This window comes from Leuresthes tenuis, unplaced genomic scaffold, assembly GCF_036924035.1.
Source record: "Leuresthes tenuis unplaced genomic scaffold, fLeuTen1.0.hap1 SCAF_12, whole genome shotgun sequence".
NCBI classification, from domain to species: Eukaryota; Metazoa; Chordata; class Actinopteri; order Atheriniformes; family Atherinopsidae; genus Leuresthes; species Leuresthes tenuis.
Window position 1 is genome coordinate 19450691 of NW_027325366.1, and position 263457 is coordinate 19714147.

The 263457-nt window shown below is 41.6% G+C and overlaps 14 protein-coding genes across 19 annotated transcripts; 7 read left to right on the top strand and 7 right to left on the bottom strand.

Annotated features, from left to right (window-relative positions):
• The first annotated feature begins 8165 nt into the window (after window positions 1–8165).
• LOC140319888 (lymphocyte function-associated antigen 3-like) lies at window positions 8166–12753 on the top strand. Its single transcript, XM_072397662.1, has 5 exons — window positions 8166–8220; window positions 10620–10910; window positions 11725–11997; window positions 12274–12363; window positions 12646–12753. Exons 1-5 carry the CDS (start codon window positions 8172–8174, stop codon window positions 12729–12731), a joined length of 789 nt encoding a protein of 262 aa, XP_072253763.1. The 5' UTR covers window positions 8166–8171; the 3' UTR covers window positions 12732–12753.
• A 1266-nt stretch (window positions 12754–14019) lies between these two features.
• Window positions 14020–22181, top strand: LOC140319865 (uncharacterized). Its single transcript, XM_072397646.1, has 13 exons — window positions 14020–14026; window positions 14458–14595; window positions 15081–15257; window positions 15635–15808; window positions 16194–16370; window positions 16748–16924; window positions 17312–17485; window positions 17871–18044; window positions 18422–18598; window positions 18986–19162; window positions 19540–19716; window positions 20104–20280; window positions 21984–22181. Exons 1-13 carry the CDS (start codon window positions 14020–14022, stop codon window positions 22004–22006), a joined length of 1929 nt encoding a protein of 642 aa, XP_072253747.1. The 3' UTR covers window positions 22007–22181.
• A 35894-nt stretch (window positions 22182–58075) lies between these two features.
• LOC140319348 (anosmin-1) lies at window positions 58076–101567 on the bottom strand. Its single transcript, XM_072396948.1, has 14 exons — window positions 101290–101567; window positions 94451–94498; window positions 79823–79885; window positions 79285–79507; window positions 73566–73750; window positions 73145–73274; window positions 70962–71167; window positions 68803–68947; window positions 67402–67548; window positions 63723–63811; window positions 62463–62634; window positions 62032–62252; window positions 61274–61415; window positions 58076–59292 (listed from the first exon to the last, which is right to left on the bottom strand). The coding sequence occupies exons 1-14, from the start codon at window positions 101479–101481 to the stop codon at window positions 59234–59236; spliced, it is 2022 nt and encodes a 673-aa protein (XP_072253049.1). The 5' UTR covers window positions 101482–101567; the 3' UTR covers window positions 58076–59233.
• Window positions 101568–112434: 10867 nt separating this feature from the next.
• On the top strand, window positions 112435–133266 carry tbl1x (transducin beta like 1 X-linked). The gene is made up of 15 exons (XM_072396952.1): window positions 112435–112870; window positions 125832–125937; window positions 126470–126615; window positions 126834–127053; window positions 127760–127892; window positions 127987–128128; window positions 128243–128306; window positions 128431–128528; window positions 128889–128949; window positions 129068–129189; window positions 129281–129355; window positions 129434–129561; window positions 130697–130862; window positions 130946–131047; window positions 131163–133266. The coding sequence occupies exons 2-15, from the start codon at window positions 125880–125882 to the stop codon at window positions 131187–131189; spliced, it is 1542 nt and encodes a 513-aa protein (XP_072253053.1). The 5' UTR covers window positions 112435–112870; window positions 125832–125879; the 3' UTR covers window positions 131190–133266.
• On the bottom strand, window positions 133058–139989 carry gpr143 (G protein-coupled receptor 143). The gene is made up of 9 exons (XM_072396955.1): window positions 139488–139989; window positions 138505–138614; window positions 138065–138159; window positions 137594–137686; window positions 137227–137336; window positions 137025–137133; window positions 136393–136510; window positions 135943–136198; window positions 133058–133859 (listed from the first exon to the last, which is right to left on the bottom strand). Exons 1-9 carry the CDS (start codon window positions 139741–139743, stop codon window positions 133756–133758), a joined length of 1251 nt encoding a protein of 416 aa, XP_072253056.1. The 5' UTR covers window positions 139744–139989; the 3' UTR covers window positions 133058–133755.
• Window positions 139990–142591: 2602 nt separating this feature from the next.
• LOC140319356 (ankyrin repeat and SOCS box protein 9-like) lies at window positions 142592–146935 on the top strand. The gene is made up of 7 exons (XM_072396956.1): window positions 142592–142761; window positions 142880–142959; window positions 143064–143171; window positions 143513–143663; window positions 143906–144040; window positions 145006–145197; window positions 145303–146935. The coding sequence occupies exons 1-7, from the start codon at window positions 142680–142682 to the stop codon at window positions 145470–145472; spliced, it is 918 nt and encodes a 305-aa protein (XP_072253057.1). The 5' UTR covers window positions 142592–142679; the 3' UTR covers window positions 145473–146935.
• A 1710-nt stretch (window positions 146936–148645) lies between these two features.
• On the bottom strand, window positions 148646–162101 carry mospd2 (motile sperm domain containing 2). The gene is made up of 15 exons (XM_072396951.1): window positions 162012–162101; window positions 161877–161934; window positions 161277–161432; window positions 160487–160573; window positions 160219–160373; window positions 159074–159134; window positions 158911–158949; window positions 158659–158783; window positions 158268–158441; window positions 154308–154426; window positions 151019–151112; window positions 150592–150688; window positions 149923–150043; window positions 149717–149819; window positions 148646–149187 (listed from the first exon to the last, which is right to left on the bottom strand). The coding sequence occupies exons 1-15, from the start codon at window positions 162042–162044 to the stop codon at window positions 149035–149037; spliced, it is 1575 nt and encodes a 524-aa protein (XP_072253052.1). The 5' UTR covers window positions 162045–162101; the 3' UTR covers window positions 148646–149034.
• A 299-nt stretch (window positions 162102–162400) lies between these two features.
• Window positions 162401–172486, top strand: fancb (FA complementation group B). The gene is made up of 8 exons (XM_072396950.1): window positions 162401–163495; window positions 163600–163752; window positions 163895–163984; window positions 164342–164470; window positions 165646–165818; window positions 166491–166906; window positions 167003–167243; window positions 167926–172486. Exons 1-8 carry the CDS (start codon window positions 162572–162574, stop codon window positions 168338–168340), a joined length of 2541 nt encoding a protein of 846 aa, XP_072253051.1. The 5' UTR covers window positions 162401–162571; the 3' UTR covers window positions 168341–172486.
• Window positions 172277–186123, bottom strand: glra2 (glycine receptor, alpha 2). 2 transcript variants are annotated; one of them, XM_072396954.1, is made up of 9 exons: window positions 185657–186123; window positions 184886–185004; window positions 182758–182825; window positions 181176–181399; window positions 179928–180010; window positions 179702–179839; window positions 179386–179600; window positions 176566–176715; window positions 172277–174785 (listed from the first exon to the last, which is right to left on the bottom strand). In XM_072396954.1, exons 1-9 carry the CDS (start codon window positions 185740–185742, stop codon window positions 174504–174506), a joined length of 1365 nt encoding a protein of 454 aa, XP_072253055.1. In that variant the 5' UTR covers window positions 185743–186123; the 3' UTR covers window positions 172277–174503. The 2 variants fall into 2 exon arrangements, with proteins under 2 accessions (XP_072253055.1, XP_072253054.1); XM_072396953.1 differs by having other exon boundaries at window positions 182758–182969.
• Window positions 186124–203026: 16903 nt separating this feature from the next.
• gpm6bb (glycoprotein M6Bb) lies at window positions 203027–229875 on the top strand. 3 transcript variants are annotated; one of them, XM_072396958.1, is made up of 7 exons: window positions 203027–203193; window positions 222802–222988; window positions 223701–223857; window positions 224042–224210; window positions 225041–225114; window positions 225240–225305; window positions 227665–229875. In XM_072396958.1, the coding sequence occupies exons 1-7, from the start codon at window positions 203190–203192 to the stop codon at window positions 227812–227814; spliced, it is 807 nt and encodes a 268-aa protein (XP_072253059.1). In that variant the 5' UTR covers window positions 203027–203189; the 3' UTR covers window positions 227815–229875. The 3 variants fall into 3 exon arrangements, with proteins under 3 accessions (XP_072253059.1, XP_072253058.1, XP_072253060.1); XM_072396957.1 differs by lacking the exon at window positions 203027–203193 and adding an exon at window positions 217141–217269; XM_072396959.1 differs by lacking the exons at window positions 203027–203193; window positions 227665–229875 and adding exons at window positions 217157–217269; window positions 225729–227233.
• Window positions 229787–238351, bottom strand: ofd1 (OFD1 centriole and centriolar satellite protein). Its single transcript, XM_072396949.1, has 22 exons — window positions 237991–238351; window positions 237668–237871; window positions 237502–237570; window positions 237368–237392; window positions 237179–237286; window positions 236940–237076; window positions 236682–236855; window positions 236150–236256; window positions 235947–236066; window positions 235335–235408; window positions 235156–235247; window positions 234828–235017; window positions 234043–234173; window positions 233794–233905; window positions 232604–233326; window positions 232224–232377; window positions 232032–232117; window positions 231276–231404; window positions 230921–231084; window positions 230656–230835; window positions 230488–230558; window positions 229787–230125 (listed from the first exon to the last, which is right to left on the bottom strand). Exons 1-22 carry the CDS (start codon window positions 238084–238086, stop codon window positions 230080–230082), a joined length of 3192 nt encoding a protein of 1063 aa, XP_072253050.1. The 5' UTR covers window positions 238087–238351; the 3' UTR covers window positions 229787–230079.
• Window positions 238352–238495: 144 nt separating this feature from the next.
• Window positions 238496–240332, top strand: trappc2 (trafficking protein particle complex subunit 2). Of its 2 annotated transcripts, none has more exons than XM_072397665.1 (5): window positions 238496–238583; window positions 238825–238957; window positions 239207–239349; window positions 239975–240062; window positions 240156–240332. In XM_072397665.1, the coding sequence occupies exons 2-5, from the start codon at window positions 238865–238867 to the stop codon at window positions 240252–240254; spliced, it is 423 nt and encodes a 140-aa protein (XP_072253766.1). In that variant the 5' UTR covers window positions 238496–238583; window positions 238825–238864; the 3' UTR covers window positions 240255–240332. The 2 variants fall into 2 exon arrangements, with proteins under 2 accessions (XP_072253766.1, XP_072253765.1); XM_072397664.1 differs by having other exon boundaries at window positions 238515–238583; window positions 238821–238957.
• A 550-nt stretch (window positions 240333–240882) lies between these two features.
• rab9a (RAB9A, member RAS oncogene family) lies at window positions 240883–243135 on the bottom strand. Its single transcript, XM_072396961.1, has 3 exons — window positions 242841–243135; window positions 242365–242484; window positions 240883–242264 (listed from the first exon to the last, which is right to left on the bottom strand). Exon 3 carries the CDS (start codon window positions 242223–242225, stop codon window positions 241617–241619), a length of 609 nt encoding a protein of 202 aa, XP_072253062.1. The 5' UTR covers window positions 242226–242264; window positions 242365–242484; window positions 242841–243135; the 3' UTR covers window positions 240883–241616.
• Window positions 243136–244617: 1482 nt separating this feature from the next.
• Window positions 244618–252998, bottom strand: egfl6 (EGF-like-domain, multiple 6). 2 transcript variants are annotated; one of them, XM_072396969.1, is made up of 13 exons: window positions 252627–252998; window positions 251333–251439; window positions 250938–251030; window positions 250634–250753; window positions 250399–250518; window positions 248999–249133; window positions 248782–248904; window positions 248272–248334; window positions 247537–247791; window positions 245992–246066; window positions 245814–245909; window positions 245472–245734; window positions 244618–245246 (listed from the first exon to the last, which is right to left on the bottom strand). In XM_072396969.1, the coding sequence occupies exons 1-13, from the start codon at window positions 252698–252700 to the stop codon at window positions 245139–245141; spliced, it is 1632 nt and encodes a 543-aa protein (XP_072253070.1). In that variant the 5' UTR covers window positions 252701–252998; the 3' UTR covers window positions 244618–245138. The 2 variants fall into 2 exon arrangements, with proteins under 2 accessions (XP_072253070.1, XP_072253071.1); XM_072396970.1 differs by lacking the exon at window positions 248272–248334.
• Window positions 252999–263457: the final 10459 nt, after the last annotated feature.

The window sequence follows — 263457 nt, forward strand, 5'->3', positions numbered from 1 at the left end:
GGAAGAACGAAGGGAAGAGGAGAGCAAAGAAAAGAGAAAGAGGACTAAAGGAAAAAAGTGTGTTTTTAGGTCACAGCAGCGGCTAAAATAAGGTTAAATAAAAGAATAAAAAAACAAACGAAAATGTATTAGTAAAAATACTGAAATATCTCCATGCTTTATATTTCTTTTTACATGTGCTTTCAAATTGAAAGTAATATTTGGCAGTCGTTTAATTACCTCTTACCTTTATTTCATCTTATTATTTTTCACAGGACAAGACGAGACGCTGCAAAAAGGTTACATTAACAGCGCTATTATTTGAAATCATTGATATTCTCTGTAAGATGTGTAAGACTGAACCTTGGGGACCCCTACCGATGACAATATCATTAGGGATTCTGCATAAATGAAAGAGGTGGTACACCAGCAGATCAGCAGTCTCAGAGGTGGTGGGAAGTTTGGGTAGAGCAACAAAGTCAGCTGCTTTTGAGTAACGGTCAATGGTTAAGATCACAGAATTGCCTTGAGAAACCATAGTTTTGCTCGTGGGGGGGTTAGACAACGAAAGTCAAAATCAGATGGACTTTGGAGTCTTTGATCTGATTGTTCTGCTTTATGTCAGTTTCGGATTTATAACGTTTTGTCTTCATGGAGGAGTGATTTGATGTATTGTGCATTTAATTCGGTAGTTTTTTCAAAACTACCATTACTTCTTGTGGCTTTTTTAAATAAGCTGTTTACTTATAGTTGTTATCTGCTGCTTTCCCCCTCGTGTTCCTTTATCTTTGTAGGGTGTGCCTTTGTGTCTCCAAGGATCAGCCTTTAGTAAGAGCTGGGTGGAGCTTTGGCAGTCAAAAGAAGCTCATTCATAATTATTCAAGGCAATTTAAGTGAGACATGGTACGGTTGCCTTTATTTAAGAGGAACTTGTTTTATAAACTCACTGTTGTACATTTTTTGTAGGAGGGAGATGGCAGTAGATAAGAGCCATATATATATATATATATATATGTGTGTGTGTGTGTGTGTTTACTACTCTTTATGGAACTCAAGCTGCCCTTTTCCAGGTTATTTTGTCATTCCATCCTTATCTGAGCTTTGCTTCAAAAATAGATTACAATCAAATAGATCTTCATCACCCTTTCTTTGTTACACTTTTTAATCATTTGGGAACTGAGAATACACATTGGTAGGGTTTTACAAGAGGAATCTGTGTCTATTCCGGTTGAACACTGAGTTTCAGCTGCTCAACAATCTGTGTTTTTGTCTGATTCTCCTTTTCATAAAGCTGCAAACATTTTTAAAAGGAGACAGATCTCAGAAACCTGCAAGTCTGTCTGTGGATGGATGCACAGACGGATACAAGTAAAAATGTATAAAGTATAAAGGCAGAATGAGGTCTGACATTGTACTCCTGAAAACAGCAACAGACCCCCTGGCAGAAAACATCGCCTTGATGGTAGCATGTGTCAGCAGAACTCTCACACATGCAATGCAGGTCATTCATGCCATGGAAAAAAGCAACCTCATTCCATCACAGATGCTGGCTTTTGCACCTTTTTGCACCTCTCTTGGTGGCCCTGTTCTGTGCAGCTTTTAGCTTTAACTTTCCCATCAAGAAAACTTCTGATTCTCTAAACCAAGAGTGCTCAGACCAGCTGACTGCAAATGAAAGCCCTCAAATGAATTTAACTTAATCTTCATGTCCACTTTAGGGCCGGACATGTGAAGCTTTTTGTAGACATAGAAGATATATTTGTTGAAGAAAATTTGTTCAGACAATGTATATGTTTTATAATTCATTAGTAAAGGTCGGTGACCTGGATCCACCCCAGAGGTCAGTGGTTCTGTTTCTGGCTGTTCTCCACTGAGTTTCATGAAATTCATTCTGGTAGCTTTAGTTAAAAATTGCTGACAGAGAAAGCTAACAGTACGTTGCATATGTCTTCAGATACCTCCACCTCAAGCCTTGCCTTGGCAGTGAACCTGTGCTTTGCAGTTTTCAATTTAAGGCCCAGGATTAGTTCTAATGATCTCACATTTCTATTTAAATCATATGACTGAACATCTCATATGTGTAAAAATTATGATTTTCAGGAATTTATTTGCTTTGATGTGTCACATCTTTTCTCCTATATTTTAAGGTCACTTTGTCCTTTTATTAAGTGGAATTCTGCATTTTTTCAGCTCTTATCTAAAACACTGTCATTGTTTTGCACAAAGGGGTATAATAAGACTTGTAAACTTATCTTCTGACCGATGAAGCCTCTCTGTTGAACGGTTAGTTGGTGGCCAGATCAGTGTTGAAAGATGAAACTTAGATGAGATTTTCTGTACCTAGTTCATAGTATATAATGCACCATACAGTAAGCTCATCATCAGCAGTTTCTCGATTGATCATTTGTAACATTATGGCACTTTCTGGGTCATGGGAAAAAAAAAACTAAATAAAACTTAATTTCAACCAGTGTTTGCTATGCAACAGTGAAAATATGATTGTATGAAATAGTTTAGAATTATTTATCTGCATTTATACAAGCACAGGTTGCAATCTGTATAAAGGGATAAATTTGACTATCTATATCATAAAGTTTCCTTTTTTCTCAGCAGATTGGTCTAAAATGAGCTTTTTTTAATTGTCTGTTTCAGAGTCTGATCAAGCAGAGATTGCTTCTGGAATCAACGCCTCACGCCCTGCTTCCCAGCCATGCTTGCATTTGACCAAAAACTCACCAAATGTGGCAGCAAACAACGAAACTATTAAACACAAAGATGTTGCCAGCTCAGGTCAGGTTGGTGGAGAGCATACTGAGAAGAGCCACGGTCAATCTGACTCATCAAGCTCTGTGAAAAAGATTGAAGCAGACAACAAGGTAAAGGAGTCGCCCTCTACTACTCCTGAAGTGGGAAATAAAGATGTTGCCAGCTCAGGTCAGGTTGGTGGGGAGCATACTGAGAAGAGCCACAGTCAACCTGACTCATCAAGCTCTGTGGAAAAGAATGAAGCAGGCAACAAGGTAAAGGAGTCACCTTCTACTACTCCTAAAGAGAAAGATGCAGATGTTGCCAGCTCAGTTCAGGTTGGTGGGGGGCATACTGAGGAGAGCCACAGTCGACCTGACTCATCAAACTCTGTGGAAAAGAATGAAGCAGGCAACAAGGTAAAGGAGTCACCTTCTACTACTCCTAAAGAGAAAGATGCAGTTGTTGCCAGCTCAGTTCAGGTTGGTGGGGGGCATACTGAGGAGAGCCACAGTCGACCTGACTCATCAAACTCTGTGGAAAAGAATGAAGCAGGCAACGAGGTAAAGCAGTCGCCATCTACTACTCCTGAAGTGGGAAATAAAGATGTTGCCAGCTCAGGTCAGGTTGGTGGAGAGCATACTGAGGAGAGCCACAGTCGACCTGACTCATCAAACTCTGTGGAAAAGAATGAAGCAGGCAACGAGGTAAAGCAGTCGCCATCTACTACTCCTGAAGTGGGAAATAAAGATGTTGCCAGCTCAGGTCAGGTTGGTGGGGAGCATACTGAGAAGAGCCACAGTCAACCTGACTCATCAAGCTCTGTGGAAAAGAATGAAGCAGGCAACAAGGTAAAGGAGTCACCTTCTACTACTCCTAAAGAGAAAGATGCAGTTGTTGCCAGCTCAGTTCAGGCTGGTGGGGGGCATACTGAGGAGAGCCACAGTCGACCTGACTCATCAAGCTCTGTGAAAAAGAATGAAGCAGGCAACGAGGTAAAGGAGTCGCCATCTACTACTCCTGAAGTGGGAAATAAAGATGTTGCCAGCTCAGGTCAGGTTGGTGGAGAGCATACTGAGGAGAGCCACAGTCAACCTGACTCATCAAGCTCTGTGGAAAAGAATGAAGCAGGCAACAAGGTAAAGGAGTCACCTTCTACTACTCCTAAAGAGAAAGATGCAGTTGTTGCCAGCTCAGTTCAGGTTGGTGGGGGGCATACTGAGGAGAGCCACAGTCGACCTGACTCATCAAGCTCTGTGGAAAAGAATGAAGCAGGCAACGAGGTAAAGGAGTCACCTTCTACTACTCCTGAAGTGGGAAATAAAGATGTTGCCAGCTCAGGTCAGGTTGGTGGGGAGCATACTGAGAAGAGCCACAGTCGACCTGACTCATCAAACTCTGTGGAAAAGAATGAAGCAGGCAACAAGGTAAAGGAGTCACCTTCTACTACTCCTAAAGAGAAAGATGCAGTTGTTGCCAGCTCAGTTCAGGTTGGTGGGGGGCATACTGAGGAGAGCCACAGTCGACCTGACTCATCAAGCTCTGTGAAAAAGAATGAAGCAGGCAATGAGGTAAAGGAGTCGCCCTCTACTACTCCTGAAGTGGGAAATAAAGATGTTGCCAGCTCAGATCAGGTCGCTGAAGTATAAAAACCAGACAATAGTAATGCTTGCACCTTTCAAGGGTCCCCTGAGTCTGCTCATGCAGCTCATGATCAGGAACAAAAGGACATCAGCCACTCAGACAGCAGCACAGGAGAGGCAGACAGAAGTAAAGCTGCTGAAGATGAAAATGAGGACCAGTGTTGCCCAGGAGACAATAAGATAAAAACTGAGAGCGTTAGTGAGGATAAAGAGAGACAAAATAATAAATAGGCTATTGAATAGGCTTTCATACAACAGAAAACTGAAATTCAGGAAGGAAGGAAGCGGATGATAAAGGGGATTAGTTCAAAGGAAAGTTTCAAAAGCAGAGTAAAGGTTTGGGAAGACGTTCAGTAAAAGACAGTCCAAAGACAAATATTTACTCCTCGACAGCACAGGAAACTGATGGGTGATATATGTGTGGCTTTTTTTCCTTTTATAAAGAAGCTTGATATGAAGAGTCTCCTTAAAGCTGGAAATACGTATGTTAACGAAGAGCAGCTGATAACACTGCAGAGTGATCCATCTCTGCCACAGTTTCAGTGAGATGGTATGTGCTATTTGTAGGAGCTAAAAGAAAGCAGTTAAACTCAGGAAGTCCAAAAAGTTTTTTATTCACGTTGATTCGTGTTCTCTCAATTCTCCTATTTTTAACTTTTACTTTGAAGTTTAGCGCAATTTACTTCACAGCTGCCTTGTGTATGTAGACTTAATTTTATTTTTTAAATTTTTTTTTACAAATGTACAAACAATATCAACCGAATGTTTTATATGAAAATCTAAAAATCTTTTTCAAAAGTTCAATTTTATACATTTCAGTTTAAGACTGTACATGAAACATGAGACTGTAGTTTACCAGGAAAAAGCCAGGAACAGTTATTCCTCATACTGGAAAAAAAGAAGTCCTTGTCATGAGCATTACTTAACTGTTAATAGAGAAAGTGAGGCTACATTGACACACCATATTGAATTTATAATCAGTCTTATAAATGTATTTTTTCATCATATTCCAAGATTTAAAGAAAGTCTTTTTTAACAATATAGCAGCTCATAACATCCACTGACTGTAACTATAAAATTAATGCAAACCTGAATATGTTTTAAAGTTCTACAGCTGGTTCACTTTGTCATATGGACCAAAAAGTGAGGTCACATTTTGCATGACATCAGATGCAGCACAACACTGACTTATTAAATCAAATATCTTACACACAGTCACTATAAAATCATCCATGGGTTTCCTTTTTAAACTTGTGCAAAGTGCATTAGGTCGGTCCAAAAAGTGCAGACTGCGGTATACAAGAGTCTCTTGTTCTCAGTAATGTAGTCCACTTTATTAACTGTCAGTGCAATTTCATCTCTCACTGTACGGTCCATTTTTATCTCCACCGACCTCCTTCTTCACCAGATTTGACCATACTGACCAACCTTCTAGCCACACTGAACTAAAGCTGAACACACGCTAATTCATCAACAGGTTGGAAAAAAAAAGAAAAAAGGAGAGCATTCCTTATAAGATGGTGCTCCTGTTCCAACACGCAAATGGGCGTCACACACCTTCACACTCAAGGTTCAACTTTTCTTTTGATGAACATGAACTAAACGAGAAGATTATCAGTCAGAGCATAAAGCAGTTTCCATGACTTTATGAAAAAATTACTTTTGATCATATTTATGGAATGTAAAGTAATGCAATCAGGTCATTGTTGTCAAGATTTTAGAAATTTAGGATTTTAAGCGTTTTGTCGACAAATCTTTTTTGCTCATTACTCGTGTAATTTTTCATGGACTTTTCTTTCAGTTTGTTTTTGTTTTTTGCACATTGTTTGGATGGTAATCATTTCTCATGGCTCAGTCATACATGAGTGATTATTAACAAGCGATATTGTGCAAATGTGAGGCTGCTGGTGCATCCCTTCACAAGTTGGAGAAAGTCTGCATGGCCTGGCAAAAGTTAGAAGCTCGGTCACATTGTTGTGCCTGCACTGGCATACATCATGGCTCTGATATCCTGCTGAAACATCAATAGTGAAGTCAATAAGTAAATTTTTTATTTTTTTTTATTTTAGTTCAACAGCATGTGTACACATTTGAGCATTAAACAGCTGTAATTTAAAGAAGTCATCCAGGTGTCAGGTGATTTTTATTTTCTTTTTATTTTCTTTTTAACAAGTAATTTTATTATTTCAAATAAGTAAACACAATACAAACAGCATAGTTTGACATTGTCTTGTCGACTTTATTAATGACCATCTCCATAACAGATAAATAAGTCCTGGGTAAACATTCAGTCTTCCATTTCCAGCGGCTACTTCCTGTCCTGCCAGGATCGTAGCGCCAGCTGCGAGCAGACAAAAGTCAACACTGACACCTACTGGCGAAAAAGGATATTGTCAGTGATGTTGCCCAGATTGTGTGTGGTCCGCCAAAATGCCCCAAGTGCCACAAAAACATAACAAGATAACTTTTTTTTTTTTTTGCAAAATTCTTGATTAATTCCCAGACTACCAGGTGATAAAGAATTATTTTTCGAAGAGATCACGAAGGCTCCTCACATGAACTTCATTGTTCATGTGAGCAATGATGGAGCGACCTCATTTGTTAGAGCATAAAGTGGTTCATCAGTGTACCTGGTACCAGGTCACCTTAGGCCAAAGGTCAATGACCAACTTTACAGTCATCATCAGCTGTTAATTTATCAAAACCTGGTATTGATTTTGATCCATTGTCAGAGAAGACCGCTGGACAGACCTGGTAAACCCAAACGGGTAGTGAGGGTGAACTGGGAACGTCACAATTATAAACACAACCCATCATACGCTAAGCTTAGCCATAATGTTGCTAAAATAATGAGCATTTGATTGGAACCGATGCAGATTTTAAAACAAGGACCGATCTCTGTGTACACACTGCCATCAAGTGGTGAAAGTAAGTGTTGTGAAAACATTCACTCCATGACATGAACTCTTACTTAAAACTCATTTTAATGCAGGTACTATCCCCTCTTTTTAAAGAGTAAAATTCCAAAAGTAGAGATGTTAAAGAAAAGCTACTGTAACCTTCATATCTTCTTCAGTTCTTTCTTATCAGTAAATCGACACAATCGCTCACCGGTGTGACAAGTTCGTCTCACCTGTGAAAAATGGAGTCCAACAGCCAGGTGTGCGTCCGGTGAACTTTCAAACGAAGCCACATCAAACTCGACTCAGACCGAGTCCATAAAACCGTGATAGAAAAAAAATGAATGAAAGTAAATAAACATTTCTATTTTCATGGAACATTGCAAATTTGTTTGTTATGTCTGGTATCCACTGGTCATTACAAGTTTAAAAAAGGAACAAGATAATGAGAGGACCACATTGTAGAAATCACAAAATCAGCAGATGTCTTTGTCCGCACGGTTAAATCATACATTATTGGAATAAATTCTATCCATTATATCCATTCAACATGAACATGGTGATGTGTTTTCCTTTTTTAAAATGTCTCCATGTCACAGTCGCAACTTTGCTCACACAGGTGAGGTTTCTGATTTTACTTTGAAAATTCAACAGATCGGAAGTCTCAGGTGTTGACACCTGCGAGTGTCAGTCAATGCAACTTTCCACTTAAATTATTGTGAATGTCTTGCTGCTCCTCGTTTTCCAGTTTAGTTACCATATTCTCAGTAGTTTAGTGTCAGTTCAGTCCGGATTTGCTGGAGGGAACTTTACTCGACAGGCTTTACAGCGGCTGATAGACTGCAGTGGGAGGATGTTTGAGACAAATACCTGAAACTAAAAAGTGAAAGTAATTTTTTTCAAAATGGATTCTCGGTATTTCCTCGTCTATAGTATCTTAACCTCCTTTATAGGTGAGTTTTTTCCTTCCATTTTAAGTTTAGAATTTCTTTGTGGGCACCCAGTACAGAGAGAGGACTATCAAACGTCCTTGTAGGGCTGACACGTTCAAGTTCCATTTCCATGTCTGTGGTATGATGGACCTGATGTTTTTATAAACCCTGGAGTTGTTCGACAACTACACTTGCTCAAATGAAGTCGAAGATTAAATACCCCCTATAATTACTTTCAAATCTAGATGGTTGTTTATTACTATCTATCACTTGATTACTCTGGATTCACCTGTGATCTGTCCTCTTATTTGTTGAATTTTCACCTGTATATCTGAGTCTTCGTTAATGGGCGGAGGCTGCTGTGTTGTCTTCGTGTTTGTTTGGTCCCGTATTGCGGTGGTCTTGCATAGAAATAAACTGGATCTTGTTTGGCCTCCTTGATCTATTTCCCTACAGTACACTGAGGTTTACGGATGTCTCCTCCAACACATGCTGTGATCAGACTTTTGCGGATCACTTTTTAACATTTGTGTGCGAGTCACAACTGTAATCCACAGGAGCTCTAAAAACAGTTGAAAGCAGTTTGTTTACCAACAGCTGTTATGTTCTGATACATTTGATTTCCATTTTTTAAAATCATATTAATTCATTACTTGTATGATTAAGATTATTGCACAGCTACAGCTGCAATCAGTGCTCATATAGGGCCGATCATTCATTGTAATTAGAGAAAAAACAAAAACGATTTGAATCGTAAAGTTTTGTGTCAGCATTGTGGCGTTAAAATTATGAAGCACCGCTGCACATAAGCAGTGTCCGAAAAACATCAGCAGCTGCACCATCCCTCAGTGACGACGCTGAAGTTGGCATCCAATTCACAGCTTCCGATTCGCGAATTAAAGGAATTTCACTGCATTTATTTGCATTTTGATCGTCCTAAACTAGGTTCTGTATGGAAACTAAAATAGTTACACTCCTCAAATCTGGATGGAATTATTCTAAAGAGGCTGTAGATTAATAAAAACCTTGTTTGGGATTTGTGAAACCTTTTTCTGATTTGTGAAAATGCAGAACAGGGACATATTACTACTTTTTTTGTATTCTGATCACCTTAAACCAGGTCCTGTATGGAAACTAAAATAGTTACACTCCTCAAATCTGGATGGAATTATTCTAAAGAGGCTGTAGATTAATTAAAACCTTGTTTGAGATTTGTGAAACCTTTTTCTGATTTGAGAAAATGCAGAACAGGGACATTTTACTGCTTTTTTTGTATTCCGATCACCCTAAACGAGGTCCTGTGTGGAAACTGAAATAGTTACTCGGCTCAAATCTGGATCTAAGCTAACTTTGTCAGATTTCTTACTGTTTGAAGTCTGCTCAAGTAGCACCAAGGTGGAAATATTCTAACACTGTCATTGTTCCAATTCACACTGTCTTACTGGAATCAAGAAAAAAAACATTTAGCATTTAGTGTTTATATGTATACATAAATATGTTATTATTATTATTATTTTACAAATTTTTAGAAGTTATGTTAAAGTAACAAGGGAGGGTTTGACATAAAGTAATTGACGCACGATTTCATCCTTTTGCAGCTTTATTATTCCACTTAATAGGGTAAAAAAGAAAAAAAAGGGATTTTCAGACAGATACAAAATTCTTGAAATGGCTAAACTAAAACAGCATTAACAGAATGACCACCCTGGGCACTCAAACAAGGTCCTTAAAAAGACATTGAGGGGAGAGGTGTAACTGAACTGCAATAAACCAGAGTACAGTTAAATTTAAAGCCACCAGGAATCTGTAATCCTCCTCCTCCATCATAGTCCAGAACTGCTGTCTACCTGAAGTGCCCAGAGGTGCACTGTGTCAAGGGTCATCACAACAAAATATGCCCACGAACAACAAAATTCGATGGTCAAAGTGTCAGTTAGGGCCCAGAAATACCTGAAGAAAGATTTTCAAAAGTTTTATGGACAGATGATCGACTCTTCATGGACCACGTGGACATTATCCGGATCGCTTGTGGACACAAAATCAGCGCTTCAAAGTTAAAGCAAGATGGAGGAGCAGTACTGGTGTGAACTAGTTGGATCCTTTCAGTTTGAACATGGACCGAAAACAAAACCCCCCAAAAATGCTTTAATTTCCTCAAAGAGAGTCTTCAGGCAGTGGTCCAGGAAGAGGTCTGCAGCATCTATCAGACCGTGATTTTTCTGCAGGACGATGCTCCATCACAGTCATCCAGCTAATCTGCAGCTTTGTTACAGCCTCATTAGTGACTTCATAATGATCTCCTCCCCTGCAAGGAGATTATGTTAATAAACTGCTGTACTGTACACTTATGCATGACTTAAAACTGACTGAAATCTTTCAAATGTTTTTTACACGTTTTTTTTTTTTCTTTTTGTATGTAGTTGCCGGACAGACTCCAGAATATGCGCTCCTGGGGCAGAGCATCATGTTCAACACAGACATCACAACACTCCCAGAACAAATCCTGTGGAAACACGATGGAAACAAAGTGGTGGAGTTTGATGGCAAACAGGAACGACTGTATGGCTCATATGTCAACAGGACCATTCTTGACTGGGTTTCTGCAGATCTGGAAATTGATCAGCTCAGATATGAAGACAGTGGAACTTATGAGCTGGAAGTATTCACAAAAACAAAGTTGGATCGTTCAATTTATAAATTAGAGGTCATTGGTAAGTTGTTTTTCTTTTCTTCATTTTACTTTAATGACCCACAGATTAGAGTTGGTTCAAAGACATTTCAGATCTCAAAAATAAACCGATAAAGATTCCATGTTCAGATGAAATAAAAACTGCACTTTTTCATGATGTCAGCCAAAGCAAACTCCAGACAGCAGAAGGAACATTTAACTTGCAGCGTAGTCGGGGCTTTGGACGACTCGTAAAGCTGGAGGGAAAATAAGTTCAGCAGAGTGTAGAAAATCTACATTCTTGGGGTAGATTTTCTTTTTCCAACAGGGGATTCTGAGTTGTAGATGCTGCAGACAACGAGAGGAAATGACAGCGATTAGAAGTGTGTGACTCAGAAGAGCCGTTCCACACAGCCAGTGCGTTGATGTTGTAAAGACACCTTTTACACTGCTCATGGATCACTCTCATAAAACAATAAAACCTAAAGGTGTGGGGCCATACGTATTACTACACTGCTAACTCTTTATGTTTCACTAGTTTCCATCCAGCCATTTTCTATACCGGTTTAATCCGTCGGTCGGTTCACAATTTTTTATTATTTTTTTTTATTTCAAAATAAAACAGGAAATGACAAGACATGAAACAGAATGTAAACCGTGACAATATTTCTGTTGCTTGCTGAGCTCCTCTATAATTTTATTGTGTTTTCTTTGAAGTATCTTTTTAATTTAACATGTTTTCCTCATCCAGCCCTGTTGTGCATGTATAAATGCATTCCTTGTTTTTGTATAAATCCATGTCAAATCGGAGAAAATGAGTATTGTGTTTACATGTTGGCTTTTATGTGTTCATGTAGACAAAGTACCCGAGCCTACCATAACCTGTGAGATGAACAAGGGCAGCAGCTCCGATGAATCTGGAAACCAGGCCACACTGACGTGCTCAGCAGAACTCAGACACTCTCCGTCCTTGACAAAGTTTGAATGGAGCTCAAATGGAACTGTGCAGATTGGCCGAAATTTGACAATATCTCTTGGGGATGAACATGACAATGAAGTGTACAACTGCACTGTGAGCAACCCACTCACGAAAGAATCTGCTGTGTTCACTGCTAAGGAATGCTACCCTGGTAAGACTCTATGTTTATCATTGTTGTCATAGAAATGAACATTTGTACTGTACAAAACTTTAACTGATATATGATAGGTGGACAGAGTGTCTCTGCTGCATAATCAGTGATAATATTCAAACAAATATGTCTGTCTTTAAAAGTAATGTTATACTAATATTGTCGCTTTGAATTGCTTATTTCCTATTTAAAAAAGGCTGAAAAATCCATGGAAATGGAGACATGAGGGATGTGTATGATGTATGATGTGTGTTTGTTTTTTGTGTTTCTCTCCAGACGAAGACAGTTCAACTGCACTGATTGCACTGATTTTAATTCCAATACTCCTGGGTTTGGCCATATTGTTCTTCATACTGCGGCGTAAAGGTACAGTTACAGGAAACTACACCTTTCCTTCAGAATTGAAAATGATTTGTCGGAACTGAGCGTACAGACAGGATATGTATTCACTGATGTCCCTGTAAGTGACAGTTAAGTTGATGGAATTATGAGATCTCTGTGGGGCAGAGTTCTTACTTTATTATCAAAATCTATGTCTAAATATGCATATAAATTTACATTTATTATTGAACATGCTACTGCTAACATTAGGCCTAATAACCACAGTGAAATTTATATGAAACTAAATGCTTTTTTTCTTTATTCCAGGACTTTTTCCAAAGAAAACGGAGGAAGATTTGGAAAAACAGGCAGCTTTTGACAAGATGAAAGGTTTGATATTGAATTTACTCTGAAGTGTGGATGCAAGAAGCAGATTTTATTTTCTACATCATGATTATCTGAGCTCGAGATTACAATAAAATAATGATGGTGGAAGTATTGGATATCCCCAGTTCTCGAGATCAATTGAAGCTTTAAAATTGAAACTTTTAAGCTTTAAAATCATTGTAACAGTTTTAAACTATATTTTTTTAAATATACAGGATATATTTTAATCTTCTTAAATATTATTCAGTTATTACATAATATTTCTGTGACTTTTGAACAGATGTTTGTCAGCTTCATGTTCATCATACACATTTTCTTAATGGGTCGTTTTTCAAATCTTATATTACATGTATTCACTTTTTTCAGGAAATCCTGGATTTAATGGGAACGAAGGCAGGCCTCTGCTGGACAGAGCCCCCACGATGCCGTCTCATCAGCCACTTCACTTTGTCCAAATGAATAATGACTCTCTGGCGTTAGAACAGGACACTGAAGAAGGTAGAGGCTGTTCAGTGATGTTACTACTTATTGTGTCTCCTGTCCAGCATCACAGCATCAGAATAATGGTCTAAATGACGTGTTGTACCAAACACATTTACCCTGCCAAGTGAAGCTTTGTGGATATAAAGCTCCTATTGATGCTTAAGTTCTATGTATTTACTTATTTTTCTTATGTCAAAATGATATATTAATGTCAAACCTGAGAGGATGAACAAAGGGAAGAGGAGAGCAAAGAAAAGAGAAAGAAGGGTAAGAGACAAAAGGGAAAAAGTGTGTTTTTAGCTCACAGCAGCAGACTAAATAAGGTTAACTAAAAGAATAAAAAGAGAAACAAGTTTTTAGTTAAACACTGAAATAGCTCTATGCTTTTAATTATCTTTTTACATCGTATCCATTAGTTATACTGTATCTGTTTTCATTTCTGTGTTCATGTATGAAGTCGAAGTGATGTATTTCTGTAAGTTTAGGAGGCTGCACGTGTTTCTAATTGAAAGTAATCTTTGGCAGTCTTTTAATTACCTCTTACCTTTATTTCATCTTATTATTTTTCACTGGACAAAACGAGACACCGCAAAAAGGTTACATGAACAGCACTATTATTTGAAATCATTGATATTCTCTGTAATATGCGCTGCAGATTAATTTATCTGGTTTTGACTTCCACTGAACAGGTTTAGTTAAGAATCTTGTCGGAAAGTTTGAGGAAACTCTCCAACACAAACCAGCAAGTAATCTTTGTTTCTTTCAGCAGATCATTTGTCACAGTGAGTGATTGATGAAATCTGAAATACTTCAGATAAGTTTTTTACAGAAATGGATTGTCAGCTTTACTAATGGCAACAACAAGCTCTCTACTTCTATTCTTCCATAAATTAATAATATATATATTTTAAATGATTATTTATCTCATCTGTAATTAATCGAAAATGATCATGATTAAAACACGCTGACATCTTCATTTTTGCAGAATTCTTCAGTTAACAGTCTGATAATAAACAGAAATGCAGCAAATCCCAATGAACCTGTAAATCACGGGTGATTTACAATGAACCTGGAAGCAAAGAGGCTGAAAATATTAATCAGTTGATGAAATAAAAGGAAAACATGTGTGATTACGTTCATGAAACAAGTTTCAGTATTGTTCTTAAAATCGCACAATATTCAAGTGTAGATTGTTTAATTAGCTTCTTTCCAGATAATGTTGGTGCGGCTTCATCTCTTGCAGCATTTCTCTTTTTTTCTGTGTTTCAGGTTCACAGAAGAACAAACACAATGACAGCAGGATATCGTCTCCTAAAGGACCACCTTCTTCTGCTGATCATTCTGAGAGCAGCAAAGGAGAACGTGAAGATGAAAAGGAATCAATCCCAAAGGAGTTACACGACCAAAGTGAGTAAACTTGGACTAAATGCAAAAATGTGTTGCTGCTGCACAGCCAAGTGCCAAAAATAAACTGTGAGAGCCAGATTTAACAATGTTTTACTGCAATCAAATGTTTTCTATTTAAAATACATCATTTGAAGCACAACAAGGTCAATTCACATAACAGTGGACGTGGAATTAGGATTTTCTTTTTCTCTTTCTTTTTTGTTGAGCTTCATGAATATTTTTAAACAGAATTCAACTTCATGGTATAAGTCAGATGAAAGTGTCAAAGCCATTAAGAGGGAAGAACAGGTAGTAAGTGCAAATTTTCAAGGTTAAGAAATGATAGACGATGGTGACAAAGACAGGCATGTGCCTGACAGAGCTCCCATGATGCCTTCTCATCAGCCATTTGGTCCAAAGTAATAATGACTTTGTGGTGTTAGAACAGGACACTAAAGAAGGAAGAAGCTGTTCAGTGACGTACTCTCTGATCTGATATGTTTTAGGTAAAGTGGAGGCAGGAGTTTCTGCTCCTCCTCCACCTCCAAAACGACCTTCTGTTCAGACTCATCCTGGAAAAGAGAAAATTCTCACTGAAGAAGACAAGCCCCATGAAGCTGAGGAGGAGAAAGACATCAAGAGTGATCCTTCTGATTCTAAGAAGGCTGAAGCCTCATTATCAGGTGTGTTGGACAACCATAGTGAGTACACATGGGCTGAAAGCTGAACAATGTCAATTCACACAAAAGTGGACGTGGAATTAGGTTTTTTCTTTTTTGTTGAGCTTCATGAATATTTGAAACAGAATTCAACTTCATGGTATAAGTCAGATGGAGGTGTCAAATCCATTAAGAGGGAAGAACAGGTAGTAAATGCAAAATTTAGGGTAAGAAATGATAGACGATGGTGACAAAGACAGGCATGTGCCTGACAGAGCTCCCATGATGCCCTCTCATCAGCCATTTGGTCCAAAGTAATAATGACTTTGTGGTGTTAGAACAGGACACTAAAGAAGGAAGAAGCTGTTCAGTGACATACTCTCTGATCTGATATGTTTTAGGTAAAGTGGAGGCAGGAGTTTCTGCTCCTCCTCCAGCTCCAAAGCCAGCTGCTGTTCAGAGTCAACCTGGAAAAGACAAAAAAAACACTGAAGACAAGCCCCTTGAAGCTGAGGAGGAGAAAGACATCAAGAGTGATCCTTCTGATTCTAAGAAGGCTGAAGCCTCATTATCAGGTGTGTTGGACAACCATAGTGAGTACACATGGGCTGAAAGCTGAAACATGTCAATTCACACAACAGTGGACGTGGAATTAGGTTTTTTCTTTTTTGTTGAGCTTCATGAATATTTGAAACAGAATTCAACTTCATGGTATAAGTCAGATGGAGGTGTCAAAGCCATTAAGAGGGAAGAACAGGTGTTAAGTGCGAAAATGCAATTTTTAGGGAAAGAAATTGTATTCGATGGCGACAAAGACAGGCATGTGCCTGACAGAGCTCCCATGATGCCTTCTCATCAGCCATTTGGTCCAAAGTAATAATGACTTTGTGGTGTTAGAACAGGACACTAAAGAAGGAAGAAGCTGTTCAGTGACATACTCTCTGATCTGATATGTTTTAGGTAAAGTGGAGGCAGGAGTTTCTGCTCCTCCTCCACCTCCAAAACGACCTTCTGTTCAGAGTCGACCTGGAAAAGAGAAAATTCTCACTGATGAAGACAAGCCCCATGAAGCTGAGGAGGAGAAAGACATCAAGAGTGATCCTTCTGATTCTAAGAAGGCTGAAGCCTCATTATCAGGTGTGTTGAATAACCATAGTGAGTACACATGGGCTGAAAGCTGAACAATGTCAATTCACACAACAGTGGACGTGGAATTAGGTTTTTTCTTTTTTGTTGTGCTTCATGAATATTTGAAACAGAATTCAACTTCATGGTATAAGTCAGATGGAGGTGTCAAAGCTATTAAGAGGGAAGAACAGGTAGTAAATGCAATATTTAGGGAAAGAAATGATAATCGATGGTGACAAAGGCAGGCATGTGCCTGTTAGAGCTCCCATGATGCCCTCTCATCAGCCATTTGGTCCAAAGTAATAATGACTTTGTGGTGTTAGAACAGGACTCTAAAGAAGGAAGAAGCTGTTCAGTGACATACTCTCTGATCTGATATGTTTTAGGTAAAGTGGAGGCAGGAGTTTCTGCTCCTCCTCCACCTCCAAAACGACCTTCTGTTCAGACTCGACCTGGAAAAGAGAAAAGTCTCACTGAAGAAGACAAGCCCCATGAAGCTGAGGAGGAGAAAGACATCAAGAGTGATCCTTCTGATTCTAAGAAGGCTGAAGCCTCATTATCAGGTGTGTTGGACAACCATAGTGAGTACACATGAGCTGAAAGCTGAACAATGTCAATTCACACAACAGTAGACGTGGAATTAGGCATTTTTTCTTTTTTGTTGTGCTTCATGAATATTTGAAACAGAATTCAACTTCATGGTATAAGTCAGATGGAGGTGCCACAGCTATTAAGAGGGAAGAACAGATAGTAAATGCAAAATTTGAATTTTTAGGGTAAGAAATGATAGACTATGGTGACAAAGACAGGCATGTGCCTGACAGAGCTCCCATGATGCCCTCTCATCAGCCATTTGGTCCAAAGTAATAATGACTTTGTGGTGTTAGAACAGGACACTAAAGAAGGAAGAAGCTGTTCAGTGACATACTCTCTGATCTGATATGTTTTAGGTAAAGTGGAGGCAGGAGTTTCTGCTCCTCCTCCAGCTCCAAAGCCAGCTGCTGTTCAGAGTCAACCTGGAAAAGACAAAAAAAACACTGAAGACAAGCCCCTTGAAGCTGAGGAGGAGAAAGACATCAAGAGTGATCCTTCTGATTCTAAGAAGGCTGAAGCCTCATTATCAGGTGTGTTGGACAACCATAGTGAGTACACATGGGCTGAAAGCTGAAACATGTCAATTCACACAACAGTGGACGTGGAATTAGGTTTTTTCTTTTTTGTTGAGCTTCATGAATATTTGAAACAGAATTCAACTTCATGGTATAAGTCAGATGGAGGTGTCAAAGCTATTAAGAGGGAAGAACAGATAGTAAATGCAAAATTTGAATTTTTAGGGTAAGAAATGATAGACTATGGTGACAAAGACAGGCATGTGCCTGACAGAGCTCCCATGATGCCCTCTCATCAGCCATTTGGTCCAAAGTAATAATGACTTTGTGGTGTTAGAACAGGACACTAAAGAAGGAAGAAGCTGTTCAGTGACATACTCTCTGATCTGATATGTTTTAGGTAAAGTGGAGGCAGGAGTTTCTGCTCCTCCTCCAGCTCCAAAGCCAGCTGCTGTTCAGAGTCAACCTGGAAAAGACAAAAAAAACACTGAAGACAAGCCCCTTGAAGCTGAGGAGGAGAAAGACATCAAGAGTGATCCTTCTGATTCTAAGAAGGCTGAAGCCTCATTATCAGGTGTGTTGAACAACCATAGTGAGTACACATGAGCTGAAAGCTGAAACATGTCAATTCACACAACAGTGGACGTGGAATTAGGTTTTTTCTTTTTTGTTGAGCTTCATGAATATTTGAAACAGAATTCAACTTCATGGTATAAGTCAGATGGAGGTGTCAAAGCTATTAAGAGGGAAGAACAGGTAGTAAATGCAAAATTTAGGGTAAGAAATGATAGACTATGGTGACAAAGACAGGCATGTGCCTGACAGAGCTCCCATGATGCCCTCTCATCAGCCATTTGGTCCAAAGTAATAATGACTTTGTGGTGTTAGAACAGGACTCTAAAGAAGGAAGAGGCTGTTCAGTGACGTACTCTCTGATCTGATATGTTTTAGGTAAAGTGGAGGCAGGAGTTTCTGCTCCTCCTCCAGCTCCAAAACGACCTTCTGTTCAGACTCGACCTGGAAAAGACAAAAGTCTCACCGATGAAGACAAGCCCCATGAAGCTGAGGAGGAGAAAGACATCAAGAGTGATCCTTCTGATTCTAAGAAGGCTGAAGCCTCATTATCAGGTGTGTTGGACAACCATAGTGAGTACACATGGGCTGAAAGCTGAACAATGTCAATTCACACAACAGTGGACGTGGAATTAGGTTTTTTCTTTTTTTTTTTGTGCTTCATGAATATTTGAAACCGAATTTAACTTCATGGTATAAGTCAGATGGAGGTGTTAAAGCTATTAAGAGGAAAGAACAGATAGTAAGTGCAAATTTTGAATTTTTAGGGTAAGAAATGATAGACTATGGTGACAAAGACAGGCATGTGCCTGACAGAGCTCCCATGATGCCCTCTCAACAGCCATTTGGTCCAAAGTAACAATGACTTTGTGGTGTTAGAACAGGACACTAAAGAAGGAAGAAGCTGTTCAGTGATGTACTCTCTGTTCTGATATGTTTTAGGTAAAGTGGAGGCAGGAGTTTCTGCTCCTCCTCCAGCTCCAAAACAACCTTCTGTTCAGACTCGACCTGGAAAAGAGAAAATTCTCACTGATGAAGACAAGCCCCATGAAGCTGAGGAGGAGAAAGACATCAAGAGTGATCCTTCTGATTCTAAGAAGGCTGAAGCCTCATTATCAGGTGTGTTGGACAACCATAGTGAGTACACATGGGCTGAAAGCTGAACAATGTCAATTCACACAACAGTGGACGTGGAATTAGGTTTTTTCTTTTTTGTTGTGCTTCATGAATATTTGAAACAGAATTCAACTTCATGGTATAAGTCAGATGGAGGTGTCAAAGCTATTAAGAGGGAAGAACAGGTAGTAAATGCAATATTTAGGGAAAGAAATGATAATCGATGGTGACAAAGGCAGGCATGTGCCTGTTAGAGCTCCCATGATGCCCTCTCATCAGCCATTTGGTCCAAAGTAATAATGACTTTGTGGTGTTAGAACAGGACTCTAAAGAAGGAAGAAGCTGTTCAGTGACATACTCTCTGATCTGATATGTTTTAGGTAAAGTGGAGGCAGGAGTTTCTGCTCCTCCTCCACCTCCAAAACGACCTTCTGTTCAGACTCGACCTGGAAAAGAGAAAAGTCTCACTGAAGAAGACAAGCCCCTTGAAGCTGAGGAGGAGAAAGACATCAAGAGTGATCCTTCTGATTCTAAGAAGGCTGAAGCCTCATTATCAGGTGTGTTGGACAACCATAGTGAGTACACATGGGCTGAAAGCTGAACAATGTCAATTCACACAACAGTGGACGTGGAATTAGGCATTTTTTCTTTTTTGTTGTGCTTCATGAATATTTGAAACAGAATTCAACTTCATGGTATAAGTCAGATGGAGGTGCCACAGCTATTAAGAGGGAAGAACAGATAGTAAATGCAAAATTTGAATTTTTAGGGTAAGAAATGATAGACTATGGTGACAAAGACAGGCATGTGCCTGACAGAGCTCCCATGATGCCTTCTCATCAGCCATTTGGTCCAAAGTAATAATGACTTTGTGGTGTTAGAACAGGACACTAAAGAAGGAAGAAGCTGTTCAGTGACATACTCTCTGATCTGATATGTTTTAGGTAAAGTGGAGGCAGGAGTTTCTGCTCCTCCTCCACCTCCAAAACGACCTTCTGTTCAGACTCGACCTGGAAAAAAGAAAATTCTCACTGATGAAGACAAGCCCCATGAAGCTGAGGAGGAGAAAGACATCAAGAGTGATCCTTCTGATTCTAAGAAGGCTGAAGCCTCATTATCAGGTGTGTTGGACAACCATAGTGAGTACACATGAGCTGAAAGCTGAACAATGTCAATTCACACAACAGTGGACGTGGAATTAGGCTTCTTTTTTTTTTTTGTGCTGCATGAATATTTTAAACAGAATTTGATTTCATGGTATAAGTGAGATGGAGGTGTCAAAGCTATTAAGAGGGAAGAACAGGTAGTTAATGCAAAATTGCAAATTTTCAAGGTTAAGAAATGATAGACGATAGTAACAAAGATGGTGCCTGACAGAGCTCCCATGATGCCTTCTCATCAGCCATTTGGTCCAAAGTAATAATGACTTTGTGGTGGTGTGACTCTAAAGAAGGAAGAGGCTGTTCAGTGACATACTCTCTGATCTGATATGTTTTAGGTAAACTGGAAGCAGAAGTTTCTGGTCATTGTCCTATACCTCCAAAACGACCTACTGTTCATAGTCGTCCTGGAAAAGACAAGAAAGTCACTGTTGAAGACAAACCCCATGAAGCTGAGGAGGAAAAAGACATCAAGAGGGATCATTCTGATTCTCAGAAGGCAGATGCCTCATTATCAGGTGTGTTGGACAACCATAGTGAGTACACATGGGCTGAAAAGCAATTATTCACTGTTGCTGAACTACACAGTGTTAGTTAGATTTTAAATTATTTTACAACTATTTAATACTTCATTTTTCAAATGTACAATTTGACACGGAAAAAAAGGGAAATCCACACTTCTGAGGAAGTGAAATCAGATAGGATTCACCCCAAAAGTCAATGGTTCTGTCTCTGGCTGTGCTCCACTGAGTTTCATGAAATTCATCCTGGTAGTTTTTTTGAAAAATTGCTGGCAGAGAAAACAAATGGCATGTTGCATATCTCTTCAGATACCTCCACCTCAAGCCTTGCCTTGATAGTGTACCTTTGCTTTGCTATTTTCATTTTAAAGCACCGAATTATTTCTAATAGTCTCACATTTTTCCTATTTGTTCAATGATATAACCTCACATGTGTAGAAATAAACAAGGCTGCCAATCTTGAGAATTTATGCTCAGGTATTTAATTGTTTTCACGTGTACAATCTCTTCTTCTACATGTTGGTGTTCTTTTCAGGGCACTTTGTTTTTTTGCTTAGAGTCTTTCAGCATTTTATAGCCTTGAACTTTTTTATTGTTTTGCACAAAGGGAACACGCAACAAAGGGAAATAATGAGTTGTGTTCTGAACCATGAAGCTGCTCTGCTGAAAGGTTTGTGGGTGGCCAGATCATAGTGTTGATGAAACTCAGATTGTCTGTACCAAGCTGTTGTATATGATACACCGTACAACAGGCTCATTATCAGCAGTTTCACAATTATTCGTTCATTGGAAACATTGCAGTTTTACATCTCTGTCACAGTTTCAGTGAGATGGTATGTGCTATTTATAGGAGCTAAAAAGGGAAAAAGACTTAATCTCAACCAGTGGTTGCTGTCTAAGAATGACCATATTATTCAATGATTTTGAAGAGTTTATCTGCATTTACACAAGCACAGGTTGCAATCTGTATGAGGGGATAAATGGGATTGTCTCTATTCATTGTAGTCCATTACTTTTTATTAAAAGGTTTTGCTCGTTTCTAAACCTCCATGCAGGGACACTTTTTGAAAGAACGAACCATTCAGGCCTTTTCTAAATTCTCAGCAGATTGGTCTAAAATTATCTCTTTTTTTTCTGTTTCAGAGTCTGATCAAGAGGGAGATTAGGATGAGGATGCAGAGCTTTCATCTGGAGTCAGTGCCTCTACCCCAGCTTCCCAACCACGCTCGCCTTTGACCAAAAACACCCCAAATATAGCACCAAACAATGAGGCTGTTGAACACAAAGATGTTGCCAGCTCAGATCAGGTCACTGGAGAGCAGACTGAATACTAAGGTCAATCTGACTCATCATGCTCTGTGGGAAAAAAAATCAAGTCTACAAAGTAAAAAGAGTCGCCCTCTACTACTCCTGAACCGTAAGGTGCAGAAGAAACAGCACATAAGATTCATAAGATAAAAATTCAATGCTGCCACTAACAGAAATGCAACCGGAAGAGGAAACCCAGCAAGACATGAACAAACAGGTTTCTGAATATAACAACAAGAAAATACAGATCCTCCTTCCAAAACCCCTCTGCAGCCTCAGAGCCCAACACTATCAAAACCAGACAATGGTAATGCCAGTATCCTTCAAGGGTCCCCTGAGTCTGCTCATGCAGCTCCAGATCAGGAAGAAAAGAACAACAGCCGGCAGACAGCAGGAGAGGCAAACAGAAGTAAAGCTGCTGAAGATAAAAATGAGAACCAGTGTTGCCCAGGAGACAATAAGATAAAACTGAGAGTGTTAGTGAGCATAAAGAGAGTCAAAAGAACAAATAAGCTGTTGAATAGGCTTTCATACAACAGAAAATCCAAATTCAGTTCAGGAAAAAAGCAGATGATAGAGGGGATTAGTTCAAAAGACAGTAAAAGTGTGGGAGTACGTTCAGTAAAAGACAGTCCAAAGACAAATATTTACTCCTCAACAGCACAGAAAACTGATGGGTGATACATGCGTGGCTTTTTTTCCTTTTATAAAGAAGCTTGATATGAAGAGTCTCCTTAAAGCTTTAAATAAGTATGTTAACAAAGAGCAGCTGATAACACTGCAGAGTGATCCATCTCTGTCACAGTTTCAGTGAGATGGTATGTGCTATTTGTAGGAGCTAAAAGAAAGCAGTTAAACTCAGGAAGTCAAACAAGTTGAGTTTTTAAAAAATTTTTATTCATGTTCATACGCGTTTTCTCAATTTTCTACTTTACTATAAAAAAAACTGTTAGTTTGAATTATATTGTTTTAACATGTTTGACTCAACAGCTGCCTTATGTACAAGAAAATGCATGTTAACATGATATCCCAAGATTTGACAGTATTGTTAACAGTATAGCAGCTCATAATATCCACTGACTGTAACTATAAAATGAATGCACACCTGAATATGTTTTAAAGTTCTACAGCTGGTTCACTTTGTCATATGGACCAAAAAGTGAGGTCACATTTCTCATGACATCAGATGCAGCACAAGACTGACTTATTAAATCACATATCTTACACACAGTCACTACAAAACCGTCCATGGGTTTCCTTTTTTAAACTTGTGCAAAGTGCATTAGGTCGGTCCAAAAAGTGTAGACTGTGGTATTTATCTTTGTAGGTATCTGTAGTTGTCAGTAATTTAGTCCACTTCATTAACTGCAATTTCATTCCTTGCTGTACGGTCCATTTTTAACTCCACCTATGTCCTTCTTCACCAGATTTGACCATACTGACCAACCTTCTAGCGAAACTTAGTTACAGCTGAACACACACTAATATATCAGCAGGTTTAAAAAAAAAAAGAAAAAAAAAAAAGCAGAGCATTCCTTATAAGATGGTGCTCCTGTTCCAACACATAAACGGGCGTCGCATACCTTCACGTTCTCTATAAGGTGCTTTTAAAACTTTATGAGCTGCTTAACATGACTATGTTACATTTATGTTATGCCGACTTCAAATCTTTATGTGGCTTTTGGTTTCTCTTGTAAAATAAAATATTTACTTCATGAAATTACATTACGATAAATTATTTTGGGTTCAGTTAAATGAAAAAAAAAAAGATTATGCTCTGCTTCTGTTGCCATAACAGATAACTGTAAAAGTTAACTTTGTTAAAGTGATGAAATATGAGCAGAAGAAGCATCAGATGAATTGTTACAATGTTTTGGTAGTAAACCCCACAAACATGTTACAATAAATGGCGTTTTTGTGCTTTATCACGAAGATGTTAGGTTTTTTTTCATTTTCACTTTGCAATGAAAATTTATAGCGAAAGCATGTCGAGGTCAGGGCTCTCTTGAAACTGTAGAACATTTTCTTTTATGGTGGGGACATTTTTAAATTGCAACCTTATTTTGGAAGAAAAAAAAAATGCAATCATGAATGTGCAAGTTAAACTATAAAGCAGTTCCCGGGACTTTATGAAAGATGTATTATTGATGTTTATGTAATGTAGAGTAATATATTGAGGCAGTCGTTGTCATGACTTCAGACATTTTGGATTTAAAGTGTTCCATTGACAAATGTCTGTGCTCATTACAAGTATGTTTGTATGAACTTTTCCTGAGGCTTGTTCCAGCTTTTTTACATATCACATATGAGTAATATACGTGTAATTATTGATGAGCACTACTGTACGTGCACATTGTGATTCGCTTGTTTTTCATCTTGCTTTCTTTTGATGGCTTTATGAAGCTCTTTGCACTTACCAAGAAAGACCAAGCGAGTGTTCATTCGGTTTGGTTTCTTTTGTTTTTGTATTTCATTATTTTATGCCTTTGAATAGTTTAAAGAGATATTGCTCCAGTGCAACCAGAATGCTTTTTGGAATTGGCTGAATTACTTACTTTTGATTTGTTTGAAGACAGAATAACAGAAAGCTCATTCGTAACTCATACTGAAATATAAGAAATATTGAGAAGTAAGACGATGTTAGACAACTTTAAAGCAATAACCTGTACACCACACATCACCTTCTTCTTCTTCTTCTTCTTCTTCTTCTTCTTCTTCTTTCAGCCTCTCCCTTTATCAGGGGTCGCCACAGCGAGTCGATCTCGCATCATCGATCTGTTACGTGTATTACGCTGGATGCCCTTCCTGACGCAACCCTCACCATTTATTCGTGTTTGTGAGCTCCACTAGAAACAGACTGGCTAATCTGTACACCACACATACTCTGGTAAAATAGGACTGACGCTGGATCAGATTATTTTAAAGGAAGTGTAAGAATATTTCTATGTCAGTAGGGGGCAGTGTTTATTAACCTTTACATCATGTTAATGGTTTATCTTTAAGCTTGGATGTGAAAGATATGTCCTCTTTTGAGACTTTAACACTGGGCTGTTAAGGTTATTTCTTTACAATATGGAAATGTGGCTTTACAAGAAATTTCTACAGAATATTTATCACAGTCTATAACACTCAGATGTGTGATATTGCCTTGAGATCTGGGCCTAGTGTTGATGAAGTGTTGTATAACTGTTATGGAGAAATGTGTGGGTCTGATTAATGTTCCAGCAAATCATTCAGAGATGTTCAGAGAGGTTTTTGACATGCTTCTATGGAAAGTATCTGCTTAAATCAGTTAGATCAGTTTGCAGTTCCATCACATGTTGTAATCGAATGCCTATTCTAGGCCTGTTTACCTGAGGATGTGTTCAGAGAGGGAAAGAAAATGGCACCACGTGAAAAAATAACAGTCAGGACAACTAAATTGTTCTTTGATATAAATGCATGAAAAGCAGGTTCACCCTCTGCTGGATGACAAGCTGGTGTAGATTTGGAAGGGCACTGGTTGGGCCATGTGAGAGAGTCATGCATGATTAGTTTAACCTCTGAGTCACTGAGAAGTCTGTGATCTGCTACCACCTGCCCTGTGGGTTCAGGGCACAAGCAGAGAATGAACACTATCATATTTCTGTGGCCACAACAAATACCAAGGCTTTATTAGAGTATTGAATTATTTGTGGGGATGGGGGCTTTGCCTCCTCAGATCAGGGTCTCAGTGTACTTGTACAGAGCCCATATTTTTCTACCGGCCAGATTGTACCCTTTAACATATACATCATCATTACCTCACATGATCTTCCATCAGATATAGGCAGAAATATACTTTCTCCTCAGTGTTTATTTCCCTTTTGCCTTGTTGCAGTAGAAAAGAGAACGGGGGAGAAGAATGGGCTACCCTCCAGAACTGCCTTTTATACCCGGCTGATTAGCATGCTGGGTTGTTTAAATTGCCTCCTAGAGGGCTGACGTGAAATCGAACAATATCCTCTGGCTTTAGAGACTACAGCCCCATGGCTTCTCATTTATTTTTATGCAGAGTGAGGACAGAGCCTTGGCACAGCTCCGCTGAGGAAGCCAAGTCCAGGGAGGCCAGGTCTGGGTAGGTCAGGACAAATCAATTAATATCAGCTCAATAAAAGTCCTTGGCTCTTTATTTAGTGTGACAGTGCAACTTGGGCGCCACCATAATTATGTGGCTAAGTCTTTACGGGTGGTTCAGACATTTTAATGCAATAATATACTTTTCTTTCCCATCTCTATAAAATACATGAGTTAAGGCTTAATTTGTCTGTGGACTCTCCTTCCTGGGATTAATGGACAAGCATTGTTTGTCGTAGTTATCATTACAGTTTATTAAAGATTTCCCTCCTGGCTGATGATGTTTATGACTGTGTTTGGGCCCAGCACAGCCTCCATGCATTTATTTTTCTGCTAACATCTGATCATCATGTAAAATTCAAGAACGCCCAAGGCAGAGAGATTATTACACCCACGGCAGTAACCAACATAGTAGAAACACTTCCTAATATGCTGTTTATATAGTTAAAGTGCTACAAATGGGACAGATAAAATCACTGTGAGGGAGACTGAAAGTTGTTTGCATCCTCTCTGAACCAAAAGTGATCTCAGTTGTCAGGCGTAATTGTAGATAAATATGTGTCAGGATTTTAATAAATAAAACGTTCTCCCTGTGGAGGAAAAACTGATCAAGTCAGAAAGATTTACTCAGCTGTAATATAACGCCACTAACAACAAATTAAATTTTTGGATGTTATTTACTGTTTGGTAGTGTCTGAGCAACACGGGGTTTATCAAACACACCACTGCTGCCAGGATCATATTTGGCAACCACAATGAAAACGCAGGTTATTAAATCTCCAGGCTGGGTGACGGTGTGCACAGTGGCAGCCATGTTTGCGTGAGTCTGCTGGTGCATCCCTTCACATTGGGAAAGCTTGAAGCTAATTGGAGAAACTCTCTCCCTGTGGCCTGGCAAGAGTTTGAAGCTCGGTCACATTGTTGTGCCTGCACTGCCGTACGTCATGGCGCTTATATCCTGCTGAAACATCAATAGTGAAGTCAATAAGTAAATATTTTCTTCTGAATGGTCAGGAAGACTCTTTGGAATATTTACATGTTTTTTTTTCAATGGTTCTTTCGGTTTCTCTTGAGCATTTGCTTTGGAGTCAGTTTTCCTCTTTGTGGTGTGGACCCAGGACATGGCCTGACTTTTGGATTTTAGCTAAACAGCATATGCACACAGTTGAGCATTAAACATATGTGATTTAAAGCATATATAGTCTCTTTTGTCAAGAAAACAGTAGCTTAAGTAAAAGATAATATTAATTTCTATTTAATTTTTTTGCTGATTGGTTGATTAGTGCTCAGGTGTTCATTTTCCCAGAGAATCCTGATGTCTTTATAGTGAAGGCTGATGCTAGACTGGCTCCCTTGGAGGGATGCAGTCTCGTACATAGATATTGGGGAAGGTTGTGTCAGACAGCAGAGCTTGTCACTGTCATGTTAAGCGCCAATATGAAAGCACAGTAGGGTAACATAATCATGATGTCTGTCCTGCCTGCAGAAGGGACTTTATCATATGTGACTGGAGATGTTCAAATGAAGTGATCGATTGTGCCACATCTCATCAAGGTTTAATTAGCCTATTAATATGTGATCAGACAACCAGGTGATGCAGAATTCTTCTTTTTGGAGGAGCTCGCTAAGGTTGGAACACTAAATAAGTGTGAACTGATTGAACAAACCTGTGACACTTTAGTTTGTCGATCTGCCCACAGTCATTGAAATTTATTCCAAATTTCAAACAAAATTTTGAGAAAATATGAACCCATGACCAAAATGTAGTAGTTTCACAATCCACAGTTGTAAATGGTGAGATAGAAACAGATCCCTCTGCCGTTGTTTTTCTCTCAAGCAGCGTTCCAAAGACATGGGAGGAAAGCTGCAACCACTTGGACTATCTAAGATGTAACCTAAATGTGTACGTTAATTCTCACCCCAAACAATTCTCTAGAATAGAAAGGAATCACAAGAGAGAGGAAAGTAGAAAAGTACAAAGACGGTTGAAACATTGTGCAAGATAAATCCCAAATCAGCAATCTCTTGCGCAGAAACATCTAGTGTCACGAAGGGCCATAGTGTAGAGCCTCAAACCATCTTCAACATTTATAGTAAAGTAACACAAACCAAACCCACCTGCCCCTTTGTTTGTCTCCACCAGCAGGTCGACAGTCCTGAATGAGAAAAACTTTCTCAACTATTTTCTACAACTACTTGTGAATTGTTATAGTTCAAACCCAATCACACTCTGATCTTTCCCTTAAATGCAACATTTGGATTGCGAACGTGGCAAAAACAACGTGTGCTTTTCTTTTCAAGTGTGAGCATGTTAACATTTCAAATTTGAAAAAAAAAAAAAAAACTCCTGCAGAGTGTGGACATCTCTTCAGTCATAAAAAAAACAGATGGTCAAACATTTGCACGCCGATTTACACTGTATTCACATGTAGCAAACACTGCTCATCGTCATCTGCTTTCACACTCTTTTGTTTCGCACAACCAGCACCATATGATTCCATTTGTCAAAGATAAGCTCCACCCCAGTTGTTGAACACGCTTGACATTTCATAGAAAACACTTTTTTTGAACTACTCTGTAACCATATAGGAATGAAAAAGTATGAGCAGTTGGAAATGTATTCTTTCAGCACCATGGACAGACAGTTTGTGAGAACCAGTGGAGGGAATCGGGTTGTTTTTGTTTTCAGTTGTCATGCGTTTCTGTAAAAACTATTCTCAGCAGTCGAGGTTCACGGCTTCGATCTTTTGTCAGCTCTATATTCAAACAAGCTGCCTGTCAATGTGCCGCACTGACGTATCTGTGCTTGTGCGCTTGCGAAACCTGACACAATTCTCCCGGGGCAAAATGGAAAACACTAGCAGCATGCCGCCTCCTTTGTATTGTCTGATGGGAAGATTAAAGCCAAACAAAATTCACTGTCTTCATCCGTGAGTGGGTCGATGGTGAGACCACCGGAGGGGAACAGCTCGCTCAGCTATGTCATCAGATCACATTATCATTGATCTCCAGCTCTGGTCCTCTGTCTGTCTCTGCCTTCTTGATTTGGCCCTGGTCTGTCAGTAACATTTCCCCTTGCTTGCTGTTGCCTCTCATCTCATCTGAGTGTGATAAGAAACTGTGATGACTTCACCAGAATAACAACCAGCGTGAGCAGAGATGTGCCTCCATCTTTGTTCGTATAATGCCTAAATTAAATAAGTTTGTTTAACTCTAAACCTTTGGTAATTGTGGGCACAAATTCTGTGTAGAGGCTACAACTTGAGGCAATTATTGCCAGTTTTGTGGTGTGTTTGTTTCTTCGTACCATGACTTTTTCATGCCAGAAAAGATGGCAGCTGGCTCCTTGCCCCAGTCACAGAGCCCCTTGAGGTGTATTTATGACAGGAAGGAGCATTTGTTAGAGCAATTATTGATTAAACTCTGGGATGAATTCAAAAAGCCTTTGAACATAATTGCTGCTTTCAGTAAAATACTCTGCAACAGATGCTAAAAGTTGAGGACACTTTTAAGAACAATGCCATAAAAAGTTTTGCTATCAGTTAAATTAAAACAAAGTGCATTTAACAAAATGTACTATTTAGTCTAAGGAAGCACCATTTTTCCATGATGCACTTTATGGAGGTACCTGGCAGGTATGTGTGCTGAACTAATTCCAGTTCTTGTGTCGATCAGATCCTCACTTTCTCCTCTCTGTATAGACTTAATAAATTACGCTGAGATCATAGCTTTGTGGAGTCCATACCAATGGATGCATGACTCATTGTTCCTCTTGTCAATGATGACAGATGTTTACGACTCTGGCAGTATGTTGGGATCATTGTCATGCTTCAGAATGAATTTAGAACTGTTTAGTTGCCAGTCTTTGCACAGTGCCATACACAAATCCTTTACTTACAGTCAAAGCAGAAAAAAACAAAAGGATTGGCAAAGAGTCACTGATATTTTTAAAATTTTCCTAGCTTGATTTTTGGACTCCTCCATAACTGAATGGAGTCAAAGCACAGAAACTGATCGTTGAAATCATAGCTTTATAGATGCTAAGTGCAGCCGTCAACAACATGCTGGCAAGTCAAAATAAGAACATACTGAGTCATTATGAAATTCTCTGAAAAATATTACAAATAGTAAACGATGTGCTTCTTTCGGTAGGAAAGAATCTTGGAGAAAGTTGTTGTGGCTGCATAAGATTTTTTGCAAAGATGAAATGTTACCAAAACAACATGTTCAACACTGTCTGTCTCTGTTGTGGTCGTTGTGGAGTCTGAATATCTCCAAATGAGCCCCATATGTCTGGCAACATCAGTGACCCCTCTTATTTAGATGTGCCAGGCTGTATGTGCTCATGCTCGATCAACATGCTGTGATGTTTTACTTTACATGAATATTATAGCAGTAAAAAATTCCATCGGAACCCAACAATAGGAGAAAGATGTATGCTACTCAGGCATGTATTCTTTTGGAGAAAAAGAAGCTTGCCACTCATTCTGTCTTTACTACCACCAGAGGACTTTTTCATGTACGTCATGATGTATGGGAAAAATATTCCTGCAGTTCAAGCTTACTATGGTTTACAGAGTGTCACTGTACGAGAAAGCAAGCGTTTCAGCCAAATGTTCTAATTGTTTATATATGTCTGTTCAGCTCGATGGCAGCATGTCACTTCTGTTTCACTGATCTGTCTGTGAGTGAGTGATTCGTGTGGACAGCGCAGCAGATTGTGCCGGTGATTACTCAAAATAGCCCTTGCATGTGGTATCATACAAGTTCATACGTGCATACATGCTTAAAGGAACTGCATATATGTCAGTGCATATATGTGAATGTTTGTGCCTGTGTCTCTGCACATTAAACACGTCTGCTTGTGTGTGCACATTCTTAACTTCATGTGAATATGGGCTGGGATCTGGCGAGCTTCTCTCCACCCGTGGTGGGCCTCTTTCAGCCAGATGGATGGTCTCAGCCAGTGTCAGCAAGGTGACAGCTGGCTGGCCTGGCCTTTCCTGGCCGTGGGTCTGGATCCTGTCCTCTGACAGCTCCTGACAGCTTCTGATGGGTCTCCCACTTGCGCCCCTCCTCATCCCCCCTCACCTATGGGCTTGCATCATGGAAACTCCTGGTTTACAAGAGAAATCAATGATGTCTCACAGCATGCTTTAATGAAATGTAAATGATACGAGCCACACCCTGGGGAGATGACGCCTGAACCCATAAGTGCTCTGAAGGAAGTAGCCACCTGACACATGATTGAATAATTAGGCCTTTTCAGTGATTGTAAAATGTGTTTTACAGAGGAAAAGAGTAATAGATGCAGTAAGACAACATGTCATGCTTCAGACGGAAAAGCAGTGAGAACTTATGTACCTTGTCAAAACCCTCATTAGGTAAGCTACACACACTGACACAAAATCTCTCATGAAAGTCATAAATTAAACTAAACTGGCGCTACTCCTTTCACATCTCATAACACCCAGCTCCTTGCTCTTTTGTTCTTTCCCTCTCAGTCTTAAGTGGCCCCAACTTCACAGTCAACTTGTTAGAGAAGCCGACGGTCTGAGCTGCAACGACCTGGGGACCGCACACTGGGACACGGTAATGTATGAGAGTCATTATTTTCAGCTTCCATGCAGAGGGCTGCAGATTTCAGCAGGACAGAGATGGGGCTATGATAAACCAAACCTGTGTTAATGAGACAGCTCTGCAGGGATGAGAGGAACACACACGGAGCAACTCGGGAGATGTCTGCTGGCCTCCCGAAGGTAATTCCCTTAAATGAAAAGCAGACTGCGAGCTAGTCATTGTTGCATCAAGGGGGTGAGGATGAACAGTGATGGGGTTGTATTTCAACACACCTCCCTGTGCTCTTATTATGAGGCTGAGATGAGTGGAGGCAGAGGTACCTTGTTCAGACAATCCCTGCTGATGCTCTTTTTTTTTTACCCAATTATCTTCGACTAGAATGACTTGCGTTACACCGGCTTTGTCACGCAGCTTTGGAATGGATTCTTTCTCCTATCAAGGCCTTTTCATTTTTCAGATTAAGAGCTGCTCTTACTTCCAACCAAGGACGCCAGCAGGACTGAGACTCTCTACATCTGGGAGACATTAGGGACACATGGAAGAGGCTCATTTAAGGCTCTTGTTAGCTCACCTGGCGATCTAAGTAGGACCATTAATTTTGAGCTACTTAAAATATGAACCTCACTTCACATGTCTATTCGATGAGAAAGACACCACATCCCACCAGCATGTCAATTCCAGGCTCGATCCAGCCATCACTATCAAACTGGCCCAAGCTGTGATTTGGAGCTAATAAGCTTACCAGATGTTCTTCCCTGTATTTCATTGAATCCAACACCTCTGCAGGCAACTGTCTGGCTATAAATCACAGCCTGCATGCGACAGGAGGAGAATGAGGAGATGTGGCTTGATGCATAAGTTGCATGCTTGATTCATGAGCTCACCGCAAATATCTTCAGAGCACAAGCGAAACAATTAGCTGTTACCTTAACCCCCGAGGCCACGCATCCTCTTAAAGGGGTTTAGTTTCCCCTTTATAAGCTCCAAAGGCCCAGCTCTAAGCCATTGGGACTGCAGAGCTTTATAAGACTGATTTGGTTTTATGTGGTATTCTTGGATGACAGTACGCCACGAGTCGCTGTGCAGTGTTAGAAACAGTTCATGGCTTTATTTGGTTCTGCGAGTGAACTCCAGCTCCAAATGTCTGAGAGTAGTCAGGTTGAACAGATGTCTGATAAAATGTTGTGTTCTCATCCATCTAACTCTGTGCTCTGTGACAAAAGCTGGTATTAATCTCTGTAAGGCATCAGGCAGTGTTTTCCTTCCACCGGCCGAGCCAGAATAAGGTTCCAGTAAGAATTACATCTATATTAATTGTAAACACGTGGGCTTTAACTGAGCATTTATTCATAAACACACACACACACATACGCACCCATTCTGGTGAACACAATTGAATTACTCAGTGTGTAATTTGTTCATCCTCCTTAGCCCTAATATTCAAAGAGTATTATAAACCAGAGCTTCATTGTGTTTTCATTTCACAGATGAAAATCCAGATACTGAACAAATCATGAAAAATCAAGATGGTTATATTTCACTCTAAGTTTCCTCTCCAACTGTGATTTGGTTACAGACACCTTTGGGAAATCATGTCATTTTAAATCCTTCTCCTTCCTGAAAGAATGTCGCCTCCATCCCAGTTTTTTTCCAGCTTTTATGAATGGCCACTGGCAGGTCTGAAGCCTTCTAATGTGCTATCCATCTGTTTCTTGCCTCATATGTGGGAAATGAGCCGATCCATAATCTGTACCTGCAGTGGGAAGGTGATCTGACGTGGTGACGTGAATGATCGATCTGGTGTCAAGGTTTGTCTTTCTGGGAGATTCTTTCTTTGGCTTTGATATCTTTGGGAAATGACTGGATGACTAAAAAAGGCGTGAAGTTGTTTGTTTCCAGTGATCCGTTACTCACACGCTATTAGACATTTCCCAAATAGCTCCCCACCCTTCTCATCTAATGATGTGTGAATTTGAAGTTTAACTGCATAAATGTTTTCACACCCAAGTCTTAACCCTTTTATTTCAAGGACTCTTGGATCATATTTTCCTTTAGTTCAGGTCAATAAAAATTACTTCTAACAACCAACAGTTGGAAGGTCAGATTTCTGATAACAACTGATATCAGTGTGTAAACTATTTTGGAACTCCTCTTCCTGAACACCTAATTTATGATGAGGTTTGGAAGCTGATGCAAGCAGCTCCATAGCAACATAAAGAGGCTTGACACTGGTGTCTCCAGAGAGCAGTCTCCTCTACGCAAATAATAAAGCCATGAACGGCTGCACTTATTGCCATAATATCATCCTGTTTTTCTATTAAAATGACTTGCATATGTTCACCTTGCCTTCAAGGTTAACGCTCTCATCGAAGCCAGAGGAGCGATGGAGAAAGTTGGCAGAGTGATAGATACACTGTCAGCTGCAGCCACTAAACCTTGTCTCTCGTTTCAGATCCACACCTCACAGCCAGGTCCTAAGCCCTGGGATAAATGAGTTCCAGAGGTATTCCCATGAAATGTTTTGAGGATTACTGGCCTGTTTGTGATCACACCTTTTGATTTGGATAAAAGTCAGATCAGAAATAACTCGAGGGAACACCTTCCCATTGCAAATGATTACCAACTACGTCACGTGTCGGAGTTGAGCTGCCTCGCGTGATGGATTATGGAGATGGTCATGAATAGTGTTTCCATATCAAAAGAGAGGTCTTGGATTCAGGATCACTGTACAACACTGGCATGTGTGACTGATGAGGACGCTGATAAGAGGAAGTAGTCCTATGGTTCTACAAGAGGTCTGGGCATAGAGGTCCTGATGGCATGTCATCAGGTTTGCAAAATGGAACATTCAGAATGTTTTGTGGTTGGACAAAGTGATATTAAGCATTGAAGATGAAGCCAACAACAGCTACTCACATTAATCACGGACGTAGTAAATGTCAGCGCAACAGCCATTGCAGATATGGCATGCAAACTAAGGTGAATCTAAACAAAAATAGGTCATAACCTGAATTCCATCAACAGCCTCCTGCCTCAGCTTCAGTTTGGCAGCTGAGCTGTGCTCCACTTGCATAGTGTTGGCTCAAATGGTAAGTCTATTTGTAACAGCCTCTTAAGGTCATCTGTAGGAAATAAATCATAATCTTAACTTCAGTCGGATACCAGATCCAAAGTAGCAACGACACCTTTAAACAATAGCACAGACTCGCAACCGGCACTAACAAACAGACTTTTATTTGACTTCCGAATTGTGTTCCAGGAAAAAAACTTTTATAATGTTTCAGGTCACTGGCGCAGTTTGTTGGTGAACTTTTCATATTTAATAAAAGATATCGATAGCAAAAGCCATTTAGAGGAAAAGAATGGAGCACTTTTGTCTCTTAAAGTCTGGACCGCTCCACTGGGAATGGTATTTACACATGTTTCCTTCACTGACATTTTCTTTACTTTTTAACAAGCTTGCAGAGACACATTAACCTCTTTTGGTCTTCAACAAGGTTGGTGCAACTCTCCTGATTAAATTCTCCACTGAATTCTCCTGGAAGAAAAATACATAAGACTAATCAATATGTCAAGTATAGTGGCTTAGATTCCAACAAACCTGCATACTTCTCAGTATATGAACCGACTGCAATCTAAATAGATGCTGATTCAGAATCTTCTCCATCAAGTTTGACTTCATCCTAGAATTTTCTTTTCTCATTTTGAAGCTCACTTCTTCATTGTGTCATAATTCATAAAGTTCTGAATAGGATGCAATGACCAAGATAAACGTTTTAAAATATGGCTTTTTGTTTTGAAATATGGCTCTGTTACAAATGGGCTCCTGATAAATAAATACATGCCTGGCTTCCCTTGGACATCCTCAGAGGCTCAGGGAGCCCAGACTGAAACAATGCCACAGCAGTCATGAAAGGGAGTAGAAAATCCTCTTCCCGTCATGTGCTCCCAACATATCCATCAGCTTGAAAGGGCTGCTTTAGAGAGAGGGTGGACCAAATATATATATCCCGTGGATTTGACATGGAATTATTTGAACCTCTAGTGGGGCATAAATCCACTCTGTATAATCCTGTGGTAACATGTAAACAGTCTGCTTCTCACATGACATACCTCATGGCCACTGAAGTATTTTTCAGCATCTCTCTTGTCTTACAATATCGTATGCCTTGAAAACCTGTTTCCACATAAGTCCAATGTAAAGTCAGTAGGTTTTGGTTTTATTTGAAACATTCCATAGTGTTGTCGTTCTGTCTCTCACTCAAGTGATGCCAGAGGGGATGGCACGGGCCCCTTTTGGGCTCTGGTTGGCTTCCTGGTGCCATGCCACGAGAGTCAGAAGCTTATACTATACATAGTTTGTTATTATAATGGCTGGATTACCGAATAGTCCTATTTCTGTATGAGGTGACTGTTAATAGTTCTTGTTGGAAAGTCAATCAAATGACCACAAAGGCTGTTTCAGGGCTTCGCCCAGAGGAGTTGCATGCGCGAATGTAAATGTTAGAATTAGAGCTTGATTACACTCGGTTGTGGACTTCCACACACACAACTGTTAAAACCACAGATGTGTAGTTGTTCTTATTATAAAGCTCCATGGTAACACTTTACAATAAGGCACACATAAATCTGCCTCATTCCAAGTGTTGAATAAGGAACTAAAGACAAATGAGCTAATAGTTAATTCATTAAGTAGTTCTCTAGTAATTTTCAATTCAGTAATATGGAGCTGACTAAATATTTACCAAAGAACTAGTCGGTATATGCTTTTTTAATGAGAAAGAATAAGCAGTTCATCATTATCTGTAAATTCATCATACCCCAACATTCTTTATAAGTAATCCCTGATTAATTCTGATCCAAACACAGCAGCACTAAACAGTAACTACTCATTCATTGCTGATTACTGCAACATTAGTCACGCTTTCTGTGTCCTCTTGAGTTAAGGGAAACATGATATAGTTTCTACTTTTATAAAAACCTTTGAGACCTTTAACATATAAACAAAAGGCCTTAACTTCTAGTCCGGGAGTATAATAGTTTTAAGAAATGAGCCAACATGTAGAGAATCGTTCTACTTGTGAAACACTCACATTTGTTGTTTCACAGCTTATGTACCGTGTCAAAAGCGTTTTACGGTCACTTTATTACATCCATATTGCAATTAATGCAGTTTGTGTTTATCGCTGCAGAAATGTCAGACGTCTACATGCCATGTGAAAAGAATAAAGAAAAGTTACACTTCAACATGTCCCCGTGAATGTTATCTTAAACAGCTTTCTTCATCTTTATCAGTTCCTTTTCACCCAGCATCTAGAGGGCAGATCTACACTTAAAGAGGGAATCAAGCACGCTGTCTCAAATTACAGTTGTGTGATCATATGTTTTACAACATACAACACAGCTAGCATTATTTTATTACAGCCACAGAAGTGCAACTTGGCACCCACTCGCAGCTGTTTACAGACAAATAAAAAGTGTTTTTCAGATTAACAGGTTGTTTAGATTTACAAAGTATTGACAAAACTGCATCATGAATACATAGAGGGAGAGCTGATTGTTAGGTATGAACCATACTTCCCAACCTCACCATATTGATTCCCAGCAAATAAAGAAACAGTCCCTGGCATGTCCAGTATAAGTTACTATGTAAGGTTCACTTTTAGTAACATGGACATTATTTGCAAGTTATTAAAAAGGTTGACCCCAAGCTATCTCACTGAGGACATATGGGCGACAAGAGGATCAAACCCAGTTCTAACCCAGTCGTCCTTCTTTATACATATAGTGAAAAACCATCATTACAATATGCTATAGTATGTATGTACTCATTAATTCGCACGCAATACGTATGTTTAATGAACATTTGTTTCCTGATGTGCTCCTACCCCGTGTAGTGATGGAAAAGAATGTTATATGATGGACCAAAAAGGGACCTCGATCACATTCACAAAATGCCGTACCACGATCAAACGGCAACTTGTTATGGATGTAATTCAAGTTCTACAAACGTCCAGCTGAAAACATTGTTACAGGAGCCAATGCCAGACATATTTTTTTTCTTTTTTTTTTTTTCAACTTTCATTTTCACCTGCTGTTTGTATAAGGCATCAAAACTTTATTTAGACAATATAATTGCTTGCTTAGGCTTTGTATTAACAGTATTTGGTTAGTTTTAGGAAGCAAAACTACTAATTTGCTACTTTACGTACTTGACATCAACAATTTGTACAATATTCCAGAAGTATTATGTTGGCAGCACAGTATTTCCATATCATTATTAGTAGTAGTATTTATTTACTAAATGCGGTTAAATTGCATCTTTGCGTGGACCATATTTCACCCACAACTGAAATATGATTTTGGAGGAATACCTTCAGACTATTTAATGTGACAATGGCACAAATTATTAACATTTTTAAGCAACATTTTTTGTGTTTTTGACACAATGATGTACAAGCCTTCTCACAGGCTGAAATGTTGGTGTAAAAATGTCTCGGACATCCACACCACTAATCTTTTCAACTAGAAATCAACACTGAAATCCCATTTGGCAGTCTCTTGGTTGGCTTTAGGAAAAAGTCCTCGTCAGGTTTCAATAAAACGCTCCCTGTCATGTAATCCTTGTTTGTTAGAAATTGGCGCAGAAATAGAATGATACACTGCGTTTTCCCCTGTGTTGAAAATGGACAAAAAAAGGCTTTACTTCATCATAGTAAGCTTCTGATGCCAAAGCACCCTGACAAAAACATCTGTGAGTGACACTGTCAGACTTTTTGCATTTCATACTGCCTCCTGTTTTCTCTACCTTCACCCTTGTCCTCACTTAACGCAGCCATGAGAACCAAGCTGAATGTTCTCCGGAAGGCTTGTATAAAAAAGAAACTATGTAGCAATTAGTAACAGAGATTTATGATCAGGGCTTTTATTTTCAGTCTAAAAACACTGACAAAAAGACTGGTTTCTAATTCCACCTCTGATCTCTCACAGTAAGAACATATTCAGTGCTGTTTTGAGAGGTGATTGCATGCTATTCGACGTTGAGATTCTCTGGCCCTGACTTTAGCTCCATTTATTTGAATCAGAAAGAGCTTTTTCGCTGGATGCTGTTGTAGTCACAGAGGAGCTGAACTCAACCCTCCTCTCTGCTTCCTTGGACTTCACCATAACTCTGCGTCGAGGGACAAATATTTTTTTTGTTGCAAAACTTATGTAAGCTTCTACTCAAATAAATGACTTTTTTTCCTAAAGTAAATGCATACCTTGATTTTTTTTCTTCATTATAGCGATTTGAAGCGCATGTGGAGAACACTTAGCATCGTGAAGTCATAGTTGTAAAGTTAAACAGACTATTGTGTTTGTTATGTGGTTATAGTTACATATATTTTTCTATTCTACTGTATTAATGTTCAGCTCTATCAAATTGCCAATGCAGTGATTCACCACAGAAATATTCTCTTTATAAACCAGGAAAGCACACTGTCATTTCAGGCATACACAGTCCAAGTCTCAGATCAGCTGCATTGTACTCTTCTTCCTTAGTATATTGTACAGGCGTCACAGCACAGGCCTCTTTGCCCTCATAAACACATCCAGAAGGGAGTGATTATTTCTCAAGATGTGGAGGTGGAAGACTTGTCAGTTCATGCCTCTTTATGAGTGTTTTGCCATGGCGGCCTGTTCCGTCAGACAGAGCTTTTGTTCCTCTTGTTAGAGGAGATGCTTATCCCATTCACCCTGTGGGCCATGTGTTTCTGTCACCTTGAGCCCAGTGAGCGGGGCTGAGAGAAACAGCGCTGTGGATCTCAGTTCTTTTGCGTGCCCCTCCAAGGGAATGCGCCATATCAAGTGTCCCCAAATTAGTAACAGTATTGCAGGGTCATAAAACATGGCATCTCCTTTAATCCACAGTGACACGATCGTGCCCACACTCTCTCATGTTGCAACATCGGGAATGCATTTTCATCTAATATGGGGCTTGTCGGCCATGTTCATGCATTTTTGAGGAGACCAATTTGTAAACCCAGATTGTGAAATTTGAAGATGTAATAAATCAGGACATTTAGCAGGGATGTAATGAGTGGTTGAAGTGTGGGTTTTGGAAAGGGATTAAAAAAAATGTGTGCTTAGTCATAAAAAAGACTTTTATTTCCCATTTCTTGGAGGGGACCTTTGAATAAATGCCAAGGAGCAAGTTAGTCATTAGAAAGGCGCATATGAGCTTTGATGAGTCGGTTCTCCAAGGATCTACAGTATTACTTCATCTTTTTCATATTGTATCTTCCTACTAGGACAGCCGTGGTTCAAATGTTCACACCACCACTTCCAGCTAACAGAATCTATGACAGCATCACAACTTGTCTGAAAAATGTGGCAGAAATGTAAATATGCTTTCCTTCAAATTCATCTTGAATTTTTTTTTGGAAAAAAAGGAAAATTACTTCAGAAACACAGCCCTGTCTAACAAGGAAAGGTTTAACAGGCACATTTGTCCACGTCTGAAACAACGCAGTGTCACAATGAAGGCCCAGGCTCCACTTTTTTTAAATGGAATTTCACAGGAGAGCACATTGACAAATAATGTTTTTGGAAATTAATTATCACGTAAAATGTCTACATAACTTGTGTTGCTATTTTTCTTAGTTTTTTTTTGTTTCGGACACAAGCACAACTGACTTTTAGGTTTTTCATTAGCATTATAGGGCAACAAATAAGTTATTATAAGAAGAAAGTAGAAGCAGGGGTGGATCCACTACTTCCTGCTTTCAGATGAGAAATCTGTGTTCAACAATTTGAAAAAATTCAAAGACATCCTTCTTTGGCTGTGGAAAAAAAATGAGAGATTATGACGCCTTTGTTGGTCATATTAATGGGTATGAACAGACAGCATATAACGCTATATGAGTGTGAGGACTTCTTCAAGACTTTCCATGTAAATTCTTTGGTGAATGGGCTGGATTTAAATCTTTAGAAGAGCTTTTTAATGTTCATTTTTCCAATCCCTTTCATTTGGTTACAGCGAGTTCCAATCTTTGACTGTAACACATTAAGTTTTATGGTATTTGTTTCATTTTGTCTTTTTCAATCTGTTTTCCTTTTCCATTTATCAAAGAAAAGTAGCGTGAGTAGCGCAAAGAAATTGAGCAAGCTGTTAATCAAATTTTGTTATCTCTTTTAAGTAGCCTGATACTCATTTCGCTCTGCGTGTCTGCATTATTTACAGTCTCTAAGGTATATGCGACGAGATTTGTGCTCCCTGAAGTCAAAACAACTGAATAATGAAATCATCACTAATCCTTGCAGGCCAACTCTGGATACCTATTATTTTAATTACATTGTAAAAACGGATTCTTTTGCCAGAAAGATAAGTGCAGAATCAGTCACACAAGATTGGGCTTGGCAAATGTTTATTTTCCCAACTACTAAATGGGACCCTGGGGATATTATGCTTCATATACTACTTTGTCTCCCACTTCAAAGCCCCTGCTGGAAATCCACTGACATATTTCACTGAGCTTACATGTCATATCAGCAGCTGCTAGGAACAAAGAGGAGCATGCCATGTGTAAAGTGGTGTTCAGTACGTCACTACATTTTGATCATAAAAAAAATGTGTTTGTATCAAATCCACTGAATCTAAAAGAAGCATTAAAGCACCATCTTTGGTTCCTCTTACATGGATCTTCTTGTTCCCTTGGTAAAAAAAAAAAACCACAGACTTTTTCAATCAAAATATGTAGACAAACAGCGCATAATGGCCAAAAATTAAAAGACAGAAATTCGAGATGTTTATACAGCAGCATACTGTTCGGCTATTGGCTCTATAACCAAGCTTTTGTTATTCTGCGGCTTCCCAGTACTCCTCAAACAAACTCTCACACTTGCTTAATTAAATCCTCGAAGCAAAACGTGTTTGTGGAAAGAAATGAGAAATTCCACGCTGCAAACACTTGCTGCAAAAAAAATAAAAAATTTCATGGCCCTCCCAAAGAGCGCTTCTCTCTCTCTCCAACCCAGATTTTGTCTGTATTTGTTGGCTTAAAAGTAGGTGGTGGATTTACTTCCAACAGCCTTTTTCTTTCATTTCAGCATCTTGCAAAGCTGTGTTGGATTTTTACACAGCTGTAAGCTGACAATCAAAACAAGACTTGGGTCATACAAGCAATTAAAAACACTCAGAGCTGCCAGGATTTCACACTTGACAATGTGCTTGGATTTCAAGCGTTAATGAGGCATCTATCTTACACTTGTCCGAAAGTGCTCATGGGAAAAGCTTTATTGGTTTATTAGCACCACCTTTAAGGATTCACATCTTCAAGAGGGTTGTTTTAGAGGGCTTGGATGAAGATTGGAATTTTACTGTCGGTTATTTTTACTTCAACTGACTGGGAAATAAAGCTAATGATCCACCAGTAAAGACCTTTGTTCTGCTGGACAACAGAGTTTGATCTCTTTCAGAATCATTAGTCACATTTTTCAGCAGGTTACTTCTTAGTTTTGCAGAAGGCTGTTAATGCTTTGAATGTCATCGAGTGCTACAGTTTAAATAGCAATAAAGCTTCTTGACATTCCTTCTGTGTTTTAATAGTGGGGACATGTTCCAATCCTAATATTAAAATCATGCACAATGCTGATTTCTTGCACGTGCTGTTGGAATATTTTTTTGGCACAGCAGACTGGATCCTCGAATGTGTTCCTTAGTCGAAAGCAAAGTTCTCAAGTGCGTTATGGGTGGAGACGTGTCCCCAAAGGCAGCAACTGTAATATGAATTGCAAACAACATTGTCAGCACTCTCAGTCAGTGCCCAAAAGAGAAATGCAATGTCATTCATGTCTCTGGTCATATTTATGTATTTAAACCATGTGATGATGGGAAAAGTTTCTATTCAGTTCATGCTTTTAGGCTTGTCTTTAGAGAGCAAATAGCCTCTATAAGGTGGAGCCCATTGGAACGGAGAGCAGGAATGTAGAGAGGGATGTTAGCTCTGAAAGTGTATTTACTGTAATAAGAAGCAGACAGAAGAAACTCTGTGCTGCTATTGTTGTGCACAGGTTTGCATGGGATTCCTGTCTCACCCCTGAAGGCTGCAGACCCATTAATATTTAAATAGGTAAGGGACTTCCTCTGAACGTCAATCAAAATCCTATCTATTTAGTTACTGGCCAATCAACGGCTTATTCTGAGGAGATTCTGCCCGTAGCAGTGTCTGTGACTATTTCAACCATGTGGACAATCAGTCAATTAAAAACAGTCCCTCAATGGTTGACTGGCGTTCAAGAGAGGAGAGTCACTGGAATATTTTTTCTGTGACGCTTAACTTGGAAGAAACTTCTTGTCTAGTTTACAGAGGAGAAATCTTATCCCTACACTCTTGTGAAACTATTGCTCTCAGTTTGAAAATGTTACCCAGTTCAGTATTTTCTCATAAAGTATGTTGAATAGGCTCAAATTCAAAGGCTTTCTCTCCCTTGGTCACATTTCATCCTTTATAAATACCAGAGGCTGACAGTATTTCTTTTTTTATTTGAAAAGTGCATGAGAAAGCGTTAGTGACTGTTTGGGTTTGTGAGTGCGAGACAGAATAGGGGAGATGGGATCCTCTCCTGAGATGGTATCAGATATGCAAACATTGGAGAGAAAAAAAAAAGGGAAATGAGAGATGAGAGATGAGGAAGAAAAACAACAGTTTTGGACACCTGTTCAAAGGAGTTCTCAGGCCTCTGCTATAGCAGGCTGATGATTTACACTGGCACAGTATCAGTTGATGGAAGGTGTGTCATTTATTGCAGTCCCAACACCTCTGTCAGTGAGTGATTGCACAATAGTCGCGCAATCTTTTTTAACCGCAACAACAAGCGGCTCAGCCTGCAGAGAAGCTGTGCTTGACACAAACCTATCTTCTGTTAACAAGTGCCAGAGACATCAGCCAGAGCGCTATTCTTGGCAGGCAGCACCGGTCCACAGATCCTGCAGTGAAGCTGGAGGAATGCAGAGGGGATTTTACAACGACCACTACAGTGGTTAGTTAATAAAATGTTTGCTTTTTGTATTATCTTTACATGTTGTGGCTTCCTGCTCTCGATTTGGTCACACTAATTGGGTTAATCAAGGATCAGCAAATGTTGACTTAGTCTTGTGAACATTAGAAAACTGTAGAGGGATTAAATGCACACATCAGTGCTAAAGAAATATTACATGAAACCCTGTGCACTGATTAAAGGAGTAGTTTGATGTTTTGGAAAGTATGCTGCTTGGCCTCTTGTCGTGAAACACCAGTCGTAAGACAAAAATTTGTGAACTAATTAGAATTATCAGGAAATCCAAAATAATTTCTCGTTAAATGGGGTCCAGTCTTCATCTAGATCATACTAATAGACACACACACACACGCTATCTGATTTTATTAATAACACACAGACAGCTGTACTTTTGATGTCTTTAATGAGCATTGAGTCAGCATTCTCAGTTCAGGCTGAAAAAAAAACAAACCACAAAAAAGAGAACTCTTTTCAAAAAGCTTCTCATTTGCTTCAATTAAAGACATGACATTGGAGGTATGGGCTGTATATTTGCCCCTGACTCTTTAGTACAATCGCACATGATCATTTTGGGACAGACTCAATAGTGGGACCCATGACTATATCACTACTTTGAGATCTTGCGATGTAAAGGGCACCACAGATAAAATGTATTATTATTATTTATTATTATTACTTTCCCATTAACTAATACCAGTGATATACAAAACGTAGGATGTTTAAACAGATTTTCAAACACAGTTACAGCAGTTAAATCAAGCAGATGAAAGCCTTTTCCACCGCATGTCCACCTAACTAGTGTAAATGTAACTGGCATAATAAAATGAACTATACATAAGTTAAAGCAAACAGTCATATAAATGTGTCAGTGTATGTAGATCAGTGTAAGAGTGCGCATATGTTTTTGTGTGTGCTGGTTTGGGTGTGTGTTTGTGTTTGGGTGTGTAAGAGAGGATTGAAAAAAGATGGTGGAAATCCACGTAGGCAGTGACACTCAGTGGAAATCTAAGATGGCGGCCAGGAGGACCTAAAGTAAACAAAACGTGTGTTCAACACAAATATGGTGGATCAAGTTATGTGGGTGACCAAGTCTCACAGGATCAGTGATCGTGGACGAGATTTTGTGCTTTAGGGAGCTCAACTCGCCAAATGTGAGATAACAACAAGATTGTGGGCGGTGGGGTCAAGATGAGTGGTGTGTCACACAGCTAAACTATACATAGTTTACATGTAACCACACTGCTCATCCCTAATAAGCGTGTCCAGGTGGGATGCACGTGTATGTGTGGGTTAGTAATACAAAGGAAGCGAAAGGAAGGAAAAAAGGGTCAAACAAAGCCGAGGTGATTTCAACCACCAGTAAAAATCAGCAGTCCTGCCATCCTCCACACAGAGGGTGACGTGAGAATGTTTGAACTTTTCTCTGTTCTTCCATTTGATGACTTTTTTTATGCAATGAGAAAAAAAACATAGCAATACAAACCATTCTTTAAGGTGCATTTAATCCCAACATTGAAATAAATACAGCAGATAAAGCGTGCTACAAGAACTAAGCTGAAACATAAAACTGAGCTGTAGCAAGAAAGCAAACAGAAACAAAGGGACGCTGCAATCCAACTCCAAATGAAGGAGCAAAAGTAATAACAGCAGCAATCATGCTGAGACACACTCCTAACTGGTCTCTGCCCAGACACAAAAGCCTCTTTTTTTGGTAGCGATTGAAGAGTGTTCTCTCCTCTCAGTAGGAAAGTGGCGTTGTTCCTGGGGACTTGAGCAAAAGCAGGCCAGGATAACATTCTGTCTTGTAGTTTACTGGCAGGCTTGTCCCCCGGCAGACAGCGGAAAACACAGCCTGATGATTGGGGTCTAGATCTTTCTTCTGCAGGTCATTAAAGTGCACTGGATATACAGACAGCTAGTCTCAGGTGGGATCCAAAAGTGTTCTTTTGAACAGAGTCTACCACTTATCTAGCAAGTTAGACAGTTACCTTGATTTCTTCAAGTCTGAAGTCACAGTGGAGTTGTGGTGAAGGAAGGCTAGAAATGTTGGGGCGCAGGGATGTTTTAACCTGGTCCCCAATACCGTGATTGACTTATTTCTGATAATCCAATAACGTCTTCTACTTTTGACTGGAATAGTAAAATGCCAAATGCTTGAAAGGCTGCAGTGCATTCGTTTGTCCAAAATTTGACAAACTAATAGACGGAAACAATAAAGAGGGATCCACAGGTTTCAAAAGAACACCTGCAGATATCTCTACATCTTGTTAAAATGCACTATTGCACCTGGAAGGGAACCATTTCATTAGAATTATGTTACTGGAAGCACAAGTGAAGCACAGTGGAGGCATTTGGAGCTGCATTCCAACCTCAAGGTCTGGATGATTTTTATTTGATGAGGGAACTTTTAAGGGAGAAAAATTAGGGGAGCAGTCCAGGAGCTGATGCTTTGGAGAGCTGAGCGATACAGTAAGAGAATGGACCTAAAGCAAACATTCAAATCAGCAACCGAGCGAGTGAAAAATAAGAAAAATCCGCGAGTCCTGACGTCATTACACAGTTATGTGAAAGCAAAAGTAGACCCTTCAGTTAGGCATGAACCAAAATGATCTGGTTCTTACCAAGTCTTAAAATCAGGTGAATGCTTGTTTTTTTATTTCCCCCACATGGGATGAATAAAGTTCTTTTCTATTTCTATTTCTATTTCTTTGACATATTACACTGTGTCAATACTTCTTTAAAAAAAAAAAAACTAGTTGAGCCAAAATGTAGAAGCTGACATCCAGCAATGATGGATGAGCTGAGTGTGTTTAGTTGGAAACGGTGGTAAACAAAAAAAAAAAAAAGCCTCCTCGTCGTAGATCTAAAGTATCAATATCTGAGGGACGTTGTTGCTGCTTGAAGACGTTCTATGAGTTACTTAATTCAAGATTTCGCTAATTTATTCCAGCCACGAATGAGTGATTACTCAATGTGTTCAGTGATATCTGTGTGTGTGTGTTTGTAGTTTCGTCAGATTGTGTTTGTCTTGAATAAGATTGATATCAGATCGCGTGTTAAGATCTTTTTAGGAAATAAGGGAATTATGAAGCTGGAGTTGGGACACGGTTGGTTTAATAGAGCAGGCAGCTTGTTATTGGGGAAACAGCTATCCTGACTGTGCTGGAAGATAAATATATGGATATCTAGAATGGCCTTTAAGAGCATTAATGACCACATTATATCTGTCACTCTTGGCAAAGATGTGGCAGAAGATTAGAGGTTATGTGAGTTTACACGCATCACTATTTCTTGGCCAGCCAGACAAACTTCCAGGAGTCACTCCAATCTTCATATCCTCATACACATCACAACAAAAGCAAGAGTGGTATCAATCTTCTCATCAAACTCTCAGCAACAGGGTAAACATGCAAGTGTTGAAGTGTTTCTTTTCTGTGTTGAGGTTTTGTTTGGCTCGTGGATTTCTTTGCCACCGCTGTAAAAAATAGCACAGTTCACTGAGTGTGTGGTGTCTCTGAAACTGAAAAGCAGACACACACACGTGCGATAAATGCCTGTTTTATCATCTGGTTAATCAAATTAAATCTGAGGTCAATCAGTTTTTTCATACCCCACAGTATGATCTGAAACTCTTCCATTTCTTTATAAACTGGCTACATTATCTTCCTATTTCTCGTACTTAGGAATGCATCTATTCATTATCGAACATTATGCTGACTTTCTGTCAGACAAAGAGAAATGAGTTTGCTTTCACGTAAGATTAATTGAAAGGCAATGCAGAAACCCACTAAGAAGATGATGGCAAAAGATTCTCCGAGCTGAAAAGAATCTGCAACGCATTAAGAGCCGTGCTCAGAGGAGCAGATGAAAGCCGCTGCCCTTGTATTAAAAGAACTGCTGGGGAGGTGAAGGATCCTCCTCAAGAGAAATCAGAAACACTCTGTTCCCACTGGCGCACCGACAGTAACTCACCGGGCTGTCAATTCGTTTTAATCAAATTACCGTGAAGTTTCAAACGGTCTGTTTTAAAAGTGGAATGACATAAGTCTGAGAGATTGCCGGGTTCACATGATGAAGGCTGTTTTCAATCAGATCTGCACGATATTTCATTGTCTTTGGAGCTTTGCTTAAAAGGATTGTGGATCCGAGAATAGATGAGCACGGAGATAAATTGAGTTAAGGGAGATCTTTGGCAACATCACAAAATGAACAGATGTGTGAGGAGAGAAGAATGGTAAACAGGGCACAAATCATTTGAGGCAGTAAATTATTTATGAACTGATAGAAGGGACAGTTTGTTTTCTTTATCTCATGTGAATGTTACAGGAACCACTGAGACAACTGCATTGTGTTCATGTGCCAGCTGGAGGTCAGACTAAAACTGTTCCATGCCTCTTTCTTCCCCTAAAATGAGTTTTCAAGGAATTCAATTTCTTCATATTTAGTAGGTGTTAACCAAATGCGTCAGCCTGTGTAACGTTCTTGAGCAGTATAATATAATCAAACATCAAGCAATTAAAAACCACAAAATATGTCGGTGTTATCGTCAGATGTTAGTCAAAGTGTTTGGAAGTAATCTTAGGTTTGAAGTATGGAGTATGATCCAGAATTCTGTCATTTAGATCGTCTTTAAAAGCATTAGATGAGTAGCTGATAATGTCATTTATCCCAAAGGAGGACGTGGTTAACAACCATTTGCCATCAAAGCGTGGAAAAAGAGAGATCATCCCTTGTTAAGCTGGGCTGTGAAACCTTCTAAACGTGTATACCATATGGTCTTTTGCTCCTCATGAGTGTCATAAACGTGTTACAGGCTGCTCGGGCACAGCGCAGCCTGTCCTGACACTGAATCACAGGATTCCCTCAGCTCACCTAAATCTTGGCTCCACTCAACACCTCAACACAAACGGAAGTGTTTATGTTGCAAACAGGCTTGGAAAAGCATACTTGCAATGGTGCGTTTAGACAAGGGATTTATGATCAGGATGTTTCAGCTCTGCTTTGTTTTCTTGATCTACTCTGTGCAGGTTGAACGCTTTCTCCTCCAGCATGTTTGCATCTGATATCCATTTATATCCACATCAGTCTGGTAATTATTCAGTGAATGGGGCACCGCAAAAGGTCTAAGTGGTATATACATCAACTTGAGCTGCTCACAGTTGTCTTCAAAGCGTGCCGAGGAAGAGGAAACGGTAAGCCATCACTGTTGTCATAAATTGAAGTGGTGGGTGTTGCTTTGCACCATGCATGTCTTGTCACAGGGAGGAGTTTTTAAATGTGTCATCATTTGTAGCTTAAACCAATATTTATAACATATAGAATCTCTATCATTGAGTAATTTGGCATTTAAAATACACTGTTTCTCTTTATATGTTCAGTACGGATTGTTCAGTGGGACAATGAAAATTTAGCCAGCATCTAGTCTTAACTTGAATATCAACTCATGTATTTCTTTTTCTTTTTTTTTATCACAAGCAACATGAACAACTATGAGTGAGGATCAAACTCTCACGGTCGATCTTGCACTTCAACTGTTGAGCAAACACGTTATGTTTAAGATGTTATACATATTGTCGGCTTATATCACTCATCCTGGAAAGGCCTTTTAATGAATACGATGAATACCGACAAGTGAAAGTCACACATCTGATTTTTTTAACATCTGAATCGGGGTTTACAGTCTATACTTTATGTATAGTAAAGAACATGCTGGTCGACACATTTCAGCAGTTAATAAGTGGTCAGTTTTAATGTAAACAAAGAGGTGTGCTGCGTTTTGTCTTCAGTTTTTTTTTTTTTAAACTATATTCTTGAAGGTCCACTGTTTTGGATGTAGAGACATCTTGAGGACCAAACTGAAAATTGCAGCCAACTGAATGCCTCCCACTCACCTTCAAGCCACTGTGGCTGTCAAAATTGCTCAAGGCCAGTTATGAGTCAGTGTTGGGTTTGTCCCTTTTGGGATACCGTAGTTACATGGTGTTACAACATGAAGGAAGCTCATGAGGTGTGGCACCTTTGGGAAAGAATTGCTCTTTGTATGGGTTATGAAAACATAACTTTTCCTGTTTGCATACGATTTTACACTCAATAAAGACATACCTACGTTGCATGCTGTGTACCGCATTGCATTTCTGTTAAGAGGTGGCCCTAAATGTTACACAGTAAAACTTAAGAATGTGGTTTAAATCCAGTTTCTCTATAGCCGAGAGCAAAGCACAGACACAAACTAAGTGAGCTCTCTCAGCATGTTTAAGTTAAAAGTGTATTTAAATGATGGCCATTGTCACAGGCATAAAAAAAAAATTAAAAATCATGCTCCCTAAAACACTCTTGTCATCATGGAATATGGCTGTGCCATCGGGGAAGAAAAAGATGTATTGATGGAAACATTTTCTCATCCAGTATATTCTGGTTGTTAGCTGACCTCGTTTTTCTTTTGAACACATCATTGCTGAACTTAGACCGACTAACTAAAGTAACTGCAGATCGCAACACTGAACACCCCCCCCCACCCACCCACCCACTTTTTAGATATTAAATTATATGAATCAACCTCAACAATAAGTTGTTTAAATACGGCAACTTGGCCGTTTAGCCCCAAAAGTTTCCCCAAAGTTGTAAGTTCTACCATTAACTTGTTTCAATTCAATTTCAGTCCGTCACTATAGGTTTTTGTTCTGAAGACATTTCTTCCTTGACTATCCTTCCAGATTCTGATAATGCTTTGGTCGGTTCTTAACCCAGTTTTAGAAGCTTCAGTAGTCTCTTCTGTTGTTTTGTTTTCTTGATGCAGACCAGTAATTTGACCTTTCCTAAACTGATAGCATCTTTTCCGGGACAACAGGACGTGTCTTCTGACACAGTTGGTTAAGGAAGAGAAGGTCCTCACTGCATCACTTAGGGTTAAATAACTTCTTACCAGCTGAGACATATTAATCTTGCTTAGTTAAATCCAGGCGATGACATGTTTTTTTTTGTTTGTTTGGTTGTTTTTCTTTCCCTTTGGCCAGGCTGTGGATTTCCATATTGATGTAATTGCATATGACACATCAAAGGCACTGAAATTGACTCTTTGAGTAGATATTTTTTGGCCTAATTGGGAAATATGACTTTGGAGAAATACCCCAACACTTTTGTTTTCAACCTGACTGGGTTAAATAAAAAGCAGTTTAAACAATTTTTCCTAAGTGGCATGTTGGTGTTCGCTGGGAATGACAATCAAATGTTCACTCAGTTACAAACCTGAGGAGAATTAGACATAAACAGCCAGTTACACACAGCACACAAGGTGATGGAATGTTTTCCAAATAAATCTTTGAAACAACCTTTTTTTTCCATAAAAAAGTATTTATAAATCACCTTTATAAAACCCCTGAAACAGTAGGGTTCCAAACCCAGGAACTTCCTGTATTAATTTGTGAAAAGGGGACAAGCTGATTTCTATTTGTATTTATGTGTGAGAACATTACTCTATGTACTTTTATCCTGAACTATTTACATATTCAAAGGCAGAACCGTCACTCAGGCCTTCCCCCACTTCTTTTACAAAGCGTTATCTGCTAAAGCTAAAGCATGAAGTCCACCAGGTCCATCTGTTCTCAGTGTGGCTGGCGTAGATGCAGACAAGCACATCAAGAGAGAGCAGTTGACTTTCACCAGCCAGGTCCTCTGTTTGACATCATGTTTTCCTAATGAGAGCCAGCTGCCTGAAACATCAGTGTTCAGCTTCATACCGGCATGAAAAGACATGAAAGTTTGAACCTTAAATATGTCCAGATTCCTCCGTACACCACGGGCTGAACTAACATTCTCGTCAGCACTACAATCAATGATGCCTGTGATCATCAAGGGTGGAAATGAGCTCTTAGCCTTGGAGCGCAAGCGCACACATACACTCACACACACACACAAGCACACACGGGATGAAACGCTGCAGATTCATTATGTAAACACTGCGGTTTGTGAGCCATGTGCTGCTTTTTTTATGTATTTCAATCAGCATCTTTGTACAGAATAAAAACAAAAATGAGATTATCCTGGTGTTAATTTATTCTGGGAGAAGCTTTTGCCTCTGCGGCCAGTGATTGCTGATATAAGCTGTTCTTTTACAGTGTAATCAATTTCACGCTCCCTTCACAGCACATTTCTAATTCATGATTCAACCGAAATTTTGAAATGCATCCCAATGTTTTTATTGGGAGCAACAATGACCTCCGATGCCATCGACTTACTTCAGAGAAACACAAACATTTAACATATGAAGCATGCGTTGATTGGTATCGGTTCTTCCGTGTGGAGAGAGAAAGCAAAGAAGGCAGATGGATGGGATGTTTTACCGGTTTCGAACAAGAGGAAGACTGAAGACAGATATTTGTACATGTTAAAAAGTGAAAATGAAGGGTCTGGAATCTTCATTTCTAAACACCCTCCTCGTCCATTTCTCACTGCTGTTTTCTGCCACTCAAGTATATTTAGAGATACACAATCAGAAGAGGCGTTAAGCATAGTTTGCTGTCAAATGACGCCTATCATATTTACCTCTTTTTTCTTGTAGCAAACACTTTTGATTGCAGTTGTAGCATCATATTTACACCTTTTAATTAGAGCTCAGACTCAGAGATGTGTTTGCAGTTTGTGACTCTACGAATGCCTGGAGGAAGCTCTGTTCTCCCCTGACACTATCTTTTTTAACATCCTCTGTGTGGATTCCATCTGAACTCGACCCCTGACCCCCTTCCTTGTCCCTGAGCCTGGGTCCTGCCCTCACACTGCCGTCCATCCTCCTGGGTACAGCTGACCTCTGAACTCTGCCTCGCCTCTGAGACCTAGCTACCAACCCCGCACAAAGACTTCACAGGAGCATAGAACACAAGACGGAAAGTTTCCCCTCACCATTAGCCATGCCCGGGGGATGAATTGTTTTGTGAAAACCTGACACCAGCCAGAGCTGTCAATTCAAAAGTGTTTGCTGTTGTGTTTTCAGCTATCACCTTTAAAAATATCATAAAAAGTTAAGCACATTTAACATTGGGTTGGCTACGTTTAAAAGATTCTTGCACCAAACTTCCTAACTGTATTAATTAAGAGTGGGTCAGTCGGGTCAACATGTGTTTATTCTCAACATGTGTTTATTCTCAAGAAGGAGCATAAAGGGGATTAACACTAATCAGAGGGGATTAAAGACAGCTCTTACCCAGATGGATAGTGCTTTCTCGCCTGGTCTCTACATTTGTGTGGAGAGGGATGTTTGGTTTGTAAAGAGGAACAGAGATAAGGATTCCTCTGGCTAAACACAAACAAACTGGACCTCTTTCCTACCTTTGACCCAAAGTCCAAAGAACCAAACATTTTGAGTGTGTAGATAATGTGTCATAATAGGCATCAGATTGGTCTCCTCGTCAGGGCGCTGAAGAATGTATAATCATTTCTGAGGTAGCACAGCACTTTGATTCGTCATTGCATTTCAGACATAATTAACGCTCGATGAGTTCTTATGATGTGATTGTAAAACACAATTAGTGTTGAAACTATTCAAATGTTGCCACATGTTGTTATAATAACATAAACCCCATAATAAAATACCAGCACTTTTGCTTTGGACTTCAGAAGAAAATTGGAATGATTGTGGCTTTTCACATTCCCCTGTGGAACAAAGTGAATGAGTTGGAGGTAAATGTTTTGTAATTGAGCTTTGTGTCTCTTTGTCTCAGCCTTTTGCTTACAGACACACACGTATGAGGATCAAACCACAACAACACTTGAGAACGCAACAGAGATACACAAGTGTATGTCACAAAAGACAAGGGCACACGAAAAAAATGATCGCATTTCTGAGAAACAATGTTTTAAGTCGCATTTCCTGTGTTTTTTGTGTTGTTCTGTTACCTGCATAATTGTTTCAGAAGGTTTTCTGCTTCATTTTGGTTTCAAAAAATGTTTTCTCTTCTGTTGTTTTATTAGATACATTACCAAACATCTCAATGCATTTTTTAATTTTTATTTGTGTTTTTTTTATCGACATGTTTTGTTTGACATTGTTTTAGACACACAACCAAGCATTGTTGTGCTCTGCATGCATCTCTGTAGAATACCTCTCCACAGCCTCAAGATTACCATAAAGCTAAATCAGCGCCTTCCTGATGCAGTGCTATTGGAGGGCTGCTGTATTGAACTTCATTTGATTGCACATGTGTATCCTATAAGCTGGTGACTCTTTATTTGAAAAACAAAGTAATAGCACGGTAACAGCTCAGCACCTTCCACATTTCACACTGAGTCAAGGAGATCAAATTCCCTGTGGAGCTGAAGAGGCTAAGGAAAGTGTTACGACAATAAAAAGCAAAAAAAAAGTGTATTTTCTGTGTTTTGTTGGAGGCGGCAGCAGTTTTACCACATCCTCATGGTGATACAGCTTTTTAATCACGGTACTGACATGCCTGTCGAGCTCTTCACTCTGTCAGCCTTGAAAGAACAGGAAAAGAATGCCCTGCTTGTCAACAGTGTTGTAGCTCTGGTGCTTGTATAATATGTGGCATGCATGTTCTCAGGTCTATCCATGGGCTCTGGTCTTCATTAGACTTAGACTGAACATCTCTGCGGCCTGACAGGGAGATCCTTTCATGTGTCCCTTGCATGGTCCCATTCACCAGAGCCTAACCAGAAACATGCTACTGCCCGGGGCAAGGTCAGATTTCTCACCATACCACGGCATTAAAGCAACATTGCTTCTGCTAATGGAGGTGGGGTGGGGGACACTGGTTATTCTTCATCAATCTCACAGACAATATATCCCATCTCATCGTATTGTAGACATAGCAGCACAGGACGCCATGTGGTAGTAATCTGGAGGAAACGCCGGGCGCTTCTCGATGATCTCACTGACCTGAAACTCGCATGAGAGCGAGATGTGGAGCTTTCAAATCGTCCAGGTTACGATCGGTGTCATCTCAAAAGGGCATATAAAAGTCCGTCCATTTTATGCTCTGCATCATACTTCAAAGTCAAGCAATCATCAGAAACAGAATTCCACGATGCTTTGAGGAGTAATGTTACAGTCGCATGAACCATAAAAGCAAGCTTTGATTGATAAATAGCGATACATGGCTCATTGCAATGTTAATCTGCAGAACGGGTGCTGGGAGGTCAGAGGAAATGTGTGGGAGAAACAGCGTATCTTTGTGTTCAGCTGAAAGAACTCACTGTGTCATTCCCAGACCTAATTAAATACACTCTAATGTCAACTAGAAGATGGGTAAATATTTAACCGACTGGGATTATTCAAAGAGCCGAATGAACAACAATGTTTTCAGAAATATGTGTTTGAAACTGAAATCAATATCCCCTGCCTGACTTGCACAACAGGGATGTAATGTCATGCAAAGTGTATAAGCCCTCACTGGCCTTGTACCATCAGAAACAAAGCTTTTGTACTGGCAATCGGCCTATTATTTAGTTGTTGCATTCTTTTTTTTTCTTTCTATTTTGTCCTCAGAGACTTGGACGTCTTGCAACATGCCTCAAAGGAGGCTGGAGGCGCTTTTGTTTAGAGGTTTTTCACACTTGAGGGCCATGGTACTTTGTCTGTGTAGAGAAGGACTGGAACAGCCCTGAAAGGGAGAGGGGCTGGGCGGGCTGACACAGAAAGAAGGCTTTGCTAAACTGGCCTTGCCTCAAGAAAAGGGAGAGGGATTAGTGCACACAGACCAAGTAACTAATCTCCTGTGACATAATAGAACTGTACACAAACAGCATCCCTGAGAAGTGAGTGGCAAAGCACTGACTAACTGAAGAGGGTGTGTGTGTGAATACGAGGGCTCGGAATGATTTGTCATCCACTAAGGAAAGTTGTGATGAGAGCAGACCTCAACAAGAGACACGGATATCTGGGTGGTGTCATCTCTTAATAAGCATGCGCTTGGAAAAACAAGCTCATGCACAGTCAAGTACTAAAACACTACAACCGTTTCATAAATACACAAACCATACAGTGTGAAACTAAGTGGATATTGATAAACCACAGAAACATGACTATTAAACATGAGTATTAACTTTTGCGTGTGTGTTGGGAATAGGTTTTAGGATAGGTCTCTAATTAATAAACGTGGGAAAGAAGTGCATTTTATGAATCCCTGCTGCTGAGGGTTAATCTAATCCTGGATAGATGAACCACATGCATGCGGTTTACACCACAAACTTGAGCTTTTTAGGTCTTTTAGGCGTAAAAAAAGAGCAGATAATGTGGTTTGCTTCTTTTGGTGCTGACTGATGAAGATACAGATTTTAGATACAGGGCCGACAAAACTTTCTTCACTTCAGCTCCTGAAAAACAAACTTTATCTAATGACAAAAAACACTTGTCAGGTACTGACTGAGGCCAGAATTATCTATCATTAAATTTCTATTTGACCATTATGCTTCTACTAAAACCCCAAATCACCCCTATATTGCCTCTGTCTGACTTTTTTTGGAATGTGTTCTGGGCTTGAAATGCAAATATGTCTGCTATTAACAAACAAACTAAAGCAAAGGACAAAGATATATTGTTTTTACACTGGATGCAGTTCAGTAAGAGAAAAGGTATATGTAAGATTCACTGTGGGATGATCAAAAATGATTGGTTATTATTTTGTAGTTATGAGAGGGAAAAAAAAATCAAGTCTTATGACTGCCACCATAGCAATCAAATGGTCCATATTAAGTTGAATGATTTTAACAATTATCTGTGAGGTCAATATGGATTTCTTTGGCATTGTCTTTACCTCCAGTTCCCTCCACAGAGACTGGATGTGAATCAGCTGTGAACTCTGGCTGGGTCATTACAAAAAGTTGATCTCACTCTTTACTAATCATTTGCTGACTGATTTGTCCATGTTTTAGATGATTGTCTACCTTCAAAGTCCAGGGCTGCCAAAGGCCAAGTTTTTCTCGAGAGTGCCTGATGTGTTCCTTCAAATTTTAGGCCCGGTCCCAATTCTCCCCCACGGCCCCTCGATTTAGCCGTACCCCAGTATTTTACATTCTGCAGGGTAATATAGCGTGTCCCTTTTCTTTTAGGCATCAAAGAGTGGCAATCATCTCATGCTTTAAAACAGAAGTGTTTTGTGTCCACCTTGGTGAACATCCATGGAGACTTTCCTTGTGCATTGTTTCCTGGAGAGTCTCCTTTAAGACGTCAGCACCAATATGACTTATTTAGTACAGTGGCCTTGGATGTGATCCTTGGAACGTGAACAATCCTTGGAAAAGAGGTCGACGTTAAAACGCTGAGGGAAAACATCAGGAAATCTGCAGACAAACTTGGCCTTGGGCAGCACTGGACCTTCCAAAAAGGCAAAGATCCCAATAATTCAGCCATAGTGGTCAAGAAGTAATTAATGAAAGAACAATATCAGCCAGATGTCAGACTTTAACCCAATCAAGTATCTGTGGAGGAAACAAAGCGATGGTGAGATAGTCTTCAAGCCTCAAAGACCTTATGATCATAGCAGAAGAGTGATCCAAAATCCCATCAGAAGTGCAAAAAGATGTTCGACTGTGAATAGAAAATGTAGCTATTTTTGACAAAAAAAGGAAAAACTTGAAAGACAAAAAAAAAAGGTGGACCTCTTTCATGAACATTTGTATCACAATATCTTACCTTCTTTTGTCACATATTAATGCAATGTTCCAGTTGATCAACAAATCTCTATCTCTATCATAAAAGACATAGAAGATCTGCACTACTAAACACTTTTTGGCATGTACTGCATTCTGGGTTGCTAATCGTGTGCATATGGTGCACAAATAACCCATCCTGACTTTTTTAACACATACATCACATCCAAATATATCCACAACATTAGGCTTCGCTCTCACAGTGTCACTCTTACATTTATATTCTTGTAAACATTTCCACATCTCATTTTATGAGGGTAAAATGCTGCTTGGCAGAGGAGGTATTTAACACTTCAAACACTCCGGTGCTCTTAGAGGCAGAGCATTATGTTGACGTGAAGGCTGTTGAATTAGATGACCTGTTTATTTGGACTTGCAGAGCTCGCGTCTCAACCTCCTGGACCGATCAGTGAATGTGCTGCACACAGAGTCTGCCATGATGGATTTCACAGCCAAAATAAGCAACAGTAATTGGCAAATGGTTGAGCGTTGGGAGGGAAAGCTAGTAAGTCTGTTTACTTCTCACAGCAGAGTCAATTAAACAAACAGCAAAGGGCACAGGTTAAGGATTATTTTATTACTTAGCCGTTTGTACAGTTTCTACCATGGAAAAATAACATGTAACATAAGACTGTATTTACAATTCAATTTTTACAAAATGTCTTTACAAGATTTTTTTATTTTTTATTTCTTCTTTCTTTTTAGCCAGGTCAGAAAAAATTCGAGACTACAACACACGAAACATACACATTCACACACATCCAAACCAAACCTTGTAATACACACATAAATAAATATAGACATTCACTGACTGCTCCACGACAAATATTTCTACAGCCAAGAACATGTACAATTCATCATTTCCACACGAGTTATAATTTTTTTTTCATTAATAAACATTACATATTACTTCCAATATAATTCTTTGTTAATCTGTTAATGAAAGATTGCTAACATATTGAAAAGAGGTAACACAGACATCATTTCATGCCAACAGAATGCTAAAGGTTGTCATGCAAAACGATTACAAGCTGTCAATTTGAAGCAAGTAATTCATTTACAGCTCTAAAATCAAATGCACCACATGCAACATACTAAGTGAAATATTCTGGGTTAGACAACAATGACTTTAGTTACATGATCCATCAGTACAGACTGTATGTCTAAGCGCCTCTTTAATGGGTAACGCAAAATAAATAGAAGGATTTCTAATTTTCTTTCCTCACGAATAAACAAAAGTTCTAGCATTTTCTGCCATCCAACCATTTTCAATCAAGTTCCCAACGTAACTGTGTTTCTTTCTTTGCATTTACTAAATCCAATCAAAGGGTCTTTATGTTGTGCACAGTCACAGCCGGATCACAACAAATGTTGGAGTTCTTGGATCTTATTTTACCAGGAATTTCATCACTTCCTTATGAGTCTGGTATGAGTCGGGGGAGCTCTGCACTAACAGACGCGGGAATATGAGACCTCGCGAGGATAAATTTCAATGTACACACAAACCCGTCCGGTAACGTCTAAGTCAAGAGAGAGGGGTTGAGAAGGAGTAGCCGACGTGTAGAGGAGCCCGGAGAAGATAGACCCATATCTTGTGAGCAGAGAGGGGGTCAGTTCACTGTGTTTCTGTTTGGTTCCACACATTCCTTCCCTGGCAGACAGGAGCAGAGAGCCACGGGTACGTCTCCCCGATGGGTTCACCTCCTCTTGCAAAATCAGTGTCTCTCCACGGAGGGTTTCTGATGATGGGAGTGGTGTTGTCGGAGTCTGGGACCTTGAAAGCACAAATAGTCAAAGACTTTGTCAGTCAGAACTTCAAAATGATCATTGTTTAACTTTTGATGACTTTTTCATCCACGATATTGCTCTGTGAATTTGAATCAAAAATACATTTGTAATCCATGACAGTTACTGTGAAAAAAGACATTACTTTTTACTTATTTACTTACAAGTTACAAGTTATGTATGACCCAGTTATATCTGTCTTTTAAAATAAACATTCAACCTACTCAGTCTTGTTTTATTGTTCATTCTTTGATTCGCTACTGTTTTTATTTGTGTAAAATAAAATCAATTAAGTTCTGAATGAAATCTTGAATAGTTTATCAAGTTGGTTACATCCAAAGTTAAAATACATTTGTTTTTCTTTTGCCGAGCAGTAACGCCTCCTTTCGGCAAACTGCTGTGCAAATCAGATCGGCAAAGCCACGAGCTTGAGCAAGACACCTTCAAGGGAAGAATGTCCTGATTAGACCTGGACCCGTACACGGACAACTGTGGGCACCACAGACAAACAGCTGTTCTCATTTTAGTGCCCACTTTGATTCCTCTCGGAGCATACATTCCAAACATCTGCAGTAGGAGATATATAGCATATGTGCACTGCAAATTAAGGCCATGAGTGAGTCAGTGCAGCGAATGTGCACACAAATATTCAGCTATGTCTTTGTCTGAGTGTTTGAATGTGTAATAACTGCTGTCTGCTTCGTGAATCAGTGTGCATCAGCAAATCCAGTGAACCGAACCAAGGCAGGTAACCTTGTGGTTGAACAATAACTACGGAGGGATGGATGGATGGATGGATGGATGGATGGATGGATGGATGGATGGATGGATGGATGGATGGATGGATGGATGGATGGATGGATGGATGGATGGATGGATGGATGGATGGATGGATGGATGGATGGATGGATGGATGGATGGATGGATGGATGTAGAAAAATAAAACAGATAAAAGACTTGACAACATGTCATATCACCGAACAATTCATCCAGCCATGCAGTGGCTGTTCAACATAGCAAAGTAGATGCAAGCAGCTTTTAAGCTTATTCAACAGCGTACTTGTTATCAATTCGAGAAAATCGTGATGTTTACTTCACCACTGAAAAGCTCCTCTGTACAATACAGCAGAGGCCAGTTATGCAAGGTTGCAGAGGCACAAATGAACAACTCTGGCCCCCTGAAGAGACACGCTTGTCCCTAGTATAGTTTCTGCATAAGGGGTTGCATCCAAGCTGACCGGGATCAACAGAATGAGGTATGTTGTGCCTGAGCAAAAACTCACAGTGAAGTCTACAGAGTCACTACAAACGGGTACACATTGGTCGGTAAAGAGGCGCGAGCACTCAACAGGAGCCTTGTGAACTCATGAACCTGCTTATAAGGGATTATTTACTTATCATTATTTACTTATCTACTTATAAGTCACTATTTAGTTTATATCTGTGGTTTGGGACTTCTCAACATTACTGCCAGTTTAAAACAAGAAAATATCATAGTTAAATCAAAGCAAACAAATATCAATCAAATGTATTTTGATGAAATCATTTGTAACATTTCTTATCAAATCTTTTAAAAGGCAACAGGTGGTCTGCAACCCATTACGCCACAAAAGTTGGCTTCCTAACAGTAACTTGTCGTGGGATTGACATCTTGGGAAATGGCTTGAAATGTTCAATGTTTTTCCAGTTTCAGTGCAAAGTTAATCTAACCTGCTGTTTGCTATAGCCTTATATCGAATCAACGAGTGAAAAAGGGGAGTCCATTTTCTCCTATTTCACCAGAAAACATAAAGCCCTGTGTTTTAAAGAGAACCAGAAGATGTACGGCACACACTTAGTCCCCAAACAGAATAGTAAAAAAGATTAGCATCACAATAGTAAACACGAGGTGGCATGAAATATATAACAAAATGTCAAAGGTACAGCTCATAAATGATGTAAATTGTTTGCCATATTTGACAGTAACGTACGGTGTTGTATGACTGGCAGTATGCTCGGGGTCTGGAAGGTCTTGACAGTGGCGGGACCTTCTCCTCCAGTTGTTATGACCTGCACCTCCAGTCTGTAGTAGGTGGACGGCCGCAGGTTGGACACCACGAGCAAGTTATGATCCTGCCAAGAGAGGGAGGAGAGCAGCAGAGGACATGCAATCAGCTGGGAAACAACAGACCATCCCTCCGAATTTGAGAGGCCTTTAATCTGAGCGGTTCGTAAAACAGGGACGTGTAGCTGTCTTTGCATAAGCCGCAGACAAAAACAAAGACTTTGTTTTCATAAGGCTGCTGCCATCTTGATAGATTGTGTGCTGGGTGGTTTTATTTATAGACGAGCTCAGGATGCTGGGAGACGCTGATAGACGGAACGTGTTGTTGATGAAGCAGATTATGTCAAAGAGCGGCTGTTTTAGAACTCGCACGGAGGATGAAAGAGGAAGATGCGAAGACAGATGGAGAGGTAGGAGAGGAAAACTTCCAGCAGGACACAACACTTCTTTAGATCTATTCGTGTGCCTGTCTACACGCCACCGCTTATCACAAGATTCATGCAAAGAGGCTTCAGCAGCGTTATCCTAAAATCGCTGTCACCTCTGACAGATGCTGTGAACTGAAAAGCGGATGACAAAATTCCAATTGCAAAGGATAATATTCTCACTATATATGACAAAGTACAGCCCTCTGCAGTGCACGTCACCAGATAAACACACTCGTTCCCATGTAAATACACTTACTGGAGGCAGGATCTGCGACTGGGAGATGATGCTGTTGGGAAGGCTGTTTTGCCGGCTTTCGGTGTTGATCTCAGCCCATGTGACTTGGAAGCCTGTGATTCGCTGATGAGGAGCCAACCGAGACACGCGCCACAAGAAGCTGCCGGTGATGTTTCCCTCATTGATGGAGAAAGAGGCCGTCAGGTTCTCCGGCTTAGCTAAAACCTTCGGAGGCCCCGAGGCTGTAAGGAGGAAGGCAGACAATGATTTCTGGGAACCAATGCCGGTTGCCAAGAAAATCTTCCAAAATGTTGACCTATTCTCTCAGCTCTGTATAGATTTTGTCCATCATCACGATAGCAGATAGCACCCTAAGGTATCTAATTACCGTGTCTGCACTAATCTGGATCGATTTAAAATGCCCTTCATGTGTCATATAGCTGGATTCTCACCTCCCTCTCCTGGGCAGGGGATGTGTTTGTGAGTCTTGCTCTGGATGGTGGCGCAGGATGGGGTCAGGAAGGTTGTGCTCTCGTCCTTTGAGCGCCTCTTGGACTTCAGCAAGTGAACGGTGACTTTGTACTTGCAGGAGAACAGCAGACCTGGGAGGTTGATGTAGTTCTCCTGAGCAAAGAAACATATTTTTCAGCCCTGATGACTTTGACGTGTCACCCAGGTCAGGTCCCATGGAGCTTTAGAGATAATTAAATACACAGTGCCAGGGCAGATCAGATTCCTGCACAGGCCTAAGAAACATGCTCCGCATTACAGCATTACTTTGAACACCCACATGGTAGGCGTTATGCCACTATTCTGAAATTTAAGCAGCAATATAAATTTTTATCATAGCTTCTAAATGAAGTAAACACACAAGAACTTCAATAAGAAACAGCATTTACAGTGGATTCATGTGTAATTTGAAATGGGAATGGTCTGTAAATCCATGTTTATGAATCCCATGCAGCAGCTTGCACTGTAAATCAATTTCAAGCTTTAATCATCTATTGATCTTCGAAGAAAGAAACAAAAAACACTTTTCTCAAAAATTCCAGCTGACTAGTGGATTTAGACCTTGCAGTAATAAAGACGGCCTACATTAATAGTCAGTCCCTCGGGTGAGGGTGTATATTCTCTCTGATATGAAACAGCTTTGATTAAAAGCGAATGAGGCGCTGCGCTCTCATAAAAGAGCAAGTCTGGAATCTTCCCTGGTGATCTATAGAAAATGTATATTTCCTAGCAACAAGAGTGCTGCTTCCAAAAGAATGTGCTGATTGCCAGGCCTCTGCCATCCTGCATGAGCCTGCCCTCCCCTTCCCCAGTCTCAGACTCTCCTACAAAAACACTTCTACATCCCTAAACAAAGCCTCATGCAGTAGCATGGCTGAGGCCACTGGAGGTGAATGAATCCCATTACGGGAAACATTGTTTAAGTAAATATGTTTTATTGGCCAACACGCCACATGTCTCACCATAATTACCAGCTCATAATATTCAGAACAACAGCCAGTGATTTGCACAGTGCAAACCCAACACAACAGGCCTTCGGGTCAACTCGGTGGAGATGTTTTCTTTGGCGGAGCTGTCCTTTTTAAGCATCAGACAAAAGGTTAGGAGCGTGCTTTGCATAGCGCAGAGCTGCTGATCAAGTCATAGCTCTCTGCACTGCGCTCTCTGACTGGACCCTCAGTAAGGAATGGCTGTGAACTAACCTGCGTGACAGATTTCTCTGGTCCTCGGGTCTCGTTGTGGCTGCAGTACTCGGGCATCCACTGGACGTGGTAGCGGCTCACTGTGGGGTCTGAAACAAGAGAGGGAGGAGAGAAGAGAATGCCAAGTCAAACAACAGAAGAATGACTTATTATACGGAGCTTTTTCTTTAATCTTATTAAAGACAAACGTGCTCCATTACAAGAGCACATTCTGCATTCAAAATGTAATTCTAGTAAAAGTATGGGTGTATTATAAATTAGAATGTCTACATTCAACATAAAAAAACAATGACACATGCAAGGTTTTTGTATTGAGTATCAGCTTTAAATCATAGGTCAAGGAATCAACGAGTGAATTAGCTTCTTAACCCTTTGTACTAAAATCATCCTTTTAAATTTAAACAAAGAGAATGAGAGGCAGTCAAGATGAAACAAAATACAGTTAAAGACAAGAGGGCACGCATGGTCCTGGTTGTTTAGTTGTTGTTTAGACTTTGCCTCCTAGATAAAGATTTTGTCAGGTTGAAATTGTACATCACAACAACATGGTCCAGACAGACAAGCACTGATTAATTTATGTCACCACATGATGAAGTTTCTATCAGACAGTGAGCCCGATGGAAGGTCGTGCAAGCTTGATGTCTCCAGGGCGTTGGGTTGCATGTCCGTTTGGCCACGCACTTCGTTTAATTCAGTTAAGTGCAATTTACTTAAATTGCATTCAGTTTTATTCATACAAAGCCAAATTCCAACAAATGTCATCTCAAGGCACTTCAAAGATACAGTCCAATTCAATCGAAACGCCAATTCACTGTGATACAAACAGAATCCAATTAAATTAAGTTAAAGTAATCAAAATCCAAATTAGTCCAATCCATGCGATGCCAATTAAAAAACAAGTTGTCTAGCGAAGGAACGCCATCGAAACTGGGCATGCACAAGGCGACTGTGGAAAGAACAAAAACTCCCTTTTAACAGGAAGAAACCTCTGGTAGAACTAATGCCTGCGCCCTTTTGTGGCACGGCCGTTCTCATCAAAGTCTTTTTTAGAACACCATTTTCAATATCCCACAAAAGCGAGAAAGCATATCCTTAATATTCGTATTATACATGGCATGCATAAGTCCAAACAAAGCACCGTGTGGATTGTAACAGGCGAAAGGTAAACTAAACGATTACTGCTTGGAGCAGAAGTGTTGAAGGAATCAGAAGACGGGCTGCGGTCAGTCACAGAGCAAAGCGATGAAGGTCTACACAGAGAGCATGGACACGACACTTATTAGGACTAACTGATATCCTTTTATAGTCCTCACACCTGTGTCATTGACTGGTGTCCACTCACCCTCTCCCCAAATGCTGCAGTCCAAAAAGGGGCAGACTGAAAGGAGATTTTTTTTCTCCATATATCAGTTTCCATAAAACTTTAGCTTTCAGTTTAGCATTCTTACAAAAAAAAAAAAGAAAGACATTTTTATATTCCCTACACTTAACAACCAGGGACGACAGATCAGGTATGCCTATCATAGGTTTTGTGTGATTTCATTTGCTGAGTAGAAATAGGTGGCTCAGCTGGAATGAATGGTTATCAACTGATCTAAAATGAAGCTGATCTTTTGATCCCCGAGGATTTATTCCACAGTTGTGCTTGATAAACACTTCAAATTGCTCCCAGAGTATGACTATTTGTGAAATTGTAGTTTTGTGCAGACAAAATAAAATCTGAAACCACTAGAGTTGTCAAATGCAGTGAAAGTAAAAAGAGTAGCAATTGCATGCCTCCTCTCCTCAAACTCAAAGATTTTGATACGTTTAAATTGTACCTCAGTACAATATTTGAATACATTTGCTTAATACATTAGCTTTAGTCTGATATCAATCTGATAGGCTCAACTGATAGGTATCTCAAAGATTACATCTCCTATCTGAGATCCTCCATCACCACTTCCATTTTGCTACTCGTGATAACTTTCGTCTTTGAAAACAAAAACTTGCTGTCACTTTCTTTCAAATTAGCTTATCAATTATTACTTTCCTGTTTCCAAACATCTAATGGACCAAACATTCCGGCTTCTTAATGAAGCAGCCCTGGTCTCGTTGAAGCTCACAATCTCAGCTGCAGACTACAGCAACAATCCCCTCGTTAATGTGCAGAAGCTCCTCATAAACTCATCAGCAGCGTTTATCTGCCCATCTTGCAGTTACGCGATTTATTATTAATTCAGCTGTTTTGCTTGAATTTCCCAGATACTTTCCCGATTAATAATTGAGTTGTGCTCTGTTCCCCCTTCAGCGGGAGCCTGAGTTGTAGCGGGGAGATAAAAGGGGTCCTTTGAAGACTTAGACACAGATCTGGCACTTGAAGCCCTTGAGGTCTTTGGAAGCAGAATAGAGGAATTATAGGGAACCAGGAAATCGGGAAAAAAGTAAACAAGATAGGCTTAGCTGTGTCTGACGGAGATTGGAAGTGGTATGTAAAACATGAAATGGGACATGGAAATCAGGTAGAGAACAGGACCTCAGCAGGGTTCGATAAATCACAACTGGAGGCGAGCTTTAGAAGTCCAGCCACCGACAAACTGCTGTCTATTGTCTCAGTGCTGTGCAGACAGAGATATATTATCTGAGCTGGTGTATAAAACGCTTCTACTTTGTCTGCTGGAGACAACCCAGAGGCCAGGCTGCTTTGGATCAAGGAGACAATGAGTGAGAGTTTAATCATGGTTCAGTTAACCTGTCCCTTTCTCTGTCACACAAACCAGATGTCCAGAGACTCCAGCTTTCCAGGCCATCTGTGTGCCTGTATGTTTACATTAGCCGAAAGCAAGGCCATCCCTCTGACTAATAAGTGGCAGAGGCAGACACAATGCGGACCAGGACCACAAAACAAGAGGCAGAAAAAGAAGCAGGACCCGGATTAACTCTGCTATGCAACACTGTGATTCCCCAGCTATGCTTGATCCCCGTCAGCATCACTCAGCTCACTGAGTCCGGGCCAATCTCGCTAACAGCTCTGCGCCAACTCTATCCCCACGCTCTCTTCACTCTGATTCAGCAGTTGGTGTCTCACCAGGCCTCTACTTCAGCCAGGATTTGCATTCTTGACTCTAAGATGTGGAGTTTGGCTTGAGCGATGACATATATTAGTAACACAACATAGACCAGTGAATGAGACTTGACAGGTTACCCTGAGAGCATGGCTTTCAAGGTTTCCATACTTTAACTCTGGTATTAACAGAAGGTTTGGGGAATGAACGCCACTGGGACAGGCATTCCTACAGTCTTTAACCCCTTGTGGGGCTGCAATCTACCACCATTTCTGCTCGTTATGACATCAGGTCTTGTAAAACAAAACCGACCGCTTCAACGCTAATGCGAGCGTCTATTAAATGCAGCCGAGCTCCGGCTCTGTGTGTTTATTGTTCTTTAATAAACGGTGGCTCCTCTCTACCAGTCCACATGCAGGTTTTAACCACTTTGCCGAACACTTACAAAGACACATTGTCTTATTTACACCATATGATACCGTAATTATAAGAGGAATCCGCCAATGTTTAAGCAAGTGAGGATGAGTCATAACATTTTAATATGGTACACATGCTTCAAAGTGATTGAGTGATTGATTCTGGGTATAATGATGTGCTAATTCGATTTAAACAAAGCTTTAAATCAGAGTGCTTACCTCCCCGTTTCTTCCAGTAGACACGGACCTGCAGCTGACCGTCCTGGTAGAAGGGTGTGCCTACTTCAAGAGGGCCAGAGGGGCGTTTGGCCAGGGTCGAGGCAAGAGGGGAGATCTCCTCCTTCTTTAACTTGAGCACAGATTTTTCTGGGAAGAGAAGTGAGAAGTGTTTTCTGCTGTAGCTAAGATACGGCCGTGACGGCGTTATGGCACACTTTTCAGCAGGGTAACAGAAACGCACAAATGTTTCTTTGTAACATCACAGTGGAGAATAACAGGAACAAGAACAACTGGTTCTTTATGCATAACTGTGCTGCAACTGAAAGGGCACACACACACAACACTGCAAAGGTTGGGAGTTCAATTCCCTCAAGGGCCACACATGCAAGAGAAAGCAGACGCTCATTATACTGAGGCTCGCTGCCTAAATATGCAAGAGCTACGAATGAATACAGATGTGCTGACAGCGTACTTTGGCGATTCTTGAGTTTTGTAATGTTCACGGTGATTGTTTGCCCTTTCTGTAATTTTGGGAAATTCAACTCTCATGAGAGGCAAACAAACGAAATAGGAAATCCCATGTGGGCCTGCAATCAGAATTCTGCAGTTCCATCCAGGTTTTGTTTGATTTCAGGTGCATTACCCTGCATGTGACTAAAATGCAAATATTGTATATATCTAGATATAATCTTAACTTGGTTAGGTCAATTTCTAAAGTGCTTACTCAAGTGCTTTGTGATGTCACCCATTGGTTTGTGGACTATGATTTTGAGGGCTTAAGCTAAACATTTGCTTGGAGCCACATTGTTTTGAGGACGTGTTTCCATTTAGGTAACGATTGTAATATTTTTCAATCACAATACTGGAGTTTTACTTTTCTACAAAAAAAGCAGCCTGTGTGTTAAATGCAAAAAAAAAACTTTCTTTTGCTAAGTTGGCAACAAATCATTTTAATTATTTACATTCTTGCTATTCTTTATCTGATTAAACCAAAAAAAGAAATTACATGATTAGATTGCAGCGGGTATCACCACTTTTTATGAGCATGGCAGCCATGCTGGATTTTGAGGTCGGGACAGATGACGTTCCTCAAAGTTTCCGAGTCAGAAATCCAACTTTGCGGGACATGATAGTTAATTCTCCAACTGGGAAAATGTCAATTTCATCTTCCAAGTTCAAATGAAATGTACAATAAGCACAGATGACGCTGTTAAAATGGTTTTGGCCGGGATTTGGCTGCCAAGAGCTTCAAGCAGCGCTATACAAATTAAATGGATATACACTCTTTGAACTATTGATCTTTATTAAAAATATCCTGCATTGACTGCTACTGCCATCCCTAGAACTGTAACACATGTCTGACATCTGAATGAGGATTTGAACAGTGGCCTCAGTGTTTACCTGACTCATCATTCTGGGCAGTACTGAAGTGCAGAGAGGCCTTGGAGCTCTTCAGACGCACCTGTCCCCAGTACGTGACAGCCTGCAGCTCCACGGTGTAGCTGCTGTTTTGCTGCAGTCCCTCCAGCTCCACCCAGCTTTGAGCCTGTGACAACAGAAAACACCTGGACGTTGGCATTTGTATGTTACCACGCGGCCACTTGAGACTCTTTTCAAAGCCCTGTCACTACACCAGTCACAGCCCAGGCTCAGCTCAGCCCAAGCCAACACAGGCCTGTGGGAAAGCCCTGCTTATTAAGAACACATGTGGAGCTGAGGAAGGGACCGTGGTGCGGAGATAGCCTACAGAGCCTTGTGAGAGAGCTGTGTTATCAGAACCTCCCAGGGCTTCTTCACTGCGCCGGACTTCCAGCATTCCACCATCAGCATGAACTTGACGAGTTTCTCTTATTGACTGTGCGTGTTTTGACATTCCTCTACCAGCAGGCTGCTTTCAAAGCCCTGAGGTGCCAAAGTGGAAACCAGTAGTACATGTGTCAACAGTGTCTGGTGTCTCCCACCTCTATCTCTTTTGTGCCACATCTGCTACGCATTTCAAAAACTAATTCAGGAGAATACTCTATGGAGGTGTATGTGGACTGTCTAGACAATCTGTCTTTCTGCTGGAGTCTGTCATGAAATGCTCTTCACAGATACTGAGCAACATGTGCTATCAGGTCACATACCATTGGGAAAATACTCATAGAAATGAAATATAAAAGGATTCTATTATTTTTGGATGACAGAGTTAAAATGTTAACAAAAAACAATACATATTTTTGCTGTTAAACACAGTTTTTATCGTCAAAAGAAAACTTGAGACCACTCAGAGGTCTGCTGTGCCTTCATGTGGCTGACCTGGCTGACGTCATTCTGCAACAGGTCAGAGAGCGTTAAGGCTCTGCTGAAAAACACCCAGTTGGAGAAGGACTGACTCATTAACCTGACTAAATTTCCTCTGCTGGTTCTGTCTCTGAGTGGCTTGATCAGCCGTGGCATTGTGCAGCCATGCGAGCAAATTTTCATTTTGTGGTCCAGTTACAGCCCAGATCACACAATTCTTCAGAGTGGTCAAAGGGTTCGTCAGCTCCCAAGTCAAATTCCAGAAACACATTTTACAAATGGCACACAAAGGTTACATGCCAAATTTATTCAGTTATGCCTGTATGAGTCAGTTCAATTGATATATGTAGACCCACAGTGTCAACCTGGGACAGTTTAATTGTGTACTTTTTATTTAAAAATTTGTAATCCTGTCAAAATATTAATCTGTTTGTGTCTCACTTATCCAAGTAAGGAAGTGAAACTCTGTAAGCGTTTTGCTGTAATTGAAACTTAGGCCTTGGTCCCTGACTTCTCAGAGAAAGAACCATAAAACCATTCCTGGCTAGAACAAATAGTTGGTAGCGTTCCAGTATGCAAAATTATTCCAAGGAATAACAAGGGCATTAATGACAGAAATCAGTGGTACTCTGTTTACACATGATATTTATACCGTGATTATAAACTGTTTCTTGGATGCTTTTACCCTCTTAGCTTGAATACATAGTTTTCAATAATGTTTAAGATAATGACAGGTTAAGAATTTTGAGTGTAGTTCTGAAAACACTGCTGCTGTTAAAAGTGCAACAAAAAAACTTTCAAAAATAAACCAACGCATGACTTCAGAAATTAGCGAATTACACAATCAATCATGAATAAAAGCTGCAAAATACCAAGTGAACAAACCCGCTAACAATACAGACTGAGACATTTAAGTAACACAGACACTGCAGTCATGATTTATCACTATAAACATGGCTATTCATCACACTAAATGTGTTTGCCTTCAATTCTTAACAGTGTTTAAGCATTCTTTCATCAGTATAAAGAATTAAAGCAATGAAGAACACATTGTATCAAATGTGAGTGATTGTGAGCCCAAATAAATAAATGCAACTCCTAGTCCATGTTTATCTTTTTCCACTGCAGCCTAGTATGGCTATCTGAAGAGATGTGGAGGCGAGGCTGGAGGAAAAGATGCTGAAATAATCATGGAAGAGCCTGTGGAGTCAAAGACAGATGAAAAAGGAAAGCCAGAAAAAGAACAGGACAACACATAGACAGAGTGGCAGGATTACCCCATTGGTGGTCTTTCTCCTTCTCTTCTTGGATGGCACCATCGACTTGGTGGGTACAGTCCAGCTCCAGAACACCTTGTAGTGATGTATGGGAATATCAGGCTCTTCTGGCAAAGTCCAGTTGACACGAACTTTTAGCAGGCCTTCCTCTCCCGTTGTTATGTTGGTGACACGCAGACTGGTAGGACTGGGAGGGGCGGATGGATCTGAAGACACAGCATGAAAGAATACTTAATGGTAACAGATTTGAATACATCTGGGAACACTTATGGAGGAAGACAAAAAGGAGCATTTGCTTCCTCTGTGTGACAAGTCATGTGCCATATCAGGATTTTTTCTAGTATAATTTCAGGTAGAGAGTATTACAGACGCCGTTCAGCACTGCAGTCTGCTGTGCAGCTGAGGCATTATGAGAGTGTGTAAAGTAATTAGCCCTCCATTGACAATTTGCCATGCGATGTTATGACAGGTGCCATGTCACGTCTATGACAGCGTTCAGCAGCACCGAGAGACCAGGTCAGGGGTTAACAAACACATGCCGCTCACTTTGGCTCCGCGCTAAACATTCCTGCACTCCAATGCATGCGAAGCTGGTTCTGAACCTATCCATATGTGACGCGACCCAGCCTGCTGCCAGCTGCCAGTGTCAGCCCAGTGCAGGACGACAGGCAGAGCTGCACGCCAGACCCAAGGGAATGGTCCTGTAATGAGAAAATGATTCATGCTCTCCTCTTCCCACTTCCCTCTCCCCACCTGAAACACATTTAACCCAGTCCAAGAACACTACTTGACACATCAGGTCTCCATACCAGCTGATGTCGGCCGTGCAAAATAAATAAGCAGTCAGTTCTTACAAATTACCCTAACAAAGTATGGTAATGCAAAATTGCATTCAGATGATACTTTTGTACAATATAAATAATAACGGCATGACAGAATGACCGGGGGTTCATCAAATCCATGACAGATCTCATCAATCTATCAGCGTTTTGGCACTGATTGGCCTGATTGGAGGTTGGTTTTCATCCATACAGCCAAATCCTTCTCCCACCTGGTGTCTGCCTCTATCTGACGGCCATTCACAATTCTCAGGGGAGCAAATGCATGAGGAAAGACTGACAGCACAGGTCAGCACACCACCCAACATGGCAATACTAGTGCTAGTATCTTGCAGAAAATGTTGAGTCCCGGTGAATGCCTTTTTGTAGGTATATATTTCACATGACATACATCCACAGATACTGATCTCAAGGCTGTCAAAGGCACAACAGGGAGGCAAATGGCTTTACTTCTACATGGCAAAGCAATCTGTCTGATCTGAATCAGATGCAATCTAGACACATCATTAAACCAGCAATCCCTGGAAATCACAGAACAACAGTCTGCAACTTCAACAAATGGCACCTGCAACCCAACATTTCTATTTAGAAACCGCAGCAAAGGAAAGTCAAGCAGTAACACAGGCTTTTACAGGCAAAGATCTAAAAGGCTACGTCATTTTGTCTGGCAGTGGGACAACACTTGCATTAATTTAAAACCTATTATACCCAGCCTAACCAATTCAGACTTATTACATTTCTTATGAGTGTAAAGAGGGGGAAATCCCTTCTCTGAAGACATAAATGAAGATTTTATTGCGACACAAGCAAGAAAAGTTCTGCACACGCTGTCCCTCCTCATAATTCGTAGTCTACTTGGCATCAGCGTGCATGTCATTGAGCTCACTGGGTAACTGTGGAGAGGAAACCCTTTTTTACAATTTAGGTTAAAGAGTCGCCTGAAAGAATTCCCTGGTTTTATTACCCAAATACTGTTTTAGATAAACACATTTGAGTGGTGTGAACACCCATAAGTCAAATTTGATCAATGTATGCCTGAAACAGTCACGCTTCTTATCGAGGTACAGGTCTGAATGATAAGACTTTAAGTTCTGTGTCTTTTACTCCTCTGAAGGAATGCAAAGTGAGTAAAAACTTTTACAAAAAAAAAAAAACTCTTTGAGTCAGTGATGAGGTGAAGCTCGTTTGACTCAAGCATGCTTTGTATGACCACGAAAGCAGTCAAATCAGGTGTTAAAATCTCAAATCTTCCACCTGTTCCAGGCTCCTTAGCAAAACAAATGAGTGTCAAACAGGATCTTACACACAAAGAAAGGCCACACTCACACACACACACGTACAGACCTCTGGAGGAGCGGAAGTGTTTGCTGGGTGCAGTGAAGCCTCGGGTCCCGTGGACATTGACTGCTGCAACTCTGAACTGGTACCATCTGCTGGCTCTGATGTCGGCCAGTTGGATGCGCTCCTCTGCAGTCTGAGGGACAGATGGGGGGGAGAGCAAACCACAGGGGTCAGGGTTTATGCAGGGTCACAGCCCCATGTGAGTTTGCTGCCACATCAGTCATCTGTGTGTTTCTCCTTGCCAAACTTTCAAAGACACTGTGGCTGTGAGGAATGTGCAGCCACATTCAACAGCCTGCTGGTGCAGCGCTGTTTTACAGCTGTCGATTGCAGCAGATTTGATGGGATCTGAAAACAAAAACCTCGAAGGACATCTTGCTGACACGCTCCATCATTTTGCATGTATGGCTCATTGATTCTCTACCTGTGCCACTGTTTCCCACTCCGTGGCATCATCCTCACTGGGATGGATGCCGTAGTTCCAGCGGCGCTGCACCACATAGAGGACCGGCTCCACGGAGATGTTGAACTTGGAAGACCAGCGGATCTCCAGTTGACCTGATGGCAACTCCAAAAACACCAGCTCCTTCCTTGGCTTCAGAGGGACTCCTAAAAGCAAAAGATGAGTTAATATCACCTCTGCATGGAATATTGTGGATGACGAAATTTGCTCTTTTCCTCTCTCGGGTGAATGAACGTTGGAAAGACAAATGACACCACTAGAGTTGGAGAGATACAGATAATACAGAAAATGAGACATGACCTCACTGCATTAGATTTAATACATGCTGTGGGTCAACAGCATTATCTTTCTTCTGTGAAAGGTTGTGACATTTCCTGGCTGGTCTTATAGTATTTTAGTAGTTGTGCTTCTCAGCAAGGATACACATGGTTTGCGTTTAGGTATTCTTTCTCTCTGTCTCCTACAGGTACCAAATACAGCGGTATAAGCATAAACTCATGTACAGAAGGTTAATTCGCATCATTGAACTTCACATTTAGCCTTTCGGGCCAAGTTGACTTGGCCATGTGCGATGAATTAAAGATTTATTAAGTGTGGGACTGGGCCAATAGCTCAGCCAAGTCAGGCTGACTCTCAAATAGATTTATTGCGATGGAGACGTAGTGAGTTGTTGATTGAGCATCGGGCACAGTGATAATGAGATGGAGATTGGAAAAGCAAGTTTGAAAGTACAGGAGAGGGCTGAACACAACCCTCCGGTTCTCAGTAAATCATCTTGCATTTCATAGCATTATATTGGACCTCTGTCACTGCTGAATGAGCCGCTGCTGCTTCACATTTATGAACAGCATCACCACACGCTCAAGGCGACTAAGCTGCAAGTTGGTAAAAAACATTGTCAAGGCTTAGCTTTGTATTCAGGGCATCTGAACTGCTTATATCTCTGTTTAGTCCTTGTGCGCGGCATGTAAAAATGATCGATGCACAAAATCCTGGAAGATGGAAGAGCACCATTGAGTCACACGCATATGAAGTCAGTACTTTGTTTAGTCCTTCTGATAACAGCTCTCTGCATACTAACAGCTGGGGGTCATTGTGCTGTGGTTTCACAACTCCACAGCAGTGTGTGTGTGTGTGTGTCTGAACGCGCAAGCAAACGTGTCACACTTCCTGCGCAATCATCAACACCGAGGTAACCACAGCATTCTTCCTCTCCCCCCTCCGTCTTCGCTCATCTTCCCACAAAGTCGCACATGCACACAGCGGAAAAACACCGACGCAAACAGACGCACCATCTATCTCTCTCTCCCTCTCTCTCTCTCTCTTCCGCTTTACGTGGGAGGACTAATAATCCACTTTTTCCCAGGTTGCTCTTTCCAAAGATAACTTCTGGGTCAGGTCCGGTCCAGAAATCATGCAGCATTTATTTTCCAAGGGCCACACGCGTACTCCAAAACCATGATGTAGCTGCTGCTGAGGCGTGATCAAAAGTACTGCGTTCATTCATGTCTATATCATGCCAACAATTACACTCCGGCAATATAATTCTCAATACTCACGCACATACTGTCATAATGACTGCTCTAATTACAGGGGTTGAGGAAAACGCTGCGAATGCTGCTTGTTGCACAATGCAGTGAGATATGTGAGATGTGATTGACTGACGGACTTGTAGTGTAAGTGTGAACAAGGCGCACAAGATTTTGTTTAAATCTGACACCAATATTTTCCTCACTTTATAATGTAGAGCCGCTTCTGATCAGAAAACTTACAAAACAAGCTGGGTTGCATCACGCGGCGCTGCTCCTTTTGAAGAAATCGAGGGGGGTGACTAAAGAGAACTAAAGAGGCAGATGTGAAAATGTAAGAGAAATTGTAATCCTAATAAGACAGCCATTTCTATACAAGAACGGCATATTTTATCAAAGGCACATCTCCTCAAATAAGACTTTGAGCAGTGAAAGAAGGCCATGCTTTGTTACACATCAAAAGCTTGGCGGGGGTCTGTTGTCTCAGAGATCCTGAAGCTTGACGTTTTTGTGTCGGGGGGCACACGTATGAGCCGGGACCCTAACCTGAACACACACATCTGAGAGCGATCTCAGCAGGGGAAACGCTCCATTTCTCCCCGCTTGTGTTCGCTAATGGCTTCCAGCATCATGGCTCATCATGGTGAAGACTGCGTACGCACTTGAGCACACACAGAAACAATTACGCTCTTCAAACCATGAGCAACTAATTAGACCTTTAACACTGAGGACCGGGACAGAAATTCCACCCTGACTTTCACCAGAATGCTGAGTGTAATTCAGCGTAAGTGCAGTGCTGATGGCGGCCTGCCGTGAGCTCAGTGTTTGGACTAAGTCGGCAGGGATGCTGCTTGGGCTGAAGGTCTCACAGTGTGGGGAATGGTTCCCATTTGACTGGGTCACTGTATGGAAATTGTCAACGTTACAAGGGCTTTCATCTTTTCCCAGATTAATGTGCCGTACACCTTCTGAGCCTGACATCCACCATCTAGTCCCCTCGAGATTTTTCCCCTAATCTAATAGAAATACTAGAACGACTCCTCTGTGTGCGGAAGCTCAAAGTCACAAATCACATGCTCTGGCTGCACGCTAAAAAACCAACGCACAGTAAAACATGCTTTGTGTGATTCAAAGCATACGCCCCTACAGTCTCTCACTGCAGCAGTTCAAAGCTTGATTTAAACTCATCTTCTGCTGTTCCATCTCCTCAACTCTGTTATGGCCTCAGGCAGCCGGTGATTGTGCGCTGCTGACAGTGTGTATAATGTAGATCCAGCTCCCGTCTCCAGGTTCAGGGGCCCTCTCGGTTCTCTCACATAACGACTCAGCACCCGCAGAAAAATCAAGTCGCCTTCGGCAGCGCTAGTAAACTCTTACTGGAGCAAAGATTCCTGGGTACATTTGTATATGTGAAACCCTTGCGCTTACCCTGCAATTTCGATACTCAATATATTTTCATTTACAGCAGGAGCAGCATGAAGGTTGTGTGGGTGAAGCACAATGCAAAGAGATGAAATAAAGATTTATGAATAAAAGCACGTTGTCAAAAAAACGGGGCACGATAATCCCCATTTGCGTCACTGAGAATTCATATTGGTGTTTAAAAGAGAGGGATGCAGCACTTAATCACATTAAAAACATGACAGACCATTACCATATATGAGACTATACCATTTTAATGAGAAAATTAGAGGAGGGAGCGTTATCCCTGATTCAGCTGACTAACCATGTTACTGTAATCTGGTCCCTCTTGGAAACAGTACTCAGTTTTAATTAGATAAGGACATGTGTCAAGTGCACAGACAATTAAGCATCAGTGCAGTTAAATCTTTAGACACTTTGTGCATTGTAGGCGGATCGCTCAAGAACTCTCTTTTTAATACATAAATCACCCCCTATCTAATATTTTTCACTGAGAATTTCACTATTTATCTTTGGATTATATCTTATCCTCTTTCCTGTTGCTAACTCATTGCAAGTAATGCTGTGCAATAAGACTGACATTACATCTTATATATGAATATTTTATTTAATCTACAGTATTATGCAAAGACTCTTGAGTGCCTCATTTCTTTATTTTTCATTCTTTTTCCTTCCGAGCAGCTAAACTTTCTTGTAAAGTGCTCTTGAGTAGTTCTTCAAACCCTTTTGATGGTCTTTCAAAGTTTTTCATCGTCTGCTTTGCCACACAATTTCAGTCCAGTCCTTGTACCTGACTGTTGTCAGAGGAATGTGTGTTATTGTTGCTAATCCATTTAACTGGCCTATGAATCCTTCAAACATAAAAAAAAGCCACTTTACACGAGAGATGACCCAGTGTTGACAACTCAACAAAGAACCAATTTCAAAAAGTATATTTTGTTTTATTACTAGCAGCCTGTCGCAAAGACACATAACGGCTTCGCATTTATATCGATACATCCATAAAAAACTGTTCGAAATACAGAAAATAGTATTTTTCGACCAACAAGGTGACTCCCAAAGAGCTATTCGCTGAAAACTTGGAGTACATCTGCAGGAGTGTTCTTAAAAAAATCGGAGGACAAAAGAAGTGGCGGGCGGAAACAGGAAAAAAGATCTGAAAACACCTGACACGGGACCTGTGGGATGCATCTCGGTTGATCAATCTACTGTTCATTGGAGCCTCATCTGAAATGGTTTTGATGGAAGGTTCTTCGGGAGGGGAAACTGAGAAAAAACTGAGGTATGCCAGATTACACAAGAACTGGACTGCATATCAGTGACATCAGGTCTAATGGAGCAATGAATCAGCCCAAATCGAAGCAGTTTAGGATCGTCTTGACAGAGAACGGTACAAAAGGCAGCCAACATTCAAAGACGAGTTTTGGGGTGTCCTTCAAGAAGCCTCAAGAGCTATTCCTGACGACTACTTAAAGAAATTACAAGAAAGCTTGTCTAAGAGGGTTCAGACTGTGTCGAAGAACTAAGGCGATTGTACCAATAACTGATTGTCGAACTCGCTGGAATTCTATATACTGTCTTTTCCTTACATGTTTGCACATGTTTCCCATTTTATAGGTGATATATAAACAGAGGGGTGACTCAAGATTTTGAGTACTCGTAATTTTGAGTACAACTAAACACTGCTTGAAAGACAACAAAGTAAAAAAAAAAACTAAAAAAAATTAATATTAAAGGTTTATTGACTATCAAGATAAGTTAAAATCATTATTTTTATATGGATAGACACACACTTCCACTGTGTTTGCTGTAATTTGTAGCTTGTATGTTCAATGTTTTAGTGGCTGGAGCGGCTGCGTGTGCATGTTAGTGCATGTAGGGCCCTCCCTGTGTTTTGAAATAGACTTTCAGTGTGATCATTGAATACCAGAGCCCAAACTGGTCTGGATCTCCCAAGATGTAGAGCAATACTAGCTGCCTACTGGCTCCAAGTTGAGTCTGACTTTGGTTTCGGTTTCATTTGTTTTGGTCTGAGATGCTTTCATGTGCATTTTTTCAGCATTAGCCACACTGTTACTACCAGAAAGTGAAACCAGCGGGCTAATCTTAATTGATTGTGGCAGGATTTACCCAATCCATGGATTCTCTACACAAGCATAGTAATTCTGATTGAAACCCATTAATAAACACCCTCTTTGCTTTCAACAGGGAAAGACTGGGGGAGCTTTAACTATCAAGTAGTTATGATAGAAATGCAATGTATTTATCACAAACACAGGGCTAACTGTTATTATCTATCATGAATGCAAGACTCAAACACTGTCATTTTCTTAATCAGAGGATCGATTTTAAACACTACAGTAATGGGAAAAGAAGGGGCAGCCGCAGGCAACAGGCTGTGCACCACCAACTCCTCAGCGAGCTAACAGCGTTGTTAATATGCCCCGCTGTGGTTGGAAAACTGCTTGTGCCATGTGCATGATGAAATCAGTTCAAGCAAAATGACTTTGTGTGGTTGCACTGTAAGCTGATACAACACTTGTTCCTCTGTTGTATTTCTCACAAAGCAGCTGCTCAGTGTTTGCCGTCGCATTCATTAAACCACCGTTTAGCACCGGTGCTGCCGACTTAACCGCGACTAAATTCTTAGATTTTAACGTTCGCAGCAATCTGCTGCTGCAGAATGATGTCATAAAATTCAACACAGGTTGTCTTGCCTTTCAAATTACCTTTGTAAAGATTCTTGGGCATCTGGCAGGTGTGACCGCAGCCGTTGGAGCAGCACTTTTTGACTGCTGAACACTCTCCATCCTCCTCACAGCTCTCCACACAGGCTGCAGCAAAGCCGCTGGCCTTCTCTGGGGCAGGGCAGTCACCTTGCTTCACTCCCTCCACCGACTTCAAGAACTCACAACTTGTTAGACATTCATAGTGCTTCTTGGGGAAAAGGGGCTACAAAAGAAGAAAGTGGGAAAAGGAGAGGAAAATATATGTCAGATCACTTTTTAAGACCAACTTGCCTTTCTACAAACAGGCAGCTCTTTGAGTTAACAGTGACTGTCCTGTTTACATTTCAGCTTATGACTCAGTGGAGCGGCGAGTACATTAAATGGCTTTGATTCAGTCGCACAGAGGGTGTCGTTACAGTGCAGAAAGAGTTACTTCACACCCCTTTCAAACTTTCCCCTCGGTGAAATTTGCCATTCGGTCTAGAGTGCTCGAACACTCATGTCTGAGGTAACCGCGGCATTTGTGGTAGTGACATACCTCACATAAATCTTGGCACTGGTTTTCCTTCAGGTCCCAGGATTCCTTGCAGGGCTCCAGGCACTGTGAAAAGGAGAAGGGTGTAAGTTCTTCAAAGAACCAGCCACATCAAAGACTTGCTGCAGCAGAGATGGTGCCTTCTGTGCTCGTGTCCCGGCGGCCCGTATGACACCTCACTCAGGCTCTTCCTCTAACACATTCACAACCAGTCACACCCCTTTTTGTTAAAGATGCCCGGCATACCTTCAAAGGACACAAGTCTGCCTTTAACAAAAGCAAACAATGGGCAAAGAGACTGTCTGTTATGAGCAGACATACACAAGCTGTGCTGGAAACCGACTCGTGCTTGGGTTTTGCTTGTGTGGGCCCTGACAGATTCTCTCTTCACGCCTTAACACTACTAGCCTCCCATACTGTCTGCACCTCATTCTCATCCTGCCACTTCTCCCGCTCATGTCTGGGCTTGATACACTCTGGCACCGGTACTTAACTTCTCTTCACCAGCGCTGAACGGAGAGCGTTTAATAAATGATACACTTGGTTTACTGTTCTTGGGATTCCCTTTTTTTTTTTTACACATGGAACACATTTACTGACGGTTCAAAACAGGCACGAGATAAAAGAAGCAGCACAGCGTTACTGTGCCTCAAACTCATTTAGTCAAACTTAATAGGTTGATATAATTTAAAATGAACGTTTACCATCCCAGTCAAACTCTTCTTGCTTTAAATACAACAACTCACCCCGAACGAATTAAATTTGATAGAAGTGAATGTAATTTAAAACAAACAGCCATGCACATCCAATAGAATCAGGCAGATTGTGCTTCGGGGAAGGTTGAGAACTAAAGAAGCTAGGGTCTTATATCTTCCTGCTGCTGGGAGTTGGTGTGAAAAAGAAGAGCAAACTCAAGCCAAAGCACTGCCAAGCTGCATCTACACTGCACTGGGAGCAGCCCAAACCGCACCAACCCACGGCCTGCCAAAGTCACTCATTCAACCCTATCTAATTTAGACTCTTTCACCAGCTTCAGTGCTAAGGTAGAGTCAATGATAGATTTTCAACACATTCGGCTCCGTTCATTACCCAGGACAGTGAGAGTGGGAAACGGGATATGGCTGAGGTACAAAGAAATACACTCCTGATAACAGATTAGAACATGCAATTATGTAAGGTACAGTACAGAAGATGGGTTACAAACAGACATCTACTGTACAATAGAGGCCGCATTCAACGCTAAGGATGATGTAAGGGCTTTCACATCTCAGTCAGGAGGCAAGAGTTGTATTTATTACTCTTTAATTCGCTCATTAGCCAGCTCTGTCATTATTCTACCATTGCCAGTGCAAAGTTTATTTGCTTTTTATGGAGTGTGGTGGACGGGTGCATGATGAAACATAAACCTTGCTTCTGGAGGAACATGCTGCAATCAGGACCACGCACAAGCCTGCCAGCACGCAATTCCACTCAGCCTCTCAGTCGTTTTTTTTTTTTTTTTCTTTTAATCTGGCCCAGCCTCATCTCTTGTCAGCCGATAAACTCTGCGTGGATGGCGTGTTGAGTCTTTAACGGCTGGCTCAAGAGAGCGAAAAAGGTTGGGAGAGAAGGCATTTTCTTAATTATCGTTTTATAGCAATATAGATATCACTACAGAAATATGAAATATTGAGTGCCAAGAGGAATAAAAATGGACACCTTGGAGGGTTATGACAGGAAAGAGCTCCAAAAGCAGCTATTGTGGTTTCAACAGAGCTGATCAGGTGAAACCACTGTAACACTTCAGGGATTTCACATGACATACGAGCTCAACTGCACTGTCCAAGTTAGGCCTCAGTCTGTGCAGCTTGAAAATCATCTGCTATTAATAATATGGTAACCTTATATCATTAATTCTGTTCTCAGTTGTGTCCTCTGGGAGTAGAGCCCGTGGAGCAGCATCATTCCAGGCTTGTAGGAGCACCACGCTGGAACAATGAGGCAGTAACTGAGCACAGCAGCAGTGTCTAAAGGACATTCCACCAGTAGACGCACATGTTAAAGCCCCCAAATCCCCTGTACAAATCACTGAACATACACACTTAAGCCTGGGGATGAAGCTCATTTTACTCATTGAAAGATCTTGTGTGCAAGGTCTGAATGCATTCCGGCAGCTTTTCTTGAAGATGAATCCTTTTCTGGTTCACAACAATACATGTGAAAATAGAATCGGCGCTACCTCGAGATGCTCAGGCTTGTGTGCCAAGCTGCATGAATTAACACAGCACATTGCGTACTGAGGACATTGCAACACAGATCAGAATGCTGGCTGTGTGATCAGTGTTGTCTCGCCCACATAGTCCAAATTTACTCGTTTGTCTTAAACTCTCCAGGCCAAAACTTTCCAAATGGCAAAAAAAAAGCTCAATTCTACCAGGAACTGTATCAGGACAGTTGTTTTTTGCTGAATGAGCGGGTATATCGTAAATCCCACTCCTAATAAAAGATAAGCATCTGTGTTGAGGCAGAGAGCTCCCTGCAGGTGTGCTGAAAACTGACAATCTGTCAGCGTTTCTCCCCAGCCACACCCACAACCTGACATCTAAGTAGACAAGAGGAGGGCCGACGACAGAAGCCTTGCCAAAGCAAATAGGACGGCTGGATATAATTACAAAGGTGCTCTCATCAATCAAGAGCCTGATTCCTATTTACACCGTTTGGTGCTGAATCTAAACCATGTAAAAATGCTTGAGATGGAGCCAGAACTTATTTTCTATGCAGTCTTGTGAAACTTTTTTGCAATGCCTTTGCCCGATCGTCTGCAGACAGTCCCCCTTGTCTGCCTGAAATGTGAACTTCAGCTTTTAAATGTGTGGGTCTGATCAGTGAGGATTCTACCGTTACACATTCGTCACAACAAACCAAAGGGGGGAAAAAAACGCACTAAACTTCCTTTATCCATAAATAGCACATAAAAGTGTCACTAGCATGTCAATGGAACCCTCCAATATTTGCACATCTCGCATTACCAATAGCTAGTGTTTGACTTTTGGCACACAATCTGGGAAAATACACTATGGAACCAGAGCGGAGCGCATAACTGAGCTGGACACAGCCTATGAGCTGGGTGTGGATGCCAGCACTGGGTCTCCCTCAGGCAAATCTCTCCGGCTGGCAACACAGCTACCATCTGTTAGAGTCGCACAAGGAATGCATGTAATTGGGCTATGTGAAGTTAACATATTTCAAGACAAATTTCACTCAAAAAGGCACAAGCTTTTCTCAGACATGTAAACAAGAGCGCTGGGTTGTTTCTCTGTACTAGAACTGTTAGTTTGAACAAAAGCATTTGAGGGTCTGATTTCCCCTTTGTCCTCTTATCATCTTGCCCGATGGTGACACATTCTGCATGGTTAAGCAGGAACATCCATAGCGGTCTTTCACTCCCCATTTCACGCTGTAATAAAACGCAGCAGTTGTTACTCTGGGGGACCCTGAAAGACATTCTGTGGGGCCGATGAGGGAGTCAAGCTGAATGGCAGCCAATGCCACAGCCCATCTTTACTTTTTCATGGCTGGGACGAGGCGAGGCGAGGCATGGCGGAGGGGGGGGGGGCGGGGGTTTGCTGTGCATAGAACTTCCTTTCTCTGTCACAGCATCTCCACCCCTCACAGAAAAGGCATGTCAGTCAGAGACTGGAATAACAGAAAGTAGGGAAAAAAGTCAGCAAATAAAATGTCACGCAGGGTTTTGTTTTAGTTAATGAAGCACGAACTTCTACCAGTCAAAGTTGCCCCAAGGTTCAATGATGCACAGCGTGTACAAAGCAAGAGATGAACTATATTTCATACACATGCAGATGACATTTTCTTGTTTTGCCAGAGGGCATTTGCACACTCGCACAGGGAGTGAGAGAAAGCCATTCTTTTGTTTTTGCAAATGAAAAACAGCTAACACAAACTCATGTGGGCACCTGTGCCCTCCCTCAACACAGTCTGCCAAAATATAAACCCCCCTATGTTTTCTCTCTGTTTACCAAAAGGCTCAGAGTTGACCATATCAATCGCAGCGCTGGTGGTCGGTGTCAGGCTCCACTGATGCAAAGAAATATTTACAAGGTGCCTTTGCTCTCCCTTGGGATTAAGCCACAGCTTCCTGCCTCTCTGGGAGACTCAGATATGGCGGAATCTCTGTTGTTGGTCACGCACGTTGTAAATCTCACCTCCAATCTCATTGAGTTATGTCTCTTTTTTTGCTGCCCTGGTGCTTTTCACACTCTCAGTGACCAGACTCAATTATTACAGCAGCTCTCTTCTTTCTGCTCACATCTATCGACCCATCCAGGAGTAAGTTACTGTGCTCTGCTCTCTCTTCCAGTCAAATAGGCACTGACTTGACGTATTCACTTCTCTCTCTATTTCACTTTTATCTGGAGGTCTTCCTCACCTCCACTTCTCTCTCGGTTCTTATAACCTCTCCCCTTTCATTCTCTCTTACTCAAGTCAAGCCTAATGCAGACAAACATTAAAACTAGTCTTTTTCTCTTTTCATCTCTCTTCCTTCCACACTGATCAATCGTCCACATATTGATGTTGGACGCTTGTCTTTGCCTTCAGGAGACATCAGCATCACATTCACGGCAGTTTCCAGTGAGAACATTCCTCAGTCTGTGCTCTCCTTTTAGTGCATAATAACGTTTGTTAGTGTGTTAGCTTGCTGGCACCTGTTTCTTGACACTAAAGTCATACCATTTAGTGGCTGTTTTGTTACAGCCGGGAGTTAAACTGGGCCAGAGTCTTGCTCTGCTTCCCAAAAGAAGGAAATAAAAAAATAAAACAACACAGCTTGATACTGAAAACTGTCTGTCATTCGAAGCCTTGAAGTTTATGTGTTTGCTGCACCTGGGTCAGCACAAGGCTATGTGTGTGTGAAGAATGTCTGCGTAGCTTGAATCATCAGTTAGCTATTCTCAAGACATTTACTGTGCATCTAAGCTCTCCTCCTTTCACACACACCATTTATGTGCATTTATAGAAATGGCAGCAAAGCAGTGATGAGAATATGAGGTCGGCTGTTATGAAGATTCATGGTTCATGTAGTGGAACTGTTTATAGTTCAGCCGCTCTTTTCTGGTTTCATCAATCAGAGCTGTCAGGGCATTTTAAGACACGCCGATCGTTACACAGAAAATGAAATTTCAGTGTATTGATTCTGCTATGAAACTAAAGATGGTGAGGTGAACTTGTAGCAGATCAGATAAGCCTGGAACTCCTTTTTGTTCTGGGCCCTTTACGAGGCCAGTGCACCCACTTTTCCTTCAATGCTTTTATTAACGCCATAATGAATTTTTTTTCTTTATAGCTTTTAGTGGCATAATTTCTTGTTTTATCGATTTTTGTTCAACAAGGTAAATAACAAATTCTGAAAAACGTGCGTTGGATTAGGGGACCTGACTTCTCACAAGTTGCCTGTGCTCTTTCACACAGTCTCAAACACTTAGTTCTGGACGTGAAGTCACAAATTCGTACTCATAGGTCTTAAAAAAATGTATATTTGTGACAATTCATGTTCTTTTTGTTTTCTTTTTTTTTTCCATTTCAGAGCAGGGACAGTCGGCTGCATAAATGTTTCTATCGTAAGTCGTGATATTTTTCCTAACCCTAACCACTTAATTTGAAATGTCTAATCTTAACCTAGCAGCTTGTGACAGGTAAAACAGCAACAAAACAGCATGTGAAAGTGCAACGCTGACTGCAAAAATCTAATTTCACAGCAAAGTTACTTGAAAATACCGGACGTCAGCACAGGACTCAATGTTGGCTCTAACACTTAAAAGGAGGATGTGTAATGGCATCCTCAGACCCCTCCAGTCTCCAAATGTGGATTTTTTTTTGCCTGTAAAATATGGCGCAACAGTCGATTTGTGGCCATATGGCAAAATGCTGTGAGACTGTAATCCTCTGTCATTATCTTCATGTCGGGTGGCAGAAAAAACATAAATCAATAGATTTGGATTATGAGACTATTTCATATTTTGTCAAAAGGGAAGTCCAAGTTTTATCTGGGCCTATGTGCCAAGGAAATAGAACATAATATGATTTGCATACCAACTATCAGAGGGCTTGTGAATTCAGTGTTCCTATCAGTAGAGCAAATGTAAACAGAAAATAAAACCCCTGGAAGATATCCAAGTCTTGAGAGAACTCCCCCTTGTTACCTTCAGGAAGTCTCTAGAAGTGTTTGGCTCGAAAGCTTCAAATGTTGAACATTATATTTCACCGTTTTTCCATCGTCTTCCTTTGAGGTACCTTTAAGGCGAACATGATTTCAATCCAAACTCTGTCTTTTAGCATGTCTAAAACCTTCACAGTTACTTTACAGATGCTGCCCTCGGAGGCTCTCCTTACAGGTTAAACAGGTTGAGACATATATCATCAAGCTCCTGAGATGTGATCTGATAGATAATAAATTAATATGTTAGAAAGGCGATCCAAGACGTCTCTGGCGTGCCGTTAGGTTTCAAAAGAATGTAAAATAGAGCAAATCAGGAAGAAAATATCCTCGACCTGAGCTGTTACAAAGTCTAGACACTCTACTTCCTCAACCTAACGTGACCTTGCTGTCTGTCAAGTCTATGACATATTGTGTATTTAATTACTGCATGGCTGTAAATCAGCACAGGTGTGTGTTTACGCAGACAGTGGGTTGGATCAGGTAGATCAGAAATATTAACAGCATTCTGACTTCACGTGCGAGTTTGCAACTCTGCACTCAGCGAGCTCAAACGAGTTTTTCCCATCGGCAGGAGCATGCCGATCTAACTGCCACGCTTTAATTTCGAGCGAGAGGAAAGACGGATGAGAAAGGTCTTTAGTATTTGCCGAATCAGCCAGACGAAATGTTTCACGGGGCAAAATAGAATGAAAGAAATGCTGCGAGCGTCTGGTTTGAGCTGTTATCTAAAGAAGAAACAGATTACAAAAAATGCAGTGCAGTGGTTTTCTGTTTGGTGTTGTTTTCTGCAATTACATAAGGCTCTGCAAACAAAGAGGAAACCCACCGGGCTCATTGAGTCAGGCTGTAGTCAGAAAACACAATTACTACATGTTGGTGCTGCTGTGCTTCATTTGGTCCAAATGCTCCATTTTTGGAGGCGGATACCCTTGAGGAAACCAGGTGATCTATGAGCATAGCATTTAGGCAGGTGTCTGTTCTTTCAATCTAAAGGTGCATCCAAAACATGTGGAAATTTGGCAATGGGTACAATAAAATCTAATCGTGGCTGATGTTTAGCAACTCTACCACAGCTAGTTTGAGGATATATACATGATCTGTTAGAGATTTCCAACATAATCTGAGATATAGATGCTAATTCCTGCAAATAATTAAGAAACTTACTTTTCATGTCACTACACCCCATCAATAGCATCATTATAAGTGATAATGATACAGTACTAAAGATAATCATTATAGACAAACACTGATACAGGCTGCTTCATGTTTCCCCTTAAGCAAATAAAGATATACTGTAGTTTCTAGATTTCCAGGTGTTTTACAGTCCTGAGAGACATATGCTGTGAGTGTTCCCAGAGTCATAATTCCATCATACTCAAAACCAACTAAATCAGTTTATTGTTCCAGCTCTAGAAGGCTGCAATGAAATGTATATGTTTCAAAGCTTTTTATTTTGTTTTTCAGATCAGGCGAGGAAACGGCGAGGAAACCAGCAGGTGGTGTCACAGACGCTCTCTGAGGATCACTTTAATTATTAATTAAAATGCAGTTGAGGGTGCAGACAACAAAGAGCTAAAAAGGAGTAGCTTGGCAGAAAGTGAGAAGAAAAAGAGGAGGAGCAGGAGGGGCGAAGCATGAATTATACATTTACTCCACAATCAGAGGTGCTTGCCTTATTTATGAGCAAAAAAAGCCCACACAGTTCAGCCAGAATTGTGCTTTGTCTGCCGTGGAATGCGATAGGAGTTCGCTTAATACTTAATGACTCTGAAGTTTCACACAGACGCACACAGAGTCACACTTGGCTGTCCCACTCCTCTACGAGGGCTCATTCTCTTCCAGCTTCTCTGCCATCTCATGTTATGCTCCACAGTGACAAGAGTCAAAATTACAGTGGCTGTAACCAGAGCCTCGGTTATCACCTACCTCTGGGCTCAGTTTACATTTCATGACAATTAGACTCAACAGGATGTAGCCATCATGTGGGGTCAGATTGGTGATAAAGAGGCCAGCAGGCCTTTCACTGTGATGTGGCATGGGAAAGCCAAACCCTCTCCGCTGTGCTGAAAAGCACGTCAACTCTGCCCCACGCATGATTTACTGTATTTACTCCCACATCATCACGCTGAATAATGTTATGATGACAGATGCACAGAAGCAGAACTGAAAATGGCATCACATGATAAAACACTTCCATTTAAATTCAAACTGTCAATCCAGATGATTTACCGCATCTTTACAACAACAATATGCCCAGGTTGTCATTGCGGACGGCAAGAAATGCATTTCTCTTCATGGCAATGTGAGTGACTGGAGACTGAGGCGATGGGGGGAAAAAAAAAAAAAAAGATAAAGGTCGGTCACTCCAGTGACCACTCAAGCTGCCTAAATCCTCTATCTCATTCATCTCAGATCAAATGAGACCAGACTTGGAGATTTTGTCCAAATGTAGGCCAACAACAAGTACAACAAAAATGCAGCTGAGGAGGGTGGATGGCGGGGGGGGGCTGTCCTAATCTCATGCTGCAGCCACACTGAAACATTATCTCCACTTGTTTTTCAGAGTTTCAGAATCCCTTGGAAAACACGAATTCTGCTTCTGATAACATGTCCAGAATGAGAAATGATGCACAGCCTTGAACAGTGATACAATAAAGCCTGTATGCTTGGAGTGATGAATGGATTCCTTTTTTTTATTTCTCTTTCAAAAAAGCAGAACAAAGAGGGCGAACCTGGGCATGTTGAGCAGGCTGACTTTTGAATTTGTTTAGCTGGAGAAAGCAAACAGAAGCACCTAATGAAAAGCCGTCTCCTTTGTCTCTCATACACGCTTAGTCTGGAAATCTGAAGTGTAAAGTCTCCGTGCTGAAGTGGTCATCTCCAAGTCGGGGGGTTAAGAGAGAAGTTAAACGGGGAGCCTTTTTCTGACATACATTGCCATTTCCCGTCGTCCTGAAACTGTTGAGCACAATCTGTGCGATTTATCAAAGGGACGCAGCAGCTTTGAATGCAGCTGGAATAAATTGATAAACCGCCACCTTCTAAGTACATCAGCCTTAAGATTCTTACATTCTAATCTTCCTTTCACCCCTGGGACTTTTGGTGGCATCATTTTTTGATTTTTTTCCCCCACTTCAGCTCTTCTTGTAAGCTTGGGAAAGATATGATTGCAACTTCGATGTGACATGCCCTCTGCCAATCAATCTCCAGATTGAGCTGAAACACTTGGATTACAGCAGATTGTCTCGGAGTGACTGGTTGTTATTGCTAAAAAGAGGATTTCACAGCAGCTTTGATTACATTAATCCTTCAAGAGAATGAAATCCCGTATGACAGGGAGACCATGGTAGATCGGGCTATCTGTGAAGGTTGGATTATCGTAAAAAAAAAAAATAAAAAAAATAAATGACCACTTATTCAAAGCCATCTACAACACTGGGAAAAAAACACTGGTGGTATGAGCTGGTGTGAGTGAAGTGCTCGTCATTCAGATATTGAACAAACAGCTTTGCAAAGGGCAGCTTAAGAGGTGAGATTTCACCGCTGAGGTCTAAACTGCAGTCTCCTTGCCTCCTCTCCTGTGGCCACGTCTTTGCTTTTTTCTTTGCTGTGGGGGTTTTCATTCCCTGCTGCCACCCACCATGTGAATAATGAGCTGCACAGATAGCAACCAATGAAGCGACCCCCCCCCCTTCCCATTAGCCAATGAAACTTAACAACCATGTCCAGATCAGGCCCTTCCTGCTGGGACTGACCAGTCCTGCTTCACACTCCTCCGCCACCCACACTCACTCTGACACGCTGTCTCAAACTAGATTGAAAAAATAACAAGAGGAAAGTGTTAAGAGAAACCGCCTCTTTACACGATCACCAGCAACTCAAATAATTCACACAGAATCGAGGAATAAATTGGCAAGGACCACTTCTAAATTGTTACACTCTCCTTGCACCTACACTGGCAGGCTATCCAGACACAGCCTACATGACAGATTGATTTTCAAGCCTAGCTTGCTTTGAGGTGTTGGTGCTGGTAATGTGACTAACACGGGGAGGTGTTACGAATGTCTGGCCTCAGCATGACCAAAAGGTGCTTTGAAGTTTGTCCAAGCACCAAACAATTCCAACTATTCCCAGCTGTAAAACTACCAACCAGCATCCGCTTTATCACATATTTTCAGTGCACCTCAAAATATACCATCACACCCCATAGAAAGGGGTGACAGCACAAGAGTGTTATAAACTGCAGTGACATGCTCTCAAAGCTTCATGTGGAGGTGGCCCATCCCCAAAATGTGCTTTTATTTAACTAGCGAATGAGGTGAAGGTTCTGATTCAGCAGACCCCGAAGACAGAGCCACTGACGGGTAAGTTTGACCGTTTTATTTCGGCGTGAGAAAATGTGGGGGTCGGTACGAAAAGGGGGTTGACAGTGGGCTTTGAAAGACACTTTTGAATGCTACATAGTAGCATTCCAGTGATTGTTATTCAGGAAAACCGCTCCAAAGCCTCCAACATGTGAAGGCAAAAGGCGCACCAAATCCAAAAGAGTAAACACTTGTTATTCATTTGCTGGAATTTGCAGCTTAGGGAGCGGCGGATGGGAGAAAATGCTCAAAGGAGCCACCTGGGATATATGAGACGCCTATGAAAGACAGGCGCAACTCATTTGCCATCAAATGGTTTCTTTGACAATGTCGCTTTCTCCAGCTTTTTTCCTCTGTAAATGCTCTGCTTGGCCGGTTCGCAGAAATATCTAAAGCTAATAGATGCCATTACAAAGTCATACTGTATTTAGCACGGTTAAAACTCAGTCACGTTGACTGGGGTAAATTGGGAAAAATGTGTATAGATTTTAAATAAAAGACGCTCAAGATATTCACTGTTCCTGCAAGGGGAATTTTTCACACTCTTCTTCAGAAATCATAAGTGACGAGCATTTTCCAGTTGCCTACTCATCCAGGCACAATGTCCTTTCTCTTAGTCCCTCCCTGAGAGACGTTTGAGTAATGAAGCATGCCACTTTGTTCTTTGTTGCAGAGCAGCATTTCACGGCCTTAAGTCACTCCTAACATTTGATGTGGAGCCTGCATCACACCCATGAGGGAAAGCGAAATAGTATCAGCTATGCTCTAAAATTGGAAAGCATCTTGGCTGCTCCTGCATGCTCTCCTATGTACGCACACAACGTTTATTCTCCCTGAGCCAACGGGAAAAGAGGACAACCCCGAATTTTCTAAAGTTTAAAGGAATACATCCAAACTCAAGAGGGGAGATCCAAAGGCGGTGAGACAAAATGACAATAGCTCATAAAAATGCCTGTTGGCTGCTCCCCTGTGCCGGTCCGGGTCTTGTGGCATTATTATGACTTCCCAGCTCTTCAAATGCCACCTCGCTCTGCTCCGGAGAGAGGGCAAGCGGGTTAATTAGCATGACAATGGGGAAGCTAAGAGTGGGGTCGACTCTGGACACTGCATACGAGGTGACCAGAATGACTCTCACATCACAAAGAGAAACGGGTTTTTTTTTCGATTTCCTAAAATGCGGACAGATGGATGAGGTCACAGCATCTTTGTGCGAACTATTAGGCAGCCCTTCTTTATTTTTTCATCGCAGTCAGAGCCTCTTCAGCAAACTCTGTGGGTGGACGAGCCTCCTGCCCTAACGCACTCCCCCTGGAGCCACCGCCTTTGTCTCTCTGTTTGACTGTGTGCTGTTCATGAAGTGAAGAGGCTAATCAGCGGCTGTAGAGCCATTCACAGGGAACCACTGTACAGCGTGGGCCCATTTGGTACAATTGTTAGAGTGGCCACAATAGCTCTGTTTTCACACATTACACACAAGTCCTGAGTGTGCACTCGAGTCGTTGAGGTGGAAGTGAAGTGTGGTGATGTTTGCTCCCTAAACATTGACTTCTCGCTGCAATTTAAACTTAAGCACCCTGGCCTGCATCCTGAATAGCTGAACCAAAAACCTAGGATACAATTAAACTAATTAAATTAGGGGAGCCCTTGAAACTGGACTGGCAAAGCAGCGGAGCGTCGCAGCTGTAGAGCAGAAACACAAGCATATCATTATTTTTAAGGGCTTACATCAAATCCAGCCTCGTGTATTCAGAGTCTACATGCGGGATAAAGAAGTGCTAACTGGCATGCTCGTTACAACAGGAAGAACAAGAAGTCCATTAAAGAGTTTTTGGACATTTATAGAAATTCAGCAATCTTAGCTGGTTGGTTTTGAAAACAGTGTGCTGTCCTCAGACTTGCAGTCAGCAAAACCTTTTCTTTTTTTTTTTTCTAACATAAACTCTGAGGAATTACTTCGGAACGACTGGTGCCAAGAGCTGATGTTGGCTATCACAGTGGAAAAGGGAGAGACAATTTTCACAGCATTAGGAAAAAAACAAAAGGACGGTTGACTGCCTGTCATGGAAGTTAGAAAATAATTGCCGTATTTTCTTTGCAGGGCTAACAGACAAACTTTTATTGCATCATCAGCTTCAAAGACTTCATTGGAACCTCAACTAATATGACTTGTGTGGTTTATCAGATTAAAGTTTGGCATTGGATTATAGATGCCATATTTAAAAGACTCAAGATGTTTTTATAGTGTCACAGAGAAAAAATTCACATTCACATTGTGAGATGGAGGGTTGACCTGCTTCAAACCTGTTCAATTATCCTCAATCAATACTATGGTGTCGGTTTATTATTTCATACTACTGTATTGTCTCCCCAGCGTTAAATGTTAAATTGATGACAAACGCAATTGGTTTCAGCTATCTGCCATTGGCCAAATTATAACCATTAGCATTGGTGTCTGCCCAGAACTTCACAATCGGTGAATCGCTAGTTTAAATGGCTGAAAACACTGTTCAACTTCACAAAGTCCAACCACGATTGAGGGTTCGGAGTTAGTTAGGAGTGGATAGCTCTCAGATTTGCTGAACACCTCAGGGAGTAAAGTAGAAGTGATAGAAAAAGCAGCATTTCTGCAGTAACTTTTGAGTTGCTGTTTGTTTGAAAGCAGAACTCACTTGTCACAGTCTCCTATTACAACAAGCATTTATCATGAGCTTATATTTTACTACCAGCGGGAGAGGGTTATCAGAACAAATTAAGGCCTGCAAGGCGTATTAGTCGGGGTTCTTTTGAAAATACAGCTCTGTGTGATACAACAAAGAAAAAACTCAGTTAATGGCAGTTTCTATTTAAAAAGAGTGCACCATTCAAACAGAAATTAGGACAAATTCACCCGTGCAGAAGAACAGCGTGCTGCGAATGCTTGCCAAGCAGGACACCAGGAGTTACCTACGCGTTTGCAGATGTAGTAGAAAGTACAAGCACAACAGCTCTGCTGTAGCCAAGGCAGATGCAAATTGCTTGGAAAACAATTTGAAATTCAAAAAGGGAATTTATAAAGGGAGCACAGAGGGTGATTTTGCAAGGCAGTTGATACGAGACACTGATTGTGATTCATTTTAGCAGCACAAATGAAGCCAAGTTGAAGGGGAGCATAAATAACTGCAGCCTTTCTGTATTTTAACGACTTTTCAATTAATAACCATCGGTTTGCGCAAATTCTCGCTGTGCATTCCTCAATAAGTTATGCCTGCGAATAGAAAGGGCTGATAGAGGGACCGCATCTGATTTATCGTCACATGTGCAACAGCATTCTTCTTATATGTTGTTTTGATAAGTTTCTACATCTCAAAGGGGGGAAACCAGATGAGAGGAAAAACAGATGCACAGCTTCATGAAAGGAAAACTGTCCTCCTGTGGATACGTAACAGCAAGAAATCCTGATTTCACTTTTGACCGAGGAGATGAGAGGCTTTGACAGCTTTCGAAAGCCATGCTGAGATTACTGCTTGGACCGGGCTCTGCCAGTGCATCCTCCCTCTTATTTCAGCTCTGTAGTGCTCTCAGACCATAAAGCACATCTCAGAGGGCCTTGTCAACAGTTCCAGGAAAGTCTGATGGAGTGTGTCAGCACTATCTTTTCAAAGGAGCTGTCAGCACCAGCTTTGTATCAATCTACATTGAGACGGGGCACAAAACACAAACAAGCCCTGCGGGACACGTGCCATAATGCATCCCACTGAAATTTCAAATGACAAAAAAGGAAAAAAAAAAAAATCAATAGTGCTTCGCTTTTATAAATTTCCAAGCACTCAGCCTCTTCAGATTTGATTTAATTGTGTTCCAATTACACGAGGAAATGAATGTCAACAAAAGCGGCGGCAATTTTAGTAAACACTCGTTAAAACAAGTCTATATCAACAGTTTGTGATTTCTGCCTCGGAGACATGACAAGACTCGCCCTGTCGTGACTCGTACACTTTGTGTTGTATTATCCTCGGATAATGAGCCATGTACGTGGCATGCATCTCATTCATGTAAGAAACGGAACCACAATACCTTGGAGCACTGCTTGTGATTCTGGCACCACACCAAGGACCCATTATTCTGTGAAAAGAGAAGTTAAAACATCATTACTCATCAGACACACTGTTGAAAGTACATCTACAACAAACAATCCATCACGTGCACAGGGAACTTTGACCCTCTTCTCTCCTGTCACGATATATCCTCATTCTGCTTTGTTTAAGCCCTTTTGATTGACTAGAGAAATATGAAAGACTGACTTCATGTCAGCTTTTACATGCTGAGTGTTTATAACCCGAGCGAGAAAGTGGGGTCAGCGTACCAAGGCTTGAGCAAACCTCTGGTCAGTTTCAGCAGGGCACGGTGACCTCGTGTCTCAACACTCGTTTCAGAGGTCAACGAGGCGGGGGCTGATGTAAGCACTCCTGTGTAGACTGCACATAGAGCCAATTTCCTCTAATTGCTGTGCAGGTGCCACCTTCTGCCCTCCAACATGGCAAACATTTGGTCCTAATAAAGCCGTGTATTTACAAAGCCTCGATGTGTAAATATGGAGGATTATCAAATGAAGGACCAGTGGGGGTGAATGGCTTGTGCAAGTGGTCATTTCCTGCATTCAATTAGGAGAATTGAGCTGTTATTCTCTGTAAAAACAAAACAGACCTTGGATAGCAAGTAGAAGGATAGCGCTTTAGAGTAAAATCACCAGGAAAAAAAAACCCAATATTTAACAGTGATGCAGCATAATTTAAGCTGATATGACAAGTTTGTAGTCCCCGGATGAATACGAGGCAATTATTCACTCAAAACGTCAGCTTTTAAAAGAAACAAAAAAACTAGGATAACGTATTTCTAACAGTTCAACGACAACAAACTAAAATAAATAAAATGAATGACAGAAGAGCCAAACTTGCTTGTAGTCTTCTCCTCTGAAGATCTATCAGATTTTCCACTAGTTTTCAGTCCAGTCCTCGTACCTGACCTTGTTTTTGTTTGTTAAGCCACATAACACTGGCCTATGAATCTTTCAAGCGTAAAACGGACTCCTAACTCAAGGGAAGTACCAGTACTGTTTCTACACATGACCAAGAACCTGCTTTGAATTGTATCTCAGGGACACTGTTACTGGCAGCCTGTTGCAAAGTCGCATAATTTGTTCCCATTTCTTTAGGCTGCAACTAGGAGAAATGCAAACAACCTCCCAATCTGACAGCTATAAAATGATATTTTTCCTCCGACAAGGTAATTACCAAAGAGCTATTAGCTGAAAACTTGGCATACATCAGCATGGTCTGGACTGAGTCCTTAAGACTTTGATTTGAACAAAACTGGACCAGTGTAGGACAAAAGAAGAAATGGAAAGCCTGAAAATCCTGTCCACAGCAGATGAACAGCATCTGAAAGAGAAGCCCTTAGGAAATAGGAAATAAATCCAACAAAGACCTGACACAGGACTTGAGAGATGCATCTGGACCTTCAGTTGATCTACCTACTGTTCACTGAAGCCTAATCAGAAATGGTCTCAGTGGAAGGGTGGCTGTCAAGGAGCCATTCTTAATGAAGGGAAAGAGGGAGAAAAACCCGAGGTATGCCAAATGACCCAAGAAGTGGACTGAAAATCAGTGTCAACAGGTCTTATAAAGTGATGAATCCTCCCCAGAGCCTGAAATTCAACATTATCGAAGCAGTGTGGGATCATCTTGACAGAGAACGGAACAAAGGGCAGCCAACATCCAAAGAAGAGCTTTGGAATGTCCTTAAGAAGAACTATTTCTAAAGGATACTGAAAGAAGCTACAAGAAAGCTTGTCCAAGGTGGGGTCCGACTGTTGACAAATAAAGGTGCTCATACCAAATATTACTTTCAAGTCTGTTAGAATTGTACAAATGTTCGTTTTGCCCTTTTTTTGTGTGCAATAAGTTGCTGCACCTCTTTCCTGATTTCATGCCAAAATGTCATGTGAAAACTTTGGAGTTAGCTCAGACCTTTGCCTCAATGCTGTATAGATGCTTACAAACTGCTTAGAATGGAGGGGAACTGTAAAGCTAAATGGGTCCATCACCAAAAGCAAAACCGCTCAGACAGAAACATTTGCTCCATTAATACAGTAAAAATATTCATTATGGCCTCCTTTTGCTTAGGTATTGAATAATCAGCAGCAAATATCCTCAGTGGAGAGTTTAGAGTTACATTAATGGAGTTCATTCCATTCAATGACCTGGATCTCGGCTTGAGATTTGAAATGTTCCCCGTTCCCCTCTTTACAAAAGCAATGAAGCTTTGACGGACAGCCAAACTTTAGGGATCTGCGAGCAAGAGGGTCTGCTTAGGTTCAATGTCAAGTTCAAAGCCTTTTCTCACAAAGTAATCCAGAGGAAATTTCCCACGAGACGCTGGCAGTCAAGTTATCATTACAGGGTTTAATTTGACATCCAGTACCAGTAAGTGTTGTGCTTTTGGAGTCAAGGACAGCGGTCAAATGGCTTCAAAGGAATCTGTGATTGGATGGTCATGTCTTCAGAGACTCCTCCTCACAAAAGACTGCAGATAAGGTGAAAATATATGAGTCTGAGCACTAATGAGACTTGGAATAGTTGTTTAATTTAGTTACCAAACGAAGCTGAAATAAGAGCAGGTTTGTCCGAGGGCATTGTGGTGCATCAGCAGGTTTTCTGTCCTTTTGCGTGACATAGAACACCTGTCCTCTTTTAGGCCGGCCTTTGATTAAAACATTTATCATTCCTGACTAGTACATCATTTCTTTCAGTGTTGCACGACTGAAATCCCTGTGGAGTTTGCTAACCAATGATTTCAATTTTTTTTTAAATGATCAATCCATCCAAGCCAAACCCTGCTGGTGACACCACATAAATAAAACTTCGACATTTACACTGGCAGGCGATGCCTCCAGGTAATTTATACGGATTGTCACAACTGTAGATCACGTCCCAAATCATCAATCCTGTTTCTGACAGCTTTCTTTTCCCATCCATCAATGGAGACGAGGGCCAGATCCGCAGAGGAGCTAATTTTGCCATGTGACAGCATCCCCGTAGCAGAGAGGCTCAGCAGGATGTTGCCCCAGCTGTCCAGGACTGACCCCACCATTTCAGGGACCAACAAGGGAATAATTATAGGTCAGGACTTCATCCCTCTGACTCACCATGACATTCCTCCGCAGCCTGAACATTATGCAGTGTGCTGAGCACTGTCAAGGACTCCGGTTAATAAATTCTTTCCAGATATCCTCTGGTGTGACCGGGGTCGAGGAGACGAGGCCAGACAGTGGTCTACAAATGTGCTAAGGTGAACTCTGCTGTGCTGGTGACAGTGGAGTGACTCGAGGAGTCATGTAAACAGGACATTTATCACTGAAATACATTGTGGCCGTCTTTAGCTGACGGGTTAGAGCAGGTGGCAAGAGACTTGTTGTATTGTCTACAGCTGAGAGGAACATGGACAGAACCCCTTTTACCTTTGACGACACCTCCTTTTGGAAATTCAAATCTTCTTTTCTTGTGGTTTTTAACTTGTACCACTGTTTCCAAACTGCATTTAATCTCGCCTGGACCTTTTCCAACCACTAATCACCGGAAAACGCTGCTTGGTTCTACGAGACCTTGTACACTTCTGACCGAGTTAACAGGAGGCGGGACTTCAAAGGGCAGACTGGTGTCTCTGTCTGTCCTGTGACAGCGCGGGGGTCCTCAGGCGCCACCAAAATAACTTCTCCTCAATCACACATACGCAGCACTAAAAGAAAGAGCTCCAATATTTAAGCTCTGAGTCGAGTAGGTGTGAGAGCTGTGGTCATTCCACCCATCAATTATTCAGTCGGTGCGAATTGTTTGCCAGGCCCTCTGAAAGTGAGCTAATGTGTCCACATGCAATGTGAACATAAAAGGGTGTTTCAGAGATCTCAAACAACACTGGTGTGAACTTGTCTCCACTTTGGTATGAAGGCTATTTGTCAAGTGAGGTAGCTCAGGGTGTAGCAGCAGTGAGATTTACAGACCGGACTGTCATGGTTTAAAGGCACACACAGAGAGGTGAGGCCAAGCCAGCATAGACCCCTATTCATCCGCTGTCTTCACTAATGAAAAACTCCACACATAGGACGAGTGCTGGCCGGGGTCTGATTCCACCGCAGGTTATTTAATATCAAAGGAGAAAACAAGGGGACACGGAAAAACTACTTTCCAGTGTTTTTCCTTCTCTCCGGTTAAAACACAAATCTCTCAAGCGAGATGCTTAAGCTTTACTATGCAGCATATTAGAAATGAATGACTAAACTGAAAAAAAAAGCTGGATTTTTATTGCTTTGAATGTAATAACAAGACCTCGCGGACACACCTTGTTTTTGGCTTCACAGGTCCCCGCATAAATAATCCACTACAAGGCTGATGCTTTCAGAATACATTATTGCACCGGGCTCCCAGCTCGCTCTTAATATTTTAAAGTGTCCGAGGCTAATATTTATGGTTGGGTGTTCCCCTCTGTCTATTGTACGGGGGTGACAAGTTCCCCAAAAGTGGAGTAAAATGCCAATAAATCTGTATTTGGAAAAACTATTACATCAATAAATCTCCAGTTGCTATAAATCTGACATGCAATGGACTACCCACGGCTTTCCTAACACTGCAGCTTCATGCTTGTTTCCATTTCGCACTAATTCAAAAACTGTGGCAATTAAAGCAAAGTCTCTGATGTGTATTCAGATTTAGACGTGTGGGTGTCCATAACATCTGTAATAACACATAAATTCTCCAAGTGTCATTCTGGTATCGAGAGAATGGTCAAATTAAAGCTAATATGAACAAAAAAAAAATATCCCAGCTGCAAAACGTGTTAGGAGACCAATTTATCTCTTGTGCCACGACCAAAATAAGTAGCAGCTCATATAGATTACTAGATATTGAGTAGACACAGTAAAATATGAAGAAACAGTAGGAAAACGACACCATTCAAATGGAAGGTGTTGTGTGTCTTGGTTTTTCTAGTGAGTATTAAATGACCCCCGAAGGATGTCCGAGTTGAATTAAGAGCTCTGTCGTCTCCAGCATTGGAGTGGAGCGCCGAGCCGTAACAGGATCTGGCAGAGGAAGCAGATCCACCTGTAGGCTGTGCTGACGGAGCGTGCTCCAGTGTTGTGGTTAACACCACATCCGAGCTTATCGCATTTAGCACAATTTGGGCACCGGCGGTTGGCAGGAAGGTGACCTCGGCGGAGCAGCGTCGGTAGTGCGGCGTTGCGTCCTATGCATGCCTGTGAGGTGTGATGCTGGCATTTATTGGCAGGGCCAGGGGGTAGAGGGCAAGGCGGGGGAGGGTGGAGGACAGCCATATGTTTTTGCAGCTGACCAGACCCCCCCCCCCCCCCCCTCCTCCTCCTCCTCCTCCATTCTCACATGAAAGGACTTTTAAGATCACAGTGCATAAGACAAGCCACGCAGACTATCAACAATTGCTGCCTATTCTTAGACCCACAGGCTTGCTCGAGCAGCCCTGCTTATCGCTAACCACCCTCTCTTTAGACAAATGCCTCCCTCTTATTTTCCCCCCCTAACTCAGGACCTCCTCAGACTCCGAGGCTCTGCAGTCAATTATGCCGACTATTAGCTGTTCATTAGAGGTGAGGCTCCAACAGTTATTTGACTTCTTAGCCAGTGACTAATTCAATTCCCCCAACTTTGCAACCTTGGGCTGCCTTACACGCTTGGAATTGTCTCAAAACAAATCCCCCGCGCTGCGAGCCAAGTTGCACTTCAAGAAACACTGTTTTCAATCTGTTTCTTTCGGATGCCCACTGCTTCTATTTTCTATCCTTACAGGATGCCCATCACGGTGAAGTGCATTCACCCCTCTGCCCGAGTCATATATTACCCCCTTAATAAAACTGTTGTAATTAACTACTGCAGGTTGGTGTCTCCAGAACTTCCATTAAGAGCTGCGACTCTGGATCAATAAGTGCTTTTAAAGTAAAATTGGTTCGTAGCAAACAAGCCCATCTGCTCTGCCAAATCATTAGACCGGATTGCACATTTATCTTGCTCTACAACATTTCCACACACTTAGGGATTAATTAATGCACCTTCAGAAAGGCGAGCCTTGCACACTCTAATGGAGCAGAGTAGAAAGGTGGCCACCAGATAAGACAGCTGGAGAAAAGGAGCCAAAAGGGAGAGAGAGATCAGTGTCCAGCTCTTTTCTCCGGCGTCCTGGGGGAGAACAGTGCGTCCAGTGGAGGGTGAAAAACAACTTCTGACACCACAGACACCAATCAGCCAAAGCATACAGCTCATTTCTAGTAGCTCCAACACCGGTCTGTGTCAAAACAAGCTATAAAACTTCCTCTGTGCAAGGTTAGACAAAAGTTGCCCACTATATGGACTCACAGCAGCCAAAACATTTGCACCGAGACGTGTGCTCACTGGGTTTTCAGTAATTAACAAGTAATGAATGGAAACTGAGTCCACTTAGAGGCATTCATCGCATGATCACTCTCAGAAACACTGCGACGTGTTAATTAGGCTATTCGTGTAGTTTATAGAGTCCCATTCTACACGCAGAGGACACTGACGGACTGTCTGTGGCAACTTTGCGAGCAACTCAGCCCGTCACGCTGATGTATATCTGCTGTTTGTTTGTTTTCTTTCAGAAATGTCCAATTTCCTGTGCGGAAAAAGAAAAAAGAAAAAACAAACCAAACAGAGCACCGTTAGTGACCTGCTCCTGCTGTCTCACAATGGGCTCAAGACAGGCAGGTTTTTACTTATGAGGAGAGCGTTGAGGGGGGGGGGGCTTTGGTTTTTTTTTTTTCGTCTCTGATTCCCATCGTACAGCCGGGACGTTCAACGACCACGCGCTCGTACCTGAGAGTGCTTGAAAAAAGCGGAGATGCGAGTGATGTGCAGGCTGAGGCATCTCGAGGCGCATCTCGCCCGATAAATGCTGGCAGTGAAGAAAGAGTCGTCCTGCTTCCTCGCGCACACACTTCCCGGGCTCGTCATCGCCGTAATCCACAAGCACAGGCTCACGCACAGGTTCAGGCTCCTGGAAAACATTGTCCCGCCGCTGTGTATTTAATCCCTCCACGGATCGGACAACACTGCGCGCGAGCTCCGACGAAGAAACTAAAGAAACTTCAATTATACGCTGGGGAGGAGTCACGGGCTCACGTGCCCGGCGATTGGAGGATCCCGAGGTGACTGACGTGCACGAGGAGCGTTAAAGCAGGTAGACTGCTGCATAGTTGTGCACACACCATTCAGAGGGCCGGTGGTGGAGTGAGCGGGCGCACAGAGGCGGCTGTACGTGGGGTTTCAACGTAATAACGATCCTAAAAAGACAAGAGAATATTGTCATACGTGTATTATAATCCTCACAATCTCAGTGCGGCCCGATTACTGCGCTCTGATCCATTTCTGTTTTGAGTTCTAACCAGTAAATGTAAGATAACTGTCTGGAACTGTGTCGGGGAAAGATTGCACTGGATTTTCTCCATAACTACACCAACACAAGGAGAGAGGCACTGAAGCGATTTAAGTTCTAAAAAAAACTGAAACATGAGAGTTAAAAGATATCCCAACTTTTAATCCCCATCGTTTGGGACTCATTTCACCATGTGGTGAAAGGGTATCATTTCACTAAAGGCCAGCCTTTCACCTCCCGTGACAAGTAAACTGAACTCCAAGTGTCAAATGTAAACTGTGGTCCTTCGAAGCAAATGTGAACCAGAAGCAACATAATCAGCAACATTATTTCATGCATTACTGGGAAAAAAGGCATAGAGAAACATTGTAATCGCCTAACTTATTCATTCATTTGTTTATTTGCTTTCTGATGAATTCATTAAATGCTTGTTATATCCAACACACACACACACACACATATATATATATATATATATATATATATATATATATATATATGGTACACACCTGTCTTTGTTAACATGCTCATATGAATAAGTATTGGATTTGTTAAAACGGCTCATGTGAAATTTTGGCAGATTTTCTGTATCAAACCCCCACATATGGCCTTGGAGACGCTTGCCAGCATCCCAGGGAAGCCCCTTTTCCCTTAAGCTCTCGCCTCCCAGTTTCACAGTAGCTTGGAAAAACAATTCTACATGGAAAACCATTAAAACCATCCTGACTAAATTCCTCAAGATGGACTCCCAACTTCTGGCATCATTTCATTGCCCAAGGTATGGAGAAAATATGACATGTAGGAAAAGCTCGAAATTCTCACTATTTACTGGAGCTAAGGAGTGAGTGTTTAATTAGAAAGTTCCCTCAGGGGTTTACAAGACGCCCCTGCCTTTGTCAGGCTCCCGGAGAACTTTCCTGAACCCCATTACAGCGGTAGCATAATGAAGTTTTATAGGTGTTGCTCTTAAACTGTATGCAGAGTGGGAGTGAACACTCACTCGCACACCATCATTAGATTTGGCTGAAGTCACAATCACGCCTTGGGCTAGTTTTTCGCATTGTGCCAAACGGTTTGACCCATGTCTCTCCACCGAAACAGGAAACATGCCTGTGTTAACACATCCTAAACGGCACATATTGTTTCTAGCAACGATGCGGATCAGGAAGTCCGACTGAAAATTTCCGTCGGGCACTCAAACGTCTCTTGTCATTGACAAAAACATTCTGTTCAGTGAGAGTGAACAGACCACGGTCGAGCGAGAGCCGGCCTGTTCTATTACTGTGACAATATCATCTCACAGCTCTGTAATGATAAAACTGATGTGCGCTCATTTCCCTGGTGGTCTCAGACATACAATGGAACTTGGAGCGAGATATCCCTTGCTACTCTTAAAACATTTAAACGCGGATGTCTGTGTACCTTAAAAAACAGAGTAATGGCTTAATTTGTTGGCTTATTACAGCCATGTGTGGTGGTGGTGGGGTTTTATGGTGTGCAGTGAAGGAAACACACTGTCTGTGTGCGGTCCTGATGTCTCCTGCAGCCTGTGGGACACGTATCTCTCCGACGCCATGCTTTCATTGACTGGGAAAAGCCTCCTCCAGTTGTGAACTCAGATTATAAAGCTGTCCAAAGAACTCTTATCGCAGCATTAACCTGCAACGAGTGTTTACGGCGAGTTTCCATTAGCAACACGTGTTTACGTCTGTGAGTAAACCTGATTATAGATAGCTCACAAGTCAAAGAGCGTGTAACATAAAACTCAGACTTATGTAGATTTATTCTTACAAGGTGCATAGAGTTGCCAAAATCTGATTTGTGAATTGAAAATTCACTTTTACAGTCGCTCCCTATTACATTTATCCAGTCAACCACTGTTTGCAGGGAACAATCATCTTTTTTTATCTTCCCTCCAGGCTCAGTCTGTCCTTTCTCTCAAAATAACGTTATCAGAGCTGCAAGGCCAATCAATACCTCAGGGTCAGTACAACAAATCAGGCACTGACAGAATATTTTAGCCTCACAAATACAATACAATCATCTTACTATACAGTTCCCCTTCTTTCTGTGACGCTTCGGGTTGGAGAACATGCTTTGCAACAATGTGGCGTTATTGCTTCCTCCTTAGATAACGCTCTGACAGATGAATGGATGTGCTGGTGTGCCGAGAGACTGGCTTCAGTCCCGGAATCGAAAGAAAGAAAGAAAAAAAGAGGTTTCTGTCACATGATCTCACAAAAGCATCTCAAAAGATAACACACCAGTATTGGTTTTCATCCTGCATACCCCTGACAAAGCACGATCAAACACTTGTGTATCTTTGATGCTTTAAGGTGCGGGTGGACTTGCACTTTGAAGAGAGGCCACTTGGATCAGAGGAGATCCCCGGCTTTTGTTTCAAGCTCTAGCAAACAAAGGTGAGGGGGATTAGTTCTGATTAAGGCATTATTTGAAGACGAGGCAGAGGCGCAGGGAAGCTGTAGATACTTTTGAATATTCTTTCTTTTTCTTGAAGTGTGATCTTTGATTTAGCAGTTAATCCTCTTCACCCACCCAGAAGCGCTGTTAGCTTGTCGTAATCATGGGAACAAAACGCATGTTAAAAGGGAGCTTATGGCCAAATGGAAAAATAGCTACTTCTATTGTGTTGTGATGTCATGTCATACCATGTTCACAGAAAAGACCTCCGGTGTTGTGACAGCCCGAATCACGAGTTGTATTTTTTCCACGGTTACAGAATCAGATGTTGTAAATCATCTGTTGGAACAGCAGATAATGTCTGAGCTATCAGTTCCAGGCAGAAAACACAGAAAGACTAGAGCTGCATAGCAGTTGAATATACGCCTCTCTATATATGTCAAGTTGAGGAAAGTTACACATGAAGTAGGAGGGCGAGGATTGGATTTTAATTTTTCTTTTAGGCTATTGATCCCTTTTCTCTTAACAAGTCCAATACTGAGAGAACTATTTCTGACCCGCATGCTTATCCCTGCAGGGTCGTTTCATCCGAGACGACTGGAGCAACTTCACTTTAATTGAAAGCATATTAGTTATTCTATTGGCTGTGCTGATGCCAGTCAAAATAATTGTGATATGCATCTTTTGCAGATAAAGGAGGGGCGTATATCGATTAGAGTACGCAATATAATTCGGATTTATATGTGGAGTCTATATTGTAACACACACATATCCCAGTGATACTGCACACAGATATTCTTTCAGGTGAGTCACGGGTGGATGTCAAAACTAATAAAATTTATGATGTGGAAGCTATCTTTTTTTTCTTTTTTTTTCTCTAAACAGGCTGTCTCACTTCAGCTGTACAGTCTCCCTTTTGTCTATTCATAATTTCAAGACTATTCATTGGTGTGTTCGGGAGGATTTCTAACATTCCCTGTGAAAATATTGGGCTTGTTTATGAGGGTGGAAAAAAAACTGCTTGGTGTGGTGTGGGGGGGGGGGGGCTTCGAAACACAAGCCTGCATTAAACGTTTTCCTTCTTTCGCCACATCCTAAAACAATACAGCGTTGTGCATTTAAAGGGGTGATAGCGCAGATATAAGCTGTTATTCATACATAAACCACCCACTCAGAGCTGAAGCTACAGTTTGGTCTCAGTTTAGACACTGACGGCTGACTGGCAGCTGAGTATCCCTCTGTGGTAATTAGCTGGCTGAATGAGAATAATGGCAACAAATGGGCTAGTGTTTATTTGTTGAATCCTGTCTGAGAATGGACAAGGAGGACACTGGGAGTAAAGAGTCCTGAAGCAGAACTGGTTCAAACCCATGTCATCTAAATATATCTCCGGGTTTATGAAGGAGTATTGTACCGTTTCTGCACCACTAGATGGCAATGTGTCCACAGATAAATCTCTAGGTCCAGACAAGAGCTTTGAGCACTGTCCCCCCCCCCCCGTTTCTCTCTGTCTTTCACACAATATTTTCCAGGAGATGATCCAGCCGTAATATCCAACAATGGTGAATTTATCGGGCAGTGGGGAGGATTTTGCTCTTTTGTCTGAGGGTAAACTGGAAAATTGACTATTTTTTTAAACTCAGCGTAGGCTCTCACATGCGCTTTCACACACGCATACACATGTGCACACATACACATGTGCACACAGACACATGTGCACACATACACATGTGCACACAGACCCATGTGCACACATACACACCGCTCATACATACTGTAGTAGGATTGATCAGTTCTATAACCTAATTTGGTAGGGAAATGTTCACTGATAGTTATGCCCTCTGACTCACTTTATTTGAATTATCAGTCCAAGAGGTCTCTGACAATCTACGTAATAATGGCTTTTATCAAGCCATGATAACTATTTCCGGCCTTTTACACAATCCCATTATTCTCCGCTGACATTAAAACTTTGTTGACTTTCATTCTGATCGACGCTTACTTCCAGGCAGAGCGACAACAAAGACGATATCCATATTCAATTGTAACTTCTCAAACCTATGAGTAAGGAGAGTGACTTTGTAACAAGTGGGTGACAAGTCACAACAATGTGCTGAGTGTCTTCACTGAATGGAAGCTCGTTACACACCACTGTGATCCTATTTCTGAGTATTCTAGATGATCTGAAAGCACCCAGAATCTCTTGCAAACATCTAAGATGGTGCAGACAGAAGATGGCGCAATATACATTTGTTGTCATCATACAGTTGTTAGCTTCATTATGAGTTCCTTCAAATGTTTATGTAAATGGCTATTAAGTTGCTAGCTACCAGCTATTTTACAGCAAGGTTAGTTTTTCAGCTGCTGTCTGGAGGGTATGATTAACAGGATGCCATGATGGATGCCCACTTTTTAGGAGTGTTTTCCATTTGCAAAAATAAAAAATCTTTCCATGCCTAAGAGGAATGATCCACCCTATCAAGGAAACACACTCATCCCCACACTTTCATGCTAACAATACCAGTTACAGTCTTGTTCAAGCCACGAGCCATAAGAATCCCTGGTAAACAAATAACGTGCATTACGGAATTACATTTTCAAGCTGACCAATAGCCTACGCTGCACATTCTAACTGATATAGCCTAACAATAAATAAAGTAATCCAGCATTTGAGGTTGACAGGTACAAACACATTCAAACTTCATCTAACTAATATAATATAGTAAGTTTTAAAAAAAAAGAAAGAAACTGAAAGAAAGGACTGACTCTTATGCGTATGATAAATATGTTGTTTGAGTCAGAGGTCAGTTGGCTTTAGCTTAGCATAACGCTTGAGCATAGCATCTTATGAACAAAGGAGGACAGAAGAAGAAACATCGTTAGTATTAGTATTAGTTAGTAGTAATAGTAGTTAGTAGTAATATCTGTATTATTTGTTTAATCCAAAAGAAATAAATGAAATAAAGAATCCCATTTGTGTACAGGTGACTACTTCATGGCTGTTAGTGGTAGCTAGGCAACCTGCTGAGGCTCTAAGCAGTTAGCCTACTGTTCCTGGCAAGAAGATGCTATTTTTTCCACCCTTCATCATTGTGGATTACACAAATGAGATGTAGTGTTTTCATTATGGAGCTCCAGAAGTGCTTGTAGGCTGATGTGCAATCTCTGGACAGAGCCAGGCCAGCTGCTCCTCCTACTTCTACACATTATGCCAAGCTAACTTGGAACAAACTGACGCTCTCAGACAGGCATCTCTCTTTTGGCATTAAAGCTAATGAACATTTTTCCCAAAATAGAAATACAAGGTCTTTATTGCCCTTATATTCGCAATGCCACAAAGTTAGAATACATTTTGCATCACTGAATGAAATGTTACATTAGAAAAAAACAAATAAATGACAGCTTATGATGTACTCACAAAACAAACTAGGAAGATTTGGTTAATATGTTCATTGAATCATCTATATGCTTACGACTGTCTTCACAAAATGTGTTTGTATTAAGCCATAATGCCTATTCTGACCTTAAATACCCCTCACAAAGAAAAACTCAACCATGAATAAATATTTAAAGGGATAGATACAAGCCTGAAGCAGTCCAACTAAAGACACAAACTGGTGTTAAACTGAATCAAAATTAAAATTGAAATTATAGTAAAAACTAAATCAATCTGTTGTATGACATTTATTAAGGGCTGGACATGCTAGACATCTTGGTTAGATTTCAACATGTAAATACTAAAAAGTCAATCTCCATTGAGTGTTTAGAACAAAATTACATTGTTTCCTTGGAGCAATCTACATGTTAAGAGGACGTTTCCAGAAGATTTAAATGTCAGTGTAAGAAGAAAGGATTGTAAAGTCATTATGACTGCTTTTGTGCTGGAGGGGGAGGATAGGAATGGCAAGTCTTTGGGTCGCCCAGGTCGCCAACCCTTGACCTCTGTCCCCGACCCCAGAATCTCTGACATCTGTCTGCTTTCCCGCCTTTTCTGCCCTCCCTGTTCTTTAAAAGCAATTCAATTATTTGCGAGGGCAGGAATGTGGCTTTCAAATGAATCAGATAGCTTCAAATGCTCTGATCCGCTCAAAAAAAGTGATCACACCTCAGTGACATATACCAGACATATACCATAACACCATGTATGTAGCAGCTCAAGCGCTGTGTGGTTCATTAAAGCTCCAGTTTACCTATGTGAAACTGAAGCATTTGCAGCTGAAAATAGACATGTTTGTTCCTGTAGTCTGCTTTGCTTTGTCTGAAAAAAAAAAAATAGGTCTGTGGGCTATGACATAACAGTGTACCACAGAGAGCCTTCTGCCTTTCTAGCTGGTGTACATGATTGCTGTGGGGGAGGGGTGGAGGATAGAGGGGGAGGTGTTGTACAGTGTACTCTCATACACAAGGCTTATTTTCTTCTGTCTAATGTCACGAGCTTTATCTGCATACACGGCTATACGCTCTCACACACACGAATAACAAAAGCCTTTTCTTCCAGACTTGTCCCATGCTCCTATTCTCTGTGCAAATAAAGCAGCGGGGTTTAAGGAACTAAATCCAATATGTCAATGGACACCAGAGCACAATGAGACACAGATACTCGACTGGATATTCCCCTGCTGAAGACTGAGATTTCCCCACGCTTCGCCAGCCTAATAACGACACAACAAGAGGCGTGTGACTAACTGCACCCTTCCCCCACCCCTACATATTACCAATGCTCCTCAGTGCTGTCTAGAAAGGTCATGTGACCCTCATCAGCTTCCCGGTGTGGGGGAGGGGAGGCAGATTGAACCTGTTCTTTGTTAGGAGGTCAGTCCCGGCTCTATGGCAGGAAGCGCTTCTACCCCACAGCATGTAATAGATGTGCAGAGCGACTAGCAATGTGGGGTTTTTTGGGGTTTTATTAAGCTTTCATGCAGCAAATAACAAGAAGACAAGGCTCTCAAGCAGAGTGGAGATAAATAAACACTGAATATTCATTTCGAATGACATCTGAAGCATAATATTTTTCAATGTTCCGTCCCGTGTGACTAGATACCCTGCAATGCAAACATTGTGAAACTGAAACTTCCATGCACCACATCACAGTAAACAGTTTTCAGTTCTACTTAAACAGAAATTGTGTCACGTCAAGGAAGTTTAGTAATTCATGAGCATAAATCCAATAAGAAGATCAGAAATTGTCACCATGACATATAGAAGCTGACAGAAGACTATTGAGCGGGGAACTTGCAGTGCGCTTTAATATGTACACATGTCTGAATATTGGATGCATGACTGCAACAACTTTCTAATTTATCATCTACTGGAAATGAGACACAAATCTATAAAACAGTTAACTGTTAAGGGAGGGCTATGAAACAGTTGTTTGGCAGTCTGGAGAGATGATCTCATATATCCATTTAGCTGCATTCATTAAATATGAATTGCCCAAGAGAACTGATGTGACAAGACTCTCTATTCGCAGCATATGGTCTGGACATCAAAGGCCGACTGACTGACATCTGCATGTCCTCAGTGAACTGTAGGCGTTTATTTTCATTGTCTCTCATTCAGAATTTAATAGCTCGCCAGCATTCCCAAATGTACCCACCTTATGTGGGGAGAAAATAGATGAGAGCAACATCCTGCAATAGGCAGCGCCATTAGGTGCATAGATGCTGAACAGTCCAAACAACAGCAACTAATGAGGAGAGTCAGTGATATTCAGTATTATTTTCTGTGTTTGCTAGTGTTATCTGTGTTGTGAAAGTAACGTGGCTCAGCTGCATAACCCTATTGTTGCCCAAATATCAAAGACGTGCCACTGCTGACATGTTCTTTAATTGTGACGAACACGCAGCAGTTTATTCCAGTTCAATAGCACACCGTTGAGGGGTCATGAATATTCAGTAGAGCTCAAAGTAGATACCAATCGTTAGACTGGAACCTAGATAATGACATAAAACATATTCTGATTTATATGTTCAGGACGAATTAATGTGTTTGGATTAACAGACTCTGGAACTGATCATTTTAGGCAACTTACATGCAGCATAGGTATTTACTTACATTGTGTGGAGTGTTGATAATTTCACAACTAGTGAGAGGGTTAGAGCATCAATGCCGTTGCAAGCACATTAAGTTCTTATGGTATCATGTTGCAGCTTTTTGTAATTGTGCACCATGCACTTTTGTGTCATTGTGTCTCCAAATGTGTATCTTGCAGATGTCTGGCATAATTGCAATTTATTTTGTGGCCTCATTTTACACGTGGTTATTTGGAGGATTTAGTCTATTGTACATCTTTGTTTAATTTTTTGTCTCTTTTTGGGTATTTCACAGCTACATGCACTGCTCCTTGTCTTTAATACCTCTGCTTTTTTGTACTCTCTTGTTTCCCTTTGTTTATTTCGTGTCTCATCTTCCATATAGAGCAAAATTTTGGATGCTTTGTGTCTCATATTTTGCATCTCATCATGGCTGTTTCATGTAATTTTGTGTTTCAGATAGTAAGAGAATATATATAACGAATCAAGTTGTTTTAATTGCTTCTTTTAAGACAATGCAATCCAGATAGATGAGTTAGATAAAAAAAAAATATCCTCCCTTCTTGCCCCACCCCATTGTCATGAGGGGACAAATTAGCTATTGAGATGAAAACCTTTGTTTTTTCTTTCTGTTTTGTTCCAGAATGTACACTGTTTTTTTAATTTCTTCTGTAAAGTTTGCCATTCTCACACAGGGACTTGACTCACTTTTGGACCCATCTGACAAAAAATTTGAGTGGCAATTTCAGGAAATGCAGTTTGTTTTGAGGGTTCCAGCCACCACTAGGCCAGAGGCCAGGTATATCCTGTACTCTGGACAATAGGGCCCCATCTGAGATTTGAACCAGGAAACCTCTTGCTGTGGGGCAACAGTGCAAACCGCCGCACCCTCCCCCGACAGCCTCGAAGTCACAGTGTGTTTGCTGCAAAAAGAAAGAAAGATATGTGACAAAAACTGCACAATGTTCTTAAAAACCATCTTTGGATTAGTCGTTAGCTGCCTTCCTAGTAAGTGTATTATATTTTTGTAACCCTTCTAAGCAATCATTTATACCTATTCCCACAATAAGTACTTCTACACAAGAAAACTGCCTTGTTACCACAAAAAAAAAAAGGTAATCTAAAAAGGTAACCATATATATACCATTTGTTTCAGGTAGTGGGTTGATGACATTTGAGATGGTTGCCACGCCCAGCACAACCACTACATGACACATTTTTACACACAGTCCCTTTCGCCTTTTTTTCTCAGGAGATTGTATCTATCAGATCTCCTTCTGGCCATCTTCTCTCCACTTATCTCTCCGGGCTAATTATTTTTTTACGTCTCAGTTCGTGTCTTTGCAACTTCTCTTCTACGGTAAATGTCACACTTATTCCACTGAGATTTCCATCTCAGACATCCAAGGAAAAGAGACACAAAATGTGTAAAATATCTATAAATCTGTGATATGCATTCCATTCCACAAATATTTGTGTTTATGAAATACCACCCGTGGATTTTGGACTCTTGAGCTATTCAGTAACCAGCCCGTGCTTACTTGTAATCTAAAGCAAATAAAAGCGTAGCCTACTGTACAACAGCGGTCGCTGTGGCAAACAATATGTTGTGCGCAAATACTGCCGTGTGTACGGTAACCAAAGGAATGTGTCACACTGATGTCAACTTGTTATTTACTTTCCAAATCTGAATGACTGAGCAAGGCGAAGGGAGAATTAATCAACCGCTGTGTGACCAGGCAGGCGAAAAATAGTGGAGTGTGGGGGAGGGGAAGTGGCTCAAAGCAGGCCAGATAGGCAACATGCTCAACTGTACTCAGCACAGTGTGCTTTGACTCAAATATATCATAATGATATTGCACTTTGGCGTATTTTAAAGCGAACATCTCCATTCCTGCCAACACAAACGAACGAATACACATGTATTACGGGTCAAACGTAAGCCACATACTGCACTACTCAAACATTGAAGTTGTTTAAAGCTCGGCTGTGGTGTGGCACGCCGTTAAAGACAATCTTTGGACTGGGAGACACCGTGTTTATCTCTTTATGTAAGCTAGTAGGCGTTCACAAACTGACGCTCTATCTTGTTATATTTGAGGCAATTAGGGCGGTGATACGTGCAAGATGTAATCTGTTTGGCGAATGAATGAATTAATTAAAACGTATGTTCAGTCGTGTTTTCGATATTCAGGTTTAAGGTCAGGCAGCCTTCACCCCCACCTCCCCCTCTTCTGTGTCTACGTCTCTCCCGCTGCCGTTGAGCGCTTGCTGCTGTCTCTCCGCTCCTGTTCTCAGTGAACGGTGAAACTCCACAGGGCAGCCTGCAGCCACAGAAACTCGGGCTTATTCCAACTTTACCGCCAGTTGCGAGCGTGTCTGGACGAACACGCTTAGTTGGCACAGCAAATTAGCCGACGGTGAGTCATACACCCGCGGTCGGAACTTGAAATATGACGATAATCAAAATGGGGGGAAAGTCTTTGCTCGCTTACTGAAGTTGGAGGTTCTCCTTGTGGAAGAGGAAGAGGTGGCGGCGGACACCACGAGTTCACTCACACAGTAAAAGGTAAGCCTGTAAAGGTCGAGAGGCACGGTTTAAGACCCACAGCGTTCTGGCTGCTTTTTTTTCTTCTTTGCTGTGAGGGTTTCACGCGAGGAGGATAATGACTTTCAAAAATAGGTGATTATGGCGTTGAGTAGAATGTTGCCGGCTCGCAGCTTTAGTCCCCCATTGACTCCACACGTGTGTTGAAATTCCTGTTTGCGCCTTTTAATTTGCTCCCTCTACTTTTCTGACTGATTTATTATTATTATTATTATTTTTCCCATGCCTACGTTATGTAGCCAAAGACTACATTACAAAATGCAATAAGTTTCAGGGCTTGAAGCTTGTTCCCTTTCTGGGGATAAATTGGCTTGATTTGCCCCTCAGCAACACAGCAGAACACCATTCAACAACTGGACTTGCACTTTAATACATTTAGTTTGAGCTTGTATGCAGATGATATATATTTAAATTGCCATGTTGAGTTAGGAAAGCACTTGTGTGGGGGAGGGGAAGACATTCAACTGTACAAAGATACTGCCACCAGTTTCAAGGGACAGTTCACGTTACTGTATAACTACTATGACACAGTTAAGCTACTGGCTGTGTGCAAGAACAGCAGAGGTAACTACAAAGGAAGCCCCATGTGTGGTGATGAAGATAAAAGAAATGGCAGGATAATGGCATACTTTAACTTGTCTGCAATAAGCTGTCCTGGCCTTGAAGAATCAAAGTGTATTAAGGCTTTTTGAACACACTGCTGCTCGAATGCTGCATTTAACCCGACTCTACGCTGGAGATCAAACATACAAATGCCAAAGTGTTGTGACCATTTGCTCATATAACGTGTTTGTTCACCAAAGCTACATTTCCATTACAGTGTTTTTTTTCCTCGCATGGATTTCAAAGTAGCACGCTGGAAAGGATTAAACCAAGTGGGAAATTTAGATGTCTGAACCTTGGTTTAAACAAAAAAAACAAAAAGAGTTGAATTGGCACCAAAGAATATGGAGACACCTTTTCTGTTCAAGTTCTTGTGTGGTATACATTCAACTCGTGGATGTTCAGCTGTGTCCTCCTCAAGATAAGAAAACACAGACTTTACCACCTAACATGAGCGAATGCCAACACACTCGATGGTAAACGCTGTGTCTTCATGTCACAGTTGACATGTCGTACACACACTGTAAAGCAGAGTTGGTAAACACTGGAGAGCAACATGGAGGTTAGCTGCACGTTGTGGGAGTTACTTTTTTCGGTATAATTAGAGGGAGGGGGGGGGTGGCTGCGAACTGGGATGTGGCGACCATAAAAGTTGGGCCGTAACCGCACTGTGCCACACAAGTCCGATACCAGTGGCTAAAACGATACGTTCCATGTTTGTAGACTTTACACTTAGAATTCCTTTGTGGGTTGTAGGCCTACAACATGGCTACGGTGCCTCCAGTGTTTTCTTTTCTCCCCACGCCAGGCCCCCCTCTGCGTGGGCGTGATAACAGCTGCAGGACACATAATACAATCAAGCCTCTGCTGACACAAGTGAAATTTCCTCTTTGTTGGAATCCCAAATATTTAGTTTCCGTTTTAGATGTTGTATTTTTAGCGTCAGTGTTGTGTTCATCAGCACGGGTCATTTCACGCGCTTGCTCCTGGTCGTTTGGAAGACGTAGCGGTCGCGTTGCAAGGTGGTCATCGCGAGTCGCGGACGCTTCAGGAACTTTGTCCCGGCCTATTTCCACAACGGTCATCTTTCAACCACTCTCAATGTACAACTTGGGACCACAACGCGGAGCAATCACCGAGTATATTATTGTGATCGCCGCCTTTCGTCTTAGGCAGCCCGAAATGACACACTGTGTACCCAGCTTTACTTCCGTTTCTTTCATTTGAAACCGATCCAATGTTCGCGCGCTTCATTAAGGGAAGCAGATGGGATTTTTTGGCTCAGGTGACGAGGAGTCGCGGGTGTTGCTGACAAAGTCAACTGGCTTCATCGCCCCAATGATACAATTGGTTCCCATCCAGCTGCTGTGTTTCCATTGCTGTCAATTGGCATCAGAGCCAAAAAATGTCTCAAAGGGGCTAAAGCTGACATTTTATTCAAAGCATTTAAGTCGGTGGATCCACAACCTTTTGTCATACATAAAATTGTCAGCCCAGTCTGTCTACCTCTTGCTCCACGAGGCTGTTTGAGGTCTAACATGCTGCCTTTGTTGTCAGGTCTATGTCGGATCTCGGGCTCAAAAGGAAAACAATGATCTGACATGCATAGATAATCATTCGTGTTTGTCCTGGCTTTGCCTTGAATTAATTTTTGATAAACCATTAAAATACAATGACTGTGGACTCGTCGAGGCAACAGCATGGGGCGTTTTTTATTTTTTATTTTAATTAATCTTTTTCATTCAGTTCAAAGCATAAATGTATCCTCTGCTCATAAGTAGGGCAAGGAAGTCCCTGAAAAAAAACCTTTGTCAGTCTTGTGGTGGAGCAAATCTCTGTTTCGGGCTGTCCAAATATTTCTATAGCAGTATTTATTTATGATGGGCCAAGGGAGGAGGTGAGCCATTCTTTCCCTCCAGAAGATCCATGTAGTGTTCATGGGCTGCCAGCCAAGTGGCACACAAGTGGTTACTCTGAAATTACGCCCATACAAGTACTGGCTGGTTGAAGGCTATAGTTAAGCATTTGGTGATATTTTGGATTCAGGGTGGCGCTGTTTATCATTGTGTGAAATGATCTCTGTGGCTCTGTCCTTGTGTATTTTATCCAAAACAAAACAAAAGCAAATCCAGATGCCTTTTTAAAGGTTTGTTGAGTGTGTGTATAGCAGTTTACTCCACTGCGTCTTTTAATGTTTCTATTGTATATGAGGTTCTTTTTTTCTTCTAAGGCTTTGCATTTATCTCAATCGAAGATGTTCTCTTAGTGTGTGTGTGTGTGTGTGTGTGTATGACACTTTCTCCCGAGCTCAAGCTGTAGATACAAAAGCAGACTGACAACATGTAACGTGGGGAAAGATTCTGATCTATAGGGCAGTTATTTAAGCACATCTGCCAGCTGTTTTTTAAATAGGTTTTCAGAAGGAAGGAAGGTGTATGGAGACACTGATACCGCTGGTGGATGACTGTTCAGGAAGTTGTGCAAGCACATGCATGCCAGAGAGACGAACCTCTTTCTGAAGTTCAAACTGTGTTTTCACACAGTCCTAATCTTTTCACCTCATTCGGGTTCAGCCACATTAGAATACCCTGTTGTGTGTTTTCCGATCGAAACTGCAAAGCTTATAAATACACGCTGTTGTTTGGTCTTTAATGGCCCGTAGCATAGTCGAGGGGATGGATGCCTTTGGTATCTTAGAGTGAAAGTCTGAAGCAAAGTCCATGCTTTGTCACTGTGAGCACCAGCAGTAATGCAGCATGATTTGAACTTGATTATCAGATGTTTCGGTGATTGTATTAGGGCGAAATGGGAGAAAAGCTCTTTACTTCAAAGGAGAGTTCCCCATTGGGTTGTTTTCCTCCAAACTGTATCACGGTTCAAGACTTCAGGACGGTCTGAAATCAGAACAAGAGGGATTTTCATCACATAAGAAATCACATTACGTGACAAGGTTCACAATTTAACCTTGTTTCGTTTTTTTTTTCTAGTTGAATGATACAATGGTTCAGGTTTAATGAAAGTCTGACTATTTTGCCAATGGCTTAAGCTCGTGCCTCCAGCTCACATGTCACATTTCAGTTTTCAGCTAAATGAAATTGCCACGCGGGAGCTTTTAGGCTCTTACCTTTTAAACTAGATATTCTCTAAATTAGTTGGTCATTCGTCGATCTATGAAACTGCTGCCAACTGTTTTGAAGAAGAATTGAATTTCACTATCGGAGCTGGGTTATTTCAGCGTATTAACTCTGCAGGACGTGTACGTATCTAGTTTCCTTCCATGTAAAATAAGGAATTATGAACTATATGACTTTTTTTCCTCTCTGGACACGGGGATTGTATGACTCCTGCAATGCTTTACTCGGCATGTTTTCACCATCAATGGTGCTGCTGTTGCGTGGCGACCAGCACAACAATGGACATCCCTGTAGAAATCATAGGACACACCGTGGATGCAGAGCAGGAATGAAACGATGAGGGAAGAGAGATGGGGCCCGCACAACGGCTAGTGATAGAGAAGAGGAGACGAGTTCCATGTCTCCTTCCTGTCATCGTGGACAATGTGAGATTGCTCTAAGATGGATGAACTAATGAGCGTAGCGAGGGATCAAGGGGACTTCCTTGAGTGCACTGTAGCCACAGTTACAGGCTGCAGAAAAAACACTCCAGATTACATTGTTGAAACATGCACATCTTTCAGATGGTTCAGACAAACAGGAATGAGTCAGGGAGAAGAAGCTGGATGACTCGCCATTGTCATGGACATTCAGCCCAACTGCGCCTCACATCATTGTGTATCTTGAAACATGCAAACGTTTTGGCTCTCTTTTTTTTGGCTATGATCGGCCCTTTCGATTTTTGGAAATCCACTGTGTAATTTCCCCACATTTAAACCACCACCCCTCCCCCTGCTTTCAATTGTAGCGCTGTAGAAAAGGTAGAAACATATTTTCTTTTTAATGTGGTTTGTACAGAGCCCACTTGGTGAGATCTGTAGAGAGGATTTTATTACATGCAGGTTGCCAAAACGTGGCCATGAGTTTGTAAGACACTGAAAAGACATAATGAAGTCACGGCCGTGAGTTTGCACTGCGTAGGAATATGATAACTAAATTGAGGCTACCTCTTAATAATGTATGAAAACTAGACAGAATCTGTTTTGCTCTGTATATTGATTAAGCCTTATGGCGTAAAACCACTTTGATCTCATTCCCACCCATTAATAACCTGTGGCTATGCATTATTAAGATGTGGCCAAAGTTTAGTGATCACGTTCCAGCACATTACCAGCTCTTGTCCACGATCTCATTATGTTATTTCAAGCATTGTGCGACTCAACCAATGTCTGATGACAATCACTGAGTTTAAGCTTTTTTTTTTTGTCTAGTCTTTGTATGCTCATTAGTTATCTATCTGCAGCGTCCTCCCAGGCGGCCAGCGGGGGATGTTTTTAAAGTAAACTCACGGATTGGCTGCTTGGAAAGACACGGTTCTGCAAACGAAAGCTGTCATCGCTTTAAAAATGGCAGTCGAAGTTTTACGTTTGCTGCCAATGAGTTTGTGTTAGAAAAGATCAACCACAGGCTGGCCCTACATGTGATTAATGTTGGCGTTGGACACGCATTTAATCCAGGTTCTATAAACGCGGGTTCATAAGAGATTAGCTACGGGAATTGATTTTTGATCCCTTTTATCTTTTAAGCAGCAGCAATATGTCGTTAGAAAGAATAAAATGTACTTGAAAGGAAAATGTATATTTGGTGTTCTGCTATTGTTTCTGATCATTTATTTTTTAAAATTCCCAAGCAGACTTTATTGTCATGGTATAGATACATAGATAGGCTCTGTAATTGTAGGGTGTAAGAGGAAGCTCTAAACTTTTATCACTCGTGCAGACAGTTGGTCAGCAGGAGAAATGCTTTGTAGTGGACGCACACACATTGCCACGGGGAATGTTTGGTGTGTGGCATTGGTGTCACACTCTGTAAATGCTGAGTGAAGGAACAGCTCCGAATGAAAGTCTGCGTTTCAGCGCACTTGTTTGTTTGACCCTGATGTCGGATGGAGGGAAAGCGCCAGCCGAGTGGGGGGGTATTTAAGGTGGCATGAGCAGCTGTTGACGGAAAAGCGAGATCTTCCGGTCGCCATAGCAACACTTCTGTTGCCCACACTCTGTGTTTACAGCTTGTTTGTGCAGTCGGCATCTTGGTGAAATGCTTGACTGAGGCCTCTGTGGTGGTTTGCAATATCAAGAACATTTAATAAAAGGCTGCTTACATAAAACCTGTTCCTGTAAAGGTGTAATATTTGATTGATATATCATTGCAGATGTAGTACCGTGGCCTTAAAGCTACACTATATTGCAAGCTTATCGATAAACACTGCAGCATCTTGTAGAAATGTATTAATTTGATTATGAGTGATACTTTAATCGTTAGATCAGCCAGACGCTGGAAATGACTTGTAGAGAATGACACGTTGGCTATTTTTCCTCTCCTTCCTGGGATGGGGAATCAAAGAGGTTTCTTGGAGAAACGAGACTGGCGAACAAGACTAAAGTGTGTTAATACCTTGATACAAAGTCAAGCCTGAACTGAAAGTTCGAGATGACCCATTCGTGTAACCGCTGTGTGTGGTCTTGTGACATGTCTTTCCAGGGAAGCTTTTCATGCTAAATGTGAAGAAACCTGTTTCTGTTTGACTCACTTAGCTGCAACATCAGATGATTGTAATTATAGATCCCACAAGACAATACATTCATATGTATCTATGGAATGGTTACATTCCTCATTTTCTGAGGGGGGGGAGGGCTGTACTTTGGTTCCTACTTAAATGACAAAATGGCAGCAATAGGCAAGTGGGAGAGGCTGTTTTGTTTAATGTCAACGAGTTCAGCATGAGGGTGGATCTTAAGTTCTGACGAAGTCCTGCAGGGATCCTTATTGTGTGGCGCCATCCTCTAATCTTTTATTTTCTTTTTTTCACACACCTCGCACCAACTTTACCAAAATTAAGAGTATAGAAGAATTTGGCATATAAATACCCCATTTTTTTAAAACATGTGTTCCTCCCTGACTCGACCTATTGTACTAAACATGCATCTGTGGACAGGATGACATTGTTTTGCTCTTACGTTGGCTGTGGAGGGATTCTCGAAGCCAAAGAGCCCTCCTGTGTAAAAAAGGAGCTGGCAGGGCAGAGCAGCGGTTTACGGTTTTGATGTCTTGTTTTTGTGCAGCCTGTTTTCTTTGATGACCCAGTTAGCAGCCAACCCACAGAAGACAAGTATTTGCTGTGAAAAAAAAGCAACACCTGCACATTCGTAATATTTGTGCTTACAGCAGGTACGTTCTACACCATAGGGCTGAAAAAACCCCAACTTCACCTCTGTATTTGTATGCAGAATCAATCAAACTTGATTTGCAATTTAAAGAGGAACTGAAGAGTTTTTTTTTTGTTTTTTTTTCAAGCGAGTCTAATGCCATTCAAAATATTTGATAGATGATTGACAAAAAGATTTTTTAACAGTAAGGATAATACAGCAAAAATGGAAAGGAAATACAATTAGATAGATGGATTATTTTGTACATGCGCACATGGTACTGATATCTACACAGTAGATCATGTTATTTGCATTCTACCCATTTGTCAGAATGAGTCAGAAATATCGACTTGAATAACCCATTAACACTACAAATATGATTAAACCCACAACTTTGACAAAGTCTGTGTTTTGATGTGTTACACGTGAAAGAACTGAGAATGTTTGTTCATATGAGCAACGCTGAGGGAATTAAATCAAGTGCTCACGTTGGCGAGGCTCTTCTGGTTACAGCTTTTAATAGATCACAGCCACGGGTCGTCAAAAATGCTGCTGTATGTTACGTTAGTTGCTGTTTTGGGAAAGAAAAAAAAAATACGTGGACAAGTTGCTGAGTTAGCAAAAAAAGGGGAAGTTGTAAGCAGTCTTGCTGATTTGACGATTTCAGAGGGAAAGGGGGTGGGTGAGTGGGGAGATATAAACGCATACATGGTTTTACAGAGGAAACGGTGTCAAGAGTATATCAGTGTAATCAATATGTTGCAATTTGAAACGCCTCTGATTCTGCTAGCTAACATGCTAGCTAAAATCACACACTGGGCCACTCAGCAGTTATGCTGACCACATTTGGCTCAGTGTAAACAAGAAAAGCCAGCAGAATTAGGGTCTTCTTCACAGCAGTATAATAGGATCTCTATTTGAATCTGGCTTTTGTTGACTGCTGAAAGACCCAGTAGATTAGGCCTACTGGGTCCAGGGGAGGCCTCCCATGTGCCTTGGAGAGCCTACAGTTGGTAGGTCTTTACTCCAGCGGATTACCTCAGCAGGTAATTTCACGTGCGAGTTATTATCCTCTAAAGGGATGTTAATCAGTGGGTGGAGTCTTCTGTTGGAATGGAAACCTGCCTACTGTTGTCTCGCTTAACTCTTCCCAGTTTGTCACCCCTAGTCTACATTAAAAGGTGTTACCACCCAAAGGAAGTGTGGGAGCAGTGTTTCCCCTTGTGACGAAAAAGCTACCATCCCCCACAGCTTGGTGACCTACATTTACTCTCACTCACTCATTGAGTAAGGCAAAAGACAATACACAAACGGTTGTTGTGATTACCTGGGTGGAAATCACTATTTATCATCCAGTTCCCTTTCCACCATCCCCCTCTTCTGATTTCCCCACCCCCACTTTCTCTCACACTCCCTACCTCCTCCCTCTAGACTGCAGCCCAACCAGAAGCTTCAAAGGCGGGTTTTACTCAGCAGAGCAGTTCAAGAGAAAATGGCTGCTGTTTCCAGGTCTTGTTTGCACATCTGTCAGGAGTGACTGTTCAGGCGAAAATGGGGTCTGTGGTATGCAGGTTTTTTAACATCATTGTTTTCAAACCTACACGAGTAGGAAATGGCTGCTTGTTTTGTTATTTTTCTTTCAGTTTAAATGCTGGCCTTTTAAGAATTTTATTGGATTTTCGTGGAATGAACGGGTGATTTACAACGATAATCCCCGTTTAATTCGCTTTGCATGGAATTATAGCAGCAGCATGGTTGTTTTAACAGGTACTGTTCAAACAGTCAACATTCGATTTTCAGTGTTATGTCTTTGAGTTGTATTTAAAGATTATTTAAAATGGTTAAACCCACCAACCTTTCCTTACTGCATGTTGTTTGATGGCAAAGCAGGTCTCTGGTTTCCAGAAATTTGACCAATTTGTGCATACTTAGATTTTTTTTTTATCCACTTAAGGTTTTAAAATACTCCAGCAGTAGTGTTTTATTTTACCAACTTGCACATCTATCATATACCCCACAGACCCTCACAGCATTGGTACAATTCCCCCATATCAAAACTATACACAAAGATAAGGAAATAAAGGCTTTGTTTTGTATTCAGTGTGACTTGCCAGTCTAGTTTTACGCAGGAGTCGCATACCTTTGCCACACTGTTTGAGCTGCACTGAAACGACCTTTAGTTGGCACATTGTGTTGGTCACGCCCCTGTCTTATTAAATCTTCCCAACGATTTTTATCTTTCCCCCTAAAATATTCAAAGCACTGATGTTCCTCTTCTGAACATGGTAAGGCGCAAACTCTTCCTGGAGAGATGTTATATTTCAGGGTAAAACTTGAATCTTGAATTGTTGCAAGTTGCCACGATGGGCTTGCAGTAAATGTTTGAATCTAAATCGGCAGAACACCTTAAATGAATGACCCGTGGCAGGTCTTGTGTCAGTTGCTTAACAGGAAGCGTTCAGCCACAGTACTGCAGTGTTACTTCATGAAGGCCTATTGTTGTTTGGGCTGTAACGTGTGGATGTGTTATGCTTTGGTAAACTGTTGGCTGACTTAAGCCAACGTCAGATTTCACATTTTCAGTGTTGTCGGTCGAACCATTCACACTACACATTGTGTTTATTCTTGAGGTCCACATACTCACTACACGGCCAATCTGTGACTCAGGCTTACAAACTACAAGATTTTTTTTTTTTTTCTTTTTTCCCAAATTAGCTCCTGACTCATCTGATCTTTATCAAGCCGTCCCAGCTGTCACGGAGGCAGGTCTTTCTCGTTATTAGCTCTACAGCATACACCATTCAAGTAGCTGCTGTTTTCTTCTTGTCACCTGGCTGATGAAGAGAACTGGCAGTTTCTCTCCACAGCTTCTCTCTCACAAGTCTGTCATGAAATCGCACACGAGAAACATCAAAGACACGTGGGTGTTCTTGCCAACGTTGCGGCTCAGTTTCCTGTGCAGACCATAGTTTCTTCGTGCTCTGGATCTTGTTTGTTGCGCGTTATTTTGCTTCCCCGGTTTTGCCCTGTCATGTCCCCAATATTCTGTTTTTATGCTCTCATTGGCTGTTGCTCCTCGCTTTGGCCTCGCTCGGCACACTCAATGATTGCTGACCAAACTGCCCATTTGCTTTCTATGTCCTATGATCTATGGACGTTTGTGTGCTACGTGAAAATCTAGTTTTAGGTCTGTTAATGTGAACTAGGCTTTAGGGGACTTGTATTATTTATTTTGGAGGAAAAAGTGCTTTGGGATTTAGACTTCTTTGTAACCGAATAGCATTTGAGAAGTAAGATTATCTTAAATATCCGCATCACCTGTTTTAATTTGCCATATCGACTGACACCACAGCTGAAAATTTGATTTCCGTTCATTTAGTTTCTTTTGGTCTGAGAGAGGCACAGTTGAGTTCATAACTTATTTAGGTAAGTAGTAGAGTAAGTAGACGAGTAAGTAGACAACACAAACAAAGCTCTTGTAAAATTATTCCTCCACCTGATGAGTGCGGTGGATCCTAAAAACCACAGCGAAACAAGCAGCTAAATTGGACAGTTAGGGAGCCGTTCCGGTTAATGTTCACGCCACCCTTTTTTGTTTTCCTTCAGTTGAAGGGCGGCTGTTGTTAATTGCCGCAAAACTGCAATAAACATCCTAATGAGCCATATATTCCCAGCAGGGATTCTCATCATTGACCCATTAGGGTTCCCCCCCCCCCCCCTTTTTTTTTTTTTTTGTCAGTCCGATGTATTGTCTTTCTTTTCTACAGTCTGTTTACACGCGGCAAAACTTGGCACCATTACAAATGTATGCTTATATATAATGTTATATCTGTAAGTGGTCCTCCAAAAAAAATAAATATATATACATATATATATTATTAGTTGACCAGATGTTGCAACTGTATTGCAGATTATTTAACAAAAAAAACAAAACCTATCGGTCTCTGAATTAAATTCGTCCTCTTCTCTGTCTCAGTGAATAAAAATAGAACCGTATGGGCTTGAATTCATTTTGTGCATGTAATGAATGGTTTCATTCCTCAGATGCACAGTGTGTAATCAGCTCTCTGTGTTATGTTGGGTTCAATGCATTGAAGCTGCTTGATATTTCCACACTGGGGCACGGCTGTGGATCTCTTTTACCTTCAGTGTGTGACATGATTCATATTGCTATAGCAACCTTAGCTGTGAGGATTGGATTTTGTATGGGGCAGGCAGGTTTCCTGCAATATGTCCCCCCCCCCCCCCCCCCCCCCCCCCCCCCCCCATCCTCACCCTTATCAACTCTGCGTCTGGACTTTTGTTAGTAGCTTTCACTTGATATTATTCTTTATTACAGCCTTGTTGTAAATCATACCTTCTGGAAATTCAACACCCATTTTCTTTTGAACACATTTCAATGAGATACTTGTTCAAGCTTGTGGTCTTATGGGAGGCAATAGCTTGTGGTAAAGAGGAACAATTTCTCAGTCTTTGACTTCGGTTATCACTTCAGCGGATAAACTATTTCAGAGGTTAGCACAGTGGTTGGTTTTATGCAAGGCCCATTGTTTGGCGAAAGCAAGTCTTTAAAGCAAGGGGAGTTGTGTAATGGATGGTGGCAACATGGGCCCATCTGATAGAAGGATTATTGCTGTTGCCTTGCTCTGATGGGACCTGAGCTCCTCCAGGCTGGCTGTTTAATTACATTTCCAGTTGTTTGGTATGTAGCTGTAGCTGCCCTGGGAGCAGTGGCTGCCTTGCTTTGATGTGGCCAGCCCTTCCTAGTCCCATATGTAAGCTAATTAGCTAAAGAGAAACATGCTGACTGTGGTCAAAACAGGACACAGTGGCCTAGGCTGGTGTTGTTTTGTCTCTTTGAGAAGGGAGTTTGTTTTTTCTTCTTCTTTTTTTTACCTGCTCGAGTGTGGTTTGTTTGTAGATGATTTTGAGTACAATTGAAATGGTATTATAAAATACTGTTGTAATATCCACGTGATATTCTGGTTTTGCAGAGTGAGTACGATTTTCTAAAAGCTGCCCTTCGTATGTGTGCAGTTGTTCATCCGTGGCAGACTGAAAGAATAAACCAAGGTGAAAGATTGAATAATTCATATTGAGTAACATGTTCAGCCCTTCTGGCTGAATGCCCACTGGTAATTGGGACAACACCATTCTTTGTTCATTTTTGCTCAGTCTCTTTTGTTGCTATGCTACCAAAGTGAATCTTGAGTGGGCCTGAGCAGTGTTTGGAATGAAAGTTGGACAGCTACGCAGTCTTCATACCTGACACCACCCTTTCGTTTCTCTTTGTATTCTTTGTCACATTCTTGTCCCATTACCTCCCAAAAGGAATGAAGCAATAAATGGTTTTACACATGCATGTCTGGACTCATATTCGGCTTTCAATTTGGTACATTCGTTTTTGCTCTCTGCATTCTCCTTCCAGTTGTACGTGGTGTACGTTTGTGTGTTTTCACTTGGCCTGTGCCGAGCTCTTTCTCACGGGCAGAAAACTAACGTCTAAAGCTCATCTTCTTGCTTTATCAGAGCCTTTTTCACGTGGCTGGGTCAATAAGAGGGAAGCACCACTGAGTTCACAGGGGAGGCTAAATTAATAAAGTCACTTTGATTAAACCAGGGAAGTCTCTAAATGCTTCAATTCGATATAAGCCCCTGGATTCACTGGTTAAGTAACAGACACCATCGTAGCAAGGAATCACGCAACAGTGGGCAAGAGTGGAGTGAGCGTGAGCTAACAGAGGCTGGTTGTCAGGGCTGTCCTGTGTGAGTGTGTGTGTGTTTGCATATGACTGCATCACTGGACACACGTCAAGACAAACTGATGGTGTGTGCATAATCTGTTTTATGTTTTTCTAAGAAGTTAATAAAGATTATTTGTTGAATGTCACACAGGTTGATGAAAATAATCCTTTATAAACGGTGCCTATGCCAGACCACAGACTGAGATGTTAATCTTAGCTCTTCTTCTTTCTTTTTTTTCTTATTATTTTATTTCAGGAGTGAGCTCAGCCTTCCAGCATACCTCCTCCCTTTCATTGGGCTAAGATGAGTATTACCAGCGACGAAGTGAATTTCTTGGTCTACAGATACCTCCAAGAATCAGGTTTGTCTCACAGATCACGTTTGTGCTAAAATGAAATGAATTCAGTCTGGTCTGATACATCAACATTATTATTAGGTATAGCTGGGGATTGCCAGCAATGCATTTGCAATTCTCATTCATCTGTTTTTCTGTTATGCATGATTAAACAAAGCATTCTCAGTTACACTAAGATATTAAACAAGCAGCGCTTCCCCCCCCCCCCCCCCTCCTGGAATGTGAACACTGGTGGTAATGCTTTTCATTCTAGAGATCTGGATTCTTAGGACCTGGATCGGTGATCGAAATCCTAGCTGCTGCATTTTATTACTGTTTATTGAGACTATGGCTGTAGCAATGTGGCATTGTGCAAGATTCAAGCAGTTCTGAGTAGTCAGCGTTGACGTTGGCCGGCCTTATTACACTCCCAAATGTCATACTGGTTATGCAATTTTGTATTCGGTTACCATTCGCTTTGTTTGGCTCATACGAGACGTTTCTTGTAATATTTTAGTTTTGTTTGTGCCCATCTTGTGCGTGGTGTTTTTGTTTCCAGGCTTCTCCCACTCAGCATTCACCTTTGGCATTGAGAGCCACATCAGCCAGTCGAACATCAATGGAACACTAGTGCCCCCTGCAGCACTCATCTCCATCCTGCAGAAAGGGCTTCAGTATGTGGAGGCAGAAATCAGCATTAATGAGGTGAGTGCCGAGGCCTGCTGTTACCGATTCCAACTGATGTCTTTTAATGATACAAAGACCAACTTTGATCTTTGTGTCGACACTCTGGGGGAAACCTCAGATGTTTTTAGTCATCCTTACGCTGGTTGAAATGCTGAAGTCCTGTTAGAAGTGTAGAAGACTCCCAGACTCTTCACAAGGCAAGTCACTAACTGTAAATGGCACCCCCCTCACGACAGGACGGCACGGTCTTTGATGGTCGACCCATCGAGTCGTTGTCGCTCATTGACGCGGTGATGCCAGATGTGGTGCAGACGCGGCAGCAGGCCTTCCGCGACAAGCTCGCCCAGCAACAGGCCGCCTGCTCCATATCAGCTTCAACCTCTGGAAACCAGTCAAACGCACCAAAGAACGGAGAAGCGACTGTTAACGGAGAGGAGAATGGCACACACAACATGAGTGAGTTGAATCCTGTCATTATCTCACTACAGGAGCTGAGCTTTTCTGTGCAGAATAATTAGGTCATCAGACGGTTGTCAGGAGGGTTAAATGGAAGGAGATATTTGCAACTGTTTTTTTTTTTTTTTTGGGCAACTAATGGAGCAAGCTTTGAGTCCAAGTCCATGAACTACTCTACGAATCTTTTCTGTGCTGTTTTTTTCTCTTTACTGTCAAGTTAAAATATTTAAAACACTTGAGCAGCTTTTTTCCCTCGGACAATATGTGAAAGTTATTGTGCACCTTTGCTCAAAACAACAGCAGTCTTGGGGCTTTGTTGTAGCAGTTGTTCCGCTGTTTCGTGAGCGAAACCAGAGAGGTGGAGTTCAGGTGGGGGAGGGTGTGTTTGTACCAGCGACCCCCCCCCCCCCCCCCCCCCCCCCCCCATAGGATTCCAACGTGTGGATAACAACAGGAAGAGATGGGTGTGAGCGAGGTTACTGGGAGGATTTACACATTCTTGAGGCTTTGATCAGTTAACACATTAAATTACTGTCGGAATTAAATATTCACCTCAGGAAATATTTCAGTGGTGAATCTATCTAGACTCATTTTTCACTGCACCTACGCTTCCTGGTAAGTGTAGGCAGGTGTTGCATGTTTGAGGTTTTTTTTTAACAAATATTTCTGTGCATTTTCCACCTTTGTGGATGCCCACTTACTACAGACAACCACAGCGAGCCCATGGAGATGGATGTTGATGTGGAGATACCAGCCAGTAAAGCCACGGTACTCCGAGGCCACGAGTCTGAAGTGTTCATCTGTGCCTGGAACCCTGTGAGCGATCTGCTGGCCTCAGGGTGAGTCTGTCTGTCGTTCTGCGTGTGTTTGTGAGGTACGCTGACTGCTTCTATTCCACAACCTTCTGACCTCCGCCTACTGTGTCCTGTTCAGCTCGGGCGACTCCACCGCTCGGATCTGGAACCTAAACGAGAACAATAACTCCAACTCCACTCAGCTGGTGCTGCGCCACTGTATTCGGGAGGGCGGCCAGGATGTCCCCAGCAACAAAGACGTCACCTCACTAGACTGGAATGTAGGTTTCAGATCACCTGTCCTCGGCTGTCCTCTTGCACCTTTGCCATGTGTTAAAGTCACTGCGCTGCTGACGAAAGACAAGTAACAGACCTGTTTTCTTTCCATCCAACAGAGCGATGGGACTCTCCTGGCAACAGGCTCGTATGATGGATTTGCCAGGATATGGACAAAGGACGGTATGTCCTCAATCATTGTCGAACCTGGTCTTTCTCTTGTCATCAGGTTCATGGCATTGTTATTGTGAACAATACAACCTTTTTGAGGGCTCTATTCTAAAAGAAACTGACTATATTTGAATAGGAAATCTGGCCAGCACTTTGGGGCAGCACAAAGGACCCATATTTGCACTCAAGTGGAACAAGAAGGGGAACTGTATTCTCAGTGCTGGAGTAGATAAGGTACTTCATAAGCATCCCCAAACATGGATTTATGTCCTTCAGTGATCATATCCCGATGTCCTCTTTCTTTACCAGTCCTGGAACTTTTATTTTCCTAAAGCTAAAGGTAGTATAAAGTCAAGACGCAGCGTGACACGTTCTGCTGTTGAATTTTCTTGAAAAGATTGACTTTTTTAAAAATTAATTTAAGGTCATTGCAGAATGCATAGAAACGGCAGCAGTTAAGCACCAAAATGGACATTTTCTAAGAAAATTAAAATAGCTGAAATGTATTAAATTCAGTTTTTGATAGACATTTGCTGTTGGTATTTGTTGAGGAATGTCGCCCTTGGGTTTTAAAGTGCACTTTAAATTTTCCAGACGACAATCATTTGGGACGCACACACCGGGGAAGCCAAGCAGCAGTTCCCTTTTCACTCGGGTAAGTGGGCTCACGCAGAACAGTACATTTGTAGAGGTTTAGCTTCCTGCTCAGTGGAACTGAGGGAGCACCAACCTGTAAAACCCCCAGTGAATGTGCGCTTTGCTACGTTCCACAGCCCCAGCGCTGGATGTCGACTGGCAGAACAACACCACGTTTGCCTCCTGCAGCACTGACATGTGCATCCATGTATGTCGCCTTGGCAGTGACCGGCCCCTCAAGACCTTCCAGGGCCACACGGTGAGCAGCATTTAGCTTTCCTGACCTCATCCCACACCATAGTTAACTCCCTTGACAGGCGCTGTAATAAGCATAGTTTTTTTTTCTGCAGAATGAAGTTAACGCCATTAAGTGGGATCCATCGGGTATGCTGCTCGCCTCCTGCTCGGACGACATGACCTTAAAGGTAAGCCCGGTCCACTCTGATACAGAAACGAGACCAAGAGATGATTTGTGTTCATGTTTTGCTGCTGTTGTCACACAGATTTGGAGTATGAAGCAGGAGTCGTGCGTCCATGACCTCCAGGCTCATAGTAAAGAAATCTACACCATCAAGTGGAGCCCCACAGGCCCCAGCACAAATAACCCCAACTCCAACATCATGCTTGCTAGGTGAGTAGCTCCTTCCACATAGCTCATGTGCAGTGTCATACACTCACTTTGTTCAACAAGCTGGTTATTTGTGCACATGCATGTACATTTGTATGTTTTTGGCTGACATTTGGAACAAATCCCGTATTCCAGCTAAAATCCCAGTGCTGCTAATGATCTGTGACCCACAGCCCTGAAATCTGACCCCGTGCATCTGTAAATGTTCCGGTTCAGGAATTGACCGTCTCTCCTGACATCCCAACACGCCTACCGACAATTCCCACACTGAAAATAAAACCATCACTGAGAGAGCTCAGAAGGAACACTTTTGAGTTGATTTCTATTTACTGCATGCAGATGTTTTCAGCTCCACTTATTTATAACTCGATGAAGAAGAAGTGTTAATTAGGATCTTTTTTTTCCTCTTTTCTCTCGCTCTAAAAAAGCAGTTCAATACATCTGAAAACGTTTTCAATTAGCACTTTTTATACTCTCCAAAAAAAAAAAAGACCAAACGGTTCCGATTTTTCTTTACAGAATCATAGACTCTCTAAAACCGACAGCAGCAACTCGTGCACAAGAAGAGACTGAATTGATCGATCTTATTTTATTATTTTCTTCTCCAGCTTGTTGTCAAGCTGGTGTAACGATTATCTTCTCTGACCCACGGTGATGGGGCAGATGTTCAGTCCAGTCGACAGTAGTGAACTAACCTTAGACTTGTGATTATCAGAAACGCAGCCTGTTAGGCTACAGTACAGTGCCATCCCTTCATGTTGCCATGGTGACACACCTGTCCAGGTTTATACTGGACCTGTAAGCTTTAGCCCTCCAGAGCACAGATGACAAACCTGCTAATGCATCAGAGGGAGGCCTTAATGGGCTTGTTTTAACAGCTGGACCCACATGTATAAAAAGCAGTTAAAACGTGCTACTTTTGGTGAAAAAGAAAAAAAAAAAGTGAAATATTAATATGAAATGACCTGTGAAAAACTGATGGTGTCCAAATGTGAGTCTGTTAGGAGTCTTTGAGCCTCCTTCAGTGCTACACATAGCAGTGGAAATCATGGAATATGCTTCTGAAAGCTCATTAGAAACTAGCAGCCACATCATAAAGTAACGGTTGATCTGAATCTTGTTTTTGCCCCCCCCCCAGCGCATCTTTTGACTCGACAGTGCGGCTGTGGGATGTCGAACGAGGCGTCTGCATTCACACACTGACCAAGCACCAGGAGCCTGTCTACAGCGTAGCCTTCAGCCCCGATGGCAAACACCTCGCCAGCGGCTCCTTCGATAAGTGCGTCCACATTTGGAACACCACGGTAAGAGTCCAAAAAGTACAAAACGGCGGCGGAGGGTGGAAGATGTCCATAGAATCCAAAGTAAATGATTTGTGCCGTTTCAGACCGGAGCCTTGGTCCACAGCTACAGAGGCACTGGGGGCATTTTCGAGGTGTGCTGGAACAGCACCGGGGATAAAGTTGGTGCCAGTGCATCGGATGGCTCGGTAAGCCCACATTATTGCAGCTCTGGTTCTTGATTACAGTCATTTGGTACTTGAAAAGTAAAGGTATCTCAATGACAACCGAGTAAACTCTCACTGCTAATTGTTTACGTTGCAGGTTTGTGTTCTGGATCTGCGAAAGTAGCTGCTCCGAGACTACAGTGATGATGAATGTGCAGAAATTGCCGCCTTCTCGACATCAGCAAACGCACTCTTCTTGCTCAAGAAGGACCGTAAATGTGTACTGAAAGCAACCCCCTCACCGGAGTTAAACCAGATGACGGCAGCGGCTTAAACACCAGCTTAATTCAGTGCACCTTACTGTTTGCCGAAGCGTGTTTTACGATAAGCCCGACAAGATGGGGAAATGGCTCAGAAATCTCCAAGACTGGATTCAACTCCCTGGGCACATCCATGTATTAAAAGGTTTCTAATGAGGACACGCTGTGATCCCCGCGGGCCACGGGTCCAGCTGTTATCGGGGCTGCAAGGGTGGAAACGCAAAGATGAGTTGAGTTTTTATTAAAGAGAGATGTGATAATGAGAGACAGGTGTCTGGGTGGGGTGGGGGGGGGGGGGTGTTTGGGTTATGAGAGGCAGCAAATTGTAAAAAGAAGGCCGTGGACTTCTGATTCCTCTGTGAAAATGTTACTTCATGTCCAAATGAACGAACCGGCAATAGGATTACAGCAACCGATCCTCGGCACCGAAGCACTGCCGCTGACCTCTGACTTCTCAACGGGGAGAAGAGTTTGTTTTCGAGAGCGCTCGGTGCTCGTTTTTTGTCAGCTTTCGAGGTGGACAGTCAGACTCGGCGTGCCGCTACGAGAATAGTTCCTAACTCGGGTTTTAACACCGGGTAAACCTGCCAAGAAAAAAAAAAAAGTCTTAACCCCGACCAAAATGACCAGCTCAGTTAACTCAAGATTAGAAAATGTCTTCTTTTTTTTTTCTTTTTTTTTTGTGGAAAAAGATGTGAAAAGTGTGGTTTACAAAGAGATTTTTTTTTTTTTTTGGATGTAAATTTCAAGAATGTAAAGATATGTAAATTAGATTAATACACAGACTTATATACTGTGTATATATGTTTATATACAGTACACTTTATTGCCATCTATAGGGGCTCTTTAATGGCTGGAGCTGTCACATCTTTGCTGTCAGTGCGTGACAAGAACACTTTCAATGAAATGCATGTCCCATCAGCTTCTTTTAATACAATCATTCTAAACTCAACCAACCGTATCCGAGGCATGAAGTTCTTTTCTTTTTCTTTTCTTCTTCAATGAGTTGCTATCAAAAGAGACATACCGACTTTGGGCTTGATCGTCGAGAGGCCACGGAGGAATTGTGCACCTCATTACCTGCGTTTATGTCGTCCTGCTGCTGTTAAGTCGGTGGGTGTGTGGAGCAGGGCCCCCGCAGGCTTTAAGTCGGTGGGTGTGTGGAGCAGGGCCCCCGCAGGCTGGCTCAGACCCAAGTGAAGGGGGCGTGGCTACAGCCTGATTAGCATCACTGTGGTTCCTCTTTGGCACTTTCGATCAGGCTGCTGAACTCTCAGATTGCATCCCGAAGGCTGGAGTTCACGCAGGAGCCCCCCACCCCCCCCCCAAAAAAGAGACAAAGACACAGAGAGAGCTGCGATTGGTCTTAATTTGTCCAGCCGATTTGGGTTTGGCCACTTTTGGAATAACGTTGTGCAGGTTAGCTGCCTGTTTCGGTCCGACAGGTTCTAAAGTAAAAGACAATATCTTCAAACTTGACCCAATCACCATTTTCTTTTGCCTTTTTCCCCCCCGGTCCCTCTCACTTTTTCGACTAGAGCAACATGAAGTGCACTTTTTTTTTTTTGGTTTTGGTGGAATCGGCAAATTTTCCGATGTTGTTGAAAGTGACGGTCCGATGTCTAATTTGTTCGTTTTCTTTCTTTCTTTGAATATCTTTAAACAACTGAATTCTAATGGGTGTTGCGTTTGCTTTCTGACTTTTTTTCTTTCTTTTTCTTAATTTGCTGAGAGCCATTATTGTCTGTGTCAGACTGAGAATTGGGCTGTGGGGTCGGTGGCCATTATCGGCATGCTAAGGAGCCCAATATAAGACAAGCGCTACGGCGGCTTCTACCTTTCTGGCACCCTGGTCCAGGGTACGGTCGCCTGTTTCCAACACAAAAATTTGAAGTCATCCAGTGTCTCAAATAAATTCCTCTATTTTGATATCAGAAAACACATCTGTGTCTTGATTTTTTTTTTTTTTATTTATTTTCCAGCTCAGAATCAGTTTCCCTCCAGTCGTCAACAAGACTTATACATGTGACAAAGCAAATAAAAGACGTGCAAAAATATAAGAAAGAAGATTTGAAATACAATAACTTTGTAGAAAAAAAATTAAGCACTAATTAGCTTATTACATCTGTACTTTCTTGGCAGCCCAAGCACAAGGGTGCATCTAATTTGGAGAATATGTCAGAGGAAATGTTTCTTCAAGCGCATACAGGTCAGTCTGTGAGTGGGTGATGAGTAAATATGTTTGTTCTGTCAACTTACAGCCACAATAGACTGGAACTCCGGGTCAGCCCAGAGGTCTGTAACGCCTTGATGCTTCAGAAACTGACGTTACACCGTCCCGTGGGGCTCTATGAGCAGCTATTGAACTAAGAGGAAAGGGTGTAGTGCAGCAAAGTAGAGGACGGTGTGGGGGGGGGGGGGGGGGCCCAGCTAGTGCCTCACAGAATTTTCCAGGGACTCTCCGTCAGCGTCTACGTCTTCATAGTCTCGTAGATCACTGGAAATGTGGATTTCAACTGTGCTAGAGTCTGAACCTAGCAAGACAGAATAGGGGTAGATTACTTTTCACCTTAGATTGCTGAGATAGTTTACCTTTCATAAAAACAAATGTGTTCTATCATATCTGCAGCCTTAACCGTGGAGAACCTTCTGACCCAAAAGCTATGCAAATAAACGGAAAGCCATAAGTCCTTTAAAAGAATAGCTTTATTTTACAAACAGGATTCCATGAAACTGCACGTGGAACGTTCTTAGAAATAACATTTGGAGGCAGCGAATGCGTGTAAACATGCTCTGGTGGCAGTTTACGAGGTACATCCTGCTGACATCGGAGCGTTTTAATACGGTCTCTGATGGTTGTAGTGAGAGCGCTTTGTACAGCTTCAGGAAGAGGTGCTTCCACCAACCAAAGGCCATGCCCTGTTTTTACAATGTTATTCATTTCTTTACCCATACTCTGCCTCTCGATCATATTTCTTGAAATTCTGTTGTTGGCCTCTTTGGCTCGACAGCGGAGAACAACTCGATTGCATTAATTTTGGAAGTGTATGGACGGTGCTGTGCAAAAGTCCTGAGCCACCTGTCGTTTCCTAATCTATCACCAGGGAAACAGGAAATGGGGGGCCAGCAGCTTATTGTCCAAATGATGGGGTTTATTGAAACGAGTGTAAACATATATGGAAATACAGCATATAAGCCCATAGACAGGGTGTACAATTGTCAATATTTGGTACAACCACACAGCCTTAACCCTCTTAGACGAGCTCTCGTTGTGATTTCTTTTAAGCGGTCTCCAGGAATAGTTCTCCAGGCTCCTTGAAGGACATTCCAAAAGTCTTCTGTGGATGATGCCCTTTTGTTTTATTCTCTGTCCAGATGATCCCGCTCTGCTTCAACAATATAGTCGACCGGGCTCTGGGGAGGATTCCTCACCCCATAAGACCCGTTGCCATTGATTATCAGTCCTGTTGTTGTATCATTCGGCACACCTTGGCCTTTTCTCCCTTTTCCCCTTTCTTAAGAATGGGCCACCCGTTCGTGGAGACCATTTCTGATGAGGCATGGGTGAACTAAAAGGCCAGGATTTTTTCCTTCTCTAAAGGACATCACTAGTAGATAATGTTCATCTGTTAAAGACAGTATTTCAGGCTTGATACTTCTTCTTTTGTCCTCCTGTCCAACCCCAATTTCACTGCACACTGAGATATGCCAATTTTTCAGGAATCACCTTGATGTTGTTGTAAAAATGCCATTTTATGTCTGTCAGACTGTGTTATCTTTGCTTCTTTTTTCCAGATGCAACTTAAAGCAATAGTAACAAACTAAGTGTGCTCATAACGGACCACTGTCGACAAAGGGCCAGTTTAAAACTGGCTGTGTGAGAACGATCGGGTACAAGGAGTGGACTAAAAATGAGTGGGGAAAAGGCAGCCAATGTCCAACGAAAAACTTTCAGCCTTTCAGAAAGCCTGGAGAACTATTGCTCAAGGCCATTTTAAAAGATGGGTTGGGGTGGCTCAAGACTTCTGCGGCGCTTTCTTTCCCTGCTCATCTGGATATGCTGCAGCTTTACCACTCGTCTTTCCTTATCATCCGATTGTCTGCAAATAAATTCCTTTAAAGGTCCGCGTGACAGCTTCTCACCCTGAAGAGAGGATCACGAGGCGCAATTGCAGTTGGGTGCGCTTTTCGATAAACGTACACAAAGAAAAAGAACAAGCCCGTCCGTCGGCAGCGGATTGAGACGGCAACAACAATGCTTTCATCATTTCAGCTCATTATTTCCAGAAAATCCACACATTCTAATGCAGGAGCTGCCCCGCTGCGGTACTAATCGGTACACATCAAAACAGACACGTCTGCAGGGTGATAAATGGCACAAATGACCGGCACAACACTATTATGTATAAATATTTGTCAAAAATAGTGTCTCTAGATCTTCACCGCTGAGGCTTATTCAGTTTATTTACACAAAAAAAAAGTTGACTCAGCAGATGCTGTAAAGGCATAAAAGGTCAACATTGAATACATCATTCGTACAGGGTGCTCAGGAGAAACCCCAGCATCACCAGCCCTGATATACCGGTGAGCTGCTCGCACCACTGACGAGCCAATTACCTTCTGAGAGGACACTGATGGCGTCAGAGTGGTGCTGTCCGTTTCCCATCACGTTTTTCTGGGCTTCCTGGACATGACTCTGGTAGAGCAGAGTCGTTCCCATGGTGGGGTTTGGGCCGGCTGCGTTTGGCACCGAGGTAGAGCCCGAGTCCCAGGCCAGCTCCCTGCTCCTCTGGAGGCTGAGGTCAACATCCAGGCCCGTCCAGCCATGAAAGGCCAACGTGTTCAGGAAAGCCTGCATTGGGTTCAGGATGCCCTGAGAGAGGAAAATGCAGAATGATTTACCGCGTTGGACGTTTATCAAAGGAATGTGCTCTGTGTGGAAGCCCGAGTCTACTACTGTGATGATAACTTTCAGCATTTTGAGATACTAAGCTGAAGTTTTTGACTTTGGGGACTTCAAAGTTGTGGAAGTTGGCTATTTTAAAAGAAAAAAAAAAAAGAACCCACCATGATAAACCATGTGGTGAGGGCTGCATTCCTGATATCCCTCAAACTGCTGTCGCTGATATCTGCCTGCATCTCCAGATAGAAGAGGAGGCTCTCGTTGATGAGGTTGGGCACCCAGCTGAAAGAAGTGAAGCGCAGCCAACTTACTTTACTATCTTTTTCAAACCTACAAGAGGTGTCTTCTTGGAAAATGGGACATGGCACAAGGAGCAACATAAACAGCACAGTAAGAACTTCTAGGACGATTTCAACACAGTTTGGCATCTTTGGGCTCACAACAGTCTGTCGCAGCAACATCTTACAGCCATATTTGGCTTATTAAGCTTTCATCCTCCACTGGTTTTCATCCATTAGCAGACTGAATTAATAGGTTTCTGGGATAATTCAGCAAATATTTTTTTAAAAAACAGACGTGCCTTACACTTCATAACCACGGAACACCACGGTCTGTGTTACTTTTTGTGTTTTTCATTTCACTGTGCTGCAAACTGTCGTCTTAGTTTTCACGTGGAAGAACCTCGGAAAAGGAGCACCGATAGACAAGTGTCCCATTCTGAAGATATTCTGAAATGCACACTTGAAATAAAGGCCCTCGGTCACGTTGACGACAACTGTGATGGATGGAAACTCACCAAACAAAGAACACCAGCATTATTTTAAAGAAGCGTATTTTTATATCGTTGGCCAGCCGTCTCTCGTTCTCTGTATAGATTCCCTGTCGCCCTTTGAGCAAAGATGTCACTGTGGAGAGATGACAAACAGGTTTGTTTCCTTCCCGTGTGCACTGCTGCGATCATACTTTTGCCGGAAACGATTTGAGAGGAAGGAGCCGACCTGCAGATATGGTCCGATTGAAGAAGACGGGGTTGGCTACGAGGACGAGCAGCATGGGTGCATATGTGGTGACGTAGTGAGGAACGGCGTGCTGGAGGCCTTGTTGGCAGCTGCAAAGAAGCAGGACAGGGAAATGTATTGGACATTGGAAATCATTAGAATACTTTCAGCGGCCCATGGTGACATGACAAGGACTGCATGCCGCTTAAAATGGGCTTGTGTAGTTGATGAATTATCCAAAGTTATTTCTGGCAGCCTTTCGCTCTAACAGGAGAACAGAGTGACACAAAAATGTTCACATTCTTCAGATATCCTCGCAGCCAAGTACTTGTGAGTCTATTTTTGTGACAAAGTGAAAGCCTCTTACTCTGAGATGGATGGGTAGTAGAGCATGGCCACTCCTTCAACACACAGCAGCACAGCCAGGCCCCATGTAATCATGTGGTAGAGGACAATGGTGCTGATGGGGGAGAGAGACAGATCATAAGACTGGCACACAGCACATGCTGCAGCTCTCTATCTTGAAGATTATCTTTTCTTTCTTTTCTTTTTTTAATGCTAAATAAATGTTCTGCTCTGTGAGGGGAGAAAATGCACACACGAGGGGAACGTGAAAAGCCTTCACAGCAACATCCGACGGCTGGTGATCCATCAGTGAAATACTTTTTGGTTCTGACAAAAGTGAGAGTTGGCATCAAAGCAAAGTGAGCGAAAGGTGTTTGAGGCGCTCTGCTGAATACAAAATGGCCTGTTGTCAGTTCCGGATAAAGCCTCGCGCTTCATCCTGCAAGTGTTGAGATGCTAATGAATTATGGATGAAAGGTGAGGCTGGGAGAACCTGATCCCTGCGGAGGTTTTCACCACCAGGAAGACGTCAACAGCATAACAGAAGGTCCACCAAAAAGAGGCGCTGAAGAACAACTGGATCCACATCTGCAACACATGGATTGGATAATGGCATTATACACGGGTCATAATTCTAACAGCTCGGGTAGTCTGTGCCGAATCCGTTCAAAAGGACCCATTGTGGCAGATGCTTTATTGCACATGCCGGTTGAACATGTATCATGTCATGTGTATATGTAGGGACTTTCAAAGTATCCCTGACACGAGGGTTTTTCCTGAATCATGCATGAACAAAAAGAGCAAAACATCTTTTACAATCTGTCAAGCGTAAGGCCAAGACGCTGTGTGCTTTTTTTGCTCAGTTCGCATCAAAGTGCAACCGAACTGTCAAGCCACGCGAGGCTTTTCTGAGAAGCATCATAGAGGACGTACGGCGCTGCCGACGCAGAAGACCTCCGGCAACACGTCTGTGTTGTTGGCCACTGAGATGCTGTCGATGATGTTCGGCAGGCCCAGCCACACAGACGATCTGACGATGATACCTGAAAGAGGAAGAGAGGTGATCTCGAGTTAGGACCGTTGAACCAACAAGCAAACAAAGAGAGGGAGGGTAAATAAGAGCGCACGCAGAGGGGAACACCTAAAAAAAAACTGGCCTGGCTTTAATTAACATTTAAACACATCACATTTCTTTTCTCGGCCTTCGTTATGAGGTAATTGAATTAATTACTGTCAGTTCAGGGAGTCCTTTTAACGGTAGCTTTACATCATGGAAATGTGAGCTTCCAGCGGGTGTGTTTTATAGGGGTGTTTCCATTTCCTCCGTGGAAGTGGAAAAACGCGAGTTCTCCCGGAATCTTTAGGCGATGCAGACCACCCGCTGCTCCGCATTTCGTTTTAAACTGTGTCATCATTGCGCTTCAAGCTGTTTGACTGAGGCACGAGTGAATCTCACTGGGCACGGAAACACATGACCTCACCTGCCTCCCCCCTCTCTCCAAGAGAAGCCCAGATTCCTGAGAACGTGGTGTAACACTTTGGGAGATAATCGTTGGAGTTTTTCCTCTTGTTTCGAGAATTTCTCCTCATTCTGATCGCAACGGGCCACCGATAAGGCGGTACGCGGTTGTAATGAACCATTCTTTCACGTGAGATATTCAAGACTCATCTCTCAGTTTGAGACGAATGAAGGAACATGTTCTGCCCCCAGAAGCTCGTTGCGGCTACTTTACACGTTTCGATATGTGCATACAAACAAGTGCGGCTGAAGGGTTAAATGAAAGTATTCGCGTGCGTAATGGGACCCAGAGCGCGACACCACGCTGTGCAAACCACGGCACTGCAGTCTGTCTCAGCTATGACAAAACAAAGAAACAAAAAAAAAACTAGGTCAACCCTAGCTGCTTCTCCTTTACCTGCGCATCCCAGTATGTCACATATACTGATGATGAACAATATCCGCGAGGAGGACGCAGGCCTTGGCAGCGGATACTGTCCGAGCCTTCTGTAACCCTTGCGCTTTGGCAGAACTTGTAAAATGGCAAATATGAAGCTCAAACAGGCGCTTCCCAGACTCAGAGCCCCGAACAGGACGGGCTGGAAGGTGACCACAAACTCCGTGGCCGCGTCTCGGTTCGGGCAGCAGAAAGTCTCCAGCCGCGGGGAGGCCATCACGGACTGCGGAGCGGCGAAGAGAAGAGGGTTATGGTGTTAAAGAAGAAAAGGGGAAAGGAAAAGGGAGAGGAAACGGCTGAGTTCATGAGCCAGCTCTCTGACAAATCACGGGGTTGAATCATCATGTGCTTCCATTTAATCCCTGAAGTTTCAGCTTAAACTCTGCCACACAATACAGGAAGCCCACAAAGGACCGTTGTGTGAACGAGGCGGATAAACTGCAATGGGCCTACAGTTTTCCTTTGATTGGTCCATGTGCAGTGGTTTAAAATACGGTTCGCATAAGACATAAAGAAATAGAACAAAGATACACACTCAAAGCATCAGTTAGGTGAATTGCATGCCAGAGTGAGTTGTAAGAGTTTGTTTGGATAAACCCAAAATAATAAAGGAGTTAGGGGATTTTTTAAAAAAAAGGTCATATTATAGATAAGAATATAGGTTCTCATGTCACTTTTCCCACTTTAAGATTGGTGCAATGTAGGGCTAACTTACTATGCGTAAGTATTGTGGCCACAGGTATTCACAGTGATGATATTACTCAATAATCAATTGAAAACTTTATAATATTTCCTTTTTCTGCCATCTGATTTACTCTCAAAATAGGAAGAGGGCAATTTTAAAAACAATTGTGCAACAAAAGAAAAAAAAAAACAATCTGCTTTTGGTAATATTTTATTTGAACAGCTGAAATCAAATCACAATATAATCATGTGTGCGTTATCCACATATCATTCTTTTAATATCATGTTTAAATCACGTTTAATGTCAATAGTAGGACTTTAAAAGGAGTTTGACATTTTTTTATGTTGTTTTGGCTTGCAGGACTCCAGGACTACTTGACAGACATTAAATATCTGGAAGCTGCAAATTGCAAGCCGAAGAAGACTTCCATTACTCACCCTGTGAGCTAATGAGTGCTCTTGTTAAAGGCGGAGGGTTAATCCATCCACTCCATTAGCCCCAATGTGTCTGCTGGGAGTCTGACTGGCCTTGAAATTAAACTTAGCCACCTGGAGGTGAGGTGAGTCACTTGATAACCCTTGTATGCACGATGAATGATGAGGTCCTGATGACCACCCGTGCCATTTACAAGCCATGTTACTTTCTGATAAGAGAGCAGGACTTCTGCACCAATAAAAGCGTAAAAACGGCGTGTCATGGACTGATAAGACCTGTACAAATGAACTATTGTGCTAACTTCAGGTCAAGTAATCCTTAAAATGCTTTTCCTGCATGGTTAAATTCACATTTTGGTACAATTTCCCACATGCAGAGTCTGCTGTCACTAATACTGCATGAAATCAGGAACTCAAGCCAACTGGGTTGTTAATGCATGTAATCTGAGCTCGTGTGCGTACGTTATAAAAGCAAAGAGGTGTCTGGTCCTGACATGTCGTGCTTATGAGAGCAGCTGATCAACGAAACATTTTCTGCATTAAAAAAAAATCAATGAACCCGTAGATTAAACTAAGCGATTAAGCGTTTTGATCAAATTCCACCGGAACACTCATCCATAAAGTATGCGACTTTCATTTCATTTCACGTGGTGTTTTCGTTTAAGGCCGTCCCAGATACAGTATGTTGCATCTGCGCTGACACTAAATCAGGCTCATCCACAGCCTTCATTCTATGAAAAGATAACGCTGCAGGTCAGCTTAAACGTTCACCAGCTCCTGGTGCTCGGTCGGATTGCTTGGCCGGAGATCTGAGAAACTGCTTTGAAAACAAAGCATCGGTGGCCTTCAATATCCAGTACAACAGTGGGGGCATTCACTCAATTTGAACAATGGTGTTCTAATCCATACGCACCTTCCCCGAGAAGGCAGCAAAGTCAACTGTATGGCAAGCTTGAAGCCTGCTGTCAGGGATTAACAACACCCTGAGGAATACAACTAGACTATTGACTTGTTTTTAACATGCTCTATGTGTCTGCCCTCTGCTGGTCTGTATGTAATGTAAGGTGACATAATGTGCAGCTCTTTGAAAGAGACAGGAGATATTGCTGGCATCGACCAGTTGGGAAAGGCTATGTTTGAAAATCATTCAGCTGCAGCCAAAGGAAATTATTTTACTGTACCTTGAGTGCCCAAATCAATATTCGCAGAGCTGCAACACAGCTGTTGCCTCCGGGTCACACACACTTTGCTCGTGACAACAACACTTTGTTTGGGGAATTAATTGACCCTTGTAAATACACAAATCATATTAGGTTTCACTTTAGGGTCAGAGGTCACGTTGGCTTATTATCAGGGAGAAGACACAGAAGAAGACAAGACGGTTGCCACTGGTGACGAGGCCGTGCTTGAAGAATTGAAAGTGAGTCTGGACTGGAATTTCTGGACGTTAGATGTGACACCTCTGATGTGACAGTCAGGTGGTGCTGAAGCTGAAACACATTCAAACACAGAGAGCTGCCTCTGTCAGACTTAAAAAAGGCAATAAAACGTGAAAACTGCAAATGTGATGTCCGAGACGAGGCACTGCAGGGGAAAACACACAAACAGGTGTTAGCAATTCAAGTGTCGGAGCTTATTTATGGCCTACAAAGGGTTTTAAATCAGTGATACGTGGGGCAGTTCGAGTGGGCCTCCACTTTGCACATGCCGCTGAATTCACTTCCCGTCTTTCTATTGAAAATACTCGCCGCCCAACTCCGCCCATGTCTCCTACCGCAGAGGATGGGTGTGGACGTACAGTGTCAAATTACACACAGATTCACAGACCTGCTCGACAGGCTTCTCAGCCGCTGGATGCTCATTGGTCCAATCCGAGTTGTCACATTCAACCGGTCTGCTTCCTTTCAAGGGGGAAGTGACATGAATTTATCAAGATCTGCCCCAAAAATGAGACAAAAACACAATCCTGTACAGCACATACAGCAGATACAGCAGTTAGGCTGTTAGACGGCTTTGGGAACAAACCAGTGAGGTATGTCCGCTGAACACAAGGAGGCAAAACAAGACTCCGCATGCAGGAGCGGAGCTGTTTTTTTCTCAAATCCCTTGATGAGTGGTGAGTAGCAGCTGAGAGCACAAGTTCGCTCTGCAGCCGGAGTGCGCTTCCTACCTCAGGCGTGCCATTTTAATGCTTATACGTATCATTTGTGACGACTGTCACCGTCCACACGCAGACGCTGAATCCGACTGGTCTCCGGTTCACGATGCCGCCTTTAACGGACGGCTCCTCGCTCTGCAAAGGCTCATTGCTCAGGTGAAGTGAAATGAAACGAACCGACGACGGCAGGATTAACTCATACGTCACATTTTCATGCACACATCATACTCGAGACTCCCTGTGTTCTGTCTTGCTTACAGGGCGCTTGTGTAAATCTGAGCACTCTGGACCAGGTCTCGCCCCTCCATGGAGCCTGTATGCAAGGCCACACAACATGTGCAAAGCTTCTGTTGGAGAACGGTGCAAATGTCAGTAAAGTCTTCCTAGCTTCAGATTTCTATGAGAAATAACTTAAGTTAAGACCAACTTGAATCAGGACAGTATGTTCTCTTACCTCTCTTGTATGAAACTCCCAGTTTTTTGCCCTTAACAGCGATATCAATTATTGCTAGTTTTAACTTGACGGTGGTCCTTTTTTAGTAAGAAATTAACCAAACACACATGCATGCAAGCATGCCGAGCAGACATGAACTCATGAACAAGCAAAAATCTGCAGACATAGTTTTCTCCACTAAATCTGATCAATTTTGCCTTATTTTAACTTTTAACTTTTAATTGACTATCTGCTTTATTGTCTCAAAACAATCAGGTAAACAGCTCAACTTTGGACGGACAAACCGCCTTATCAGAAGCTTGTGCTCGGGGCAATGTGACCTGCGCATCGCTGCTTCTTCAGCATGGAGCCACTCCCCTGGGAGCCAGTCGGTCCAACTCCCCGATCCACTGTGCTGCAGCAGAGGGTTAGAGGTCACATTACACAGCATGTGCATGGATAATCCATACTGAGCCTATTCAGCATTAACCAAATGCTCAAAAAGTAGCAAAACTCAGAAGTGAAAAAAAAAAAACAGCCTGTTTTTGGAGCCTGTAATGTAAGACGGCAGCATGTTCTCCCCTGAGACAACAAGCACGAGCAGCTTTCAAAGCCGATCCTTTCAAATACATCACTTCACATCGTGGTGACTCTGGTAACTCTCCTCAGGTCACCCCGAGTGCATTGAAGCTCTTGTTCAGTATGGCGCAGATGTGGATCAGCATATCGACGAATTAGGATCCCCTCTCCACGCCGCCTGCTCCAATCAGCGTCTAAATACCACGAGGAAACTACTTCAGCTCGGTAAGAAGCTCTCTTACAGTGTTTCACTGTTGCGGAGTTGTAAAGAAACATTTGGAGCGATACATTTCCCATTCACATCAGGCAAACATTTGTCAAAAAGTCATAAAGAAGCAGCCTTGCTCACAGGTTTCCCCAACATGTACACGCATGTAACCTAAAATTACAGGTCCTGTACTTTAACAAACCCGTCCCGCAGACTGGATCCTACATTCCAAACTGTTAAGCATGCAGTGTGACCAGTAAAAAGTGCTTAAACACACCACATGCTCAAAGGTGTTGGGCAGTACAACTGCGTGCTTAAAAAAAAAGCCATTTGTGCCTGTGGAAGCTGCAGAAATGTACAGGATTAACGCCTATGTCTCTGTAATAAGCCTTAGATGGGGCTGAATCGCACACACATCTGGGTTTATGTAGTAGTTTGTGTGCTGTGCTCATGAACTCGCTTTTTGCTTTGCACCTCAGTGCTACATCGCCCTCTGCTAGCCTGAACTTAACAGAAAATGTTATTGTGGGTCACACAGGGGCTGGATTTTGACAAGGGGAAAAAGAAAGTGTCGGTTCTGCTCTCTCCACGCAGACTCCAGCCATGTTACAGGAGCGCTTTCGCCATTGAACGAAGAGGCCTTGAAAGTGATGCGAAAATAATACCGTGAACGGTTTTGGTCAGAATATTTTTTTGCAGAAAATATCAATCTGTGTATCATCAGCATGTCACATCTGGCATTCAAAACAAGATGGATGTGCCAGTGTACTGCATCTGCAGTAAAATGTGTCCAAGATATAAATACAATGTTTTTAGAACTGGAAAGCGGCATCAAAAAGATGTAAGAGCTGCACTGAACTTCTACTTCCACCTTCTTTTTTTTTCCTCACGAGGCTCTGTCGGTTTAAATTTCCTGCTGTTGGAGCTTTCACTGAACTGTCAGAGAGGAGAAGACACCAACCTAACCTCTCGCCCTCTTCAGGTGCCAGAGTAAACACAAGTGCCTCTGGGGACTCGCCACTGCACATCGCCTCCCGTCTGTCCAGCCCCGAGCTGCTGTCTGTCCTGCTGGATAACGGGGCCGACCGCCTCCTCGTGAACTCGGAGGGCAAACGGCCGCTGGACCTCGCGCCTCCGGACAGCCTGGCAGGGAGACTGCTGAGAAAAGCAGGAGGTATTCAGACCGCTGCTTCCAAGTAGCTCCACAGTTTAGGGAGCAAGGGCTATGATCAAAACATCTCTCTGGAATGGCTGCTGCTTGTCCCCTGAATGTCCCCAGGAGTGTCTCCTCTAATGCAGCTGTGCCGACTGTACATCAGGAAAGCTGTGGGCAAGCAGAGGCTGGCTGGGGTTCGTGACCTTCGTCTACCAACAGAGCTGATTAAGTATCTTCTCTACCAATCGAAACCGAGGGGGGGATCGAATGGATGGAAACCGTTCAACCTTTAAAACTCAAACTTTGATCCTTACGCTTTGAGGCCAGTAGGGGGCACACTTGTACAACCTGCAACAGACCCCCTTGAAAACAAGATCTCGTAAGATCAGTTTGGACTAAATTATTATGATTTCACAGACCTAAAAGTCTTGGAGCGTGATACCATTAAATATGAATAAGCGAGGACAGGCGCCAAGTTAATGTGGAATTCATTATATTGAAACTACTGAGAGGTTATTTGTATTATTACACAAGGATCACCAGGAATATCGTAATTTTGCTTGGATGCTGTTAAAGAAGCTGGTCTACATACACTGATGTAATGATGAATGCTTTTATTCCTCGATGGAAAAAAAAAGTCATATAATTGAATCACAGTATTTGAAATATTTCAAACAAAAACTGAAAAGTGAAAAGCGGCCCTCGGGCTGGACAGAAAATGTATTACTCTCAGTGTTTTATGTGTCAGCTCGATGACATGCAGGTGGACGACTGCTACACGCTCCAACAGTTCCTGGCAGGATCGTGCTCTTCAGCCTCCAGCTCACACAAGCACTGGGGTCTCTTTCTCCTTTTAATTTTTGCTCTCATTTATTTGCTGCTGCTTCTGATTATGACTACTACTGTAAAAAAAAAAAAAAAAAGTATGACTGTGCGAGATGGTTCTGTCCGAAGAGAATTTCTCCAAAGAAACACCAAAGATAACAGCTGAGGCCGTCACTGAGTGAATGAATATGTTTGAACCCAGTGACTCTTAAACCTGTTATTCCCGCTTTTCATAAACGGGACAAACTCTCAAGTCTGTACCCCAAGTTCCAAAAAAAATACGCGGCTAACTGAAACAATTTGTGTCCGCCAACGGTTTCCGTTTCAGGATTAAAGGTTTAATTTGGTCTGCCACTTCTCTCCGGTGCCCAAATCCAACATTTACAATGTGACATCTGATATCTGAGCAACTCTTTGAAAGGCTTCCCAACCTCTGATTGGTGTGTCTCTATGTATGTACGGCCAGTCAGTGGCAGAAGCCTGAAGATTTAAACCCAGTATCCTGTGAAAAACACAAGGTACTTAAGCAGATATCCCTTTTATTGGCAATGAGTAATGTTTCCTGCCTCTTTATTAAAAGCGTTGGCTTGGATAAGTCATTCAGAGGGACGTGAACAGGGCAGTGAGTTCACCCCTCGGAGAGCAACACCTTCTACATTGTGACAAAAGCAACACGCACTCGACTCACCCACACCCTTCGAGTTAAATGCGGCGCTCATCGAGTTCCCATTGATCCCTTCAGTCTCAATTTGGCCACCGAACTAAATCATCGTCCCCCAGAAACGTTGCACGAGTGCCCAGGGCGAAGCGCGAGCTTCGATCGAGCTGGTGTTTCATGTGAAATCAATACTGTGGAGGAGCTTCAGACCTCTGCAGCTGCAGGGAAACACATCCTCCACCAGTAATTAGTGGGATGAAGACAATCAGATGAGAGTGTGTGGGGGGGGGGGGGGTCGCTGTCACGTGACCGCCCTAAATAACGATTTCTGATGGCGGTGCTCGGTGAGGCGTAGCCAAATGGTTTCCCCGGGTTCATCCAGGTACAATGTGGCACTCAGACGCACTTAAAAATCAACCCACATACATACGTGTGATACCAAAGCTTTTACGAGTATCCTCCAGGGGAACACACTCCATTAATCCCCATCTTTTTCTCCTTCCTGTTTTTTTTTCCCCTGCGCATCGGCACTTTTCGACCAAAATAGTGCAAAACGGATTTCTTTCTGAGGATTTAAGTGAAAAGGACACAAAACAAAGTACTCCTCAACGTGCTTTTTTTCCATGTTTTATGCAGCAGAACACAACAGAAAGGATACCCTCAGAGTCTTGAAATGAGGTGAATACAACCAAAGATGAAGGACAACATGTGAAAAATGGCACTGTGCTATAATGAAATAAGAGAAATCAGCCAAAATGCAGATGCAGTGTGTGAGAAGGTCAGTGGTGGAGCCATCGTCAGCAGCAGTTGCTCGCAGAAATGGTTTTCTGTGTCGTGTTATCAGTCTCTCACGCTGTTGTGGAAGAACGCCGGTTTGTGGGCGTCCGTTTATGCACAGCACGCCATTTCAGTGGGCTCTGCACTTTGATCCATTGATTCTCCTCCTTTTCAAACACTCTCCTGTAGATTTGCTGCTGCGTTTGGGATCACTGTCCCGTTGCGTCACCCTGCTTCTGGCCGGTCTTCAGCTGCCGAGACAGGTGGCCTCACATTGGACTCGAGAAAACTTCAGCCCACAGAGGAGTTTGCGGTCAATGCGACGGACAACAGCTTTCGTAAAGCTGCTCACTTTTGACGATGAGCCGCTTTTGGTTTCGTTCCTGTGGCATGAAAAAATGACCGGTTCATCTAAGGCTGTCTGTTCCCACGGTAAAATCTTGCAATGGAAAGAGGAACATGCTTTCTTTTTCACACGACTGCATGTAAAAGTAGCCAAGAGTGTCCATGAGGTCGAGGTTAAATCCGCTAAAGTACAAAGTGAGTCACAGACCAAGCGACTCGCTGCAATCTTTAGGGAACAAACATTCTGTGGCACCCAAAAAAAGACCCAAAGCTAATAATCAAAGTAGTTTCCTCGTAATTGCACGAATCATTCTGATCCGTTAGCCAAAACGCGAGCAGAAACCCACCCGCCGCAAAAAACCCCCCCACAAAACAAAGCGGCGTTAATGCAGGACGAGCTTTTATGTGCTAAGAACCAAACTGTTGACTCCTCGCAACGTCGGCTCACATTCTGATTGCTCTGAGCTGGATCTTGTTAGAGATTATCAGCGTTTCCCACTGAGATACAAGTGGGTTGTGGTGCCTCGTCCTTGCGCTCGCCGGTAATTGCGTTGGTATTTTTAGCTTAGCGTTGGGGGTAATTAAAACAAAATGAGATAGCGGAGACATGGATCTCTTGTGGCTGCCCCGGTCTGAGCGCCGAGAAGTTTCAGTAAGGTCACAAGTTGGAATGTTTTCAATTATGAACCTCGGCGCTAATGAGAGTTTATTAAAGTGTGGGAATATTTTTGCCCAACAGGGCAATTAAGTAGCTGAGGCATCTACAGCCGCAGATTAAGGCGGCGTGGAAATGCAGTTTTTAGCTTTTGCTTTCAACTTCGGCCTGACCACATGTTAAAAAAAACACTTTACAATGTACAGCTTATATTCTGTATGTTTATTTACATTGTTGTTGATTTATAGAATATAAAAAAATGATCCGATATGTTCAAAACAGCTGATATTTCCAACAAATTGTGACTTCTGTATTAAGTTTAATTGGTTTAAATAACTTCTGTCAGTGACTGGTCTTAAAAAAAACAAAAAAACAAACAAACTGCTTGAATTGTCTCTGTTGTATTAAATGTCAAGTGGCAAAAAAAAAAGAAAACGGACAGAGAACTATCATTTTGCTTCATATATAAACTCCAACATCAGCTTACAGGTCCTTAAAGTCAGCCCTGCTCCTCTCCACCACAGCAGGTGTGTGGTAGAAGCCGGGCGACTGTCCCTCAGGTGGTCAGCTGGAAACGCCCAGCAGGGGGGGGGGGTCAAGATGGCCGCTGAGCTGTGCCCAGCAGGTAGAGGCACTGCAGGTTCAGCACCACGAGGATCAGCACCAACCCAGTGAGGACCTTCTGCATCCACAGACACGTGTTCAGCTGCTGCTCCATTCGGGAGTTGCAGTTCATCACTCGCATAAGCTGGTGAGAGAAAGAAAGAAATAAATAAAATAAATCGCACTGGCTTTTATCTCAGATCTCACTGCTGCGGACATTTCTAAAGAGTTTCAAGTCATTTTCCAGGCCAGTGTTTCACCCTTAGTGCTCATTCTCTGTGGGGGTCTTGGCCAGTTACATGCCAAACACGCTGGACCCCCCCCCCCCCCTCAAACTGCATCTGATAATATTTAGTTAACTTCAATCGAAGACAAATCTAAAACAAGGACTTCTTTCTAGGATGCTGCCCATAGATGCATCATAAAAGCTTCCCTCCAGCTGCCCAAGTCCTTGAAAAAATCTCAGATTTCCACTAATTCCAATCTGTTTTTTTCCCCAAAGTCACCAGCAGAAGTACACTTAATACATGGAAGTGTCCTTTCTGGGTTTTTCTTTTTCTAGCATAACTCCAGCTATAAAGAACTGTATTGCATTTTAAAGCAATGACAACGGTACGCTCCCGAAAAATAAGCTAAAATAAGCCGCAAAAGGACCTCCTTCGACAGGAACTCACCGCTGTGTTTAACTCCTGCTGCCCACTGGTCACAGTCTCCACGGGGTTTTCCCTGAGGGGGTTCACTGCCGGTTTAATGCTATCCAGAGCGTGACAGCGCAACCTGTGAGGGAGAAAGCATCCAGTGAGCAGAGAGACTCGCAGGCTTTCGAAGAGACAAATATCGTGCAAACTCTTCAGCGCATTAACAAACAAAAGAGGCGCACCTGTGTTCCATGACCTTGTTTTTTGGTACTTCTTTCCAGAACTGTGCGAGTTCTTGTGATCCAACACTCTCCATCTCTGCGGCCATCACCAGGAATCTGTCTTGCAGAGAGGCCTGAGAACCTGACCGATAAACAGCAAAACGTAGGCGAGGAAATGCAGTCGTGAGAGAGGTAGAAAGTATTGCTTTTAATCAAAGAGGAGATGAGAAAGAATGTCTTTTTTTCTACTAAGAGCACAGTTTAAATATATAGCCAAGTCACTGCAGCCAACTGACGGGTCAGTCACAGAAATGGAGAGGCTATGTTTAAAGACTGTAGTGGGAAGAAAAATGAAAATAATCATTTAAAAAAGTACCACTGCAGCATAAAAGGAAGGAAACAGGGATCCTAAAATAGGCTCCACTGATTCTTCTCAGCTATACTCAGCAGATCCCAACCAACAGATGACATGTTCGTGCCACAAAATGCTTGGACTTCCCGTCAGCTGGCTTGTTGATGGTTTGTTTTCGCGATGATTCTTTTATCGTTCTTGAAATATGCATGTCGGGGCGAAGCAAAGTAGCCGCCTGCACTTTGGAAAGGTAATAAAGTGACCCACTTTGATTATTCTGGAGCTCGTTTTGCAAACATCTGCTCCTGTGAACAAAGTGCAGAGCTTAAGTGCAGTACCTCCATGTAAGGACACCACGATGTCGACCGAAGCTCCCGGCTCACAGCTGCTGCTGCTGGGCTTCACTCTGTACTTCTCCGGCGCTGTGGTCCGCACCTGTGTGCACACCGTTTCCGGCTATGAATTCAAGCCCATTCGAATGCCAACAGCCTCAGGGTTCCTACACATTTTTTAGTCCTGTGTGCTGTCGCTCATAGAAAGGAAAACGATGCTACAAACCGCAGACTGTAAGCAAAAGTTGGGCTGATCTTTAACTTTCAGCAGCAAATGCATGGTCTGCACTTACAGCATGTGCAGATATCTAACTTTACAATTGAATCCTTGCAACATCCTAGAATTCCTGTTGGGCTAAATCTACGCAGAGATTATAACAACAAGCGCTGTGATTAGGTCACACCACTTAGATTCAAGTGCCTCCAGACTCACCTTAAAGGCCACCTGATTTTTGGTCACATTGCTCAGGATAATGAGGCATTTCTTCTCGGTCTCCCCAGAACCGAAGCTGAGCTCCTCGGCGGGGCTGAAGGACAGACAAAAGGAAAAAAACAACAAAAAAAACCCATTATGTAGCAGGAAGTACAGTAGAAAGATGTCTGGGTTGAAACCTGAGGCTAAGTTCTTAAAAAAATGCATTAATCAGACAATGGTTTTTATTTATTTCCCCAACAAGCTTTGTCATTTTCTCTCCTGAGCATCCCATTAGACCAGCCTCGGCCGCCACACTTCCTGAGCCTCGCTGTCTGAGCGCTTTAATTATCCCGGGACTCGCAGCTTTCACTGCGACACATCATCTCTCCCCTGAAGGGCAATTCTGTTCACGGCGATATGTCGGAGCTCAAGAAAACAAAAAAAACAAAAAAACCATCTGCTATTTTGACAATTCATCGAGAAGAGCGCTTTAAAACGTTTAACAGAGAACTTCCGCTGCCGGGGAATCTCTCCTCAGTTGGGCCTCAGTTGTCAGAAAGTGAGAAATCAGCGTTGGAACTTTAATGTTGAACTTTAAAAAAGCTGAAACTGTGGGTGGAAACCCAAGAAAAGAGGAGGGTTAATACGTGGAGTAAGTATTTGTTTCTTCCTCCTTGTTTTTTTTCTTAGATTTCATCTCGAAAGGTGGACAAAGGGCATTTTACCCACAGAGGGCTATTTTTGGGACACCAGCGCATAAACAAACTGATTTCAGTTGTACTCTTGAGCTGCGAATGCCAACTGTGGCACAGGCACGAGATGCTACGCTTCGCCCCCGGTTTTTCTGCTAACCAACTCTGCAACACTCTAATTTGGCTGCAAACAGCATGTGATTCGAGGGAGAGTGAACACTTAAAACAACAAGAAACCAGTTTGAATCATAACGTCAGCATTGAGTGCAGCCTGGTGATGTTTCACGGACTGAAACTGCCACAAATAAAGCTGTTTTTTTGTGCGCCACCCCCCCCCCCCCCCATAAAAACAGCAGTGGATCTAGGCTGAAAAACCTTTTGGCAAACACAAGATCAAAGACCCCTACACTCTTCTAAAGCCCCTAGCCTTGAATTCAAGCTAACAGCTCTGGAAGATAACGGCGTTTAAGGCCCATTCAAATCTGTTTATCGCTGTAATTCGCCGTCCAGAGCCATCAGAAATCCTCACTTCAAAGCCGTTAACTCCGTAAAAACAGAACTCGGCTGACTTTACTCACGAGCACGCGGCGTGACGTCACGCGCGTCAGGTTGAGCAGATAACCGAGGATCACTGTCATTGCTGCGGCACCAGAATACAGTGCTTCAAAGATCCATTTGCAACTCGGTGAAGCTTAAATCAAAACATACTCGTTTGACGACTTGAGAGAGGAGACGAGAGCGACTGTAATTAATGGCTGGCCAGTGTCTCACACTAAAGTGAGGCCCTGTTAATAATTAACAACACAGACTCATTTCCAATCAATGCGCAATTAACTGGAAACATCCTTAATTCCTGCCCATGTGTGACCAGATCAATGGAGATATACGGGCAGCGAGCGCATCAATAACGTCTTATGGTTCAGAGTCAGTGTGTGAAATCAGTCTTTGCCAGTGTACGCAAAGCAATTATGAATTCTCTTTTGACGCATCACTTGCACAGCAAACGCGCACGTGAAGAGGTTCCAGTTTTATTCATACAAACGGCTAAAAGTGACAAAAATTCTGTGCTAAACGTCGTTTTACCCAAAGGTCACACCGTTCAAATTCCACATGTTTTGCTCAAGTGTTCTTCCTTAACTGGCAACCTGGTGCTTTCATGCCTAACTATCTGTGTTTAAAAGAAACAAGACCTTCCAGTTCGAATTCCGCGACTTTAGTCATCAACAGATTTTTTTTTCAGATTAGATCATGATCCGATTCAATCTCGACTCAACAGTCTTAAAGTTTTGTTGCATATCTTTTACGGTTGTTCATGGACTTAAGCAGCCGGTAATAACTCTCATGTTCTTATATCTGTCATGAGCTTTCCGAAACTCTATAAAAAACAACATATATATATATATATATATACACACAGAAGAAGCACAAATATGCTCTTAACCTGCTGGCAGTCACCAGAATATGATATTCTAATCTGAGGCTTCAGCACCAATGATGAAGAATGACAGATGCCTAAAGCTCTCAAATCCATCAGTTACTTGTCAGTCTGCATGACTTTGTCCTTTTCCCCCCTAAAGAACTGTTTGTAAAAAAAAATAAAAAGAAGAAGACACAGGAGTGTAAATATACACAGAACTTTCACGCAGCGGTATGAACAGATGGCTAAAACTAAAAAAAAAAACAAAAACGGTCACTTCAGAAGGACTTGCAGAGTTTCGCGCGGAACAGTGTCCCCTCTGATAAAGAGCCGTTAAGGTGGAGACGGTGTCCTCCGGTGAAATAAACACGTTTTCCTCGTCCTGATAATTGCGTTTGCTGTTAGTGTCGTGCAGTTACACCCTCGCAGGCATAACAGTGACTATTTAACGGGCTCCAACCTGTAGAAAGGTGGCGCCTACAGCTGAAACACTAATATGACCTGATGCTGTGAGTAACCTGCCACGGTTATTATATCCCATCACATATTACTGTAACATACTAGCCCTTTCCATCACTTTCATGAGGGCACATGAATAAAAAAGTAGCCACAATGTCAGTGACTGAATGCCATCGCTTTTAACAGGCTAATAAAGCCATTCGTGTTACATAGCTCATGTGTGAAAAGGGCTTTATTGTCCAATGGCCGTGACAGCAGATCAATGACCAGTATTACCATGCAAGTATGAAGCAAGAAAGAACGTTTGACACGGTGACCTTAAAGGTGACGTCTTTAGGATTTATCATCTATTTCTCGATGTTGTTTGTAAAAAGAAAAAAAAGAGCTGAGATCTATGCAGCAGTTGTTAATATGTTTCTTTAAAAGCTAAAAAAAAAAAATCAGTCTTAATCAGTTGGATTCAACTTTGCGGGAACAGATGTGTGGAAATACCCCACAATGCAACTAGTATCTATCCAGATGTTTAAGTCTGGAACAAAGTGATGACATGTTGTCTTCCTGTTGGGAAATGTTAGACCTCAAAGATTTTGGGAACTTCCAAATTTCGTTATCTCGACAACTTCTCTAACTTCAAACTGCATGCAATCATGTGCTGTAGGTGGAAGTACACATAAAGAGTGATGACAGGACGGAGGGAGGAGGAGGGGGGGGGGGGGGTTGATTAGGCACTATGACCTACCTAACATCTAGCAGAGGGCCTTTGAAGGTTGTCTGCGGCTTCCTGGCTCCTTTGACCCTGATATTTGGGTCTCCTCTGTCGTTGTCCTCTGCCCTGAAACTGTCCTCGAGGAAGTTCACCTGAAAGAGCAAAGACCAGTTGGTTAGAAACACAGACGGAGCGCCGATCGTGGAACCACGTGACCCTTATCTGCTTCCTCCTCTGAAAAAGTTCCACTCTTCCCCATCACGCACAGCGAAGCTATCAGTTTAATGACTGCGGGGGTCAACCGCAATCATCAATAAGTCATTGACGTGACATAAGAGTGATTTTTCTGTTAAATTTACAAAGAAACTCTTGTGAAGAATCCCGACCTTTGTTTCCTAGTGGCCCCCAGAGGGGGCCTCGAACGACAAGCGTGTCCACGGAAACACGGAACCAAATAACCCACAAACTCATGACTCCTGACAAAGCAAGAGCCCTAGAACCAAAGCATTTCAACTGGGACAGAAGTCACAAGATAACTCGTACACAAACACTTTTAGTTCGGCAAAACGCTCACAACCTTCGGCCTAAATGAGGCCGCCCACAGAGCGACAAGGAGCTGACAGGATAGAAAAACTGAAACAACTGCGTAACTGATGGCTATTAAAGATGAAGTAGGTCAATCGGGGTGATGAATGCTTTCACAGTGTTTCGGACGGACGGGGATCAGTGAGGATAGGAGGGAGGAAAGGAAGGTTGGGCCGGGGCGGTGAAAAGCAGGCATGTGATGCAAACACAGGGGAAGTATGTAATTCTGCGGCAATGAGCTGTAAACTACGTCAGCTTAATTAAATGGCCGACTGTCGTGCAACTGCCACAAAGAAGACATCAGGAGATAATGAGCTTCGGATGAAATGGATCTATTTATTCATTTTAAAAAGAGCAAAGTGTTACACAATTACGTAGTGATGAAAGTGAGTGGACACAGTACAACGTGCGCAGAAACTGGAATTAAAACCCAAGGTTTGAAGCAGGATGCAATCTTTTACAGATATTGAAATGAAAAGTACAGTGTTTCAGTTCAGTCTCGGCTCACTTCACAGAAAAATGACATTTCAAATGGATGAAAGGGACAAATTAGGGGACCCTTTGATAAAAGTGCAGAGAAATAAAATACCATCGTAAAACACATCTAAAAAAAAAAAAATCACAGAACTTCTTCGGTTTCTACACATTGTGTACGACATGAAATGCAAGGACAAAGCAATAATGAAATACATTGTTTGTTTTTATACTTATCAATAAATACTAAAAGCCACAAAACATGGTCGGCACTCTCAAGTCACAGACTCGATTAAAGATAGTACTAGAGGACAAGGCACAGAAGGCTTATGTTAAATAGCTGCCTTGAAGACAGCATGAATTAAGATTAAGTGCTGAGGTTAATAGCTAGCTCTACTGTAATATAACAGTAATCATCTTAGTAGTTTTTAATCTGAGGCTAGAGTATGTAAATAATGTGAGACTGTTATTGGCCGGAGTGACTGTGCAACCTTTCCTCTAAGAGCTAATTAAACTGTGAGATGTGTGGCTCGCTTGCGTCATGCTGCCCGCTATTTCGTCTTCTTCCCAGAGAATTATTGTGCTTTTGAACTGGAAGTCGAACCGAAATGCAAGAGCCAGAACCATGGCGACGTCGTTCGACTGCGAGGCCTTTCCAGCCGGCAGAAATCCTCCCCACTCTGAGCTCCTGCAGTGGCAGCGATCCTACGCTGCCTTACCACTTCCAGCCCTTGTTTGAAAGGAAGAGAAAATAAAAGAAAAAAATAAAATAAAATAAAAAGAAAGAAAGGAAATTAGCTTCCCGAAGCCGTTACGTTATCGGCTTAGAGCTTCCTGGAACTCCGGCGTGGGGGGGGCTGTGGGTCCGGAGGGATGGCGGCGAGGGAGGAAGGGAGTTTCTGTGTGGAATGTGCTCAGACTGGCTTAAAGATTCCAAAACCTAGCACTTCAACCCAAAGCCAGAAGTTTAATCACAACACGGGCTACCAGAAATAGTCTATCATACATTGCCAGATGAATCCACTGACTGGAGAGCGTGGATCTGAAACCACACCGAGAGACCGGAGACACAGCAAATCAACCTGTTGTTACAATTAGACATTTTCCCTTAAGCTCTCCTTAAACCTCCTTCTTTTCATTTTATTGTGTTTTCTTAAGATATTCTTAATTCATATTTGGCCATCACGTCCAATAAAAAAATAAATGTATAATAATATATTAAGTGGGTGGTTTTATCTACTACATAACCCCCAAAGCCCTAAATTAGTGCGGCTTTTAGCCAAAAGAGGCGTTCAAGAACTCAGTTTTAATGAGCATCTGACCTTCAGCTGGGGTTAAAAGTTACTTGAACAACCACAGCCAAGTTTTTAGAGAAACTGTTGAACTCTGATTGTCTCTCTTCGGGGATTCTCGACCCCAAGGACGGCGAGAACGCTCGCAGGCATATTCATAGACTCCCCTCTGTTATATATATAGTAACAACTTCTGTGTGTGTGTGAAGAGTCGCCTCAGAGTGATTATGCAACTTCATGTTGTCGAGCTCGTCTGAAAAAGATCTTCCCCTTCCCCCACAGGGCTTACTCAAATGTTTTTGATGTTTCGACTCTGGAACTTTTAATGACATAGTTTGTATTTGAGAGATAAAAATCAAACAAAGGCCCGCGCCAAGAGGAAGCCACGTAACTTTGACCCAATCTGAAAGAAATCAAGAGCAGCTAATAAGCTCCACGCTGGTGACTGTGAGTGAACACACTCTTTATGTGCATATCTTTGCTTTGTAAAAGCCACAGCTCTGGTGTGCAACTTGTTTTGGTATTCATTAACACTGAGATCCCCTGTTTGGTGGAGCTTAGGAGGCTCCTAGGCGTAGCTTTGAGTGACACAGCACCACCTGCTCTCGTCAGCATATATGATTAGTTTCTTATGGACAGCAGGCGAAGCAGCTCCTGGTGTCATGTGTAGGTCAATCTTCAGTCTGCGTCAACATAACGGCCGTAAAAACCGGCCAAAACAAACAAAACAGCATCACCAAGCAACGTAAATGCACAACTTTCTTCAACAGGGCTTTCCTCGTATTGGGAATACTCTGAGACGATCCCCTAATACCCTCCTATCAGTTTCCACGCAGCCTCCCCTTTGCCTGCAAGCTGGAAAAGAAGCTAAATAGATTATGGTGTGAGAGTGGATAGTCCTGGAGGGAGTGAGAAGAATCAGAGATATAAGCTGCAGGCAACGAAAAGCAGGGTTCAATATAGTGACACCGGAGGGAGGTGACAGCGGCAGCAAAATATTCAGCCTGTGGGGCGTCTCAGTGGTGCTGGGGCAGGCTGCCAGAACAGGAACCCGGAGACGGCGTGGAGGTGCTTATGTAACAGACGACAGCTTCAGTGGACCCAAAGAGGAACCGAGGGGAGCAGAGCGCCGCCTGCAAGGGCTTTGTCAACGGGATTTAATTGCAACAAAAACATTAGGAGTCACCTTCACGGACGCCATGAGTAAGAGCTTAATGATTATCATATCAGTGAAGTGCGCGCCACAAAGCGCCCTGATTACATGCTGTAATCTGAAGTTCAGCTTTCAGAAAGGAGGACACGGCGAACAGGATCTCTGACAGCACATCATCTAAGCTGACAAGTAGCTGAATGTGAAGTCTACGAGAGACGAGAGACAACACTGCGAGGACTGGGAATATGACGCAGCTTCTTCTGTTTTTTTTTCCCTTAACAGGAATCCTAATTGTTTTAATGTCATGCTTAGCAGCTACAGCTGTCATAAAGACAAAAGCCCTTAATGAACCAGACGAAACAAAGAAACCCTCAAACCGAGCCCTGCCCGAGTGGAGACCACCACACGACACGAAAGCAGAAGTCGTTTCTCAAACTTTTCTTATCTGTAGGAAATGAGAAAGAGAAAAAAAAAAAAAGTAAAATGTACCTTTTTGGGCTTTGCCACAATCTCAGAGTTGAAACTGGACTCGAGGCCATCTTTGCTTTCCATTTCACCCTCTTTACTCTCCGTCTCATCCTCACTAACAATGGGTCCGTTGTCACAGATGGGCGTTTGGAAGTCGTCATCAGGAAGAGGCGGGTAGCTGTACTTGAAGGGGTCCTGGAATACGGCCACAGAAATTAGCTCGCTCCAAGGTACGGCTTTTAAAATGCACACACGATCAGTTCAAATGAAGGCCAGCAAAGGCTTAGATTAGCACAGAAAGTACCAGAACGACATCTTGAGTCGCCGCTGTGTCTTTCTCTCAATAAAAGAAAGCAACCAATGCGCAGCTTAAAGCCAACGTGGACACGTATAGACAGAAGTAAGAGCATACCGTTCCACCCATGTGAGGTGGCAGGTACTCGGGATCAATGAAAGTCTGGATCTCGCTTCTGGATGCAAACTTGAGCTTGCTGATTGCCTCTGGACCCAACCACGACTTCACAATCTTCCACGCAGCTGTAGTGAAGACACGAGTTTTAATGCTTGAGAAGTCAAAGTCATGTTATTATCACTTCAGCCCCCCCCCCTTTCCACGTATGAACACAGAAACATCCAGTTGGATTGCAAAGTTGGATCGTCTCACCGTTCATGATCCAAGGCATATCCACTATGATCATTTTGGCTGAAAGTACAAGAAAAGAGTGATGCCAGTGAGATTAACAGCCTCGATTCCAGAATTTGACTTGAAAGTAGCTGCGAATCAGCAATAAGCGGTTTAACAGAACCCGGAAACATCTGGGACTTACATAAAAACTTTGGATAGTAAACTTTGAAGCAGTTAATGACATACTTCACAAAGTCCATGTCCTGAAACAGAGGAGAAACAGCACATTATTAACTCGGCAGAGCCACACCTACGGCCTCCAGCGTAAAATATGCTAAAACGGTTTTGATAGCGGAGAATGTTGTTTGTCCCTTAACTGCCTCTAGATTTAAACTGACCCACTTAAGATTAAATGAAAGCTCGCCGCGGGCCCATCTGAATGACTCACAGCTCGGTCCCCCTCTAATGCCGCCACTGAAAATCTGGAGGGTGTCATTTTGTAAACTCCGTTAACTAGAAAAAGGCCGTTATTTTTGATACAAGCAATTTGCGAAATCGTCTTTTTACCAGCAAAATTCAAAGCATGGCTTCTGCAAACTGGTGAAATGTCATCTCTGGCTGAGATGTGCCACTTCTTAAATATTTTTTTTATTTGTTGAATCAACATTGGTGTTTAATATCCAACCTCGTGTTTTAAGCCAATTGAAATAATCGGACAAAAAAAAAAGCCAAAATGTTAATAGATAGTGCCCTTATATCCTGGCTGGGCTCCATAATTAGATACAGGCCTTATTGCTATGCAGGAGACTCACTCCTGAGCCTTAATGAGATCATACTGGCTACCCTTGCTCTGGCTCATACTGGGGGGGCGGAAGGCGGCTTTGCAAACCGATCTTCTGATCTACTAATTTTACATTTATTCTATTTATTCTCTCCGCCTTGCTTGTGGAGGTTTATTTGTGTTTAATCGAGCCAGTTCTTCAGCAGAGAGCCGAGCCAAAGCAAAATACACTCACTGAGGGAGAGCTCCGCGTAGGAGAAGCAAACGCCTGCGACAACAGCGAGTCTGAGGATTAGACAGCCCACTCGAATTGACCATTAGGATTTAAAGGTTACTTTAATCTCCAAAGAGCTAAACCATTGAGGAGCATCAGTCTATGCAAGAGCAGGGCTCAAACAGCAAGGAATATGTGGCGGCTCATCGGCACCGTGGTGACAGAGTCACGGCAAAACGGATGATGTGTTTTCTAAAAGCAGAATATTGCTGGAAAGAGGGGGAAAATCAGGACTCAGATTAGATGAAGAGAATTGGTGATGGTATTGTCAAAAGGTTCTTTATGGACTTACTATGTTGCTGAGGCCAGAATCTGACATGTCAAACACAACAGTGAGCGGCATCCCTGGTTCTTTCTTTGCGTATCGCTCCAGCCAAAAGGCAACGTACTTCTTCTTATCCATGACGGTTTTCGCATCCTTGACGTGCAGCTTCACCTTGAACCAGACTAAACACAGGAAACCGATTCAGAGACGCTCGCCATTTCTGGCTGAGGCGACAGCGTGTAACACGGGACGTCACATTCATATGGGTAACAACGTAATAACAACATGTGCGTACAGAGCTTGTTGCCCTCTTTGTCGTAGCCATGGAGGTAGACGGCACCGGTCTCGAACATCCACTTGGGAATGGTGCTCTCATTAATGTCTGAAACACAGAGGGAAAAAACACATGACTTACTGGTGTTTGTTCTCCGTCAAAGCGAAACTAAAAATGGAACGCCACGGTGGGCAAAAGGGTAAAGGCCATCTGTAAGGTTCTTGTGCATCTTTTAGACTAATCGAGTCCCAAATAGCTCTTCAATAGTTGTAATAAAGAACTAACAGCATGTGGACAGAGTCACCCCCCCCCCCCCCCCCCCCCAATCCGCCCCTGGATGGTAATGACTGAAACAAATCACATTTCCTAAAAACAACTGGCTGACAGATAAAATTTGCTGGAATAAAATAAAAAAAACAAAACAGTGGGTCTTTGAAATTTCCCAGTAAGAACAGCACGCTTTGTTTTTCAGGACTAGCTTATGTGTGGAGATATGGGTGTTGAACGCACAATGACACTCTGTCTGTATTCCTCCGAGATAAGCACAGAGGCGGCCACCGATGCGTGTTGTAAGCTCACAACGCAAATGGCAATGTCAACATTTCTTGGCAGATGCTGAACTTCGGTCCTCTCTGGCACAGGAATGAACACTGCCAGTTTCAGTCACAAAAACTTCCAAGTTTAAAAGCTAATTTAAAAAATAAAATAGCATCAAAGCTGCGAGACTCAAATGAATATTTCTTCTTAAACTTTTTGACCAGTTCATATAGAAGATTTGTCAAATGGCAAACTCTTCAGAATGATGTCTTACCATTCACACCAAACTCCTTCCTCCACTGGAAACTTTCATCAATCATTTTCAAGGCATCGTCGATGACATAAAGCCTCCATGTCAGGTAGCCCTCCACCAGTGCATAGTCCTCCTGAAGCCTCTCCACGTCTCTCGGGTCATACTTATCTGTTGAATCTACAAACAAAACACAAATGCACACTAAAAAAATCACATGATGTTCACATTCGAAATGAGTCAAGAACTGGGTTCAAACACAAACTTACTTTCCCATTGATAAATGGGATCTGGTAAATGTTCAGAATGTGCTGTGAACTCAAATAAAGCCTCCCCCCTGAGTGACACAATGTAGCACCCAAAGGCTGTATTGTTTTTTTTTCCAATTGTTTCCTGTAGCAAACCACAGCTAACGTCTCTGTTGCAGCTTAACTGGGATCTGAGCTGTTGCTCCAGGTCAACGTGTTGCCAGTAAAAGTAGCAGCCAACTAGCTTTGAACTAGCTTTGAACTGCAAGACCGGAATGTATGTAAAGTACATTGTAATAAGCAAAACTGACACTCAAAGGCAAATGGCTAGTCATGGAGTAAGTTACGGTCAGCTTATCCACAATAACTGTGTTACCTTGGAGCAACTCATTCTTGAATCTCTGCCGGGTCTCTTCGATTTTCTTTGCAATGTCCTGTCACAAAGAGAGTTCGTTCAGGTTAAATACGCCTCTAGTTTAAAGAATAGTTTGTTCCGACGGTCGTCAACTACCTGCTCTCCTTCGCGTGCCTCATTCTCTGCCATGTCCCCGGCTCTGTGACAGTTCCGCGTTGCTAGTTAGCAAACTTAGCTGCCCAGATGAATCAGTGCTTAGTGCGAAACTGACGTCCCCGTGTTGCCATTTGGGCTCCGGCCGTGGCCACGCCTCTCAGCGTCGTGTCGTTTGTTTGTGCTGAAGAACTGGGGGGTGTTGGATAGTATTCAAGATTACAAAACTAACATTGAAACGATGATTCATTCTCGCTCAAAAACAGCGATAGTCAGCCCCACACTTTAGCTGGAAGTCACTGATTCCTGTCATGTTTACCACCTCTCACCCACAATGCACCTGGACTGCCAGGAAGCCTTTAGCCTCGGTTGGCGCGCGACTTCAAGTGTATTGTTGGTGTAAAAAAAGTTGAGTACAGCTGTGTTTTCGTTGCAGAGTTTAATTTAGCTTGCAGTCGTTTGTTTACAACACGTGTGTTGCGAAAGTGGCAGCTCACATCTTGCCTATGACGTGAACTCAAACTGTTGTGACGGTAGCAAACCCGAAGCTTCTCCGTTGCACAATGGAGAGATTTCCCTCGGAAGATTTGTGTCGAAATCCCCGTCTGCTTTCGCACTGTGGAAATATAATCACGTTTAACTGCAAACGAGATTCAGCCACGAATGAGAGTGAAAGGAGTGAGTTGGTTTTCCGCCGGCTTTACTATGAACCGAGAGGCAACACGTTCCTGAACGCGGCAGAGGGAGCAGCTGTCATCAGCAGGAAAATATCAGCTCATGTGGACATTGCAAAATGCAAATGTGCCATGGATGTTCAGAAGAGGGTCAGAACCCCGTGTATATTGGTGGCAAAGAAGAGTGAGAAAGGCGAAAGCTTCCAGTATAGTCTTCTCACACTGGGCATCTCGAACCAATTAGAGCCCTGTATTGAGTTTAAACTCCCCTACCAGATGAGGGATAATGTGCACATCCTCCATGGCCCCACGGTGCTTTGGAGTCATGATGGCAGTGTGTTTTATACATCTCTGAATGCAGGTGGGGTGAGAAAGATACCCATTCAAATCTCGCACTGTGTTTTTGGAGAACTTCCCATACATAAAGGACAGGTATTTGCTCTCGGACTGCAGACCCTTTCAGAACAGAGCTTGAGCAGCCAGTCCTCCAGCCCAACTCTTGGCTACTTTGTCGGGGATGGACAAGTGTTTGATGGCGCTTTGATTTTACCTCATCCCTATATTTGCATCACACAGTGCATCCTGGTGCTCAAGGCCGACACGGTGGGTGATGCTCTGAAATGCGCTTTGGTTGCAGCCACTTCAAATCAGCAACTTGTTTATTTTGAGAATGGCACAGTCCGAGACGTATGTCAGCTGCCCTTTGAGCAAGCTGAGGACATTCAGCTGGTCAACACAGGAAGAAACGGCAGCCTGTTGGTCATATCCTTTCAGCAGGGAAATGTCTGTGCCGTATGGCAGGAAACATTTCAGGTGTGTAAAAACTGGTATTTCAATAGCTTTATCTGTCCGTATTTCCTCTGCTTTTATGGAGGATTGGGTCTTATTAAGCCTACTTTGTGAAACACTCCTCTCAGATAGCCTCCCGCTGGTCTGGTGTCGCCTCCATCCACGTGGATGACTTTCTGGGATGTGGAACGGACCAGATGCTGCTGGTTTTTAAGGATCAAGAGGTCGGAGGACTTCTGGAAAACTTCCTCATCACTGACCTCTGTGGCGTTTCCTACTCTGTAAGGCCTAATTTTATTTATTTATTCATTTATTTTCTACTTACCTTGAGCCACGGTTTTCCGCTTCCGTTACAAGAAATTTCATTTACAAAGACCAGATGCGACAGAGAGCACTACGACTAACCGAAAATACATGTTTCAGCGTGGTCAAGACTCCGAAGCACCAAACACAACCCCCCCTCAACCGGAAAACTACCTTCTCACTCTTCAAGCTTTAGAATTCAGATTACAGGTGAGCCTTTATAGCACAGTACTGCATAAGGTGATTTAGCACTAGCATAATGGTCTTTATGAAACACATAATGTAACAGCATCTGCTGCTGATGCATCCTGTATTTTTTACCTGTCAAATATATCTATACATCTTAATTTGTATACATGTATTTGATGTATATCAGATTTGTAAAATATTCCTACATGTGTTGTAATGGTAGTTTGATCACATCTTCAAACTGTGCCGTATAATCCAGGTACCTGGCGATGGCATTTTAATGAAATTCTCCTCTCTTGACACGGATCTGCATTCAGTCACTCAATATGCGTTCAGCCTCTACTGCATGCTGTCAGTCAAATCTAATTTGTGATGTAGAGTGGATTGACCGTCCTTCAAGAGCTTCAAAGAGAAGCCAGGGTGAAGGACAGAGTTCTGCAGCAGTCAATCCGAGTCCTCGCTGATGTGGCCTCGGGGAAAGAAAGCGTTCTCACCCCGCATGAGCAGGTACTGTTCGTGTAAAGCAAAGTTTCACGTACGGCCGTGACAGAAAAGAAACATTGCTTTATTCTTTGACTCCACTACATCTCACGTAGTGAATATGTATCTTTCACTCTGCTACATTTGTGTTGCAGCTGTAGTTATTGCATTTACGATCAAGCTTTTAAAACATATGATCAAACCAGGGGTTGGTGACCTTTCTGGCTTCTGACTTCAGGGCCTATGACAGTATCGTTCCTCCTCTTAACTCACAGATGCTTTGGTGTCAACACTCAGTGATGTCATGTTTGAGAATAGATAAGTCTGATGGCCCCAAATATTATTTATGAATGAATTTTTGCTGATAATATTCATTTCTACCGAAGCCACTATTTTTCACTGACAATTTGAACTTGTCGTGGAGTGACTTTAGCCTGCACCGTTGACACTCTAACTGGGGGTGAACGTTTTCTAGAACCTCCTACGTCACCATCAGCAACATTTTTTTTTAATTTACCGACCCCACTTTGATGTAGCTTGGATCTTTGTCAGGTCAAAACTCGAACAGCAGACAACATCACATACTCTCCGACAAGCTCCAAGCGGGAAGGAAGGTGAGGCCAACATGACAAAAAAGAAAACGCACCCAAAAAAAAAACCCTGATAACAACACAGAGTGTAGGTCGATTAAATATGTGTCAAACTGTCTTCCCTTTGAATAAAAAGCTGTTTCATTGCTACATGTAAGAATGCATTTGTGGTCAGTCAGATGTGTCACCGGTAGCGCTACATCAACACAGCAGGACAAATCAGTACTGGATATTCTGCATTTAGATGCTGCAGCGCTGAACACTGTCTCCCCACGGCAAAGAACGTTCTAGGTTTGAACGTTCCAGGTCTCCATCCTGTGTGTGTGCGACTTGAATATTATCTTTTATTATCTGTGGCATGTGATATCACAAAGCTGGATTTTATACACAGTTGTTAAACTTCATGGGAAACGTTTGCGTCACCAATAAAAAAAACACACCCAAAACAAATACTGTAGACTTGTTTCCCACAAGAAACAGCCCCCTTTGTTTTTGATTGACATTAAATAATAAAAAAAAAAGTAAAAATGACAGATATAAATGTCTAACGTAACTTGCTGCGGTGTCACCCACTTGTTGTTGCTGATTCTAGTCTTTGCGCTCTATCTGCAGGAAGATCTCGTCGCTCTGTGGGACGATGACGACGAGTCGGATGACGAGACGGTGGATGACAAAATGCAAGAGACGCCAGTCGTGCCTTCAAAACCTCAAATTGACAAGCTCTGGCACCGAGTCACAGAGGACCGGATGGTTGTGGGAGTGACGCTAACTGCTGACACCGCTGTGTAATATATGATTTCTTTTTTTAACGGATGCAGATCGTGTATATTTGTCCGGCTGAAGAAACATTATCCAAAACACTTACAGCAGAAGGGGCTCCTCTAAAATGTTCATCTACTGGCATAATGATCCGAGTGGATCGGGTGGAACCGCGTGTCCACGGCAAAAGTACAGGCAATGCTGATATGTTTTAATCAAGTGAGAACGGTCCAACTGCCTGATTAGAGTTAACTGATCCACAACACTTGCCAAATGCTTTTTCGCATTATAAAGTCAAAGAGGACTTCCTATTCGGAAACACTCAACAAACGGAGCCCCGAATTTCAAGACGGATGCAAGGTGGCGAGGTTGTCACCATGGCAATGCGTTTTTGATAACTCTCCAAGCTACTTGTCTGGGAAAACAAAGCTATCCGATTTCCCCCACCCAGCTGTTCCTGTTTTTTTTTTTTTCTGTTTAGAAGATAACCGCCTCACGAGCCCCTCTATTGATGCTCTGATTGATGCATCAGTCTAGCCGATGTCACTTCACCACCGAGGAATGTTGGTGTTAATCAGTGCACAACTTGTCCTGCATTTATGTGCACACGCACGCACTGTTTGTAGTGAACTATCTCGTTTTCTGTCTGATTATCTACTGTCTCTCTGATTGCAAGGGATGTGTTATTTTTGTTCCAGACCAGTGACCAGTATGAGCTTATCCCTCCTGACAGAGACGAGTCAGAGCTCAGTGCCTGCAGTAATCCAGACCCAGAGCCAAGTGTTTTGGCTCCCCACGCCCTGCCCCTCAACACCATCGTCCTCCCCCTCTGCCTCTACATTCCCAGAGCCCGTGGCCAAAAGAAGCAAGCAGCACTTCGCCAGCAATGATCTCAACACAGGCAGACTGGCTGCGACTGCGGTGACCAAGCTGGCACCGCTCCTGAACTCCGGCTGTGTCAAGTGCCGTGTCATGCTCCATTACGTGCAGAAAACAGATGCTTTTTCTTTCATGAGCTGCCCAACACCAGCCGTCCTGCACTGTGGTGCAGTTGCTGTGGACATTCAGAATGTTTTCCAACCCCAGCTGCTGAAAACCCCCCAAATCGAAACAGGTAAAATCGCAAAAGCTCACAACTTGAGATTTTAATCTTGAAACGTGAATGTTCATCCCCCCTCCACACACTTTTTTTTTTTAAAATTTTCCCCAGATGAGTTCAGAGAGGACTTGTTGAGTCTGTTGGCAGTGCTGGATCGCTGGATCTTCCGAATAGACTCTCCCGATTACAGTTTGGGGGACATAGATGGCTGGATTCAGAAGAGAGTAGGTTGTAAGAAGATAGAAGCGACCCCTCAGTATCTACTATTAGATCCTTCACGACCATCCACTCTGATTCTGCTGCACTGGCATCAGATAACTCCTTTCCAGGGGGAACTAACTATCCACTCCAGGTAAATTGTTTTTATTGACTGATACAGGCGGCTGTATAACTGACCTCGGATGGTCGGACTTCTGGATTTCAGTTGAGTCATCGGTTCACAAATTCAAAGGATGCATTCTTTAAATCTTAAAATTCGAGGTGCACTATGGATCCGAAAAACAAAAAAAGAACAAAGACAATAGCGGTCCAGTCAGAAAAAAGAAAAGACTGTGGCTGATGAGCTTTTCCAGTCTATTAATTGAATCCCTATTTAATGTTTTACTTATATTTGCATGTTGTGAAATCTAAAATGCTGTTATCCTGATCTTCTTAAGGATAAGTTAAATAACCCACTGCAGCATCACTGCTCTTGGTCTTATTTAAAAGAAAAGGGAAAGGTAGTTCTCTTAAGTTGATGCGGGCACTGCTGAATTTACATGAACAGATTCAAAGTTGACAAGGCTTTGAAGTCGACTTAGACGTGCGTCCGCGTGATGTTCCAGTGAATATCAAAGAGATTAGGTTTTCTGGTACGCACAGCACTTAAAATTACAAATCCTGCAAATAAACTCTGAACAGGCAGATGGCTGTGAATCAGCTGACAAATGACAAAAAAAAACAACCCACTAAAAGTCCTGAAGAACTGTAACTTTCCTACTGCAACACGTGTTACGTAATAACATGCTAAATATGTCTCTCCTGTTCCTTTGCAGCCAGGTGCAGATGCTCCAGTTCTTGGACTCGCTGCTGGTGTTCCTCCCCCCGTCCTGCCTCATCCGACCTGTCAAAGGCACAAGGTGTCAGAGTACGACTCAAGGATTCGCTTTAGCCTTGGAAAAAGAGGTAATGTCACTCAGACGGTGTGCGTCATCGCTGCTGAGTGAAGAAAGTGAAAAGGAGGGAAACGAGGGGAGCACTGGACACGAGAAAAGCCCCGAGCCGGGTTCTGCGATGGGGCTTCAGAGGTGTAGGGAGGTGTGGCAGAAAGACTGCGAGAGGAGCAGGATGAGGTTGAGCCCTCTGGTGGATGTGGGGAGGTATCGTAAGCTGCTCCAAAGCATGTGTGAAGTCCAGATGGATGGGGATTTGGCAGCTCTCCTCGACACCCAGAGGACTTTGCTCAGCTAATATGCTGCAGACGTGATTGTGATTGGAAAATCTCTTTGTTAACACTGTGAGTCCCATACAAAGAATTTGTATTGCTGGAGAAGATGTTGACTCTTTTATTGTGTCAAGTTTAATACCTAAAAAGACTGTTCTGCACGTCACTGGGAAGCTGCCCCACACTGCTGGCTTTGATGATTTTTCTGAGCTAAACCCAACATTCTCTTGAGGTTTAGATCTGTCCAGAGTCTTTTTTTTTTCCGAGAGCCTCAGTCCACATCCATTGCATCTCCTCCTGGGTTTCACAGCTTTAATTCGATGCTGTCGTGATACTGCTCTCCGCTCAGCTTATTCTTTTCGTGTCCCTTTAGGTCCTCTGTGTTCAAAAACAACCTTTGATATCTCCTGCTGTCGCTGCTGCGTGCTTTTCTGCAGGAGACGGAGACTAAAGTTACGCATAAGGACAGCGGGTGGTGGTAGCACAAAGCTTTAAACATCTGCTCAGTGCATGTAGTTGCCTGAAAGCTTTTAGTGCTTCTTTCCCCTCATGGGTCAGTTATTTTCCTGTGAACCAATTGAAAGAAAAGAAAAGAAAAAAAACAACAACTTTGGATGCAGTTTCTCTGCATGCTGTTCAGACTATAAACACTGCAGTTACAATACTGTTCATCTCAGTTCTTCTTTCCCAGCAGGAACTTGTTTGTTCTTGGTGATATTCCAAATGTTTGTTGTCCGAAGAGAGGAAACATTCCCCTTCCTCTTCACCTTTATGTCTCGACTTCAAACCGCTTCCTTTGGTCTTATCGCCACAAGACTCCTGAATCGCAGTTAATTTCAAATCTGTGGATGATGCTTCGTGTGTTCATGGTAGTGCTGCGGTGGGTGACCGACACGTTACAGGAGCGGGAACTCCCATTTTTGTTATGTTAGGGAGTTATTAAAGCTCCCGCTCGCAGCCTTAGAACCCAACTCGACTTCAACCACTCTGCAAGCCGATCACACACACATGGCCACTTTCTTCTGCTCCTTTAATCCCACACATACAGAAAACAGCCCCGAGCCTTTTTGGCTGTGATACAAACACCTCTGTCACTTCAAGCAATGAAGAAGAATTTTGAATCCGCTACAGTAAATAACATCAGAAAATGGCCTGAGGTGGGTGGGGGGGCAAAGGATCACATGTGGAAAGGAAAATTCAATTGTGTCAGTGTTCCCTGACTCCCATGCGAATGAAATATATGGTTTGTCATCCCGTTATTGTTTGTTAACGGCCATTCTCTCTGAGTGGTGAAAGAACCCTGCAGGGTTTCTAACCTGTATTGAAGCCTCCTCACCTTAAAGACACGGTAGTTGGGAAATGTTGCTGAGGTTACAAAACATTTTTAGACGTGGAGAGAATCAAACTGCGACCCATCGCCCTAACTTTCTGGCCGATTCCTGTAGTTCTTACACTTGTAAAGGTCTCATCTGTCGACTGTCAATTTTGTGAGTTGCCATGCCTACGAATGACTCATCCTGATAGCCTTGCTTCGATTTTCCTACTTTGGTGCTAGAAAGCAACTGAAAATTTAATTCTGATACACAGTCGGACATCATTTTCAGGTCTCTCTGCTTGACATGTTAACCCTTTGATTATAATTTGAAAACATTTGAAGAGTTTCGGAGTTTCGGGTCTTGTTGAGTCACAGTTGAGATTGACATATTTAACCTTCATTCAACCAGGAGATGGTAACTCCTGAGATTGAAAGTCTCTCTTCCAGGAGTGTCCTGGCCGATAGGCTCAACTCCCGACAGCAAGAATAACAGGGGACACGCAAACGTATGTGCATGTATGCAAATACAATTCAAGAGAAGCCAATAAAACATCAACGTTTAAAAAACCAAAACTTGAGAATAACTTAATCTCTCCACACATTACAGATCAAATGGAGAAGAATGTTTGTGTTTGTCACGACTTTTATGAAATTGACAGAGGAAGCCGCTTATTTAAATGCTTTTAATTTTTCTTTTCTTTTTTTTTTAACACTCTGGACATTGGGGATAGATAAAAGGAATAATTCATATGAATGAAGACAACAACTTGTGGTGCTTTTCATATAGATAAGCTGAAAGGGAGACCACAAAAATAACTGAAAGAGAGCGTTCCGATGTTTGAGCGACACACGTGGAAAAACATCTGCAGCACAGACAGAAACGACGTTCAAATTTGGTGGTAATGATAACGACTGAACAGATGTAATGGATCATAATTGAACGGAGCTTTTAAGCCACTTACATGTTGAATTATACCACGAGTTTGCTGATATGATCTTTGACTGCAATCAACTGTTATTGATTGGAGTCACACCATTTCCTCTCTCCTAGACTCTGGACCTCGGTGGATAAACCAAACAGAGTGGGAGGCCATTGATTGTATCTACAACATAATCACAGCCTGCTAACAGCAGTGTCCACGGTTCTGTATATAGTGAGCTCCATTGAGACGCTGGACTGAAAAGGTGGCACAAATTAGCAACATTTGAATTAAAAGTCTCCATATTTGAAATAATTAGCTTGGAATATCTGTTATATTTTGCACAAGATCATATGTAATGATATTACAGGCATTAAATAGTGCCACGCCAGATAGCCAATTTATCTCATGTGGAAACTCTTTGTTTTGGCCTCCAATGTCTAAACAAGTACTGACCTCAATACGAGGGCCTCTTACTTTGAGTTTCTGGTATTTTCAACCCGACATAATGGCCTTGCTCAGCCGCTCGGTTGCCATGGATATGCTTGATGTCATCTTTTTCTGAGGCAGCTACATTTCTTTTCTTTTTTTCTTGGCTCATGGAGCTAACAGTAAAGACAAGGCCACCTTTGGATAAAAAGCAACAAGAAAGCGGTGGAGATCCATTGTGAAGTGCTCCACTTTTGGAACAACACGAGCACACACTGCACAGAATACAGGCACTCCACTTCATAGAGTGCCTGTACTGCAGCTTAATGCATGTCATGGAGGCATAATCTTCTGAATAAACCCTACAGAATATAGCAGTACTTAATCACCATAACACAGTACAAATTGTGTTTTGACTTAGTGCAATATTTATGTTCAGGCATAAGTGCCACCGTTGGCAAAAGTACACACAAGTGCTCTTAACTTCATTAATTTCCCGCTTTTCTCTCACACTGGTCCTATCAGCAACTGTGCAGTTGCTATGGCAACCCTCATTTCTTTCCTCTCAAAAGACTTCACAAAGTACCTCAATAAACCTTGTGAATGATGAAAAGTTGTTTCCCTCTTACATAGAATTCTGAACTGCATATATCCTTCCTTTTATAAGTAGTGGTGTGAGGCTCTCGAGGGGGAATGAACGGTTTATCCACGCAAGGGTTCGGATCACTGATTAATTTGTATCCCTCTGCTTTGAGCATGAAAATGACAGTCAGATGATCGATGTAGCTTTTGTCAGTTAACTGAAAACAAATTTGCATATAGAAAAAGATTATGCAGTCAATCATTCCTCTCTGAGTGATAATACATGAACAGGTGGCAAATTAAAAGAAAAGCTTAATAAGAGAGTTGTGAAACATAAACAAGTCAGACGGTTCCGCACAGGTGAGCTGCCTGATTTGTTGGGCAATTAGCACGCAATCGTGTTCTGTGGCATGTGTAAAAACGCTGAGCACGATTTCTCGTTGGAATGGCAGAAGAAGAATGTCCAAGTGACTTCAAAACAGGGTTCAAAAGGTGGTTTTGCACCACAGGAACCTTTCATAGCCAGTGTTATTACTGATACTCTCACTGATATTTCATTCGGCCGAATTCCCAGTGAAGCTGCTCTCAATATTGAAGTTTTTCTGTTTCTGTTTGCTTGACCTAACAGGTCAAGAATTGTGAGTGAAAAGCACAACGTCTGTGCAGGGAACTGGAAGCAGCAGATTGTGTTGACTGTTTTCTCCCACTGTCCACAGTGTTGCAGTGTCCAATATACTTAAGTAAATGTGCATGTAACCACGCAGATACATACTCCACATGCTCAGTCAGAGAATCCACAAATAAGACAGCTGGTGCTTTGAACATATGGTGCTTTTATTGAAATAAAACAATAAATACATAGATAGATAAATAAATATTTCATCGGTGTGACTGTAATTTGTTTCATGGACTGTTTCTTTATGAATGAGTCAATACTCACTGGTGTATTAATAACAGGTTGTACTGCAAGTGTGTAAATTATTCATGTCTCATACTGTACAGTGAGATTTAAAAGCTCCCAGAATGGGCTCGGTTGCTTCAAATGACTTCCCCCACCCAAATAAATACCATATGCAACATGGAATCATTTTTGGTAACGTTATGGGTCTTAGACAATGCAGATTTTCAGAAAAAAAATAAATAATCTTTGAACGACGGTGTCAAGTCCATTATTGTGCATTCATGGAAACTGACTGTCAGATCCTATCTGTCACCCCAGGCCACCCAGCGATCCATGGCTCATGTCATCGCTGGGAATTATCGGCTCGGTGTGGAGAGGAGACTCGGTTTGCCGTTTGCCGTTTTCCTTGATACGATTTTCAGCAGAGCGCAAAAACAGAAGAACAATAAGAAGAAAAAAAAGGAACTTAAAATGCTTCTTAATGTATTTTATTTCTTTTTCTTGACTCTTTATTTCTTATTTGAGGAGAAAGCTACACAGGCTGTGTTCTTTTTGATAATTGCATGAAAATATCGAAAATGACAAAATATTGCTGACGTCCATATAAAAGACAGGAAAGGTAAAGTGAATAAGGTGTACAGTCAGTTTTATTGATGCACAGGCCAGTAAATAATATATATATATATATGTATATATATTTATTTTTTTGATGACTAGCATTCAAGAAAAGAGTTCTTCACCACAGTATACCAGAAGTGCAATTGCCGTTGGCTGCTTGGTACCATGAATGTTAAGCCAAGCTGCCTCCCACTGTTGAGTCCATCTACAAATGCACAAAGTGAAGAAGCAGTCGATGGTGGAAGCTAAAGAAGTTTACGTAAAGATATGATGTCATAAAGATGATCTCCCGCCCATTACAATAAATATCTAAATGTACTAATTTTACAAAAACATAGTCTCAAACTCTAAAACCGTACCTAAGATACCTGGAGTAATCACCTGGGATATAAACATCTCCACATGAACGTAGGCATATGACAACACTGATTAATGTAGTGCACAGTCAGAATTTGTGGGCTCGGCTATATACTTGCTCAAAATCAGCCTGTGAAGTATGTGACAGTCCGTTCAGTAAATTACAACAAAATGAAAAGCTGGATTGAAAACGTGTTGAAGAAAAAAAAAAAAAAAAAAAAGAAAAGCTTACAGTTATCCATAAATAGTATTTATAATTGAATTAAGATTGAATTAAGGAAACAACATCAAGAAGAAACCTTTGGGTGTCCGGCCACAGGTAGAAAAGCTCAAAGGGCGCTTTCAGCTGCGATAGACCACTCACAAAGAGGAGATGCTTGGAAAAAAAATAGAGGAGCATAGCGCTTCATCTCTCCAACTCTTTGATATCTAAGGCCTCAGGTATTTCATAAAAATGCAGTATCCATTCCCCCCGATCCCAGATTTCCATCTGCTTTGTTCACAATCCCGCCCGAGACGTGTGCTGCTGCCTAATGTTTGATGCATCTGTGTGTGCTCTGTTTGTAAAGTTTAGCAGTTGGACAGAGTGGAAGTGCCATGACAGTAGTGCACTATAAAACAGTCTCAACCTCCTTGGTAAGAAATTCCGCTGAGCTACTTTACAGTTGCGAATCGATGGAATGTTACTCTTCCTTTTTTCTGCACGAGAAGCCAAGAAGGATTTATGCAAGAACATTTTTGGTCCGTCTTCTCCAGCGTGTCGCTTAGTCTTGAGCTGAACTCTTTTTTTTTTTTTTAATTATTCTTAAAATCAGATTCTTCAAAATACATCATCCAGTAGTACAAGAACAAATAAAGCATCTGTGTCTCGAGAATCATCACATTATCAGAACATCAAGGTTGTATGATGCATGAACACTGTACATTATTCCCTGAAAGAACACCAGCATCATCGCCACGGCGCCTCCCAATGCACAACTCCCCCATCTCGCCTCTCTGTGCTTTACGAGCATTTCTCAATCTGAGAAATGAAAAAGACGACAAAATCATTTATGAGGGAGTGGACTTTACTTTTTGTGGATGTCCTCATGCCGGATGATCTTGTAGGTAACCCAGTAGAAGACGTTGAAGATGAGGAAAGCCAAAGGGAAGGCGGCCCTGGAGATGGTGTCTATCCTCTTGGCTCTGTCCACAAACTTTTTCCTCAGGGCGTCTATGTCCTTTGAGACTGATGGTTGAGGGTTCGGAGCGGGAACTGCATTCTTGACCACGGAGCCGTCCTTCGTTGGCAAACATTGGTTCATGTTGTAGCCGGCGAAATTAAAGCGGCCTTCGCGCAAGTCATCATTCTGAAAAAGCGTGTGAACATGTGGATGATATATTTTCAATATACTGCAGCAGCTCAAATGACATGCGTCTCTTTCTTACGTCCAGAGGCGCTTGTGTCTGTGGCTCAATGATTTTACATGCACATTAATCACGAGATATTACAAACACTTTCAAATTAATTAAATTTCAAAAGGATAGCCGAATGCACATTAATGAAAAAGCACTAGAGTGACTGCTTCAGGGGGCGAATCTTAATTTCAAGCAAACAATAACACTTCTTCAAAACCCCAATACTTTCATCTATCTATAGCCAATGCTACAAAGCTGAGAGGGGGCTGAGGGGCATGTAAGTGGTTTAGGAGTTATTGTGTACACCCAACATTTACTTGATGTTTGTTCACTCTGGATCCCTATTCGAATTAACCTGATTTTCTTTCCCCTCGCCCCAACGTTTATCTGAACAAATCAAGGGTTTAAGGACACGGCTACCATAAAGTGACTCATTTGTTTTTGGATTACTGTTTTAAAGCTTTGTGTCTGGCACTTAAGTCCCCCCCGTATCTCAATTTTTTTTTAAAATCGAACGGGACAGTTCACAATGCACACTCAATCTTCTGTGATTTGTTACAGTTCTTATAAAATTAACATTACGCTGTAATTAGGAAAACTTGAAAGTGGTGCTTGAGACCATGATTCTTAGGGAAAAAAGTGCACTGAGGCAATTAAGTGAGCCAGAGTGTCATTTTCTCATAGACCTCTTTTCATGGCCAACAGAGGTCAATAGGCATTTTTGGATTGGTGTTATGACCACTTCTTTTAAAAAGACTTATTTAAAATAGATATAGAATTTCATGTAAATATTAAAATGCAGTATATACTGCAAACCCTCTCGAATTTTCCATATTTTGTTATGTTTCGGACTCTTAAAATGCTCCTCAGTCATTCTTTTTTCTCTCATCATACACTCTCCACGGCGACATAATAAAAATATGTTGGAGTGTAAATGTCGAATAAATACTATATCTTCTATTTACAAAAGCACTTCCTGAATAATTTCTTGGTTAAGGCACTTTGGGCAGTAGTTTTTGTTTTTTCCAAAGATTCATGTCCTGTCTCTGGCTGGTTCTTGAAGCCTCTTGTTGTTCATTAGTTGCAAGCTTTATGCTGTCGTCTTGTTGAATTGTAAATCTTCACTGAATTCGGTGGGCTGTCCTGTGCATTTTTGGTGAGGGATTATATCTGTCTGACCAGTCTGCCAATAAAAAACCTGATTGATGGACTTCTATAGGATAGTTAACCCTTAACTACTCAGTTTAGCTGCACAGGAAGTCTATTGGTGGTTCCAAACTACTTCCACCTCAGAATTATGTTGCCTGTAGTGATTTTGAGCTCTTGAAATAACTCTGAAAGTTTCTTGTGTCCTTCCAATGATCTGTACATTGACAGAACCCTGTAATACAGGTCTATCGTCAGTTTTCTTGACCTTATAGCTCTTAAATCGACATGATTTTATTGATATTTCATTTAAAGATAAAGTGTGCAAACCAGTATTTTTTGTGGATTAATGAGAAATCTGCCAGCCAATATCACTGACATTCACAGAGGATCTTCACCAGTGTTTGAGCCGGTTCAACACATTAAGATTGTCTTCACAAATGTAAATATTTACAGAGATATGTAATTTCGGACCGAAGTGACTTGGCTGACTGATCAACACAGCCATCCCCAGATTCACACTGCCAGTGTGCCCAAGAAGTTTGATATCCAAACAACGACCTTGTAAAGACTTTGAAAGCCTACCTTGTGATTCCTCCTTTGTCTTCGTCTTAGGCGGAGGAACTCTTTCTGTTGCCTGGAGACAAAATTAACCCCGGCATATTCTAGCAGTGCAGCAAATACAAAGAGTAGACACACAGCCATCCAGATATCAATGGCTTTCACATAAGAGACCTGAGGGAGAAAACAGATTTTCTTTGTTAGATCCTTCAAGGTGACTGCATCAGTTAACAGTTCAAACACAGCACGAATTCATGATTCGACTTGAAATATCATCTGTTAGCAAACCATTGTTCGCAGAATTTGATTCTGGAAGAAAATAAACATTTTTTGATCTGCTGTCTCACTGCTCTTATTCTACCCATGTCTTCAGTTAACTGGAACATCTCAATGACTGTAATTACAGATATTCTTCACTATCAGAGCTGCCGGCTGTGTCAGCGATAACATGGCATTAAAGAGTGGGAAATAATTGTGGCTTTAATTACCAACTGAAAGAGAACTGTTGTATTATTTTGAACCTTTAGCGCTGAATTTAATCTTTTTTTTTTTTAAAGGTTGGGATGAAGTTGAAAGCCTGTCCTCTCATCACTGTGACCTCGTCTCCTCGTGACAGCTGATTAGCATGTGGAGCAAACAAGTCAGCTATTTGAGGGCACTTAAGGCATAATGTGTAATTGTTTTCACGAAGCAACATTCTCAAAGGCTTCTCTTGAAATATTTATGAGTGTACATGTCTTTCACGTCTTTCGTAAATGGGCTGAGCCTTTGGTACTTGTGAGACTGATTGATCGTTGAGATCTGACTTGATGTGCCTGCAGTTCTCTGCACAATGGGTGGATGGCTGTTTTCCATAACTGACAATAAGCTTCTGAAGACTAGCACTGCTGTTTGAAATGTATACACACTTAAGATGAGAGCACCTTCTCTGCTTTGACAGAAAAGCTAAATTCTGTGTGTCGGTATAGAACACATCGGGTTAAAGAGGCCGCGCTGTTCTGCTTTCATTTGGTCCAAAACACAGTGTTTCCTGTCTTCTGATGAATTCCAGATATCTGAATCAGATGAACTGCTCTTTTGTGGCTGTATTCCGAACAGTCAGCAAAGTAGCATTAACTGAATCACTTTTATGTTCTGTTTAGGGTGATTCTGCGTTTCTTTTTTAATTATACATTGACTCTTTATCTGAAATGTTGCTGCCAGAGTTTTGCATTAAGGAAGCAACACTGCGCCACACATTTCCCTTTTCTTGGACTGACTGCCTGAAGAAAAACAGCAGAATCTAATTGATCCATTGGTTACCCTTCCTTTGAAGTACAGATGAGACTTCATTTACCTATAGCAACATATTACGGACCTTTTAAAATTCCCACACAACAGCAAGTGCAGGGATGTTTGCCTTTGAAAATGCAAATATTTCCTGTATAAGAGAAGCGTGTAAAGGGGAGGCTGACACCCTCGCAGAAAATGAACACTGTTGTGGTTGGTTTGCTCTTGTGCTCTGATCAGATGGCGCCCACCATTCTGCAAGTTTCATTGGATAAAAATAAACGATGGAAGTATAACTATCATAGATGTTCCATCCAGTCAGTGGGTGGGTTTTCCTACCAGAGGTGTTCGGATATAATTTATCATATATCAGAAGCAGACAAGTGTAAAAATCATAAATTGATGCAGCATCTCTGAGACAAACCATATTTCACCTGTGAATTTCTTCTTGTTTTCTCATGCCTCTGATACATGCTGTGGTTTCACTATAACCTTAAACACTTCAACATAGCCTGAGTGAAAACAACTGGTTATAGCCACGAGGTTTCTCTAAGGCATGTTACGGTAATCACTTCCACTTAAACGGCTGCAATAGTTACTGGCCTGCGTTCATGACAGCCACCTTTGCAGCGAGGGGCTTTGGATGCAGAGCTTAAGCACAGCAGAGAGGGAGAGGGAGAGGGAAAGGCCTGCAACTTGTGTTCGTTCAAATTTTTAAGCCAAATCCAATCTGCTTCTGAGGGTTTCCAAATTTTGCTTTATTCTCTGCATTTATTTGATAAGATTTTACCATGTGACCCAGATAGATGCCCCACCAGCTTCTGCTTTAACTCTTATCAACTGGGTTTCCAGTTCCATTGGGAAGCTAATCTGATGCAATCTTTGAAAAGCCACAAAAAGAAATGCAAATCAGACTTTTATCCTAATAACTCGTTTATTAATAAGTAAATAAACTACGCTGTATTGTGTTGCCAGATGGTGGTGGTGTAGGCTATGTGGCTGTAATTCAGTGGAAGACGTAGCTGTCTTAACATAAAATAAATCTTGAGGAGGAAAAAAATGATAACTGCAGTGGATATCTACAATAGGAAAATTGAACTGTTGTTCAGGAATCCCTTTCATTCTTGGAAACATTATAAGATATCTGGGAACATGCCAGTCGGTTACATGAGCTTACTGTGCGCTGGCCCAGACCAGAAACAGCTGCTGAGTCATGTCATTTAAATTTTTGCCAAGTCGGTTTTACAAAGTGTCTCTATGCCCCCTTAATGTGCATCAAATCTTATACAAAACCACATTCAAGTGAATGTACAAACTTTTTTGTGCATCAGTGAGTGTATTTTTTTTTACGTTGAAGCTTTTCTTATTCAACTCTTCTAAATATGAAGCCAAAACAACGGCAATGGAAACCCAGCAAATGACAGAATATTCACAAGTAAAACATCACAACTGTACGAAAGCTTGAAATTAACACAACTCGAAACGTAGGGAATTTAGGGAACAAATGATGCAGTCGATCTATGAAAAAGTCGTGCCCTACGCTTGTGATGCTGAAAGAGAAAAACTGAGATTTACCTTTGGAAGAGAAGCTCTGGAGCCGGAGCTTTGGGTGGTCATAGTAAGCACAGTGGTGATGCCCAGCGCCACTCTGGCAGGAGCAGCGTCCATATTGATCCAAAAAGACACCCATGAGAGAATTACAATGAGGAGCGAGGGAATGTACATCTGGATTAGGTAGTAGCCCATCTGGCGCTCCAGGTGGAATTTGACTTCGATACAGGTGAATTTACCTGTTTAACAGGAAGATACAGCGACAAAAGATAATCAGCCATCAGTATGAGAGAGAATATAGCTAACGGCTTTTAGCTAAATAGCATTGGTGTCTTCTGACCTGTGTTGTAGTGTTTTGTGCAGTAGCCCAGCTCCTTCTCATCCCTCATAATGAACTGAGGCAGGGTGAGTCCCTCGGACACCTGCACTGCACCATTCTCCAGCCACTCAAAGACCAAGTCGTTCATGGTGTAGCCAACTGAAGGTGGAAAAGAATAGGCTTTAGATATGGAGCAGATTTTCACTTTAGAAAGTGCAGCGACACATCTGAGAAAATCTGTGCTTACAGCTTTCCAGTTGCATCGTACAAGTTTGAGTATCCATCGGGAAGTTCTTCAGATCCATTGGACATGATAGAATAAGAGTCAACCTGCGATGTGAAACAAAGCCAGAAAGTAGAACAAAGTCAACGGACGACACCCGTGGATGTATTATTCGATTTGGACTCATTTATCAAACAATGAATTCAGTGGCTTGACACGTGAATTGAAAATAATTTGCTTGAAAAGTTCAATTACGTTCTGAACATTTTTTTGTAGTCTCTCCGGCATGATATGGTCCGACGTATCATGTGGGATTCCCTTCAGCAGGTTCCTATCACACTTTCATTACTTCAACTTATTGTCTCAGTGATGCATTCTGGTCCGCAGTCTGCCCACTCTGTCATTTCTCCCATGAATGGCGAGTGCGGTAACCACCTTTCATCTCTTCAGTTCACCCGCTCTGCCTCCACACCTGTGCACCTCTTGGCTCTGACTGCTCTCTAAATGGACTCAAAATTGATCCGCAATGCATCGCATCATTGCAGAGAAAATTGAATGCTGTGTGCAACAGGAGTTGTATTGCAATGACAGACAGCCCATTTTCAAACCTTGTACCTGGACTTTGCTTAAATCTAAGGCTGATAGACCTTCTAAATGTCATCCATTTTGAGTGGGTTGCATGTGTCTGCAATGTTTTTATGTTGTCCAAACCAGTCCGTGCACAGAGAATAGCATAACAAAGAATGTGCACTTCTTTCTCTGCTTTTAGATTCAATCTTTGGTTTGGATTCTCAACCAAAAGCCCCTGAGATTGGCTTGCCCTCTTTCAAACGGTGTTCATTTATTAAAAAAAAAAAAATCTGTGTTACACTTTGCTATCCACTGATGTTCAGCATATTTTACTAGTTCAAAGGAGTAATCATAATAGATAAAATCATTTTGAAACCGCATGCTCTGGATTGACAATCTTTGATGTTTGAGAGGATTTATAGGAACTGCAATGAGATGTAGATCTCCTGGAGTAATCTATTCATCATAGCTTTTCTTATCTACTGAGGTATATTTTACTACTTCCTTAGCTATACTACAATACCTGATGCTCGAAGCTGTAGTTGCAGCTGCTTTTTTTCAATTTATCACTTTTTCTTTTTCTGAAAGAAATGTCCAGAAACTCAGGGTAATGTCTTAAAATGCCAGTTTACCTAACCCCTTCTATCAAATACTGATTCTGTACTAATATAATTCTGGATTTCATCCCGCGCAGTACATCACCTGATACTGTAGAGAACAGTCCCATCCTTGAAGATGCGCAGCAGCTTGTTGTCTGTGGTGACGTCATGAAAGTTGGCTCCCTTCTCATTGGCAAAGAAGAGGTCAGGCTTCCATATGGAGTCCAGCATGGACGGGTCCAGGTCGAGGGAGGAGTCCGGGTATTTACTGTACGCCAGCCGAGGGTCATTCCACTTCTGCCGCAGGAAGATGTTCACTCTGTAATCCTGCAGAGACCACAAGCAGCTTTGCATATTTTGTCGCTCTGTGATTTGGGTTGAGAGAAAGTATACTGATGACGGGGCATCAGTCACACATGTCAGGTCTTTAATATTGCATGACCCTCTTTTTCATGAGATCTAAATGTACTTAATTATTCAGTTTAATAGAAATTTGCCTTTCAAAAATAAGACTGAATAAAGCAATCATTACCAAAATTCTGATACAATTTATGTACTTTATTTTCAGTTTAGAGCACTTACAACTGAAGCTCCACAATGTTTTAGAGGGAAATGTTCTAACTCCAGAGAAATGCATTTTTTCCTTTGACATCACTGTATGCAAAGTAGAAAGAACTGTCTACTTTAAGCAACTACAACATTAAAATGATGTTTGTACACATTAAATGTAACGCATACTATATAAAACATATTCATGCATAAAGCTGCAACTTTTGATTAACTAAAGAATTCAATATTTCTTGTGATGACAAAAAAACATTTTCAAACATAGTCCTGCAACAAAGCAATACAGGACATATAACAAAATATATGATGAAAGGAAATGATTTCATAAAAGAATGTAGCAAAGCTATGTTGTCATCCATATGTTCACATGTTTCCATATCATTCTATTGCCTGCATTTGCTAAAGTGACCTTTAAACAATTTTCCTGTTAATCAGAATTTTGCATGAGCCTTAAAAGAAGGTAAATAAATGATGGATTAATCAGACATGGAGCCTGATGAGGGAGGCTCTGACACTACAGTTCGCAGTATAAACTGAGTGTCACAAAGCTCAGTTGCTCAGAGTAATTGATATGTCATGATGATGAGAAGCCCTTATGTTGTTTGACATTTCATCAGCATATTGGCGGTTCCAAGTATTTTCATGCTGGTCTTAAAACTGGATAATTCCCTGGCAGCATGTCTTCCAGCTCCTGTGCAAAATAACATTTCTCATTTATAATCTAAGTAGTTATTATTACTCATTATGCTTTCTTTGATCCTGATTTGTTTCTATGCAGCCTCGTAAGTTTTGTGTTTTCTCCAGTGCGGCAGGCAAATGCCTTCACACATCACATATTGTGCATCAGCTTGTTTGAAAGCCCCTCATCGTCACTTAATGGCTTCACTCAAACTTGATGAATTTTCAACTTGAGCAAACATGTGTACAAAGGGCATCAGGGGGGTAAAAAAACAATACCTCATTGGATAGCCCGCCAATAGACTACTTGAATGTTTTAAAGAATAGCATGGATTAATGTAAAAGGAAAAAAGGCTGGGTAAAAACATAGTGATTTAGTTTTAACTCCAGAGGAAAGGGTCAGGGCTTTAAAAGACGTCCAAGGACAACACTCCACTCACCATTGTTGTTTCTGCTATAGAACCAAAGCTGTTGATAAATATGTTGCAGGTAACATTAACTGGTGGACCTGCGGGTTGAGGGATAGATAACACATTGACACATCGTACAGGGCAAAGATCAAACAAAATGCCAAAGGAACTCACCATAGTTGTCTCTGTGACAGAGCCGAAACTGTTGATAAATATATTGCATGTAACGTTTACAGGGGGACCTGTGAAATGGAATGACAATGACATGATAGGAAAAAGCTATAAACCATATGCATAAACCAAGGGCGACAGGGTTTGAAGTGAAGCGTTTTATCGGGAAATTTGGGGGTGTTGTTTTACAAGCTGCTGCTCTCCTTGTGTATTCAAACATGCATTGATACAACAAGCAGTATGCATTTTATTCATGGGGAAAGGTTCCATGTAAAATCATATTTGCAAAATTTTGCTCAATGTTTCAAAAGAGCATTTAAAAATCAAACTTGATATTATGATCGGTTATGAGTGTCAGCTTGGCGTAATCATGTAATGATGTCTTGTAAGCTTATCTTTCAGTGGTAACTCAGCATGCACAAGATACACGCACACACGCAATCAACAGCATGCAAACACATAAATATTCTGTTAGCTGAATATACAATTACATAAATCACAAGAAAAATGAAAAGGCAACTGTTATGATAATTGAGTCATCATTTCAATCCCTTGTTTCAGCCTTTGAGATGTGACCACATTAATCATCGTTTTATGACATGAAACATAATATCTTAGCTTTTGTGTGTTGGTTGGAAAAAAAAACTAATATTCCAATTCAATTTGAGCTTACGATAAAGGCATTTTCTTTTACAGTTTTTGCCAATTTGGGAGCAAACAATCAATTAATAATCAGTTAAGAAAGTAATTACACATGATTTGACAGTGAAAAACCATGTTGGAGCTATATTGGGCATTTTCTCTCCAACACAATGAATAAAAGGTACCCAATGTGCTCTAATGAGTGTTATCTTTCCTCCACAGACATAAATCTTTTTGCGAGGCTTACATACTGTTTATAGCCGCTGCAAATCTTTCTTTTCTCTTGCTGAGGAGTGAAGTTACGAGCCCTTCCCTGGTGTTTTCCAAATCAATACTGAATGCTCCTTGGTATTAATATTTGCCTGTCAGGTTGCTACATTTGACTGCAAAAAGCAGAAAAATAAGGCAGTACTTCCTCACAACAAACTCAGCAAGGAAATCTAGGTCAGCCTTCAGAAAACTGGTTCAGCGCTCTTCAAAGTATGACTAGCAGGTTCCCAACGAAACCCATCTGTTTACACAGCAGTACCTTCGTGCAGAAGTGTTTGTTTTCCTGGCTCTGAGATGTGACGATGTGTGTGTTCAAGACAGAGTGCGTTCTACTCTACCTGTAAATGGCTGAGAACAACACACTCTCCCTCCTCTGAACGTGATTTCTTCTCTTTTCAAGTCAGCCTCTGCAATTCTAACATTTCCATCGTCTCCCCAATGGGGAGTAAAGACCTCCCAAGTACTTGTGTTTCTAAATCTTTGTGTGGTGCACTCTGGCTGCTTTACCAGCATCCCCAAACCTCATCTAATCCCATCCCAACTGACCAAGCCTGGAATGGACCTGAGCCCCAGCGGGGCAGCTTGTTCTCACTCAATGCCGTTCCAGTAACAGATGCTGTGTCTGTCGTCAGCATCACAGCAGCATAAGTCAGATGCTTGCAGCCTTACCACTGAGGCACTATCCATCATTTTGCCTGTCATGATGGCACCTCTGTCTGATGGGAAAACCAATCTTTTGTTTGTTGTTGTGACATACAGGCTCTCTTGTTGTTACCATGTTGTGCTATTAATTTGCAAAGATGGGGATTCCATTTGAAGAAATAAAAACTAACATGCAGTGTTATGATGGGTAGTTGATTTTAATTCAAGCCAACACATTATTGTTAATGTTATCTGTCAGTTATTATTCTCATCAAAGGCCTGCAGCACAACGTTTTGACAACAGATAACACACAGTTATTGAATAAATTAATCTTATTTTTGCAAGTACAGTGACAGCTCTGAGGCTGCTTGTGGCAATTGGGTAGTTAAGTGTGTGCAGTTTTCAAAGAGACTAAGATTGTGTTGGACAAACCTTTAAAATTCGGCCTTATTCGCGCATCATACCCGGACGTGCGACCCATGAGTGAGTCCAGAAAGTCTGATGGAGACAGGTTGGAGGATCTGGGATCGTGTTCCTTGGCATCCACAACTCTGGAACGTAAACATGGCAATAAAAACCACTTGATCAGAAAGAAGACACGGCTCAGAAACCAGGAGGTAAACCTTATCTGTCGCCTAGCAGCTGCCTGAGAGTGATGGGCGCGCAGAGGGAAAACACAAAATGTGTTAATGCGCACACACGTAGGCTATTAGATGTGATTCGACGTCGTGGGTATCGGCTTCCAGTGAAGATTAATCTGTTCATAATGCAAGATTCCGACACAGATATCACAGCATGCTGTTATTCTAACGGTGGCACAACAGGAATATTGTTATGGCACAGAAAACAATATAAAATGAAACCATTGCGTGCGTAAATATCACCACTTCGGCGTTGTGATAAACACAAAAACTGATAGTTATGGTGTAATTTTTTTGGATATTTCAGAGACTGGATTTTACTCACAAAACACTGAAAACTAAAATCACAATAAACAAATTGTGATAAAAAAATTACCTGCTTTGGTCAATTCTAATCATAGCAATAAGAAACATTGGATTTTTTAAAATATTGTTTCTTTAAGTAAACCACCAAATATCTGAATCACTTATCTCTTTTCTCAAACTTTAAAGAGGAGGGGGAAAAAGGTGTTTCCAGTCCATGCAATCAAATAAGCCATGTTTGGTATATAAAGTGCCTTACCTGAAGTTGTCCGTCTCCATGAAATATGCAAATAAAGCTGCCAGAACCTTAATGAGGGAGTGATTCATTCCTGGTGGTTTCCCCATGTGCTCACTTTTCTATTTCTTCCATATGTTTACATCAGTCAAACACATAATCCAAACAGGGATACTGCTTTCTTCCTGACCAAGTTGTTGGCGTCTGGGCTGTCTTTTGTCACACAAAAATACGGGAGACATTCCTCAACGCAGCCACAGATCATAGTTTAGTTTCACGAAACTCTGACTCCCAAAAACGGATCGCTCGAAGCGGAGGTGTGAAGAAACATGAGTCCTGTGATCAGACGACGAGAGGATGTAACTCCAAGACGCATCAGCTGGCGGCTCCTCCTTGGCTGAGATCAAAAAGCTCGATGTGTGAAGACTACACCACTGCCCTTTGCTGTTTCTAGTGAAGTGAAACCGTTTTCAGGTGGGGGACTGTCAAGGAGTGGGAGAGGAACGCCTTTTCTCAGTTCAGCACTTGGACAGCTCCACTTTCCTTTACGCGCAAGCGCAAGGCTTTTAAAAAGTGGTGGACGTGAGTTGGGTTTTAATAAGTCCAATAAATGGGGAAGATAATCACAGGGAAAGCATTCAAACATCTTTTATATCCGGTGTGTGTTACATGATCACAGATGTTGTAAGTTTTAAGTGCGAGATGTTGTCTCACGAGATCGTCTTAACAGGGAAACTCCCAAAGCGCTCAGCTGCGCATCAGGATTAACCAGCTTCTGGAATTTTTCCAGTTCTCAAGGTGTTACTGAGAAACAAGATTTTACACTAATTGTGCTGCCATCCTCTTAGAAAATGTGACTTCACCTGCAATCGTAATGTTTTAGGGATGCTCTGTAGCGAGAGTCCTGATTTGTTATTTATCTAACATAAGATAGACTGCGTTAGCCACTAACACAATCGACTGTATTTTGAGGCAACATGCCTTTTTTTCATAGTCGTGTCTATTCAAAGCAGCCTACATCCTTGCAAATATGAAAAGTGTAAACAAAGGACGCACCAGCTAGAAGCCGCTGGGAGAGTATTTGGTACCCCGGTTGCCCTGGAAACAGATTTTCCGAGGCACATCACTGGAAATGCTGAAAGGTTGGCCTCCCAGAGCGAGACCGAAGAGAACCGACTGACAGACACAGGCGGCAAGAAATATACTACTGTATGGCAGAAGCCTCAGGGAGGAGGAAGTGAGGTGTAGTAGGCCACCACCGATTTATCCATTTTACCTCAGTTTATATGTTTATAAGCTCATGGTATTGATACAGAGGTTTAATAGGGAGCTGACAGTTTTATGTGAGTGGGTTTAGGGTCTTTGTGGACCACAGGCATGAATGACTCATTCCACGTGAACACACAGGCATGTGCTGTGGAGGAAGATGCTAAAGTTAGTGACAAAAAGAATATTCATTCACATCCAGCCAACACGGGCATTGAGTGAAATCACCCTCGGCACATCACATACCTAGCGCCGTGGGGGCCATGTTACCCTTCAGTCTGATACGTGGTTACAGGCTAGTTAACAGATCATCCTGGTCTGTGACAGCTGGAGTTCCTTTTAATGCATTGGACCAAATTACAAGAGTCAGTTTGTACAGTTATGCTTTGATATGTACGACTCGCGCTCGTCTGGGAATTTAACATCAGTGTCTCAACAAGAGCTGTGAGCATGATTTATTCTTCAGCACGTTTCCCAGTATAAATACTTAATGACGCCGTTAATTATTTACCACATACGTTGCTTTTAATTAACAAACAAGCTTGGTCTTGCAAGTGTTTTGATTCTTAAAGACCAAAATGACATCCATAAAACCAGCTATCTTCTTTAATGAAGATATTTCCAACTGAAAAGAGCCAGAAGTTTTTTTTTTTGCACTCAGGTCCTTTATTTCTCATCTCCCAGACAGCTGCAGTTGGCATGACTGTGTAATGACAACTCACAAGAGCTTCAATTGGCCATTAGTTTCCAGAGAAAAGACTTCGGGCCAGATGGGTCACATAATTAACGAAGAACAAGTCAAATCCGTGTGTTAACGAGGTGAGAGATGGGTGTGTGCCTCCTTGATTTCTGTGAAAAGAGAGAATAAAAAACATAACAATTCTTTAAACAAGAAGGGTCTGTCTCTTCCCTCAAAGATATTAAAATTACAGGCTCAATACAGGTCAACATGCTTTTTTACAGCTACCCACACACAACACAGATTAGTCGCTGCTGCTTGTTACCCTGTGGGGAATAAAGGGTTTTAATCATGGTTTAATGATGTTTTTATTGTGCAGCAAGAAGGATTTGCAGCACAATTCATGACTTATAACTTATATCAAAAGATCTCCTTTTTTGTGATCTCCTTGCAGTAATATTTGTTTTTTTTTTTTTTGTATTTTTGCAGCTGTCTGTTTATCTCAAGGAAGAAGGTGGTTGAAAGAGTGACCGATGGGAAATTCCATTTAGTCTGGGTAGGTGGTGGTCATTGATCCCAGTCAGTAGCTGAGGAGTTGTGGGCTGACTGGAGAGCTCACCTGGAAACAACAATCAAGCTTTACCACCAGAAGCTCATGTGCGCCGAACTGGAGACAATTGAGAGCTGCAAAGTATCCATTGCTCCATCGATTTCTTGTATCTTTATCCCACTTAATGATTTTTTGGCTCTATAATTCAACTTATGAAGCCAGTCTCAGGCCTAGCAGGGATACAGAGAAGTAACATGTGGAGGAAGCTGCTCTGATGGCAGCATGCTGAAGGAAGAGTGCAAAGGATTAAATGAAGGGATTCTTGAAGAGAAGAAAGGATTTGAGAACTCTCTTGTGCCAAAACACCCAACACAATTATCATAAGCTCTCTGTCATCGCAAAATAAAGCTATTTTTAGGCTGCTATGTAACACTCATGAGAATGATAAACTCACTTAGATTTTTATTATACAATACACATATCCTGGCTGCGACACAGCCACAGGCACAATTGATAATATAGGAGCTATAAAGTCACAGGAACTACAGCCTAAATGCTCTTGAGGATGCTGGTCCTTATAGGTCCCTTTTCCCCGCAGGCTAAGTGGAAGAGAGCAATGGTGGTCTTTACTGAGACTCATCTGTCAATCACAGCTTTCTCCTTATCAGTGGGAGCACACTGACAGCCACAGAGCCTTTCTCCATCACTGAGCACAGAAAACCCACTGATCCCCAGTCTAGACCTCCCATACATCCTCCACAGCCACCCCGTCTCTACACATTCAAACAGCTACAAAAATAATGCCATGGCGTGTTTACAGGGTGTATACATCATCTTGAATGCTAGAGCCTCTGTCCAGTTTGTTAAGCTATTACTCTTCAAGCGACAGTGAATCTATCTTGTTTTAGCTCAGATCTACATGTCTGGATGTTTCCCCTGAGTTCAGGTTTCTCTGCAGTCACCCAAACCCAAAAAGGCACAAATGTGCGTGCATTTTTCCCGTCCAACTTTGACTTCGTGTTGACACTGGCTCACAATTCATCTATTTCTAGCTTGCAGGCTTGTCTTGCTGAGCGCTGTCACAGGGGCTCTGCAGCTGTCAGAGTGATGCAGGAATAGATTGAAGACTGAATGCAGTTCAATTGCTTAACTGGTTTCCATCAGTTTTTTCCTTTCAGAGGAGCTTAGATGTATGTTATGGGACCAATTATCCCAGAGAGGGACACTGGCATGGCTGTGGCAGCAACCCTTCTTCCCTGATCTTCTTCTTTTTTTTCCCTTTGGGGGGGATGTTTACGGAAAAACTAATCTCCCCCATTGCAAAGTGTTGTGTTGAATATTAATGTTAGATGCGTTTCTACAACTATGTGACAGTTTTTAGTCTGTGATGGGAAAATTCCTGTGGCAGGTTAGACTTTTAAATGTAGATAATTGCAACATTTCCCCAGCTTTGTCAAAATAAATGGGTGGACATTGGGATTCATGCCACAGACAGGAGTACCTGCAGGTACACAGTCAAAGGCTCACTGCTGAAATACAAGACATGTTGTGCTTGCCTAAACGTGGCTTCATAAAAGTTTCTAGCATGCAGTGTGTCAGACGCCAAAAAAAAACATTAAAAGTAACTGACTGTCAGTTATGTGGAAGTAATATACTGCTGTAAAGAGGTTTCTGTTTGATGTGTTCTTTCCCAGCAGTGCATTCAAAACTAAAAACAGTTCAAACATTTCATTTCCAGATTGTGAGCTGAGCTGGTGAGAAATCGCTGGCAGGCATCAGAAACAATGTTTGCTGTTATCAAGCATCAATATCTATTGAATGCACTTGTGCCTTGTGCCTTGCTTCTTCTCTTACTCTTTTATTTATATATACATTCCTGAAATTGTAATGTTTTTATTATTGCATTTAAAATTCTAACCATATTTTTTCATGTGAATAATTCTGTATATCATTTGCAGGAAAGGGTGCTGTCGTACGAAAGCTTGGAATGTTTGAAAATGGGCATTATCGCTCTCATGAAAGCAATATTAAACAATAAATCAAACTTCATTCATGCAGCACCTTTCAAACAATTCACTGTCATTCCAAGTGCTATATGAATGATTGTGAAAAGGCATTTTTAGTGTAATGCAGGCACTTAGATAAAATATAAAGCTTAAAAACAATAATAAGAAGAATATATAATGCATCATATGGTGAAATAAAACCAAGTTTAAAATGACATCATGACACAATTAAGATTAAAAGACAATCGAATAAACATTGAGTCCGGAAAGATGGAAAGAATAAGTAAAATATCTAGACCGTTATGATAAATAGAATGACGTATGTGTGATTTGATAGATGTTTGATAAAATGTAAAAAATATATTTACAAAATGGTTAAAATTGTGATTAGAAAAAAAAAACAGGTAAGAAAGAAAACATTTCACTACATTTGACAGCACATAAAAGCCAGACTGAATTATTAGGTGTTTTGTTTATGTTGAAGGTTATCTGAACTTTCAGCTCCTCTCAACTCTTATTGTTTGTTCAGCATTAAAAGTTAAAGCAGCGTCACCAAATGCTTTTGTCCTGCTTTGTGGAACAGCGATCTCAGTGACCTTCCAGACTGATAAACTGTTGGTAATGATGTCATGGAGGAAGCTGTCTCTGTGACGGCTGTAGCTCAGTAGACAGAGTTCGGCTTTCACTTGCTTTGGATGTCCCAGATGTCCCCAGTCTACCTGTTGAAGTATCCCCAATAAACATTGAGTCCGGGAAGATGGATAGAATAAGTAAAATATCTAGACCGTCACGATAAATAGAATGACGTATGTGTGGTATGATAGATATGATAGAGGAAAAAATCATCTGTATCAGTGTAATATAAGGTCTGCAAAAAAACGTGTGCTGTAAAAATGACAGCTCTGTGAATTCTGACACCAGCAAACAGCAAAAAAAAATGACTGTCAAATCAATCAGTAATGAGTGTGGATGCCTGACAGCCTCCACATCTACTATATGCATTCCTCAGCATTTTCTTTCATTCAACCATAACTAAGAACATATGCAAACTGATTACTGATTACTGATTACTGACACTCTGTGTCCTGCTTCGTAACAAATGAAACGTTCTTGCTAAAATATAAGTGACAAAACTTGCTATCCTGAGAACACCAAAAGCTGTGTCACACCAAAATGAGTATCAGAGCCTAACTGAAGCCCAGCTTTTTACCAGTGTTAAACTTTAGTTTGATTCTACTTGATGAATGCAAAGTTATTTCCAAGTCCATCACCATGGGAACAGGGCTGTAACTGTCTCCTCTGAGTTAATAGTTGCTTCCTTCAAAAGACAGATTGCACAGCTCTTTAGGTGGGAAATAAGAACCTTGTATGACTAATATCTATGGATGAGCAACATATAACGACTGGATAACTGTGCGGAGAAAATCTGTTTGTGTGCGCTTCCTTTCATCTATAAAAAAAGCAAAATTCCTTGAAAAGTTCAGTGATGCCTGTTGCCCTCGAGTGGCAGCACAGATGGAGAATAATCAGTGAGCTGAAATGAGGAAAGCGCTGTTACAGCTGCAGAAACAGACCCTCAAAAGATCACCCCACTGCACAAAAGGAGCTCTCTCAACGTATCCAGGTATAGCTAATTAGCCAACAAAACCCACCTTATTCGAGGAAGAAAGAGAAACGAGTTTATTTAAATTCCACTATTTGGACTTCTCACTGAGCGCTGTCTGCCACAAGGTCAACCTCATTTACGACTAGTAATTTGTATTTCTAGATTGGACTCATCAGCTAACAGAGCCTATTTAGCACCTCTGCAGAGTTCCTGGTGAGATTTATGAAGAGGAGAAGGAGTGGAAGGGGAGAGAGATTTTTCTATTTCACTGTGTTTTAAACCTTTAAACAAGACCAGGACTGAAACCAGCAAATCATTTGGAATCTTTGAATGCTAAGTCAGAATGTATAGAGGCTGAATTGATTCTATAAACAGCGTATGCAATCATTTAAATGTATGCTGGTTACAATGTCAGTCATTGTCATTGTTCATCACATCTTCGCACTGCTTTCCCTACTCTGGCACCGTTATCACTTTGGAACCAATTTTAGAACACTGTGGGGCAGTAAACACAGTTTCCATGGAAACATCACCGAGACACACATTGATAAGCGGATTGGAGCAGCTGTATTTCTCTGATGACGAATGAAACCTCAAAAGCTGTGAGGGTTTCAGCTGGCGAACACAATTAAACACCGGCCATATATTGGGGAAGAGGGATCCAAATAAGCAGCGGAATCTGTTTGATTTCTCTTTATGAGGGAGATAACAAACGACTCTTATCTGGTTTTGCCACAAGCACTCACCGGGTCTGCATTACCAGCCAGCTAGTCTGCTTGTGTGTCTGAGAGTAGTTGCAAATGGGCAAGAATTTCCAATTAGATTTTACCTTACAAATGGATATATTGATCTGCTGCAGCTGTTCTCATCAAGTTGGAGAGAAACAATCAGGCACGGTTTCATTTGGCATCAGTCAATAGTCTGAAGCAGACAAAGAAGATGCAAAGACCAGACATGTTTTTCAAATAATCAAAAGGAAAGAAAAAAAATCTGTGTGATAGAATTTCACCATGTTTTTGCATCAATTTTCATCCAATTTTGTCTGTGTTATTTGGCAGCTGGAACTCATACGTATGGTGGCCCTGAGGTGCAAAACACAATAACACTGGACGAAAGATAAAAACAAAACTAAGACCTGAAAAACGTCCTCTACTTCATTCATCTTTTCCCCATATCCACTTCATCCTATTCAGAGTCACGGGGGTGCTGGAGCCTATCATGGGTGAGAGGAAGGGTACACCATGGACGGGTCACCTGTACATCACAGGGCCAAAGCAGAGACAACTGAGACAATAACCAATTAACTGAATGTGCATGTTTTTGGACTCTGGGTTTAGAACCGACGCCTGCGCAAAGAGAACGTGCAAACTCCACACAGAGATGGCAAAGCCAACAATCTAACCAGGCATGTTCTTGCTGTGAGTGAAAAAATGTGAAAACCCAACTTATTTCCCCTTATTTTTCAGTTTGCCTAATGTTGAATTGTTTTTCATGTCAGGATCACCTTACATAAGGCCGAGCAAAAACTATGGCTGTGCACAGTTTGTGTCTTTAAGATGTTTTCATTCATCAAATCTCTGGAATGAAACATATGTGTGCATAATTATGGAATTAGCATTTTTCATTGAAGAAAAAGGAATAGATGTATTTTTCAGACATTGCATTTCGGTTCAGGTCCCATTATGAGAAATTTTTGCTGAAACTATCTTAACGCCCTAGAATGGATTTAATTGTTGTACAGTGAGGAAAATCACAAATCATGTGCCTACATTTACACTGTGTTCAAGTCTTGCAGGGTTACGGGCCGAGACTCAGCTGTTGGTGCCATGAGAGCTGCTTTGACAGCAGCTCTTCTCTCTCTGTGGCTTTTGCGGTCCTACAAGGGCTGCTCAGAAAGTCAGAGAGCACTGACCTAAAAACAGGGTTTTCTCCACAAAGCTTGGAGAATGTGCATTGATTATCTTAAGGAATACCTGCGAACCAGATGATAGAAATCCAAGTTCAAGTGTATAATGTTAAGTAACGATGAGTAGAGAAATCGGGTAAATTGCTGCACAGAAAGGATAAAGTATGTCAGTACATATTTAAGACTTAATCCGAGAAACTCTGACACATTTAACATTTGTACATTTGTCAACCTGCTGCTGTATTAAGTGTGGATCAATAAAGTTGAGTCTCAGTGATGAACTCGCTGCACTGACCATCTGATAAGTCTGTTTGTTAATGCAACAGAGCCATCAAGAGAAATACTGACACTCCACCGTCGTCTGACTGCGGCTCAATCTCCTGTCCTCTTGAGACAGAGCTGTGAGTGAGACACGAAGGTGGAAACATCCAGGAAAGACACGTTGTGCTGCTAAACCAGAAGTGTGGGGATGGTGTGCATGTGTGAAAGTGGAAGTGTCATAAATAACTTCTTCAAAAATCCATATTCCAAATGATCATTTCCACAGCAAAGAAATTTGGGACGAACCAGCGCCAGACACTCAAATGTCTGTGCGGCGTTCAAAAGCTTCAGCAGGCCACTTGTGAAATAATTGAATATGGTAATGAATGTCTGCTATTACCAGGTCAGCGAAAGACAATCAACCATCCTGTTCGAAATGTAAAAGCCCAGTTTCCCATGATGCAGAGGAGCTGCAGGCAAGAATGCATAAACAGCACAATCAACATAAACACCATGTATTATCGCGGCAAAAATGCAGAGTATGTACAGTAAATCATGTTAATCACAAGCAAGCAAGTTGATTTACTGTGATAATAACAAAAAAGGAGAGGAAGTCATTAGTAATGTAACAGGTTTGTTGGTGTCACATTGAAATAAAATCTCGCCAGCTCCCACCATAACAGCACCACCTCAGTTGCTCTTTCAAAACAGAGAGCTAGAAGTGTGGCAGCAATCGCCAGAAAAAAACCCATTTGGCACAGAAGTAATCACAGGGCTAATGGCTTCTCTGGGAATCGTGCCCCCGTTCGTTGAGGTGAGTACAAAACCACCTAATAGAAGGTGCAGTTTTTTGCGGTCATCTGGAAAAAAAAATTAGACAAGATATGAGATGCATTCAAGTCTATCTGGTATTGACATTTTGTTTGGGGAAAGATACAGCTGAGAAATCACATTTATGGACGATGTGGAGCAATCAGGCTGTTAATGGCTGCTATTATTATTCAGATATATAACCGGAATGATGCAACAGTTAATCTTGACACACTTGCCTTCATAGATAACAAATGTTTACAGAACAGATATTGAGGTTTATCCACTTGATGTATTGATTTGGTAATGTGAGCACACGCCTATACACTTAGAGCATACCACTCTTATGAGTTAGAGGAACACTCCTGCTGTTTCCTTGGAGGAGGAGAAACCGAAAGTAATCTGCAATGATAATGAAAGACCCGAAAGTAATGAATTATTAAAAATTCTCATTAGTTTGGCAGCAGGTGGTTCTTCATGAAATACAGCCATTAATGTTCTAGTTTAATACAGCAATAACCTCCCTTACTAAATCAGACTATTTGATGAAAATAAGACTTTTATGTTTAATTGTTTGCGATGCTGGAAAGCACAATCCCATGTCTGTAGCTGGATATTCCTCCTTCTTCTTTTGCCCACCAACTAGTTGTGCTGAACATACAAACGCAGTTCATGTGTTCAAATGCATGTTTTACTCCCTCCAAAAAGGTCACGAAATGACTGAAAAATAATACCCTGTAGAAATAAATGAGCCAAGTTATTACTGAAATTCAGCTGTCAGAGTTGGGAAGGCTAATAAAAACTGTTTTTTTTTTTTCTTTAACCTGCTAAGTCACAAAGTTTGATTTTCAGAGATAACGGAGAGCAATGCCCGCACTTGTCCTTATCTTTTAGACCAGAAAACCAAATATTAAACCGTTGCATGTGAGAAAGCTTTTTGGTGCTTATGGTGGCAAAATCATATCAGTTCTGGCTTTTCCTGAAATAGCTGTAGTTGAGGACATTTTTGTAAATTTTCTCTCGGAAATCTGCACTTAACTGCCACTTGGAGATAACAGCCAATGTATATTCAACAGCTTCACTAACAGCTTCCATCATCTTTGTTGTTTTTATGCCCACTTTTATACACATTCATTCACATTTAATCACTTTTCCCCAAGAGAAAGGGAATGGACTGCAATTTCTGCAGAAACTGCATGGTCTGGCTGATCTTATTTTACTTTCTTAACAATATGTTGCTATCTTTTCTTGCTTTACTCTTTCTTTCACATTTTTAAAAGATATCTGATTTTGTTGCTTTCAAGAATAATTTTCTAATTATCCAAAATGTAGATGCGAATGCTGGCAAACGCTTTTAGATCCAGCGATTAGCTCCTTGAAAATCGTATTAATAGTTTTCAATCCATTCTGAGGATCGAAAGAGTTCCAAAAGGACTGACATGTACAGCGATTACTCACGTACACGCTAAACTAGATGCTTTCATTCTTGACTCAGGGGAGTCAACAGACTTGCAGCTGTTTGGAGGTGATACCATTCAAGTAACACAAGTGGTCTGTTATCCAATAAATTCATAATTTCCCGCAGGTACACCTGCACACACCACTTAATCTGACAAGTAACATAACAGGAGTCCTGGGAGAAATATGACTTCATTGCCACATTTGTGGTAAGAAAAAATAAATAAATTAATGCTATTCCAGCCATCCGGCCACACAGAGACAAACAACCAGGCACGCTCACTCCTACAGTCAATTTAGAGTCACCAATTAACCTAATATGCATGTTTTTGGACAGCGGGAAGAATCCGGAGTACCCAGAGAGACCCCAAGCATACACAGGGAGAACATGCAGACTCCACACAGAAAGGCCCCAGCTAGGAACTGAATCTGGAACCCTCTTGTTGTGAAGTGACAGTGCTAACCACCACACCACCGTGCAGCCCATATCAATGCTATCTATCATTATCATAATATAACATCTATATTTTAGAAAATGAGAATTAATCAGTGGATAAATGAATGAACACAGAATTCTTCTGGTAACTTTCACCAGCGCTGTACCTCATTATGACAGAAAAAAAATAAGAAAACAGGCGTTATTAAAACATAATGACTGGGGTGAGAATGGCCGATGAAAAACACTCAATAACAATTTAACAATTTAAAATCACTGCCCCAAAAATCTGTGTACATGGTAGTCTAGTCAGGACCAGTTGTCACTATTATTACTTCATGCATGAAATGCCTGTACCTGTATTCTGGCAACCCTCTAGTAGTAGCTGCAGTTTAAAAATGGGTTGTTAAATTCAGACATATTGGATAAAGTTAGGTTTAGTATGCGTTTCTATGGGAAATCAGCCTGCCATTCTCCATGTGGTGATTACAAGAGTTTTTCAACTTTAAACCAACATACTGAATACCTCCCATTTAGATATTGAGTCTGTATTGGAAAATAAACTGTCAACAATCTTGCTAAAGAACAGGATAGTCTCCTGAACCTGCAGTGATGGGGCTTTACTTTGACTAATGACGCCGTGCAGCAGACACCTTGAAAAGCACAGATGTTATTTTAGATCTGCTCTGATCAGTCCAGGACAATGTGACCGAAACCTACATGAAACTGCAAGCTCACGCATGTCAGTTTGTATGCAACAGTCCTCAGACATGAAATCTGCCTCAAACGATGGTTTTGTTCTTGACGTGTTATCAGTATGAGATACCATCAAAGGTTAGGTAAGCGCACCCGGGTGTTTTTTTTTTAATACAAACTGCTGTGTTATCTGGCAGAAAATCAGCTAAAAAATCAAAAAGACCATGTTTGGTCCAGTTTTGTTGTTGCTTTTATGTTGCACCTTAATACTTTAGCCCACTAGATGGCAGCAGATCATTGAGGTTATAAGTTTAGCTACTGTACTGGCAAATTCAAGTGGTTGTTTTCCAAGAAATAAGACTCATAAGTACTCATAAATTATATTAATCAGGTAGACAGTCTCACATAACATGTATTTATGGTCTAACACACAACTTCGATCTGCTGGGATGAGTTACCTACGGTAATGTAGTCCCTGTTTGTGGCACTTAATGTCAGGAGACATGTTGGGAGTGGTGGAGGAATTGCATCAATATTAAAGCAACATTTATGCGAAAGCAAATGTGCGAATCCCGTGTCCAATTCATTCTCATGTGTGCAAGAATGGCTTATTTGGCCTCCGAACATCCAAAAACTACAACTGATGTTTTTTTTTTATGATGCATCCTGAGAGCAACAAAGTTGCAGTGACCCGGTTATTTCTGGGGGCAGAGTCACAAGGATGTGCGTAGCTGAACATCATCACAAATCAATGGGAGCCGATGCAAGACTGTTTTCTTGCACTATAGATGCTAAGCACGTCAATCCATAGTGATCTCATGGTAATACTAGTCTTTTTAAGGTCCTTGGATGTGACTTTGTACACAGCTGTGTAGGAGTGCGCAAAGCTGTTTTGTGACTGCCCTCTGACTGGAGCCTCGAGGGCTATAAATCATATTGGCTCTGTGCTGTTTACATGTTCGTCACTCCCCACAAGTTGCTGGAGTTGGTCACCGCCGCTTTTCTGTTTTCACTCACCAGTGATGCATTGTGTTTGCTGAGTCTCCCGCAGAGACCTATTCACGAAACCTTTCACAGACGTGACTTTTATCATGTCAAACTCTGCCGAGATATAATCAGACATACGAGTTTAGTGATTAGTTCAAAAGAAGCACGGAAAAATGAAAAATAAAAAAATGAAAAAGCGTGCTTTGTCCTTCAACCTGTGGCATGTTTTCGACTTGTAAACAAGAACTTGTTTTACAGTCAAGCGGAATAGTTTGAACTCTTTTGAAAGCTTTTTGTGAGCAGTGGTAAACAGCATATTTTCTCTCTTTTCTCCCCCCCCTGAGATGGCAATGAATGTTACTTTCCACCTCTTTTCAAATACTAAACCAGATGTTGATTCCACAACTAAACCTCACAAGAGGTCATAGTCTTGGAAACAGTGCTGTTCTTGGAGTTCACGGGTTCTTAATTCTCCCTCATTTTCAAATGAGTTGTTTTGCTCATGCTCAAATACAGACTGTGTTAACCCATCTCCAACATTATTTGACAAGTTTCTCGGAATTTCTAATATCTAAGTCTAACGTTAAGCGTGAAAGCAGTCAATGTGTCAAAATCATTATACTAAACCCTCAGACATTGTCAGATGCTTTTTAAGCTATTTTTCAGCGACCCATCTCTCATTTGTTGTGGGGCTCTGTCTTTAGATTCAACAAGAGGGTCCACTTCCTTTCAGATTTACTGTGCATGAACTGACTGAACTAACACATAGTTGTTATTTGCCTTTAGCAACCAATAGCTCGATCAGATTAACTTCTCAAGCCTTTGCAATGTAGACAATGTGTGTAAAACTTGTAATAAATCTCACACACAACTGAAGTAAGCCTACTCAAGCAGAAGTTGAGCGTCGGCACATGTTGTATCCATTGTTTAAAAGCAGCGTATCTGTCAAAATACTTACGAGCGCCTGCAGAATGGGCCACAAAACATCTGAGCTGGAAAATAGTTTGTCTGCTCTAAATTCAGGAACAATTGTTTAACATCTGTTGATTCGAGGAGAGGTATTTGGGAAACCTAAAGCTATCAATCAAATGATCTTTTCTAGCATTCAACTCTGGACTATTTCTTGAAGAAGGGACACTTTGTAATGCTCTCGATTTTAATTAAACGTTTTGTAACTGATGTTCCATCTTCTCTGACAAAGCCTTGCTATCATGACTCAATGTTTTTTTGGTCCCTTTGCATTCCATTTTGATTAGCATGTCTATTTGTATATATTTATGATATCAATATACAGAAGCAAGTCCAGGGAATCCCACTATTTGTGCCCCTGGACATGTGCTAACCTTTATCCATATTATGCATTCACATTGTCAGAAAAGTCTTTGTTCAGGATTCTGGAAAAAAGAAAAGCACCAGGTGTTGTTCAAAAGCTTCAGAGGTTGCTTGAAAGACTGCTGCTCATTTTGTTTTATGAAACTCAAATCTCTCCTTTTTAAAATTTTTTATTGCAAATGTGAACAGGGGGTTTTGCAATGAATTCAAGTTCTGTTATGTCGCATAATGACCTGACACATTAAGGAATGCCTGCAGGCCAGAACTGTTCAACCGAGTCATGCAGAATTCGATTTGATGCCAACTTTCCCCTCAGTACGCTTTAAACTGCCTCTCTTTTTGAGCCCATTCAAAGTGTCTGCCATTTTCTCAGTGGTTTGTAACCATGGTGGCTGTTGTGTTTAGTGCAGCGCTTCGGCAGCTTTTCTTTGTTTGCAATTAGACGCCACAGGATTACCTCAATTTGCCTCCACTGCCTGCTATCATCCCTGTTTCAAAGTACTTATTCTTAATTAGGAACATAACATAAAGTAGGGCAGGGAACATTGCAGATAAAATGTTTAGTCTTCAGCTGTAAATCCTCGGTGCTGTGTATAAATAACTCGGACAACATCGCCGTGTCTGATGCTTTGTTTATAAGATATATTTGAATGTGGGCTTATATAAAATAATGATCCCAAACAATGCAGCAAGCCAACAACAGAATGGTCGAAAAAGTTTTGCTAAATAAATAATGATACAGCGTAATCTGCAATGTGTTGTTGTTCATCTCTGACTGTAGACACCTAATCTTCAGAACTGGTGAGGACCAGATTACTTTTTTTTATTGTGTCCCATTACATAAAACCTTAGAATTAAATGAGGGTGTATTTTCTATTTCACATAATAGTAGGAATTAAAATGGCTTATGTACGTGGCCATATGTAAACTATAAAGTCAGATGAAATGGTTTCGTCTGAAGTGTTTTGTTTTTCTATGGTTCACTCTCATCAAATGACAGTTGCATGCCTGCTTTCTGCCAGCTGCTGTGCCTGCTGTAACAGCCAGTGCATTGCTGGAACGTTCCCATGCAGATCCTCTATTCACACACACACACACACACACACACATTGAAGTGCTGTAGTTCATGTACACAAACAGAAAGAAGACACGCACAGGATGACTGCAGCCCTGTAAATTTATGACAATCTATATATCTAAAACAAACTCATGCTATAGCAGCAGCAACAGTAGGTCTACACTCCACCTGATGAAAACAAATCAACACTTGTTGGACATGTAGTGTGTTCACACACACAAACTGTCAGACGACACAGAAAGAAATATATCAGACACAAATTGATTAGTTTGTCATGGTGGCCCTGATTTTAACACAGCAAATTTGCAGAGCTGGAATTTTAAGGCATTCACTCAAGCAGATTTACATGTGAAAGCAACACAAGTGACAAAATGAAGTCCTAACTCCGTGACTTCGTCTTCTGTCATAATCCAAGACGGCAAAAAAAAAAAGACGATTTGCGCACACAGAGATGAAAATAAACATAAACCTTATAATAAAGCATGATGCTGTCTTTGTAACACTGATGTTGACCAGTTAAATATTTGCCTTTCAGCCACTCTTGTATTTGTCATGTTGGGAGGATGCCCTGTTTGACCATGAAACAAACCATTGAGAATTGCCCACTTGGCCAGCAATGAAAAGACTGGATTGGATTAGGGGGTGCTCAGACCTCCTTGGATACCGGATACCAGTGCACTGGATTGATGGTGATTGGTATTGTTTCTTTAAAGGCCCCATCTTTGTGAAAGCCTGCCTTTAATCACAGTCCACAGAAGAAACATCAAGCATGAGAGATATCGTTAAAGTCAGAAAAACTGCTTATGTGCTTAGAAAAATAATCACTTTTGGGGCTCTTCTCTGCAGACTGCACTTCTTAAGTTGTAAACACATGCAAGTGTGGATCCGAAAATGTGCACTAATCAAATCAGTTCATGTGTCGATCAATGAATATGATCTTCCCTTTCAGGGAGGTCTCAGGCCAGGTGGAGGGCTCTTTTTCCTTTTTGGGGTCATTTTTACATGACAAACTTAATGGGAACAGAATTATTCATCATTACGTTCCCAGAAGTAATCAAAATGTGGAAAATTGCTTTACAAATCTTTATAGTATTCAGTGTAATCATGGACAGATTGTGCAAGAGCAGGCACCTGGCCACAGATGTATGAATAGGTCCCCCAGTTATATCACAGAGAACCAGAAAATCCAGAGTTAAAGAGTCACAAAACACCCACAAAGCATTTGGATGCAATTTGCGGTATCGTTTTATGCCTCCAACTGTGTATCTTGGAAACTTTTGCATCATTACACTTATCTTTAAGGCTATGTAGGGTTTTTCTCCCCCTCTATTCTATCTTTCTCAGTTTCATTTTGGTCATTTATTCTAATTCTTGATTAATTGTTGTTTCCATTTAGAAAATTCTGAGCCATTTTGAGATTGATTTAATAGGTTTATCTCACATTTAATTATGTTTTTGTTGTATTACATTAATTTTGTGTCAGTTTGTGGAAATTTTTGTCTCATTTTGTTGTTTTGAAGATCTTGATGGTTGCTTTAACTTTATATATTGTTCATTTGCTCATTTGAACCAATATTCACCTCTCTTTAGCCTTTCTGTATCTCTTTGTGGTAAACTTCAATAACTTTATGACCATTTCGTGTCTCATTTGGGTGAGTTTATAGCTCTTTATGGTTGTTTTGTATTACTTTTTGGCAGATTTTCCATACATAGCTGTTGCTGTTTTGTCTTTTTGCAGTGATTCCATGTCTCTTAATTCATGACTCATCTGAGACTTGGTTTGTGTATTTTTCTGCCTCTTCCTGGAATGTAAATCTTGTTACTGGGATAAAAACAGGGGCCAGAAGACAAAGAGCCACAGGGCCCCTGGGTCTGTGCCCAGCAGACCTGCACAGTCATCTGTCCATGAGAGGAATAATTTTAAATGCAGATGGGAAGAAGAGGCTTTGAGGATGTAGACAAATACCTTCAGAACAGCAGTAAGTGAAGTTCAGGAGCTAAGGAGATGTTTCAAATAACGCTGGTTCAAATATGGTGATCTTAACTCTGTAAAAAGGACATTTCTCTGTTATTCGACCCAATAGCTCTGACAGATAATGCTTGAGTTGCATTTTGTTATCTTGACTGAAACCAGTTTATTTGCTCAACTTTGTGACAACGTTTGTGATCATCCCGGTGCATAGGTTTTTTTTTTATCTTTGCTGGACTTTGCGCGCATGATGGAAAGATGATGAGTCAAACCTCTTGAGAAGTAAGTAAGAGGAGGTGAGGATTGGGGCAGGCTGCGCGAGCGCCGTCCTCCCATCAGTAATCCCCTCGGTGGTGACGTCAGCCAGGCTGCCTCCTCCACAGGGACGCAGCGGCGAGAGTTGGAGCAGCCTGCGGCCAGTGTGCATCCCAGGACGCGGCATCAGCGTAGCGGGGGCTCAACTTTCAACTGACTGTTTTGAACTTCGTGCGTTTTCGGAAACTTTCAGAAAAAAAAAATGGGTAAGTTTTTATCGACAAAATGACCCCGCTCAGCTGACAGACTCACATCCATTTTTCGTGTTTACAGCACGGTTCATAGAAAGCTACGCCGCTCCAACTTTTTGGGGCGCGCAGATTGTTTTAATCGGTGCTGAACTTTTACTACTCATTGTGATGCAGAAGCAGGCTGTTTACCTGACCCGGTTTCGTAAGAATCGGCATTAGAACAGCCTGCTGAAGCGACCTAGGGAAAGCGATTAGGGAGATTATGGGGATTCCTCCAGTCAACCCTGAGCGAGTCTGTGGAGGTGTTTAGTCCAGGTCAGCTCACTGTCGTATTGTCTTCCTTTAGAAGTGTCTCGACTGTTTCCATAAACCGTTAAAAAAAAAAATGTTTTCAGATCGGTCACACCCTTCATGATCAGCCTCTATTGATCATTTGTGGTCAAACCGATTGATCATGTGGCGGTGATTGTCATGGAGGCGAAAGATTATTTGGTGCTATCTCCTAAACAAACAGCACTGCATGTTTGGCTGGTTAAAAACAGATGAAAAGTTACTGGAAGCAACAGGCTCCGTGGCTGAAGCCCTGCAGGCTGTGAATGTGTCATGCCAGAGCGTGTAAATGCAACGTGAAGGACTGAGCTGAGGCCGTCCCATCTTTAAATGAGTTCCAAGTGTTGACCATCTGTGCTCCAAAGCTGATGTTGGGAGATTCATGGGAGGAAAGAGGTCCTCTGAATATTCAGCAACTTCTCATAAGTCTTAAGACTTTTTCAACTGTCCCAAATTGATAACCAGGTGGGCAACCACACACAGTTAGAGTCAGTTTTATCTCTGCACTGGATAATGACACAGAGAAATGGAACTAATTGATTTAATAATTGTAATTCTACCATTTTGAGCTGTCAGACTGGGTTTGGGCAGCATTTACCAGCTTGTGTTGTCTTGTCCCCGCTGGAGCGGCCATGGAGCTGTGGCCATGGAAGAACACTCTGTGAGAAAGTGTATCAGTGCTCATTAATTCGCTCTGAAGCTCTCACAGAAGCGCCTTTGTGCTCCTAATTTGGAGCTGCTCCTTTGTGCGACTTCAGCGGCTCTTAATGTAGAGAGTGAAGTTCACTGAATTGCAAGTTTCATAGCGGATGCACTGTGAACTAATTCCCCACAGACCCTTATTGACTGTCTCATTGAGGATATTACTCTGCATAGCAATCAACCTTTGTGCATTGTCTGCTTGTTAAGGCTCCCGTTTTGTTTTCTAATATTCTCTAAAGCCCTCTCATGAAAAATAGTGTAACCTGTTGAGCGTATGAGGAGATTCATTTGTTGCTTTCAGAGCTCATTGTGGATGTCATAATGATGTGTTCAATGGGAAATAGCTCCCAAAATAGAAAAAATGATTAATTTAGTGCATAAAATAGTCCAGCCCAAACTAAACAGGATGCCACTGCTGTGTGGGAAGCTGTAGTCAAGCTGTCATTCAGAGGTTAAACAACTTAAATCTGATTTGATTTTATAGCAACCCTTACCTTGCATGCATGGAGCTTCTCCTCCATGCATGCCCTGAATGATTTAACAGTGCATTGGCCTGAATGGATAATTTGGCTTCAGTCTGTTGTCAGGGAAGGCATTTTGTGTGAGTTCTGTGAACCCAGTCGGCAGTGTTTGAAAGAAATGTGTGGCTCCAGAGCAACTGATTATTTAGAATCCAGCCAAAATACCTGAAGACAGAGTTCTGGCCTGGAGATCATCTTTTCTTTCATGTGATGATCGTTCTTATTTTGGCTAGTGCTTTTTCTTTGCTGTGGATTATGCATAAGCAAAGGTTTTTCTCTTTAGTTTTGACTCACCCTGTCACTGATTGCATTTGAAAAAAAAAACAAAAAAAAAAACAAACAGCATAGAGCTTCTCCTTTCTTGAAAAATAAAGATTTTTTTGCAATTTATGTCTTTGGAAAATTGAATCATGTGCTTAACGTCTTTGACAGGAGATTATTTTAATCAAATACAGCAAATTATGGACACTGGGTTTGCTTTACTTTATGCCAGATCCTAATTACAAAATATTTGAGGGCTGCTCTTCCTTGTGGAAACTCCTGAACCTCCTTGTCAGAGTCTTTTGTATTCACCGTTGTGGTCATGTGGAATAGGTCATCAAGGCTGGATGCTAACCAGATCCAAATGTTACCTGTTTTTCAGTAATTCAAGGGAAGGACAGATGATCACAGCTAAATTTGCTTCTGTACATTTAAGTGCATTAAACAGTTCCATGAATTAATCAGATCCTGTGATGACCTACAGACACAGGCGCTGTATTTTAGTGTCTCTCAGTTGTCTTTAATTGTGTGCATTCCTGCTACATCCGAACGAGGATGTCTGAAAACTGTCACATCAGTGATCACTGTCACAGAGTCATGTGGTGAACTGTATGTGCTTTGACCCTGCATCCTGAGTCTGAAGAGAGGAAATACCCACAGCTGCCAAAGCCTGGCCAGCAGAGGTGTTTTGGCCCTCATGGAATCAACAACTTGTCAACTGATGGCAGAGGAATAACAGAGTCAGATAAGTTCTTCGTACTTTTAGTTGACTCGTGATTATTCTGCTCAGAGACAAACTGGAAGTCAGAAGCGTGTGCTTCCTTTAGAAGTGTGCTTCTGACCCCAAGATATGCAGAGAAAAACAGTGGAGTGCAAGAAGAAGCACTGCAGGGATGTCCAGTGGTTTCTGGAGCAAGCGCACTATTTGTTGACTCTAAAAAAAGATGCCGTCTTTGAATTTTCCATTTCGTTTCTCCATATGAAATATGGGCTAACCTTTCAACACCAATTCCACATTTTTATGTCATGGTTTTCAATTATTAACTGCAGCGACTATCCTCCATAATGAGGTAGTTGCTGTCATAATTACATGATTTCTGGGCCTCTTTCCATTTGGCATCGCGTATAACCGAGCATCTTTGGTGATTGTACAGCAGATGAGTCCCATAGAGTACTCTCTGCAACTGTGCAGCTCTAAAAACCTTCTTAATTTCAATCAAGACGCATATCTCCTCCTCCTGCTCCACTTTGTTTCACCTGAAGGCTCCCTTCCTCCTCTCCATGGGTTTCTCTCATGTTTTCCTTCAGCCCTGCAGGTCTGCCAGATCAGTTTTGTTCATTTGTAGAGCTTATGGCTCCTCGGACAACAAAGCAAGCCATTGAGTATTACGAGTTAAGTTCCTTGGTGGGGATGCGTGCTCAAGCATGTGTCATTGACCGTCTCTTTAACTAAAGGCATTTTGAACAGGAGGGATGTAACATGGTGCGTGTGTGAGTTAAACTTTCCCAAAGACATGTCACAGTCACCCTTCCACACAAAGATACGGGATGACTTTTAAAAATACTCCCAATATGTGGGAAAAAAAAAAACTTTTATGATTATGAACCCTTGTGTCGGATAAGATAGTCCAACAAGGATAGAGTCTGGCTTTTATCATATCTGCAGACTGCAGAGTAGTTGTGATTATCAAAGTCAAACCGACAAATCCGGTTTCCTCTTCAGTTTAACATCATGTCAGCATCAGTTCCTATATGTGGAGCAAAATGGTAATGCTTGCTAGTGGAGTAGCAGTCTGCGTCAGACTTTTGTTTTCAGTCAAATGATTGTTCCAGAAGGCCTGGGAAATAATGGGTCAGGGTGAGTAAAGAGAGACTGCAGTTGATGAACATTTACCCGCTGATCCAACAGGCATTCAGCCTTGCTGTAGTTGTATTTTCTGTGCCACTCTCGGCAGCCACATTTTCCACAGCATCAAAATGAAGAGATTAATGAAAATGTTGTATATGCACTGACGCTTTTTTTGATTGAATTATCTATAATGTTTTCCCTGAATGGCCGGCTTTCTTTGCCGCTCTGGGGTAAGCATGTACAGATCATAATGCCTGTATTGCTGAGCAGTTATCGATCAGCGCTTGATACAAAATTGTGCCCCAACATTAGCAGAGAAACCACATTATCTGATGCCTCCATTCTGTGACCGACAGGATACGAGTGCAGAGATTAGAGCACACTGGGCTTAAATGTTGAGTCAAGCTGAAAACAAATTGTAGTTTCAGGTCAGAGCATCTTTAGAAGTCTCAGTATGCACTTTAGTGATGAGGAAAAAGAAGAAAGCGAAGGGTTGTTTGGTTTGTTTGTCACTCAAACAAGACTCCACGTCTCATCAGTAGCTGAAAACAGTGCATTCTACAGCCGTTGGGTCACTTGTGGTCTTTTCATGCACAACTACTTTAGTTTGAACTAAGATTTAAAGTTTGTGCAGGCTGCAGACAAAATGAGCAGCGTTCAGATGGTTGCAGATCTTTATACCGCTGCATCCAATGTGGCCACGCAGACTAGCTCTAAATAATTCAGCTCTGTCGATCCTGTCAGTTGTCTTATGACTCATCGTATGAATTTGTTTTGAGGACCCTAACCATGAGATTTGTTAGATGTTTTCAGACTTTTGGCCAATGCTTGTAGTAGTGTGTTTACCCTCTGCACTCTTGGGGATACGGTGTTCTCAGAATCAGTCCAGTAACTGCCACTAGCTCCCAGGAGACAAGCCTGTAACTATGACAACACAAGGTGATTGTATTACATTAAGCAGGTTTACAAAAAAAAAAAAGTGAAAAACAAACAAGTAATTGTCAAAGTCTAACCAAGACATAATGTCTTGAATGTTTTCTTACAAGGTCAGCTGTTTAGACATATTTCAGTCAATAACTCCATAAGACTTCTGCGCATGTAATTGGTTTGAAGGGCGGTGGCCGGTCAAGCTGTAACCATAGTTCGACTCAACGCTGCGTGAAACCACGCTGAACGTGTCTGATATAACGTTTTATTTATTGTTTTAAACCATACTTCAGGGGTTAACCATCCACTGTGAGACTAAGAGTAAGCTGCCGTTGTCTTGCAGACAGGTAAAATCGATCAGTTTATTCTCTTTTTGTCCGTGAGTTGCTGCTGTCAGTTATTATTTATTATAGTTTTTATATGTGCATTTCTGTGAAGAACACATAATTAGGTTTCATTTTTGTTCCGCCAAACCTGTGCACCCTGATTGAAAATTAGCATGTACGCCCATCGATGTTGTGTTCCCATCAATGCTGATCAGAGGCAGAGACGAAAAATAACTCATACTCAACCGCTGCATTTGACACGGGACTTAATGGCACTTAAACATTTTCCCAGTGCACTTAAAAGCCAAATGTCAGTGGGTGGTAGTTGTTTTGTTGACCAGTGTAAAAAGGGCTTTAGCTTTACATTTATCCCATTTGTACAAATCTGAAAGTTTGTCTTGTTTGACTGACGATGATGCAAGCAAGATATATACATACATGTATATATATATAAAAACCAGATATAGGCTACTAAATTTCCCAACAGACACGTAGGAATGTTGTCAGATATATATTTATGTATCCATACTAATATGAGATAATGGTGAGGAGGTGTTACAGCTAAGATAATTGTTGCAGTCAGCACAATGTATCGCGTCTTCCCATTTTAAGAGGAAAAAAAGGAAATTACACTGGAGCTTGACATAAGTGCAGCTCACATGTAAAATTACTTAGGTGATCTGAGAAAAAATAAAGGGGCCCCTCTACTCATTTCCCTGCAAGATATTCTGTCAGGGGTGAGAGCAGAATGCATTAGTCTGCTTTTCAACTGTGGGAGCCTATAGGATTGAGTCATTGGCTGTGTGCCCACTGAGTGTATTCAACTCTCCACAGATAGCTCTTTGTGCTCAGCCCTTTAATGCAGCTGCTAAACAACCGTAAGACAAAAGCATCTGGGGTACCCCAGCACACCAATGAGAAATGGTCTTCATATGAAGAGCTGTGCCAGACTGCCCCGGACCATTGGGTTGGAGCCAAATGCAACAAGTGGGATGAATTAAGCAGCAATTTAAATGAATACCCATGTAACCCCTTATGACTATTTAACGTACCATATACAGAGAATTGCATGCGAAATCCTACTGAGAATAATTAAACTTTCTGCCACGACACTGTTCCGTTTCTTGTGAAGATATTTCCTCAAAGCTTGTTGCTTGGCTCTCTTGAGATGAAGAAAAAGGCACATGACTCGTTTTTTTCTCTCATGTTGTTGATTGTGGTGCCACATTATAGCAGCAAGGGGAGTCATTCTCTTCACCCAGGAATCATTTTCCCAACCAAGAAAAAAATCTTTCCAAGTGAGAGTTTGCATTGTCTAGCTTATTGTCCTCCAGAGAAAAGCTTGATAGACAGGAAGAGGCACTTCTGCCAAGCAGATGAAAATCTGAAATGCCTGAGCCTTTATAAAGTGACAGCTGCAGGAAACCCAATAGCTCAGGGAGAATATTTTGGGAGCTTGTTTTCCTCAGGCACAGGCTGTTTGGAGGTTTAACAAGATGAATTTAACTAAATTACTAAATACTTGATAAGAAAAAAATCCATTCAGCTGGAACTATGTGGTTCAGTTATGTGTAATGCTTCTACCATGTGCATGTTCAGTGTTTTTTTTAGGCGTTCGTGTCACTCAGTGTAGGCTTACTACAGGGGAAAGGAGAAAAATACCAGCTAACAGCAGCTTCAGTCGAGAGGAAATCCCAGATGTTTCTGTCTGAAAAACAGCGTGGCCCCATAACCACACACAGCCCAGAGGAGAGAGCGGTTAGAAGTATGGATATTGTAGCTGCACCACTCAGAGGTCTCCGAAGTCGTCTTAACTTTCGGCCTTTAGTGTATGGGAAAACAATACTGTAGCAGTAAAAAGATAACAGCTGAAAAGAAATGTAAAGGAGTGGAGCATCTGGAGCAGAGAGCTCGCTTCCTGCAGCTGAAGATGCACTCTTTTTCATATGTGTCTAACAGGTTTGATTTGTGCCTGTTGTGGTTTTGTACCCCTTTTGTACTATGGTATATTTGTTTTAATTTTCAAGGTATTTTAAATCAGATGCGTGGAATGCAAGAGCATTGGCCAAAATGAAACAAAAAAGAAAAAAAAAAAAGAAAGTTGTCAAGTAAATACTTTTTCATAGAAAGTCTTTTCAGGGGCCAAAGAGCTCTGCCCTTGCATGCACAAAGTCAGGATATGAGATGTGTGCATTATGTATCACTGAGTGGTGGCCTATGCACATAATACATCATTGATTATGTCAATATTTAGACACTAAAAATCATGTTGAAACCTAATAACATCAGACGGTGCCATGAAATAATTCTACATATGGCTTTTTAGCATCAAGTTTGATGGACAGGATATTAAAGTCTGCTGCTGGAGAATTTCCTATCAGTGCTTAAACCAATAAAGTAATGGAGTGTGCACAGTACCAACCACTAGAGAGATTAGCCTCCATCCTTTTCCTGTATTTGCCACTTATTAGGCACTTAGTTGTGGATCTAAGGGACAAACTCGTCTCTGTGGGGGTGGAAGTGTCAGGTTCAGGTTACAACCAGCTCTCATGTGCTTTTAGGATCCAGCCTCAGGATGCGGGGCCTTGAGACACCAGAGGAACCTTGTGAAACAATAGCATTAAAGCGATCTGCGTGTTGGTCGATCTGTTGTCATAGTGCTGACAGCGAGTCCTGACACAGAGGGTTCTCACCGGCTCAGAGGAGGGGGCTCCATTTAATAAAGGTTGGGCGAACAGCGCTGGAGGTTTTGAAAAGGGTTAAAGTCTTGGGTCAAGGGTGAGAGGTTGGCAGCGTGAGGCGAAGGACAATAGGACAGACGGGAGTGACGCAGAGAAAGAGATCGCAGCAGCTGGGGTAGACGAAGGGGGTGTGGGGGCTGTTCATGGGAAGAAACCCTAAGATTAGCTGGAGAGCCTCGTCTGCTGTCTCCACGTCTCTGTGCTTCATTATGTCTCTATTGTGTGGGTGTGTGTTCACATGCTTATGCTCTGTGCAACAAGTGGGGAAATGAAAGTCTGCATCCATCGTGTTATTTGCTGTCCAGGCAGCTGGAGTGTGAGAACTTTTTAATTTGCATGGACCCTCATCGGTGCGGGGTGGGCATATTGAAACTGTTTTTACATCTGCTTAACATGGAAAACTTGTTTTGGGGATATTGGCAACCACGAATTAACTAAAATAGAAAGAGTACAAAGGCAGATTTTTCAGTTTTTCTCACACCTAGTTAATTATAATTAAAGGGCACATTTTTCATTAATTGCTGGTTGAGTATATAGTTTCCTGATTTCGGTTTACATATCACATGGACATCTGTTGTCAATGTCAACTGACTGTTTTCAGAAGTGACAACTCTGTTCTGAGCTTAATACAAACATTTTTTTGTTGTGATAGGTACCATCTTCATTTAAAGGAAAATAAGAGAATGAAATGTTTTATAAAATCTCTAAAATGTCTTCTAAACCAGTAGTTTGATCAATAACCTGTAGGCCTATATCACAATCCACGTTTCACCCTGTGCAGATTTTACAATCACACCTAGTTAATCACAAAGGATGGGATTAAATGTTTTATGCTGACGCCTGCTGCATTCTGTAAGTCAGGCCGCAGCCAGGTTCTCCTCAGCTAGTCAGCTGTTTTTCTCAGGAGTTGATGGAGACCAAAATCACAACTGAAAGTGTCATTCATTAACTTTTCTTTTTGGGATGTTTCCAGTCAATTATCATGTGCTGCGTTCATTTACTTTCTTTATGTTACTAATGCTTTTTTTTTGTCGATTTAAAGTATGATAACCTCTGTACAAAGCAGCATTTTCATGCTATTAGTTGTCCAGAATTGTCAGTAATCAGATGATGCTAATGTGGTTTCCTCTTTACCGACTTTTGAACGTACGCGGCTTCCAGTGCAATTTCCGTATCAAAAGGTGCTACTGCAAGCTACAGAAGACTGAAAATGCAACAGGTTATTTGTTATTCTGAAGGACAGACATTTTCCTGAAGTATCTCCTACTGGTTGATTGACTCCATGACCTCAGTGTAGTGGACCACAAAGAAAGCAAAGACTCTTTCAAACCTGAGGCATCATTAAAATAATTAGTGCAGACTGAAAGATAAACAAACTGCTACACAAAGACCTTTAATTTTCTCCAAAATGGCAGTTATTGAATGTGTGGGGGAATGGTAAAGTACAACTACAACCCCCTCATCTCTCTCTCTCCTTCTTTCTATTTGAGGTTTTTTTCTTTGTTTCCTAGCACTGTTTTGACTTCTAGACTCAAGTGACAAAATACTTTATGTTGTGCCTTTAGATTTTGATGCGACTGTTTTCCATCCAGCCAAGCCATGATGGCAGTACCCATCATGGCTTGTAAGTTACAGCGGCTGGATAATGGGAAGCATGTGTGCGTCGTACTCGCAGCACAACTTGGCCAAAACCACAGTGGCTGCAGAGGTGCCAGAGAGTCAGGGCTGTGAAGTCAATTTTAGAGGCGAAAAATGGCTGCCAGGCATCTCCGAGTGAGTGTTGCTCCATTTCCAGACCTAACACGATAAAAACGCAAACATGGAATTAGAAGTGCTGAGTCAGATTCGATGGTCATTGTTTGGTCAAACACTGGGAAGAAAAACTAAATCTGGAAAGTGTAGAACGGCAGAGACTCTAAGAAGTAAAGTGTATCTCTGTTAGAAGTGGTTGAAACTGAATAGCAGGCCTATTTCTTTCTTTTTCTCTTTAACTGTACTGTATGAATTAAGTATAGCATTTCTTCTTGTGGTAGAATTCCTTAGCACGATGAACATTGTGTTGATAATGGGATGATATACTGCATCGAAGACAGATGCCGGGGTTGGTTTTAATATGATATTTTTTTAAGTCTGGTAATTGTAGGTTTGAGAGACATGATCTTGGGTTTATAAGGTCCACAAATAAGATCTCAACTTCAGCCACATCTGCTAAGGATATCTTTTTTAACATAGCTAGATATCATATAAAATTCTGAATCCGGGTTTTAAATGAGATCTCGGGGTATCTTTAATTTCCACACATCATATTTCAAGGAGCTTTTGGACCGGTGGTCAGACAAATCATCTAGGGTCTACCATTTTAGACATTTACAGACCCTAGGATCAGGAAAATAATCTCAATTAACTGAAAAAGTCTTCGTCTTCGAGGGTTCCAAACATCTGCAATGAAAGTAAAACCTCCAAGGAAGTTGTTAAACTTCAAGTAGAAGCTTGAAAAGCCTGTGTTTAGCCTTTGACCTTTACACTGGTCAAAGACTGAGCGTATTTCCTCTTCTTCTTTCTGTTGTGTACACAATGTGACTGGGGGCGAAAAAAGTAGTTTTTCAACTCTCATAACTTTTTGACAGAGCCAAAAGGAAACACAAGGCTCAGTATTAGTCAGTCCACTGTGGTTTTCCCTCTCACTCTCCATATGTCTTACTATAATGAATGAGATTGGTTAGCATAATCATTTTTTCCATGACTTCTTTTTGTTTCATACCAAAACAACTCAGAGCCTGACATGGATTGGAGTAGTTTTCTAAATCATTATATGGCTTATAGAGGCTTTACTTTCAGGATGAATTGAAGTGATAGGTTTCAGTGAATTGTTGCAGTTTTCAACAAGTCATATCCTATATTATTTCGAAAAAAGCCTCTCACAGAATTTATAAAGCTTTTGTTCTTTGGTGGACTTGCAGGAAGAAAGGGGGTCAGCAGACAAATGAATAGATCTGTGTAATGGGTCCGCTGTGGAGTGAGTTGCTGTAAACCAATCAATAAGTCGCATTCATGCCAAACATGTAGGGAGACAAACAGCAGATTGACCTACGAAGAGGGACTGCAGTCAAAAACTAGGTCAGTAACAGTCCTCAGGAATGAAACTGACTGAGTGCAACAAATTGCCAAAACAATGTTTACAAGAATCCCAAGCCCCAAGATGGGGAATGTTTTTTTCCATGAGTGCAGTGAAAATGTTCCAGCATACTTAGATGATCAGTTTGCTCTGTAGTTTTGGATTACTTCTCTTTTTCAACAGACATTGACATTCAAAATGAGTCACCCCTCATATGGTCCGCTCCACACACCCATTTGGCTCAATCTGTCCTCCTTTCCTCTGGTGTGGTGAGTTTGTTTTCTCAGGCTGTTATTGGGTGTAAGTGGTGCTTGGGACTGGGCACCTTCTACTGTGTAAGCCAGGCAGGGTGCAGGTCTTCATGGTTGACTTAACACTGAGGAGAATTCAGGGCCCCCAGTCTCACAGCGTGAAAGGTTGACCCACAATGAAGCCTTCTTCATTTGTATGAGCTTCATCGTCATTCAGATTGTGTCCTCAAGTAGGGGAGTGTCCCTGTCTCAGCTCTGAGTCTTGAGCATGCAGCACTCGGCCTCCTACATGCATATGATTATTCCCACAGCCGGTGAACCGATCAGTGTTTTTGGTAAATCTGAGTCCAGTCATTCTTTATTTGATTCAGTTTATTAATTTAGTTCAACTTTACAAAATAATTTGTAGGTCCCCAGTTGGGATTAAAAAGTCCCACAAACAAGTTTTTTTAGTGTCACTTTTATGGGAAACATAGCCTACGCTAATCAAGCTGTATGAAAGTGAGATTGGAGTCAAGTCAGATGCCATTTTATGATTTAACTCAGCTTTTCACTACTAGTTGCTTTTAGTGCACCTCAAGGTTCTCAGATCATACCTTTTCACATCTTCATGATCGTGATGGTGCATTAAATGTGAACAAATCCATGAGGGTGCTTGTGCAACCCAAAATTTGCCACTGTTTGGACTGGAAATACGAGGATTGTGCATGCACCATGAAAAAAGAATATGGATATTTATTTTGAACAAAGGCTAAGAGAGGAGATGTGCCTTCATGTACCTCTTTTTTTAAAAAAAAATGTTAAAAGCACAAGGACACAATAGATTTAAACTCCCGGTGAGACAGTTTTTTTTTCAAATTTGCCTGTGGTGCTACCTCCAGCTGCATGCTAATCCACACCTTATGGATATCTAATGTTTATCTAATATTATATTATGTGTCATAAGCCAGTCTGTAACTAGCTCATTTGCCTTTCTGCAAAGATACTGTGGTGCAAAGTCATACTCAGCTTTTTGGAAATATCCACGGGGATTCTCTGTGCTTTATTGTGCGTGATGTGAGAAGCAGTGACCTGCAAAAAGAATCCAATAATAATCACTCTTTAGAGCAAATGGCATATACCCCGGTCTATGTTCAAAGTCTGCAGCAGACAAGAATATCACTGAACTCATTGCAAGTCTTGCTGCTATTTCTTCTTTTCTAGTGACGACTTGAGGTATTACAACTGAAAAATCTCCTGCTGCTCAAACATCTTTTTGTCAGATGCGTAAATGCTGCAAATGTGAACTTTCATAAAGTTCTGTGCTTTATTATACCAAAAACACCTTACTGTAAAAGCCAGAAATATTACTTTATTTACAAGGTACATTTATCGTTGTTTTTAATCAAGAACCGGTTATTTATTTATGAACTGAAAACGCACTAAAGTAAGAATGACAACGCTTTTTTGAGCACGCATGATCATATGCTTTGAATTTTCTTTCACACAAGAGCAATAAACATGTTGTTTTCAGTACACTCTTAAAGGTTTTCAGATGGTTCACTGGAATGTTTTTGATTTTGTGACATGCCAGTAACATGAATCAGTTTCCATGCTTCAGTATGTAACATGAGGTCCTGTGCATAATCCATCACATTTGGTGCTTTTCTTGAGCTTTAAATGTACTTATATGGAAATCACAAGTCCGGCTAACACTAAATGAGAGGTAAACACACATAAACAAAGTTCAAACAACCATTACTGCAACATATGGGCTGATTTTCCCAGTATCACAAGGAAAATGTCAGCTCTCCTGGCTTTTACAGGGCTCATGGTAGAAACCCTTAAAGATTAGTGGGACGATTGTTGTTGTGGGATCCCCACTAAGTTCACTTCCCTGACCCCCGAGGCTCCCCTCCCCTGCTGATCCCCCTCATCTCTGAGGTCTAGTATCCGTGAGAAGAGCCCACTCCAGCTCAGCTCCAGTGGTACCCCCTCTCTGCTGAAAAGTCTTTCTCTCATTAGCATGCCCCTGGGGCTCTTTCGTCTGTTGTTGCCAAACAAACACAGCCAAGTTCTTCTTCCCTGTCTCCCTCTCTATCTTTTGTCCGGTCATCTCTCATCATCCATCTTCCCCGTCTCTGTTATTCATGCAAGTTGTTTGTCATTCTATCCTCCTCTTAGCTCTTGTATCTCTCTCTCTTATCAGCTATTTCATCCCGTCTTAGATTTAGCATTTTTTTCTCCCTGTATGTGTCTCTGGTTTTCCCATTTTCACATTCCGCTTCCTCTGTTGTCTGTGTCAGCTCAGAGGATGCTCTGCTTCGTTGTTTAGGAAATGTAGATTTGCCCTTTTTTATGCGTCCTCTTCGTCATTTAGAAGTCACCAGCTGAGAGGAAGACAGCGGTCAAGGGTTGCTAATGTATGCTGCGAGAGCAGAGAGCATATGGTGCACATCAGAAGATGAAGGGCTAACCCTCGTCCACACACTCCCCCGCTCTCGGACTGTGGTCAGATGGGATATAGACAAAGGCAATTGTGTGCCTATGTGCTTGATGCTCAGGCGTACAAAGTAGTTCCAATCCGCAACTTAAGCAGAGCTACTGAATTTCCTGCTCCCAACAGGCAGTTTTCCTTGGATTTGTTATCACTGAGCTCTATGAGTTTTCTGAGCATAATAGGAAAATACTTGCATGTTATAAAAAGGACAATATTATTTCCCCCACCTAAAACTTACTCCCAGAATAGTCAGTGCAAACAGAATAAATCCACTTTGTGGAATGGGAACAGACCGAGCTCAACAAAATCACCTAACAAGATTTCTGTTTCTTGGAAGGGAACTGTGACAGTCAGCAAAGTAGTGCCTTCGTGAGACAAAGTTAATAGATCGAAACGTGAAGGTGAGAGTAAGAGAGAGAGTGAGCAGAGACGTGGGAAGGAGAGTGAGCGAAAGAGGGGTTAAAGCGAGGGTAGAGTGGGAGAAAGGAAGAGGGAATTTGCTGAAAGAAAGCATTTTTGCTGGATGGAAGAAAAACAGCCATGGAAACTCCATCAGAAGAAAACCAAGACCAGAGGCAGAACAAAAGAGGTACCAATGAGCACTTACAAAGAGCCGGTTTCTGTTCTTTTCAACTCTGTGTTTACTGGGGCTTTAACCTTCTCTAGCCTGCTTGGTTTCATTCCCCCATAGTTGGGTCGATGTTGCTCAGTGAAGAAATTTAAAATGTCAGAACAGCCGTCTTCATTTTCATGTTTGTATACCTTAAAGAGCATTTAAGTGCATTGCTGCAGTCATGCTTCCGCTGTCTTTTGTGTGCATTGCGCTTGTTTGAGGATATAATTAGGTTAAGTCGATGTGTTCAACAAACTTCACTGCAGCAGTTGGAGGAATGCTGTCAATAACATGATTCATCAGGTCACCTTCAGCCTTTGCTTTGTGGACCGGTTCTGATGCTCCTGTGACCATTGTAAGTGCTTTGTGGGTTGGACATGGATCAGCAGGAGCACCCTGTCCAGTCTGCAGCTACATAGCCCTATTAAGCAATAAACTGTGATCCTACATGTATATTGTCTTTTATTTGACTGGTAAACATGGACCAACCTCGTCCACTTATAACCAGTTTCCTCTCTTGGACCACTGGAAGGTTTTGACCACTGCAAACTGGGAACATCGAATGAAAGCTGCGCTCTGGAGACACTTGAGCCCATTTTTTCAGCTTCCAACCCATCAACTTCACAGACACAATGTTCAGTTTCTGAATGATACACTCCACCCACTGCCAGGTGCCGTTTTAACGAGATTTTTTTTTAAATTTGCCTGTTCGTGGTCATAATGTTATGTCTGATCAGTGTAAAAACATGCGGCACAGACGTTGTCTGAAGCTTATCTGTATGTTTCTTTTATTTAATTTATAATGTTGCATTGTTTCAGTTATTGTATGGATTAGATTTTTTTTTAGAAAAGACATGAAGAGAAAGATACTTTGGATTGCTTGCATTAAGATGTCATTAGTGCCATTGAATGTTCACTGCATGCACGTCTCCCACATGCCAACAACTTTCATACAGCCTTGACTGAGCTGCTGTCAGCTGTTTTATGGCCGAGTTTAAATTTCACTTTTGATAAATTTGCAGGCTCAGATTCCCCTCAACCCGTGAGACCTGCCATTACATCCTCTATTGCATTGTAAAAGTAGCTTTCCTCTCACCAGAGTGTGGAAAATTAATCTCATAAATGTTCCGGCAGCTTGCCCCAATGGAGCGACAAACAACAACACTTAGCATCGGCTGCAAACCCTCACATCTGTTAGCAATGAGCCCAGGTTTCAGATTGGAACTGGATGGTGTTTAATGGAGCAGGAAGCCAGATTGTTGTTCGGTGCTCAGAGGAAATGGAAGAGTAGCTGTATCTTTATCCCAAATTGTGTGGGTCGAAACATGTTTATTTGTGAGTGAGAGCTGTTTGACTGTCGTAGACATACTTTTCCATATGACAACGTGGAACTTGTATTTGTTGGTGTTCCACGAGGTTCTTCGTTTGGGACGTTATGTCTATGCTGGCGTCTGCCTCAATTCCATGTTTCTCAAAGCAGATATGGAAAGCTGGTCGCATTTTTCCACTTTTCAGGCTGGGTTCATGTGACGTCCGGGTGCTGAAGAACCAGGACCAGCCGCAGGGGTTAACGATGAGTCTGAGATCAACCGGGCCGTTAGTGATGTGTGGTCGTGCTAACCTGTTTGGAAGCACTGAGACAAATCTTCCCCTAATTATTTCAAAGCACAACAATGGAAGAAAAATGACGACATAATTCAGTTTTTTTTCTGTTTTGTTGCTGTGTTTTCTGACTGCTTTTTGGTTTTGCCTCTTTCTGCCTGTCTTGTGACTCTGTATGTCAGCTTGCCTTCATCTCATGTCGGCCTTAATGAGCAGACTCATCCACGCACTGGCTGATTTGACAAACAGGATCCTCCTGGAGTGTTAAGAGGCCGTTATGGCCCATTGTGGCTCCACTGTTCGTTGTGCTGGAGGCACACACAGGATGAGGCTCAGTGGTGGGCTTGTCCCGGGCCTGTAGCCTGTGGGCCGGAAGAGCTCACTGCTATTCTGAATAGCCCCTATGAGGCCAGTGTGATGGACAGTCTGGGGCTCCACACACTGGCCCTTTGTATCAAGGCTTCTTGGACTCTCTTTCTGTTTAATTTTTTTTCCCTGTCTATTTTTTTACACAATGTCACACAGTCACACTTTCACACACTTTTTTTTTCATTTTTTTCACACAAGCATCTTTTTTCCCCTCTTCTCTCCTCGTGATCCGAATGTGGCAAATCTAGCTTCTGCTGTAAGGCCAGACATTGTCATGGCAAACAGTTGCTAACTTGTCTGTGTTTCTCGCTCGCACTCTATTTTGCATTCTGTTCTTTTTTGTCATTCATATTCTCCGTATTCGAGAAAGCTAGAGAACAGAGTCTCTTGAAGTGGCCAGAGGTCTGACAGGGGAGTATTAGTCAGGGACTGGGAGCATGTGAAAGTCATCAGAGGGTCCAATGTGATTTTCATTTATGGTGCTCTGTTCCGAGAAAGGCAGCAGAACATGTTCATCTTATCATGTTTAAAATGAAAAAAATGACTTTTTGTTATTTTATGATTCGTTTAGCGTAAAAACAAGCTGTTGTTTGTTTCATTGTGATGGATTGGTGAATTAACAGCAAAGCAATAGATAGTTAATTAATTTAAACATTTTCTGATCACTCATTTCGAACAAGTGAATCCTGTATTCTGCAGGATCAATACTGAGAGCTTTTGTTCAGATTCAACAGCTCCTGCAGAGCTTTCTTTAGTACTTTGAAATCACAGAATGCACAGACGCCCCAGATTGCGCTTCACCAATTTTTTTCTATAAAGTAGATTGTTTCTTTACATCTATTTTGACCGTTTAGGTAACTTTGTTCAGTAAATGCGGGCGTACTTAAATGCATGAGGATCTTCCACAGAAAAAGTACAACAGCAGAACGTTTGGAACGTCCATCACAAAGTCCACAGTATTGCGGCCTCAGACTCACTTCAGTAAATAACTTGATTCCCTTCTTGTGCATCTGTACTGGCAGGAGGGAAACGGTCCAATTATACAGCCAAGTCAAATTCTAACTGCAGCTCGACTCAACCCTGCATGTGACTGCACGAGTGTCCGCGAAGCCTACTTTCTAAAATGTATTTATTTATTTTTCATATTTTTGGGCTTTTTAGTCATCTTTACTCCTGGTGTAGAATTTCCAAGGTGACAACATGTTCAGCATGTCTGTGGCTGTGATGTCATCACGTGTGTCTCTATGCACACAATGTGAACCATTCTGCTACTCATGTGTTATTGTAATCAAAATTCCCAGTGTCAATATTGCCATAGACTGTTTGGACTGCAATAAATAGGCTGCAGACATTTTTCTCTGCCGACATCTGCCTTGAAATCCCAACTTTCTGCTGATCGAGCCTTTATGTACTTTGGTGCCGCCTACAGATCCTGGCTTCTGTGCAGGACTGCTTAAAGGTGGTGTTAGAAGCCCTCCTGTCATGTTCCTGGTGTTGCTAATGATTGAATCATGTCAGATGGTGGGTGGGAGTCAGAGTTATACAAACCCGACAACATGACCAGTCCAGCTGTGAGAAGACCACTCAAGAGTGTTTTCTACAGTTAGATGTCAAAACGATATACCCAGCCTGGAGAAATCTTGATAGAGAAGTACTGATAAGATTTGTTTATTTCACTCACATATTTTCTCTCTTTAAGTGCACCAAGTTAGACAGGATTGACAGAGGTAGGCATGTAAGCTTGACCGTCTCCATGACAGGTTGAACAGAATGGGTGCAACACGGTCAACCCTATATTCCAGAAGCATTTGAAACATTACATCTCAAAGTGGGACTGGCTTGATGCGCCAGTTCCAATGTTTTTGTTCATTTGATACATTTTAGTTTCATTTTAAGATCTAATAATATCTGGACAATGAATGCAGACTCATTTGATGACATCAAATGGAAATGTTGATTCATTTCAAGGCAATTTAAAACCGTAGATACTGAATTGGGCATTGTGATAATTTTCTTCCGTGACATGTCACTTTAATTCACATAACTAGTGCGGCAGTCGTTAAATCCTCAGCCATTCTTGAGCCATTTAATTGAGTGATAAATATAAACCCTTACCACACTTGACACACTGAAACATAACAAGCTTATTGCTAAAAAAGTATGCAACAGTGCCTCATAGTCTTGAACAGTGAAAGTGAGTTTGACTTTGAGCTAACATCTCCCACTGGATCAAAGCTACCTGACAGCACCGAGAGCAGCTCTTACTTTAAATGGACTGTGTTTACTTTAAAGCTGGGCTCAATATCCTGTGGCGCTCTGTGATCCGCACCCGCCATTCCACGACGTGTTCGTCCGAGAAATGTGGGCTGTGGTTAAAGTTAGCAACACTGCAGAGGGCATTCTCCTTGAGTTGTGGTTAACATGCTGCCATGGCAACTCCTGTTCTCTCACCATGGAACAGAAATGTTTTTTATCTCCCAGTACTACACAAACAGTCGGGGCAAGGCCTCGTACCGCAACAGTATTGGTCCAGCTGCAGTATATCTGATTTTTATTTGTCGTGACAAAGAACAAACACAGATGAACTTTGAGGATCCTCGGCTCATGGAAGAGGCAAGCGAGTGGGGCAGATTTGTGGTTTTGATCTGAGGTGTGGTTATGTCTTCTCCTGATACACTGTCTTCCTTTTCCTACTTCATGCAGAAATAGGCTGATAAAGTCCAATGAGTGTGGATGTGGCAGGTTTGATAATAAAATCTACCTTAGCTTATATCACCTATCATTTGGAGATTCCTTTGAACATCCCACATTTTAGAGTGCATAAGATGGTATATTGGATGGTTGATATGGAAAAGTGCGTGTATATGTTCAATTGCTTCTGAATGGGAAATGTTAAAAGCATCAAACAACTCATGTGGCAGTGAAGGATATTATTTAGATACCTCAGTGTGACATATGGCATAGGTGTGACTCATAATCATAAGTGGGCATTGACCTTGTTGTCCTATGACTCTGCAACATCCTGTCAGGCAGATGTGGATTTGATTGGAAACGCACTGCAGCTTGTTTGTTGGTTCCCACAGACACTGCATTGTGGTGAACGGCTCTATTTTCAAGCCTATATTTGATGAGACTGACCCATCTGGGTCACTTCCCTCCACTCGTGGTTAGCTGGCATAGATTTCCTTTACAGCTTGGCTGACACCCACTGCTCTGACCTCTTGGACGGCCATTAGTGTCCATAAAGTGCAGTGATGAATTGTCAAATGAAACGTAAAGGCGATTCAGATTTGAATTCCTCAGGGGCACATTGGAACCTGCTTCTACTGGTGCTTTACATTTTGATTTGGACAGGAAGCCCATCTTATAAAGCGTGATTGCCGACACATTTTGTGTTGAAACATGGTCTGTTTCACAGAGCTAGTGGCTGAGGTTGACATCAGTTCATCTGAAGGCCATTTAATGAAAAACAACTAAGCATGTGCATTATTTCATGGTTTTAATTTGAAATTGACACTTTTTCCTCTTTTTGCACAGGCTGCTTTGAGTGCTGCATTAAATGTTTAGGCGGAGTGCCCTACGCGTCGCTGGTGGCAACGATCCTCTGCTTCTCTGGTGTCGCCCTGTTCTGTGGATGTGGCCATGTGGCTCTCACTGGCACAGTGACCATCCTGGAAACCCACTTCTCCAAGGTCACAACTGATCACGCCATGCTCACTGATGTGTAAGTGACCTTATACTCTAAATTTATTCTACGAAGCCGCTTGTAATGCTTGCCAGACCCTGAGAAACAGATAGACCTGATAAGAAAGAAATTATAGTAAACTCTTTAGGGTCATAATAGGATCCATTACCCAGTGAAAATGTGCACGTAGGTCAATAAAGTAGATGTGCAAACTTTATACAGATAACTCTTGGACTTTATGTTGGCTATTTTTAGCTGACATTGTCTCCTACATTCATCTGATCCTTGAGAACAGTCCTAATATGGACATTTATTTTTTGCAACACATCCATTAGTCCAAATAATAAAAGACGAATGACATTAGACAGGGCTGCACATGTGTTTTATGTTGGGGTGGATTTGAGGAGCCCTGTTTAATTTAGAATGTCCAGAGAGGCACTTTGTCTTCTGGTGGATGATTTCCAGAGACATCCATCACCTGTTATCTCCACATTTGGGCTTGCATCCCTCTTCACTTTTTAGGGAAGTGTCGACATTAACTGTATCACAGGCATCTGTTTGTGTTTAACCAACCCAGGTTACTGTTTCGCATGCAAAATAAAATTCTGACTGCAGCAATTATCCACAGCAGACAGCGGTGTATACCTGACATTTTTTTACAAGTGCTCTCCAGGTGTGATGTTGGAGGTAAAGGCTGTTTTTAATCTCTACCTGCTCAACAAAGACTAACTGTGACATTGCTCTTTAACAGAATACAGCTGATGCAGTATGTCATCTATGGCATTGCTTCGTTTTTCTTCCTGTATGGAATCATTCTGCTTGCCGAGGGCTTTTACACAACTAGCGCTGTCAAGGAACTTCACAGCGAGTTCAAGACCACCATCTGTGGACGCTGCATCAGTGGAATGGTATGTTAACAAACCCTCACAGCTATGTCGACACCGAACACATGCTTGGAACCTGTTTTATGCCGTATGCCAAACTTTAAAAAAACAAGCTTTTAAAAAACATTACTCATAGGAATAAATGAGCACAAACTGAGTTTTATGGTTATCTGGTTATGCTAACATTGTGACAATTCTGTGTCCTCAGTTTGTGTTCCTTACATACATCCTGGGTGTGGCCTGGCTTGGCGTGTTTGGCTTCTCTGCGGTGCCCGTCTTCCTTTTCTACAACATGTGGTCTACCTGTAATACCATGAGGTCTCCCACGGCCAACTTTACAAACATCGACTCCATCTGCGTGGATGTTCGTCAGTACGGTAAGAGAATCGCACTCTGTCCAAGAATGCTCTCCTCTCCATCTTCAGCTTAAGTTCTCTGTTTCTTACTACTTCAGTCTGCTACTAATTAAAGCCAATACCATTTTGAAAGGTCCAAACAGGGTAAACTTTGCCTGAAACAATCTAGATGTATTGTGACTCTGCATAATCTTATCAAAGCGATGTCATGGTAAAAGCATGCTGTAGCGAAAACTCAATGTTGTCCAACAAAATACTAGAGTTAAAGACTTGTTTTATTGTTTATTTATTTTGGACAGGCAGGTTTATGTAGCTATTCTAGTGCTCTTAAATTATTAATCGTAATTTCAAATTTGATCACTTTGCTGCAATTTTCTTAGCTTGGCCACTAACAGTGAAGTATTTAATTTCATTTCAATTTAAGAGATGAAATCATTTTGGGAATAATGGTGATTCTGTGGAGAAAAAACTATTCTATACGCCAGTCTACAAAAACACGGGATACAGCATCCCACCAGTTTATTGAATCTCTCATTAGACCCTGTCCAACTGCTAAAGGCAATTTTGTTTTACACTATTCCCGGTTGACAATACAATACAAACGTCATGAAAAAAACCCGCTGACAGCTATTTTCGCAGCCTGTGTGCTGCAAGCTGTGAAGATAAAGGTGTCTTCATGTGTGAAATCACTAGAATTCCCTTTTGAATGTCATTATCATTTCGCACTGAACTCAGCTGACAGTAACTCAGTAGACTTTAGCTCAAGGTTTTCACTTTGTAGGTTTTGTCATGATTGACAAAAGGGGATTTTTTTGGGTTCCAAAGTAAACCTTTGAATTCAATGGCCACAGGAATTATCCCATGGAATGCCACCCCAGGCAAGGCCTGTGGATCGACGCTAGATGACATCTGTAACACCAGTGAGGTAAGGTGCTGTTTTTTCACCAGACACATCTCTCCAAACCCATTGCAGTGGCGTTGTGCGGCCCGGGATGCTACAGGAATGAATTATTTCAACATAAATCGCTGTTTTTTGTCTTTTTCTTTCAGTTCTACCTGTCTTACCACCTGTACATCGTGGCGTGTGCCGGGGCAGGAGCCACTGTGATCGCTCTGGTAAGCCTCCCCTCAGTGTCTCCGTCCTCTCCCTTTAGTCTATCTTTGTATCAGCAGGTCATGTGTCAAGTGCTGCTCTTCTCATTCTTACATGGTTTATGTAACCACACAAAGGATGATTACACATTGGCTTCTCCTCAGCTCCAATTCCATTTGCTGTCCACCATCTGATTAGATGCACATGGCTGTGTTTGTATTTCAGGGTGGGTGGGACAGTGTGCAGTATTGGCTTGTTGTTTTGCTTTCATGATAATCTTTAGACATAACACTTCCATGATCCACAAGTAAGATATTGTAAAATGATACTAACTGACATTTTACAGCTGAAAACTGATGGGTCACTTCACTAACTTGTCACACAATTTTGTGACGAGGAGGTCACCGGCATGTGCTCTTACCACCTTTTCTGTTCTCTTCCACCAGCTGATCTACATGATGGCAACAACTTATAACTTTGCTGTTTTGAAGTTTAAGAGTCGGGAAGACTGCTGCACTAAGTTTTAAACTGGTTGAAGAGCACAGTGCAACCAGTTGGCTGTGCTGAGTAGAGACAAGTTGCCACTGATGACAAACTAAGAAAAAAAAAAAAGTCTGAGAGTAGAAAAGTCAATATTTCTCCATTAGTAATCACATGATGTGTAAATAGCTGATTGTATGCTTCTTTTAGTATTTGGTATGCAGGGATTTTGTTTGTCTCAGAACACTTCATGAAAGTCGTCCTCGGAGTGGGGTGGCCCTTAGTTGACTTTTTTTTTTTGTTTTCCTTCCCGTTTTTGTGCCCGCTCTTAGAAATATGCCATCATTGGAATTGAAAGAAACACGCGCAATTAGAAACCCACCTCGGCGTTTATTTATATTTGCCATATGCGAAGCTGGTTTTGGCCTGCACAAAGGCGTCGACCGCACGAGTAATTTGGACGAGAAAAACTAAAACAGCCAGTAGGCTGCAGTCAAAGCTGAAATATGCTAATTTGTGCATGAATACGTACGTTAAACGTAACCGCAAGATACAGAATTTTTATTACACTGTAGAATTTTTAAAAGGAAAAAAAAAAGAAAATCACCTATATTAACATTAAGGGCTGATCGAAACATAGAGGCCGCACCGAGCTCCTATAGATGTACAGTATAAAGCTGAATTTAATCCATGTGGACGTATTCAAGGTGATCTCAGGCTTAATGTGTCTGATTGCCACGGTAGTGATTTAGCAGAAGATTCATTCTGGCGATACACATCTGTAAAAGGACAGGGTGCGAGGCAGGGTAAAGTAGCAGTGGTCCAGTCGCCTCGTCTTTTTTTCTTTTTTTTAGTTTTCTTTGGTTTATTACGCGGCCTTGTGATATTGGTGCCATCCCATAAACTCAGAAAAAATCTTCAGTATTTTACTTTTCTCACAAATTAAGAGTCTAAGCTTGACTAAAAAAATAAATAAAAAAAATGCTGTGAGCCACTATATTATGCTGATAAGTATTATGTTGACCAGCTGTGTATTGCAGATTTCAAAGTAACTGCACCTCCCTACAGTAGCATTGCAAACATGAGATGTTAGGCCAGTACAAGGGGTGTACTTCTGCATGAGGTCCTAAGCCTCAGTTTAATTTCATGTATTTTATAAAATGGAAAAAAAAAAGAGATTCTCCTATTTCAGTGTAGCATAAATGTATTATTTTTTCTTCCTATGGGAGCTGATGCTGTTGTTGCATCAGCTACGAAGTTGTTTCATTTCATACAGTTTCCTTTATTCTTTATCAAAGTGCCATTTGTTAATTTTAACACTGAGCCTGCATGCTTACCAGTTTTTCGGATTCTTTGATCTGTTTATAGTTACTTATACTCCATATTTCATTTATTTAATTTTCTCTTAAGTTTTACAAAACTGTAGCTTTTACTTTCTATATAAAATAAACAATCTTTGTTTACAAAAGTATCCCTACCTGGTCTATTTCTTACACAGCCCGCAGCGATGTAATATGAAATGGGTACTTTGTAGAGCACTGTCAGGTTTACAACACGCAGAACCTCATGCTTTGCACTAACATCAAGCTTTTACAGCTTTGCATGCACCATCTCTGCCTCTTTTCCATCACTCCATCCTTTTGCCTTAAAAAAAAAAGAAAAAACAAGTCATTTCTGACATAATCAGCGTAGCAAGGTAGCAATTCCAGTAAAGACCGCAACTTAACAGTTACAATAACTCTTTAACAGTTGTCTTTTTTTCAGTGAAGTCTTTTGTCAGTTTCAAATCTTAACTGTGTGTTTGTGTATGTCCATGATTGGTGTACTGTAGCTCTGACTCCTGTAGCTCGCTTTGCATCTCTGACATGCTCACCGGCCATCCACCTCACCCTTCTCTTCCAGATCCACTTCCTCATGATTCTCTCAGCAAACTGGGCCTACCTTAAGGATGCCAGTCAAATGCATACCTACCAAGACATCAAAATGAAGGAAGAGCGGGAGCTGCAGGACATCACCTCACGCTCAAAGGAATGCCTCAATTCCTACACATAAAGGATATTACGCGCTCGCGATTCACACAAACACACACGAAGACGTACATAGACACTGTGGCCAAACCACCGTGGCCACTGTGGACCAAGGCGACACTCAGCTAAAATAACCTGCCAACTGTGTACACTGTGCACCACTAACCCGGCTCCTAACAAACTAATGCATCAGTGCTGCTTTCTGCGCTAACTCACCGAGAAGTGTTCCAGAACTGCCACATAAAGGTTCTTTCATGCTGATTTTTTATTTTCCATTTTGTAGGAAAATACAGTTGAGTTCTGATACTCATGTTTGTTGATGCTCCTTTTTTTTGCTACCTACCAGCTTTTGCTGGCGGATCTTGAGATGTTGCACTATTATTCTTAGACGGCGCACTCCAACAACGCTATCTTTTACAGTCTTGCTCTGTCTTTCATCTGACCCTCAGTGGCTAGGTTTAAAGTTGTTTTTCCCCCATAAAGAAAATGCTAAGGTATACACAATTTGAATTGGTGTCCCACTGTATTGGCATTATACTAATACAGAAAAATGTTTTACAGTAAAAAAAAAAATGTAGAAAGTACACCAGGTAAGAGTTTGTTATATGTGCTCTTTAAAGCTCAAGTCTTTTATATGTAAGAGTTGACTGTATAAACCATCTCGGCTCATCATTTTAGTGTTGATTGGTTTTTGGACTTGAATGCCACTTCTACTGTACAGCTACTTAAGAGATTCAAAACATTAGTGGCCTAAATTAACGCTACCTCAGGTGCGCACCAGGGCTTATGGACAATACAGCGCAAACAACACTTCTCAACGTAAAACAGTGGTTTCAAAATCACGTCTCGGACACGCAGCATGTATTTGGGTAGCAACAACATACACGAAGCACACTCCTCAGGTTCTCCTCTGCATCCCAGTATTATCGAATTTAACGGTTACAGTAAATGCCATTAGAATAAGTTGCTTATTAAATGTGGATGCTGCCAATAATGAGATAGAATGATGTTTAATGTATTTAATATCCGAACGAAATCGTTCCGTTTGCATTTATTCAGACAAATTTGAAAAAAAAAAAGAGAAAAAAAAAACCCGCCAACGAAGAGACAAAGACCTCTTCTTAATGCTAATACAGTTGTTAGCTGTTATGTATTGTAAAACATGTACAATACAATCAAGATTTTGTCGATTTTTCTTTTTTTTTAAAGAATTCTTGAAAGCATAAGTACGTCCCATGTGCACTGTGTTGAAAACTGCTAAAGTCTGAGTTTTTAACGGTGTACAGGATTTGGAAAACTTTTCTTTTTTTCTTAATTTTCTATAACTGTATTTTTTTTTTCTATGTGCAGTTGTCACAATGTTTTTGAAAAAAAGAAAACAAAAGTTACTCATGTAATCTTTTATTTCTGTTAGTTGAATTACAGGGATAACTTGACGTTTTGTTGCATGAAGACATCCGTTTCCACGGAGACACGCGTGATGTACAGTAACGTGTACTGACATCAGTAGTAGGCAGCGTTTGCCCTTTTCCTTTTTTTCTAACTGAATTCAAATTAACTCCTTTTCTGTAGCGTATCAGTTGAAATGTTTTTTTTTTAGATTCTTTTAATCCTTTTAAAAGTATTATTTTGTTGCTTGATAGTAGACATGTGTTTTGTATTAATGTCAAGGGCTTCCTAAGGATTTCTCCCCTCCTCCGATACCTTTTTATTTCAATTTCAAGTGTCACAACAATAGTCAATTAAACAGTTGTACAGAAATATAAACAGCAAATTTAGCCAAAGTATGAATCCCAGTGCAGTCAAGTGTATTAAATGATATCTTTGTGATACAAAAATGGCATCGGTGTGTGTAGCACATGGTGGCTGAGCAGAGAAATGACAGATGTGAAGATGATGTACGTCATGTCTCGTCATTTTATGTTGTGTTTCCTATTGAATAAACCAAAAAGTAAAGAAAAGGCTGTCTATCAATCACCAGGATTGTCTGACTGTCTGACTGGAAACCCCTTTATGACACGATACAACTGGCCTGATGACTGTTTTTATGGAAATAAATAAGATTAAAAGTCATTTCTTGTTGTAATGAGTCTCTTTCTTGGTCGATAGTGTACAGTTCAAGAAGAAAAAACCCAAACATTAATTTGTACACGTGAAATAAATATAAAAACAATCGTTTAAAAATACAATAAGAAGATAAATCTTAATAAACGAACAAAGTGTGTGCCACTTAAACACTTTGCAAGTTTACAGAGGCTTCAGCTTCCGACTCGGGGGGGGGGCAATCGGCTCACCAGAAATCGTCTTCCTCCTCCTTGGGCGAATATGCTGCAATGCTGCGGAAGCCAAATGGAGTCAATTAGCAAAAGCCTCCGGGGACAAAAACAACAAATCCCAAAATAGAAAAGTATTTGTTTAAATGAACTCGGTGTAATTCCGGAGCAAATAACGACATCAAAGAAAAAAAGAAGAAAAAAAAGATACCAGGAGATGAGTAACCACAAAAGCAATTAAATGTTATTGAAAGAGGATTGTGTGGCTCTACGCTTTTATTGAACTTTCCTTGAGTAACGGCAAAGCATTTAAATTAGGAAACTGAAGTTGTTGTGTTGATAAAACAAAACCAAAAAAAAAAAAAAAAGAAAAAGCCATAGATCTTTTAATAATCCATCTACCAAAGTCAACAGTCCTGGGTTACCTTCCTTCTTTCTCCTCTGACAAACTCTTGTCCTCTGGGCTCGTTTGTCCCGTCTCTTCTCTCACGGGGCTCTGTGGAAATAAAAAAGGAAAATACTCAGGGCATCTGCCTTAAGCCTAAAAGTTTTAAGGCAGCTTGAAGAAAAAAAAAACAGTGGGTGCAACTTACTTGTATGTGCTGATTCTCTCTTGCTTGCAGGACCATCTTCATGTATTTATCCAGTGGATTTTCACCTTTTGACTCCTCCGCAGAACTATCAGCCTCTTCCCTCTTCCCCTCATCCTCTCCTTTCTTAACCTCTGCATCTTCTTCATCTTCCTTTTCTGGTGGCTCCACCTCTTGCAAAAGCTGGTTAGACAGAGACAGGTTTATTTTTTTTTTTGTTTGGGAGACATCAATTCAGATTCTACAGAATGAGAAAGATAAACTTTACCATCTCTTTCTCCAGTTGTTCAAGTTCTTGCCGCTCTCGCTCCTGGGCTTCTTCTTGCTCCCTCTGCCTTCGTTCTTGTCTTTCTTTTCGCTCCCTTTCCCACCTTTGCTCGTCATCCTCTTTCTCCTCTACCCTGGCAGATTCACCTGAAGTCAGTGGGACGTCTGGGAAACATATTGACCGACAGAAGAGAGAGGATTTGTCTGTTTAGGATGCAGCAAATTCCAGAATCACTACAATATGAGTCAAATATAACAGACAGTGAGACTGGTGGCATACAGTAAAAGATGGCTGCTCTTGCCTTTTGGGGTCAACCTAGATCATGGGGCATTTTTAGGGAGGACTAATGACTTACCCGACTGACCCCGCAAGTCCGTTGGGTGTTCTGGGAGGTCCTGTGGGTGGGAGGCGACGGGGCCATCAGGGGCCTCCTCAGAGAGAGGGACAGCAGTGTCCAGGAGAAGCTCTGGAATGTGGCTGGGCTCTGGAGGGAGACATGCACAAAGAGATCTTTTATGCTCCACCATAATGCAACAGGGCCAGAGGACAGGCACAGAATACATAATCAGCCGTCCTTCATCTTCACCATTGTAGAGGGCTGCTGAAAGGACACTCTGGCCAGTCACACACACTCATTAAAAAAAAACAAAAAACCTGCCAGTCCAAAAACTATGATCTCCTTCCTGGATATGCCCCGGTTTGGAACGGTTAATTATTCAACAACAAATACGTTTGTTTTAAAAAAATATTTCCTTTTGACAGATGTCACACTAAATAAATGATACAAACTGCTTTTTAGTTTTCGGCACCATTCACTCCAGAAGAAGTGAAGTGAAAGCTGAGGAAGCTGTGCTTTCACAATGAACACCTCCAAGATTTATCACGTCTGCCTCGTGTCTTTGACGGCCAAACAACATGCAACGCAACCACAGGGGTAAATGATGAAAATAGGCCTTCACTGTAAAGCTAATCCATAGCAATTCGAGGTCTGCAGCAATAAAGAGAGTGAGCAGACAAGAGGAGATCCAACTGTATTACACGGGTCGCTTACAATGAAAACAGAGGTTTCCTAAATGTGTAACGACATGGTTATACTGATAGTTAAGAATACCTGACAATGTGAGATCTTCGAGGTTTATCTTCTCAGGCTGTGGAGAAGATTCTGAGCTGGAGAACGCAGGCTGCAACTTCGGTGGACTGAGAGAAAGAAGGGCAAACGTGAGGGCATTAGTATTCACCACCTTTGTTTAAAAATGAATTATGCATGTTGAAATGTCCTTTCCAATGAGGACCCAGATGGTACCTGGACTGGTCTCGCACTGTGCTCTTGAGCTGGGGACTCTGAGGTGGGCTGAGCTCAGGAGAAAAGTCACCTGTGGTTGTGACCTCATAGAGAGGGCCATGTGAGATCTGCCTGTCAGACGGTGGCTGACGGACTGCACCCAAACACTCAGCCTCTAACGGGGCAGATACTTGCATTAGTATAGCCCACTGCAGCAGAAACTGACAGAATTTGGACTGATTAATCAAGTTTAATTTGGTGGAGCACTGATAAAAACATGCGTGTGCAGTTTATTAGCCTTTGAAACTAGATCAGTGGGTATTTCACATAAAAAAAAAGCACTTTATTAGCTTATCCATTTTGAAGTGTTTGGACAGGACAAAGCATTTCATAAAAGGTACCTGCTGTGGTTTCTCTTTGAAGTTTCATCCTGGAAGAGGACTGCGGTGTGCTGGATAAGTGGTTGGATGAAATGAAACTTTCATCCTGAAGCTGTTCATCTTGTAGAACTAAAGGTTCTGTCGGTGAGTGGCGACTGTGGTCAATGAAAACGGTCGCACGGGACTGGTCGTGCTCCTCTGAGAAAGTAACTCTGTGCTGCGCGTGAGTTAAGGTGTTTCTGGTGTCGTGGGACACCAGGATGGGGGATCGGACACTTTGAGGAGAGAGTGGTCTGAGTGATGGCTTTGGTTTGTGGGCTGAATGGATGTGTGGATGGTGAGAGTCTTGTTTTCCATGGAGGGAGTTGGGGTGATATGAAGGATATGTTTGTTCTGGGGAAAGCGGTCTTTGGGTAAGCGTGTGTGAGATGGTGGAGTTCACTGCCCTCTGCTGGTAGTTCCTGTAGGCTTCCTCCAAGTGCTCAGCCTCCCTCTGCAGCTCCTGGATCCGAGCCTTGGCCTCTGCCACCAGTTCCATGTCAGAGTCAGGAGGTTCCCTCCAAGGTGACTTGTGTCCTTGTGAGGAGGCACCTGCTTCACAAATATCAACATAACCCACCCTGGCCCTCAGCAGACCTCTGTCCACATAAATGTCAGGAGGAACCAGCTTGTCAGCGCTGAGCTCCAGCACGGAGCGATCAACAAGAGAGGGCTTGGGGTTACGCAGCACTTCGTTTTCAAGAGCTGCCATCATTGATTGAATCACAAAGAAGAAAAGGGGAAGAAGAAAAGCAAACAAGAGGGGTGATGAGCACTAATACAGAGGACCAACCACCATAAAAGATCTGAGAAAGGGTTAGCTAAACGAATGTCTAGAAAAAAACATTTGCATGCAGCTACACCTAAAATCTAGTTGCTACAACTGGAACGTGGCTTTCTTTCTTAATTTATTTACACATAAAGTCACTATTCAATGGGAGCATGCCTGACATCCACAAAACATTTTCCCTCATATGTGACTTAATGGTCTACAGAACAATATGATTAGAGAAAGAAAGAAAGAAAGAAAGCCTCTGTATGACAAGCTGAAATCAAGTGAACTAAACAAGTTAGAAGTTACCCGTTGTATCATGCATAACTGAAACTACCAAGACTCACGGTGACTAGTCACATTAAGACGTGGAGAACATGCATGTCCCGTCACCGGGTACCTTGTTGAGTTTGGCGAAGCTGCATCTTGATGTCCTCGACGTGCTTAGTCAACCACTGTGTCCTCTCTTCAGACTCTATCAGCTGAGCCTTGAGCTGAGCGCAGTGCTCCACCTGCAAAATAAAATAACAAGACAAGGACATTTAGCATGTTTAGGCTGAGCATATGTATAACAACACACTCCACAAAGCTGCATTAAAAAAATAAATAAAAGAAAGACTGCATAGTTTCCCACGATCTGACAACTGACCTCATTCTGGAGCTGTGCCTGCAGCACCTGCTTCTGGTTGTCAAACTCTTCTTCGTCCAATCTGCGAACATTCTGCAGCCTCCGAAGCTCCGTCTCCAAGGCCAGTTGCTCTTTGGATGGTTTGACCAGTTCTGGGAGAGAAGTAATCAGATTCAACACGTGAACTCAAATTATAGCTAATTTTTACCATATGCCCCCCCCCCCTATTCTGATGCAAGATTGGACTTTTTTTGGCTCTAAGGCACCAACCAGCAGGAGATTTATCAACAAATGCTGCTTATTACCCTGTTGCTGCCTTTTGTTAAAGACAAAGAGAGAGAGGCTCACTGCTCCCTTATCCCATCCTTAAACAGGAGAACTACTGTATCCCTCAGAGAGAGGAGCATTTTTCTTTGCTACTGGTAAAGGGAGCCTTCTGTCTCTGCTCACATTCACTGCACTTCTCAGCCGCCATCCCTCACTGGCTGCCTACAAAAGTTCAATCGCAGCCCAGAGGCCCCACATTGGCAGGCAAAGCACACTCAAAAAGACTCAGTCAGAGGCAGCGGGACGGACTAGCATGAATGCTTCACAGTACACTCAACCTCACAGCCACAATGGACCCAGACTCCAGCACTCTGAAAGCAACACAGGAATTGGATTTATCACAGATAGGAAAAAGTGACAAATACTACTCTGATTATTTACTCACGAGTGATAATTCCCAATTCTTACCTCTACTACTGGTATAAAGTGGATATGGGAAATAAAGCTGGCTCCTGCGAGATTCTGCAGTCAGTCCTCACCTGCCCGAAGACGCCGGCTCTCCTCTTGGGCTTCCTCCAGCTGTTTTTGTAGCAGCCGCAGCTGCCCCTGCAGCTCTGATTTCTCTCTTCTCAAGCTGGGGTAGTCTCTTGTGCTCTCCAGTCTTTCCCCCAACAGTTCCTTCTGTTGAGTCAGCAGAGAAATCTGCTGCTGTGCCGTGTCGAGCTCAACCTCGAAAAACAAACAGGAGTGACAAGGAAAAAAAAAAAAAAGCGGACAAAATAAGAACCGAGGCTTACATTAATTACACTGTGTCCACTGAGGGAGGTGAAATGAAAGATGCAGGAAGAATGAGGCGGTGACGTTCACCTGCAGCCGTTTCAGCTCTGAACATGCTCTGTTGTGATCTTCTAATCTGGCATTAATTGCGGCTGAATCCTTTTGGATTTGTATAGTTTCCACTAAAAAAAAGAAAACAAAAAAAGAGAAACGTGAAAACATGGAAAACAAGGGCGACAGACAAGGAGTCTTCAGCTATAAACACTTACCTTTGTTTCTATTTTCACTTTCTGTGAGTTTTTCTGTTCTTTTGATAAATTCTTCTTTCAGCTCGAGCTGATACCTAATTTCATAAAAGACAAAACAACCAAATCTTAACATTTTTGTAAAAACAAAGCATCCTTTTGGTCAGATCCCCTATTGTATCATACATCATAAGGTAATCACTGCTCCTGATAGCTAAACAGCCCATCATCGGCTTGTGAAAAGATCAAATAACTCTTGAGCAATAGTTTTACTGACAAATGAGTTTATTAAGACATAAATTAACTTATGAATGTCGACGATGTAAACACGTTCGCTAACGTTTATTCAGCAGCTTAAATATCTCTCAGAAACTCAACAGAATGATGGAGGTTTAGATTTTGGCCTGATAAATTTACACTGCACTTTCCTTTGTGCATACACCAGTGTTACAGCTTTAAACTCGACACAACAGTGACATCCTCTGGTCACAGGACTATCATCAAAAATAATATCTCGACCTGCGTTTAAAAGTGAGGAAACGAAACAGAAAGACTGCACACGTGAGGTCCAAGGACTAGTTTTGTTTGAGCTGAAACAAAAGTTGAACAAATCAGATGTTTGCGGAATGTCGTTACCTGGAGAGTTCATTCTTGAGCTTTTGGTCGTATGTGTCCTCCATCGTCTTCACAGCCAGCTCTCTCCTCCTGAACAGCTCTTCGGTGGTCTTGACCTTCTCCGCGTGGATCTGACAGGTCCTGTCATCGGAAACACACAGAAACGATCTCTATGAACAGGCGGATACGGCGAGAGAGCAGGGGAAAAAAAAAAAAGATCTTACTTTTCAAAAGCCTCGTTTCTCATCCTCAGCTCGTTTTCTTTGTTACGTAGCGTTTCGATCTCTTTCAGCACCGACTGTCTCTGCATGTAGACGTTTTTTTCTTCAATCTTAATAAAAGAGAATTGGAAAGAAACAGCATCAGTTGAATAGAGCTCTGAGCTGACTGCAGCGGTCGTAACAACAGGGGCGTCGGCCCAAATGAGATCGACGAGGAGATCAGTGCATCAACATTTGCTCGCTGAGAGACACAAGAGTGACTTTATTACAAATATAGAAATTGCTAAATAAGGAACATGAGACTCGAATTAGCAAAAGTATTTTCAAAACAAGGCTAGTGTCAAAGGACACTTATGACATGAAAGTACAAGAGTATCACAGTGGATGTTCAGCTGGCAAAGAAAACACTTTCATTCAGTTCAAAACAAAGTCAACTCCAACCTTGAGTCAAACTTTCAGACCCCCACTGTTTACTATGAGAGCTTTATTTCTAGCAAAAGAGATAGCAGAGCACAAAACGGAAGCAACACTTTACCTCTTGCTGCTTTTGTAACCGATCGATGGCGTTTTTTTCTCGCTCCATCAGCGCTTTCGCCTTCATTTCATACGTCCTCTCCAGTTCTTGCTTCAGCTTGTCGAACTCTTTGTGAAACTTGGATTTTTCTTCCATTCTCACCTTAGCAATTTCAACTTCTTTAAAATGCAGCAGCTTAGACAAAAAAAGAGAAGAAAAGGCACGCCGTTTAAGCACGTCATCACAAGACATTGCTTACGAGCGCACACGTGCATTCACCTTGGTGTTCATTTCCGCTTCCATCTGTGCTTTCGTTTCTTTTCTGTAAGCAGCCAGTTTTGACTGGAACGAGAACATTTTGTCCTCACTGGTGCCGAAGTTCTCATATTCCTTATCAATCATCTTCATCTTTTCCACTGTGAACGGAAAAGAAAACTTTCACCAGGGCTGAAGGCTATGATTTGGGAATGACAAAAGAAAAAAATGAAAATAAATAAATAAAAATCAGGTCATCGTACCAAGTGACTCTCCATATTTTGACAAGCTGGTTGTTTGGGTGTCCATGTCATGGCCCAAGCTGTGAGTATAATGGTGCGCCAGGTGTGTTAAAAGGCTGAACAGGACCCCTGCAGGGACAGTCAATATATCAAAGACAAGACTTGGAAATGGAAGCATTGTTATTTGAAGAAACAGGATATGGCACATACCTTTATCACTGTTTTCTTTGTCTGACTGTGAAAAAAAAAACAAACAAATAATAATAATCATGCTGTTATTACAACATAGATTTATGCTTTGGGATATTTCTCTCTTATTCATAGTCCAAATCATCATTATTTACCAAGAATGCGTAAAGAGGTGATGCTGGGTTAATTTCAAGAAGATGGAGAAGATCTTCTTTCTTAAAAATCTGCCAAAATGAAACAGAGACCACTTTCTTCAACTATAGTTATGATCCTGTCATTTTTTTTTTAGCAACAGCATTAAAAACGAAGAGTCATACACACCTTGTCCTTACATAGGCCGCCTTCGGGGGAGAAAACTGAAAGCGTGTACTCGTATCCTGACGCGCGGAGGTGATCCGCCACTATGCTGTTACAGGCTGAAACTACGAGGGGTTCAGACTTCACAGGTACTGGCCTGGGAACTGGTTCGTGTCCCGCCAAAGGTGGGTGCTTTAACTCCTGGATGAGCTGATTTCGCAGCTGCGCCTGCATCGGATCCAAAGAAAGACACCGAAATGAGATGATGAGCAAACATTTTCGAACGCGAATATAAGTGGAGTTGACTATGACAACAAAAACAACGGCGTCACAAGTAGGCGACTTACTTTGAGTGTGTCGAGCACTCCTTTGTTCTTAAAAGTTTGATAGAGTCTTTTCCTCAGCTCCTCCGAGGATAACGCATCTTCCTTGGACGAGGACATAACTCATGACAATCGCGGAGTACAGACAGAGGAGCAGACAACAGCACGCGCGTTTATAAACTGAACGCTTCGTTTTCAACAACTTTCAGCATATTTTCAACAGACATAAGAGGTTCATTTCGCTATCTTGGAACCCTGATACCGCAGACATCTAAAAAAACAAAACAAGAAAACTTGCACTTCTTAGCTGCTTGACGACCAGAAAGCGTCACTGTGTCCCTTTCAAGGAGGTGTGCCTGAAACATTTAAACTCATCAACGGAAATTTCTGTTCCGGGCTCACAATTATGACGCAACGATGGCATATTTGCGGATAACTTATTGTCACTAAATTTTATAATATATTATTTGTACTGTACTTTTCATCACGAGGGTGTTCTAAAAATATCTGTCACTGCGCCTTCATAAAACAAATACCGATTAATACATTTGCTTACTTGTCAGTGTCGTCATCTTTCAGCGACTGCACTTTCGGCTGTTCAGGAAGTAAATTGCCTGGTAAACAAATTTCGGATTATCCATTTTAAATATATTTTTTGTTACGCTTACTTTATATATTTGATATTTTTCTATTCGAATGACATTTACTTTAGTCTCAGTGGCAATCGCTTAAAGCTTCCATTGTGCTGTGCGGTTAGCATTAGCTCGCTAGCCGAAAAGTTTACAATAATTTTGGCGATATTTACTTTAACATCTTGAATATTTAATCATTTCACACATTTCGTTTGTTCTTAGTCAGTTATCGGACACCCTAGCTCCGCTAAGAAGGAAAGGAAGCGATGTCTGGAAGCTTTTACTTTGTCATGGTGGGTCATCATGACAACCCTGTGTTTGAGATGGAGTTCTTACCAACTGGGAAACCTGAATCAAAGGTAATGTCGTGTTGTTGTGATTTCAGTACAGTTCAACGAAGGTAGCTATAGATTGATCAGAATCACCACAGTAGTAAACGATCCACGACTGGGTGTGCTATTCAGTCTACAACGTACATTTCAGAAAGCAGTCTACTACACTAAGCTGTCATTGAAGTGGAACAGGGCATTTGCATTTATTTAATGGGGAATCGTCTTGTCTTTTAATGTTTTATCGTGTTTGATTATAATTTGTCACATTGACCACAGGATGACCACCGCCACCTGAACCAGTTCATTGCACACGCAGCCTTGGATTTGGTGGATGAAAACATGTGGCTGTCCAACAGTATGTACTTGAAAACTGTGGACAAGTTCAACGAATGGTTTGTTTCAGCCTTTGTCACAGCAGGACATATCCTTTTTCTTTCAAATATTTTTTTTTTCTCCTCTATTTTCCGTAATTCTGTATGTATGACTCATCGATTGACTGTGTGCACTGTTGCGAACATATCCAGTACATACAGTATATTATTTTGTGGTTGCCACTGTTTCAGCATCAATACAAGCTCGTCCTGCTGTAAATACAGATAAGAGATGGAAGAAATTAGTGGTCATATTTGAAATACTTATTTCACGGGCGTATATACAGTATGTAGTTTGTACTCGGGAATGTTATGCGCCAATGCAACTGAAATAATCTGTTGATTGAGCAAAAGTATCCTTTGCAATAACTGAATAAATATTTTAATCATTTATCTAGCAAATGTTCCCTCAATCCATCTTTGACATAAACATAAATTGCTTTTTTGGTCATCATAGCTTTGGTATTACACTATACGCCAGTCTAAGCAAAACAATCTCTTTGAAGATGCTACCTTAAACTTTGGCCAATTTCACAGATTACAACACAATTATAGATTCACAGACGATAGCTGCACTTTTTATTTTAGATATCAGGGAAGTTGCTTTCGATCCTTTGTAGCCTTTTTCAGCCGCTTTACTCGCCTGGCTTTGATTTCTTTGACTATCCGCCATACATGTGAGATTCATCATGCTGCACGATGTGCGACAAGAAGACGGCATCAAAAACTTTTTCAACGACGTGTACGATTTATATATCAAAGTAAGTCGTCTTCCTCGTGCTCAAATAGCCAAGCACACTGTATGGTTTCGTCTGCCAAGACATGTTGATCTAATCATCTCTTTTGTCTCCCAGTTTGCAATGAACCCTTTCTACGAAATCAATGCTCCAATTCGCTCGACGGCCTTCGAGAGGAAAGTCCAGTTTCTTGGAAAGAAACATCTCCTGAGTTAATTCCCACGATTTGAATGCATCGTCTGTTTGTTGTGTATATACTTGAAATTCTTGTCTGTTGTTTTTTTTCCTTTTGCACAAAATGTAAAACATATAGAACAGAAAAATGCTGGTTTCTATTAAATGTTGTGTCTTAAGTCACTTCTCTTGTCATCCGTTGTGTTGAAGCATTGCATCCCTTGCAGTGCACAGAGATCAGGTGTACCTAGATACCTAGATAGAACCCAATTCAGGTTCAGGCCCAGAACAATAAATGGTCTTAACAGCAGTCATTCAAGCTTTAAAACAAGACTACCAGACAATTCTAATGTGTTTTTTTTTTTATTCATCATTTAGCATAGCAGTCATACAATTTAGTCAATGTGAATGAGAGACAGTTAAGGTTGAGGACTGGTCACTTTTAATCGTTCCGTTGTGGCTAAAGACTTTCAGCTGTAAATATAAAACAAATGTTAGGAGTGCTTTAAAGGTCATTATTTAAGAAAAATAAAAATAAACCCGGCATTGAGGGAGACAACTCGATCGCGACCCTCAACTTCATCACACCTTCGTCAAGTGAGAATTTATACAGTAATCCTCTGTGATTTGTTTTATTTTTTTTTAAGTTAAAAACAACTTACAAAATACAAAGGTTTCCAGAAACTTAAATATACCAAAATGCCATGCATGTTAAGTTTGCTTTCATGTTTATTCTTTTTTTTTTTACCTCACAGTGCTTCCAGCACACAGTCATAATGTATTCACGATGCAATAATGTGTGCAGACAAAACCTCAAGGTGCAGCAATCAAAAGCCTCAATTTGTTAATAATACAAAGTAGTGCCTTAACTACTTCAGAATTCTCAGAACAGAAAGGTTATTGGGAGGTATATATTACTTCAATTATGCAATTAAACTCTAAATATAAATATCAGCAATCACTTGACGCAATCAAATTTGGGAGTCAAAGTGTCGAAACCCTCTGATAACTGCACTCACCAAGTAGTACAAATCTAAACACAGAATCTGAAGAGGCATCATCTTCCTTGAACGATTTAAACCATTCAAAAAGAAAGAAGTTCTGCTTTCAACCTGCAATTTGTTTTCATTCTTTCAAAGCCCGGCTTCCGATCTGTTGTGGAGCTGAATCGAGCCGCCGGCGCTGCGAGTTTTCATTTGCAGTCAGACGCGGGTGGATTTAGTGTTTTTCTGTATTTTAAGCTGAAGTCCGGAAAAAAAAAAAAAAAAAAGAGCACAATCAAACCTTCAACAAATCAAAAGGCCAGTAGCAGATTTTGTTTAAATAAGACGTTACTACAGCACTGTACACCTTCAGCCTCATCCCATTTCAGGTGTGACAGAATTATTATTGTAGTCCTGGGTGTTATGAACAGCAGCTGGTAGCAGAGCGGGGCTTTCTGTGGAGCTTGACTGTGTCCGTAGGGATGAGGTGGTCCGTTCGTTCATCCATTGCCAACACTCTACGTACTGCTTCCTCAAAGGCCACCGCTACATTGGTAGCATCCTTGGCACTGGTCTCATAATAAGGGTAGTCACCATTCTCCTGACACCACTGTCGGGCCTCTTCAGGTGACACCTGCCTCTCCGTCACATCCAATTTGTTGCCTAAGACCACGAACGGGAACTTCTCTGGCTCCTTGACATCTGCGTAGTAGATGAACTCCTTCTTCCAGTTGCCCAGGTTGAGAAAACTCTGGTTATCATCCACACTGAAGGTTAGAAGGCAGCAATCAGAGCCACGATAAAAAGGAGTCCTCAAGCTGCGGAAGCGCTCCTGGCCAGCGGTGTCCCAGATCTGTAGGGTAACCTGGTGGCCATCTACTTCAAGGTCCTTGTTAAGGAACTCGACACCGATGGTGTGGAAAAGGTGGGCGTCAAACTTGTTGGTGACATAGCGATTCATAATGGAGCTCTTTCCTACACCTCCATCCCCCAGCAGGATGACTTTCAGCAGGGACGTCTTTGTTGTCATGGCTATTCACTCCCAATCGACCACTCTGAAATGACTTTCCTAATGGAGAGATGTAACGTCAGAGATACTTCAACACAATCCAACACGGAGTAAACAGGAACATAAAGTCGGGCGTTGGTGCTGTGCCTTTTCCTCTCACCTCAGATTAATTTTGACCTCCTTCACTTGTCCGGATCATGTGCTGCAAGCCCCAGTCTCAGGTCACATGCTCATTTATTTAATGTTGATGTGTGCAGCCATGAAGATAGCATTTAACCGTCTGAAACACACCAACAAGCAATCAGTTTCCTGATAAACAGTTGGTACAGGACAGCGGTTACAGATGAAAAGTCCCGAGGCGACAAAACACTACCTGCCACCAACTGAAAACACAGGACACAACCTTTGCAACATTAACAAGACATGGACGTTTAGCTTAACGTACATTTAATGACAGTGCTGTAACACACTGACACTTAAATCTCGGGAATCTAAATTACGATGAGTTTAACAGCTTGCTAGTTGTTAGCTGTGCTAGGCTAGCGTAAAAACAAGGTAACATCTGGAATTTGATTAATGTATCAGCGTAAATTAGCTTGCTAGGTTTTCTAACCGACATGACTGCTTCTACCGTACCTTACAGTTTAAGCCCAGCAGTTGGCGAGCCAACACAAAAACAATCAGCCACTGAGCAGAAACAATATTGTTTTGCATTCGCTTGACGGTTCTTCGCCTTGGCTCGGCTCGAGATAACGTCAGGTCGCAACGTTTCCTGTTGAACTCCGACAACACTGTGCTAACGCAGCCGGCTAGCTGCTAATAACTAGCCAACGACAGCTACAATGGACATCAGCGGATCATGTGATCGCACCACACAAAAACACAACCAACAAGCGCTGAGGTAACGTATCGGGCTCGTACGACTTGCATGTAAAGTTGATATTCCTCGGAAGAAACTCTTGAAAACGATTTTTTGAGAAAGAAAAATGAACATGTTACTACTCTGCTTTATCGTTTACTCAATAACAAAACATAAACGAAACGATTACATTTTTGTATTAAATAAGCTCTACCACCAGGGGGCGACATTTAACTGTTACCGAGTACACCAGCTTCACCACAAAACAAATACACGTAGAATGCAGTTACTTATAGCTTACTTAAGTTAGTTAATTAGCTAACTGTATAGTTATAGTTATATATATAGCCACAAGAAAAATAAATGATACCCTCTTTAATTTCAATATTTATTTAATCAAAAATTGAGGCACATCCAACCTCTGATGAACAACACACATTTCACCGTGTTGCAGAAATGGATCGTTTTCTACATAACATTTTCAGTATCTTTGCTGGTATGCTATAGATTATTGTCCCACATGACCCAATTTCAGCCAAGCATTGTCTGTGTGTCAGACAGATGGCCTCAGATCTAACTCTAGAATATTTTAGTATACAAATTAGTTCATGGTTAGCTCGGTGACTGCAAGATGCTGAGGTCCTGTGGCTGCAACAAGCCCAAATCATCACTCTCCGTCACCACGCTGGACACTTGGTATGAGATGTTTGTGCTGATATATGTTGGGGTTGAATTTTCACATAACCAAACACAGAAGTTTTGTGGTTTGTTCAGATGCAACTTTGCAAACCTCAGCTGTGCTGCCATGTTCTTTTAAAAGAGAAAATATGCTTTCTTCTGGCAACTCTTCCAAACAAGCTATACATGCTCTGTCTTTTTCTAACTGTACTGTCACTAAACTTTAACATTTAACGTGCAGACTGAGGCCTTATGAGTCTGAGATGTAGTCCCTGTTTTTTTTCTTTGCAGTTTCTCTGATCATTCTCTGACTGTGCTGGGACGTCGACTCCTGAGAAGATTGGCGACTGTTTTGAATGTTTTTCCACTTGTGAACAATCTTTCTCACTGTAGAATTATGGACTCCAAATTGTTTGGAAATGACCTTATGACTCTTCAGCAACAATTGCTTCTCTAAGATCATTGCTGATGTCTTTTCAGCAAACTGACACAACCTCTGCATTTATAGAGATGCTCACACCTTCTGATAAGCCTGGCTACTTCTTACACCTCTTAATTCCTACAAAAGGAGTAATGGTGGACTTAGTTTTTCATCACATTTCTTCTGCATTTTGGCTTAAATAAAGAAAAACGGTGTCATTTGCCATTTGTAATTGTTCATCTGAGATTTACCTTATTTCAAAACTCGGTAAAGACCAGATGCTTTTTTTTTTTATTATGTCACAAAACCGTTAAACCTTAACATTAAAAATGGTGCACTTTCTTTTTCACATAACTGTATGTGCGTAGCTAGAACAGAATGTAAAAAAACTCTTGAAACTTATGTATTCCTTTAAGCCTGGTGTGGGGAGAAATATAAAGGAATGACAGGCGAGCTTAGAAAAAAAAACAGGTTTAATGTACTAATACAGAATAGTTTCAATTGAAATTTTGCACATTTAGGTACTGATACTTTATAGCATTTAAGAAAAAAAAAACAGACTTCAAAATTGTTACTCCTCTAAGATTTTAGATGTGTTTTCACCGCATTACACGACATTGATATTTTTCTTTTGTTTTTTTGTGCTTGCTTCAGCAATGCATTGTCGCATACACAACAAGGGTTAAAGCACAATACTGTTCAACCAAAGCAACGAATTTAGCTCCGCCCCCTGTTCCTGAGATCCAAGTTATTTGTATTGTCCGAGACTGTTTTAAGAAATTAGAATTAAGAGTCTGGCAGAATGGACTGACATAGCAGCATAGTGTTAAATGAAACTCGCATGCACTTATTGTACATAATCCTTTCGTTTGAGAGCAATGAGAAACTCCACATGGAAGGCAGGGTCCTGTCGACGGGAAACGGGAGTCCTCGACGTGCCATTTAGGGCAGACGTGTTGGTCTGAGGTGGAGACTCTTAAAAGATTGGACCTGAATTCTCTTGACAGGGCCCTGAGGTCAGCACAACATTGTCCAGCCCTATCTCACCTCCGACACCTTTCCCACGTTGAGCTTCGAAGATAATCTGAAAGATATTTAGTGAAACCATTATGAGTCCAAGTTACGGAATCCAGTAGTGTGTGAACAAATGGATGGAGTCCTCTGTCAAAATTGTTAAAATCCATCACTGGTAGTCACAAGTATTACACAGACCTTTAATGCAACATTTGTGTCCCCTTAGTTGCAGTTACTTCAATGTTTTGAGATAACCTATCAATAAAATGTCTTAAAGAGTAACTGGAATACTCACAGACTCTGGCGCTTCCTCTTTCCAGGCCACGGTGAGGAGCTCTGTCTGCCACCCCTGATCTTTGCTTTGGCTCTGCTCCCAGACTGGGTAAGCATTGTTATCCAGCAGCACCCTGAGTGCACCCACGTTATGGCCCATAACACGATAGTCAAAGGTGAGGCAAAAGCTGCCCTGCTGGGCCCGGTCACTGAGAAGCAACTTCAACTTGGCCACATCCTCCTGCTCCCCGAGCAGCCCACTGAGGGCCATGTAGTACTCAGCACCTGGGAGAGTTCGACGCTTCGGTAAGTAATTGTGTCTGAACAGGAAAAGAGTATTCACCACATATCGCTACTTCGTTACCACTATCTCGGTAAGCCACGATCCAGTCCATGTCATCAGCCTTGTCTTGGACCCATTCGCATGCTCCCTGATCAAAGTTGCAGTCCATGAAGTATTCTAGAAGGTAAACATGCATCAGTGGTCACATAAACAGTCTTATGTAACTGTGACACTTAAACATATGATGACACATGATTACCTTCTTGAGGTGGTGTGATATGGATTTCTTTTATTTCTGTGGCTGGGCCAAACACTGACTCAAAGTCCTCTGATACTGGGTTGAAAATGCAACAGGGAGAAAAAAAAAATAAGGAAAAAAAAATCCTTTTAGGACTTCATATACATAGATTTTCAGATAAGTGCAGATACTTCCTGTTGAAAGCGTTGCAGTCTAATACAATAATCCTGCTATAAATCCTCATAAGTTCTGTTATATTGTGTAGCTTAAACAAAAACGGAAGTCAGCTCTACCTCAGTCAGATATGACAAAACAATATAACACAAAGATAGAAGAGGTTTGTAATGAATTCTGCTGATATTACACAATATTACACAATCATTTTCTGTGTCGGACAACTATTTAAATTTTTTTTGGTTTCATGGCTTAAGAATCAGCGCTTCCACAGCAGGTTGCATGACTGCTGTATTTGCCGGTATTAATAATGGAAAAGCGTACCTCGTATCCTAAAATGCATCCCTATGATAATCTGTAAAAGTCAGACTCAGATGTACGATCATTATGCTGCCATGAAAAAGCGTTTCAGTATGAGAGACTTTCCAAGATGATACAAAAGCTAGAAAGGGGTTTTTAACCAACAGGTGCAGACCTGCCCTCCTGTTGCTAAAGTCTTGGAATGGAACTACAACTTTAGGATACAACCCCCCCCCCTTCTTCCCAAGAATTTTAGAACTCCTGCAACAAATCACCTCCATGAAAAGCTGCCTTTGACACTCAGACGAGTGACAGCTGGGGTTATTGAACCTCCTCAGTCAGATTGGTCTGGTGTTAGAGAGATCTAGATCACTGATGACAGACTTTCCTACAAGGAGTGAAGTCTGTTAGCACAACAGCTGTTTGGGGGGAAAACATAATAAAAGGCTTGGAGGCTTTGTAACCTCCCTCACCCTTCTCACAGGGGATGGGAAGCAGGCACAGGATGAGTTTTATCTTGGGGCTCTCACATGCCAGAAGAGTAAAATTCCGCCCTGGAGGTGATGGATGTCTCGGGGCCTGTCTCCTCTTGCTGTCTCGGTTCTAACACAGACTCTTGTGTTTTCAAAAGGATCACGGTGAGTGGTGAAGGCAACCTCAGTTATGATGTGTCTCAGTGAAGAGAACCTAACTGTCCCAAGCATTAATATACCATAGTCAATTAGACAATTATTTCTTGTGTACTGTTGGGTTTTCTGTGAGTTTTCGAGGATAAAATACTATGGAAGAGAGTATTGTTTCTTTATCTGTTTTCCAATGCTGATTCCTTATAGAAGTGATCTGACTTCAGTGTTTCTTAGCAAGCTGGTCACTAACACTAAACCCCACAAAAAAAGAGTCAAACAGGGAAACTGAAGCAACAAGTCCCCCTATTCTTTGGTCAAGAACTTAGTGCTGAATTTGAGTTTATGTCAGCTGCCAGATGCTATGTAGACACAAGAGCAAAACCTCTGTAGAAACATACTGAGTCCATGGACTGTGGACCACCCAGAGCAGATTTATTGCAAGACAACCAAATAAAAAGATACTTACTGAAAACATCTCCTCTTGGGTTGAGCTGGTTGGCTTCCTCTTCTGCCTCCTCATCTTCCTCAGGAAATTGTTCTTGTTTTTCTTCTTCTTGTTTCTCTGTCGGACTGCCAATGTAGACCTCTCCATCATAGTCAAACGGTTGCTGGCGGATCTTGGGAGGCGGCGTTGCGACTGGTTCGGGGATGGCATTTCTGATGTCCTCATTGCTCAGCTTACCGTCCAGAATCCCATGCCTCACTTGGGAGTCTGGGATGGCTGCAGGCAGGAAAATGAATCAGGTTAAAACATATGGAGCCGCCATTATGAACAGCATTTTACCAGGACTTAGGTGTGTTTCTTTGTTTGTATGTGCTTTGCAGCTGCAGTTCGAATTAATTACTTCCTTGCAGTTACTCACAAGCTCACAGATGAAGTACTTTTCCACATGAGCAGAACCATAACAAATGTACATGCCAAGACAACAAATAGGACTACTGGACTGCATGCAGATGACGCATTCATTCCGCTTAAATTAGTGATTTAAATGCACAAGCATTTTATCATATAAACCCTGTCATGCTGAGGATTCCAACTCTTGTGTCAAGCTGTGGATGCTGTAGACATACAATATTTCCAGCCATGAGCAAGAAAGAAGGATCGGGAAGTGTGCATGAAAGTAGTCACGAGGAAGGGATGAAGGAATAGGGTTTCGGGGTAGGGAGTGAACTGCTAAGGCTGGATTCCGCACAATCTCACCATTGAAGGAATCATCCGCACTGCCTTTGTCTCCATCCCACGACCTCTGATAAAATGGCTTGGCTACAGAAAATAAATGCACCTTCATTTAATGCTGAAACCCCTGACCTGCAGTCTTGATGTCACTTGGCTACACAGAGCTTCTCCTGTTGTCTTCTGGACCTGGTTCAAAGAGTACTGTTCTATGTCTCCCTCTCCTTTTTCTTGAGAGGACACGATACAAAGCAGCGGCATATTTACACAGGTGTGTTTTCAATCTGTGTCTATTTAATGCGAAAAAAAAAAAAAGAGGAGTGGAGTCCAAAAGCAGGAAACTACCCTTGCCAGGACTTCTGTTTGCTGATGGTTAAAGAGTCATGAAATGAAAAAGGCAGCTGTAAAACTGCCCCTGACCTACGTAACTGACTACTCGCATCTGGAAAAGCCCTGACACAGGTGTTTTTAAAATGTTTTAGTTCAGTTTGAAAATGAATTGTTTCATAATTCTGTCTAGCAGATCTTGGATCTCACCGGAGCATTCAAAGCCATTGCCTCTGAAGCCAGACTTGCACCTGCACTTATAGGATCCCTGAGTGTTCAAGCAGACAGCATGGTGGCTGCACTTGTGGGTGCCGGATGCACACTCATCGAGATCTGGAATTGAAAAAAAAATATATATATATCCTACTTGTGCCTTCAGGAGCAGAATTTAAACATAGTTTCCCCTTACCAAACTCGTGTACCTTACCTACACAGTCATATTTGCTGTCGACATATTTCAGATCGTAGCCATCCTGGCACTTGCAGTAGTAGCTGCCAAAGGTATTCACGCATTGTCTGTTGTATGGGCAGAGGTTCTTCCCTGTTATGCATTCATCGATATCTGAGGGGAAACAAAACAAGCAGGAATTTGAAAGTGTACATACAAATGTGACTATATAACATTTTCAACTTCAGGTATATTTGGTAATTACAAAGTGCAATTACCAAATATACCTTCAGTGATTCTAGCATATCTTCAAAAACATCACCCTTCGATCATGAAAATGTTTTTTTTTACTGTCATTATTATTATTATTTTATTATCATTGCTGTTATTATTAATTAACCGTTCAGCTACAGGTGTTTCCTACTGTCCAAGCCAACAGTGTGCCACCAGGGATCTACATGCAGTCATTAGCTGCTCTTTGTAAGTGGCAGCTTCACAATCCCCGTAATCACAAACATGATCCCTCACTGGCTTCTCTACTCAGCACAGCTAATGCTCAACCACCCAGGTGGCAAGCGCCGATGTGCATTGAATTAATCATACGCATTGGTGTGAACACAGTTAATTACAAAGGGCACGGAAACAAAAAGTGGTTCTTTCTTTTTTTATTATTTTAAAAAAAATTTTAGCTGACAGTAACTTTCTTACTAAAGTTTTTTGGCAAAATATAATACTAAAACAGTCTTTGTATTCAACCCTCAACTGGACAGATGGTGACTTAATAAGGAAAAGAACTTTTTTGTTTTCACTCGGTCGCAAAGCCTCTGTCTGTGGTTAACATCAGACAGTATGGACCACCGAGGCCACAGGGGTCCACCACAGTCTGCAATTTAGAATGCTTTAAAATTTCCTCTGGAGTTGAGTCAGCATGTTTTTGTGTCATCAGGGTTCATCTTTTAGTGCAGTAGATCTGGATATAGCTGCTTATTGGTGCATTTCTAAATTAAAGCTCTGCTTTTGTTATAGATTTATCTTTTCAACGTTTTGGATCGATGGCAGTCTTGAAATTTAGTGCCCTGGAACCAGTATATTCACTCTGCCGAGTGATCCATGTCATTTTGGCTCAGTCACAGCTCAAGCACTTTTGTGGGAAGACATAAAAACCTAATTGCAGTCGCCATCTACAAGCCAAGCATGCAAAAGCCATGTAATATAATCCTTACAGAATTTTTCCAGTACATAAATACTCCTCAATCTACGTGATGTTAAAACCGAAGTCAGTCTCTTTTTACTACTTCTTATTCAAAATAACAAAGCCGTAGCCACACTCATCACATTGCCTCCTTATCATGTACTGTATTAGATTAAGGCTTTCTTGTATTGCAGTATGTCCATCTCCAGTGTTTAAAAGTTGTTATTGTGTGAGTTTGGCTGCTCACCTACACATGTTCGCTCATCTTGCCCCAGTTGCAGACCCCCAGATGGGCAGAGGCAGCGGATCTCCCCTTCCACTTCCTCACAACCATACTGACAGTGAGCAAGAGAGCACGTCCTGGAATCTGCAAGCACCAACACAATGAGCTCACATTATCAAATATGCGTGCCAGCCGAGGCTTTGTTTTCAAAGGTGCCACTCAGAGTGTGCGTGGATTGCTGCCCACACTGTGGACTCACTGGTGCAGGATCCATCGGGCATTAAGGTGTACCCGTTGAGGCAGTAGCACTTGTAACTACCATAGGTGTTCATGCAGCGATGCTCACAGGGACGAGGTTTCAGGCCACACTCATTCAGATCTAGAAAAAAAAGTTATATCTTTCTTTTTACCTGCAACACCACACTGTATAAAGCCAAGGATTTATGTTAAAACTTAACTGAAATACAATAGATAAAGTGACCTAATCAACAGGAAATGAAATTGTTCTGTACCTACTTTGACTCCCTTTTTCCTGACCTTCTTCACTGACCTCAGATACCCACCTTGATTACACGTCTTTCCGGTGTATCCGGGGAAACACTTGCATTTGTTGGGGCCAACACACTCTCCGTGCCTGCAGCCGTACTCACACTGAGCTGGTAAAGACATTTAACGTGAAGAAAGTACCACAAGAAATATCAGCAGTGGAGAGCGATGGATTGCAGTCAAACCACACATTTCTATTATGCAGACGATTTTTTTTTCTTTTTTTTTCTTTATCTAGACTATCATTTCCTCCTCATTTTCCTGGGTTTGGAAAATTTCATGAATGGAATAACAATTGCCAGGATGTTTTTATGTAGCTCAGAAATGTTGACGTCATTCATTTCTAGGTGAATAAGTATGAAAGTAATGGTGTGTTTAGGAAAAGCGGCCTTTGATTGTGGACGGTCCTTACCCTCACACTGCCCTTTATTGTTTTTCTTCCAGCCATAGCAACACTCAAGTCTCCTGCCATAGCGACACACACCTGGTTGGCTTCCAGTAAGGACTTGACGATAGTGCCTTTGCAGAAGAAGAGAGGAGTGGAAGATGGGTAACGTATCTGTCTTGTTATTCACAACCCACTCTGAATAACAAATTAGGCTTTCACTGTAAACAAAATCTTTTTCTCAGTGGCAATTATGAAACACTGATGACAGTTGTAGCTTATTGGAAATTGATGCTCTGGACCCACGCGTTCACAAACTTATTAAGCTCCTAAACGCAGGCTTTCCAACATCCATTTTTAATTAAGGCCCTAAAAACAAGCAGCCAGTATAAAGTGTCTCCTCGCGGCCTTGTTTAGTGATGGAAGTTGGGCTCCCTGTGGTGCAACAGCCAGCTGACAGGATGTAGGCTGCATGTGGAGAACACTACTTAGACACTTCCCGTGCGGCTCGTTGATCGCACACGCACAACTCCATTTTCATCTCTACTTTGATCCTTGTGTGCGTTTTGTGAATCTTGCATAAAAGTCGTAGGTAATGAGTCAACCTGACACTCAAAAAAACCAACAGTGAGTCAGGCTAATATTGCAGGTGTGTATTTTAAACCCGTTCGTTGGATTAAGATTCTTCTGTGCCGTTGACTTGATGAGTCAAAGTCAAAGTAAATGCAGCTTCATGCGCCATTGTCTTCACGTTTAGGCTCAAAGCGGAGCTCTAATATCCCAGATGTTCAGGTGTTGTAGGGGTTAGAATCCTAAAAACAGCTTTGGCTCCGGTGGGACTGGAGGAATCTGAGACTTGATAGAAATCAACCAGAATAGCCCGCAGGAGAGCGGCTCCTAAGCGTGACAGGTGTTCTTCAGTTATTAACAGTTGCTGTGCCACATTTAGCTGTCAGACACTTATCGGCTTCTGTTTGTTGCAGCAGCAGTGTGAGCATGCCATCAAAACAACATTTTGCCGAGAAAAAAATGAAAGTACATGTGTGCATGACTGTAAAGTATGGGAGTTTGTGTTAAGCCCCACTTAAAATTTTAGTATGTGGAGGATCTAACTGTTAAACTCCAGGCTTCCTGCAATCAAACAGTGGCTTTACTAAGCATAGCAATCGGTCTGACACACTTAAACATTTTTTAACTCTCGATTAATTAATCCACATGAAGTTTACACTTGGTGCACGCCTCAGGGGCTGAGACACAGCACACAGCAGCACACAGCAGCACACAGCATCACACACTCTGTTGCTGTAGTCGACTGACTTACCTACGAGCTTCTGAGCTACCAGAGGAGATGTGGAGCAGGAGAAAAAGTGCACCGATCAAAGCAAAAGGCTGCATGTCTGACACTGTTAGCAGCCAAACTGATTTGTATCCCACGGGACAGGCTTTGGTCTGAGAGTTCTCACTATTCCTCTCAGGGATTTACTCTCATTAAATTGCTGAGACACGCACAGGTCTCAGTTGAGCTCTCGCAGAAGGCGCGCAGGATTTCATGTATTCCCAGAACACAAAGCCAGAGTTTTATCCAGGGCTCAAGAAATCTCTCGTACTCTTTTCAGTGCTGCAGCTACAATACGTGTCCCATAATTTGCTTCTCCTTCTTCCCCCCTGAAATTCCAGAGGTGGGTTGACACTGTGAAATGACACTGCTCTGAGACAGATAGGTGGTGACTTTAGGAGGTAGGAGTCAGTTTGTAAGTGGGGGTGGGGATTATGTTTGGGATTCTCCTTTCTTCACTTAAACCCTATGCAAGACCACATGAAACTTGGTGGAAACAGAAGGAAAAATTCTGTTTTACAAGTGTTAAAACCAGAACAGGCTAGTGAACCACTTCTTTTTGTCACAAACGTTACATGTAATTTGTGCTGGAAGGTTTACCTTTGCCCTTCTTTTTTAATAATTAGTTGCATCAGCTAATTGTTGTACTCAGCCATGTTTAGGCCTGCCATTAGAAGCTGCAGCACTCTTTGATGTCTTGCTTACAGATAGCACATAAAGCTTTGCTCTCTCGCACATGTTTATTCTACACTCAGCCATAAAATGTGTTTAATGAGTTCGCACACTTTCAGAGTCAGCCCTGACATCTGGTCCTGCTTATTCGTCCCCTCACAAATGAGCAAGGTCATGTTACTTCGGGAAGCTGCAGGACTCAGTTTGCATTTGTTGTTGAAATGTTTCTTTCATGTTTTGTCTCAAGCGATAACTTTTCGCTGTGAAATGTGGCATCTGTTCAGCGCAACTTCGGGAAAAGAGACTTAATTTAATCATCTGAAAATTGCAATGGAAATAACTTTCGGATGAAAAGGAAGACTGTGGTTAAACACTCTAGTTGAACAATATAAGTGAGTGATTATTCTGCCAGACGTTCAGTTCATTCTCCTGTCTGGAAGGAGAAATGCTTTAGCTAGCTAAATAGTGGTTATCTAATTTAGTTTAATATAATATGAGGTCAAAAACCATTTTTGGCATGGATGCTCCCATTGTTGCACCCATCTGTTGCAAAAACAATACACATATAAGCTTGTAGTGGTTTGGAATATGAAATGGTGCTTTAAATATGCAGTGCTAAGCAGAAATAGGTCATATTCATCGTTGGGTGGGTGGCAATTGACTAACTCCACAGAAAGCAACCCTTTTACTCTAGTCTTTCTGTTCTTGCAAAAGAATTCTTGATACACTTGAATCAAAGGGTTTTTTACAGACATGTGTGGTGAGCATGTTATCTTGATGGTTTAAAGTAATGATAATGATGAATGTGACAATCATTTTCAAGTTTTGAAATAACAATCTTAAAATAGGCAACAACCCTAATGGACCTTGTCACAGCTGAGCTTTTGACTTGTGATAAAGTAGGACTGTTATTAGTAACACTAATGACACTAGTGGAGGGTGTTTTTATCTGTCTGTAGTTTGTATTGTTATTTGCAACCTTGTTGTAGTAGATTACAGACACCACAGTGATTTACATTGTGTACAGTGATAGTTCTCTACCGTCAGAGAGCACTTTTTTAATGATTGTTTTATTTGATACACGGTCTCTTTGCCACATCTGACAGTTCTAGGAAAAGCTACTTTGCCACAAGATAACACATAAACACATGCACACACACAGCCTGCCATTTCTAGTTTGCAATCTGACTCTATGACTGGCATCCAAGGCATGCGGGTCCTGCATACTATACATTAGAACTGTTTCCTTGGTGCTGACTGTGTGTGCTACACTCAGGTCGATGTTGGGTGAATCTGACAAGGCATTATTGCCACATCAACAGCGCCCTCAGCTGTCGTGGAGAAAAACTTTGCTTTTGGATCAAGGGTACTGAACGGAAGTATTTTTGTGTGGCAGTCATGTGGAGAGCCCTCAATATTCGGGAAAGGTGTGTTAATGCTGCCTTTCTTTTGCTATTTTGCATTAGATACGTAGACAATATTTTGCAGCAGCCAAGGAGATAACAGTGTCCTATGATTCCTTACAGATGAAACATGTAAAGGGACACTCTCATATTTTCATAGAGGCAATCGAGATTCATGTAGTTACTTTATCTTATTAATTAATTTGACATGGTGGATGCATATGAATATATGGTTAATTTTTTTACTATTTAACAGTACTCTAGAACCCATTACCCGAGGATGAGGATTTGCAACTTGGGGAGATTACAAAGGCCTGAAAAAAAAGCTTTTTAATATGTATGTTATTGTGTTTTCTTACATACAACATATTGTAATAAATTTATTAGTAAATTCTCATTCAAGTACAACAGAGATGAGAATCTTATCTTTTTTCCCTCTTCTAGAGGTTGGAGAGAGAGAGTTCATTACTTGTGATAAAAAGATGTGTTGACATTTGCTTTGCCCTTTTTGACCAAAAAGCAATTGATTTGGAATTTCACCCGTTTCATTAACACATCCAGGTAAACGTTAACCAGGAGGCCGGATTTACTGTGTTGCTATGTTGTTATTTGTGTCCGTCACCAGAGGTCTCTGTCTACAAGTCATTTGAGTTGACTGAAGCAAGCTTCATCATATCCTGAATGAGAGTGCAGTCTGTGGTAACTAAACTTAAAAAGAAAAAAGAAAAAAGAAGTGTCTCTTGATTGGTCATGAGTTTTCTTTTCTGCTGCTTTTAACTTAATCGTGTTAGATCAAGACTTGAGGACTAAAAAGACTCGAAGACTAAGCTAATATATGGCTCTTTTGTTTGTTTGTTAAAGCTGAAATTCGTGCAGGACCACATCCTATAGCTCAATCATGCCAAAAACAGTAGATAGTTGATATCAGCCATAACTGCTGTTTAATCCCCACCCAGTTCCTTACTGTAAGGTGCAAGAAAATTTATGTGGGCATTTATACTAATCTACTCAGAGTCATTCACGGTGGGTGCAATAAGCAATACCTTTACTATAAAAGGAGAGACAAGGCTCTTGAACAGTTATATTGAAAGCAATGTGTGTACAGAACCACATCCTGCCCCAGCAGAGACATGCCGTGAGCAAGGATTGCACTGCAGACGATACTAACTGTTATGAAAATGGGCCAATACTCTTCAAAGATAGTGTAGCGTACAGCTCGAAGTAATGTTCCAAGCACTACAAGCGCAACAGTCACATTTGAAAAAGCCATGTTCGGCTTTAATCGCTGAGCTTCACATTAGATCTGCTTAAGGAGGTAGTTAAAAAAAACTGTTACATAAAAATGTGGTCTTCCTGAAACTGCATTACACTTGAAGTTCTGCGATGGTTCGAGGAAGGAAACTGTCACCTCCCCCAGCAATAACAGAAGTGAACAAAATTAGTTTTCTTCCACAAAAGTGGAATGTAACACCCCTTTATTGTGATTTCATAGTTGTAATTATTCGATTCTGTCCACTTCAGGGCTCAACAGACGCATCGTATCGTTCACACACAGAAGAGTTGAGTTGAGTAGATACTTGTCCTTGAATGCCTCCAGTGTTCTGAACACACGATGGCAAGCTACTGCAAAGTCAGGTTGAACAAGGTGCAATTAGACAGGAAGACGTCTGGGGACTCAAGCCACCTGAGAGTAGCATTCACACATACATGTATGCACCTCGGCTTAATTAGTGTGATGAGCTAGATGCAGGGTTTGGCCTCAGCTGTACACCCAAATGTTCCCCTCTCATTGATGGTGCAGGGACAGTTGTGCCAATGATGTTTGGGTGACTTTAAGAGAAAGCACCAGACCTCTTGATATTTCTATTTATTTATGAGCTTACCTGGTCTGAGACGTTACAGAAGAATATTAATTTGCCACCAGTCTGATGGAGGGGCATCACAGATGTGCTTCACTAAACTAAATCAGTTGCTTTGTTGTAGCTGGGCCACATACTTCCTGTATTAGAGGATGTCACTGGTCTGCTTCTGTATGTTTCAGTAATGCTGACTTTTAAATACGCTTAGAAATGTATTGCTATATCTTCTTATGAAGGATTGCCAGTGCTAACTGGCAGTTCCAGTGCTTACTGGCAGTTCCTTTATTTAGCATTTGTCCTAATTCTTCAACTCTTCTTAGTTAACGGAGAACTTCCTCTTTGTATTTCCTGCCATGTGACTATATTCAGATCAGTTTAAACAACCTTTATTAATATCTGCAACATTTTTTTCTTCTTCCTGAAGTCCTAAATGTCTTCTTTTTCTCACTGATGCTCTCCTGTTGTTCCCCTAATCTTTGCTGGGGTTGTGGTGGCACATGCACCAACATTTTGTAGATAAAGACGTAATTTTTGCCAACATTAGTTTTAGAATGAAACCTAGTCACCCTTGCTCTGTTTTCTTGATGTACATAACTTGCAATTTCATGCATCCATTGTGTGAAAATAATTATTTTCCATGATCATATTTTAGATAAAATCTTCTGTTCACATATTATTTTATTGAAGCCAACGTTTAAAGCACTCAAGCCTCCTTTAAGGACACATTGGAGAGGATTTGGTTTAAAATTAAACTTTGAAAGTCGGAGTCTAAAGCTGTCCTTCATTCGTGCTTTACTGGTAAGGTTTGAGTGTAATTACACAACTGTGTCCCCTGTGTTCACCTCGCCTTAATGCAGCGATCATGTAAAAAGCGTGCCTAACAGGATAGGACATGCCGCAGCATTACCTTTGCCTTCCACCATGTCTGAGCACAAGACATTTATGGATCCCTACTCTATTGTGGGAATTAAAGGGTCCTGCTTTCGAGATGTTTGTGCTGTTATTAAAGACTTGTGTTGTATCGAGCAGAAGTCTATGAAAATGAAAACAACCAGATTTAATTTCCTGTTTCTAGCTACGGGCTCTGTAGCTGTAGCTGGAGCTGCAGGGATACACTTAAGACAGGGATAAAGAATATCCTGGCATGGCATTTTAAACTGTCGTAAATGCAGTTGGTTATGTTTGGTACATGTAATGTCTGAGCCAGACAGGAGTGAGGCCTGTATGTAACAACACCGTGCAGCGGTACTCTGCATGAAGTGGAAACAGCCCACAACAAAGGGAAGAGAGTAAATGTCACAAAAAGCAGAAGTCGGATGTTACACTTGAGAAACTGCAACCGTGCTCTGTCATGGCGGCCTACACTGACCCATTTTGAGCCGTACACACACATAAAAACACACACAACTTCCAGTTTGATCCACATTCATGAAGGGGAGATTTAACGAGACCAAATCTGAATGCCAGAGATTTAGTCCCATTGTTTCACGGCAAGCTTTTTAAACCGCTGCAAACATGTGTGCAGAGTACACATCGGTTTATTGAGCGTTTGTGTGTACAAATTTAAGCATAGCTGCAAGCGTTTATGATGGATCAACATATAAATCCCTGCATTAGCCCACTATACTGTACATCCAGTTGAGACATGCTGTATATGATGAGGATTATAAGAGCACTGAGAGCTAAGCACATTCCTCAGACAGTTTTGATCAAGTTGTCTGAATCCCCCCTGCAGGCCTTAAACTCTGTCAGAGTTTTCAGCTCACAGTTGACCTTTTGCTTGACCAGGACGCGGACATTATGCATGTCGATGCAAGTTATGATAGAATTTGTAAGGATCATTAGCTTTGACATTGTATTAGCAGACTGCTGCATCAAATTTCACATATTACTCAAGATCACTAAGTTGCACGTTTATCTTGCCACTAACATCTGTGACATTTTATGATTTGACAGGCAAAATAAGACATTAGTGCTCACTGCTAGTGCTTTAAACACTTGTCGAACATGTGAAACTTAGTTTCAAGCAATGTTTGAGGTTGTGGTATTTTCAAATTACGGACCAGCCTGTTTAAAAAAAAGAACAGTTTCAGCAATGAAGAGTCACAAATGCAAAACCCAAAGTTTTCTTTCAACATTGCCATATTTTTCTGCTGCAAGTCCATCTGTGCATATACTTCAGCTGGGGAGTTTTGTATGGCACTGCAGCTCTTAAACCACATCCTGTTGCTCAGATTTGAAACTTCTGGGCTCACACAAGTTCACAAGCAAGTTGCTGAAACATTCTGTGTCACTATAAATTGCCCAACGTGGAACGATTTCACAGTCAGGAGATAATAACCCTTTCTCGTTGGTGTAAAATTCCTTTTCTTTTTTTATCAACCTAAATGCTATGACAGGTTCAAATGAGAAGCTCTAATCCTTTCCAGGCAGCTTAATCAGTAATTGAGAAAGGCATGCTGCAAGTTACAAAAACATCATTGTGACAGTTCAAGTTAGAGAAGCAGACACACATGGAGCTCTGGAGATTTGTCAAGTACATTAGGGGCATGTTGCATACCAGACAAAAGGTCTTAACTGTATAGCAACATCCTTACTAAGGCTTTGGGTCTTTGAGTCCATCACAGACCCTGGTTCTTTCTTCACAAAGCAAGATGTCTGTGCTGTGATCTTTCAGTGCTCTGATCACTGCTGCAAACTTCCTTGTGGTCTGAACTATGACCAGACAGAAACATACGGCCTCTTGATAAAAAGGAGGCTAATTTGTTTATTGTCACCCACAGTGTTTCTCAGTCTAAATTTACAACTGTGACAAAGCATCAGCCACATGAACTTATATGGCACACAGCATGTACGTGTAAAAAACCCATCGAAGAGACATTTGCACTCCACCCTTGCCCCGTTTCTGCTCTTTATCAAAAAGACACATCTTATGATTACTTCCACACGAATTCTGTCTCCACTTTTAAGAGCACACCAACTAACATCTCACTTAACAGTCACTCCTCTCACTTCCTGTCTCAGATGTCGCACATGATCCCAACCTCAGTGTAATCACCGTTATCTTGCTAGCTCACATCCTCACCTTGTTTTCAGTGTTCTGCATATGTGATGCATGAGACTGGCTTCAATACAGAAGTTATGAAGTCAGACTGTTCTAACACACGGTGACACTGAAGCTATAGGGAATGTGTGCTGCTAGACTCACAGCTGGTGTGCTACTGTGCACACTAGGGTGACTGTCTTGCAGGTGTAAGGCTGCATGCATATGTCACATTTGAATCCCACCACATCTCTCAGGCATATTTGCTGAACTAAACAGATTGCAGCTAGCTAGTCTCAGAAGAAATAAGCTGTCTAAGGTTCTGTTAATATAGCCTCATGTAATTCAGACATTCGTGTTTCTTGTTCTGTTGTTGTAAAATGATTGAAATAGGATATTTGTGATATTTCAGAGTATAACTCATGATAGACGACAGCAGATACTGACTGCTAAAGGGCTTGTCAGAATTGACTTCCCCTTCCTCCTTTTCAATGTAGTCTGTCTGCTTCACACATGTCGATGTGAGTTTTCTCTGCTGCTGTTTAGCTTAAATACACAAAGTGAAGTAACTTTGAACTATATCATACAGTCAAAATATTTTTTAACTCATTCGCCCTCTGAAATCCCAGTTTTCGTTGATGCTGAGACCAAAACACTGGAGACTTCAATCGGTTAGTTTGTTATAACTCAGCTGTGTGGTTAAAGTTCCTGTCAAGCTACAGAATGACTGTGAAATTATGAAATCTTATCATAATCTACTTGGAAAAAGGTGGAAAGAAGTCAGAAACTATTTGGAGGGGAAAAAATAATTAAACACCTAGCATAAGTGTCAACATTTGGCTGTATTCAGAATAAACCATTCACCTACAATACATTTTATCATACTCTTGCCAAAAATACAAGTATGACAGCAAGAACATTTCAGATATTCCTGTGGAATTATCATGAGAACTTGTTGCCTCTGATTAAATTCCTTATAGTGAAAGCTCATGAATGCAATCTATTTGTTGATATGTATTGATCAAGAGAGAGTTACAAAAGAACATGAAGGACCATCCAATACAGAGAGAATGGATATATTCACAAATGGAGAAAATTTGGCTTAAACGCAATCCTGGCAGGATCGTGACACCCCTCCAAAACCAAAGGCTGAGAAGGGACAAGTCTTCACCTCTAACCGACTCTAACGCAGAGATTCTTCTACTCTGATGTGTGAGCTTTTGGAACTGCAGGTCGTTGGCTATTCTCAGAGAAAGACACATTCTAGCTACTGGTTGAATAAAAACGAATGCCACCGGTAACTCAAGATGAAGATATATATTGTTATAGCATCAATGGAGGTCACCACTAAGCCATTAACAACCACTTAATTGTTTGATACGTTTTTTTGAAAATAACTGCTTTGCATTTTGAATGACACTGATGTTGTTCTAGAGACTTCTTTCCATATCAGCACAAATATACAGATGTTTTCCACAATTCTTCCACATACTTGGTTTGGCAGATTCAGTGGTGGATATCCCCTCTTGGTTACTAATCTTAAATATAGCATAAAGCGTGTGTGTGGGGCGTTCTTTGTTGTCAGTTACTCGGCCAGATCACACCCTCAGCTTTTGTCTACCTTTCACACAGTGGTAGAGCTGCTTTTTTCCCACCATGTCGATGAAAAAGAAGACAGTGACGAATTGTGTGCACTCAAGAACACAAGCAGACAGAATAATGAAACCCTTTGTTCCAGCTTCTAATTTTTTAGTTACTGGTGAAAACTGAATGAATGTGTCTTGCACAAGTTATTTGCACACAGGAGGATTTTCCTTTCTTAAATAAATGTAACACTATGAATCCACTGGAGTTGTTCAAAAGAAAACCCAACAATAATGACTGTGTTTGCTGTTCTAACACTCCATAATGTATAATCGTTCCGCCCAATCAAGAAAGTTCTGTTAAAATAGTTCATACATGCAATAACAGGGAAAAAAACAGGGTTTTCCAGTACAGCAAACTATCCCTCAAATTTCTTATTTTCCAGGCCTGCACAAAGTCTTTATAACTATTACAACGATCGTTATTAAGATATCATATGTCACTTTATCTGATGGGTTACACAACAATAAGGTGATCGCTGGCTGCCATGAGCATGCAACAGCTGCAAGTGAGTCACCATCACACCAAAGCAAAACTTCTATGAAGGCACACTCTATTGTCTATGGGTTGCCAAAAGCCCTGAAAAACCATTGTGTCTAAACATGAAAAGTATGTTGTGGCATGTTTTTTTCCCAGAGGGCAAGTGTCGTTAGTTGATATTCCCTGTGAGCTATATGAGTGGGAACTACTTCACTGGGGCGTCGACTTTCTTTTGTTTTTTGTCACTTTGCAGGTTCTCACAACAGGATTTGTGAAAAACTCGAACGTTTTCTTTTAGTCCTAGATATTTGTTTCCCCGCAAGCTTACTCTTTTGTGAGTGATAGCACACACTGCTGATGTATGAAGTAACATACTCAAGCATTGTGAAAACACTGAACGTACAACGAGCCGAGCACAACACAAAGAGAGCAGCTTATTTCTTGAATCACTATTGCATTGATTAACCGATTACAGTCAGAGAGTTAGAGCTTTGAATAACAGTCTCCGATCATGTGGAAATGGGGGAAACTCTTGTTTGTTACCATGGAAACAGAGAACAAGTCAGATGGACAAGGTTTTCAGGTTCTAGGCTGAACATGAGATAAAAGCAGACACTCGAGCGATAAGTTTTACCATGGTGCTACTAACAGCTATGAGGTCATGTCACTTCCTCTTGCATTTATAAATAACAAGCCGTTGGCCGTGGTTTGCACCTCTAGCATTTAATGTTAAAAAAGACACACAAGCTTGTGAGATCACATGGGCTCATAAGGCGCATCAATACACCGAATGACCACACGCCACAGAGCTCATAATAAAAACTTGCTGAATTCCTTCTAGCTCTGTTTGCTTTTCTTTAAATTACATTATAGTCATGAAATTTAAATTACAGTAAGTTATGGAAGTGCTTTTTTGCTTAAATCAAATACCAGCTGTGCCATCCTGCTTGTCATTTCATACATAAGTTATCTCCTGTCAACTGAGTCAAGCGAACCCAACAATGCAGCTATTGATGTACAGTATACACCCCCCGCCGGGCAGCAGCAGTGCCAGTGTGGTCTCATGCTCAAAGCACATTACGTACCGTATGCAGCCTCAGAGGCATCTGTGTTCTTCGTAGTGGGCTGCAGTCAGCCCGAGTCACAGCCCGTCACAACAGTAACAGATGGCCTCAGCATCTTACGCCAAGCTCACCACAATCGGTGCATAGTGTTGTCTATGTGGTGTCATTTGCATTCCTTTTCATTGAAATGATCAGGTCTCTGACACCATAATGGAATGCAAACTCAAACAAGCTGCATTTAGATAAAGTGGGGTAACTTTGTGTTATTAAAAATAATAAATACTATAGTCCAAATCAACAGGGATTGGGTTTGATTTTACCAACAAATCTTCTCGTGTCTTTGCCAAACCCTTTATCTAAATTATCATTGTAAGGTTCTCAAGTCTATCTTGGAGATACTTTGAATAATGTGTGCTGTGAATGCAATAGGATAGTATAGCCTAGTAACATGCATTACTTTCCAAAATCAACGTGTACTTTCTCAGGACACTGAGAAGGCATCCAACCAGACTACGCACACAAGGTGGCCAATTTAGAGAGTGGTGTGGGGTTCACATCGCTGATGTGTGCGTGCTCTAGATTATCTTGCTTTTTTTTTCCCACGAAACAAAATATAAACATGTAATTTTCCCAAACTAAAAATGACTACAA

Bases quoted from the DNA above. Each gene is read 5' to 3' on its own strand.
- LOC140319888 (XM_072397662.1), top strand. From the start codon at position 8,172: ATGGATTCTCGGTATTTCCTCGTCTATAGTATCTTAACCTCCTTTATA. The intron at 10,911-11,724 runs GTAAGTTGTTTT...GTGTTCATGTAG, and splicing joins TTATAAATTAGAGGTCATTG to ACAAAGTACCCGAGCCTACC. The intron at 12,364-12,645 runs GTACAGTTACAG...TCTTTATTCCAG, and splicing joins CTTCATACTGCGGCGTAAAG to GACTTTTTCCAAAGAAAACG.
- LOC140319865 (XM_072397646.1), top strand. The intron at 15,258-15,634 runs GTGTGTTGGACA...GATATGTTTTAG, and splicing joins GGCTGAAGCCTCATTATCAG to GTAAAGTGGAGGCAGGAGTT. The intron at 16,371-16,747 runs GTGTGTTGAATA...GATATGTTTTAG, and splicing joins GGCTGAAGCCTCATTATCAG to GTAAAGTGGAGGCAGGAGTT.
- LOC140319348 (XM_072396948.1), bottom strand. From the start codon at position 101,481: ATGTTTTCCAGGAGCCTGAACCTGTGCGTGAGCCTGTGCTTGTGGATT. The intron at 73,751-79,284 runs GTAATTTGAAAG...TTTTGCTTTTAG, and splicing joins GCCCAAGAATCTTTACAAAG to GAGTCCCTCTGAAGCCAAGG. The intron at 73,275-73,565 runs GTAGAGAATCAA...TCTGTCCCTCAG, and splicing joins AGTGGGAAACAGTGGCACAG to ACTGCAGAGGAGCGCATCCA.
- tbl1x (XM_072396952.1), top strand. From the start codon at position 125,880: ATGAGTATTACCAGCGACGAAGTGAATTTCTTGGTCTACAGATACCTC. The intron at 128,307-128,430 runs GTATGTCCTCAA...ATATTTGAATAG, and splicing joins CAGGATATGGACAAAGGACG to GAAATCTGGCCAGCACTTTG. The intron at 128,950-129,067 runs GTAAGTGGGCTC...TACGTTCCACAG, and splicing joins GCAGTTCCCTTTTCACTCGG to CCCCAGCGCTGGATGTCGAC.
- gpr143 (XM_072396955.1), bottom strand. From the start codon at position 139,743: ATGGCCTCCCCGCGGCTGGAGACTTTCTGCTGCCCGAACCGAGACGCG. The intron at 137,337-137,593 runs GTAAGAGGCTTT...GCTTCTTTGCAG, and splicing joins TACTACCCATCCATCTCAGA to CTGCCAACAAGGCCTCCAGC. The intron at 133,860-135,942 runs GTAATTGGCTCG...CTGTCTTGCTAG, and splicing joins CATCAGTGTCCTCTCAGAAG to GTTCAGACTCTAGCACAGTT.
- LOC140319356 (XM_072396956.1), top strand. From the start codon at position 142,680: ATGTCCGCTGAACACAAGGAGGCAAAACAAGACTCCGCATGCAGGAGC. The intron at 144,041-145,005 runs GTAAGAAGCTCT...CGCCCTCTTCAG, and splicing joins GAGGAAACTACTTCAGCTCG to GTGCCAGAGTAAACACAAGT. The intron at 145,198-145,302 runs GTATTCAGACCG...GAATGTCCCCAG, and splicing joins ACTGCTGAGAAAAGCAGGAG to GAGTGTCTCCTCTAATGCAG.
- mospd2 (XM_072396951.1), bottom strand. From the start codon at position 162,044: ATGGCAGAGAATGAGGCACGCGAAGGAGAGCAG. The intron at 160,374-160,486 runs GTACGCACATGT...TCCTGTGTTTAG, and splicing joins CAAAGAGGGCAACAAGCTCT to TCTGGTTCAAGGTGAAGCTG. The intron at 154,427-158,267 runs GTACATTTTACT...TTGCTCTTTCAG, and splicing joins TTGTGGCAAAGCCCAAAAAG to GTGAACTTCCTCGAGGACAG.
- fancb (XM_072396950.1), top strand. From the start codon at position 162,572: ATGGAGAGATTTCCCTCGGAAGATTTGTGTCGAAATCCCCGTCTGCTT. The intron at 164,471-165,645 runs GTACTGTTCGTG...CTCTATCTGCAG, and splicing joins TTCTCACCCCGCATGAGCAG to GAAGATCTCGTCGCTCTGTG. The intron at 165,819-166,490 runs GTAATATATGAT...TTTTTGTTCCAG, and splicing joins CTAACTGCTGACACCGCTGT to ACCAGTGACCAGTATGAGCT.
- glra2 (XM_072396953.1), bottom strand. From the start codon at position 185,742: ATGGGGAAACCACCAGGAATGAATCACTCCCTCATTAAGGTTCTGGCA. The intron at 182,970-184,885 runs GTTTGTCCAACA...TCCATTTCACAG, and splicing joins AATAAGGCCGAATTTTAAAG to GTCCCCCTGTAAACGTTACA. The intron at 181,400-182,757 runs GTGAGTGGAGTG...TGGTCTCTGCAG, and splicing joins CTATAGCAGAAACAACAATG to GATTACAGAGTGAACATCTT.
- gpm6bb (XM_072396957.1), top strand. From the start codon at position 217,221: ATGGAAACTCCATCAGAAGAAAACCAAGACCAGAGGCAGAACAAAAGA. The intron at 225,115-225,239 runs GTAAGGTGCTGT...TTTTTCTTTCAG, and splicing joins ACATCTGTAACACCAGTGAG to TTCTACCTGTCTTACCACCT. The intron at 225,306-227,664 runs GTAAGCCTCCCC...CTTCTCTTCCAG, and splicing joins GAGCCACTGTGATCGCTCTG to ATCCACTTCCTCATGATTCT.
- ofd1 (XM_072396949.1), bottom strand. From the start codon at position 238,086: ATGTCCTCGTCCAAGGAAGATGCGTTATCCTCGGAGGAGCTGAGGAAA. The intron at 233,327-233,793 runs GTACCCGGTGAC...CAATGATGGCAG, and splicing joins GCTTCGCCAAACTCAACAAG to CTCTTGAAAACGAAGTGCTG. The intron at 231,405-232,031 runs GTATTCTTAACT...GTCTCCCTCCAG, and splicing joins CGAAGATCTCACATTGTCAG to AGCCCAGCCACATTCCAGAG.
- trappc2 (XM_072397665.1), top strand. From the start codon at position 238,865: ATGTCTGGAAGCTTTTACTTTGTCATGGTGGGTCATCATGACAACCCT. The intron at 239,350-239,974 runs ACATATCCTTTT...ACTATCCGCCAT, and splicing joins TCAGCCTTTGTCACAGCAGG to ACATGTGAGATTCATCATGC. The intron at 240,063-240,155 runs GTAAGTCGTCTT...TTTGTCTCCCAG, and splicing joins TGTACGATTTATATATCAAA to TTTGCAATGAACCCTTTCTA.
- rab9a (XM_072396961.1), bottom strand. From the start codon at position 242,225: ATGACAACAAAGACGTCCCTGCTGAAAGTCATCCTGCTGGGGGATGGA.
- egfl6 (XM_072396969.1), bottom strand. From the start codon at position 252,700: ATGCAGCCTTTTGCTTTGATCGGTGCACTTTTTCTCCTGCTCCACATC. The intron at 245,910-245,991 runs GTAATCATGTGT...TTTACCTTCTAG, and splicing joins TATCACACCACCTCAAGAAG to AATACTTCATGGACTGCAAC. The intron at 245,247-245,471 runs GTGAGTATTCCA...AATATCTTTCAG, and splicing joins AAGAGGAAGCGCCAGAGTCT to ATTATCTTCGAAGCTCAACG.